Raw genomic sequence first — 288,358 nt, forward strand, 5'->3', positions numbered from 1 at the left:
GCAACAACAATGATAAGACTAAAAAGACAATGGTCCTTATTACAAGTTTGCTGGTTCAGTAACAATGGTACCAGTAAGCTTGCTGGTACCATTGTTACCGTACTGGCAAACTATGAGTTCTGCTTGCGGGTGCCTTTTCACCCTCCAGGTCTGACCTGGCAGGTGGACTGGCACCCGCGAGCAGAGCATGTCGGATGCACCGGCACCATTCACGAATGGTGCCGGTGCATCCAGGTTCCCCATTCCCATTGAGCCCTATGGGGCTCAAATGGAAATGGGGAAGAATATTTTCCAGTGCCCCGGAATGGCCAATTACCGGGTCCGCTGGGGTTGTAATACCCCGGTAATTGTCCATTACCGGGCACCGGAAACATTTGCAAGTTCAGTTTTACCGTTAAGGCACCGACGAACTTGTACTATTGGCCGAATGCCACAAAAAATGAAAAAAGATTTTCAAAAAAGAAGTATAGCAAAACATCGCAAGCTAAGGTAAAAAAAAGATTAGGTCCAAAGTGGTTAAAAAGGATGGAGAATTTAGGGTAAAGTCGCTACAAGTTCTTGCAGTTAATTGGATATCCGTTCATCAAAAACCACTGATAGCAATGATCAATATAAAGTTATATTTTGTGGGTGTGGTAATCCCATGGGCTCCGATTGGTCACTTTCGCATGGGTGGATTCCATCATACAGCATTGCCGTGATCTGATTGGCTGGCACACAAGGTGTGAAGACGCGTACCCGTGTCAAAGAAACTCAGCGTCCGATTGATCCATTTTGCATATGCAGATTTGTCATATGGTGTGGGTGTAGCTGCATTGAGACAGTGCAGTGTGTTTCATTGGTCCATTTTTTGATGCACTTACGAGTCGTATGTAGGTGCATAACCGTATCATGTGGTCTGATTGGCTGACACACAAGGTGCGAAGAGGCGTACCGGCTTCCATGAAACTCAGCACCCTATTGGTCCAGTTTGCACATGTGGAATTTATCATACAGCATGGCCGTAGCCACGTCGAGACATTGCAGCGTGTGATTGGTCCGTTTGGGGACGCAGTTATGAGTCACGTGTGGGTGCCTAACTGCAGCGTGTGATCCAATTGGTTGAAGCACAAGATGTAAAGATGCATTGCTGTGTCAATGAAACACTCTGTGATTGGGCCGTTCGCTGATGCAGTTACTGCCATGTGTAGGCACGTCATCTCAGTGAGCAATGTGATTGGCCAACTATTTAGGCTTGAACACATCATTGCGCTTGGACGTACCCACACGTATGGAAAACACACTCCGATTGGCTTTCCTGTATAACTGTGGTTAATACCTTAATTCAAAGAACCCTTTCTTATTTCTGTCGTTGATTTTTGTCTCTTGTTAGGTGAACTAGATTTTGAGCCTTCAGGAACTTTTAAAGAGCAGTATCTTCATGTATCCATTGCTTTTTTACCTTTCCTCTTTGTATACGCTTTTCCTTTGCCTTGTGCTTAGTAGTTTTTTATGTTTTCTATTTTAGCTTGGTTTTTTTGTAAAACAGTTTGGGGATTTTAAGTGGCAGAGTCCTTTTTGTGCTGTGCTTTCTTTTACAGTTTAGATTTTTTCTCCATGGTCTTACATTTCAATATGTCTGGGACCTGCAGACAGTGATGAGGTGGTGTGGGTGTATTCTGCTTTACCTCCACACAAGAAGCAGTTTGCACAGAAGACTGTTGCTGACAGTTGCAGTATTTTCGTGTCAAGGAGAAACACAGTAAGAAGGAGATTGTGGAAGTGATGTATGTTTTTGTAGAATGGTTTTGCGCAGGGTACCTTCTAATAATCCATCGCAAAGTTTGGGAACCTAAACGTTGATCCAGCACCTTGTCCGATTACATTGGAATGAAGTGGAAGGCTCATGTGAAACATAAATTGGAAGCGCATGGTGCACAATCAGCACACCAGCATCTGTCATTTGTGACACAGGGCCTCATTACAACTGAGGCGTTAAGGGTTAACGCCGTCGTTAACCCTTAACACCTGATTCTAAAATCCATGGCGCTAACCTGCCATGATGCTAATTACGCCACCGTAATTTACGGTGGCGTAATTAGCGCCTTCCCCACTCCCATTATGGGAATGGGGAAGGGAAAATGGGAAATGGGGATTTACCGCCCACTCACCTTGGAATGGGGCGGTAAATCTGCCATCCACCATGGTGTAAACATAGTTTACACCATGGTGGTAATGTTGGCGCAATTAGCGCCTGGGTCGTAATGACCCCAACAGTCTTCCAATTCTTTTGATTCTTATTTTCCACCAACCATCATCCAACCTCATCCCATCCTGCATGCACCCAATCTGCAGGACTGTATAGTAATATATACAAGATAACACAGCTGGATCGTGGTGGGAGATGCCACCCTAGATGGTTTTGAAAAGCCAGTTTCAGAGCACCTGGCCAATTGTCAGTGCTAGAAATATATCTGTTTTTTTTAAATGTTAAAAAGAAAAACTGAAAAAAATGTACAAAATATAAAATGCAAAAATACATCTTTTTTTATCCTTTGTTATATGTGTGAATCCTAATGTTTTTCCCTTCCCAATTCCTCCCTCTTTTTCCGCTATTCCCAAAACTGTCCTTTTCAGGGCCAACCTTTAAGTTCTAAAACAGACAATAAAAGCACAGACTATATAAATGGATCAAAGATCTTTAATTGATCCTTTCAATACAGAGTGTGTTAGAAAAAATACATATGCTTATGCATTTTATTATAGCCACAGCTATTCTCTGTGGTAGCCACGGGTAAAACCTGCTCCAATCATTGCTACATTTTACCGCACCTCCATTTCAACCAATCAGTAGCCGTGGCTATAAAAAATGTATTAAAAAAAATATGTACATATATGTGTGGGCAGTACTCTTGCAAATCTTTATTTTAAGATATAATGAGTGTAGTCATTGTAGACAGTTACTGTAGCACTTTAATAACTTTTCATTCATCAATAATGCATAAGTGTAAATACTTTAAAAAGTTAAATAAGTATTCAAACAAAGATTTTTTTAAACAGGTTTATTTGGGGGGAATGTGGTTGTAGGATTTCTTTTTCTTTTACTTCGTACACATGATACATCGTCTCATTAGCCCAATTATCTTGATTATTACTGTCAATTGTTTGTCTTAAGTTTGTTATACTGTTTTTAATTGATTGATTATACATCATTTTGAATATTAATCAATTGTTCTCTTATTTCTTTCAAGGGATCCATGATTGGTTTTGTGGGTAATTCTGTTTGATTGTTCTTGATACTTGAATAACTTCTGTATCTGTTCACATGTTATGAAATATTTTTAAACAAATGAAGATATAATAGATTTTAAAATGTGTGCTTGCTTCATGGACATTTAAAAGTAGTAAGGTAAAGTATATCTATTTGCTGAATGATATGTGTAATATTATTGTTAGCCACATTTTACATACTTATAAAGAATGGACTTTGTTTCTTCTGGTTGCTTCTATTGAGCATCTTCTTGTTTTATTTCCTCCTGTGTAGGATAATTTTCCCCTAGCAACTCCATTTAGTTTCATTGTAGTGTGATAGAAATGAAATACTGCCTGTCACCTCCGATATTTGAATGAAAATTAGAAGTATATTACATGAGGAGCGAAGATGGCATTAGTAGTATTTGATTTCTGGTTGGTTGCTTATTGTTTCTGTAGTGGGCAGCTTCCAATATGATGACAAGTACCTCAGATGCTCTACAACTGTTAAACTGATCAGACAATGTACTTTTTTTGAGTGATGTTCATATTTGCCAATAAAACTCTAGATAACATTGCATCATAATATTAAGAGTTTTTCTATATAGTGAGTTTGTATTGTCTGAGAGTGAGGTGTGTTTTTAGGAGATTGTGCAATGGTGCAATTAAAGGGGCTATAGAGATTGTTTTGTTGGATATTTGACAAATGGAGCCAATTTCACAAGGAGAGGAATCTCATTGCTTAGAAGATTGCGTAGGAATAGTAATGGGACTAATATTGATATTGAGGAGATAGGTGATGTGTTTTCAAACCATTGGCTTAGAACGTTTTTCTGGTTCTATAATGTTACTTTGTATGGAGTATTTGAAATGAGAGGTTTATGCCCAAAGTGTGGAGAAATATGTTCGACAGCAAGCACAGGTTTTTTCTCTTTTGGAAAAGAGCATTAATTAGTCTTCTACGGAAAGAGCATGACTTAAAACTGTGCCTACTGACCATGGCCGAAGAGTATGTGAAATAAAGAAAATAAGTCTATTGTTCAATATCTCTGTAATGTTTATTATGTCAGTGAAAAGAAAGACCCTCCTAACAGCATTGCGCCAGCACGATTGTGACAGTTCCACTGTCATTTGATGACACGTCACAACTACAGAGTTGTAGTTGTGACACGTCACAACTACAGAGTTGTAGTTGTGACGTGTCATTTGGTGACACGTCACAACTACAGAGCATTACTACAAGGTTACAGAGCCTCGCTGCACTGGCCCTCTAACTTGACTCTCTTACTTTTCTCCTGATACCACCACTCTGATCCCAGACCCATTCCCTGCTTCCCCTTTGTCCTAACGTGACTCCAGCTTTCTAGGATCCCTGTACTCCTCCACATTCCTTGGCTGCGTAATTTCCTCCACTGGCGCCTCCACATTGTACCTGGTGCCACTGCCCTCCCCTTCTAATTGTGGTTAAGGCTACCTACGTTTCCTGCACTTTAATATTCACATGGCTGCTTGATCCCATCCGCTGGCACCCTCATACTGCACCTGATGTTGCTGCCTACGTCCTCACTTCCTGTTCCTGGTGCTTCCAGTCCGTTCCCGACACCACTACCCGCTACCATTCCCACCCAAGATCGGATACAACAGCTCTGGCTTCCTATTTCAGCCCTCCCTCCTTAATTACCCTGTTCCACCCTACACTGACCCCCTCCCTCTCTCTGGGCGTGGTGACTCTGGCCCTATCAGTCCAAGATTAAGGGCTGCAGCCCTACATCCCGTCACCAGTTCCTGCTTCCTCTACCGGGATCCCATACACCAGTGACTCCTTCTAAATACTAATACCTTCACCTCCCCCTACTCAAAACCAGGTGCAGCAGCCCAGAATTGTTACACCATTCTTCCTGCCTCAAGCGCCTGCTCACCTCCAACTACAGTTTCGAGTGCCTGCTCCATCTGACTCTATTGGCGCCTGTCTGCCATCTCTCATCGCTGGACCCGAGACCACCTTTGGCACCATCCTGTGCCTACTATCTTACACCGCTCCTACTTTGCGCCCCCCCACTGACTCCCCACGTAACATTGTCTGGCGCCTCCCCACATTACTCCTAACTTGTTACTATCCTCTCCCATCCCACACTTTGGTCCGTCCATTGCACACTGCCCCTTTCTCTAACTATCACACTGGTCTCTATCCCCTCCATATCTAACACCTACAACAACGGCCCTTCTTTTCTCATCCTTTCTGTGAGTCCTCTGTTATGCGATCTTCCATAACTCCATTCCACCTCCCTCTCCCCCCTTCTCCACCCTTCCACCTTCTTCTTTCCCTCCTACTCTCCTTTTTCCTCCTAATGCCTAGTCCTCTTCACTATCCTCGCCCCCACTCCTCTAGTCACGCGCCTTCCTTCTCTCACCGCCCTAATCTTTTTTACCCCTCTACTGCCAGCCTCTCTGCCCTCATGAACACAGCTCTCTGGAACACCAGATGAATCTGTAATACAACCATAGCTTTTCTTGACTTATTCTTTCGCCTTAACCTTCATTTCCTCTGCCTAACTGAAACCTGGATTGCCCCTCATAACACCTCTGTCCCCGCTTCTTTAACAACCTCCTCTTCCTCCTTCATTCATACCCGCTGCCCCTCTGGCCGTGGTGGTGTCGTTGGACTCCTCTACCAACCCAAATACATCTCCTCCTCCTCCTCTCCAACTCTCCCTTCTTTCCCTTCCTTTGAATTGCTTTACAAGTCTTTCTCCTCTCCCCACCCTATTTCCTTCCTGATCATCTATCGTCCTCCTGGCCCTCTCTCTTCCTTCTATGAAGACCTTGATCATCTCCTCTCTCATATCTCTCCCTCCCCCTCTCCTCTATCAGTACTTGGCGACTTTAATATTCATCTTCCTTCTCCACCTCAATCTTCTCCCCTCTTCTCCATCCTTGACTCCTACCTCCTCTCCCCCTTCCTTCATCCCCCACTCACTCCTCTGTCTCCACCCTTGACCTCATCTTCAATTCTTCCTATCCCTCTTCCCCAGTCTCTTCTCTTCCTGTTTATCTCTCTGATCATGCCTTACTCTCATTTTCCCTTTCTCCTCTCTCACACTCCTCCACTGCTAATCCCTCCCCTCCAATCTACTCACGTTGTGACTTTCGTGACTTCGACGCTACCCTCTTTTTCGACACTTGCTCTTCTTCTCTTTCATCTCTCCAAGACTTCGCTTCATTCTCTGCGGACAATGCTCTATCCTCCCTTTCCTCCTCAATATCCTCTGCCCTTGATCAACTTTACCCCCTTTCTCTCTTCCATCCAACCCGGAAGCCTTCTCAACCCTGGCTTACTCCCCATCTCCGCTCTATGCGGCACCTTCTCCGACGTCTGGAGACTCTGGCTCAAAACTCCCTCGCTTTCTAATCAAACTCTTACTTCTCTTACCACGCACTATACAACTCTTGTCTTGCCTCGGCCAAATCCTCCTACTACTCTAACCTTCTCCATTCTCAAGCCTCCCATCCTCATCGTATTTTTCAAACTCTCTCTTGTATTCTCTCTCCTCCCACTCCTGATCCCTCATCCAATTCCACACTCTCACCTTCTGACTTTGCTAACTTCTTCTCCTCCAAAATCCTCACCCTTCGGCAAAAAATCAACTCCCTCTCTGACTCCCCCTCTCCTCCTCCCCTCTCTCCTCCCTCATCCTTCATGTCAATCTTCTCACCTGCTTCCCCTTCCGAAGTCTCCTCCCTTCTATCCAAAGCCCACCCCACATCGACCCCTTATGACCCTCTCCCCTCTCTTCTTATCCCCAAGATCTACCCTCTTCGTATCCCCTACTTTACCACTTTCTTCAACATCTGCCTCTACTCATCAACCTTTCCCTCTGCTTTCAAACATGCTACGATTATTCCTATTCTAAAGAAACCCTCTGCTGATCCACTTCTCATTGCTAACTTTAGACCTATCTCTCTTCTACCATTCCTTTCTAAGCTTCTTGAGCGCCTTGCCTACTCTCAACTCTCATCCTTTGTCACTACTTCCTCTCTCCTTCCTCCCTTCCAATCTAGCTTCCGTCCCAAACATTGCACAGAAACTGCTCTCACCTCTATCCTTGACTCCCTCCTCTCTGCTCGACATGCCAAGCAATCCTCTATCCTTATTCTCCTTGATCTCTCCGCAGCTTTTGACACTGTCAATCATCCCCTCCTTCTACACACTCTTTCCTCCTTCGGGTTTAAAGGCCATGTTCTCATATGGCTATCCTCTTACCTCTCCTCCCATTCCTTTGCTGTATCATGGGGTGGCCAGACCTCTCCTTCCTTCCCTTTTATTTACGGTGTTCCCCAAGGTTCTGTACTTGGTCCTTTCCTCTTCTCACTTTACACCTCCCTCGTTGCCCCTGTTATCTCCTCTTTTGGCATCTCCCACCATTTCTATGCTGACAACACTCAACTCTTTCTCTCTTTCTCCTCTTTCTCAACTGACCTTCACCTTAAACTCTCTTCCTGCCTTACTGCTATTAAGAACTGGATGTCCTCCCGCGTTCTCTCTCTTAACACTGATAAAACCGAAGTCCTTTTCTTCCCCTCCAACTCTCTTCCCCCTTCCTCTCCTCCCCCTTTCATTGACTTTCCTCCCTCCAATCTCCCTATCTCTCCCCAAGCTCGTAATTTAGGCATTCTCTTTGACTCCTTTCTCTCCTTCTCCCAAACACATTTCACTCACCTCTCGCACCTGCCGATACCACCTCTACAATATTCGCAAAATCCGTCCCTCCCTCACATTCCACGCTACCAAACTCCTAATCTCCTCTCTCATCTTTTCCCCTCCTCTTCTACTGCTCTTCTCTACTCTTTGGACTTCCCGCATCTCATCTTGCCCCCCTTAAATTCATCTCCCACTCTGCTGTTCGTACCCTTTGTCTCCTTACCTCCCGAGACTCCATCTCTACCTCGCTCTCTTACCTTGGCTGGCTACCATTTCACTTACAGCAAAAATGTTACTTTCTCTGCCTTGTCTTCAAATCCCTCCATGGTCTTGCTCCTCCTTATCACTCCTCCCTTCTCTCCTTCTACTCTCCCTCCCGTTCCCTTCGTTCAGCTGACCATTTCCTTCTCACTTTACCTCCATCCCCCTGTTCTTCCTCCCGTTTCCGCTCCTTCCAACTCCTTGCACCTCTGCACTGGAACTCACTCCCGCTCACAATCCGCTCTACCACAACCTTCTCCTCATTTGGCACTTCCCTTAAATCCTTCCTCATCCATTCTCCTCCTTGAAACCTCCCCCTCTGCCCTCTCTGTCCCCCCCTCCCTTCCCTTTGATTTTCTCTCTCCCCTCTCGTGCCCCTCCTCTCTCTCCCTTCCATTTCCCTATTCCAACTCCTCGCCACCCCCCACACAATCTCACTCCCCTATTCCCACCTCCATTTCAGTTAATTGCTCTTTTCGCTGTTTTGTCGAATGATTCATGATGCTTCCACTGTTATTTTGTTGTTGTTGTCATGTATTATGTTGTTCCACTGTACAGCGCCTTGGTGTAAAGCGCTCTATGAATAAATAAAATAAATAAATAAATAAATAAATCAACTACGGTTTGCAAGGACGACTCAAGTGAGGAAGCTCAGCGCGACTCATCCCGTGCACCAAAGATACAACATACAGAGGTATACAACCTCTTCCTCAACAAATATTGTAGCCCTCAATATCTATAAATTCCTCTTCCACATATTACTGTGCAATCATAATCTATATTATTTACCAAACACCCCTCCTCCACATCATAGTAGCCAACATTAATCTATGTCTTTATGCTTACACCACTTTCCCTAATGTGACTTCACTAACAATAATGAATTCATTGATGTATTTCCCCCTTCATCATACCATTACCAAAATCCCATTCTCCCCATTCCTCTTCTTCATTATACTACACCCGAGGTCTACATCCTCCTCCACTCCAAATATTTCAGTCCACATCCCCCATTATCAATACATTCCTCTTCCTCTTCCACATCCTACTTCCACATCTTACTGCACAACTATAATTGACATTATCACTCCAACACCCCTCTTTATCACCCAACAGCAATCTACATCTTTATGCTTGCACCGCCCTCCCTCATGTGTCTTCCCCAACAACAATGTGTTAATTGCTGTATTTCCTCCTTCCTCATATTGTTAGTGAAGTCATATTATTCTGCAGTATCCCCAAATCCCTCTTCCTTATGCCACTACACCAGAGATCTGCAACCTCTCCTTCTACAAATATTTGAATCCCTTGCTCCCATTATCTATACATTCCTCTTCCACATCCTACTGCGCAATTATAATATATATTACTCCAACACCCCATGTCTCATCCCAGTACCTGACATTAATCTCTTTATGCTTACAGCACTCGCCGTCATGTGACTTCACTAACTGTTCCCCTTCCTCATAACATTACTCAATCACACTATTTTGCATTATGCCCACATCCCTCTTCCTCATACCATTATAATCTATATTATGACTTGTAGTGTCTGACTGGGGAATGAATGAGAAGACAGGGCTATTTGGAGCTGTACTGTATTCATTACATAAAGTTATATATTTACATGAAAGGGATATATGAAGGAGAGAGTAAGCGTCCGTCGAGCCGCCGCGGCTCACAGCTGTTGTCCTTCAAACTGCGTTCCGATTCCGTGATGCAGTAGGAGCCCATAACACACTCCTAAGTAGAGAATATTGGCAGGATAGGAGCACAGCAGAGAAAGTTGGCAGAATGGAAAAGCAGCACAGATGCTACACATCTCCCTTCTTTTATAATGTAACACAACAAAAGAAAATACGAAAACCTAACTACTAGAAGTGGAAGAAAAATGTAAATTCACATATAAATTCACACATAGTCCTCCATATGTCTTGGTCCACGATACACTTGTCCCCACCTGGACTTGCAGTTTGTGTCTCTGATGAAAGCTGGCAAGGAAATTACTTCAGATTTGCAAAAAGTGTCTTTCTGCACATTTCTTCGCCTTGGTCTCAATCAGACATCTGGCAACATCTTCACCTCTACTGACATCTGAATGTTTTCTGTCGCCACATACCCAAACTCTCTCAACATTCCAAATCCTTCCGCCCTCCGTTCTAACAGAGTGTTTGAATGCTTCCACAACTCTGATAGGTCTTGACCATTTACAAAGGCCTTCTCTGAGAGCAGGGGGAGGATTAACTCTAACCATTTTTCCCACTACAGTATCTTTGTCAAACTTGCTCATGGGCCATTTCTCATCATAAACAGATGTGTTCTTCACTTGAGTATCTCTGATCATACTAAACACAACCCCAAAATCCTTACCTACTCCATTATTTTTGTTATCTAACCACAGCGGTGCCAATTTGATGCTCGCCTTCTTCCCTCTGCTTAACTCAAAAGGAGAAAGACTAGTGGTGGAATGCGGTGTGAATCGATGCACACTATTCTCTCCTTAACAGCTTTTTCCCAACTTATCCCATTGGACCAAGACAACCTAATGGTCTGCTTCAACAATGTGTTAAAGCGTTCCACAGTCACATAGGTCTGTGGGTGGTAAATAGCGCTCCTTTTGTGTGTAATAGAGTACTAACTGCAAAAATCCATAATTTCTTTAGATCTGAATCGGGTATCATTGTCTGTCATGATACTTCCAGAATAACCCTATCTTTCACAAATCTCAGACAGAAATTCAAACACATTTTTCCCTGTGATCCTTGGTGCAATGAAAACCTCAACCCATCTGGTGAGGAGGTCAATTACCACCAAACAGAATTTCTGTACACCATTACTGTACACTGGGCCTAACACATCCATGCCAAGATCTTTCCATGCTTTGCTCGGAATTTCGGTCACCACCATAGGTTGTTTCACACCCACACAACTCTTTTCACCATTACTGCAAAAGATACAATCCCTGATGTAACGTTCTATTTGCAAATCGCATCCAGGCCACGAGAAGTCATTCCTTATCCTCTGTTTAGTTTTTACTATTCCCTGGTGACCCCCATGGCCGAGTTCAATCACTCTTTGGCATAAACTTAAAGGTGGGATTATTTTGTCTCCTCTCATGATGATATTATTATGCAGATGTAATTCATCAGCAACCAACCAATAGTCCAAAAGGTGTGCTTTTTCAAATATCACTTTATTCCATGGACCTTGACCGCTGATTAGTTCCTTAAGACATCCTAGCACTCTGTCATCCTTTTCAGATACACTCCATTCCATCCTTGAAATGGATGCTGCCTCTATGTTAAGAACATTTTCCATATTGTCATCTTCATCCACAATTTCAGATATATTGCTGTTCAACTTCCTCATAACATTACTCAATCACATTATTTTGCATTGTGTCCTCCTCCCTCTTCCTCATACCATTATAATCTATATTATGACTTGTAGTGTCTGACCGGGGAATGAATGAGAAGACAGGGCTATTTGGAGCTATACTGTATTTATTACATAAAGTTATATATTTACATGAAAGGGATGTATGAAGGAGGGAGTAAGCGTCCGTCGAGCCGTTGCCACTCACAGCTGTTGTCCTTCAAACTGCGTTCCGATTCTGTGATGCAGTAGGAGTCCATAACAGGCTCCTAAGTAGAGAATGTTGGCAGGATAGGAGCACAGCAGAGAAAGTTGGCAGAATGGAAAAGCAGCACAGATGCTACATGGCTCAAGCACCCCTTTTACATATCCCAGTACCCAATAGCAATCCATATTATTATCCATACACCAGTCTTCCTCACCCCTGCACAATAAAACCCACAGAACCCATCTACATTAAAATGCACACTTTCTTTCCTCCAACATATACAAAATAATGCCTACTAAATCTCAGCTCCGGAGAAAACAAAGAAAACATCAAGCAGATAAAAAGAAGACAAAGTCATAAACTCACCCACAACTGAAACAATTTATAGAAAATATTCAAGCGAGAGAACAAAAAACTCTGCTCTTTCAAAGTACAACAGTCACCACTAACAAGAGTATTGCTCTGCATCAAAAAAGAAAGGTCATCAAAAACATAGTAAAAAAAAAAACAACAGAAAATTAACCACAAAATATATCTATCAATGTCAATGTAGTCACACAAAACATTAAAAAACATATTTTTTACATAAATAATTCCGGTGCAGAGTTTTTACCAGTGTCATAAAAAGATCTGAAAAGTAATTTTCCTCACTTCAAAATTGCCACAGAAACCTGATACTTAAAACTCTGATTGGCAGTGCATTCAAACCACAGAGGAAAACTACTTATATTAGTTTTAAACAGAATAAAACACCAACAAAATCCAATTCAATTAAAAAACTAACTGAACATAGACATATGATATGATATGGCATATATAACGCACCTATACACAAGTGTTTCAAGGCGTGATGAGGCAAGGGTGACAGAATAGAGGGAGGACAAAGGCAGCGATCTTACTAGACCAAGTAACATTGAGATCGCACCAAGTGCAGGGGAGGGGAAAGGGGAAAAGTGCAAATGAAAAGGGAGGGGGGGTGATGCTGTACAAGGGATCAAAACAATAACAAGAATTGCGGCCAGCAGGTGGCAGGTTCAAGGGTAAGTTCAGAAAGTAGTTGTCCAAAGTGCAGGTAGGGGGACTGCAGGGATACAGATACAAACCCTAGTGCAAGGGTTGCCTGGAGGCAGTGCCGGTGTGCAACTGGCAGGCAGGAATCTGGGTCCGAAATCAGAGGGTAGACAGGTGACCAGTGCAGATAACGTTTCTGACTTCTGTGGAGGTGAATGGTTTCACACCAGTAGAACAGTACTGCATGTCAATGAAAGAGCATACAAACCCAACTGCCAAATTGACTAATGGAAGAGGCTCTGAAATAGAAGGAGCTACCATTATGACAAAAGAACCCTTAATAGAAAATCTTCCCCAACAAACTTTCAACCAAATGTTCCTCATGTTCACACAGGTCATCCAGTGTACAAATGAACCTGCAGTTCAATATGCAATGTCAGCCAACAGTTGTTCAAATTTTTAAGACCATTTCTCAATCACTAATTTAAATTAAAAGACAAAAGTAGAATCACACTTTTTTACAAAACAAGGACTCCTGTCTAGAGCGCATCCACGCTGGACTAGGAGGACATTCATTACACTGCATTTCCGGATCTGCTTGTAAAAGCAGCGTCCATCCCTTAAACATTTTAGCAATACACCATTCTACAATGTGAAACTCTATGCATAGATTGTACAGTGCTAAAGGTTCTGCTATAGAACTACAAAAACTCAATTACAATCTCCTAAATAGAACAGCCCAAGAAGTCCTGAGACAAACAGAGAACATGTAAAACAAATATTTTGGAATTTTGAACAAGAATTGAAAAACACAGTTAACTTACAAAATAGTAACACACGGCTTTCAAACACTAACCTTCTTACAAACATATATAGAAGATAAATGGCAAAGTTTGAAAACAAGGCTGCTGAAATTCTAAAGTATGCGTCTGTTGTCAAAGAACTTTCTGTAAGAAAAGTACAAAAATGGTAGACAATGAGGAATCACAATGGTGATGGACAAATATTTCCACTTCTGCATGCTTTCTAACAACCTCATCTATATGAGAGTATCATAATTCAAACAGTACCCTAATTTCAAGCTATAATATATCTGCAGTCCAAGACTGCTAAATTGCCTCCCTCAAAATTACTCAATGGCATTTGTGTCATGTTAGTATACTTACTATTAGACCTTTGTCAGATCTCACCTGATGGTCTTTATCACTCTCACTTGCAGAGGATTTGGAGTCTGAAAATTCAGCAGCTTGTTCCTCAGTGGCTCCCTGCTTCTTCTGGAAGAGATAGCAGTTCTTGCGCGGTTCGCCACAATTTACGATTAGGTTACAATCAAGAAAGAAGGGCATCTCTCCAGTTGCAGCCTAGGTCCAGGGAAAAAGCCCAGAGACAGAATAAACCCCAAAGATGGTTGCTGGGGGCTGCTCTGACCGAATGGACGCGTCAGTATTCTTCCTGAGGCAACTAGCTCTTGCGTGGAAGCTGATTGAAGGTATACTTGAAAGGTGATTACATTATAGAACACTCCAAACAATCCACGGAAAAGAATGCAGGCCCCATAGGAGATAATCCGGCGTTCAAGAATTAAAGTGAAGTCCAAATAGGAGCAGAAAAAATGGCAAAGACCATAGGCAGGAGAAGGAACAGTAAATAGTATAGTGAAAGACAGGAATGAAAGGTTGCGAGCAGCTGGCAGCAGATAAAGCAGGCAAGGAACGAACACAAGCCGGCAGGTGGTGCGGCAGCTCGCAAAGGATAGTAGAGACAAGGGAGGGCATTGAATGGGTGTGAGCAGCAGGCAGTCGCAGAGGAACGGACGAGAAGTCATTGAAGCCGGCAGGCGGTGTGGCAGCTCACAGAAAAAGGCTAAAGTTAGAAAGGGAAGAAATGCAGGAGACGGAAGGTAGATGCATTATCTAATGAGGGACACAAAGGAAAAAAACTCACGGGAGAAGCTTTGGAACGAAAGTGGGGCTAAAGTTGCAATGCACAGGAGGGTACCAGGATGGAGATAACAGCAGGGAGACATGAGAACTAGGCTGAACCCAGAAGAAACATGGTGGGTTAGTAAATGACGGCTCCTCCACTTGCTCCAGAGCTTCCAGGTACAGCAATCTGTGACCACCTTAATGAAAATGTGCAAACACTAGGAGTGGAACAACTAATACACCAAACTGTGATTGTACTAGTTAATGGTGTGCCAACAAAAGACAAAATAATTTGGAAACAATTTTGTTGAATTAAACAAAGTATATTAAACACAAAAAAATGAATACTACAAAGAGATATGCATAGAAGAAAAATTAAGAGAAACAACACAAGTATATGAAGATACATCACAAGCTATTCAATTTAAACATGTTGAACCTATCACTATGGAGAATTCACCCACTACATTCCAGAGACACCATGGATGCTGCATTAGAAACATATCAAATGCGCCAAGGCAAAGAGTCTCCAACGAGTATATATGAAAAACATTTAGAAGCATGTTGTTTTCCACTGCTCTTTTCTACACGAAAAAAAGGGGGAAGACACAATGAAAGACCCATAAAAATCAGTGCATCAGGATTTCATTCTCTATCAATTTATTCTGGAGATACAAGATACTGGCACAATGTTGAATACATTTTCAACACTTCTCTGAATGTGAACTATGTTATGGTGTTGCACACACACTTAAAAAAAGGCACCCACTTTCTAAGCATGTCAGCTACTGAACTCCTTCAAAAGATAAAACACTAAATGGAAGTGTTGGAGCCAACTATTACGAATCTGTTGGCAAATATGCGTGGTACAAAAGAATACAGGTTCCGACATCATGCTGATTCATGCTGCATGTTAAGGAACCTCACCACTCCCACAGGGATTGATACTCTGAGTTATACAGAATATGCAGGGGATGACTTACATGATTTCCTAAGTACTTCAAACAAGAATAATGAAGGAATAGACATAAAAAGTGCAGGAGAACACGGTTCTCTTGATCCTGTCAATGTCTCAATATACTTTGACCATTGTTTCATTACCATGCTACACGTCATCTGTAATACAAACTGTCCTCCACTTGGTGAAGTAGAACACGTCTTTTGGGGGAAAGAACTATTGCACTCTCTATGCAAGAGTCCACCACAATCCTGCTATTGAAACCCGGCAAGGACCCAAAGGAGTGCTCTTCGTATAGGCCGATATCTGCTCAACGTGGACGCTAATACATACTCATAGGCACTAGCTAACAGGTTGGCGCAAATCCTCCCACCTATCATAGACCAGGACCAGGCAGGGATTATCAGAGGGAGAAGCACCATGGACAACATCTGCCGAGCGCTCATCGAAATCGCGACCCAAGAACATCAGGGCATGGCGGTCTTGACTTTGTACACCACCAAAGCATTCGACAGAGTGGACTGGAACTTCATGCGCCTCACCATGGAGGCATTCTGGATTGCCCCGATATTCTAGAAAATAGTGCTAGCAAATTACAAAGCCCCGAAGACATCACTCCGCCTAAATCAGAAGACCTCACCCCCCGATCTGGCTTTCTTGCGGGACGAGACCAGGGTGTCCGCTCTCCCCGCTGATCTTTGATATGGTCATGGAGCCCTTCGCCCAAAGGACACAAGCTAACGAGAACATCCCTGGGCTAGAAATAAACGGCGAACAATTCAAGATCTCCCCATATGCCGACGATGTGCTGATCTCCATCACCAACTGTCAATCTTCCTTGCCCACAACCCTAACTGAGCTAGAGGCATTCAAAGGAGTGGCTGGATTCCAGGTGAACTACTCCAAATCAGAGGCATTGAGTGTTAACCTGAGCGCTCCCCTCGTAGCCAACCTCCAGGCACTTTGCCCGTTAGCATGGAGCTCCTCCTCAACAGCCTACCTGGGTGTACGCCTCACAGCAGATCCGAAACAGCTCTACAATGCCAACTTTCCCCCGCTGCTCAAGGAATTGGAAGAAGACCTCCGACGATGAGCCAATCAAGAGATCTCGCTATTGGGATGGGTCACAGCGTGTAAAATGAACCTCCTCCCTAGACTACTGTACCTGTGCTCTGCTCTTCCGGTCCCACCCCCAAAACAGGCCTTGGAACAACTACAGAGAAGGCTAGCGAAATTTGTGTGGAGGGTACGCAGAGCCAGGATACCTATGAGGGTCATGACGGGGGCTGCAAAATGGGGCGGCTTCAGATTCCCCAACCTGATTAACTATTTCCTGGTGGCCCAATTACCGAGCGCAGCAGCCTGGGCAAACCTGGAGGCCCCCCAATTGGTCCCGCATAAAGCAATCCAGATGTCAGCCGCAACTACACTCCCTGCTACATATCCCGGGACCACACCGGAGCCAGGGACCACAGATGCTATCAGCCACCAAAGCGACTCTTGAGGCATGGGCATGGGCCCGTCGGAGGAGGAAGATGCCCAGGGACCCGAGCCAGCTCTCCCCAGTCATCTGAAACCTGACTTCAGGCCGGGAATGGAGGCGGCTTGCTTCCATCCATGGACCAAAGGAGGCCTTCAAACCCTCTCTTAAGTCTACAAAGCCAACATTCCACTTAGCTTTGAGGAATGCAAAGCCCGGTTTCAGCTAACAGAAGGAGAGAGATTTGCATATATCCAGCTCCGCCACTGGATCTCGCAGCCCGCGGTCTCTCTGGGAGCTACCCAGGACCTCCATACTCTTGAGCTGGCAACAGAAGAAAGCACAGGCCGAGGTCAGATTACCAAACTGTACCGACTCCTCCAGGAGGACATGCTAAAAGTTAGACCGCCGCACATGTCCGGATGGGAAGCGGACTTGGGACACGCCATAGAAGACCAGACGTGGGTCGAGATATGGTCCAGGATCAACTCGACATCCAAATGCGTTACAAACAAGGAATGCGCCCTGAAGCTCCTGCACCACTGGTACTATTCCCCAATTCGCCTGCACCATTGTAACGCTGCCATTGACCCAAACTGCTGGAGACGGTGCGGCGAGCGAGGATCCTTTCCCCACATGTGGTGGGGATGCCCGACAGTACAGATCTTTTGGAGGGAAGTCCTGCAGATCGCAGAAGACATCACCCAGCGCAAACTGCCGATGGATCCGGAGGTCATCCTGCTCAGGGTGGCGAGCCCAGACTGCTATCCCAGAACGGGCCGATCTGCCAAACTGCTCACACGCCTACTGCTAGCAGCCAAAATTACAGTGGCGCGGAAGTGGAAAGCTTGGGAGGGTCCTCTGGTGGATACAAGTTTGGGAGATCCTGGTGGTGGAGAAGGTCACAACGGTGAAGGAATGGGCTCTCCACCACTTCACTAACTGCTGGGCACCAGTACTGGACTATCACTCCCGTTTACCGGTGCTAACATTTCAATCCCACCTGGTATCGAACTTTCTGGGCCCTCAAAGCCCTCATGGGTCTCCTACCCATCAGGGCACCACAGACTAAAGGGGTGGCGTAGGTGGGACCAGTGGGAGTGGGTAAAGGGCAAGCTGCATGCATATTAACTGTAAAGGGAGTGACAATGACTCATGTAATGCATGGATAACGCTGTAACTGAAATAAATAAAGTTGTTAAAAAAAAGCATTAAAATTGGTATGCTTACTCAAGACGCAAAATCATCCTTGAAAAGTAGATTAATGAATGAGCTGTATGCACAAAACACATCTGCCCCTGATGTAATGGAGCAATAAACTCAACACAGTCAAAAATGCATGTGGTTAATGCCAACCCTTTCAAACTGTGACCAGTTTAATGAAACAATGATGAAAAAACAGATGCAAACCATAGTCCATATCAGCTTCATTGAAAAACTAGAAGTGCATGGCATGACACTCCATATGTGTCAACAAGCAATAGGATGACAAAATAACATAGAAAAATCAAACTATTAACTCTCTGCCTAAACTGCAGAGTGATACTAAAATGCAACTGTGACGTAGAACAATGTTTAGTCAATGGAGCAATTGGAACAGTTGTTGATTTCTAACATACCCAAAAAAAAATATTTTGACAAACTTGAACAAACAAATAAAATTCACCAGACTAGAACATGTTTCCCCCTTTTTAAAGATATGTATGTAGGCCTAGAACAATTCTCTCTGTCTCTTGCATATGCTGTTACCATTCACAAGTTCACGGTCTTACCCTCGACCAGGCACTTCTAGGGAATAGCAGCACAGTCTTTTAAGAAGGTATGAGTTATGCAGCACTTTCATGTCTTCATACACTCACTGATCTATTTATAGTGAACCTTGCTGCAAACAAAGTCAACGCTGACAGTCCTTGCATCTAGAAGACAACAACTGCATGCACTGTAGACTCCATGTCTAGATATGTGCCCTGTACCTCAAAAAAGAAAATCTTTAAACAGACGACTGCTATAGACAGAAACTATAGCAGATCTTCACATAAACCGTGTAAAAAAACTAAAATCCAAATGCAGGACCTTCAAACCAATCAAAGAACACATTGGGCCTCATTACGAGTCCGACGGTAACCATGCCGGTAATTACGGCAGGTTACCGTCGGACTCGTATTACCATTCCGCCTCCATGATTGCCAGAATCACCAGGGCATTACAACCCCAGTGACCCGGTAATTCTGGAGGCGGAATTCTGTTAATCCCCATTCCCTAGGACTCCTTGGGAATGGGGAAGTGGAAATACCGGCACCATGCTGTAAAGGTGCCGGTGTTTCCTTGTCTGCCTGCAGGCAGGTGGTTTTAAACCCGCCAGGTCAAACACTATATTTAAAACACACTACCACCTATGTAATTACTTAATACATCCATACTACTACTATACTACTTTATACACATACAAAATGTGTCTTCCGTTCATGCATTTCAGTCTGACAAAATTGAGAAATTTGAACAAGAAGTACATTTTAACAGTAAATGTACAAAATTGTTTTATTCAATCCACCTTGGATTTATTCCCATGATGCAATGATTAGAATATGTAAATATGTATGTAAATATGTAAATATATAGAATATGTAAATACAGCAAAATTGTATCATACATAAAGGTTGTGGAAAACATAATACATACAATGTACTACTTATGAGAGTCAAAAAAGTAAATATATGTGTAAAACCTTAAGCATGTATGTCTTCCATACCATGTTCTACAACCAACTATATTTTCTTTTCTTTACAGACAATGAAACACAGATGCTCCCTTATTACCATGTTCAACCAAGTGCATTATTTTAGCCATGGCCAGTAGCCACATTATTGCAGGCATTCAACCCAAAGTAAAAATACTATTGTGACCCTGGAAACAACTATGTGTATCTTTGGGAGAAAGGAGCTAATTCTATTCCAGGAAACCTTGTTGGTGAATCCACCAGAATTGGAAGGGTTTAGAGTGATGGGAGACATACCCTCCACAAGAACATGGTCATGGGGGAAATCGGAATCCACCTTGGATTATATATTTTTTTCATCCAGTCTGTTCACCAAATGTGACCATTTTCGGATGGGGTACTGTGGTTCTAGTGATCACAGACACTTGGAGGCCTCCTTGGATTGGAGTGTTAGTATAAAACATGATCACTGGCAGGGGAGGGTGGTAGTCAATGCCCAAAGAAATTGTCTTGTAAAATATCAAAAGGCGGGAAAACGTTTGAATGAAGGTTTGGACCAGTTGCACAAGCCTTAGTGACTTAGAGGAGCACTTGAACCCAATAAAAAGTCCATGACTTTCTATGGTCAATAGACTATGCGCAAACATATCATCAAAGATAGTAGTTATGCATAAGCATAGCTTTGATGAATCAACTTGGGCAAAGAAGCGGGAGTTGAGGTGGCAGATTGGCACAGCTAGACGGGGAAAATGTGGATAGGGTGGAGTTGTTGAAGGCTATTAAGCACCTAAATAATACCTACAGGAATTGGTCAAGGCAACAGAAATTGAGCCGTTTGCAGAAAGATGGGGAAAGTATGCTTAGACTCCTAACAAGTAATAACTCCCGCAATTTTTGGTCAATAATAAACTCCCAGGAGTTGTAGTATCCAGTATCCCCAGGTAATCTTGGGGCATTGATTTCACAGAAGTAGATATCTGTGAATTAATAATTAAATCATCAGCATCGAGAGCAGCGGGGCCTAGTGGATTGACTTACCAGGTTCTAAAAAGCAATCCTATTATGTGGGACCAGAATCTGCATACCCTATTTGGGAATGTTATAGAGAGGATAAAACATCCCTTTCTCATGGAAATCGGTCATTATTATTCCCATTTTTAAAAATGGAGATCGACAGAATCCCAAAAACTACATAGCCACAACTTTATTGGATGTGGAAAGTAAGATCTTTGCCAGTCTAATTCTAGGTTAACCTGGGGAAATCAAAAATTGTAATCTTTGCCAGAAAGAAAGTGGGGAAAGGAAGATTCCAGTGGAAGCTGGGGGGAGACGCAATATTGGTGGTGGAAGAGATTGTATATTTAGGATACACATTGTATGCTACCCTGGGAAAAAATGTACCTGGTTGGAGTTTATAGCAAAGGCAACTCAGTTAACTTCCCAATACAGAGAATATTCATTCAACTGTGGCTTTTCATTGTTGCCGGCTGTGAAATTCTACATGGCAAAAATTGTTCCAGTCCTGGCATTTGGGATAGAGGCTAGACCCATAGCCTGGGCCTTTGACTGGCTGATAATCGAAGGTCAGATATGGAGAAAAGCCTTAGGTCTACCAAAAAGTTTCCCGATAGCAGGTTTAAGATTCGAGTTAGGCCTCAGATCCTTGAAGTCCCACATGGATTGGAAGTTACTCTCATTATACAGATCGATTATCAATCCAATTAAGTATTTGCTATATGAGGAGATAAGAGGCCACCTCAGTTAGGCAGAATTATATGCAGTACCCTTTGGGAACACCACACACAATAAAGACTACAAGTGACAGTACAAATTCACCTTTGGTACAAGCCTGTACTACTCATTAAATTGGTAGTGATGGTTGAGCAGCCAGACTTATCTCAAGAGCAAGTGCAGTGAGCAGTATCAATAGTTACACAAAGGACAGCAATTACTATGATTCAAACAAACACTGACTCAAGTTTTCTGAGTAAAAGACTATACATTTATGTACACATCAGTTGAAAAATCACACTCTTAATACACCACACCACTCCCAATATATTCTGGCCAAGTAAAGCTCAAAAATTAAGTGTGAGCAAAATGACACTCCAATAATTTAAAAGGGAGGGAAAGACAAAGTTAGACACAAATTGAGCAGCACCAACAGGTAAGTAAGCAGGGCAATCTAGAAAGAGGAACTACAGTAATGGAATCAAATCAAAAAGGCTTAGGGCCAAAGTCAATAGGACAAAAGTCTTTTGCTCAAGATCACACAGTTCAAGTAAGTTTGCGGTTAAGTCTTTGCCAAGAGTTCCGGACGAAGTTGGTCAATAGAAAAGTTAGTTTAAAGAGTAGAAAAGGACAAGCCCTCGGATTGGTGAAAGGTTTGACACACCTTCATCGTGGCTGGACGAAACGAACAGCCGTATTTGCACAGTACCTTTAAATTGAGAAGCCGCAGTAGCTGATGCGGACGTTCCTGGCAGTTCCTGCAGGCTCACAGTTCCGGAAGCGACTGTTGGACTGACGTGAAGTAGGAGACTTGAGGGTCCTGCGCTGCCCAGGGAAGAAACAAGCAGCAGAGCAAAGCAACAAAAAAGGTGCGCTCCTTAAAACCTAAGCAGGGTCCGACCTTCCTGGCTATCCGGTTCACTGTAGCTCTGTAAAACAAATTCGACCAGAGGAGGGAACTGGTTGGTCCCACCAGCTCAGGGGAAGAAGATTCCTGGTAGATTTTCTCTGTTGATGGAGTCTGAAGATTCTGACCTGCAGCAGGGCTTCACCGGGTGGTTCAGTCATTGTAGGGGTCCTCTTCTGTCAGCTCCTCATCGGTTCTTTCGTTCCAGTGGTGACTCTGCCTTTCCAATCCCAGAAACCTGCTTTTTATGCAGTTTTCCCCCATTCACACAGCCTGGCTGTCAATCACACAACAGGGTGGCTGTCCTGGTGGGACAGTCACCTAGCCAATCAAACAGGAGTGTGACTTGGGTTACCAAGTGAACCCATGGCATTGGTCCTAAAACCCCTCCCTCACATCCTGCCTACCCAGACTTTCAAGCGCCCAAGGGGGGCTTCTGCGTAGAAGCCCGTGAAAAGATGGTGAACAAAGGAACCAAACCTGGTTTGGCGAAATGGCAAATAAACCCAGCCAGAATCGTATAAAAACATATATGGTCTAGCGGGTTTAAGTTTGAGGCTACCAAGATAGTCTAAAACAATACCAAGGTTTTTTAAGATAACCGCGGTAGGGAAAATAGGGTAGTTACCACTGCCACCAGCCAAGTCTTGATGAAAAGGGAGCGAAACAATGCTCCAAGAGAACCAGACAAAAAGGGATGCGTTTTAACCCTTTCCAGTACTCTATGTGAGATAGTTTGTACTGGGTCTGTGGATTTAAAAGACTAATAAAGTCAATGGCAATTTAGTCAGTCCCAGAAAATGGAGTCTGAGTTGGGAAGTCTAAAAGACAACCCTGTGTCACTGCGCTGAAGGTGCTGTGTAACACACAGTAAAAAGATGATGCCTATGGAGTAGGTGAGGCTCCACAGTCTATGAACACAAGAAAATGTTAAACACACATAGCAAAACACACGTAAGAGTGGGAAAAAAGGCTCACACTCTTACCAGGTGAAAAAATTAATCCTAGAAATCCAGCAAAGCTGCTGAGGGACTCAGTAGGTAAGGGAAATTAGCCATTCTGGAGAATTCTCCCTAACAACCTCCAATCGGGTCCCATGGGGTGCTACAGGATCTGAGGAGGTTAGCAGGTGAGATACTTAGTACCTGTGGTAGTAATGAAGAGACCATGTTAGCAAATCCAATGAAGACTAAAAAAGATCTAATAGCAATCGATTCGATTCGATTAGAATGATTGGTCAAATGAGGCCTTCACCTATCACAGCTTCCCTCACTAAGTGGCAATAAGAAACAGGGTTCTCTCCCAAGATACCTTGTAAAATTCCCCGATAAAAAAGTGAGGCAGAACATCCTTAGAATGAGACTATGGGCCTCATCACGAGATTGGCAGTAGCCCTTAAATCCGGCGGTAGCGCTGTTACCACCGGATTTAAGGGTCCCCCAAAATCACATCTTCGGCTGATTTCCCCCAGCTCTTAGCTGGGGGGAAATCCACCGAGATTTTGCCGATTTTCAGCACGTTTACCGCCGGCAGGAAATTTGCTGGCGGTAAAAGCGTGAAATTTCCCCATTGAGCACAATGGGGAATGGGGCATTCCTGAATGGGCTCAATGGGGAATGGGGATTTCCCATTCCGCCAAACCTGTGATCCGGCACTAATAGCGCTGGTGGGTTTGGCGGAAGGGCTAATAATGCAAGTGCTATTAGCGCCGGCGTTACCGCCCAACTCGTGATGAGGCCCTAAATCTGACTCATACTGGGTCAGTCTTGACTAAGTGGGGTCAGGTGGAGGAAATCTCAATGTTATGCCCAGGTTGTAAAGATCCTAAAACTCAGACTATTGGGCATTTGTTGAGGTTTTGCGATGGAACACGGCCGGCCAGAGAGAAATATCTGGGGTCTGTATTTGTGACATCATATCGGCTCTCGTCTGAGATGTTTTGGGAAAGAATGACAGCGGGACATCAAACTGCCTTCACAATCAATGTGATTAGAGTATTACAACACACTGGTTTTATTTTGCATAAATATTGTTAATTGAATTAGACAGATGTATCTTAAAGAATTTAGATAGGGAAGTTGTACATTTTTATTACATGTGTCATTGTTTTTATATTTGTTGATTTTAAATGTGACGCATATAGCTTTGTTTAATTTTCCTTTGTTTTTTTTCTATATTCATCGGTGTTTGAAATGTTTTGTGAAAAACCATAATTTGGTTATATGGCAAATATTTGTTTGTTACTAACACTACTATATTCAAATTCCAGGCAGCAATGCCCTGAACAATCTGCTCACTCGCCATTGCCACAACAATTTGTACAGTAACTCCCAAAGTACTACTCTGCATCTAATCAGTGGTCAGAAAGTTAAAACTACATAACTATTCTTAACATAGCCAATAGACACATTGTTAAATTCATGAAACCCAAAGTAAGCATACTAATGTGGCCATTGCCATCGGCCAGATTGTTCGGGGCATGGCCAAACAACCAGGCCACTGGCTATGGCCACAACAATATGTACTGTGAATACTACTATTATAACCACACTCCAACATTACTATTCTGCCTCTACCCAGGGTTCACATTCCTCAAACTGCATAACACCTAGACCCAAGTAAAGGCAAGATTGTTGGGGGCATTAATCCCAAAGAAAATGTACTGTTTTAAACATGCCCTACAAAAATGGCTATAGGTGAACCTAGGGTGCTCCGTAACAGACCTTTGACTGGAAATACGTCTTTTGAATACCGAACGAATGGATTGAAGCATGTTAATAATAACACTTACATGGAGAGAGACCGAATTAAGAACGTTTATAACATCAATGCCAAAGTAAAGAGGGGGCAATATTTGAACATGGTTGTAAGCATCATTGCCAAAATAAAGAGGAGTCAATATTTGAACAAGATTGTACCCTTCATTGCTAAAGTAAATCGAGGGCAATATATGAAATAGACTGTAGACTTCATTGCCAAAGTAAAGAGGGGGCAATACTTGAGCAAGACAACCAACATTGCCTAAGCCAAAGAATGGCAATAATAAATAAAAGGGAAACACGCTTTCCTAAAGAGAGAAACTAAAACAAGAAACATTTCCAACAGTGAAATGATGTAGTAGAAGGAACTCAAAAGTGACAGGAGAGAAGCCCTCCTTGTGGCAATTATCAAGGAGGTGAGGAACATAGCCTGTATTGCATGTGGCAAACAAATCAGTGGAACAAACATCTTCAATGTGTATTATGATTATGAATCGCAACGTTGTTGAAAGTCAAAGACATTTCTAAGGTTTGAAGCAGACCTCGCTGCAAAGTGTTTGTATTAGTAGTAGGGGTTTTATCCTATTAGGAGAGTATACCAGGAAGAGGACTGTTAGTGGTTAGTCCTAGCAGGTTAGTGGTCTAGGAAGACGTACTACATTGTGGTGGAGGTTTGGGGTGGAAGGAAAGTGGCAAGTCCATTAATGTGTATTGATTTGAACTGTGGAACAAACATATTTATAAAGTGATAAATCCTGTTTAACATATACAAGTGCCAAGTGAAAGACTTATGGAGTGAAGAGAAGTTAATACTTCATTTGGAGCAGAATTTGGATATTGAAAAGAACTTTCTTGATTGGAAATTTGATCTGGAAAATCCTGCATTAATCTTGGGAAAGGGGACCTGACCCAGGTTTAAGGAAACATGTTTGCAAAGTTTATGTTTGAATATAACTATCCTATTGCTGAGTTTGATTGGCCATATGATACCCGTATGAATTTGTTGCATGCATACGTGTGAGGGACAGAAACCTTTTAAGGGTGTTTTCCTTTAGTCTTAGATTAACAGGTAGGGAAATCCTCATTAGGTTAAGAAAAGTGAGGTGTTTTTCTCACCCTTACGATTCAATAAAATGGCTACTTGTGAGAAGACTCGATCTACTTGTCCGCCTCACATTTCTAATTTCTCACAATGTCTGTGAACACATATTGCTGTCCATTTTGGCCATGAACAGTAAAAGTTACCAAAAACACGTTGACAACCCACAGCCATCTTTTTCTTCACTTTTCTCTCCCACCCTTTCCAGACACTCGTTCATCCTCAAAATAACCAGAAATATTTTTCAGAACTCTTTTGTGCCATGATGTCCGCCAACTATGGGCGCAGTTCGTAAATCCAACATTTTGTCAGTTTCAAAACTTTTGAGGTTCCTCACATTGTTCAATGGACCAATCATCGACCGGGTACTATGTGTGCGAATGTTATGCAGCTTCCTGATTGGTCAAAATGTGTCAGCGGACACCGAATCAGGAACTGAATCAGCAGACCGGACGGAGATATCACTAATTTATTTTGCCCTAAAATTTGATCATTTTTTTTAAGTCCACTGAACTTTAAAAATTAAAAATGACACCAAATTTACAAAAGTGCACTTTTGGCCCAGGCTATTGCTCCTTGTGCAATTTTGGTAGAAATCCATCCAACGGTTTGTGCTGTAGCCGAGAGCAAAAACTACTTCCATTCATGTATATCCGGATTTAAAAGGTTTTGGGACCCCACTATAACTTAACTCCTTTTTAACAAAACCCTACAACACTTTGCAAAATAATTTAGAATTGGCACTTTATCTTTTTTGCAAAGTTTTGTGAGGATTTATGAAATGGCGCCAACGTTATAAGCCACCCAAAAACCGCTCTTCCTATGCAACTTAACGATAACTACAAGGTCGCTACCACAGACCCTTCAATATATATTCACTAAAAAAACATTGTTAAAGGTATGTTATGGTTAAGTTGCACTAATAAATAAATAAAAAAACCTCTGAAATTAATTGAATAAAACTTTGTTAAAACCATAACTTGCACCACTGCCATGCACTGCTAAGACTAACACCCAAAGGCAACATACCAAATGGCATCATCAATGACTCTCACTGATGACATTACATATCTGGGATGGTTTTTTTGTTTACTGACAGAATTTTAAGCAGAGGACTTGATCTGGCAATACTGCATTGAAAACATCATACAATACTCCAAAAGGTGCTGTGTATGTAGACCTTAAGTTTGTTCTATATTCTTAAGGTTGTTTACCTAGGGTTTGGCCTGAGCTCATGGTGTACATACATCGAACAATAAGCAGACCACAGGCAGACAATAACATGTTTGAACATGATGATGAATTCTAATCTTAGTGTCATTTTCTGGTAATGGTATTTGTTTACTGCTTACTAGAGTTTCCCTGTATGTTCCTCAGATTTGTATGCATTGATGCCCTAAACATCCTTTTTTATACTTACACGTGTGTAGTAATTATTGTATTGTTAGCTGTTCATTCCAAGTTTAACATTAGTCATAATACTGATAGGCTTGGATTCTATTGACCAAACATACCAGATTAATAATACTCTAATTCTATTGTCGATGCTGCATCCATTGCCTATGTGTATGTATTATTATATTGCTGTATTAACAACAAAACCTCAGCAGAAAGTTTCTGTTTCAATAAGTTTAATTTAGTGATACACGCAGTAGTTCATGAATGTCCTCCAATAACCCTTCATATGTTGCTAGAGACATTCTAAACAGAACCCCTTGTATGGACTTTACATCAGGATTATGTGATGAATCTGGTGATGTCAATACTTCTTTCCCAGACGTAGCCTCTCCTCAGTGGGCCTGGGGACGGCAGCTGCTACCTGATCCTGACCCTGGGGGTGGCTATTTGCGAGAGGATCAAATGAGGGGAGGCAACCCTCAATGAGAAATCCCAGCATCATCAGATGAGACTGTCCCCCATTCCCTTTTAGGGAGACCCTTTCAGTCCCCATGCCTTAATGGCGTATTGTGATTTGTGATTAATAGAAAATAAAAGAGTTGGGAAAAGGCCTCTCTGACCTTGCTCTAAGGGAAATGTCCCTACCTAAACCAAAACTAAGGATCTGTCTGTGTCAGGATGGCAAAATCAAAACTGTCCTTGTGTCCACACGTTGTATTCTGACTCACACTATAAACTAAAAGGTAAACAAGGCATGGTGTCTTTAACTTTTGATGCTTTTTGAAAACGTGTTTGTAAAAATGAATGAAATGTTCCAACAAACAAAAAGTTCTCCAAGGATAAAGAGTCCTTCCCCTGGATTCCTCTTTTATAAAAATAGTTTTTTAAGGAGAAAAGGTCCTTGTTCCAGAGCATGTTTCCCTTTCCCTGGATTTATCTTCAGCAAAAAGGTGGTCCTTCCTTCAGAGGATGATTCCCTCTGTCTGGTTTTCTCTTTAACACAAACGTCCATTGTGTCTTTCTTGGCCCACAAGAATGCTGTTTTACACACAGTTGTTTATCTTTATAACCCTATGTCTTTCAGGGCTCCTGGTATCCTGTTCTGTTAGTATTTTACCCCTTGTTTTCCAGTCAGCACAGTCCTAATATTTCTTCGGACTTCTTGTATCCACACCCTTGCAATTACCTGGTTTGTTCTCTTGCCAGGGCTTCATGTTTTCACATATTTGAGATGGCCTGGTATACTCTTCTGCCAAGGCTTCTTGTAATCACACACCTATACACACCGGTTATACTCTCCCACCAGGACTCTTTATGTTCACTCAGTGTTTCTATCCACTCCAACACTTGTAAATTTACTTGGTTGGATAATATATCCTATTGATATATTATTCAATTCAGTGTCCCCATGTATTTGCAGTCCACGCATTCACATACTAGTAAAGGCCTTGATTGCAATTTGCTTTACCTTTTACAATTAGTCTCTTTGCTTTCCCTCTTTCTTCTGTTCTGTTTACTATTATTTGTATCTGGCATGGTCGCTGATACACCCCAGTGTCCCCTCTATCTTTGGGTTGAATCCCCGGCTTTTGTTGGTGCTCTCAGGCTCGTTTGTGGTCACCCCGTGAAGGTACACTGCCTGCTAGCCACTTTTCACTGCTTTCTTTTCATTCCTCCGTCTTCCACAGTTTCTCTTCAGCATGCCCACTTTGCTTGAGGCTCTGGTAAGCAAGTTGCTGCTTTCTGTGGTTGGCAAATGCCCAGGAGTCTTTAACTGGCTCCTGGCATTTCTGCAGCACCTCTCGTTCTCGCAGCATTTCCCTTCTTCTTGGATGGTTAGCCAACTGGCTCCACCACATGTATCTGTGCCTTTCAGATCCTCGATACTCGCTGAGAGGTGAAACGTTCTCCCGCCAACAGCAACTGCCTCAGCCAATTTGCTTCTGTTCCTTAAATTTCCATGACACAGGTGTTTTCCAGAAACAACTAGAGCGCTCTCTGGGCTTGTTATTTCTTCCACTCTGCACTGCTCTTTCCCTCGTCCTGGTTCAAATATATGGGAAGTCCACTGCTGATGTTTGGTTTAAAAATCATGACAGTTCTAAATGGTATATCAGTTTTGGATGATAGAAATACAGAACTGGAGAAGGTGGTCTTGTAATTTCCACAAGGTAGACCAAAGTTGAAAGTTTGGTCTCTGTGATTTGTGGAAATGTTTTCCCAAGTCTTCCAAGGGGCAGGTGTAGGCCATATGATAATAGGTCATGAGGGTATTAGGTATGACAGGATTATCTTCAAGCGAAAATGGGTGATACCAGGTCTCATCCAATGAAGCCATGACATCTCCTCATAGGTGCTCTGCTCCCATGTGATCTTGCCTCATATAGCCACCCTCAGGGTGAGTATCAGGTAGCAGCTACCGTCCCCTGCCCACATGGGAGGAGGTCACCGCCGGGAGATCAGTGATGATGTCATTGTATTCATCACAGATTACCCCGTTCAACAACCCATTAAGCGAGCTAATAGTATACCTCCATATTCTGTAACCAAGAGAATTGTAAAGACTGAGACGAGGAAGAGGGGCTGAGTAATACTAAATACTCAGGAGAATCAAGAGGAGCAGACTAGTGTTTGGAGGGAGCCTACTATCTCCACGCAACACCCATCCTGGAAATGTGAAACAGCTGAAGGTAACAGAATTGCAGCTGGCTAGTTACTGCCAGGGAATCCAACCTCAGAAGCCCCCAGACGAATGAAGAGACGGCGAAAGCAGGACTGCAGGAGCTGATTCGCTGTGCGTAATTGCAGCAGGAAGAGATGAGGACCCTTCTGGTGACCGCAGGAATCGAGAAGCAGTTCCACACTGCCCAAACATGGACAAGGGCTCATGATCATGGTAGGAGCCGCAAATGAAATGGAAGCTACCAGACAAAGCCTCTAAACGCGTGGAGAGGAGGCAGTATGCTGGGGCGCTTGCTTGTGTTTGCTGCAGGAGATCTGAAAGATGCCAAAGAAAACTGGTGAGCCTTGGCAATGGAAACTGGGGCCCTCATTCTGAGATTGGCGGTGGCCATGGTGCTATTTGCGCCATGGCTGCCTCTAATACCGGGTCCAACACCGGTCTGGTTGAATGGGGACATTCCGAACTGTGCGGACCCGATAAATCCCCATTCAACCCGCCATAGGACTCAATGGGAATGGGGAAAGCACTAATAACAGGCCTGCAAATAGCAGGCCCGTTATAAGCGCCCTGGTCTCTCAGCGGGACCCGTAAAGGACCACACGTCCTTTACGGTTCTCGCTAAGGGACCTTGAAATTGGGCGGGATTACCGGCACCGGTCTCCTTACCGGTGACCGGTATCCCTTACCACCCAACTCCCCTGGGTCACTTGGGCATTTCAGCAACTCCACCATGTACCAATAAGTGCAAGGTACGTTAGTCGGGTGACCCTGAGCTTGGAGGTTGGGTCACTGGGAGACTTAATAAGCAAAGCAAATTAAAGGGGGTTTGAGACCTTTGTTTTGAAGAAAACAATACAGAATATTCGAACTGTGTGAATACGAGATTACAAGAGTAAAGAGAGAACCAGGTGTTTGGACATTTAACAAGGAAAGCAAATGAAAGGGGGTTTGTGACCCAGTATTTTGGTGAAATCAATACACAATATTGGAATTATGTGAAAACAAGAAATGCAGGAATAAAGAGAAATCCTGGCAGGAGAATATACCAGGTGTTTGACGAGTCTGGGACCCTCACGCAAATTGTATAAAGAAATTACAAGAGAAAGCCTGGCAGGAGAGTATACCAGGTGTTTAGCGAGTTTGGGACCCACATCAAATTGTATGAAGAAATTACATGAGAATGCCTGGCAGGAGGGTATTGCAGGTTTCTTGCAAGCCTGGGACCCACACCTGAATTGTGTAAAAGAGCTAAATTAGAGCGCCTGGCAAGAGAGTATACTAAGAATCTTGCGAATCTGGGACCCACACCCAAATTGTGTCACTTTGAAAACAGAATCCCAAGGAGGAGTCATGTCCATCGCGTTTTGAAACACAGTGTTTGTGGAAAAGACTTGAGGAAGGGAGTTGTTTTCCAGGAGTGGATTTTAACATCAAGATGAGAGAGTCACCCTCATGGACCTTAAATAACTTGTGTATTCTTTGGAACTTTTGTTTTGTCGAGAGAAACCTGGGGAAGGGAGCCATTCCCAGGAACTGTGAACATTATTCATTTGGAATTTGTGTTGGACTACATCTTTTTGTTTAACTTGAAAATGTGTGCACCTTTCAAGCCAGAGACAATACCCTTAGTACCTGAGAGTTAGCATTAGAATGCGTAGGCTAGGATAGGATTTCATTTTTGCTTTGGACATCTTGACACAGGACAGACCATTAGTTTTGGTTGAGGTAGGGGCAATACCTCCTAGATTAGGAACAGTGAGGCATTTCCCAACACCTGCATTGTTTGATAAACGTCTTTAACCAATACCATGAATCCTCTGTGTCCATGTCTCATTCCTGGTTCCTCACAATTGTTACAGAGGAGTGGCATCATATGTGATGTCATCAGTGATGACATTGATGATGCCATTTGTGACTTCATCTTTGACGTCCTGTGTATTAGTCTTGGCAGTACATGGCAGTGGCGTGACTTACGGTTGCATAGCTTACTATAACTGGCACATTTATTTGTTTTTTCATTTTACCATGCAACCATAATGTCCCTTTAGCAAAGAGTTTTCAATGAATTTCATACCTTTTTATTAGTGCAACGTAACACTAATGTCCCAATAAGAATGTTTTTTTCAGTGTCATTCTTAGGTTTTGATTAGTGTAACTTAACTATAACGTCCCTTTACCAAACTTGAAAATATTTCATAATGTCACAGCACTGTATATAAGTTAATAATAATTCCTCTTTTAAAATGTATGAAAGGACTATAAACCTCCATTCACAACCACATTTCTTGCAGCGCATACGAATATGTGCTATTTTCAGCAGCTAATGCTGGGGATGCAAGTCATGGTTCAATTGACTAGAGTATGAGGCTCGACTATGACACTGGCTCCACCAATCCACCCTCATTATCCACTGCACCTACCCTGCATCCTGGTCTAAGGCCCACTATAACCCCATAATGGGACCAATGTACAGTATCCATGGCTTGCAGCCATTGCCAGTGTCCACAATCCATGTGGCATGGGTGTCTACCTTGCCGCAGGCCCAAAGAAGCAATCAGGTTAGACATTAATCCTTGTCTGGGGCCAGGCCCACTTCCCAGGCACCAATGTTATATCACAATTGTGTGTACCTACTTTTCTATTCTCTGGAAAAAATAAAGCACAGGCCAGATTTGCAAAAGCATGCTTTCAGGTGCTTGTTAATGCTCCGCTTGCAAGTTTGCTGCAAACACTTCCAGCGCTTCGACTGTAGCTGCAAGCAGGCGTTTTTGTCCCCCACAAGCCTATCCCAATTTTGAAAATGTTGCCACATAGTCCCTGTTGCCATTCCCATCATTGGCTGTCATGAGTGGCCATGGCCAAGGTATGGCTACAGACTAAGCGTCAGGCACGAAAGTTATATCACTATATTTTACACCTGGCTTTGCCAGGGGCCAAGCCCACTGACTATTTTAACCACATAGCCGGTCCCTGGTGGCCTTGCCAGTTGACAGATCTTCTGGGGAATGGCGCAGACAATTTGGGCACTGGCCATGGCCACAGGCTATGCCTCAATAACCAAAGTTATATAACTATTTTTGGTGCATACATTTAGACAGTTTAAAAAAAAAATAAAACACACAACAGATTTGCAAAAGCATGCTTTTGGGTAATTGCCAATGCTCCTCAGGCAAGCTTGTTGCAAATTCGTCCAGCTCTTTTCTTTTACCATTCAAGTCCATCCCGATTTAAAACATGTTGGGACCCTAATACAATTTTGCCCCCTCTTGACAAAATCTATTAAAACTTTGCACAATCATTCAATTTTGGGTCTATAATCAGTTTGCAAACCTTTATGTGGAATCATCAAAGGGCGCCAAAGTTATAAGCCTCCCAAAGTTTTTGGGACCTCCCCTCTAATTTTTCCCTCTCTTGATGAAACAACACCAAACCTTGCAACAACATTCAAGTGCAACTCAACCATAACTACAGGGTCACCACCGTGACCTGTAAATATGGTTAAGTTGCTCTTCCCATCAGAAGAGCAGTTTTTGGGTGGCTTATAACTTTGGCGCCATTTGACGAATTCTCATGAAACGTTGCCAAAAAGTATGGAGCAAACTCTGAATTATTTTTTGAAGCTTTGTGTGTTTTTTTTTTTATTATTATTTATTTATTTTGTTTGGCTGAAACAGTTCAACCTTTCAAAATATTATTCATTACAACATACATAATTAAATACTTTTTACATAGTTTGCAGCAGTCAATAATCTTTCTCATTAAAAACATACATATTGATAGACATAGCAAGTTTAACCAATATTAAAATTAAGTTGCTCTCGATTTTCACAAAAATAATTGAATAAATATTAGCGAAACATAGATTAAAGATTAAAGAAAAAGAACAACCTATATCTTAAGAGAATTCATAAAATTGTTAATTAAACATAAGAAAAGGATTTCAAGGCAAGACTGTTTTTATGAATTGCGTAAGAGCGATATGAATGGCAGTTCGATTGCTCGTCATTAGTAAGCTCCATATTTGATTTGAGGAGTGATCGCAGTTTAATTGCAATAAATTGCGAAAGTAGTGTTTGCGTAAGCCATTCAAAGCCGGGCAATCAACCACTATATGTGCTAATGACTCTAGTTGTTTATAGTCTTTACAGAAGCGACAGAAACTTTCATTTTTTGAAATTAGACCACGTCTTGCCAGAATTTGATTTGTTGGCTGAAGATTCAGGCGCATTCTTAGCATTTCTGCACGTACATAATGTGATGGAGACTTTAGAAGATAATTGGCCATTTGTTTGAACTTCTTATGTGGAAAGAGATTTAAATCAAAATCCACATAATTTGAACAAAGTTCTTGTGTTACAATCCAGTCATGCCAGTATAATCTTTTGTTTGCTTGATCAGGGTTTGTAAGTAGCAGGTCAATGGAGATGTCAGCATTTACTAATACTTTAAAAATGTCTTTTACCCATTTTTTGGGAAACACATCGTTGGAAGAGCAGATGTACATTGCAATTGGGCCCATTAAATTCTTGGTGTTAATTTCTAACTGACATTTGCGATAAAAGTTACAAAACGTCCAAAGGACTAGTGCAGACAGAGAGATGAGGCCCAATTCATACCTTAACATACACATAGGAGTACACGTAGGTAGACAAAAAACTGTTTTCCAAAAATTCTCTTTATGTCTGTCCCAATAAATTCTTGATTGTGGAAGCAGTGTTTCAGCTCCATAGATTAGAATAGGGACAACTTTTTGATTAAAAAAAGTGACAACATGAGCTGAGGTAAATTTACCATACTTATGCAAAATAATTTTTGCTTGAGATATGAGAGTCATGGATTTTGCTTTCAGGGTATCATTATAAATTTGATTTTTCACAGTGCCAGAAAATGGTAACCCTAGATATTTATAAAAGGGTACAATCTTTAAAGGGGCTTTCTACAAATACCACTGGAAATTCACCAATTTTCTGTGCCTCTTTTTTTGACAAACTACTATCTGTGTCTTGTCTACATTAATGATCAGGTTGTTGATGCAGGTATAAGTGTCTAGTTTGTTCAGTAATTCTTGTAGTCCTTTAGGAGTTTGAGAAATAAGGACAAGATCAACGGCATAAAGAAGCCAGGTGATCTTTTGAGATCCTAGTTTTGGTGAATCAGATATTACTTGTTCAAAGAAGACACCTATGTCAAGAATGAATAAATTAAACAAAGTGGACGCCAGAATGCACCCTTTTTCAAGCCTCTCAAAGTCTCAATGTGCGCAGATAGTAATCTATCAACAGAAAGTCTTACTTGAATAGATGTTTTTGTATGTAGTTTTTTAATTATAGTTAATAGTGATGGAGGGCAACCATACTTCTGTAGTTTCTGGAAAAGCAATGTTCTGTCGACCGAATCAAATGCTTGGCGAAAATCTATAAAGGCCATATATAACGGTTGATTAACTTCTGCATATTTAGACTTTAACATGTTCAGGGTGATCAAATTCACTGATGTTCCTAAGCCAGCAACAAAGCCGGTTTGAAACGGGTCTCTTTTGAGCTCATTTATGGTCCATTTGTTCAATTCTTGTAGAATGATACGGCTGTAAAGTTTCCCAGGAGCATCTAGTAAGGCGATGGGTCTATAGTTCTCTGGGAGACTCCGATCACCTTTTTTATGGATTGGAAAATCTCTTGAGTTTCGATGATATGTTCATAAATTTGGTGTAGTATTGATGACCATATTACTGGATGTTGTTTAAAAATTTTATTGGACAGTCCGTCAGGACCGGGAGCTCTAGACTGACTTATTTTATTGATGAAGTACAATATGTCAGATTTAGAGATGATGATATGAAACCGTTTATGAGGAAAGGTGCTAAGAGTTGGTTCAGAGTTGGGCGGGCCAGCGTAAATATTAGAGAAGTGGCTAATCCAACTTGCTTCCGGCACACTCTGTAGTTGCGACAAAGATTGCACAGGGGATATGGCATTAGTTAACGCTTTCCAAATTTGTGCCGTGTTATGGTTGCGGATGGTTTGCAGCATTAGTTCTCCATCTCGTTGGAATAGTCTACTGCGATGGTGTCTTCGCCAATTTCTGTATGTGGTTTTAACTTGAGTGAGAGCTGTAAACCTAATGCTTAATGGGAGCTTCAAGGCCTCTCTTTTTTGGAATCAAAATTCATTTTTTTTGATTTTCGCTTCTATATCGAAATTATGTGACCCTCCAAAGGTCTGTTTTTTACGCACCCTATTATCTGCAAAATGTTGTATAAGATCATAATAGGGGACAACAGTGGAGAATGTTTTTTCACGTGAGTGACGGAAGGCAGCATGCAACGAATTGTTTAAATCATTTAGTTTGTTCTCATTCCAGATTATACAATTTAACTGATTAGAAACAGTTATTTGACCCAAATTTGCCACCGTGTTGCATTTGGTAGAAGGTACATTGGTCAACCACTTAATGGTGAGGAAACGATGATCACTATTTGGGTTGGTTTCTAAATTAAAGGAATGGATTTTCGAGTACAACTCGTCATCCACATAGATGTAATCAATTGTGGCTTTTGCAGCACCTTGTTGCCATGTATGAGCTGAGTCACTGATGTCAAATTTACTTCCATTCATCATACAAAAACCTCTGGAAAGCATAAGTTGTTCCCACAATATGCGTCTCGAATCTCCTGAAACATAATTGGCAGAAAAACAGTGTAGATTGAGGTCACCAGCAACAATTGTGTACTGTATTTTAGGGATAAAAACAATTAAGTCCAGCATCGTGGAAACATCAATCAGAAACTTCCGATTTTCAATGCTCTTGGGATTCCAGTATAAGTTGACTAAAGCGTACAAGGTTGACTCTATTGTGGTAACAGTTAGTTGGGCAAAAGGATTTGGGGAGTAGGAGTAAATTATACTGGCATTAGTACTTAATTTCAAGGCCGTCAAAAGACCAGCCATTGGTCGCCCCTTTTCGCCTTGTAGTGCTGGTGAAAAGTGTATGGCATGATTGTCCCAAGAGGGAAAACTTGTAAGCCACGTTTCTTGTAATAGAATCACATCGTAATTATTTAAAGTGTTTAGTGTGTTGTTTATCAAATGATTAAAACCTCGGGTGTTCCATGAGGCGAGGGAAATAATACGTTCATTCTTAACCTTGTACGATAGTTAACTTCTGGAGTCACAATTACAGCAGCATTTGGAGGTCACATTATCCTTTAAGTATCCTTCTGTAGAGTCTGTAACCTTGTTGAGTTCGCTTAAGGCTGAATTAATCCATGTTTCTGCCCTGAGTGATCCGTCAGAGGAGTTGGTTGGACCCAATAGGAGTATGAAACCCAAAGCTAGGAGTTGATTCTTTGCTTCCCATATAAGATTTCTAACAACTCTGGACGTCAGCCAAAGACACGCCGTACTTACTGAATTATCATTAACAAACTCTACCTGCGCTATATCTGAAGTTCCGATGTCCTGCAACAGTGGAATATCAGAAAAAATCTGTAGGATACTATGACGGTTTAGCACATATTGTGGATATGGTGCTGGTCGACAACCGAGTACTAAGGCAACATGTTTTTCCTTGCCCACTTTTGTCTTCATAATTGATTTAACAGGTGGATTACTAAAGGAAGTTGTTGTTGCAGAGCAAGGTAGATTGCTTGCAGGAGGGCGTAAAGATTTTAGCAGAGAGGCAATTTCAGCATCATGATCAGACAAGGGAGTGGACGCGACTGCCACTTTCTTGGTGTTGTCACACTTGAATGAGACCGAAGGTTTATATCCAGGTCGCTGAATGGATGGAGTATCTGTGCTGAGTGGTGCAAGTAAGGGCCCTTTTAGTATCGGTAACGAAGCAAATCTGTTCATATACGCATCAACCTCCTTCCTAATTTCTGAACGACAATTCGCCAACATCTCTTGTTCGTGTTCAGTCGATGTGCAAGGTAGAGGCAATTTTGGTTCTTTTAATGTGGAACGTTCGGCAGTCAAAATCGCAGTTCTTTGCACTGGAGTTTGTTTGTCGCTGGGTTCAGCAGCCAGTGAGGGATGATGCACTTCCAGACTCACTTGTTGTTTTTCATAATTTTGGACTGCGTGGACCAAATTGTCCAAAGGTGCATATGAAACTGGGGGTACAGAATTTTCAGTTATGGAGTCAAGTTTTAGTTTGCGCATTTGACTTAGTTGCGTATACTTTTTTGTGATAGCACAGGCCGTTTGCTGACTGTGCTTGTTAGGGAGAGTAAGCTTGTTGAAAAATTGCTTCGAACTTGTTGGTGCACCAACTTCAGTTTTCTTTACATTTTTAGATTTTTTTTTTACCACCTCTGAATTTTTCTTTTTTAGTTGGAGATTTTTCTCAGAGGATAGAGCTTTAGGAGGTAATTGAGGTGTAGTTTTAGAAAAAATGGTGTACGGTTCAGGAATTCGGTCACTCATGGACTCCCCACCTGCGCCTTTTTCAGGAACAGGCGCAATCTCTCTGATGACCTGGCCAATATACGGGAGAGAGCACAATATACCTGAATTATCTATGGTGATGGGAGACAATTGCGTTTCTGTTTGGGAGTGCAGATTGGACATTTCTAATGCATTCAGTGGTACTTTTACAAAAGGACTATTATGAGCCATGGTAGAAGTCATGGTGGCAGCAGACACCAGTTTGAGCGGTTTTACACAATTATCAACTGATGCTGTTGGCAGCACGATAGGCTCATTAGTCATTGGTCGTTGATGCGCCCAAAGTATTTCTTGCTTCGCCTGCCAAGCTAAGATAGATAACAACTGCGCACCCTGTACATCCATTTTAGTATTCAATGTGTTAAACAATGTGGTGATGGTTTGTAAAGTTAAGTTCATTGCTCCCAAAGTTAGTTCAACTACTTTAGACACATTTTGTAATGGTTGGGGCTTTTCAGCTGAAAGGCATTTACGAGGAGTGGGAAATAAAAAAGAGGAAGTTACATTAGATTTCGTATAACCTCCATTTGAGTACATTTTAGGTGACAAGGAAAAATTACCAAGTGTTTCTTGTACCGTGAAATCAGAACCAGGGGAAGGTAGGTCAATCACAGCTACATCCCCTTAAGATTTTACTGAAGTGGGACTGGGTTTAGTATCCGAAATTTGAGCTATAGATTCCCCTCTTAGAACTGTGCTGTCAGATAAGGAGACATGTAAAGTGGTGCTGCACCCCGCTTGATTATGACTAATTATATTTGGGGGAGGCTGTAACGTGGCTTTAGAATTTTTCAAGGTGGAGCTTTGAGTTGCACAGTTCGGATAAAACGAGCGTATATCTTGGGTGCTTGGAGTTTGTTTCAGTGAGTTAGTTACAGGAAGAGCAGTACACTTGTTTACAATGGGAAGCTTTGGAGGTTCTACTCTGTCTAGATGGGGTGTCGAGACACAAGGAACAGTCTTGGCTTGTGTTTTGCTGGAATTGAGCAATGCACTTTGTAAGGGAGGCATTCCAGTGTGAAGTGTATAAAGATTTTGTTTCATTTAGGATAAAGATTAGGCAAGAGCCCGTAATCAAAACGTTCCTAAAAACTAGATTCTATAAGTGTTTAACACTCACAGTTTGGGGGCTCTCACAAGCTCTCTTTGTAGATGGAAACAAGAGTAATATTGGTGAAGGATTGACCGCTAGCCCGTTAGCCCGCGACGCTTCCCTCCCTTAACACAATTAGTAGTGTCATACTGTAGGTCAATCTCCTTACACAGACCATCAAAGCAGTTCGATAAAGGAATATCAGACACCAGAGATAGATCATGGATGATTGTGGGGAGAGCCAATGTTTCTGACACCGCGAGTCGAGTTGCACAGACTGGCTGGTCAACAGCAGCTGAAGTGGGGCATCCATTGGTTGGGAAATATCTGCATCATGACTTTTCTCAAAACGTTTTATCACCTACTTCTCCTTCTCTTTTTGTAGGGGGGGAAGTACCCACTGTTGGTGCAACGCCCTGCTCGGCGCCCATTACAAATGTTATCTGGGGTAGGCGGATAGAATGACATTCAATACATATTTCCTACTATCAGGTTGAGTAAGGAGGTTTGCTACATTAAACACACCTAATGGGTCAGCTTTTCTATCGCCTCGCTTCGTACCCAGTCCACATGGTGGAGCCTTTGAAGAAAGTATAACGGGGCTTCCACGGGTGCGCGCGCGCATATAGACCCACTTCCCAATCAAGAGTAAAGGCTATACAATAAAAAAAATTAAACAAATATAAGTGTCAGTGCACTTTTAAATTATCTTGAAATTATCTTGAAAGTCAATGTGGTGAGTTAATTCACCTCCTGGTTGTTGCAGTCCAAATAGCAGAGAATCAGCTTGCAAGTGAATAGGCAGCAGAAAAGCGACTCCGGGCAAAGCGGGACTTCATGGGGCTTCCACGGGTGCGCGCGCGCGGTGCGCGTGCTTCCTGTTCTTATAGACCCGCCTTCCAATCAAGAGTAAAGGCTCCTGGTTCTTGCAGTCCAAATAGCAGAGAATCAGCTTGCAAGTGAATAGGCAGCAGAAAAGCGACTCCGGGCAAAGCGGGACTTCACGGGGCGTCCACGGGTGCGCCGTGTGGTTTTGTTAAGGGGGGGAAATGTTATATGGGTTGTCCCAGAACCTTTGAAATACAGATAGACATGAATGGAAAAAAATGTGGCTTGCATCTTCCGCACAAAACACTGAATAGATTTGCACAAAACTTGCTCGGGGAGCAGCGGTCTGGTCCCGGAAGCGTGCTTTGAAAATGTAATGTAATCCGTTCAGATTTTTGAAAAATGCTCAAATTGTAGGGCCCAAGTAATTTGTGATATCTCTGATTGGTCCACACACTCACTTTCTGGTTCGGTTGGAGAGGATGGCTTTGGACCAATCAGCGGGCCGCGGACATCGTACATGCTCGATGAATGGCCAATTGAACAGCGTGAAGTGCGTCAAATGTTTTGCAACTGTCTCCATGTTGGACTTGCAAACTGTGCTCCATATCCATGGACACCGCGGCACAAATAAAGTTTTGAAAAATCAATTTCTGGTTATTTTGATAATGAAAGAGTGTCTGTGGAAGCTGAGGGGAAAGAAGAAAAGGAAAATTGATTTATTTTGGGTCATTGCTGATTCTGTGAAATTTGTACTGTCCGTGGCTGCCACGGACAGCAATAGGTTTATACGGACATTCATTGAAAATGGTGGTGTATTTTATATGCTAGAACAATGCTCAATATGGGGTTCAAACTTATGTAATGAAACTAGTAAGTGTGACTAATAGTTATGTACAGAGACTGTGTGTGGAGGGTGAAGCAAAGAAGAAAATGAAAAAGGTATGTGTTATTGTGTGTAGAAATCGCTGTGAAATTGTTACTGAGTATGGATATGGTAGTAGTAATACATATTGTTGTGACCATGGCCAGTGGCCAGAATAGTATGTTTACTTTCAGTTGAATGCCTGGAAAAATGTGCCTACTGGCCACGGGCACAATAGTGCGCTTAGTTGGACATGGCAACAAGGGAATTTGGCCACAATAGTATGATTACTTTGGGATGAATGCATGCACCAATGTGGCTACTGGCCATGGCTACAATAGTGTGCTTAGTTGAAGATCGTAACAAGTAAACATTGTTCAGGGCATGGCTGCTTAGAGTATGAATTAAGTAGTCATAGTAGTAGTAGTAGTAGTAGTAGTAGTAGTAGTACTAACAATACATATTGTTGTGGCCATGGCCAGTGGTCAGATTGTTCAGTGTGTGCCGAATGCCCTGAACAATATAACCAGTGGCCATGGCTACAATAGTATGTTTACTTTGGGTTTAATGCGTGAAATAATGTGGCTACTGGCCATGGTCACAATATTATTTTTACTTTGGTCTGAATGCCTGCAAAAATGGGTTGAATGCCTGCAAGAAGGTGGCTAATGGCCATTGCCACAATATTATGTTTACTTTGGGATAAATTACTGCAACAATGTGGCTACTGGCCATGGCTAAACTAGTTTGCTCAGTTGGACATGCTAACAAGGGAACATCAGTGTTTCTTTGTCTATGAAGAAACAAAAAAATGCAAACATGGAATGGAAGATATACATACTTAAGGTTTTACACGTACATTACTATGTCTTCTACAACATTTGTGCGTGATACACTGTTGTTGTATTAACATATTGTAATCAATGGGTCATAGGGAAAATGCACTGTAAATAAAATGTACATTTTGTTCAATTTTTCCTCAATTTTTTCAGACACTGAAATGTATTTTATTTATTTATGTATTTATTTATTTATTGTGCATTTGTAAGGCGCTTATACAGCAAAGAAATTGTGTTGCGATGTGCCCATATGGCAACAGGGAGGGAACATGGGAGTGAAATGCAAATATAACAATGAAAGAAAGAGGCGGTCCTACTAGGCCTTATGAGCATTGAGAACGTGTACGTGCAGAGAGAGAGAGAAGGGATGAGGTATGGGGGTAAGTGCTAGGGGTAGCAACAGGGGGAATTGCTGGGAGGGTAGGCAGCTGTTAAGTGACTTGTTGAGAGTGGTCAACTTCCAGTAAATAAATATGTGCAGGCCTGTGGCAGCACAGGCTAGTGGGTGCCAAGGCAAGTGCTAGGGAGCAGGAGGAGGCTGAATTCGTTGGGTGTGTGAGGCTTGGCCTCGGGTGGAAACAGAAGGGCCCTGGTCACCAATCTCAGCAATTGTGGGATGTAGAAAAGGAGGGAGGTAGGGAAGCAGGAGGTGAAACAGAAGGTATTGAGGAGCCTCTGGAATTTGAGGAGATCCGGCTCAAGATGAAGTGGAAGTGGGAGGCTGTTCCATAGGAGGGAGCCAGCTGAGGAAAGAGAATAGCCACCAGCTTGCTGTTTAGTGAAGCGCTTGACACACAGAGAATTGGTGCCGGAGGAATGTAAAGATCTGGAGGGTTGGCATTTAGTGATGGTCAGTTGTAGATAGCATGGTCCCCGGCCCCAGACAGCCTTATGGATGATGTAGAGGGATCTGAATTAGCTCCTTGCAGCAACCGGGAGCCAGTGGTGAGATTTTAGGGCTGGAGAGATGTGGTCCTTGGGCTTGAGGCTGAAAATAAGTCTTGCAGCCCTATTCTGGATTAGCTGGAGGGCGTTGTAGAGAAGAAGAGGGTAGATTTAGAAATAGGCTATTACACTAGTCTAGCCTAGAGAGAAACAGAGATCTAGAGACATTGCCCTTCTGGGGGGAAGTGAGGAAAGGAAGGCTTCCTTTTAGGAGGTGGAGTTGAAAGTGGGACCTCTTGGCAAGGTCCTGAATGTGAGGTTGGGCGGAAAGAGTCGAAGATGACTCTAAGGTTTCTGGCTTCCGATGAAGGCCAGGGGGTAGATCCCATAGAGGGCCTCCCTCCAGAGTGAGGGGAAGAAAGAGGGAGAAGGAGTACCAATGGGAAGGATCTCAGTCTTGCTGGCATTGAGGCAGAGATAATTGGAGGCACACCAGTACTGGGTGGCAGTTAGGCAGTCAGGAATGATGGAGGAAGTAAGGACAGGATCAGAGGGAAGTTTGAAGAAGAGTTGTGTGCCATCTGCATAACACTGGAAGTTAGATGAAATGGTGGAGATAAGGTGTGCAAGTGGAGCAAGATAGATGTTAAAGAGCCAGGGGAAAGGTTCAAGCCTTGGGGCACGCCACAGGTGATAGCGATGGGGGATGAAAAAGAGCCCAGAATGACCTGGGATGGACAGTCATTGAGGAAGGAGGTTGGCCAAACCAGTGAGGATGGAGTGGTTGACTGTGTCAAATGCAGAGAAGAGATTAAGTGGAATGAGAAAATCTGGAGAGTTGGAATCAAGACATCCGAGCAGTTCTTCACAAGTATTTAGAAGAGCAGTGTCCATGCTTCTGGATGCTCAGAATCCAGATTGATGGTTGGTTAGGCAGCCAACAAGTTCAGTGTGCTGGGTCAGTTGGGGGAAGATCAGCTTCTCCAAGAGTTTCCCAAGGAAGGTTGTGAAAGAGATGGTGGTGGTAGTTAGCCAGACAAGACAGGCCTGCAGACGTTTTTTTCAGGATGGGGTGCACAAGGGAGTCCTTGAGGGCTGTGGGGAAAGATCCAGTAGCAAAAGAGTGGTTGCACAAATCAGAAAGTGCAGGGGCAAGCAAACCAATATTGTCCTTAATGGTTCTGGAGGAACAGGAGGAGACCTGTTTGGAGGAGACCTTCATGGAGTGGATAACTCTGGTGACCTCATCAGGAGTGATAGGTGAGAAGGAAGAGACAAAGTCAGAGGGGGAATGGGAGACCATAATATGCAGGGGGGGTGGGGAGTGGGGAGGGGAAAAGGGAAGCGAGAGTGCTCAGGATGTCCTGAGTGCTTGCAGTGAAATGTGTGGCCAGTGCATTGCAGAGGGCCTGGAAGCAAAGAGGTGAGGTGGAGACTGCGGTAGTGTTGGCTAGTTTCTTGCAGATTTTAGAGAGTTCAGCTTTGTTGTTGAATGCACCAGAAACACGAGCCAGAATATGGGCCCTTTTCTTGGAGCGAATGGAGAGTCAGTATTACCTTTGGATTAGGCGAAAGACTAGTTTGTCAGAAGGTGTGCATGAGGTCTGCAACTCCTGTTCCACAGCTCTGCAGTTGCATCTCAGGGCTGCATGTTCAAGGTCGTACAAGGTGTTATGTTTGGAGGCACGTTTCAGATGAATCCTCATGCCTGTAGCAAAAGTGTTGAGAGTATTAGTGAAGGCAAGATGGAGGTTGCTGAGAGCGGAGTCTGAGATACAGTCTGCTGTGGGGATAAAAGGGGGTGATGGTCGATACGAAAGCAGCAGCTGACACTCATTTCATTGGATGGATGTACGTGAACAAGGTTGGCAGGGCTGGGGAGGTGCGGTCAGATGGCAGAGAGGACCACGGTGAGAAGGGAGGAGAAAATGGTATGACTAGGAGAGTGGGGTGATGAATGGGGAGGAGAGCAACAGATCAGTGTGAATGATGGCATAGCGAGTGTGTCCAGCTGAATGAATAGGGCCAGAGGGGAGAATGGAGAAAGAGAGCGAGGTCACAGAAGAGAGTAGATGCCAAGGTAGAGGAGTCGAGGTGGATATTGAAGTCACCCAGGAGAAGGAGTTTGGAGGTGGTTGTGAGGAGAGAGGAGGAGAAATCAGCCCATTCAGAGAGGAACAGGGTGGTAGAGCCAGGTGCCTGTAGATAGTTGCAATGGTCAGGAAGGAAGTGGGAGAGATGACCCATTTGCAAACCACACTCTCGAAGGAAGAGTAAGGCTGAATGGGTATGAGGGAAGTAGGGACCCACTCAGGGAAGATCAGGGCAACCCCTCCACCAGCACATTTAGGGCAAGGCTTGGAGATGATCGTAAAGCCATCAGGGAGAAGGGAGTCAAAACAGCGACTGAACTGGCATTGAATGATGTCTCGATTAGAGTGAGGATATCAAGGTCAAGGTCTTCAGGGAGGAGACAGATGTCGGCAGAGTGTTTGATAGCATAATGCGCGTTAAACATGGCTAGGTGCAGGAGGTCACTGCCGTTGAAGGTTTTTCAAGGAGGCATGTTACTCCAGTCAGAGGAGCGGGGACAGAGAGAGTGGAAGAAGGAGTAGCAGATGTAGGAAGGTAGTTTACAAGGGATGGCAAGTCAAGAGGAGGAGGTTGGGTTGAGTACCTTGAACCAGGATAGTGTCATTGTGATAGACATTAATGATACAACTGGATGATGAGAAGCCAGCCAAGAGAACTTCCCATCTAGTGCCACCATTGTGTGCACTGGGTCCCCTTGACCTACCTCTTACTGTCTATGCACCTGCACTATCCTAATGCAATCAAGTCTGAAGACTGTCTGTGTGTCCTCCCTTGTCCACTCCTCCAAATACGCTGATAAAACTACAGAATCACGGTCAGGCCTATTTGCTGTGTCTCAATTGTTAAATGTACTTCTACGCACTTACTCTGCCTGTTGCAGACTATTATCGTCTCAGAATTTCCAGGGCTCTGAGCGACACTTTTGGCGCTTTAAAACACTATACTGTGTATAGGTGCTATATAAATAAACAATCCAATACAATTAATGAGTGAAGATGTGTGAGGAGAGAGAGATGAGATGAGGAGTTCATAGGTCTGGGGAGGGGAAAGAAAAGAGGATATTAGTGAAAATCTGTCTGGAGGTTGCGCTGACATAGGTGTCTGTGATAGGTAGGCCAGGGTTAGTGCTCAGGGTGTTTTTTTTAGTGTTTTTCTTCCAGACCTCTTGAAAGAGGGAGGGTAGGTGATGGTATAGCAATTAGAAAGGATAGGAGAGATGATGAGTGCCATAGGTGCAGCAGCAGATAGGAGGACGATAGAGGAGGGGCTGCACAGAACAGTACAAGTGCAAACTCACTGGCAGCCTAGTAACCAAGGGGACTAAGAATACAGATGTAATGGAACACTGTAGTGGTGAATAAAGGGGTGCAGGATTGTTAAAAAACACACCAAGATTCGAATTTGCACAGGAGGAATCACAATGCAATGCAAAATGGGGTGCAGAAATGTTAAAAAAACATCAAGATTCGAATTTTCACAATAGGCGCACAATGCAATGCATAACGGAGATGTAAGATGTAAAAATAAACACACCAAGTACAGAATACAATATACAATGTTGTGCTGAGATGTTGAAAAACACACCAAGATTCAAATGTACAGAAGAGGCACACAGTGTGCTGAAAAGAAGGTTTAAGTAAAAGGAGGGGAAGCAGAATGGCATAAGCACACCTTGCTTCAGCAGCTTTTCAGGTTATACAAAATAAAGCAATACCAGTGGCCAGCCATAGCTCACAGGTATTCTTGAGAGGTGAAAAAAGTAACAGAGGCCCAGGTTCGTAGGGTAACAGGCTGCATGCCTGGTGGCTGTTCCATGAGATGGTGCAGAAACGGAGGGGGCCCTCAGAGCCCTCCAAGGCCCGACAGGCTAAGACAGGTCCTAACAAGTGGGCCTCAGGTGAGGCCAGCTTCGGTGTTGGGTCTGATGTAAGGGTCATGGGCCAATCAGAGCAGCGTCAGATTATGCATGAGGAAGAACAGGTGCTGCACACTGGGGCGACCAGTTTAAGCTGGTCGAGTGAACAAGGGATATGGCCCCAGTTAGTAACAAAGATATTTCTTCAATCCTCAACATAGCACCGCTCGATGCAAGAAAGCCACAAGGCCTACTTTGCCCATTACAAGTAGCATGATACTCCTAGGTTCTTTCTGGAGCCTTTGGTGCAGAGGGAGGCTCTTTCCCAGGCATCAGCAGTCATGTGGCCAGCCTCAGCGCCAGCGAGAAAGGGAGACAAATTTTGCATGTTTACCAGTATAGTGGTAGTATGGGTGTATTAACTAATTAAATAGGTGATTTGGTGTTTTTAGTGTAATGTAATTAAGGAATATCTGTTTTCTTTCTTTGTTTATGTTTAAAGTAGCTAGATACACTTCTGTGCGTTCTAACTGTATAGTATTGTAAAATAGTATGTGTGTGTTAAGTAATTATACAGGTGATGGTGTGTTTTAAGTGTAATGTAATTAAGCAATATTTGTTTTGTGGGTAATTTTATGTATAATGTATTGGATACCCATTGGCATTTTCTAACTGTATTTTGCTATCAATGTGAATTTAACTTTAACAACATTTCAGTTTAATGAACATTAAGCAGAAATGTGTTAGATTTGCTGGTAACCTTTGCTTTTGAGTAACAGGAGTGTTGTTACATTCAAACCAACCACATCTTTTTTTCACATATGTATTATGGTGGCCTGAGGTGTTTGTGGCACCAGTGTGGTATATTATGCCTACTGTTGTGAATGTTTTCTTGCCAATAGATACTTGGGTGTATGCAAAGTTAGTGAGTTTTCGGTTATTTTGAGTGCCATTTGCATTGTATCTTAAATGCATTAAAACTAACATAACATGCTATTATTTTCACTTGGAGAAGATGTTGAAATGGAATTGCATAACAGTTTGGTATCAATACATACAAAAATCATTCATTAGCGACATGCTCTTGTGAAACATGCCGGCATAGGCTGCATGTATGTTTCAAAGTGTATGACTTGTGTCAGGTTTAATTCATAGGGATGTGTTTTGTCTTTAGTGCTTCTAGTAAGTACATTAGGAATTCTTGCAGATCCGCATGTGTGTTTATGGTAAATTTAACAATTATTGCGCAGTGGCCAATTACTGTCTTATCCCTGAGACACTGTAGATAGTGTCAGGGCTGTTAGTGTTATTTCTCTATATCAATGATATTTGTGATGTCATCTTTGATGTCATGGGTGTTAGTCCTTGCAGTGCACAGTGGTAGCATGAGTTATAGTTCCCTAGCTTACCATAACTGGCAAATTTCTGGAGGTTTTCGGTGTAACCTGTAACCATAACGTCCGTGTAACAATGTTTTTCCATTGCATTTCATAGATTTTTGCTAGTGCAACTTAACTATAACGTCCTTTTAACAACATTTTTTGTTAGTGAATTTCATAGACTTTTGTTAGGGCACTATAAACATAATGTTGCTTTACCATAGTGTATTTAACAATGATGCTATGTTTGTCGTATCACACCATCACCAGAACGTCCCTTTAGCAATAGTTTTTGTGGCTGATTATGATATAAAGCTCCTTTCAGAGTGTCACAATGTAAGTGCCAATGAAGGGAGGCAGTGCGACGTGCATTGTATACCTGCCACACAATTGTATGCTAAATGGAAGGAACTGTGGTACTGTGGAAAACACTGCAGTGGAAATAGGTAGAGATGTTTGGTTGTTGAAAGAGATGGTTCTGCGCCTTGCAGTGTGTTTTCAAGAGCGCAAGTGCGTGACAGCAAGCACTAATATTATTGCTATACTTCCAAAAAGGGCAGCAAGGCAATGTGTGTACAGCATGCACAAATCGCAAATGCAGTAATATAAACAAGAACGCTATTTGTGGGGAAAAGTGTTTGTGCTGTGAAACCATAGATTACCATTTGTACAGTATTACAATGGCACAAGTTGTAAAAGGACATAAAAACACGTCTTCACAATGTACTGCGCTTTCTCCATTTCCGGACCAAATTAAAAAGAATGCGCTTACATGGGTGTCTGCATAATGGGATACACAATTATGCAGGAGATTGGAAACAGAAGCATTACCTGGCCTACTGCCTCCCTCAGCACAAACGGCACTGAAAATCATGTTACATGATGTTCATTTGTCCCTCCACAGTCAACAATAATAATATCATCGTGATAGAGCATCACCAAAGTCTCACACAGACAAAGCAAAAGCAATCACATCAGTGTAGCTGCTCCATACGCGTACAAAAACAAATGATACACTCAACACATACCTTCCAGCCGACTCTGGTTTCCATGCACTCTCAAGTAATGTATGTACAATTCACCCACAAAGCATACACTGTGGCTCATACAACACACAGCCATAAGCTCTCCCTCTGCATTTAGATCGACAAGAGCGCAAGTGCGTGACAGCAAGCACAAATATTATTGCTATACTTCCAAAAAGGGCAGCAAGGCAATGTGTGTACAGCGTGCGCAAATCGCAAATGCAGTAATATCAACAAGAACGCTATTTGTGGGGAAAAGTGTTTGTGCTGTGAAACCATAGATTACCATTTGTACAGTATTACAATGACACAAGTTGTAAAAGGACATAAACACACGTCTTCACAATGTACTGCGCTTTCTCCATTTCCGGACCAAATTAAAAAGAACGCGCCTACATGGGTGTCTGCATAATGGGATACACAATTATGCAGGAGATTGGAAACAGAAGCATTACCTGGCCTACTGCCTCCCTCAGCACAAACGGCACTGAAAATCGTGTTACATGATGTTCATTTGTCCCTCCACAGTCAACAATAATAATATCATCGTGATAGAGCATCACCAAAGTCTCACACAGACAAAGCAAAAGCAATCACATCAGTTTAGCTGCTTCATACGCGTACAAAAACACATGATACACTCAACACATACCTTCCAGCAGCCTCTGGTTTCCATGCACTCTCAAGTAATGTATGTACAATTCACCCACAAAGCATACACTGTGGCTCATACAACACACAGCCATAAACTCTCCCTCTGCATTTAGATCGACAAATATACTGTATACCACAGTCTGTGTGTTCGCTCCACACCCATAAAGCTTATTGCGCAATCGTGTGTCCTCCACAGTCCCAAATGCAAGGTGGCCATGTGCAAAAAGGGCATATACTACACGTACAACTGTGCAACTGTTGTGATTTGTGCAGACTTTTCCAGGTGTGTCGCGCGGGAGTAGGGGAATAAATGTCAACCAGGGAAGGGGATGTCCTTTGTAGTGGTGGCTTTGAAAAAAGCCGTTTTGTTTTTAAGTATTTAAACAACTTCTACATTAATAACTCTTTTTTCAGGCTTTTATAATTGTTTTTATTTGTTGCACTGCGCCTCACATTCTAACAATACCGTCTTCAGTGCAGTCTGTAGATTGCAAAACCAAATGTCATTGCCACTGTGCGACAATGAAATACCATTTCCATTGAGAAGGTGCACATAGCGATCACCAACATTGTCATTGTCACAGGAGTACATCCGAGCAGCACGCAAAAACGTGCTTCTGTTGATAAAACGCCTTTCCACCTCTAGCTGCCGGCAACATTCATTGGGATAGTTATATACTGGACTTGGTGGTATACATGAGAAAAACACCTTTGCAGTGGCAAAAATGTGCTGCACTTCTTTCATCATCTTTTTCAGTTGACGGTACACACTTGCACAAACTATGGAACCCAAAAGCAATGCTCCATAATGCACTACAACAACATGTACAGTACCGAAACTAGCCACTCGTCGACACTCTGCAAACAAATGGGCTAAAGTGCGGACAGCGACACTGCACCACAAAGTCTCCACTTCGTCCAAATTCAAATTGCCATTAAAGCCTCTTTCCACGGCATACTGGAGCACATCTTGAACCAAGCGATCACCAACTATGAAAACTGTGCGTCTGCCCATCTCTGCCTGTTTCAATACATAGAGTAATTAAACAAAATATGGCCGCTGTTTCCTGTGATGCACACTCTATCCACCTGATTGGACAATTGCAACAATCGCATTTCCATTGGCCAGCATGTTCAAAAGCGCAAAATGTAGCACGTGCGACCCACAAAGTATCGTAAGGGCCAGGCCCCAGTAAATCATGACCAGTCCTTCTTTCCTTTCCATTATCCTCTTCTCATCACGCTCTTCTTATGTATTGCTAAATAGCGACACACACATCCACCATTCAACAGCTTACAATGTCAGTTCTCCACAAGACTTCATATGTACTGTTACAAAATCAGCCTGCACATGAGCTCTTACTGGAAAGCACGTCCAATGGAAACTTCACTGAAACATTGCATAAATTATACATACACATTCATCCACATAAGCACCCTTCACCACAAAAGAAAGGTATGGACAGATCTTTTTCAGTATGTGCACAACTCGGTTATACGTGGCTTTGCGCACAAAATCTGCCTCTAATGGTCCACTACGTGTTTAAAAAGCATACTGATGTTCCTCCCATCTTCTTCCATAAAGTAGCAATTTTTTTGTATGTGCGTGCAATGTTTTCATTTACCCATAGCATACACTATATTAGCGAAGCAGGACCTCTGTTCTTTCCTTCTGACAATGCTACAAAAATGGTTCCCTACTAACCCACCTACTACATAACTCGTACAAAGAAGGCAGTAAAGCCAACACTAAATGGAGGTCATTACGACCCAGGCGTTAAGGGTTAACGCCGTCGTTAACCCTTAACGCCTGATTCCAATTTTAACGGCTGCTTTTAGCAGGCGTTAAAATCCATGGCGCTAAACCGCCTTGGTGCTAATTACGGCACCGTAATTTACGGTGCCATAATTAGCGCCTTCCCCACTCCCATTATGCCCTATGGGGCAAAAATTGGAATGGGGAAGGGTAAATGGGAAATGGGGATTTACGGCCCCACTCACCTTGGAATGGGGCGGTAAATCCGCCATCCACCATGGTGTAAACATAGTTTACACCATGGTGGTAAAGTTGGTGTACTTACCGTCTGGGTCGTAATGACCTCCAATGTATCTTCGCAACATACAGTAACTTTCCAAAAGATCAGTCTCTGTACAGCTGTGGTGCTGTGTACACTGCACTGTTGCCACAGGCCCTTTTTAATTCTGCCAGCTTCCACTCTGCGCCCACAGCAATTCATTCGTAAGAGGAGTATGCAACTTGTCCTTGGCCTGAAGGCCAGGTATACTATGTCTGCTAGACTAAAATGTCTGCAATACCTCACAGTGGCTGCGAACAATAAACTAAAAGCCCTGTGAATTATACAGAAAGCCTTCTGGTCCCTGGACCTCAATACCTTGCACTGTGACTTCCTAAATATCTGCTTGCTCCAGCTCTTCCCTCATCCGCCTCATACTCCCTCAGGGTCAGTTGCTTCTGCATGCAACCACATGTTGGTAGATGTGTTTCTTCTGCTGCAGCCTCCCTGTCCAACACGCTCTCTGTCTCCATGGACCTTGAGGTGAAACATTGTAGGGTCTAAAAGCACATGAAACCCTTTCAACGTGCTTTTTAATTTTTCGCCTCCTTTCCCCTACTCACTTCCTGGCTGAAAAGTATTGTGCACTTCTTTCCTACCCACCCTATAATCTTAGGACCAGGCCACCTCCCTCCCTACAGTTCCACCCCTCCACTGGCTTTCTACCAACCCCCGCACCTGGGGACTGTTTTATATAACCCTAACAATGCAGCCACCACTTCATGTCTACACTTATCCTTGCACTTGCCAGCAGCGGCCGCAGTTGCATGTAGTTAGATTTATTATTGTTCCCATGTACTGCACTTTGCCCTCCCCTTCCCATTCACTTGCGCACACATAATGTCAGCTGTCCTAGCGGAATCAATTAGCCTCATTACGAGGTTGGAGATAGCCTTGCCCGTAATAGCGGCAAGGCTACCTCCATACTGGCATGAAAGTCAGGCACCCGCGAATGGGGAATTACCGGGGTATTCTGACCCACCGGACCGGGTAATTGCCCTTTCGCAGGTGTCAGTGCTGGTAGATCCCCATTCCCATTTCAGCCCCATAGGGCTCAATGGGAATGGGGATGCCTGTAGCACCGGCACCGTTAATAACGGTGCCGGTGCAACAGGCATGCTGTGCTTGCGGGTGCCTTTCATGCCGCCAGGGCAGACCTGGCGGCATGAAAGGCACCAGCGGGACAACTCGCAATTTGCTGGTCCGGTAAGAACAGTACTGGCAAGCATACCGGTACTGTTGTTACCGGACCGGCAACCTCATAATGAGACCCAATGTCTCTGTGTGGCCTCTGTTCCGTCTCCCTTTCTTTGGCACGCCTTAACACACTTGTATGTATGCATGATACAAATGGCACAAAATACCATAGCACATCATATCATATAAAACACACACTACACTCATAACAATATGATGCCTGCCACGTACCTTGTAAACTTCAGAATAATGTCTTTCCACTGCAATGCATGCACTACAAATGTTGGAAAAGTGAACACACAAGAGCAGCAGGGAATATATATTAGCAACAGTAGGCATGTGCATACATATACACAGGATGCATGCCTCTTACCTTGCACATTTTCACCATAGCCTCCGACATTTATCGGTACCAACAAACCTTCTGTCACTGTGTTTATGTACACACCACAACCACCTACCACATTGCCCAATGGCTCAACCAACACATGGCCAATGCCATAGGTGCCATCCTAAAAAGAGCCGGAAATGCCACATCTAATCCTCAAAATGCCGCAAAATCTGCAGCATTACAGTGCTACAAACTGGAGGGGGAGGGAATTCAGAGGGTCTTCCGGGAGGCCAAATGTGAAAGAGGGGTGGGGATTGTGTCTTTAGGATTGTCTCTAAAAACACTTATATATTATTTTTCTTTTTTTCAAGTTATTTTTATGTACATGCATTCATACCGTTTTTTTCCTTATTTTTCTCTTTTGCTCACAGTCTGTTTGCTTCTGCGCCTCACATTTTTCTCACCTGAACATGAACACTTATCTTACATGTCTACAGAATTCTCTGCAACACTCCGTGCTGAGTGGCAAACACAACAGCATTGCCAATGGAGGTAAAAAAATGTCATTTCCTTGAAGCCACTAGAAATCTGGCTGGTAACTAGTGATTTCAAAGTCCATGCAGAACATCCCAGCACTGCACATAAAGTCGCACATGCTTCTGTTTATCCAACATCTCCCACTTCTTGCTGTGCACAATTTACACCAGTATTCTCCCATTATCCTCTTGGTGTCATCAATGAGAAATGAGAAAATCACCTTTGCAGTAGGAAACATCTGCATCACAACTGTCATCAACTTCTTTAAGTAAGCCAGCAAACAAGAGCACGACGTGTGCCAAATTGTAAAATGCATGGTGTCGGTGTCCACATCGACAGTATCAACAGAAGCTACATATTTGCAAAGGAGATCGATGCACCCGAAACCCCACTCATAAACTGTGCCCCAAAAAGCCTGACCTCCTTCCAACTGAAAGTCAGCATCAAAGCCTCTTTCTTTTTTTAAACTTTGTTTTATTGGCATTTTTAATAATACAACAAACAGGCTCAAACAAAACTGAATCACAAGGAAATACAGATTGCTGGCCCAACGACCCAACCCCCGTCCCGCACCCCCCCCACCCCCCTCCCCCCGTAGCTTCGCCCGGATAGATCCCCTTCGTTGGGGGGACACTGACATCATTTTATTTGTCTATAGCACGCAAGAAAAGTGGTACGTTGGCTGTCTATGTGGCTGCAACTCATCCGCCTGTTCCCGGGCCGTGGGCTCCCGGTCCCATCCTTTCTCTCCTCCTTGCTCAATGCACAACCCATCCCCAGGACTGCTGTACACCAAACCAATTCGCCTGGAAAGTACCCAGTTTATTGTTCATCATTGCAGTCAGTTTGTCCATTAGAAACATGTGTTTGACCTTTTTCAACCAGACCTCCTTCGTTGGGGTTTCTGGGCTCTTCCACTTTTGTGCCAGGGCCACCCTCCCCACCCTCAGCATGGTTTCCCACATCCTTGGGTATCTAAGTATCTCAGTATTCTCCGGGGGGAGGCCCAGCAGCATTGTCAGAGGGTTCTGGGGGAGCATGTCTTCAGTGATTTCAGCGATCCAGCCCTGTACCTCCGCCCAATATGCCTGGACTTTCGGGCAGTGCCACCACATGTGAGCTCTCTTGCCAACCTGATCACACCCTCTCGGGCACGCGGGGGACACTCCCGTGAACATTTTCGCTAATTTCGCAGGGTCTCTATGCCATCCCTGCAGGATCTTAAAGTTATGCTCCATGTCCGCCGTGAACAAATTCCCATGGAAGGCAATCTTAAATATCCTTGCCCAAGCGTCCTCCGAAATCTCCTCCCCCGCCAGATCGTCCCAGAAAATACGAAACCTCCTCCTCTCCCCTAGGTTGACAGTGTTTAGTATTTTATACATCCCTGATACCGCCCCCTTCCTAGAGGTTGCTGCGTCCACAAATTTTTCGAAGGGAGTCAGCTGCCTATTCAGGTTCTGTCCCCAGGCTTGGTCACACAAGATCCCCTTCAAGCGGAGATAATCAAAGATGGAGAGGGATCCCCGACCCAGGGCTTCTTTCACTTCCTCGTATGGGCGAATTTCCCCCTCCTTGAACATTTGTCCCGCCCATTCCATCCCCGAGTCCGACCAGGCCTGTGCGTTACGGAACCCCCTGCTTCCCAGTCTGAAGGGATGTCCCCATAGTGATGATAACGGGGACGGCCAAGTCATTAGGTGTGCTGTCTGAGAGCCTTCCCGCCAGATCGCCCAGAGGACACCCAGCGTTGGGTGTGATCTTAGTCTGTTGGGAATGAATTTACTAGGGGCCCATAGGAGATCCCTAACTTTGAGTGGGTGAGCGTCCATATCCTCCAGGTACGTCCAGTACGTGCCTAGCCCCTCCTTCATGTGTTCAAGAAACACTCGCAGCTGGGCCGCACGAAAATAAAGTCGAAAGTCCGGTAGCCCGAACCCTCCCTCCTCCCTCGGAAGTGTCAGGACCGCTCTCGCTGTCCTCGGGGTCCTACCTTGCCATATGAACTCCCTCACTGCGTTCTGGAGGACCCTGAAAGTGTGTTCGGGTACGTTAGTTGGGAGGGAGGTGAAGAGGTATAGTAAGCGTGGAAGTACGTTCATCTTCACGGCCGTCATTCGGCCGTACCAGGACAGGATCATCGTCCCCCATCTCCTCAAGTCCGCGGTGACCCTTGCCATGACAGGATCGTAGTTCGCTGGGGCGAGGTTGGACAGGTTCCGAGTGATGAGGACACCCAGGTACCGGATGGAGGATTTGCCCACCCTAATCCCATCCAAGCTGGACACAGGGTCCAAGACCGAGTCTACCGTTCTCATGGGGAGCAGGACTGATTTTGAGGCGTTTATCTTAAGCCCCGAGAGGCGCCCATATACCGCCATCAAGGACATAAGGGGGGGGGAGCGAGGTTCTCGGGTCCACCAGATAGGCCAGAATATCATCGGCGAACAGGGAGAGTTTAAATTCTACCTCCCCTCTCTGGATCCCCCTGATATCCGGGTGTGTTCTGACCGCTATGGCCAGGGGTTCCATTGCAAGGACATAGATGAGGGGGGAGAGCGGGCAACCCTGCCGTGTTCCCCGCGTAAGGGGGAAGGACTCCGTCAGCCTGCCGTTCACTTGGACCCTGGCCCTCGGGGCCCTATACAGGGCCGATATCCAGCTCATTATGTGTGCCCCAAAGCCCATTTTCCTGAGGGTGAGGTCCATAAACCTCCACTCCACTCTGTCAAACGCCTTTTCCGAATCCAGTGATAAGACGCACGCGTCGAGATCTGACTCCTGGGCGTAATGGAACAGGTCTATAGTTTTTCGGATGTTGTCCGAGCCCTGTCTCCCCCTGATGAACCCCATCAAAGCCTCTTTCAATGGCATACCTGTGCAGATCGTGCACAAAGATATCACAGACTATAAGCACTGGCCGTCTGTTCATCTCAGTCAACCTCACTGCATCAAACTTTGGGTGAATATGTCACCGCCCCTTCCATTCAACCACACCCTTGAATCCTCATTGGAGAATCCCACAGTTCCATTTGCGAAGCCTCCAAGCTCAGAATGTCATTATGTGGCACGTGCGCATTTCCAGCTACAGCTAGGGCCACACCCCAGTAAAACAGACACAGTACTTCTTCCCTTTGCACTCAGACTTTCCAACACTAACTTACTGCTGCCTATTGGCATGTATACAAATTCAAAATGCCTGCACCACTCACATACTGAAACTTGGCATTGCACACTATCATTTCTGTACACAACTCCATATTTCTTGTTGCACACTCTGAGAGCACGTTCCCTTTCCTTCCAAAGCCCCTCCACCAAAAACGTTTCCTACAGGATGCCCTATTTCAGCATCCACAATGATCCTGCAGCACACCTAGCACACTTTTCACCATGCACACAGCAGTCCACCCTTGTCCACACCCAGCACAACAATATGAATCCATGCATGAAACCATGTGGGCAGCTAACATTGTGTATAAAGTCAACATATGTAGCTGCACTGCAACCCAACTTCCTCACACCATAAAACACTCATTCACAAAAACAGGTCGCTATTAGCTGCATCCACAAACATACCACAGCCTCCATCACCCCTACCCGCTGCCATTCACAAAATATTGTGTCACTACCAACCTAACCACAACACTTACTACAACAAATCTCCACACAGCATAGTATAGGACCCATACAAACTACCCTTCAACCATACCCTCTGCCATACTGCCGGTATGCACACACTGCAACCAGTGCCCACCCTGCGTGACTTTTCATTGCACAATCTCCAATCACACATCCAAAACTTTACCATCTCCTACCAGCGACCTCACCAGCAGAAGCAAACATACACACCTGACACCTCACTTCTGCTGCTCTATGGCGTCTGAAATATACTCCACTACCATTCTATACAGGTCACCACCCTCTACCATATACAAAGTCAAAATTGTATTAGGGGCGTGGGTTTCCTCAAATGCTATGCTCTTCAATGCATGGCCTACGGCTTTTGGCCATTCTCCCAAAAGGCTAGGCTTTGAACACAGGAACCACAACGTAATTCCACCATGTATGTGACCATATCACCAACTACCCCTATCCACATACACACCTGTTCTACCAGCACTCTTACTCAACCTGTACACGCACCCAGCAATCACATAGTGAACGTCTGAACTGCACACAATCACGAAAACAGGTCGCAATCCGGACAATCTACAAACATACCACAACCTCCACCACCCCTACCCACACTCATTCACAAAGTATTGTGTCACTACCAACCTACCTGCAACTTTTTCACCACATTGGCCCTACTTCAACAATTCAGCACACAACATAGTTACCAAACACAGGGAAGGTGCACTTCTAGCATATCCTCTTCCATACTAACAGTATGCAAACCCAGCACCCAGTTCCCACACTGCATTATTTTTCACAGCATCATCGCCAAGTACACATGAAAAACTTTACCATGTTATAACTGTGTGCTCACCTGCAAAACCAAACATTTACACATGGCTGTTAGGCAGAATCACATGTAGTAATGTAGTACCCTTTAGGAACACTACATGTAATTAGGACTACAAGTGTGAGCACAATTTCACCTTTGGTACAAGCCTGTACTACACAGTAAAGTGGTAGCGATGGCTGAGCAGCCAGACTTATCTGAAGAGTTTAAGTCAGCAGTAGAACAAGTTGCACAAAGGACCAACCAATCCAGTGATTCAAGCAAACACTTACACAAGGTTTCTTAGTAAAAGAATACACATTTATTTACTCAATCATTTGTAAAACTTTACACTAGCAAAAGCAGCTCAATATCACACACTAATACACCACAAATATCCAACCAGAAAGTAACTGAACAAGTTTAGCTCAAAAATGAAGTAGGAGCAAAATGGCACTTCAGATACTTAGAAAAGGGAGGAAAAGACAAGGTTATAAGAATAGACAGCCCAAATACATTCATAGGCAGGGCAAAGGGGTTCAGTTAAATACAACTAGCAATTCTTCTCAATAGGCCTGGGCCAAAGTCAATGTTTCCCAGTCTTTTGTATAGGGTAGAGCACAGTTCTGGTATGTAACGGTTAAGTCTTTCACACAGATTTTTAAAGAATTTGGCTAGGCAAAAAGTTTTACGAATGTTAAGGGAAGGACAAGCCTTCGTAGTTGAGGAAAGTTTCACGCACTTTCCTGATGGGCGAAAATATTTCCGGAACGCATTTGCACAGTACCTTTTAAATGAAGAAAGCTGTAGCTGAGGCAGTTGTTCCTGGCAGTTCGAGCAGATCTCGCTGTTCCTGAGCTACAGTCATGGGGACAAGAAGGAGGATGTCGGGAGGTTCCTGCACTGCCCACAGAAGAGACCAAAAGCTGTAGCCAGATGTCGGTTTAAGGTGTTGTTGCCTTAAAGTCCCCCTGATTTCCTTCCCTCTGGGTATCCGGTTTTCAACAGCACTCTGAAGAAAATTCGACCAGAATAGGACGGTGTCCAGGTGGCTTGCGAGTTTGTTGTTCTCACCAAACTCAAGGGAAGTAGTTAACCTTGAAGGGCTTCTCTGTCATCAGAGTTTCACGCAATTCGGACATGCAGCAGGGCTTCACCGGTCGTCCAGGAGTTGCAGCAGTCCTCTTCCTTCCTCTCCTCTTCGGTTCTTTCGTCCCAGTGATCAACTCTGCTTTCCAAGTTCCAGAGACCTGCTTTTAAACAGTTGTCCCCCCATTTATTCAGCCTGGCTGTCACTAACACAGCAGGGTGGCTGTCCTTGCCAGACAGCCAGTCGGCCATTCACACCAGAGTGCATTCAGGTCTCCTAGGAGACTAAGCACAGGGAGTTTCAGGCACCTCCCTCACATCCTGTCCACCCCAGACACTCTGGCACCAGAGGAGGGCTTCAGCACAGAACCCTGCCAAAGGGCGCAAACAAAGGGGACAAACCTGGTTTGGCGCTCAGAGACAAACACAAGGAGGACTTTTCCTAAAAGAAATGGTGAAAAAAGATGACCATAGTCTGTTTTTTACAGATAGGTCTGGGGTGCTATATTGAAAAACATGGCTAACCCTGATTTTGAGCTACCGTTGTTAGCGGTCGCGAACAAGTACGGTAGTTGATCTAAACCACTGCCACCAGCCATTTAAAATAGGAAAAGGTAACATTTTACTGTTACATGAGTATTTTGACTCAGGGGAAGCTAAGTAACCCCTCCAGCACTCTATAGTAAGATAGGGTGTGCTTGATCAGTAAATTTAAACAGACTAGTAAAGTCAATTTAAATGTTCATGCCCTGGGAGACAGTAGTCAGTACCAGGAAAGGTATTTAAACCTTGGGGAGTCTAAAAGACACCCCTGTGCCACTGCACTGAAAGTGCTGTGTTACACACAGAAAAAGATGATGCCATGGAGATTGTTTTAAAAACACCATTACCAAAGAACACAAAAGTAAAACACACACAAAATACATGGAAGAGTGGGAAAAAAAGGCTCACACTCTTCCCAGGTAAAATATCCAATCCTAGATATCCATCACAGTTGCTGGGGGTCTCAAAAGGTAAGGGAAATTAGCACATGTGGAGAATTCTCCCTTCGGCCCATGCACCGAACAGACTACGGCTTCAACACTGTCACTGCTACATAATGGCACCATTCATTGGACCATGTCACCAACTTCGACCATCCACATACAGAGCACAACCACCAGCACTCCTACCCAACCTGCACACCGGCATGTAACTATGTAGCAAGAAATTGCACCTGTTACTATAATGTAGAAAGAAAACACTCTCTCCTGCACCCCTCTACACTTTCATTCACATACCACGGCCGTCCCCAGAAAGAAAACCCTCTCTCCTGCACCCATCTGCACTTTCATTCTCATACCATGGTCGGTCCCACTTCCATTCCCAAACTATTGTGGCACTACCAAAGTACCCACAATCGGTTCACAACACTGCCCTAGCCTCTTGAGTGCATGGCCTTCATGCTACGGCCTTCGGCCATGCACCCAACAGTCTAGGCCTTCAACACTGTCACTGCTACAGAATGGCATCATCCGTTGCACCATGTCACCTACTTCGACTACCCACATACAGAGCACTACCACCAGCACTCCTACCCAACTTCTGCGCCGGCATGTAACTATGTAGAAACAAATTGCACCAGTTACCATCATGTAGAAAGAAAATACTCTCTCCTGCACCCCTCTACACTTTCAGTCACATACCATGGCAGTCCCCACTTCCATTCCCAAACTATTGTGTAACTGCCAAACTACCCACAATCGGTTCACAACCTATGTCATGTGCACTCCATTCCCCTTCTAAAATTGCTACACCACCACTCACCACATAAAGAGGTCTGCGCAAACTGCTATTGGGCCATCACGACACCTGCCTCCAATCACCACACAAAGTAGTTGCCTGTCTAGCTAACCGCGCCTGATGCAGTATGCGCAAAAACTGCAGGCACTCCTCTGTCTTCTTCCACCTACCTACCTATGTCACATGAACCACTTCTCACTCCCTCACCCGTTCCTTCCTTTGTTGCCGCCAAGGCATCCTGTACCGTACATTTTCCAGTCCCTTCCAGCGCCGCACTGTCCTCTGATACACCATGGCGGCTTTATCAAAAAATGTTGAGGCACACCACTCTTCCATGCAGCCAACTGCCATCTACAAACTTCTCTGACAGCACGCTGTACCGCCAGCCAATGACACTTCTGTCCGCAGAGTGAACAGGGAAATTAGTCTGTGCAGTGGACCCAGATATCACTAATTTTTTGGGACATTCATTTCAGTTCTTTGCACCAAAAGTAGTGGATTTCCACCAAACGCACAAAAGCATGCTTTCTGACGCAAGCCCCCACTCCTGCCGCAAATTTGGTGAATATCTGTCCAGCCGTTTGGGCTGTAGCCGTGAGCAAAGTTTTTCCCCATTCAGTCTATGGAAAAAAAAAAAAATGGGCCCCCCCTATAACTATGCCCTCCCGCACAAAACTTCGCCTAACTTAGTGAAAATATTCAGAGCTGGCCATATACTTTTTTTGCAAAGTTTGATGAGAATTCATCCAGGAGGAGTGAAGTTATAAGCCGCCGGAAAAGTGCTCCTCCTATGAGTTTAGCAACTTAACCATAACTACACGGCTGCTACCGCGGGCCGTGTAATATATATTTTGCTTATGGGTTCCCCAATCCACAAAAAAAACAGGAAGGCAGTGTGCTTTTTGGAACACAAGAACTCACTTACTCTCTCAATTAAATTATAATACTGGCGCTTATCTGGCTGTTTATTAACTCAAATAAAAGTTACCAAATAAAAATACAAAATTAAAGAAAGGATTACATCACAGTTAGCCTTTGTTTACACCACTTAATCTTTTGCCACGCACTTCACTGGGACCCTAGGTTGGCAAAGAGACACTCACCATGGGAATGGACTGGATTGAAGATATGTCTACCTTATTTAAAACCAGCAGAAGCAAAAGTGACTCTTTTTCCAGCCTTGTCTGATATTTCCCACTCTAATGTACACAATCACAACTCAGTACTTTTCCAGGGAGGTTGAATGCCAATACAATTCCACAACTACCCAGCCGGTGTAGGCTGCAGAATTCCACTGACAAGTAAACACCCTCTGTTTTGCATGGCAGCCAAGAGAACTTGCTCTTCGGCTTCTTGCTGAATGTAAAGCAAACCTTGTCTGAACAGAAAAACAAGTGGTTGTTCTCTTGCTTCAGCAAATGCAAACAATTTTCAGAAATGAGGTTTCACTTGGGCGTGGAGTCAAATGTTAACTTGTGCACCGATGCATTTCAATAGACTTGATCTTTGAGTCAATGATATTACATTGTTAAAATGCATTACAGGGGCCTAGGTTCCTTAGCATGCAACCTACATCAGAATGACATCAGAAATATTTGCAAAGAGATTTGTAATACTTGACTGCACCGCTCCATCTTTGTCTTTTATCTTTTGGAGGAGTTCATTATCTGACATGAAAATGGGTGCCTGTTTAACATAGAGTTGCTAGTTTGCTTTCCAACAAGAGATGGGGAAATGTATTCAACATTATGCTGGCGTCTTGGATCTTCAGAATACATTCATGGAGAACAATATTCTGATGTACTGATTTGTATGGGCCTTTCATCATGGCTTCCACCCTTTCCTATAGGGAGAGTAGTGAAAAACATCCTGCTTCTAAACCTTTTTCACATATTGTCCCATATACTCATAGGAGACCTATTGGCTTGACACAATTGATATGTTTCTAATGCATCTTTCATGACGTCTCTGGAATGTAGTGGGTGAATTGTGTACTGGTCAAGAATGTTCTCTGTAGTGATAGGATCAACACGTTCAAATTGACCAGTTTGTTGTTTATCCTTATTTATTTGTGTTGATTCTTTTAGGTTTACTTCTATACGTATATATTTGTAGTATTCATTATTTGTTTGTGTTTAACATCTTTAACTAATGTGTTTCCCAAATGTTTGTGTCTTTTGTTGCCACTCGATTAACTAGCACAATCACAGATTGCTGTACTAGTCGTCCAACTCTTAGTGTTTCCACATTTTCATTAAAGTCTATTGGTAAGTATAGTACCTTTCAACCAATGCCACTGAGCAATTCTGATGGAGCCAATTTTGCAGTCTTGGGCTGCAGACATATTACAGCTTGGAATGGGTGTACTGTTTGAATTATGACACTCTCATATAGATTAAGTTGTTGAAGATCATTTAGAAGTCAAAATGTTATTATTGATAGCTCGAGATGACATTTGGTTATCATCAATCTCACTATTACATTGTGATTCCTCATTGTCTTCTATCTTATAGATTAAGTTGTTGGATATCATTTAGAAGTCAAAATGTTATTATTGATAGCTCGAGATGGCATTTGGTTATCATCAAGCTCACTATTACATTGTGATTTCTCATTGTCTTCTATCTTGTAGGACATATCTACCATTAGAACCCGCCGAGGGTCAACCAGAATGTCAGAAACATTCTGATTGGCCCTCGCCATGTCCATACTTTGCCGGGAATGATTCAGCTGAGATTCTATTCCTTTGTCCCCGGCGGGGGCATGGCAGCCCCTCAGCCACTGAGGAGGCTCGAAGCGGGGCCATCCACAGTCTGAGCCTCCATGCGGCTGGAGGCTGCCTTCGTCTCCCGCCGGGGATTCAGGTAAGTTCCCCTCCTTCCTCCACTGCACAAAATCCCTGTTCCCTGACCTCCCAACCCCACTTACCTTCTTAGTCATGCCTTTTTCGGAGTGAATGCACTGGGAACACTTCTGTTCCGCAGTGCGTCTGCTCCCGATGGCCACCATGGAAAGGGAAAACGGACTCTGTTTTCCCTTTCACAGCGGGCATTTCCTTTGACAATTTTTTTCTTTTCTGTTCCGAAACGCTGCAGCTCGCGGCATATTGCTTAATTGTTGCACTTTTCTTGCAGAAAGTTCTGAGACAACAGACACATACTTCAGCAGACATTTTTTCAAACTTTGCTATTTCTTTTTTGTTTTTTTGTAAGAAGGTTAGTGTTGTAAGTATGTAGGTGCAGCATTTCAAAAGTAGGAGAAAATATAGGCTTTGTGAACATTATTGAATACTACGGAAGTGAGTAGGTCTGGCATTTATTGAAGTAACTTCTGCAATTTAATCGAATTGGAGTTCAGGCTTTTTGACTAGTGGATTACGTTCAGGCCTAGTGAACATACTGTAGGGAATGTTTCTGTCATTTCTTTCAATTGATTTTCATTTCTGCTGCATCCTAGAGAGTCTCTGGACTGTCACATATGCAGCAAGGTGGCTGGGCAGCACAAGTATGTATCAGTTATTTTCCAAAGAATTAGGCCTCAATTATATTTTCTCATGAAACCTTCCCCAGAGAATCAAGCAAACTATGAAATAATGGTTTGTGTCCGTGGCATAAGCATATGAGCACATTATAGCTGCAAGGACATGCTTTTAACGGGGGGGAGGAGATGGTTTTGGACATAGCTTGGGCGGCCAAGTTGTCTATTCAAACAGGAAAGAATAGCACTGGATCTAGTTTGTTGCTGTGAGGGACAGATTTCGCTCTTCTTACTGACTGCATAAGAAAAGGCCATCAGTGGTGGGATGCACATCAAATGTAACACTGAATTAACCAATTAGGGTAGGGCAATTTATGCTGACTAAGGTTAGTAAAGGCAGGAGCCAAGAGGATGTTTAGAATCTGTTTACATCTAATGTCTAGAATGTATACACATATTTTCTATGTTTGTGGTTTTTGTCTTTAAATACCACTGTCTGATGTAGGCGTGTTGAGTTCTCAGTTTTTTCTCACCAGACTGGTTGACCTCCCTGAAGTTATTTTGCATTTGCATTAAAGCTGTGTTTCTGTAATTCGTGCATCTCTTCATTGTTTCAGGATCTATACAAGGTTCTATAGTGTTTGAAAGTTGCTGGTTAATATTTTGTAAGTTAACTGTGTTTTCTAATTCTTGTTAATTTCAAAAATATTTACTTTGTATGTTCTCTATTTGCCTTGGGACTTCTTGGGCTGTTTCATTTAAGAGATTGCCATTGAGTTTTTGTAGTTCTACAACAGAACCTTTGGCATTGTACAATCTTGCATACGGTTTTTCATTGCAGAATGGCATATTGCTAACCGTTTTGTATGATGGAAGGTGCCTTTACAAGTGGTTCCTGAAATGCATGCTATTGAATGCCCTCTTAGTGCAGTGTGGATGTGCACTGAACAGGAGGCCGTCCACGTTTTGTAACATGTTGATTTTACTTTTGTCTTTTATTTCAACATCGTGATTGAGGAATTGTTGTAAACATTTGAATGACTGTTGGCACACATTTCATATTGAGCTGTGTGTCCGTTTCAACACTGGAGGATCTGTGATGACCAGAGGAACATTTGTTTGAAAGTTTGCTATAGAGGATTTTTGTATTAAGTTTGTTTTGAAATAATGGTATCTCCTAATATTTCATAGTGTCTTCCATTAGTGTCCATGGCCATTGGGTTTGTTTGTTTTTGGTGGTACCTTTCTTCATTAAAATACGGTTCTATGCTACTGGTGTGAAACCATTCACCTGCACAGAAGTTAGAAAAAACATATATGTTCACATTGTGCATATTTAGAAGTTTTTATGTAGATTTTTAATTAATTTTGTTAGTGTTTTTATTCTATTTAAAACTAATATAAATAATGTTCTTTTAATTGTGAATGTGCTGTCAATAAGAGCTTCAAATATCAGTTTTGTTTGGTAATTTTGAACTGTGGAACGTGACTGTTCAGATCTGTTTATGAAATTGGTAAGAACTCTGCGTGGAATTGTTTTTTGGAAAATTGTTTTTAAAAAATGTTTTTTTCATGACTACATTGACATTGCTAGATATGGTTTGAGGTTCATTTTCAGTTGTCATTTTTTACTACGTATTTGGTTACTTTTCCTTTTTGGTGCAGGAGCGATACTTTTGACAGTGCTGAGTATTGTACTTTGCAAGAGCACAGTTACTTGTTCTCTTGCTTACATTTTATATAAATTGTTTTAGTGGAGTATGAGCAAATGACTTTTCCTTCTTTCTATCTGCTCGATTTCTTTTCTGTCTGTTGGAGAAAAGAAAGTGTGTACTGTAATATTGCAGAAGTCTTCTGTGCATGACATTGGACAAGGGTGAGGGAGAGCGGTGTGTTGATAAGAATATGGATTAATATTGGGTACTGTGTTGGAGCCATATTATAGATTATAATTCCAAAGCCGTATGAGGAATTGGGATTTAGGGAATAGAAGGGGGAAATTCAACAATGAATGCATTGTTGTTAGTGATGTTACATGAGGAAAAGTGGTGTAAGCATAAAGACATGATGAAGAGGTGTGTTGGAGTAATAATATAGATTATGATTATCCAATAGGATGTGGATGAGGAATGTATAGATAATGGGAGCATTGGACTCAATTATTTGTAGAGGAAGAGGTGTATCCCTCTGGTGTAGCGGTATGAAGAAGAGGGATATGGGGATAATGCAAAATAATGTGATTTCAGTGATTTCAGTAATGGTATGAGGAACAGTGAAACACAGCAATGAATGCATTGTTGTTAGTGAAAGCACATGAAGGAGAGTGAAGAAAGCATGAAGGTGTAGATTAACTTTGGGTACTGGGATTGGGAATGACGTTGGGGAAGAAACATGAGGCAGATTTGATATGATATGGCATTTATAACGCGCCTATATACAAGTGTTTCAAGGCGAGACAAAGCAAGGGAGGGGAACAGAGGGAAGACGGAGCCAACGATCTTACTAGGCCAGGTGACATTGAGATTGTGCAAGCGCAGTGAAGGGGGGGAAAGGGAAAGTGCGGGGGAAGGGTGCAGCACATAGGATCAACAGTAAAAAATAAATACAATAAATAAAAATTATAGGTAAAAAGTGTGGCGATCTTGTGGCAAGTGCAGGGGTGAGTGCAGATATCAAGTGTCAGGAGGTGGTGGGGATGGTAAGGCTACAGAAACAGCCCCCAAGTGCACAAGTAGCCAGGGTGGCAGTGCAGGTGTGCAGCTGGCGCGTGAGGGGTCCTGAGCCCGAGCCATGTGACCAATGCAGTTTCAGCGAGGAGTTGAGGAGGAGAGAAAGCAGAAGCAAAGAGGAAGGCCTTGAGGTGCGTCGAGAACCGGAGATGGTTCTCCTAAAATTTCAAGGAGGCAGGGAGGCTGTTCTAGAGGGAGGCCTCAGCCAAAGAAAGAGATCTACCCCCAACTCATTGCTTCGAGAAGCAACAGACCCTGAGGGAGTTGGAGGCAGATGAGCAAAGAGCTTGAGAAGGAAGATATTTAAGAAGAGAGAGTTGAAGATATTGAGGCCCCAGGCCCCAGAAGGCCTTGTCGACAATGCACAGGGTTTTTAACATTATCCTCACAGCTACTGGGAGCCAGTACAGAGATTTCAGTCCTGGAGAGATACGATCCCTGGGCTTGAGGCCAAGGACAAGGCTCGCAGTCCTGTTCTGGATGAGTTGCAGAGGGCGGAGAGCAGAAACAGGCAGATTTAGAAAGAGGTTGTTGCAGTATTCCAGCCTAGAGAGAACCAGAGCTCTGGAGACAGTGAGCTTCGGTGGGAGGGAGAGGAAAGTAAGAATACCTCTGAGGGGGTGCAGCTGGTAGTGTGACTTCTTAGAGACGACAGAGATGTGAGGAGAGAAGGAGAGTGTAGAGTCGAAGATGACCCCAAGGTGTTTAGCCTCACAGGTGGGAGAAGGAAGAGGGCCAAGAGAGGCCGGCCAGAGAGCTATAGGAAAGGAGGGAGCAGGTGTGCCAAGGAGGAGAGTCTCAGTCTTACTGGCATTAAGGCAGAGATCATTGGCAGCACTCCGCTTCTGAATCGCAAACATATAGTCAGAGATGAGAGAAGGAGAAGAGGTGGTAGAAGGAAGCCTGAAAATGAGCTGAGTGTCATCCGTATAGCACTGAAGGTTTGGGAAGAGGGTGGAAATGCGGTGGGCAAGAAGTGACAGGTATTGGTTGAACAGCCAGGGGGGGAGGTTAGACCCTTGGGGAACACCACAGGTAGAGGTAGAGATAGAGATAGAGGAAAGGAAGGACCCAAGTTGGACCTGGGAGGGTCGATCGGAGAAAAGGTCAGCCAAGTCAGGGTCTGTTCGGTGATACCCAGGTTATCACAGAGACGGTTCAGCAGAATGCCATGGTGGACCATGTCAAAGGCAGATGAGAGATCAAGTAAGATGAGGACACAGGAGGTGTTGTAGTCAAGGTTTGAGAGCAGGTCTTCACGGATGTTCAGGAGAGCGGTTTCCATGCTTCTGGAAGCTCTGAAGCCAGACTGATGGTCATGGAGACAACCAACTGATTCAGTGTGAAGATTAAGCAGAGATATGGCCAGCTTTTGCAGTAGTTTTCCCAGGAAAGGAGTGATGGTGATTGGGTGGTAGTTAGCAGGGCAGGAGGGGTCAGCTGAGGGTTTCTTATGAATAGGGTGCATAAGGAAGTGCTTCAGGGGGGAAGGGAAGACTCAAGTGGCGAAGGAATGGTTGCAGAAGTTGGCCAAGCAGTAGCCAGGGTGTCAATGTGGTCCGTAATGATTTTAGAGGAACAGGGGAGAACCTGTTTTCAAAAGACTTTCATAGATCAGACTTGTCTAGAAATCTCATCTGGGGAGAAAAGGGAAAAGGCAGAGAAGGAGGGAGGAGGGGTGGTCACAGAAGAGATTAATAGGTAATAGGAGGCGTGGTAGAAAAGATATGTAGAGTGAGAGGTTGTAGAACTGTGGGGTAAATTATATGGATATTAATGGGAATGTGGTTTGTGGAAGTAGTATATATAGTTGATGGGGGTTATGTGATAAAAGGTTTGTAGAGTTATGTAGGTGGTGATGTTACAGGATACGGAGGAATGATGACTATAATGGAAAATACTGCGATTGCTGCAATGGAATGAGGAAGTGGGAATAGTATAGAATATAGCATGAGTGGCTAGTTTATGATAATGCACAGTATAGTTATGTTATTAAAAATATTACAACATACATGCCACATTAACATACTTACTTTGTAGAAATGGAAGCGTGTTCTTCCTGCAAATGTAAAAGGAAAATTGTTGGCAACACTGCTAATCGTGCACTGCTATAAGCAGAAGGACATAGCATTCACTATTGAAGTAGAAGTAATTTTAAAAGCACTATTGTACTATTGTGATGGCAGCTGCAGTAAAGCATGCTTTTCCACATAGAAAAACACTAGCAGTTAAAGTGAAGTTAAATGGATGGTTCTATTATTCAGTATAATATGAAGGTCTGCTATATTTCGTGACAGAAGGCAAGTCATTGTTACAAAAAATACCTCAATGATGAACACTATGTTCATAACTGAGTTATTTGAATTATGGAATTTTGCACTGGTATACATAGTAGCACATGTAGTAATCACTATGCAATCATAAGTACTTTTAAAATCAGTAATGAAGGATTGGGATAGGTGCTGAACTGAAGTATGTTTTGAAGCACAGGAAACTAGTTAGAGTTGAAGTGAAATTAAGTGCAAGGTGATTTAATACAGTGCAGTATGAATGCCAAATACAGTTCTGACAGAAGTCAGGTCATTTTTACAAAAAGGGTGTCATTATTTGTTGCATTATAGATTTATATTTGGGGTATTTTTAATTATGGAATGATTCAGACACAGACAACAGGTTGAAGTTTCTCAACAAAGTTTTATTTTAACTTAAAAAGGCAGAGTGGAAGAATTCCTAGCTTGCCCTATGCTAAGGTGGAATTTCCCTACCTAAAGAAAACTAAGAATAGTCTATGGGCCTCATTCCGAGATTGAAGGTAGTCATGGCGCTATTTGCGCCATGACTGCCTCCAATAACGGTACCGGCACTGGTCTCGTTCAGTGGGAACTTACCGATGTAGTCCGACCTTTGCGGGACCAGTAGGTTCCCATTGAAAAAAACATTCCCCATTCCCATTTGAGCCCCCATAGGGCTCAATGGGAATGGGGAAGTAGCTAATAACGGTACCGCAATTTGCGGTACCGTTGTTAGCTCTGAAGTCCCTTAGCGGGTCCCATCCATAACGCATGGTAAAACCAGGCGTTGAAGGAGGGACCCACTAAGGGAACTCGTAGTAGGACGGTAAAGGATTACCAGCACCGGTTTCCTTAATGGTGCCCGGTATCCCTTACCGCCCTACTCATAATGAGGCCCTATGTCAGGAAGTCCAAAATAAAACCTCAGTCTGTGTCCAAAACCTATACTTGCCGCCCAACTAACTAAATACAATGTGCAGGGATGCCAGCATCAACAAGGAATGGTGTTCTAGCTCATTGGCTTGTGATCCACTCTCCTTCCTCACGATCAAAGCAGTTCATTAAATATTGGGGTTCCCTTCCGCAAGTTCGTCTTCCAGCTTTCAAACAAAAAAAAAACATTACAGTGGTTTTCTCTCACCCAAGCATTCAAATCCTCTGAAAACATTTGACTTCAATATCACAACAAGGTCTTTGCACAACATAAGCTTCTTGATAGGTGCTTTAGTGTTTTTCCATTCAGGGGTACCCAGTCTAGGCTCAGTTGTCAGACCACACAGTCCAGCCATTACAGGTCACGCAACCGGTACCCTTCCTTGACTGTTCTCCTTGGGCTCCAGTCCACTGCTTCTTCTCAGCAGTGAGATCTGCCTCAGTCAAATGTGTCACACTCCTCGGACAATGCATTGTGCCTTGTTAAAACACCGTGAGCTTGTTATACCTCTCTAGGTTTCTTTGGTTCTTGCCAATGCTGGTTTCATTGTAAGATACAGTTCTGCTTCAGTCACATGTGTCACACGTAGTGCGGAAGGTTTCACCACTGTGTGCTTGTTCTACCTTCTTATGTTTCCTTGGCTCTTGTCAATGCTTATAATGCACAGTTATGTTCACTTGCTTGGCTGTGGCCAGTATTAGATCTCTCTTGGCTTTGCTAGCACTTGTTTCACTTAGTGCAGTTCATTATTTCCATGCAGTTTACAATTTTCCTTTCAGTAAAGTCCACACTCTTTTCACTCCTTTCAGGATGCCAGAGTGTTTTCAATTTGTGCACAATTCGTCCAATATTAAAAATACTTTACCTTTGTGTTAATTAGCTTTTAATTGGTTCAGAATTCAAAGTATGTTTCATCTGCTTGGATTGCTTTTATTGCGTTCTCTATTCAAAATCCCTTTCATCTGCTTTCACTGCTTTCATTACGTTGAGTTTCAAAGCAATGAAAACCATCCTCTTCTCATAAAGTCCCTCGTAGCAGCATGAATACTAACCACATGACCACTGCTTAAAGCTGTAACGACCAATCGCATAAACTGTAATGAGAACTATGCTTGTATCTATCTGTAATGTGCCAATTACTGCTACCATGCCTGCACCTCTGTAACTAAGCTCATGCAAGTAACAGCGCCCCAATGCCCTTGGGCTGCTTGCGCGCTATATAAATATAAATAAATAAACAAATAAAATACATTTCATCTGAAGACCTTTACTTTGTTTTAACTGGCTTTCAATTCACTCAGTATTCAAAATTACATTTCATCAGCTTTCATTGTGTTTATTGCACTCAGTATTCAAAATATGTTTCATCTGATTTCATTGCTTTCATTGCGTTTGGTATTCAAAATACATTTGATATGTTTCATTGCTTTCATTGTGTTCGGTATTCAAAATACGTTGCATTCACTTTATAACTGCCTGCCAGCCTGGTCTGCCCCCTCTTCAGGTTTTACTCACTGGTTGGTCTTACTGTCACCACGGGATCCTGGCTCGCTGTGCAGTTGCTAGTATCTTCTCCCGGCGGTCTTCTTGAGGCTCATGCACACCAAGCAATATTACCTCACGGCTTTCTACCGGCCACAAGCTTCTTTTGTCACTGCATCCTGCTACATACACTCTGACTTCACAGGCTTCGAGAACACCTCCTGCCATGCCACCACACCAGAGAGGTATTCCCTACACACAGCTAACTATGTTCACGCAGACTGCTGTGCTTCCACCGCTGACCTCATTTGTTTTGCGCTTTCAGCTTTTAAAGCACCCGCCTACAATTTCATTACAAAAAGGACTAGGCCGCTCACCAGCGAAGTGGTAGTCCTGCCTTGATCTTGTTTTTCTCCTCCTAGTCCCAGTACTTGGTTGGCGTTCATAATTGTTTGTTTTCATAAAATGAGGATGTGTTGTTCGAGGTGGCTTCTTCTTCGTCCCAGTACCATATTGATGCATTTTGGGGAACATTTTAGGGAAATCACAATGACAAAGCAGACAAACAAGCCTATGAAGGCTTGAGGAATGGAGGGTTCATGGTGAAATGGAAATGGGGGATATCATGTCTCACATAAGGGCGTCCTCTCCCAACTCCCCAAGTCTCCTCCACCCAAGTGATCCTCCATCACATATCCACCCCCATGGTCAGGATCCAAAAGGGATGGCCTTTCCCTGGCCACATGATCAGAGGATACTTTGGGGAAAGAAGTGAGGACGCCCTCAGGTTCCTCACAGTAGTAGCACATGTAGTGATAACTGTGCAATCAGGAGTACTTTTAAAAGTGCGAATGAACTATTGTAATAACTGCTGCAGTGAAACATGTTTTGAAGCGCAAACAGTTACAGTTGAAGTGAAGTTAAAGGCAGGGTTGTGTAACACAGTGTAATATAAAGGTCTGCTATAGTCTTGACAAAAGCAGTTGATTTTAAAAAGATATGAAATTATTTATTGTACTGTAGTTTGATAATTGAGATATTTCTAATTGTGAAATTAGCACATTTAAGTCACTATGTAAGCTGAAATACTTTTAAAACCACTAATGCACTATTGGGATAGGTGCTGCAGTGAAGCATATTTTGCAGCACAGAAAACCAGTTATTCTTGAAGTTATAATATAAATATGTGGTATACAATATTACTTTTGAAAATTAAAACATACCTGCAGTATGTCTTCTTAGATGTAGATTCTGTAATGTAGATCCTGTAGATTCTGGAAATAGAAATCTGTATTCATGTGTACAGTAGGTTGTGATAGAACCGGCCCCGAATCACAGCACAAATGTACTCTCAGTGTTGAAAGATACATCTGAACTGTTGAATTAAGGTGAGAGGGTTAGATTTAGGGTTTTTGGATGTGATTGGTGGATGTGAGGGAGACTATTTGAATGTAACCAATTAGTTAGTGTTGCAGCAATAAGGGTAAAAAGGGACAATGGGCTGCTCTGTGTTCTGACGTCCACATACATACACGACGGTTTGGGGGTGGACCGCACGTGCCATCTGGGCTCTTTTACCATGCCCTGCAGGGAAAGAGGACTGCAGAGACTGCAGACATTGTGGATGTTTGCGAACCTCGAGAGGCTCAACCAATCATACCTTTTTCTGGAGGAGGAGTTGAATTGCAGAGGAGGACAAGGCAGGAATTGTTTAATTTCTTGTTTGAATTGCTGAAAGCATGGAGCTCAACAAGAAGACTCTTTGGATTATAGGAGATTTGTGAGTTAATTACCTTCAGATATATGCAGTGCAGCTTGCTATCTCACAAAATCTTAGCTTTGAAAAATTAGAAGTGGTATGGTATGGAGATGGATTCTTTCAAAAGTCTAATGAAACATTTTCCACACAGTTTATTTTTTCAAGGATTACAGACAGAGAAGTGTGTAAAGGATCCAAGCTGATTGACCACAAATAGTAAAATCAAGGCAGAATGTCAATGAACCCATATGCGCATTTTGGCAAGATGTTGAAATGCCATCTTTTGAAACTGATGATATACGATATGATGGAGTGAACATTTTTAGAAAAGATGGAAATTACAATTTTCTTGGCAATATCTGGAATCCAGTGAACATTCTTTTGTGAAAGAAATTGAATTGGAAGAAGGGGAGTATGTAATGAAAACATTTATCAGTAAACATTGCATGTGTACATCTTAAGATCACAGTCTCACAAGAACAAAAAGGCTCTTTTAAGAGCCAATATTAAAGAGTACAAAAAAAGGAGTCAAGTTGATACAGCTTCCATCCTACGTTTTTTGATTGTATAGTCTTCAGACATATTCTCCCATCCTCAGACATCAAGTTTGGGAACACACGGAAAGGGAGCTCAGGTTCTTTGGTGGTGTATTGTGAATGGAGGTTGAAAAGGCCATTAGTAAGACTTTAACGCCTTCTATTCACACCATGCTGCATTTTCAATTGTTTGAATGGCAGAGAAGAGGGGTGGAAAAGAATTTCATTTCTGTCACCTTTTTTCCTCTGTGCTATACAAATGCTCCTGTATTTGCAATGGCATGGATTGTAATGCTGATGGAAATGCTGGAGATTCTTATGGATTATGCCTTCTTTATGCATCAACATAAAGGATGTGGGTTACCTGTTATTTAATTCTATTTTCAGACATTGAAAGGTGGTACCCCATGGAACCTACCTTTTTTTGTTGCTTTTTTGGCAGAAAGAAGGATGCAGGGAGGGAGTGAAGGTGGGGTAGGGGCACCAATCACTATAAAGGAGGGACAGGTAGAGAAGGGTAGATGTCAAACACCGTTGATCAAGCTAAGGTAGTCTGGCCACCCGCGCCGACGCTGGGCTCCTCCGCGGCTTGGCATCATAATTTTTTTCAATTTCTTTACATCGCCGCTCCTGTAACAGAGGAACGGCGTTTGAGAAGCCAGCTAAGGGCTGGGTTGTCTACCATCCAATCAGTGCTATTGGATCAGGAGGCACGTCGGCCCCCACCAATCCAGTACAGTTTCAGACGGGACCCAATAGGAGGTGGCTTTTCAAACCAACTCCCTCTCCTTAGGTCTCTGACTCTGTAATCTGCAAGCACATGCATTTGAGCGTTTCACAGTGCAGGACACAGAATGTAATCAGCAATCCGGCAGCCATCAGCCGTTTGAGGTAAGGAGCACTCGCTTCCCACTCCAAGGCCAACATTAGCCCTGCATTTACTTGTGTTACGAATTTCGGGCAGAAGCATGGATTTATGCCACCATTTGTCTCTTTCTTTTCAGAGACAGCACTTCTTGCTCTCTCACTTTCCCTTGTTTTAGGCAAGAGGTTTCTGCCTTTAACAGCCAGCACTGCAGCTATCTCCCAGCTGGCCGCATATTCACATTTTAAGGTAGGCGTATGCTATTGTTCACTGTGATATTAAGCACACATGTGCCAAATGTTGTATATTTTTATATATCTACCTCATTTTTTTAGGTTACTCATTGATGTTAACCACGGGCCCTAGGAATCACCCCAGGCGCACCGCAGTATGCTGCATTAGGAATACACCCCCTCCAGCGCAACTCACAAGCATTTATTGACAGGTAGTTTTTGAATTCACTTCATAACAGCACAAACAGCGCATCATTTTCATTTGTGCTCCTTTGACTCTGAACCCGCTTTCTATTTTACTTTTTAGAGAGCGTGTGTTTTTCTCCATTGTGAACCCCCGCTCTGATGTAGTTCGACCGTGGGTTATCCTGGTTCCACCGACCCAGACACTCTGCACCGGGCTCTCCGGCCACTGCGCACCTGGCTATTTTTACTCACCCACAGTGAATTTACTTGGTAATTTTTGTGCCCTCGGGCGTTTGACTTTCTCTTTAAGCAATCTGGGTAGTTGAACAGAAAGGGATCTTCTCTTTCAGTATAATTTACTTTTGTTTATGTCTGCTTCCCCACAGGGTCAAGTTGTTGTGTGGTATCTCGCCCTGAGGAAGGCAACTTCAACTATGTCATGGAATTATTGGCCAGACAGGTGGCACTCTTGCCGAAACGTGGTTTAATGATGTCAATCTAAATTCATTGTTTATATTACTAATTTCTGACACGCACACATAGGCAGACCAGTCAACAAATCATCAGGACATAGAACAATTCCAATTCTGCCAAATCTTTGGAAATTATTTGTGCAGTGGCTAAACACACGCCATGAATACGAATGTTGACTGAGGTTAGGTCACCATTCAGCATTGGCAGTTTGATGTCCAGTTTCTTTTAGTATTTTAGTATTTTCTTTTGGTTTATCCTGCTTAAAAGTGTGAAGTAAAGTTTTTAGTTTCTTGTTTTTTCGATTATTAAACCCTTTATCATCAAATAAGTGTATTCACATGTTTGTCATGTTTAGTTGTTCATGTATTATTTACATACCTATGTTTTTGCTAAATAAAATATTTTTTACTGTTTTTCAAATATGAGACTACCCTGATTGCTTTCAGAAACTGCAACAGCCCAAAATTTGAGTGACACCCGTGTGGTGCACCTTGATGAATAGATCATTACTTTAACCAATTGTTAATTGAGTTTACAACAGTATGGACCCCATTGTTTGAGCATAGTTCTTAGTCCCTTTCCGTACTGCTTGCGGGACAATTCCCCCCTCTTTTTTGTTAATACAAGCTAAGGTAGGGGGCAATTACTTTCATGGGCCTTCACAGTAGCCTCAAAGGCGCTGCAGAACTGCTCCCCCCTGGAGATGAGTGCATTACAGTATATACATTAAGACAGTTATCATCTGAAGGTAGGGATCAACTGCCTCTTGTATAGCCTGTGATGCAGCCAGACGAATCCTCTGCCCAACTAAAGTTGAACGAGTGTGGGCAGGAGTGGAAGTTGAAGGTGCAGTAGAAAAGGTACATTTGCATCCTGAGAAAAGGACTGCCTTTCTCAGGAAATTTCAGTGGAAATTCCAGGTGTGGAGAGGTGGTGCCAAAGGAGTACCATGACTGAGTGTGACACCAGACTCAGCCCAGTGCACATAGGCAGCCTGAGCCTTTGGCACTCCCCTTATGGTGGTAACAAACTGCCATACCCAGGACACTCTCCGATCACCAGACATAGAAGGTACCTCCTCCACTGCGTTGCCATCCTCCTTTTCCTCCTGCTGCCCATCTGCTGCAGTACCACTGTTCCCCTCTGCCGGTCTTCCAGGTGATGGTGGTGGTGGTAGTGGGGACTCCTGAGGGGTAGGTAGGGATGGCCATGACAGATACCATTCTGAACACGTTGTCAGCTCAGGGCACAGCTCCCAAAATGTGACTCCACCCTTCTGCTCTGCCAGATTGTGAATGAGTATAATAAATGGTGGGGTTCCCTTGGAGGAGCTGTCCGCGGTCTTTCCTCATGTCTGTGAACTCCAGAGGCCAAAAAAGGGCATTAAAAGTTGTAAAATGTTCAGACACAACAAACAATGTTAGTAGCAGTGGTGGAAGGGTAAAGTTTCAACATGAGAGTGTGTAGTGTTGGTGCAAATTGAATTTCAAAATGTCTTTGAAGCACAGACATTGACCGGAAACTCATCATCACATCGCACAGGCGCGGTCACATCATGATGTCACGGTATTCACAAACTTTAGCACACCCATCTGATGTCACGTGGGGGCTCTGCAAGGACCGCAGCCGTGCCCTGATGTGTCATGATTACATCCAGGGTTTCTGGGTCAGATTCAGGAGTTCAGGCCATGCGGGATTCCTTATTTAGATCTGTAAGCTTTAGGTGGGTGTTAGCTTGGCAACCATACATTGCATTCTCACAGTTTGTAGTATTAAGTTAACTTTAGACTTCTATAGGGACTCAACAGTATACCAGTACCCCTAAAATGGCCGCCCTATGGGTCACTGATAAGTTATAGTGGGGAACTAGACATTGGGCATTGATGGCTACATAATTCCCGCCTCTGCAGTAAAGCGTGCTTCGCGTAATGTCTGCTGACAGCAGTGTAATGCTACTGGCGCTCAGCTCACAGAACCTGCAGAATTAAATAAAAGTAAATTTTAATAACTTGAAAAGCACACAGAATATTTACAGACCACAGATTTGAATTATCTGACTAATGTTTCCACCACCGCAGTCTTCAACCAGAAGAATTTCTTCCGTCATAGTTCCAATTCAGTCATCAGCCTTCGTTCGCAGTTGCAGCAACATTCCAAGCTTTTCCCGGCTTCCGAAGACCTGCAATAAAAGGTACCATAGTTATAGAATGAATATTACAGAATTAAAAGTGAAAGATAATTCCTAGGCGCATACATACCTGAAGATCCCATGAGTTTTCCTCACAGTTGAAAGCTGCGCTTCACAGAAGAAGGCTACTGTTTTGAGAAACAAACTTACGCTGTGCAATGTTATTTTCCCTTATACGTGTGCATACTTACCACAATCAAAATACCCTGTCAGATTACTGAAGACACTCTGTTTGCGCGTTTCAAGCATAGCAAGTGTGCCAATTTACCTCAAGTAAAGGTTTTCATGTTTCTTCCTTAATAACTCAGAATTCTTCAGTTAAAATGTATTTCTTCAGAGAACCTGCAAAAGGAAAGAAGAAGGAATAGTCATCAAGAGAGATCTCTCCAACTTTAGAACTTTGACCCTTAGAGACATCTGCCTTTGCCCTTGGTTCTGTCAAGAGACTATTATTATATTTTAATACACTTACCTTCAGAGGCTTACCAGAGTTCAACAGCATCTTGATCTTCATAACCTTAACATGTGCGTGCCCCTGTGTGATTTCATGATGGAGCGCTCCTAAAACCCAAGACACAGGTGAGGAGAGTGCGGGTCTTAGAATTAAAAAGGGAGTTTAATTAGGGTGGAAGGCAGAGAAGAGTCTTGGTATAATTTATCATTCTTATCAATTACAATACCTCTCTCCTTGTTATCTCTCTTTCATGACAGGAAAAAACCCTAAAGAACAGAATTAGCAGACCAACAGGGCTCTTGGATCATTATGCTCCTGTGGAGACCAGGTAAGTGTTACAAATGTTAACAAACTAATTAAAAGTGTTTCACATATTGCAGACATATTCATTGTTCGCGAATGTACATGTGGCCTGGTGATGTCATACAACATGCTTTGGGGACCGTGGCCACACTCTGATAAAGTGTGTAATTGCAACTGTAGACCTGGCGGTCTGTTTGTGAACCTCAGCACATTGCGTGATGTCACTGTATACAATGGTGTGCACAGGAACATGTATATATTCCACAGACTTCCAACTGTGTTTTGAAAGAAAATGTAACACATATTTCAATCATTTAAATTAATATACATTATGATAGGGAGGTAGAATCATGTTGGAAACAAAAATAGGGTCATTTGGGGGTGGCATACATTCATGATTGGGTGAATTAGGGATAGAAATCTCATCAAACCGTTGATCTGTAATATCTTCTTGGAATGATTGGGGTGATTGATGGGGGAAAGGGTCACAGTTACGGGTAGGGTAATGAAAATCAAAATTTCTCATCAGATGATTTTTAACATATGTACACAGTTCAGCAAGGTGATGTTTAATTTCATTTCAATCAATAAATTGTTTAATTCCATTTTCTATATTCTCGAGTCTAGTTTCCAAACATTCTTCTTTTTTCCCCTCATGATTTTCTCTTCAGGATTGGATGAACTTAGTAATGATTTCAAAGAACTTTTCAATTATGTAAAAAAATCATGTTATAAAAAATGTTAATTATCACTGTCCTGCTTGTACCTGTTCCCCTTTCCCCAAGCAATTGTCACCCGCAGGCGTTCCGACTGGCGGTTTCTTCTGCGCTGGGTTTTGGGACGTAGGTACGGGAGGTACTAGTCCCTCCTTTGTGTCCGTTACTTTTTCCTCCTTGTAGCGCAGGGCCGCTGAGAGTATATCTTCTCTCCCGGCCCAGCGGTCCCTGCGTTGCAACTATCCTTTGGAAGCTCTCGCTCTTCCGGGTTTCTTCGCTCCTGCCTTGCTCTGTCCAGGCTCCAGTCACTAGCGCCCTCCTGCGAGTGTTCTTCTTACTTTCTCTCCCCTCCAGTTTTCTCTGCTGCCGCCGCGCCTCGGCGATTTCTGTTTCTCTTCTCTTGCTGCCCCGTCCCCGCGGATAGGCGCCGCCCCTTTCCCTGCGCTTTTCTTTCCTCTCTCCGCTACTTGCCTAGCACCTTTCTCCTTTGCTTACCTCTCCTCCGGTCCTTGTTCCGCTTGCGGCCTTGGCTGGTGGGTGTTCCGGCTCCCACGACAGGACTCCCCTGTTCCGCTGCAGTGTTGCCTTCAGTTTCGCATACGGATCCAGTCTACTATCTACCTCCCACCCATCTGAAAGTCTACTTTCTGCTGGGACTATGCCTTCCGGGCTACAGACCAGAGGAGTCCAAGGGTTTTTCCCCATTCAGGGTTTTTTCCCCTATTTCGGCTTGGTTCCGGAAGGGAGGTCCTCGGACAGCTGTTCTCTTCAGTGGTCACGGTGGCCTCCCTCCGAGACAAGCAAGCTCATCGGAAAAAGGAGAAGGATTATCTACTCCGACGGCATCTGTAGGACCCCGACAGCGATTCCGACGGTTCAGGTGAGGAGAGTTCGACAGAAGGGGGAGAAAAGGGAGACCAGGCATTTAAACTGTCACAGATTGCAACGCCAAAGAAAGACACCATGTCAGCCGAAGGGCAAGTGCAAGAACTTTGGAAGGCTATTCAAGCTATGTCTCAGGAACTTCAGGGAGTCAAAGCTGAAAACGCCCTCCTTAGACAAATGGTATCCGCCCAGGAACCTCCTCCTCCAGAACTACCGCCTACAACACTATCCTCGGGAAAATTTGATGGTGCCCCCAAGAAAGTGAAGGAATTCCTAGAGGCGTGTACCGTCTACTTTACTTTCCGACCCCGCACTTTCTCTACAGACCAAGCGAAGGTCGGCTTCCTAATCTCGAACACAACAGTCAACGCTCTGACCTGGGCCACTCCCCTAGTCACAAGCAACAATGCCATTCTCCAAGATTACGCAGTGTTGCAAAATTCTCTGAGACAGACTTTCGAACGCCCAGAGTTGTCATTTACTGCTTCTGAAGAATTGTTGGATGTAAAGCAAGGTTCTTTGGACGTCCTGTCGTATATCTCTGCTTTCAAAACAGTAGCTTCTGGCGCAGGCTGGCCAGAACCGGCACAGTATGCCATTTTCAGGAGGGGTCTAAAAGAGGAAATTAAGGATGAGTTAGCCAGATCTACTCGCTCAACTACTTTCTCGGACCTGCTAACTGCTGCACTACATATCAAGTATCGCCTACAGGAAAGGAAGATGGAAAGACGCAAACAACGAGGCTCAGGATTCCTCCCGGATTCTCGGACATACTCTCCCCCTAGTCGTTCTCCCGCTGCCGCTTCAGGGAAACCGATGACTGCTTCACAAGAGCACCTCTGACTGCTGCCGAAAGACAGCGAAGAAGAGAAAAAGGACTTTGCGCTTACTGTGGGTCGGATCAACACCTTCTAAAAGACTGCACAGAAGTGCCTAACAAGAGGCAGGGAAACGATCACCCTCGGCATCAATAGGGACTAGTGTCCGGGGGTTTCCAGTTTTGTCTACTCGTCCCTATGTTTCTCTAACAGTTTCTTCTTCTGACTCCAAGGAAGATTCCAGACTCATGATAGTTTCAGCTATCATCATGATAGAAGGCGAGAAGGTGGAGACTCTCGCATTATTGGACTGCGGAGCAGCAGGAAACTTCGTTGATACCCTATGGGCCGATAAGGTCGGTCTACGCAGGATACCCCGGAAGGAAGGTCAGAAGATAGAAGGAGTTTACGGCTCTCCACTATCATCCAGACTCATCACCCATACCACTGAAGAGCTATCCTTAACAGTTTTTCAGCACTCGGAAGTGATAAGGTTCGACATCATCCGGGCTGCACATTTTCCAATAATTTTGGGAATCACATGGCTTCGCAGACACAATCCCCAAATCGATTGGACAAAGAACCAGCTGAGTTTCTGTTCTGCATACTGCACCGAACACTGTCTTCCACCGAAGAGTCAGAAGGGCCTTCAGTCTATTACGGCTCACACCTCCAACTGTGTTGGGGTTTTTGCACTACCCAATTTTTGTTTGAAATACTCCGAAGTATTCCAAGAAAGCCTTCACTCCAAACTGCCACCCCACCGGCCCGAGGACTGTACCATAGATCTGGTACCCAATGCACTAGTTCCCTTCGGCAGAATGTTCTCTTTAACACTTACGGAGAAGCTTGTGTTACGTAACTATTTGGACACAAATATGACGAATGGGCTGATTCAGCCTTCGAAATCCCCTGCAGGGGCTCCCTTATTTTTCATCAAGAAAAGGGATTCCACTGAACTTAGACCCTGTATAGACTACAGAGGTCTAAATAAGGTGACTATCCGAGATCGTTATCCCATGCCATTGATCTCCGATATCATCGAGGCTGTACAAGGAGCCAGAATATTTACCAAACTTGACCTCAGAAATACATACCATCTGCTCAGAATCTCCAAGGGTGACGAATGGAAGACGGCATTCCGCACTCCATTCGGCCTGTACGAGTACAAGGTGATGCCATTTGGACTGGTTAACGCTCCTGCAGCGTTTCAAAGATTTATTGACAGAATGTTTTCCGACATGCTTTCCACTTCTGTCCTCATCTATTTGGATGATATCTTGGTCTACTCCTCAAACTTACAGGAACACATCGTTCATGTCACTCAAGTTCTTGAACGTCTACAGAAGAACGAGCTATTGGTTAAAGCCGAGAAGTGCAAATTTGCAGTACCTTCTGTGCAGTATCTGGGTTACAAGTTATCGGAAGAAGGAATAGACATGGATCAAAGGAAGGTTCAGGCCATTCTCGAATGCCCGCCCCCACTTCTGTCCGAGAGGTGCAGGGCTTCCTGGGACTCTCCAATTATTACCGAAGGTTCATCCCCAACTTCTCGGAAGTGGTGTACCCCAACACTCGCCTACTCAAGAAGGAGGCCTCTCCGTTCCGCTGGTCAACCGATACCGAGAACAGTTTCAAGTTGCTCAAACATCTCTTCTTCTCAGCTCCGATTCTCCGACACCTGTACCAAACTCAGCCCTTCATCCTGGAGACCGATGCCTCTGCAATTGCCATCGGAGCGGTACTACTTCAGGCTGTCGGTGGAGGGGAACATCCGGTAGCTTACTTATCCAAGACACTCTCACCCAGTCAATTGAATTATTCTGTCCTAGAAAAGGAGCTGTTGGCAATGAAATTGGCTTGCGACGAATGGTGCCATCTGCTCATGGGGGCCCGACATCCCTTCCTTATCAGGACTGACCACAAGAACCTGAAAGCCCTCCAGGAAATGGAGTGTTCTAATTCCAGGCAAGCACGTTGGGCCTATCTTTTCTCGCAATATGATTACCAGATTTCTTACATTCCTGGGTCACTAAACCGTCTGGCAGATGCCCTATCCCGCAAGGACTCCAGCAAGGAAAGGGCTTCGTTATCCACTGAACCCATGTTTCATCGCAACCGGATATTGGCCCTTGTTAGCTCTTTCCTACAAGAGGTTAAAGCCGCTGTGGTTCAGGAACTTCCCCAATTACCGCTACACTCCGACTCTCATTACCAGGAGAAGGACGGCTGGCTGTTCTTCAAGAAACGACTGTATGTTCCGGAAGGCATGCTGCGGAAGAAGATTCTGGATTGGTGTCACACTTTTCGCCCTGCAGGTCACCGCAGGGGAATTAACACCCTGGAGCTCATCTCGAGGAATTTTTCCTGGCCCACCGTGAGAAGAGATACCCTGGACTTTGTGAAGACCTGTCCTATTTGTGCTCGGTCTAAATATCCTACAGGGAAACCGTTGGGGTTACTCACCCAAGTTGAGATGCCTACTTGCCCCTGGGGGTTGGTTTCGACGAATTTCATTGTAGACCTACCGGTATCCGAATCCTGTACCTGCATCATGGTCACGGTAGATGCGTTCTCCAGGATGGCACATTTCTCTCCTCTTTCTGGTGTTCCTACAGCCACCAAGATGGCTGAGGTGTTTGCACGAGACATCTTCAGACTTCACGGTTTACCTGACAAGATCATCTCTGATCGGGGTAGTCAGTACACCTCTAGATTCTGGACAGCCCTGTGTAACCGATTGGGGATTGAGAGAGCACTCTCTTTGGGATTCCATCCCCAATCCAACAGGATGACGGAACGTCTGAACGCCACTCTCGAACTATATCTGAGATGTTACGTCACTCAGCATCAAGACAATTGGGTTTCTCTACTGACTACTGCAGAAGTCACGTATAACAATACCAGGCACGCTGCCATTGGTCTCTCGCCATTCTTTTGTACTTTTGGGGTCCACCCTAAGTCCATTCTTCCTGAGGTTCCCAGTTTCACCAGCTCCCCAGTGGCCGAAAAGGTATTGGATCAGATCAAGGATGCCCATGCCACGGCATTGCGGAGTTTAGAGAACAGCAGGAGACGATCGAAGATCGGAGCAGATAAACACCGCAAAGAATGTCCAGATTGGAAGCCAGGCGACAAGGTGTGGTTGTCCACTCGGTTTTTACCCAAATGGACAAGGTCCTCTAAACTCTCCCCTCGCTTTCTGGGTCCCTTTCCCATTCTTCTCAAGATCAATCCTGTGGCTTACCGTCTTCGGCTGCCTCCTTCTCTGAATCCTTCTTCTTCTATTTCAATCATCTCTCCTTAAACCTTTCTATTCCGATTCTCATCATAGACCAGTGCACAGACACACTCCCTCACAGACACCCAATCAAGCAGAATTTGAGGTCTTCAACATTAGAGACTCTAGGTTCTACCGAGGGAGGTTGGAATACCTTTTGTCCTGGAAGGGTTATCCGGAGTCGGAGGACTCTTGGGAACCTGCTTCTCAGGTGCATGCTCCTCGCTTGCTTGCCAGGTTCCACCGCCTGCACCCGGGGAAGCATGGGATGGTGCGGACTGGAAGGGGGCATACTGTCACCTGCAGGCGTTCCGACTGGCGGTTTCTTCCGTGCTGGGTTTTGGGACGTAGGTACGGGAGGTACTAGTCCCTCCTTTGTGTCCGTTACTTTTTCCTCCTTGTAGCGCAGGACCACTGGGAGTATATCTTCTCTCCCGGCCCAGCGGTCCCTGCGTTGCAACTATCCTTTGGAAGCTCTCGCTCTTCCGGGTTTCTTCGCTCCTGCCTCGCTCTGTCCAGGCTCCAGTCACTCGCGCCCTCCTGCGAGTGTTCTTCTTACTTTCTCTCCCCTCCAGTTTTCTCTGCTGCCGCCGCGCCTCGGCGGTTTCTGTTTCTCTTCTCTTGCGGCCCCGTCCCCGCGGAGAGGCGCCGCCCCTTTCCCTGCGCTTTTCTTTTCTCTCTCCGCTACTTGCCTAGCACCTTTCTCCTTTGCTTACCTCTCCTCCGGTCCTTGTTCCGCTTGCGGCCTTGGCTGGTGGGTGTTCCGGCTCCCACGACAGGACTCCCCTGTTCCGCTGCAGTGTTGCCTTCAGTTTCGCATACGGATCCAGTCTACTATCTACCTCCACCCATCTGAAAGTCTACTTTCTGCTGGAACTACGCCTTCCGGGCTACAGACCAGAGGAGTCCAAGGGTTTTTCCCCATTCAGGGTTTTTTCCCCTATTTCGGCTTGGTTCCGGAAGGGAGGTCCTCGGACAGCTGTTCTCTTCAGCGGTCACGGTGGCCCCCCTCCGAGACAAGCAAGCTCATCGGAAAAAGGAGAAGGATTATCTACTCCGACGGCATCTGCAGGACCCCGACAGCGATTCCGGCGGTTCAGGTGAGGAGAGTTCGACAGAAGGGGGAGAAAAGGGAGACCAGGCATTTAAACTTTCACAGCAATCACCTCGATCAAATTCACAAAATATAAATGAAAAGACGGTTTGATGAATCTTTTCTCCCTCCCCCGATGATGACTTCTAGAAATTCAAAATTCTCCCATTTATGGTCCCCATTCCGATACACCATCCCTTTCATAAATATATTATTTGTTTCTACTATAAATATTTTGTATATTATTCTGTGATAAATACAATTCTTTTAAAAACCTCAATTAATAGTCTGCAGACTATTAGGCTGTCTGGGATGTCCGCTTACACAATGCGGCGTCCGTGGACATTGCGCCGTGTCCGGACATGTCCAGACTCGCATGACTCACTTGTATTAGTCCACAGACAGCGCACTCGTTTGCGGACATCCCACCGCATGAGCCCAGTGTCTCCCACCCACACCCGGCCAGTTCGCACATGATGTTTGTGACCATGGACAGTTTGAAACTGCATTTTCGGCCAATGTAAGATGTTTCAAGTTGAAAGTTTACCCTTTCAGGGATCCTATGCCCATTCTTAGTTGATCTATCAACTTTCCAAGGCCTATTTTTGACTCGGTAGTCCATGGAAAGTCGCACGGTCCACAGACAGTTCCTCTGAAGGGACCCACCCATTGCTTTTAGTCATCCTCAATCTGGCTATCCAGGGGAGAGCATCTGACAGCATATGCTTTGCAGAATGTTGATAACAATCCAATGGCATCTGACATGGCCATCCCTCCTTCTCAGGGGTCACCACCACCACAAAGAATATCTTGAGAGCCTGGACAGGGGAACAGGCATGATGATGCAGAAGAGGATGACGAGGAACAGGAAGAAGGGGTAGAGGAAATGCCTGCCTCCAGCTCCCGGAGAGAGCCATAGGTGTGGCGGTTTTATACCACCATTGGGGTATACCAAAGGCTCAGGCTGCTAAGGTGAAATTCACTGATGTACTCAGCAGCAGACAGCCTGGGCAGTACTCCTAAGGGACCACCTCCATGCACCGCCACACCTGATCCAACCATCCGGGTGCTCTGAGAAAGGCTGTTCCTTTCTCAGGGAGAGGCAGGTTAGTGTCCTCTACCCCATCTTTCTCAACCGCTCCTGCCACTACACAGGCTAATCCTGTGGGGCAGAGGATCCCATCAGCCACCTGCCAGGCCATATAGAACACCATTGACCCTTACCTTTTGAGGGTCACAGTACTTTGTACTGTGATACACCAAACTGCAAGGGGGAGCAGTTTCAAAGTGCTTTGGAAGGCACAGTCAAGGAACACGAGAAACACTGCACCTACCTTAATTTTAAGGCACACCCAACAATTTCCCAGTCCACATGCCCCTCTGTATCTGTGTTTGGTGCCCCTTCCCTGCTTCTCCTGCAAAAAAACCAAAATCCCCCAAAAATATAAAAGCAAGAAAGACAAAAAAAGTTCCTTTAAGAGCCACCTCCCACATTTAAAAAATAGAAGGAAAAAAAATCACAGCACCTTTTGCAGCCTGCTTAGCCCACAGGCATGGGGTGGAGGAATGAAAATCAATATACTAGTTTTTCTTGAAAAAATGGTGGCTCTTCAAATAACCTTTTTTTTCTCTTTCTAGCTTTTGCATATTTTTGGGATTATTTGGTGTCATATACTGAACTAACAAATGTTCTACTGTACTTAATTACTTTTTATACCTTTCACAAAATGTGCTTCTATTTTTTTGGTGTTTTTCCCTTTTGTTTACTTAAACTATAAAAAAAATACTCCAATCCATATTTTATGTATTCATAGAAACTATTTCAATGCATTTTGAAAATTTTCAAGACAAAACTAATTACCAACATCAGTAAAATGCACTCCAACTCTTTGTAAAATGTCTGACGATATCAAACTTGATATTTTCATTGTGAAAAGATGTCATTCCAGCATCTTGCAAAAACGCACATGCAGCTTTGTTTACATTGCGCCATTAGAACGTTTTTCACATTTGTCTTTCAGCTATCCGAGAAAACACAATCTTCGAACATGGAAACAGTTTCATTAACTTTACAAATTTATCCTTCGTTGCAAACTGTATTGGAATTCTGGTGACATAGCCCAAACTGTTGCCTCCACTTTCGACTAAAATTATGTCTGGATGCTTCAAAGTAACCATTCTTTCACAAAATGGGTGCAGTCTGCCCACTTCATTCCTCAAACTGGGACAAATGGAACTACAAGTCCAGAATGCAAAGAACAAACTAAGATGGATAAGCACTTACAGATTTAAATGGATCATGTTGGCCAGTATGCATGTATTGCCAACTTCCATACAACAAGTACCACTTGACCATGTTCTCCAAATCCTTTTCATCTGCTTTTCCTTTCTTTTAGAAACAAGTTGCAGACAGTGTTTCTATAAATGTGCATATTCATTTTTAACCCTCACCAAAATGTTCCTAAAAAGATTGTTTTTATCACTCAACATTTTCTATTTTTCACTCCATATTAATATCAATCTTTCGATCCTCTCTCATTACATCCCTTATAGTGCCACCATTCTCCACCTGCTCACACATATGTGTATACTGCCAAAGTATCTATGTACAATACTTCACTTTACATATAAATTACTGTTATTTCCTAACCATTACTATAAGACACCAAATACTGCTACAATTACAAACCGCATTGCATTACCTTAGGCCACCATTCCCTATTCTTTAAAAACACTGCAACACATTACAAATACACTGCACCACAGACACAGCACTTCTATTATTAAAATCACTAGCACAACAATGACCTAGATATGCATCTTTTTTACACACCCATTTTTCTCTGTTCTTTGTAATCTGCCAAACAGCACTACTCATACTCCAATTGTTTTAACAACATAGTTAACATACTTTACTACACCACCCATAACACAACTTTATTAACTATTTTCCCATCAACTCCTCCTATCTTCATGAATAAATACCTTTTTTACTAAAAGCACCATTACCACAAATTCCCACTAACTTTATTTTAAGATTACAGGAAAAAAGAAGAATGACGAAGACAGCTACCGAAAAGGGAACACTTTTCACATCCTACAAAGTAAGTACACTATTATAGCATGTATATCTCTCTAATTTTAACGATGTACTTTTACTATATATTAGCATAAAGTATTCTTTTTGAGTCAAAAACACTGTATTTCACTCTTACTCATTATATTGGAAGATTCGCACTCTTTCTATTCTCATCTAAAGATTGCTCTTTATTCAAGTCACCACCATTCGTTACTGGCTAATAACACATCCATCTCCCATCAACTTCTATAAAACAACTTTACTTCCTTACTATTCCATCCCTCTATGCACATTCGGTCCAACCCAACATGTTTCACACTCATTGCATTCCAAATCACTATCACACATTACCATACATAAACGCAACACTTCCTCACCCATTTTCCATTACACCAACACAACCCTCATACCTATGCAATAGATCACACCATTATAACAACCACGATTTTCCTCAGAACATCATAATGACCCTACCTATTCAATCACATGAACATTCCCTTACTCACTAACCCAAGCCCGTCACACCTGTACAGACTCTTACTCTTACAACCTTCCCAACCACACCTATCATCCCACTATACAATCACACATCACTCAATTCATCTCTACAATCACACCCACACACCCATGCATAATACATGCATACACATTACACAACTTTCAAACCCAAACTTTCTTTTTTTCCCAACGGACAGAACAAAATGGCTACTAAAAACCAACTCCATAGAAAACAAAGAAAACATAGAGCAGATTAAATAAAAACAAGCCATATACTCATTCACCTCAAAAACAATGTATATAAAACATTAAAACAAAACAGTTAGTAACCTCACGCAACAAAACTAAACCAGCCACCACTAAAAAGATAAGGCCCCTCAAGCAACAGGATCCCCAATGAGCAAATGAGAGAAAAGTGTAGAACCATGTTCATTTCCTCTACTCATTCCTACAGGAAAAGGAGCAAGATATGATGAAAGATCCACAAAGATTATTTCATCAAAATATCACTCTTTACAAATGTATTCTGAAGACCCCAGATTCAGGCAAAATGTAGATTGCATGTTCCACCTCCTGATTGAAAGTGAACTAAAAACTCTATCTTATGGAGTTGAACACACAGTATAAACAAGCTCTAATGTCTTAAACATGTCTACTACCCAACAGCTTCAAAAGATAAAAGACTGAGATTAAGTTTTGCAGTCAAGTATCACAAATCTCTTGGTAAACCAGCATGATGCAAAAGAATACTGTTTCGGACGTCATGCTGATGTACATTGTATGCTAAGCAACCTAGGCTTAGCCACATGGTTTGTTACTTTAAGTTCTGCAGAATACACATGGGATGACTTGCATGACTTCCTACACATCACAATGCAAAGCAAAATAAAGCGGGAATAAATATAAAAAGACCTCTGGGATGACATATCATCTGAAAAACACTGTCCCAAAAATTGTACAGAGTCAGTAAGACTATGCTCTCCCATAGAGAAGGCAGCTGCTACGAAGCCGCAGATCGTTTAACAGGTACAGCCTTATATGGTAAATTTGAAAACATTGTCTGGCTAAGCCCTGGACCAGCTTAATCCTGAAAAGGAGTCCTAAGATCCTACCAAGAGATGGAACAATAGCCACAAATGATTGTGACAGCCAGGACATGTTAGATAACACTTTAATTGACACATACTACCCAAACAGAAGTACTCCTTTGAAAAACATGTGCCTGTATGACATAGCCAAACCATTCTCCCACAAAACAATGTCACACCAGATGAGACAAGGGGCAAATATTCAGTCTCAACCTGTGAAAGATGCCTAGTAAAACTTACCAAACCCAGCCTAATTAGTCATATAAAGTTATCATTTAAATATCTGCAAGATAGAGAACTTTATTACATGGCCCTACCACAACTTCTTGAACCTTGGAGAAAAGAAGAATTATTAGGTGACCATGACTCATTTGAAGCTGCATTCAAGGCAAATGAAAGCAGTATGACAAATGTCAATTTCAAACAATACAAAACATGTTGGACAATGAATGCCAACAAGAGGAAGACATTTAAGATCTACTAGATAAAGTCAAGAACCACTTAGAGAACCACTGATTCTAAATGAAGCAGAAATAGCCACGACTGCCGTAGAAAATACCAATATCAATCTAAATAATCTGAAGAAGGCTTGTCAGTGCTTAAATCACAGTTAAATGATGAACAACTTACCATTTATCTAGAAGTCACTGACGAAATTGAACATGGTTTTCAACATGAAATTAACTTGTAGCTGTAAAACATCTGTATGTAAGTGGTGAAGCTGGCAAAACATTCTTAATTAAAATAATCAGCACATTTCTAAAAGACTTAAGAAACAGCAACCTTTCAGCTGTTGCAACAGCCCCCACAGGTTTAGCTGCCTATAACATAGGAGGTGTAACTTTACACCGACTACTGCTCCTCCCAGAACACCAAAACAAATTTGAATACTACAAATTTTCAGAAGAAGCTGCTACTGAAGTACGCAGAACAAATGAAAGTGTGCCAGATAGATGAAATAAACATGGTTTCCAACCTCATGTTGGCTTTAATTCTTCTCAGAATGCAAGAAATCCCAAAAACCAACTACTAAGAGCTGTTTGGAGGAAAACACATTATTATTTTCGGAGAGATCCTACAGTTAACACCAGTAAGAGGTCAACCTATTTTCAAAACATTAGGATGCAAACAATGCATTAACACACTCAGCAGCATCAGAAATGTAAATCAATGGCAACATTTTTGGTACAGAGAAGTAACTCAAAACATGTGTCAGTCAGCAGATCTCACCTATGCTAACAATTTAAAAAGCATTAGAACTGGTATGCTTGCTAAAGATGCAAAATCCATCTTCAATAGTAGACTATTCCATGAGTTATAATAGCAAGAAACATCGGCTCCTGATGTCATAGAACAATTAATTCAACACAATATAAAATGCCATCCCTTGCAATCTGTGGTTGACAATGTTGAAAAAAAGAAATGCAATCCATACTTCATATCAGCTCTACAGACAAACTAGAATGCATGGCACTACCTATGTGTCAAAAACCAACAGCGTGACCAAATAGCTTAGAAAATGTATCTCCAACACAAAGTTTAGACAATGGAGCAATTGGTACAGTTGTTGGTTTCCAAACATATCCACATAATAACAACATTGAGTTTCTCAACGTCCACTTTGACAAACTTGCAGAAGTTAAAAAAATAGGCAGCACAATAGCACGTTTCTTCTTTTCAAAGACATGCACATACACAATGAACAATTTTCTCTATCTCCTGCATATGCTGTCACTATTCATAAATTGCAAGGTCTAACCTTAGATCACGCATTGATTGACATTGGCAGCACAGTCTTTAAAGAAGCTATGAGTTACATAGCACTTTCACATCTGCGTACACTCAATGGTCTATTCCTAGTTAACTTTGATGCAAAAAAAGTCAACGCTGATATTCCTTGTATCCCAGAATACAACAGGCTATGTGCATTGTACCCCACATCTAGATATGCACTCTGTACCTCAAAAAAGAAAACCTTTACAAAAAAACTATTACAAACAGAACCTACAGCAGATCTCCCAACAATACCACTAATGAAACCAAGAACAACTGCTGGTCCATCAAATAATACAACCACAAAACTATCTAGTCCAAAAACAACTGCACCTCCATCAGAAGACAAAGGGGGTAATTCATGGAATAAATGTGCGCCAAAATGTGTGGCGCAAGCTGGCGCAAGCGTTAAAAAGCTAGCGCACGCATGCGAATCGCACACGTGCAATTCATGGAAGGCCCTCTGCATGTTTTTCCTGGGATGTGTGGCAAATCCGCGCTAACCTTATTTCCAAACGCGTGTGTGACGGGAACGAGGAAAGCGCACAAATTCTCGTGCCCACACCTTAAAAGGGGGTGGAACATGGGGAATGCGGAACAACGTGTGAAAATGTAGGCGTAATGTGGGAAGTACCGCTGCGAAACACACGCAACGCCCACACGCTAGTGAACAACACGTATTCATGCAATCGAATAGGGAAAACCTGCGCAAGTCAAAACACACGCACATGCACGAATACATCCGCCACATGAAAGCAGGCAGAAACGCCCCTGCGCAGCATAAAAGTGCGCACAAACAACAAACAAGCATTACAATTACTCGCAGCAGTGATCATGGGACACCGCAGGAGGAGAATAGCCAGACCCCACATTTTTTTGACCAGGACCAGCCTTTTTGGGATGTCTGATGACCAGGTCTATGGCAGGTATAGGTATTCACCTCATATCATCCTAGACCTGGTCACTGAGTGGGCGGATGAACTCACATCACCCACCCTGTGCTCCCATGCATTGAGCCCCTTGGAGAAGGTGCTCAATGTACTGCATTTTTAGGCCACTGGGTCATTTCAGTGGACAACTGCAATAGTGGGGGGCATCTCATATCCAGTGCAGTCCCATTGCCTACACCAGGTGTTGGCAATCATCACTGCGCACCCCTAAGTCTGCAGGCACATATACATGCCCAGAACATGAGCAGAAAGGCAGGCTGTGGTCCTGGACTTCTACAGGGTGGCACACTTTCCCAAAATGCTTGGTGCCATAGATTGAACCTATGTGGCCCTACGTCCACCTAGGGCCACTGAAAACATCTACCGCAACCGCAAGCACTGGCATTCCAGGAACGTGCAGGTTGTATGCAATGCCAAGGGAATCATCACCCCTGTCTATGCAAACTATCCAGGGACCACCCATGACAGTTTCATATACAGAATGTCCACCCTGATCCGGGCACTGGATGCTGGGAAGCATGGTGACACATGGCTCATAGGTTAGTACAAATGCCTGTGCACATGCATGCATGTCACACACAGACAAATACACAAACCCAACTAATGACAACCATCATCACCTCCCCAGGGGACAGTGCCCACCCTCTGAGCACCCACATGATGACGCCAATGTGGAACCCCACCACCCCAGGTAAGATACAACGCAGCCCATATTGCAAACAGGGCCATAGTGGAGCGCACATTCAGAGTGCTCAACTCACGCTTACGCTCCCTTGACCGCTCTGGGGGCCATCTACTATATGCACCCCCAGTAGTATGCAGGATCATTGTGGCAGCATGTGCCCTGCACAACGTCACAACATGGCAGGGCGTACCGGTGGACATGGTGGTGCCCCCACATCCCCAACCACATGCACAGGCACTGCTCATGGGAGGGGAAAGGGTATGTGGCGAGGCAGCCCGACCCAGCTTGTGGCCACATTTTTCACCTAAATTCCCACCCTGCGGAGTGCACACAGGCCTGGCACATACCGGGTGACAATCGATGATGATAAAGAGACAGTCAACTGCCACAACCTTACCACCCTGAGAATGTTTTCACGGAAGTGCTACATTGTGTGCATCCCTAGCTTCTTAAACATAACCAATCTGGTGTGACCAAAAGGAACACATGCAAGGTGCATATTCCACCACCCCCCTGCAAAACAGGCCATTTAAATCACTGGTATGTCACCCAAAGCCTCCCAACACCCATGACTTCTGTCCTCCATGCCATGCTATAGCATGCAACAGCTGAACAGCCAACCAAATGCACAATACATGACACTATCGTCATTAAGTGCAAAGTGAGAAATGTAAACAGGCATGAGACATTCACATCTGACATGGAACCTGATAAACTCACTTGGCAAAAATCTCCCACACATACAAAGGGGGTCATTATGAGTATGGTGGTACACCATAGACGGTGCCGGTACGTCACTGGCACCATCTTTACTGTACCGCCATATTACGAATAACCCTGGCGGGTGCCGGGCTGTGTGGTGGTCGCCACAGCTGCACCTGCAGCTACCACTACCGGTCGGCCCATGTTAGCACATGTTATTTACTGTTGGGTTGCAAGGGTGCCAGGGTCGGATACAGCAGCAGCATCCCCTGGAGCCGCAGGGGGTGGTGGCATGGCTGCACCAGCACGTGGCTGGACATCCTGCCCCTGTGGTGCACCCGTACCTCGTCCAGCTCTACGGCCACCCTGGCAACCCTGGACTCCACATACTCCCTGGTCACCCTGGCCACGTGCCCGACCACTCCCAATACTGGCAGGATGCCCAGCTGAGCCCCCCTTAACCTTTGGTGGCCTCACAACCATGGCACGGATGAACTAATGGCAATGGGAGCTGCACTGAACAGTTGTCCTGGTCAATTGGGGCAAAGGGGGCAGGGTACGTGATGGTAGACACACCCCTGTGCTCCTGCAAGGCTGCCTGTGGATAAATGACCTGCGCGGACCATTAACACGTGCAGAAGTAAATGCCTGTGCGCATTACATCACTTACACACTTATGCGCTAAGGCCCTTTCCTCGATTTACACGCTGACGTGGTGTTTTTTCATGTGCCAATTCACTCTGCATCAAGCTGGCCATTCAACAACACACGGAAGACCGCTCTCCTGCCTTGAAGGCCATTTTCCTGCCCCCCAGAGTCCCGGGGAGCCTCCTACAAGCCATCTGCTGCTGCCTGCCTGCCTGCTGCCAACAGTGCCCTGCCATTTGGTGCCTGCACATCAGCCATCTGCAGCGGTCCAGTTGCTGTGACCACCCCTGCTGGGGCAGAATACTCCCGACTGGTATTCCATCACTCCACAGCCCAGCCCCAGGACCCAGTTGCCCACTCACACCTGCCTCAGGGGTTGCCATATCCAATGCAACACCATCGGGCACCAGTGCCAACCCTCCAGCAGGGAGGCCGAGGGCTGCCAGCTTCAGTGCTAATGAAGTTGTCATCCTGGTGGAGCCTATCCTGGGGCATTATGATGCCCTCTTCACACCATCGCGCACCAACAAGGAAGGACGGAAGAGGATCTGGAAGGACATAGTGGGTGCCATCAACACGGAGGGGGGTGGCTCCCCATGACATCAAACACATCCAAAAGCGCTGGGAGGACTACAAGTCCAGGACCCTCAAGAAGGCCACCTTACCATACAGCAGATGAGGGTCCTGGAGCACATTCGCCCAGTGCTTCATCACCAGATCCTCAGGATGCAGGCCCATCTGGAATTGCGGTAAGTGCCCATGCATTCCCGTTTAAAACAGTTCATGTTGCAGTGTGGTGGAAGTTAGCTACTTGGCTGTATGTGTGACATGGGTCATGTATGGATGTGAGTTTGCAGGGACATGATGGTGCTGCATGTGAGTCCAGTCAGGCGTGACCCACATGGATAAGTATGTGTTAAAATGCATAATGCGGAGCAGCATGTGGAATGCACACATGTACACATGCCTCTGTCTGTACTGGACATGTTTGGGGTGCAAGAGATGGATGCTGCTGTCATGGACATGCATGGTGTACATGTCTGTGTGTCTGAGTAGTTTGTGAGTGACAGGTAAACGCACATCAGCCATCTGCAGCGGTCCAGTTGCTGTGACCACCCCTGCTGGGGCAGAATACTCCCGACTGATATTCCATCACTCCACAGCCCAGCCCCAGGACCCAGTTGCCCACTCACACCTGCCTCAGGGGTTGCCATGTCCAATGCAACACCATCGGGCACCAGTGCCAACCCTCCAGCAGGGAGGCTGAGGGCTGCCAGCTTCAGTGCTAATGAAGTTGTCATCCTGGTGGAGCAAGTCCTGGGGCATTATGATGCCCTCTTCACACCATCGCGCACCAACAAGGAAGGACGGAAGAGGATCTGGAAGGACATAGTGGGTGCCATCAACACGGAGGACGGTGGCTCCCCATGACATCAAACACATCCAAAAGCGCTGGGAGGACTACAAGTCCAGGACCCTCAAGAAGGCCACCTTACCACACAGCAGATGAGGGTCCTGGAGCACATTCGCCCAGTGCTTCATCGCCAGATCCTCAGGATGCAGGCCCATCTGGAATTGCGGTAAGTGCCCATGCATTCCCGTTTAAAACAGTTCATGTTGCAGTGTGGTGGAAGTTAGCTACTTGGCTGTATGTGTGACATGGGTCATGTATGGATGTGAGTTTGCAGGGACATGATGGTGCTGCATGTGAGTCCAGTCAGGCGTGACCCACATGGATAAGTATGTGTTAAAATGCATAATGTGGAGCAGCATGTGGAATGCACACATGTACACATGCCTCTGTCTGTACTGGACATGTTTGGGGTGCAAGAGATGGATGCTGCTGTCATGGACATGCATGGCGTACATGTCTGTGTGTCTGAGTAGTTTGTGAGTGACAGGTAAACGCCATGGATGCATGTCACATGTCTGTGACGATGTGTTGATCCACTGATACAGCCTAGTCATCCTTGTATCTACAGTGTCTTGGGGTATACGGGGCCAGATGCATGACCCTCCGGTGATGTGTGTGCATGTGATCAGCATATCCCATGATGCATGTGAGTTTCAGCCCACCATTGGATGTGTCTACGGTGCCTTGAACATGGATGCAAATGTTTGTTGCATGTGTCATGCTTGTTCCTGCATGTGTGTTGCCTGCACCGACCCATGTGTTATGGAGAGACATGATGGAAGTGACGTTTGACAGTGCCACTCATGTGCTATTGCTTTGTGTCTAGGGGACTAATGTACAGTACCCTGATGCTTGTGTTCAATGTCTCCCTTTACACAGCAGCGAGTGAAGAAGAGGGTGGAGACGGCGCTGTGGAGGACAGCGGCAGGGATGCCTCCACCGGCCGGTGATGCAAGGCCCAGTCTCCCTCCCTGGAAATTCCATCATCCAGGAGCGAGGGGACTGGTGCCGCGTCCGCCACTACGGCTGCAGCGGGAGGGGCGGGTGAGCCCCCACAGGGGTTGGCGATGGCAGAAGACGGTGTGGAGCCATCCAGGTTGGTGGTGTGTAGGGAGGAGGAGGAGGCCACTTCAGAGTCGCACATGGGGCCTGGTGGGGGTGGTACCACTGGTGCAAGTGGTGCAGTCCAGGGGCAGGTGCAGGAGGCAACACAGGTCACCGTGGAGGGGCCTGCGCATGTCACTGTCCCTGACACTGTGACTGCATCACCATGCACAAGCAGGGATGCCCTGTCACAGGCCCGTCCCCAGGTAGGGGGGAGGTCCGCATCATCTGGCACTCCTCTACCTGCGGACGTGGGGACACGTGACAGGATTGAGTCCGTCCTGATTGATGTCGTGTTGCGCTCACGTGTCATTCGTGATGACATGCGTGCTTCTTGGGGGGACCACGCACGTCATCACGAAGAGATGTGTGTCAACGTGGCCCTGTTGGGAGGGCTAATGGTTGGGGGTTTCCTCCATGTGTCACACTCTCTTGCGGCCCTCTCCTCCTCTGTGCACGCTATACGCCATTTGTTCTCCGTGCTGTATTCCAGTCCAGATGACACCAGGGCCCCCTGTGGACCTGCCCCAACCAATGCAGCCAGGCTGGTGGAGATCCCAACCCTGCCATAGTCGGGAGTTGGAGCGCCAGCACAGGTGGTCACCCCAGCAACTGGACCCCTGGCAACAGACGATGTGCAGGCACATACAAGCAGGGCACCTGCACGACAGCTCCGGGTGTTGCCATCTACCCGGAGGCAGTCGTGGTGGCAGCGGCAGGCAGCAGAAAGGCGGTGACAGGCTCGGTGTAGGAGGCATGTGGCCGGCGGGGAGGAGGACCCAGGATTCGGAGTGTCTTCCGTGTGGCAGCGGTTGGGCCAGCGAATAGGTGCAGAGCGGCGGCGGGCGGAGAGGGCACGGCTCACAATGGTCAGGGTGGAGAAATCCATGCACAGGGCATTGAGGCGGGCTGAGTGCCACGAGGCAACTTGCAGGGAGTTGGAGGAGGCCATGGCTGCATCCCTGCAAGACCTCAAGGCCAGGGAAGAGGCCCGCCTCCGGAACATCAACGTGGAGTTCAATGATGCCCTCGCCCGGGTGATCAAAAAGTGAGCCGTCTGACTAGCCCACCGCTTTTGTATATAGTTATTTAGGTTTAGGTTTCATTTGGTTTTTATTATTATTTGGATTTCACGGACTTTGCTCCACTTTTTGTATATAGTTGTTTTTTAGATAGGGTTTTAGGTAGGTTTCCTTTCGTTTTGGGATAATGGACCCTTCAGACTTTCATTTTGAATATTAAGGACATTTTTTTTTTATATTCACATGGAGTAATGTTTTTTATGCTTTTCATCTTGGGATTTATTTCTATGGACTTTGGAGATGGACCACTTTTATTTTTTCATGTTTTGGATTTTAATTTTTCCTTGGATTTGACTTTCTTTTTCATGTTGCAATCACTATTTCTTCATTTGCATGTGTGATTTTCAGTTTGTCATTTGTTTTAATTTTGAATACATTTTATTATTCTTCATTCTTGGTGTGGTATACTATGATTTATTTTGTGCATGTCTCCATGAGCATTGGCTCAGTCATGTGTTGCCACTGTGTGGGACATTTGTTGATGGGCATGCTGGTTCTTTTCAATGAATGAATGGGTAATTTAGTAGGGAGTGGGTGCAGTGGATCGTTGGGTGTAGTGGATCGTTGGGTGTTTGTACTGGGGGCTGGGGGTGGGGATTTGGGTTGGCATTAGGGCCATGGGTCTGTATAGTATGACGTGGTTTTTGAGGGGACATGAGTCAGGGCCTGCTGGCAGGTGCCTGTCAATGAGGGGATGGGGGGAACATGATTTGGGGCCTGCTGGCAGGTGCCCGTCAATGGGGGGTGGTTGGGGGGACATGAGTTGGGGCCTGCTGGCAGGTACCCATCAATGGGGGGTTGCTGGTGGGACATGAGTCGGGGCTCCCAAGTGCATGGTGCCATGAGGCCTGCCTGCTGGCATGGTCAGTGTGGATGGGCTGCCTGCGGGGCATGGAAGGGGGGTGGATGGGCTGCCTGCGGGGCATGGGGAGGGTGGATGGGCTGCCTGCGGGGCATGGTCAGAGTGGATGGGCTGCCTGCGGGGCATGGGCAGAGTGGATGGGCTGCCTGCGTGGCATGGTCAGAGTGGATGGGCTGCCTGTTGGGCATGGGGAGTGTGGATGGCTACCTGTGGGGCATGGTCAGAGTGGATGGGCTGCCTGCGGGGCATGGGGAGGGGTGTAGGGTGGACCCCTGTGGCGTGGTCTGGCTGCAGGGGGTGCATGTGGCTTCTCACCACATGGCTGCGTGAATCTGGCGTATGGGAGTGAGAATTACACACGATTGGGCTGGCGCGAGTGGGGTACGTGTATTCCAGGGGTGCGCGTGGTGTTTTACACGCGCTTTTGCTGGCGCGAGTGGGTTACGCGTATTCCAGGGGTGCGCAGGGAGTTTTACATGCGATTCCTCTGGTGCCAGTGGGTTAAATGTATTCCAGGGGTGCATGGGGAGTTTATCACGCGATTTCGCTGGCGCGAGCGGGGTACGTTTATTCCAAGGGTGCGCAGGGAGTTTTACATGTGATTTTGCTGGCGCGAGCGGGATACGCGTATTCCAGGGGTGCGCGGGGAGTTTTACACATGATTTCGCTGGCGCGAGCGGGGTACGAATAATCCAAGGGGTGCGCGGGGAGTTTTACATGCAATTTCACTGGCGCGTAAGGGCTGTGTGGTGTTTTTAGTGTGTTTTCGTGGTTGAGGGGCTGTATGCTGGCCCACTGGCCTTTGCGCCATGTAGGGGATTTGTGTGATGTTTTTGGCGCACGGGGCGAGGTTGGGGGTGTAACTGGCGCTGCTGCAGGGTCGCTGCGCCACTCTGCACCATGGCTGGTTATGGATGTAAGTATCCATGAATACGCTGTGCGTGAAAATGGGTTTTGGCACACCCAGCTAGCGCACGCTGGAACACGTTCCCTCTCTGCGCTGCCCGCGTGTGCTACTTCTGCGCTAAATTCTATGAATTACCCCCAAAGAGACAGATGTCTCTTCTCAAAAAAACAACTGAAGGTCCATCAAAGAATACAGATCCACAACTCTCTGGTCCCTTTAAATCAATCTTCTCTTCCAATTTCCCCCAATTGTTCACAACATTTACTTAAACGGCTCATACCAGTTGTGTTTGCAAATGCTCATCCTTCATAGAAATGCCACAAATAATCCTGACAGCACTTAGAGTATTTTAGGCATAGGTCAAGAATTGGACTACTGTACAGGAATGACAAAATTCACCATAAACACACAGGAAGATCCACAAGAATTCCTAATGTATTTACTATAAGTGCTAGAAACCAAAATCACCCCTATAAATGAAATCTCCCAGATTTCATACACGTGGAAACATACATGCACTCTCTGCAGATGTGTCACAAGAGCACATCTCTAATGAAAGATATGTGTATGTATACATACAAAATAGAGAATCCATTCCATTTCACCAGCTTTTGCAGAATGCAAATCATGGCATAGTATGCCCTTTTTGTAATTCAGACAATCACTCCAGTATATAAATAAACTCACATGGCCAATAAGTGATACCAATGATTCTAAGGTACAATGTAGATGGTGCCAAACATAACTGTAAGCTTACTAGCTTCACACACGGCAAAGTATCTCTTGGCAAGAAAACCTTCCAACAGTGGGCATAATCTACCACAACCTTTTCAGGCTACTCTACTGCAAATGACAAAAAATAAGTGGTTGGTTTGAATGTAACAACACTTCTGTGACTCCAAAATATAGGTTACCAGCAAATCTAACAAATGCCTACTTAATATTCCTTCAACTCAAATGTAGTCGCTAAAGTATAGTACAATAAACAGAATTCACCAACGGGATATCAAAATACATCCATAAAACTACATTAGTACTTTTAAAAACTCAAGACAGTTAGAACACTCCAATGGGTATCTAACTACTTTAAAAATACCCTTTGTTGTAATACACTTCAAATATGTCATCACAGTTCTTGTTACTGCAATACCTGTTATAAAATACAATATAATTATAATATGCCAAAATTATCACCAAATCTAACATATGCCTACTTACTATTTCTTCACAAATGAACTCATTAAAGTATAGTACAATTAACATTTAGAATAGGCCAACAGGTATCTAACTACATCTAAAATACTATAACAGTACTTTCAAAATCCACTTGAAACACTTGTGTATTGGCGTGTTATAAATGCCATATCATATCATATCATATCAAGACAGTCAGGATATGCCAACGGGTATCTAACTACTTTAAAAATACCCGTCATTGTAATCCACTTCAAATATGTCATCACAGTTATTATTACTGCAAATGATGACACAACTCACATTTTTCAACATCCTATCAGGGTGCATCTTTGATGTCTGCAGACATCCAGCCACACTATCATTGGCCCATATTTACCAACTTTTTGGCAATTTTTAAAAAAAGCTAGTGGACGAATTTACACCAAATTTGCAAAAGCACCCTTTTGGGACAAAGCTGCTGCTCCTTTCCCAAGTTTGGTGAAAATGCATCCAGCGGTTTGGGCTGTAGACACAAGCAAAACATTTTTTTCATTGTGTCTATGAGAATTTCAAAAATGTTTGGACCCCCTTTAACTTTGTCCCCCCTGAACAAAACCACACCAAACTTCACAAAATCATTCGGAGGTGGCCATGTACTTTTTTTCTGCAAAGTTTGGTGAGGATTCGTCTCGGGGGGGGGGGGGGCAAAATTATAAGCTGCCTAAAAAGTGCTTTCTATGAGTTTAGCAACTTAACCATAACTACACAGCCGCTACAGCAGGCCATGTAATGTAACAGAACTGTATTCTTTTCTATAAAACCAAAATATTTTAGCATTCTTCGGTCATTTAACCATTCCTGAGTGCTTGCCATTTCTATTACAATATATTATCTTTATATTTACTTATATAGCATTTTAACATACTTATTACTATTACATACTGCATGTTTTATAAATGAAATTAAAAGCTATGGTTTATTTACTAAAATGTTTAAATGATCTTCCTCACTGCAACCAATGTTGTGCTTCAGTGCCTGTCAGGTGCTGAAGTGAATTGTTTATACTGGGAATACAGTTTTCTTCAATATTTGGTACAATCCAGAATATTGTGTTATTTTAAAAACAGTATTTAATTTTTCAAAGTTATAAGTGATGTAAAACATGGTTGCATTCATTGTTTGCATTCCTGCTCTACATATATTTTGTCTACTAAAATAAATAGGAATATTGTATTCCTCTGTTATTGTGGGTAACATTGATGCAACATGTCCTAGCGATACTGTCCATGGTCATAACAGCTATTATGTGGCATGGGGGTAAGGATTTTTAAGTGCAATGTATTAGAAGAAAAATTATGAAGTTTGTGGTAAATTAGGTTGCACTTGAAATTTCTTGAAAAAAACGTTGTTAAAGGGACGTTATGGTTGCAAGGTCCAACAGAAAAACCAAAGAAATTCAGCAGTTGTGGTAATTTATGCAACCATAACTCGTGCCGCCTCCCTACACAGCTAAGTGTAACACCCAGGACCTCAAAGCATTCAGGGCCATGTTAAGCTCTGTCATATATGCTCCTTAGATGAGCACATCATCTTGGAAGTAGATTACATTGTTCAATTTGCTCAGTAAATTGTCTATCATATGCTACTAGACAGATGAAACTGAGGAGAGGTCAAAGGTATTCTATTGAAATGGTATAGTCCCAGTGTTGTTATAAAGACTGTGAGATCGATTCACTTGTCGGGTGAGTGAAATTGGTTAGATGCATTGTGCATGTCAAATTTAGTGAATGCACAGCCTTGTTTAGTAAATGAATCCGCTCTAAAATGGTGGGGAGTCGATAATCGTCTGTTCTGACATTTTTGTTCAGACTGCGTATGACAATGCATATGCTTGTTAGTATCTTTTTATGTGCGAACAACTGGGCTTAGCCAACTGTGGCATCAACTGCTTCTTTTGGTCCATCCCTTTCCATGTCATAATAAGGTCCGTGTTTTGTTTCTGGCTGTGATAGGAACATGGCACACCCGGCGCTTTGCTGGTACTGCATTTTTTCATAATACAATGTAATGTGCGTGAAACTATGGTATTTTGTGATTTTGAAGTAATGGCATACCCCTGTTCGTTCCTGCACGAGTCAATTCAGATCCTGAAGTTGTTCTGCTCATGCCATCCTAGAATCGGTTCACCTGCTTCTGTGGCATGAACTTTCCTTGTGTTTTCCTTCCCTTGAATTTCCAATTGCACTTGGCGTAGCCCATGAGAGTGAATGTATTTCTCCGTATACTCCCGGTCTCAGGTCGGAGGGTCTCTGAGACATAGCTCTTTCTGTCCCATGCAGGTTTACAAGGTGTCGACTGGAGAGATCATTCCTCAATGCATAGAAATGCGGTTTTGCCTTTGATTTGCTTTTCTTTGGCACTACTTCCAAAACCGTAAGTTCATTGGACAGACTGGATTCAGCCATGCTGTGGAAAGCCACGGCCTCACTAACTTCATGCACACGCAGGTCGTCATGTAGTGGTCTAATTTCATGCAATTTGAACATCTTGCATCCCTCGTTGGACATTTGAAATCATCGGCCAAATGTAGCTGGCCACTATGTCTGTAGGATCTGTTGAGTGTAGTTTTATTTGCGGATGTCGCAGTTTGTATAGTGTTGAATTTATGGCCCCTTCCTCGACACTGATTTCCCTATCTGGTTTCAGCCTTCACTTTGGTCTAATAATTTTTCTCTAAATGTCTGCGCCTCATCGCTGTTTCCTCAGCCACTAACGCATCCTGAGGGCGTCATCTAGTGTCAGTTGTGCAATTAACATTTTCTCTTGCATCTTGTGATCCCAGCAGTAGACTATGATCATGTCTTTAATTGTATCTTTGTTGGTGGAACAAAGGTAGTAGGGAATGGCCTATTCAAAGAGCATAACGTCAAAGTCATGTGTTGGCTGACAACCCTTGTCTTCTGTGATAAAATGTCAGCCTCTGTAGCATCACATTTTGGACATCAGCAAACCTCTTTTGCATGTGAAGTATCGTTTATGAAAATGCATCAGGCACTTTGTCTGCCACTATTGGTGCATGAATGAGTGGAGTCTGGGTGTCATGGTACCCATAAATTGTTAAAAGGTAAATTCTTTCTTGCATCAGTGTATCCACACCAGCTAATGCTTCCATTCTCAAATAGCTGGATCCATCTTGTCCATGATATGGGTGAAGTATCTGGATTAGTTAGAAACGCTGGTGATCGATGTGCCACTTGCATGGCTGTAACTGTTCTTTGATTGCTGATATCTCTTCTCCAGTTTTCTCAGTGCAGTCTCTGTGTGTTACTCCCATTGCTGTGTGGAGCTCCTGTCCTGCGTTGCCACTGTGGTGATCAATAGCATGCAAATTATTATCTCTCTGGATGCATGTCCAGAGCTCCAAGCCGAGCAACTGCTTTTCTTGCAAATCTTAATCTCAAATCAACCCTCATGCAGTATGTCCTCTCGTGATACCACATGACATCACTCGCTAGATCCAGTCCACAACATGGAAAAAAGGACTATGCTTCTTACTGGTGTGCAAAATATAATGGTCATTACTTACAATGTTTGATTTACATTCTTTTCAAAAGCATAACCACTATCTGTGGCCCTATGCCTAATTGTGTCTGTGTGTTCGTGTGTGTGTGTATTTTGTGTGCTTCATGAACAAATTGGTGGCAATGTATAGAAAATAATCAAGTAGAATGCCTTGAAAATCCTATTGTAAGGGTGCAGTTCATTCTGTAGCTAGATGGTTTTAATAGATTGATCAAAGAAAGCCAATGTCTTTTTAGACTGTTAAGGCCTCTTAGCATGCGTCATATGATGGACTGCCTCCTGGATGAATCAATCTAGATTAGGTGAAAGGGTGCTCACAGTGGATATTGAATCCTGTTCTGTTTGTGCAAGAGTGGTCAGAGTATATAGCTGAGCAGCAGAATATCTTAGTTAATGGGCGCGCACCCAAGAGAAGTACCCGCTTGGCCGCGCTCTCTGCTCCTACTTGTCTTCACGGATTGGAATCCTTCATCATTGATCAACGGTATACCATTGCTTTTTCTTACTGCCTGTTCTTTATACCTACTTTGGAAGTGCCTTATACTAAATTACAACCTTTGTTCTTTTATTTAGGCACTATTAAGAGCATACTAGCACTTTAACTGCTGGAGCCCCGCCTACTTCTTGTGCCTCACTACAAAAGGCTGCATGCGTGTGCACCCGTGCACGTGCACCCAAGCAAATTACCCGGAAGTACCAGCTTGGCTGCTTTGCCGCGCTTGTCGCGGTGTTGCGGCTAGGTGTTACTTCCGTGTTGGTACATTTGCGCATAAAACGGGGCTCCTAGCATTTGAATTCAAATACTTCGAATTCAAGTACCTTGGTACTGGGAGGTGGTTGGAAACGTTACCACCCACATAAGATAACTTTAGTCTGATCCATGCAAAGAGGAGTATTTACCCTGAGGACTGGCATGCCTACTCCAGCCCTTCTTTTTAATAAGACAAAATCGAAATCACCAGCTCCCAGTGGCAAATGGAAATCGACGCCCTTTGCGAACAAACTATCTACGAATACGGATATACGTACTTCCTACAAGGAGCCGGACAAAAGCATTGGACCCCCTCCTGTTTGCCCTGGTGAGTCCTCAAGCCACTTGCAAAGCATAACTACAGGTCCGCTCAATTTGTCTACAGATTTGCAACCCATAGTGGACATAACTGACTCTATCAGGCGTCCACTGCCACCTGTTACTGCTTCCCTCATTGGCTCCCCAAAATCTAAGTCTGTACTGTCGAATGCCTCACCATCTGGCCACAATCTAAATATTTCTATTACTGACAGTGCTCTTCTGAATAATGCTTTCACTGCTCCGGTTCCAACTGCTGATACTAATGTAAATCAGCTGGAACCAATTGAAATGCCTGTGATTGATCTGGATCTCAACGGCTCGTGCTTCTCGGTTCATGGTTCTTTCCACACCTTCTCTAGGTCACCAGACTTTTTTCCCCGATTATAGTCATCCAAACTCTGCTTGGGAAGTCTCTTATTCAGCCCCCATGCCCTGCAAACCGTGTGAATCATCACTGCACCTTAAGTCCCCCAGGCAATCAGAATCCTCATCCAAATTGCTTGAAATCACTCTCAATGCCATACTTTCGATAACCCGCCTCTTTGACACATTGGATGATAAATGCACGAGTCAAGCTGCGCAATTGGATCAAATTCTAACCTGGCAAAATAACATCTGCCTTTCTCAAAGCCTTGAAGCATGAGTCTATGTTGAACCATCACGATAAATCACCCCCATGACTTCTGGATCTTCTCAAACCATTACGTGTACGTCTGATATAAATATTCCAAGGGATCCATAACCTCCCATACTACAATACCTATGCTCCCTCATTTTGCTGATGTCATACATGACAGATCTGCCGATGCGCCCAATGTGGATGTAGTAAATGTATCCTCTACAAAGAATAATATTCCATCTCCTCTTCTCAGCACAGTTTAAAACCAGCATACATGATCTTTCATGCGAACAAGCCTCTCTCTGAGGTTTTCAAGCCCCTTCCTGATTTGCCCCAAAAAAAAACTTAAATCTGACAAAACATCTTCGACGAAGACTTAGCAATTCATCAAATCCCTAAATCAACCAGAGAGAGCTTTATCTACAGCTTTAAAGGCTGTAAGCAGAAGTATGCTAGACTAGCTCATGATAAGAACATGCAATCTGCCTCTACCTTTAAGTTGGCCATTCCGTTGATACATCAGATGCTCACCCATCCTCTTCTGATGCCACTCCATTATCCAAGGTCATGGCATCTATTGACCACACCTCACACTGCCCTGATGCATTCCATCAGCAAGAAATTTGGAAAGCAGTTGATGCTTACATGGCCGCACAACCATTACAAAAATACATAACTCCACCTTTCACCACTCAAGAGCTTGAAGGCTCTCTACCCCAACCTGCCCCTACCCCTCGGGCATACTGTTGCAAACAAGGGGGAATATTCCCTAAGTCAAAGTAACAACCCACCTCAGTAGGCTTCCAAACCTTGGGTGAGTTTCGACCACACCATAGCAAACAAGGGTGATTCACCCTCAAGCACAAGCAACAGCTCAGCACCCGAGCAAACCCTAAAGATATAACCCACTCATGACCTGGCATCTGATGGTACACTTACACTAGCGTCTCTCACTTGGGAGATACTACGTTTGATAGATGCCGCTCTAATGAACAACAAAGAGACAAGATCCCCCTCATTGGCCAAACCAATTAGAAATCATCCCACCCACTCTCTTGCTAAAAATCAAGTCACTCACCCTACAAAGCATCCAGCTCCCTTTTCCTTGCTGCTCTTTTGAAGGCCATTGCCATTTACTCAATACAACCTGAATCGGCAATCGATCATGGAAATATTTTCTGAAATCCCAGCCTTGGAATACATTGCCTCATCAGACATCGAATTGGTAGAAGTTACTCAAGAAAGAAATCTGTCTTTCGTTGAGATTTGAATGAAATCTCGACTGGTCCAAAACACTATATGGCTAGCTAAACCCCAACTTTATTCTATGGGCTTCATCCTTTTGAGTGGCTCGACTGTTAATAACACTTCGAGCTCTGGGCCCAATTTCCCTCTGCCACAACCTGCCTTGACTCCAGCTCCTAAGTCATCTCACATATTATCAGAGCAGGTGGCTACAAAATGTGTTTGCAAATGTAATGAAGCCCAGCGATAACTAGACCAAGACCTTTCATCCAGCTTGGTCTCTTTGCTTAGCTGGAATTCTAGGGGCTTTAAACATTTAGTAAACAACCGTTCACTTGCACTCAATAACCATGATCTGATTCTCCTACAGGAAATGTGGCTTACCACTATTCCCATATGGGACAATTACGATGTACATTTGAATCTAGCCATCAAAGCTATGCGAGGTCGTCCCACCTCAGGACTGTTAATCGCTGTGAAAAAGCACCCTCGCATTATCTCAGAGCTTTGGGCCTCTCCAAATGCTTTTATTCAAATGTTAAAACTCCAGTTAAATGAGACAGTTTATGCCTTACTGGATGTCTATTGGAACCTAATGGGGATATCCGATGAACGTTTCCTCAAAGACCTCAATCATATGATGGAACTTATATCAATGGATTCTAAAATCACAAGGATTATAATAGCAGGGGATCTGAATCGTCACTGTCTCTGCATTAACTCCCTTAAATTTGGCGGAAAACTGTCCAAATGGAATAATTTTGTCAAAACTCATAAGCTTCAAATGTTAAACGCCTCATTCAAAGCAGACATTCCACGAATCCAACATGGCATAGGGGAACTAGTCTTGCAATTATTGACTATATCTTTGTTGACTATGTGCTTGCCACTAAGGTCACAGATTTTCGGGTCTTGTCCACTGACCTGAGCGACCACAACATGCTCAAAATGGTATGGTCTGCAGTATTTAACTAAGGGACACTTAACAATTAATCCTAGTTGTAATAGATTGTGCTGGTCTGAGACCTCTTTGATTTTGTTTAGTAACCATCTAGCGCCAGAAATTCATAAGAACCTCATTGACGCCACAGATCAAAAAATTATATATTGCGACCTGATCCAGCTTTTTCAATCCACTTTGCATCAACAAACCAAATATGCTCCAAAACTGCACGCATATAATCATGATATAATAGAACGGAAACCTTATATCGCTTTCAAAAACAAGAAGCCCTTAAACTGAATGATGGCTCCAGGGGTGCTGTTTTGACTCAATTAAAAAACGAATATAAAAAGTGGCTCTGGAGTCGAAAATCTCTTATATACCAATTGGATGGTGCAAAGATGTTGTGTGCACTGCAAACCAAAAATACAGCTCAAATATGGTCAGCTATTAACCAAACATCTATAGGGCTGCAGGTATCTCTACAATCCCAGGGGGATCCAGCTTCCATAATGCATATCCCTCTCGCCACAGAAACAGCAAGTTTCCATCTAACTGTTGACAAAGAAGTTATTTTACATCCAGAAAGCAAGTAGTTCACGGGCCCCGGGCCTGGACAGCCTTTCGAATTTCCATTTCAAACAACACCCGGAAATCTGGGCAGAAGTGCTGTATAACATCTTTAATTATGTAAACACTACCCAGCAAGTACCTCAATCGTGGAAACACTCCATAGTTTTGCCCATTTACAAAAAAGGTGACCGATGCAAACCCTCCAGCTATCGTGCCATCACACTCTTGGATGCCCCAGAGAATATCTTCTGTCGAATAATTTTGTGAGACCTAAATAAGCGGTCCTTATACATGCACATGAGGGACCCCTTTCAATCAGGATTTGTGTCTGGCTTAGGGACCTCTAAATATGATTAAGTCACATTATGCCACTAGGAAACAACTGCTATATCTAGCCTTCGTGGATTTCCGAGTGGCATTTGATTCCATCGACCGCCAATTATTGTTTGAGAAACTAACCCGCTACGAATGCCCTAGCTTGCTTCTCACCCTAATCAAACTTATGCATATTAATACAACCATGCAGGTGAGACTCACACTAGAGGGTTTCCTATCCGCATGTTTCTCGAATGAATGGGGACTTAAACAGTGATGCATTTTGGCCTCCATTTTGTTTAATCTTTTTTTTCTAGACATGGGCAAAATAATCACAGCGAATGCGTCAGATGCCCCAAAACTAGGTCTTCAACACATCGCATGGCTTCTTTATGCAGATGACCTTGTCCTCCTATCTCAGACCCCCAAAGGGTTGCAAAATCTCCTTGAGGGTTTGGACAAGTACGCCCGCGACAACAACCTGCTCATCAACACAGTCAAAACACAGGTAGTTGTATGTAATGGTTGCACAAAAAACACAACCATCTCTAAATACAAGTGGGCGCTACAACTGTCTGAACTCAAGATAGTAATGCAATATAAATACCTAGGAGTGCCATTTAACAACTCGATGTCAGACGTCATTTTTGAACAAACTCTAGATCTAAAATTAACAACATTGATCTCACAGGCAAAAGTTCTGATATATAAATATGGCAAATTCTCCTGCACACATGTAATGATGTTTTTCAAACAAAAAGTTGTCGCAATTCTTTTGTATGCAATCAAAGCAAGAATCCAGAGAGATTGAAATACTTGGGAACTTCTCGAGGCCAGATTTTGGAGACAAGTATTAAAACTCCCAAATTGTTCTCCATTACCAGTCATATGTTATGAATTGGGTTCAGCTTCCTGCGTGTTCATGTCCTATGGAAAATGATTGCATTATTCCGCAAATGTCTTCTGGGCCTAAGTACCAACAACATCCTGAGTGTAGTTGCAGATTATCTTTTGGAATCTGACCATCTCTTCCCCCTGCAAATGGCGGATTTGTGTTTTGGTCGCCTTATCAGATGCCTCCATCATTCTGGATCTCTTATTGGAGAATCCCTTTCGAGCAAAGAACAAACTATTTGATTTTGACTGGATAAGCAATCGGTCTAAATGCGAGTCCTATAAAGATTTTAACGGGGCCCCTTTTGGACATAAAAAACTTCGTAAACATGGCAGATTACCTAGTAAAGTGTCCAGCCCCTCATATTCATAACCAATACGTAAGTTGTAGGCTAAATTTATGGCCTACAAATGTCATGCTAGCGAGAAGGGGTCAGATTTCAAAGGATTTGAACATTTTACAGTTTTGCATCGACACTTTGCAACCAGAAATACTACAGCGTCTCATTACAGATTGCCCTGCCTTGGCAAGTAAACGACATTTATACTTTAAAATTTAAATTTCAATCTATCACTCCTTAGACTCCAATTCCATATTGGAACTTATCTTCACTAACACCAGGCTAGCCATAAAGATAGCTGTAGTTCATTTTCTTGAAGCAATATTCCCACCATTGTTGACTAACAAGACTTCATAAAATACTACAGTCCCTTTGTACTTAATGTCTTTTTCTCTAACTGGGTCTTATCCTCATGGTCTCATTCCTGGTAAATGTCTAATTAACATCAAGTCCTTATGTTTTTTTTTTCCAGATGCCTACTATTTGATAAATTGTGTAATGTATTGTGTTGCTTGATACAATCTTGTTACATTTCTTTTGCCATATTTTACATTTTACAAATCTTATCTTGTCATTGCATTGAAAGATTTGCATTGACATTTTATACTGGTTGTAATAGAATGTGTGTTTGTTACCGTTTGGACAATTTAAAAAATGTTTAACATGTCTCAATTATGTTGATTTGAAAGGTTGATATTTTCAACCAACCAAATAAAAAATAATAAAAAAAAATATTCTTTAGTTAATGTTCCATTCTTTTTCTCCATGTCAACGTCATTTTTTGAGTTTCAAAAACAAAGCTTGTAATACTCTGCAATTTCCACTAGATGTTGGACTATGCAGAGCATGTGAATCTAAGCAGATACAAGCACCAGAAATATGATTACGGTGAGTAATATATTCCTTCTGGAGCTTGTGGATCTGCTTAGATCACATGCTCTGAATAGATTAGCGAGCATTATCTGGAGAAGGAAGTGGGAAGTTTGAAGGTACAGCGGCAAAGAGACATTATTGAGCCCCTTGTCCCACCTGTGAATCTGCTTTAGAATGTGTGTCAATGCAGTAATGTTGTGTGAACGTATGGACGGAACTTTATGTGCAGCTTTGCAGCTGGCATCTAGCGGGAAGTCTGCAATGAAAGCTAAGGTAGCCCCCGTACCTCTGGTAGAGTGTGCCCTTGGGGTAAAAGGTAGAACCTTTTTGGATAGGAAATAGCAGAGTTGTATGCATTTGACTTTCGGGATTCGAGTTTCGGGAAACCCATTGGGAATAAGGTCTGTTAGTCATCTGCACAAGATACTTAAAAGTGTTGTACTGGTCGTTGGCACACTTTAGGACATCTTCGACGGCCTTACCAAATAGGACATTTGGTTCTACTGTGATGTTCAGGAGGGTTGCTTGGGTCTCTAGCTTAAATCCTGACTGCCTAAGCCAGGCATGCTACTTAATGATTGTCCCTTTGGCTATGATGCATCCTGCATCGTCCGCCGCATCATGGTTGTTTTTCAGGCTGCAGCTTGAGATTTGTTTGCCTTCTGAAACAGTCTTAAACAGTTGGGTTTTAGTAGTTCTGGCATGGTCTGTAGTTGTTGTTCCAGTTCGTCCCATTTGTGGCAGCCATAACTAGCTAACAAAGTTGTATTGTTAGCAATTCTTGTTTGGTATGCTGCAGAGGAAGCTACCTTTCTTCCTAACATGTAAATCTGTTCACTCTCCTTGTCTGGTCAGGCTTCTGCTGACGCCAGAGAAGTGCCTGCCCTCTTTCATGTGGTAGTAACTACCGGCAAATCTGGTTTGAACTGGCGCCTAATGTACATGGGGTCAGTGGGTGCGGGCCTGAACAGTTTTTCTATTCTTGAGTTCACAGGCCTTGTAACACTAGGTGGTATGAGGGATGGGTGAATATGTCTCTGAATTGACTGCAAGAAAGGTATGCATTGTGTGGCTGCCTTTTTGTCCCCCAGGATGTCTTCCACAAAGTCCTCATTGACTTGTGTCTCCTCAGTGCTGAAATGTTGCACGCCTTCAGTAACAATTTGTTAAACTGTTGTTGTTGTCAGCTGGTGAGTCTGCAACCGGCTCGTCCTGATGGTCTGGTGACTGTACTATATCATGTCATCATCGTAGTACTGGCCATGGTCCTGGCTATAGAGATCCCAGTGAGACCCTGCTTTGTCATTATAATATGAGTCTTTCGATGGGTCCTGATACTTAGTGATATCTTGGGATGCTGAGGCTAGAGTGCCTAGGGCAGAGGTGCTGGGCTGTGGCTCAAGGCAGGATTTTTTGTTAGGGGGTGGCTCTGCTGATGCCTCTGGCTGCGAGGCATCTCTGAGTACTGTTAATTGATCTGGATGTCTGTCCATGAAGTCCACAAAATAGGACATTCTCCCCAAGATCTTGTTAAATTGTTCTGGAGTAAAATGACATTCTGGTGGAAAGCCCGAAATGACAGGGCCCTAGTAAGGAGTGACATCTTTGGTAGAGGTGGTTTTTGTGGGAATGCTGTCTTTATGGCACATAGCCCCAGAGAGGGTGTCTAAGGGAGTGGAAAACTCTGTCTGGGTGGCCTCGGGAGATAATGGCATTGAAATGTTGTGTTTTTTCGGTGACCATGGCTTTTTGAAGAGAGGTGCTAACATGTTTTTGAATTAGCACTTGTATTTTCTGCAATTTTTTTGCAGACGCCGAGATGCCTTTCGACGCCTGTTTTCGGCACGGAGGGACTTTTTATGTGCGGTGTCTGAACCAACCGTTTCATTCGATTTTTCGGGAGCTGTTAATAGGCAAAAGCATGCGCAATGGTACAGAGGACAGTGAGGAACCTAAGGCTTTATCCCCGAGCCTCCGCATGGGCCTCGACACTCGCCAGTGTCTTCGAGAGTCGGCCGTGGGGTATATCTTTAGTGTGTTTGTGCTTGTGGCCGCCAGCCTACTTCTCGGAGTTGTGATCCTGCACTTGGGATCCGGACAGATCCCGATCACTCTCAGCGTCACTCATGACTCCGTAACTGCCCTCGCTTGAGTCTTCTATCACGTCTGTGGAAGCCTCAGCCTGTATAGCGTGAGCGGCCCAGCATTTCATCTGCCAATCTTTTGGGGTCTTCAGCCAGAAAAGCTGACAAGATTTACAGTGCTTTTCAGCATGGTCCCTTGGGAGACAGTGGTTGCACATACAGTGCGTGTCTTTCCACGGAAATCTACGACGGCAGGAGGGACAACATTTAAATGGGGTTTGTCCATTATGTTTACACAGGGCAGATGGGCGAAAAGGGAAGAAAGGGGCTAATAGGATAAACATTCTCTAAAAGGAGTCAGTATAGAGAACCTACCCTCTCTCTCCCTACTGTAATGAGCCAAAGCCCAAAAAGGCCTGTAAGGCCACGTCTGGGAGTCAATAGATCAGTGGTCAACACAGTGGGTGTTTGGCAGGAGCCATCGAGTAGATGAGCAGTTGTGGGGCGAGGCAACCAATAAAGGAAAGGAAGAAATTCTACCAATATATATTTAGTAAATCAAAGACATCAGTATAGAAGAAAACTATGCATTTGAGACCAACTTGTTTAGCATAAAAAAACAATCTGAGGGACCTCAACCCGCGATGGACCATGGGTACAGTAAATGTCACACTAGGGATAGTATTACGCCCTGTCAATGTCCATTTTCGAGTTTCGAAAACAAATCATGTAATACTCTGCGACTTCCACTAGATGTTGGACTATGCAGATCATGTGATCTAAGCAGATCCACAAGCTCCAGAAATAGTGTTCCTGAAGAAGAGGTTGTGAATGTTAGTGCAGAGAGGTTGGTGGAGGGCCTTGTAGGCAACTTGGGCCATTCATCTAATGTGTCCACAGCAACCCCTCTGTGTGGATGACACTTGGTGATGTCTCAATAGTTTTGCTTTTCAGGGAAGGTGCTAGTGAGAGATTTCCAGTGTGTGCTGGTATCCCTGGAAGTGGACAGCTGTCCATGACAGTGCCTGAATGCAAGTGGGGAGCATCTGAAGACATATGAAGCATGCAGCAGTGTGTACCAACTAGACAATTGATGAGAATACTTCCAGAAGAGAATTAAGCATAGAGATACCAGAGAGGGCTGTGGGATGTATTGACCCACCTCGCTATGCTATGCAGCATTACCCTGCCAGTTATGGGGAAAGAAACAGCAACAATGGTGGCAAAACCCTTGTGCGTGCCAAAAACCTACAAAAACCTACAAAAAAATGTGTGCTTCAGCACACAAAAAGAGGGATGCACAACCTGCCACCCATGGTTCATGTGCAGGGGAATAGAGCACACCCTGCAGAAATGTGCCAGTGGGTCCCATGACCAGCAAACAAAGTGCAGAGAGAGAAGCAGCACTTTGCAAATAAAACCCCAAAATGTGCCTACAAATTACATTTGCTGTGTTGCCAAGAACTCCAAAATGCCTATAACACAACACTTTTCAACATTCACAATCTTGCCTGGTGCTAAAATCCATGTATCAAATGAAACATTGTGAAACATACAAAGTCTGAAAACTGACAGCCTCTACGCCAAAATCTGGGTGCTGCCTGAATGACAGCTGTCAGAGGAGTACTGAGGAAGCTTTAAAATGACCTAAAACTAAAAAGTCTGCTGAATTAGCAAACATAAACAGGATTGTTGCCAAAAGGGAATACAGATTTTAGTTGTGTTTTTTGATTCCACAGACTTTCAGGCCAAGACAGAAATGTATTTGTATGCGATGCAACAAATGTGGGTTTTGCTGGGTTTAAAAGTTAATCATATTGGCTGAAGATGCAAAAAAATTGGAAAATCAGTTTTTTTCTCCCAAAAGGAGGGCCTTCCTCTCAGCAGAAACTCACTGGGAGGTGTTAATTCCAGGTTAGAACAGAATCTTTTCTACAGAAGGCAAAGGAACAATGACAAAGCTGCAGCCCAGGAAACTGGAAGTGTTAAAGGGGTCGTAAATGGCCTCTGGAAGGAACAAGCAAGGAGAGGGATGTCCAGGACTGCAGGGAGACAAAAAGAGGTGGAGCCAACCGACCATCTGCTAAACATGAACAAAGAACACATTTTAAAAGACTCATAACTTGCTATTCAAAATGGTGAAAAATATAAAAAGGACAGAGTTGTTAATTTTATTTCAAGCTGCATGTGTGAAGAGGCGGCAGAACTGTGCGACATGTTCTGGACAGGAATGGCAAGATATGTGGTTTTATGCAAAATGTATTACTGTTAGAATTGTAAAAGTGTACACACATATCCTTATGTTAAACATGCACATTTGTGTGAATTTGCAAAAAAAATTGAAAGTGTGTTCATAGCGAAAAGGGCAACATTCTGTAGAAGGGGGAGACAAGATCCCACCACTGCAGGGTTTTGAGGAATAGCTGCTATGTAAAATATGGCATATTTGTGTGTGATATGTATAAAGGTGACCAATGTAGAAATGTACATTAGTATATAATCCGATTTTGAGACCAGTGGCTAAAGGGAGGTCTCTGAGGAGTGTAAAGCAAATCATAAAATGTGACATCACCCAGCCTGGGTCCAATCACTCAAAATGCAAGGCGGAAATGAAGTGTTGTCCAATCCCAGCTCACAGGGGCAAGCTTAGCAAAGCCGGCACACGCACCCCCTTTGTGATATCATTCTATAGCATAAATAGAGACAGCTGACAACACATAGGGACTCACAGATCCAGCCACTTTCCTGATTCTGGCCGGCGAAGTACTCTGATCCAGCTTTCTACATCCAGCTTTAAATATTCTTCCAGATCCAGGTGCCAAATCTCTTGCCAGCAATAGAGACTATTAATTTCCAGCAAGGCCCCAAATCCTCAATTTTATTCTCTCCACTCAGTAAAGCACTGTGTGGTGCGAGAAGGCCTTTTGAACCAGTATCCAGAAATTCTCTGGCTTGCCACCACTAGGCTTGCCTGAGGAACTCGCCATCCCTGATACAAATACCCACAGACTGGGAGAGCAGATCCTGTGCCAATCCAGCGACTGGCCTAAAGGATCCAGTCCCATGCCGGATGTGCTGTCTTTCCTAGACCAGACCCAATCTTGACCAGAGCTGAGCATCCCATTTAAAAATGTAACCTGTGAGTATGAATAGGAAGAACTGTGGCCCGTAGCATATGTACTTTGCATAGTCTCATCCCTATCTCAGACCCATCCTATCTTTCATCCAGGACCAGTATTGTTAGGCGTATCTTTGCCTTGTATTATCCCTATCCAATCCATCCTATCTTTCCTTCAGAAACAGTATTGTTAGGAGTATCTATGCCTTGTCCTATCCCTATCCAACCCATCCTATCTTTCCTTTAGACCTGTACTGTTAGAACTATCTTTGCGCTGACCCTTTTCTCATCTGAAGAAGTCGAGTTTCCTTATCAGGTGGGTCACCCTGATCCAGTGACTGTAATCTCCCTTTGTGGTATGCGCTTCTTCATAGTCATCCTCTAGTGTAAGCAAACCCATTTGTCATTTACTAAAGTGCATTCCTGTTTTCCATTCTTGCGCCTATTTTACAAAAATGACCTTTACTAAACCCTCCATAGCTCCCTCAGTTTTTGTGATAGAAACGGAATTTCAACTCCTACTTGTACCCAACATCCATAGCTAACCATAGAACCCAAAACCTGTTATATCGTGCAATGAAAATGTTGCCACGATTTTAAAAATCTGAAAGATTTACACGTGTAAAATAGCTTTTAACCGCTTCCGACTTGGACCTTAAGATTTCAAATGTTTTCTGATGACTAAATCATTGCTTGTGATTGTTTGCACCTATTCTCAGTGTCTCCAATAGGAATTTATAACAATTTCAATATTTTTACTATATTTGGTGTTTTTGTCTAGTCCATTCTAAAGATCATTTGAAAGCCAGTCTGAAAGCTGAAAATTCAATTCCGTTTTTCCCTTGTGTCTGCTGCGGGAAAGTGGAACTGATATTCTGTTTGATTTGTGCCATTCTTGAATACCTGCTCTCTCCTTCCATCTCTTTACATTGCTTATTGGGGATTGAAGGGTGTTGCAGGGGGAACTTCTAACCATAGTGCTATCTGATCTGAAACCAGCACAAACGTATTATTTTCTGTGCTGCATTTGTTTTGCTCATTACTTACTCCTTGTGTATTAAAGATATTATTCAGTGTTCTGTCACCCCATTGGTGATTGTTGTTGATCTATTAAAACATATTGTGATTAAATTTTAAATACATAAATAAATATTTACCTTTGCAAACCAGCCTGATTCCTGGTTCAGTGTGACCGGGGGAGTTCCAGGAGAAGGGTGTGATATGAGTGGTATATCGTTCAGAATATTGAACTTTTAGACAAAAATAAATAAGTTGTGCACTACATGCTGGGCTTTGACTTGGGTGCGTGCCAGATTGAAATCACTTACAGGGCACAATCCAAGTGTGGCCCACTGAACATGCTACAAGGTCCAGATGCGATATCTAGGGGCCGGCAAAATGAATTACATTGGGCACTTTGAGCAAAATAATAGTAGGGCACTAGTTGCTTTGGGCACCTGTGGGCAAAACCTCAAAGGAGTATAATTACTGTGGGGCACCGACAATAGTGAGCAGGTTAGTGAGAGGTGCAAACAATCAAGCCACTCCTACCACTGGCAAGAGCTGCAGACAGCTCCTATTTCAAGGTCTTACTTTTTCAAACCCTTTCACTCTTTCTCGATATCTCTCTCTCACGCACACTCTCTGCCTCTGTCGCCCCTCTGTCTACCTCTCTCTCTCTTCTCTCAGATATACACATTGGGAGCAGTTTAAAACAAGAATCAAAGAATTGGCATATAAAGGGATGGGACAGACTGGGGTCTCTACCCATTACCCTAAACAGAATTGTAAGAATTGTGGGAGTCATGATATTTTTGATTCAGAGTATGAACTGCTTGAGATATTAAAACAAAAGTACTCACTTCGCCTTGGTTAGTGTATTTGTTGGTAGGCTGAGCGCACTGTTAAACCTCATTACAGCTTGCCCAAGTGCTGTGCTTAGTAGGCCATGCTTGGACATTTTCCCACCATGGTAACACATAGCATGTGAAAGGCGTTCCTCAGGTGATCAATGAAGTATCCTGAAACCATGATTGTTTTTCATAGAAGTCAACACCAGGGTCTCCAAAAGGCCTCAACACCCCCACCCCAGGAGCAGACAATGCTACACACCAAAATGTAATCTGTGCACCCACTCACAAGCATCACTTGGTGTTGCGGCAGCTCCATAGTATATGTTTCAGAATGATGCTGAAACCGTGCAGGTGCTCTTTAGAGTGAGCGAGATCATATAAGGAGCTGATAAGATAAAAATGAGAAGGATGGATTCTTAAATGTTTGCCATACAGGTGGGGGCACCACATGTTTGCATAACAAGTGTGCCACAGTTGCAATAAGGTGAATAAAAAGAGGATGAGGCTGGGATTGTCAAATGATTCAATGGTTAACCTCGGGAAACTACAGTCATGAACCAGAAATTGGAAATATTGTGGAAAACAGAAAAGAAACAATGTTGCTGTAAAGACTGGAGGGGTTTTCTGTATGTCTGCCCTCTATATGGCAGTGTAGAAGCACAGAGCACCAAGACTCTCTATAGGGTAGCTGTGGATAAGCAATCAAGGCTCAAGCTCTCCAGAGGTAATGCGGGCTGGTTCTTAAGTACAGTGTAGTCCCTAAGCCCCGACAAAGGAATGTCCACACACTATGTTAGGTGATAACAAAGTTCTTTATATGCTTATGTTTCCGAATGTATACACAATAAATGACACACTTTGTACCCTATCAATTCAAATATGGCAAATATGTACAATGTCTATGTGGTACCACAGTTCACTCTTAACTCCATTAAAATGCACAAACTGCTAACAGTTCAAGTGGCATACAAATCAAACAATATTGTGTATCAGCCTCAGACATAGGAAGGAAGACAAGTTGGGTTAAACAATGGAAGAATACTGGGTCCCTACCGCCAGACACAGTTCTGTGTGAGGATCCCCCCACTTGGGCAACCTGTAAATAAAGTGTATTAACAAGCCCAGTCCATATGTGTTTAAAATAGTCTTCTAAAAATATTCTACTACCCCAATGTACCTGTTTTAGAAGAGTTTCTTTGACGGTTCGCTGACGGATACTCGTGGGTGAACTCCCTTTAAAGCAGGAGCCACAGGGCATCAATATTCCTCGAACAGAAGTGAACACTGTCATCGGAACAGCAGCTTCAATCTTTACGGTGCTCCTCGACAATCGGTCATGGACATCCTGTGAAGATGAGGCATGTGGTGCACCTCGATGACAAGAGTTTGTTGCTGCAAAGCAAATTGTTGCTGCAAAGCAGATTGATGTAACTGTAACTGTAAGAAATGCGCCCAGATGCCTAAGGGCTTGGTGCACTATATAAATAAAATACAAATACAAATAAAATACAAATACAAATACAAATACAAACATATGCCCAGTAAGGAAGTCGGGTCATCAGCGTTTGGCATCAGCGATCGGGACTTGACCAAAGCTGGCTTTCGGATCTTCGTCAGCATCTTTGTGGACTTCAGGTGGCGGGAAACCCACCGGTGGATTCTCCTAGCCCCTTGACGACCTCAACTTTCTCCGGCGGGTCAAAGCAGTTGACGTTGATGGCAAGGGAGACCTTGATTTCAAAGGGTCTTAGGCAAAGGTGGAGCGTTGCGGCTCCGATCATCGGCACCACAGTGTCAAGCTCTTCCTGCTTCTGGGCAACACGACTCAACAGGCTTACAGCGGTTATGGAATTCCTCCGAACCCTGGTTGACGACGATGGACTTTGATGTCCGGGTGCTTCACTTTAAGTTCTTGGCGACCCCTGTCTCCGGTCAGCAGCATTTTCGAGGACTGACTTCTAGGGAGCTTTGACGAAAATGTACTTTTGTACGGTATTCCCTCGTGCTCGCGAAGAGGTCTCCTAGCCAGGTCCTCTCTTGGATCAGCACTAGGAGACACAACAGCTTTCGGATTGCGTAGAAGGAAAGCATCAGCAGAGCCTTTTTCTTCCAGCTTGGCTTCAAGGTTAAGCATCAAGTTTTAACATCAGCTTCTGAACGATTCTGGTCAGTGCGAGGTCCCCAGGTATACTGTTCTGTCTGTCATTTACACTGCTTAGCCAGGCTCATGCAGCCAATCATTCAGAAGGGCATTCAGCAGGCAAGCAGCCAATCAGGCTCACAGTGTATTTGGGCCATTCTCTTCTATCCAGACACCCATAACAAGGAATGTGGATTGAGGCAGGTACCCAGCCTTTCAGCACACCACAATGCATTCATAACTGTTTTGGGCAGGGCTGTCTCACTCTTTGTGTCACACACAAATACCAGACACCCATAACATGAAATGTATATTGGTCACACACTCCATTCAACCAGGTCGCACCCCAAGGGTGCACCCACAACATACAGTCATTGGGAAGGCTGCAGCCAGTCTGGCCTGGACTTCCCCACCTTACCATATATGGAACTTACACCCAACAGCTAGTCATGGCAAGGGATAGAGTCAGGGCTTCCTATGACTTTGGGAAAACAAGGTAACTGGTCTTAGAAACCAAGAGGCCACAGGGGCCATCTTGTCTCCTATCAGGAATTCACTGATTACTATGGCAGGACTTGGGTATCCCAAAATGGAGGATACTCAGAGCACCTGTCAAAATCAGCATGCAGCTGCCACCAGCCCATACCCTGCTCTGTGGGCCAGACACAGGTGCAGAAAGCATACACTAAGGGTACAGGGTTGTACCCCAACCTATGGGTGCCATAAGGGTATCCGAAGGGTCTGTTCACCACAACCAAAAAGAGGAAGAGCAGCACTGCCAGGAGTCCCACATGGACTCCTGTGCAGAAAACAACACAGAACACACATGATAAGGGAGTACATGACAAGGACATGAAGGCCCTGTCCCTCCAATGTATTTCCAGGATCACAGTTGCTAGTTCAATTTTGAGAGATATCTTTGCCAATACACTGTATCATGTACCAGGATGACTTTCATTGGAGGAAGTCACATTATACCTAAGTGCAAATCTTCTAAAAAATAAATGTTAGTGAAACTAAATTATGCTGGTCTGGTAAAATTCTATGAATTTCAACTGGTTTTGTGGGGGGTTCAAGACTGAAGCAAGTAAATTATAATTTGATACATTGTTCTGTTGATTATGAATGGGAGGCACACTTGAAGCAAGGTGCAAGATTTTTGCATTACATGTTCTGATCTCACGTTTGTGCAAAATGAATACAACCATAGATTACTTTTTCATTATTTAGATGGTGTTTTATAACATGTCAGAGGTCAAGCAGTAAGAAAACGTAGATCGAGGAGACAGGCAAGCTCCAAATGACATGTAATAGAAAACACATTTAAAGATAAAGGGACCGATTCCTGGAAATATTTGTGCGGAAAATAGGGTACGTGTGTGCCAAACTGCATGCGTAATCCCGTTTGTCGATTCATGGAATCGAATGCATGGGACAGGCAGTCCATAGCACGCCCACAAATGCGCACGGCAAAGCATATTCATGGATGTGACCACGCAACCTCTCGCAAAATGTCCACACAAATCACTCAAACTCTCTGCCACCCGAAGGCAGGCATAAGGACACTTGCACATAGAAATCGCAGCGCAGAGGTGAGTTTGCATGTCAGATTCAGGGGTGTGTGCACGCACACGGGGTTCCGATTGGATTTAGGGTTGTGGGTACGATACATAGTGGGGTGCTGGACCAGTTTATTGGGGTTCATATGCAGATGTTTGGTGTTTTAGCTTATATACGAAGTGTCATGCGTTGGTTTTTCGTGGTGCGCCAACAGTTACGGAAGACCCTGCGCAGGTTCCCAGAGATGCAGGCCTGCTTGCAGGGGACCCCACGCACTGTTTGAAGGGTGCGTGTATTTGCGCCAGGGTGAGAGCGCAAATGTAGCTGTTCGGGGCATGTCAGAGGCATCCAGGCCCGACATGCGAATATGCTTACTTTGAACTGTGAATTCGATGATTACACGGGACACACATTTTTTATTCTGCGCAAAGGCTCGTACAGTGTCATTCTCGGCGCTCGGCAATTGAGGGACAAATGCACACTTTTCCATGAATCGCACCCAAAGCATTTAGGTCCAGCAAACTCATGCTCTGCAAATGTAAACATGATTAAACAACATTATTTAAATTAACCAGAGGAGGAGTGGTTCCAGATAAGGGGGCTGGGAACATGGGCTTGCACTGTCCGAATAAGACCGCATTTTCTCACTGTCTGCTAAATCAAGCCACTAGCTGCTGTTATTTTTCAACCACTGCTGGTGACACTTCTCCCCCTCAGCTGCAGTCCCACTGCTCCCATTTAAACCGCCCTCCCTCAAACTGCTCCCTCTTCCATACACCACCTACACCTCTTCTTTGGCTTTCTGCTCTGGTGCCTCCTCGCCTTCCCTCACCAGCCACCATAGAATCTGAAAACAGACGCTGCCGCTTTTCAGTTCATTAGGCAGCCACTTTAGTCTTCTTTTTTTAAAAACATTTTCTTCATGGGAAGCCGGCACAGAGCGATGTGCAAAGCTAATTTCCAATTCAAAAAAGTAATGATATCACCCCGGACATCGCCCCTTTCCTACCCTCTCCTCGGGGTACGAATAGCCTCAATCTTAGTCTCAGACGGGGAGGACTTCAGTGGTAATAGCCCTGGACACTCACTGGGGCCTTCACTTCACTTAGGCCTACCAAGACTTGGGCTGGTGGACTGTCACCACTTCAGCACGCATTCCTCCGTTCACACTAACATGATAAAATAAAGCTGGCAAATAAAAGCAACAAGCTAACAATTTAGCTTTCTCCAGTAGTTGATATGTTTTACCAGCTAATTGATCGGGTTGCTTAGTGATAATGTTTCATCGAAAAGAACACTGAGATGCGGACTGTCTTTTCTCTTGTCATAGACTGTTTCCTTTGACCAATTGACAGAGAGTGTGGGCAATGTGGCAGACTGAGAATGAGGATTTCGGATTAATCCCAGTCAATGGCAGCTTTATGGCAATTGAGGAGAGATTCAAAAGGGGACACGGCTGTACTTGTTCATTTTGGACTGTCTGGAATGCACAAGCAATTCAGTCCCATCAGCATTTAATGGGATTTCCATAATGAAACTGATTTTCATAATGAAACTCTTGATGATCTCTGCCAGCGGGTGCATGTTTTCATTAAACAAAGTGGAGGTTACGTGGACTCCCGTGGACCTGACAGTTCAGTGATTGGCTAGGAAAGTGCAATACGCTGTTTCAGCTGTTGCAAACTATTGCAAAGAAACGTTACTAACAAAGCAACAGCTGGATTTGTATTGACAGAGTGTAGTAATTTCACACATCTCTCTGGATAATCTTTTCAACAACTAAAATTCTGGGTAATGTTGCTTCCTATTTGACATTTTTAGGGATGACTGCTCAAGAATTATTTTTGCACACAGGCTTTGTTTATTGTACATCGAATGCACACATTGACCGGAAAACAGTTGTTCAGGCTGGCTTCAGCCTTTCACCTCGTAGGGTATATTTTCAATGAAATTATATTTTCAGTTACTGCATGCTTGTTAAAGATTCACTTTATATCCCTCAATAGATATTGCTTATTAATACAGTTAGAAGCTAATCAGCTGTTATCAGCCTTTCTGGTTTTATGTTCAGACATCACTCAATTAATTTGGCTTATTACTATAATGTACCATATTACAGCACTGCCGCTGGTTACATATGTTCTTGAGAAATTGACTTAAGCTTCGGAACATTGTGCACTATTACATTAAATTAAAATACTGGCAGTGTCCACAGTGAGACACATCTGAGTTTCATGTGAAGTGACGACATACTGCAGTAGGGAACTGACATGCAGCAATGGAGGAAGTATTATTGGAGTGAGTTTTCAATGGCACAACATACAAACAATTGGGTGAGCCTGGTCTTTTTTGTTCTACTCATCTCTCGGTCACACAACACTAATGACATTTCCATCTCTTGGCATCAAATTGTTAGTCCTGCTCGGTTGGGTGGTACAGCGTAAATGCTATCACTTTCATACAGGGAAATAATAGTGGACGGGAACATGCAAGGAATACCCTTAAAGTGAGAGGCATTAGATATTAGGAGTGTGCATGTGTGAGTGAAGGATTTTCCTTTGACAAGGGTGTAAAAGAATTGGCTTTTTAAATTTTTATTAATTTGATAAAAATTCATAAGCTTCATGCCAAAAGCATAGTGCATATCTGTGTCCTGCTGCATCAATATCCTAGTTTGCAGTACCTGCTCTACCAGGTGAACAGCGCAGGTTCAGAGGTCACAGATGTCCAATTGACAGATGCAGTGACAGCCGAGTCTCTGCAGCTAAAAATGCTGCATTTACGATGTGCGCCCCTACATGAAAACTATGATAATCATAAGAAGCCCATAATGATGGCAGGTTAAACGCTTAAATGAAGCTATGCCTGAGATTAGGCATGGGTCATGGCACTACTTATTATCATGACACCCACATCATTTGGCATCACACAAGTGTCAACTCCTATGCAAGGTGATATGTGTTCTGGCCAGACAGGCTCAGCCTGACAAATGACAGGACAGGAACCTGAATGGCCATGCCTCTTCTTTGACCTCTTTGTGAAGGTAACACCCTCTGCCAGAGACAGCTGCCCACCTGGCAGCTGCCTAGGCCTAGGTATCAAAAGAGCACACCCATTGAAAGGGAGTAGCTCACAACAGGTTGCTGCATTTCTGAAGGCCTGTGAACCTAATGAGAAGGACAGGTGTGGGGTTAGATTGGTGAGGATGGATCTGTTCAGTGGAAGGAGACTTCCACCATTTTGTTTCTCTCAGCCTCTCTCTTTTCTTCCTGTCCCCTCCACTTCCTCTGGAGCAATGCATATTGGGTGTGATGTCAGAAGGGCAAAGTGTGAGGAATCCGACCAACTGCACAGCAGATTTGCACTCTCCTGGAGCCTGGGAGGGGAGTCCAGAGGATGCCCGCCGAATATAAAAAACACTCAAAGGAATTTCCCACCTTGGATGTCAGGGGAAGGAAAAAGAAAGGACAAGAAACACTAAAATGGCAAAAAAATAAGACAGGAGCATTTTGGTAAAATGAGCACCCTTAGGTGCTTTTACTGCAGCTGTGCACACAGTCCGCCGTAAAGGTGCACCAAATTAATACAAGGTATCACTGCCACCAGCCATTGAAGGTAAGCTTGTCCCTGTAACAGCATTGTTACAGTTTTAATGTGAAAGCCGATACATTGTATTTCCCCAGCACTCCATTTAAGGTGGGTTGTGTTGACTTCACAGAATAAAATGTAAAAGGGATCCAAAGATCCTTTCCACCCTTGGGAACTGTAGTTCTCTCAAGGTTAGCAAAAGAAAGTTAAAAGGGGAGCCGCTAGGGCAACCCAGCAACAACAGGCACTTATTGCCAATAAGTTGTTAAAGAGGATAACTTTAAAAGGACACTATGGAGAGTCAAGAAAATGACACCCATAAAAAGAGTATAAGATTTTGTGAGCGTGGAAAAAGGTTCCCACTCGCAGAGGTATTAAGGAAACACATCCCACTAGTAAAGCAAAACATCCTGGGGTTAACCCAGGTGAAAAAGATTTTCCTGTTCTGTAGAAATCTTACCTAACAAGTGGACTGCTCCCACAGGGGTGGGGGCGGGCAAGTGCTGGGTGGGCCAAAGTGGCAAGTGCCAGGGGAAGAGTGCGGAAGGGAGGATGAGTGTGGTGGTCAGAGAGGACCTAGTTGGGCTAGTCCGGGGAAGGGACCTGATGGCAAATGTTGGCAAAGGATACTGGGGGGACTGGTAGGGTCTGGTGTAGCCCCTGTATGAGTCTGAAGGGACCAGGCCCCAGTCGCAGTGCCAGAGGGAGAGTTAGCATGGGAGGGGGAGAGGGAAGGAAGAGGAGAAAAGGAAAGTCTTGAGATGTTTATGTAAATTACAAAGATCCAGCTCAAGTATGAGCAGGGCAGGGGGAAGGGACGCTGTTCCAGAGGGAGGAGACAGCCGACAAAAGGGATCTACCTCCCACTCCCTGCTTGGAGAAAACAAACAACAAAGGACTCTGGCTGGGAAGTATTTAAGGAGGGAAAGCTGGTTAGAAAGAGGTCCCAGACCCCAGACAGCCTTGTGAATGATGCAAAGGGTCTTGAAGTTGATCTGTTTGAAAGGAAGGAGGTATGCCACACCAATCCCCTGCCGTTTATGCCTACTGTATCATGGAGACAGTTTATGAGGATGGAGTGGTTGACTGTGTCAAAGGCAGAAGAAAGCTCAAGGAGGATCAGAACAGAGGCAGTGTTAGAGTCCAAGAAGATATGCTTGGTGGGGGAGGCAAGAAGAGAGGAGGACAGGCCAGCCCATTCTGAGAGGAAGAGGGAGGTTGGTCCAGGAGGCCTGTAGATGGTAGCAAGAGTAAGAGTGAAGGTAGGCAAGACAAAAAGCCTTCAGACTAGGCTTTCAAATGATGAATAGGTTTGAGTGGGGATGATGGAGGCAGGAGCCCACTCAGGGAAGATCAGAGCCACTCCACCACCAGGCCAGGAAGACACGGGATTGGACAGGATCTTGTAGTCCTCAGGGAGAAGAGTGTCAAAAGCAGTGACGGACCTCGCGTTGAACCCCGTCTCAGTGAGAGCAAGGACGTCAAGGTGTCAGAGGAGTGTTTGATAGCAGAGCGAGAATTGAGGGCAGCTAAATGAAGGTGGTTGCCCCTTGTAAGATGATTCAATTCAACACTACAGCTAAGTCAATGCCTAGTCTGGGATACTGAATGGAAACCCTTATTGAAATATCTTTATGTCCAGTTCATGCGTTCTGGATGACTACCCCTATATAACACCCCTCCCTTGGAATCCCCCTGACCCCACTGAGCCAAGAAGTAGTTCTGTTTTGCAAGTTAAAAGGTTTATTTGATAATTTAAACAATATATATATATATCACACTGAATCTGAGCAGTAATCAATAATGGATAGTCTGGCACTAGCACACTTCTTTATAATCAATGATGAGTGGTTATAGGATGGATAAGATAGTAACAATACTTTATGGTTTCAAATGGATGCAAGGTGGAATGAAAATGCAGTACAGAAAATACTCATTATGCGTTCAACAAAACAATGTAATCACTTTTCTCTGGCAATCCCCTCCCCCCTTTATGCAATGCAAGGAAATGGAAGGGAAGCACACAGTTCTCAGAAATGCAATCAAATGTAATTCAGTTCACCCCAGCAAGCTTAGACTACGGATCGGAGTTTTAAACACAGGCCCAAAATGCTTTTATATGTGCTGGCAATGAAGTGAAAAATATGCTAAAATGCTTTTAATCCCCTCTAGAGGTTCAGGGTGAGTGAAATATACTCGGGATGAGTTCAGGCTCACTTTAGCAAGGATCTAGGAGTAACTAGCAGGTTAAACGAATTTTTGGCAAATGAAAGCAAGAAAACTGCTGTTTTCACACGTGAAGAAATTTGCAAATTGCGGCAAGGGACCAGCACTATCGTTTTGGGGTCCTAGGACAGCCTAGGATCTCAGCTTCCAGATGAAAGTTACTGCAAGTCTCTAGCACAAACGGTCACGGAGATATGAGCGATTAAATAAAGGTCGTTTTTCAGATTTGAAATTTTAAAGTTCAAAAAGACAAGTGACAGCTAGCAACTAGAAAATGACAGGTGACAGTTAGGAGGCAGTTCTACTTAGATTAAAATAGATTGAATTATATTATTTTAACTAAGAGATTGGTTCTGCACAGTCTTGCTAGGTACTCACACTATATTCTTGAATTAGATGGGCCTCGCCACGAATCTGGTCAGGTTTTAGACTGGACTCTGGTCTGGTCTCTGCACTTCACAGTGATCTGGGTCAGCTCTCTCTCTGGATTCTGGAGATTGATGGATTTAAAGTCTGGATCTTTCTGCACAGCTTTCTCTAGAGATTGATGGAGGTAAAGTATGGATTTTCCGGCAGAGCGTCCCGCAGCAGATGGAAATGAATGTCCCTATCTGTCCTGTCTGTCTGCTTTTATCTGTTTTTAAAATGGGTGTGTGTGCAGTATCACTAGACCCTACCCCTCTACACTTGCCATTGGCCCAATTCTCCCCTCTCCCATGATTGGGGAAGGAACTGTGAGTCAGAGTGATGCTGTAGGTTTTATGGGTCAGAGGATCCTCCCCTGTCAAATTGCACACAATCTATATTTGATAAAAAAAAACATATTTGCACAGGTACACATTCGTTTAAAATTACACGCACCCATCACATATCACAGGAGGTATACCCTGTCCAAATCTGCTCTTCCTGGGGGTTTGCATTCAGAAATGGCAACATTTGCACTTTTTAACTGATTTTGCAATTTCGGACATTAACCCAAATTTACACACATGTGCGCAAGGAGTATGGACATTAGTTGATGAAGTGTCAGATTTTTCACATGCACACATTTTGAGTAATATCCTCTTTTCCGCTTAAACCCCCCTGAACATACCACCGGGTCCTAACACGTCTTAAAATGTGGGCAGAAAAATCACAAGAATTATGGTATCATTTAAATAATTTTCACAAGTCCGCTCTATGAGTTATTCATCTTTTTAGAGTTATGTTCTGGCCCCAAAGAGGTGTGGTTTTTTCAGGTCACATGGTACAAAAACCAGTCTTTCCAGTTTCTGCCAAGCTCAGAGACCCTGCTCCTCCCAGCTTCTGCCAAGAGGAAGCTGTTTTACGACATCTGCAATAAACCATCTGCCTGGGTGAAGGGGGTTGCATTGTTCAGAGCTCCTGTATTCTGTGGGGGCTCCCCTTAATTCAATTATCAGAGAGATGGCATATCCTTAGTGTGGCCAGCAGGAAACAGCCAGGCCTGGGAAGTTACTTGTGAATCAAGTTTCACTCCTGATGGGGGTAGTTGCCAGGCAAAATTGGAATCTCTTTAAGCCAGTTTTTAGCCACATGTCATTTCTGTTCCCCAGTTTTCTGCATTCAAATAACTAACAATTTTTTACATATGCAGCTAGAATGCTGATTCTAAGTTTAAAACTATGACATTTAAACAATTGCAGCCTATGTGACACTCAAAAGTAGGTCACTCATTTCTTTTAAACATTTAGATTTTTAGTGTCTTTCAGTCCAAATTTACTTAAACTGCTGAAATCCACAGCTCAGCCAGTCTTGTGATGAACATTGTTTTAGGCTCATCCTCTTTCCAGATTTTGTATGCCCACAAGACTTTATTCTGCCAGATGTCCGCTGGTGTTCAGTGAGATTTTTGGATGTGTTGCAAATAGGCATTTTGAGCTGGCATTCAGATAAACAAAAGGTGATTTTAAAGTGCGGTTTTTCCTTTGGCACACATTTCACTCATGGCACCCCGGCCCATCCTGCTCACACTGGTGGGTGGCAAGTTAGGCAACCATTTTAGTGTGCACAACTGCGCGGTTTTCATAGATTCTGGCGCACATGTGGGCTTTTTCGGCCATCTTGGATTTCCTAAGCCCACAGCACCAAATGTTGTAGCCTAATAGTCCAAACGTGGGTCAGGACACCCAACAAACCCCCCCACGTGACTGCCCTTTGAATTTGAGTCGATGGGGAGTCGGGTGCACAAGGGTTTTGACCCACGCACTGGTCTGTCCGCATAATCTTCTTCCAATTCTGCAAATGGCACAGTTCAGCATCTTTTCCTCCATCCGGTCGGATCGATCGGTTCTCCTCGCCGGTCCTGATGGGAATATTGGGCGGTACCCTGGGCCCCCTTGCGTCATCCTCCCAGTCTCCGGATCATCCTCCTTGGCCGGTCTCCAGATTTTCTTTCTCCTAGAACGACAAAGGAAGAGCGGCAATACCTACTCATAGACGTCTTTCCAACATTGTTGAGATAGTGGGGCAGCATATGCATTTCATCATAATGAAACATTACATTCTTATTTTGAAAAAAAAACAGTATAACTAAGAGACAGCTTCGTGCAAATCACAATATTTTAGAGACTAGATGTGGTATGTTTTATGGTTGGAACTGAATTAGTCTGAGACAGTACCCGCTAGGATTCCAGAGGATTCCTCCAGTTGTTGCAGAGTGTGCCTGGGATGACAACATTTCAACTGGTTTATGTGGACCCACTTGTCTTCCCCCGTTGCCAAAGGACATTTGGGGATGTGGATTTTGTAGGCCACAGGGGAGATCTTGTCGATGATCTCAAAGGGTCCCTTCCATGTAGGCAAAAATTTTCGCTGTTTGGCCTGGTTCCTTTGGAAATTGTATAGATAGACTTGGTCCCCCACCTGATATTCCTTCCTGGAAGTTTTCAGGTCATGGTGGGTCTTCATGCTATCAGCTGATCTTTCTAGATTCCGCTGAGCATAAGCAAAAGCATGTTGAAGGTGTTTCCTTAAATTCTCCACATACTCATGAGTTGTGGAGGCATTTATCAGTGTCTGCTCTTGGGTCCTGTAGAGCAAATGCTGAGGAAGCACCATCTTGCGTCCAGTCATCAACTCAAATGGTGACATTTTGGTTGCAGATGAAGGGGTAGATCTGATGGCCATTAGGACCAGAGGTAATCGGATATCCCAACTTGGCAAAGAATCTGACACAAACTTCTTTAATATGCTCACAATGGTTCGGTTATATCTCTCTACTGCCCCAGAAGAAGCTGGCCGGTAAGCAATATGCAACTTCCTTTTGACCCCCAGTATCTCCCACATCTTTGTCATTACTTCACTGGTGAAGTGGCTACCTCTGTCTGACTCAATCCTTTGAGGTAGACCAAAACAGGAAAAGATGTGGTTAATCATCAGGGCAGCTGCGGTTTCTGCCTTGCAATTTGGGGCTGGGAGACATTCCACCCACTTGGTAAACAAGCATGTCACAGTCAACATGTACTTATTCCCCCTAGCAGAGCGAATCACGGGGCCTACAAAGTCGATTTGTAAATCTGACCATGGCAGGGTCATCCCCCGCTTTTGGAGAGGCGCTCGGTGCGTGAGGGATGATGGATGAAATTGTGCACACACAAGACACCCCTTCAAGTATTGGTCGAGGTCCTGCCCCATGTGTGGCCAGTACGCAACCTCTCTTAAGATTTCCAATGTTGTGTGAAACCCCAAATGACCGGCGGTGGCCGCATCATGGGCGTGACTTAACATCAGGCTTCGGAATGAGGTAGGAACCACCCACTGATCGTGGCCAGCTTTGGATTTCCTTACCAAAAAACCGTCTTGGATCCGGAACATTTTTGGACATTTCATCAACACTCTTAGGTCCTCTTTCCCAATATAATCGGTATCCGTCAAGGGAAAGTTCTCAGGGTCCTCAAGGTGTTGGTAAAACTTACCAATTATTGGATCCCCCTTCTGAGCGGTAATGAAATCAGCATCAGGGGTCTCCTTACTCCATTGTGCAATTGAAAGGTTGTTGTGAGCATTTGTCTGGGACCTAGTGATAGCAGTGACCTGGATTTCCCCCAACAGGGACTCAATCTCAATTATATCCCCTTGGATGGCCCCGGTTTTGGCCAGCTGATCAGCTAAGTCATTTCCAGTTTTGTCCCTTGATCTTTTTCCAATAGATGGTCATCTCATTCGAGGTGACCAGATCAACAATGTTTTGGATCAACTTCCCATGTTTCAAGGGTTTGTTGTTAGCACATAACATGCCTCTGGTTTTCCAATTAACCAGGTGCTCCACGAACCCGTTCCGTACATAATCCGAATCTGTGATTATGACCAGTTCGTGGAGTTGATGCTGGACAGCAGTGAGGATGGCCTGATGCACAGCCATCAATTCTGCCACCTGACTACTTCGGGGACCAATTTTGTATCCAGCGGAGGGTTCTGGGGACTCATTCACCCATGCATTCCCTACGCCGGCCACCAGTTCTTTCTCCCCGTCGTTGTCAACATGGTAAGAGCATCCATCCACATAGACAGTGGGCATTCCTTCACACTTGTCCTCTTCAAAGACTTTGTGGGGGGAATTAAGGTATGCCTCCATGTTGTCCTTTATTTTTAGACTTTCGTCCTCGAGACAGTTTTCTTTGGCACAATCATGCAAGTCAGCCAGACCTTGCGCGAGGGGACTCTTCTTGTTTTGGCCATATCTGACCTCCACAGGAAAGCCTTGCATTGACAGAATCCAGGAAGTAATTCGGGAATTACTCACATTTCCGGCCCGGATTCTGTCACTTTGGAGATATTGCAGAGGCTGATGTGGAGTCTCCACTATGATGTGTTCCCCCTGGATAAACGGGCGGTAATTCTTCAATGCCCACACCGTTGGCAGGAGCGCCTTCTCACAATCGTTGAATTTTTCCTCCACAGAGGATAAAGTTTTGCTCGCATAAGAGATTACTTTATTGACCTTGTCATGCTTTTGGTATAATACTGCCGTCAAGCACGTATTAGAGAACCCCGTCTCCAGGAAGAACTCCTTGTTTCTGACAGGGTAAGCTAGGCAAGGCGCTTGTGAGAGGCTTCTTTTGAGTTGTCTTACTGCCTCGGCTTGTTCTGGACCCCATTCCCACTTGACCCCCCCCTTCAGGAGATGAATCAGGGGTCTGGTGATCTCTGCGTAGCCCTCAATGAACTTTCTGCTGTAATTCGTCAGTCCAAGGAGGCTCCTTAGTTCCCGCAGAGTTGTGGGGTCCTTCAATTTTTGGAGGGCTTCGACTTTCTTTTCCTGGGGACAGAGACCCTGAGGAGTAATCTCATGCCCCAAGAAATTAACACGGGTTCGACACCACTGTGCTTTCTGAAAGGAAAGTTTTGCTCCGGCGGCCCTCAACTGCGTCAGAACATAACGGATCTCCGCTATGTGTTCCTCCACAGATGAACTTTTGATGAGGACATCATCTACATAAGCCAGGTTACCCCTCGCACCCAGGTCGGGCATGGCCTTATGTAGGAAAATATTGAACTCATTACCGGAGTTAAGGTATCCGAAGGGAGTCCGGGTCCATGTGTACTGCTGGCCCCAAAGGTAAAAGCCAGTTTGTATCGGTCCTCCCTGCTGACAGGCACGGTCCAGTATCCATTGGTCAGGTCTATTGCAGTGAATACCTGTGACCCCTGGATCTGGGCCAGCCCTTGGTCAATGTAGGGCAGAGGCCATCGGGAAGTATGGACCCGTTTGTTGAGCTCCCTAAGGTCAGCGCAGAGTCTCCACTGGCCGTTTGGCTTCCATATTCCCAGCACCGGATTATTGAAGGTGCTGTGGACTGGACAGATTATTCCCCGGGACTCAAGGTTCTTAATTATTTCAGTAAGGGATTCCATGGATGCGAGAGGCAAACGATATTGCTTCACAAACACTGGAGTCATGCCAGGGTCCGTGGGGATTGTTGTTGTGTGGATGTCGGTGCGGCCACAGTCATATGAGTCTACCGCAAAGAGATTTTGGAAATCCAAGAAAACTTGTTTCAACTTTTGCTTTTGTTCCAGAGTCACACAGGCATCAGCTAGGTTGACTCTCTCTTCCACCATCTGCCTGAAGCCTGGAAAGACTTCTGGTTTGGCTATTTCAGCGGCCTCCTCCAGCTGGGTGGAGAAGTCCCTGGTCAGAGTGCTGATTTGGACCGGAGGCTTCAGGTGGGAAAGGCAGCCCTCATGGACCTGAAAAATCACCTCATCCCTCCTGAAGTCACAAGTCACATCTTCCTTACCATAAGGGCAAGAAGTGTACACCAGGAAGTTCCCCCCATGCCAGGTAAAAATCCGGTCTGGTGTTGTATTGTCATCACTGTCACTGTCAAAACAGTCCTTGGGGATTGGCCCTAACAGTTCATTACCTAAATCTATGGAAAAATGTCGGTCATCAACCGCCATTCCAATAATGGTGCCTGCGGCTAGAGTAATACTCTTCAAGTCGCTGTTATCCACCTCTATTAGAATGGTGTCATGTTCTATGTTGACTAATGGAGTTGGGTTTACCCCTAACCCTTGCTGTTGGAGAGAAGCATTTAGATGTATGTACGCATCAGGGTTTTGCAAATATTGTCCTCTTTTAGCTTTCACTTCCAGGGAGAATTGTCGGGTCCTTTCTGGGATGGTGACTTCCTCTTTGATCTGAATTTCAACTGCATAAGGTAGCAATTGAGCTGACCTAAATGCTTTTTCTGGATCATCAAAGCCCATGGGATTATCCGCTAATCGGGACCAAGCTTTGAAGTTTATTAGGTCCAAACTAATGGCAAAGCGATTGAGAATGTCACTGCCTAAGTAAAAGGCGGCAGGGACGTCTTGCATGACCCAACAATTGTGGACTATGCTCTTGTTGCCAATGGAGATTTTGAGCATACACCTGCTTGGCAGGAGATGTTTGGAATTCGGTGCTTCCAGGTCCATTTCCCATTTGTCTATCAGTTTGAATGTGGGAGTGGCTGGATCTTTTGGGAGTTGGCGGAACATGGCTTCGCTGATGAGGCTCTTACCGTTATTCACACACACTCGAGCGAGAACAGAGTCCTTCCCATCATTTAACTGAACAGGGATGAACAACTGCTCTGCAATTTGCTGAATATCAGCCAGGCTCTGAGCTGATTTCACATCTTTCTGGACTATAGGAGTGGGAGTTTCTGATTGTGGATTAGTATAAAATTTCAGAGTGTTTCCTTCCAGCGTGGAATACCACTTTAGACTGGAAGGAAGGTTGATTTTCAGAAATAGAGAGGACCCTCCATCACCAGTCTGTTGTCCTACTGCTATTACTGTCACGTCTGGAATTTGGCTATTCTGGAAGTGAAATTCTACTTGGTCAGATTTTTGTTCAACCATGTGGCAGGTGCCGTTTAAACTAACATGGTTGACACTCTGTTTTAATTTTATTGGTCGGCTAGTCTGGGTCCAGAGGACCTTGTTTACGCAATCTATTAGGGGTGACAACCTTCTCAGGAGGTCATTCCCTAGTAAACAAGGGGTGCCCTCTGGAGTCACAACTATGACCGGGTGTTTCACCTTGTGTCGCCCGATCTTAATGTCCAAGTCTGCTGTCCCCTCGACGGGAATTTCCTTCCCGTCAAAGTTCTGGAGTTGTCCAGGAAGAGAGGTGAGAGGAATTTGGTAATTCTCTCCCCTTCCTGCATTCAGTTCGTCAAAGGCCCTTCTGGACAGAAGGGTAGCTTGAGATCCAGTGTCCACCAGTGCCAAAATTGTCCCCTGCCCATGTACTTGTACCGGGGCATAGTATCTTCCCTCCTTCTCCTCAAGGGGGCACAGATAATGCACATTTTTGGACAACTGGTGGGCTAACTTTCTGGTTTTGGACATCGCTAGCGAAGAGATTTGGGCAGAATTCTGTGGAGAGCCTTGGGAATCTGAAAGAAAAAGTTGGCAACTGGAGATCAGAGCCATTGTGGGTTCCCCTGGCTCTGGTTCCGGGCCGCCCCCCCCTTTTTGGAGGCAGTCACCAGGATGGGTTTGAACCAGGGGATTTTCTTGCTGTTGGTTCTGGGATGAGATGGTGGGCGGCGGTAGCTCAGTCTCCACATCTCCCCAGTCTGGATTTGCATCCCTAGGGACCCATTTTTCTTTGGGAGGAGTTCCCTCCTCTCTGAAGGAGAAGATCCTTTCCCCAGGATCCTCTGAGGATCCCTCTCCCTCAAATTGGAAGATCTGTACCTCCTCCTCAAACTGAGTCTGTTTGGGTCTTTTGTTTCTCCTACCCCCCCTCTGCTCCTTAGGAGGCAAACTTTCAGGGGCAAGAGATTTTGTTTCCGGTTCCTGGGTTTCCAGGGGCTGTTTACAAGTGAGGAAGGAAGCTTCCTCCAAGGCTTTACACCCCCCTTCCCTTTGTGCCTCCTCCCTGGGAACCGGTGAGTTATCAGGGTGCTGCCCCCGTCATTGTTCTGGGGCACCAGGTCCAGAGTTGGGTGCGTTCTGCGCCGGCATGCCGATCTGAGGGTTCTGCTGAGCCCTCAGTATGTGACCCAGATCCCGCGCCATGTTTTGAACCTGGCGCTCTAACTGGGAAACCCGCTCAGGCTGATACGGGGCCCTGTTTTCTCCCCTGGGCTGATCCCGGGAAGGGTAGCTATCCCTTCTTTGGTAGTACCCCTGGTTGGGAAGATTTGGGTACCCCTCCACCCTTGGCCTACCCTCTCCCGGATTAGGTTGTCTGGGCTCAGGGAATTGGGGAAAGAAGGATGGATGATTTTGGGGTTGGAAGTTGGGTGGATTCCTGGGGAAAAAGTTCTGCCCAGGATTTGGAGAATTTCTCCCCTCCGGTGGGAAGTTAGGAGGGAAGTTCCCTGGGCTAGGTGCTTGGCTGGATCCCCCCCCTTGGGCTGGAGGAGTCCACACATAACCCAGGATGGGTCGATTTCCCTTGTAACAGGGACTTACATAGTCAGGAGAGCGAGGGACCCCATTTGTGGGGCTGCCTCCCTGGCTCCCTGTCTGTGCCTGGCCTGAGGACCTTCTGGGCCTAGCATTATTAGGTGCAGGTAGGTTTTTAGGCCCCCCATCTCCAACTCTAAAACGGGGGTGACCTTTACCTCTGCCACCTTGGCAGCAGCAGGGGTGCTGTTGGTTTTGGGGTTTTTAGGCTGGTTTTTGTTTTCCACCGGTTTCTGCACCTCGTAGATGCGGGTGGCTTGTTCAATGACCCAGTCTAAAGATCTTTTCTCGTGAAAATCCCTCACGAGCTGGGTCATTATGTATTTGGGCAAGGCATGGAAAAACGTATTAACAAATTCTCTGCTGTCTGTGCGCACCCTTCTGGTGGTCTGCGCAAAGGCACGCTTTAACTCCTGCACAAATTCTTGTGGGGCCTGATCCTCCCCACATTGTAAATTGTAGGCTGCCTTGCGAGCCTCTTGAGGATTTCTATGAGTAGAAAAATGTTTCAAGATGGCCGCCTTATAGGTGGACCATCTTAAATGATTTTGGTCCTCCAGCCCCGCAAAGAAACTGGAGTATTCCGGGGAGAAGGTCCACTTTACATATTGAATACAGCTTTGGCTGTCCTTCAAATGGAAAGTCTCCATCATTTGCTCAAACAACTCCAAGTGCTCCCAAACAGAATACTTGGCGTTCTTATGATAAGGCGTGATGACACTCCTGATTGCCTTAATCTGTTTCAATGGCTCCTTAAGCAAGGCCCTTTTTTTGCCTTATTGGCCTTTTTGGTTCGGGTAACCCTGGTCCATTCATCCTCTGACTCAGAGGCACTGCTCCCAGAGGTTCCTGTCAGATCTTCCAGGTTTTACCGGATTCTGCGAGCCTGGGAATGGCTGGCAGAGTGTGGGGACCTGGTCTCCTGTGTCCTGTACCGCTCAGAGGAGTCTTCAGATTCCTCTTTGCTGCCAGGATTTGATGGGTACCCCCCCCACTGACCTAACTGGGCAGAGGTTTTCAGGATGCCCTTAATGGGCCTACTCTCCTGGGGCTCCCCATCAAATTGCACTGTTCTTGGGTGCCCATACCCGGATGCCCGCCCATCCATTCCTGGGAGGTACTGGCCTATGAGCCCCATGCTTCTGGCTGGATAGTAATCTGCCATCCCTGTGGCCCGGTGCTCATGTGCGCCAGGGGACATGGGGGTGGCAGAGTCCAGGACTGAGAGATATAAAGGCCTCTGGTACTAGGGCTCCTGATGTTATGCTCATGAGTCTCCCTCTCCCAACGAACCTGGTCTCTATCCGCCCCTGCTCCCTGTTGCAATGCAAGAGCCTGCGCTTTCAGTTCCTCAGTTAAGGCCTTACTCGACTCTATCAGTCTCTCCTGCATCGCTACCTGTTGTTGGAGCCTATCATTGTGCTGGCAGAGAGCCTCATTCTCTCTCCGCGTTTCCTGATTGGTCCTGGAGCACTGGGCCAGTCTTTGCTGCAGGAGGGTTACCTCCTGAGCTGTGTCCCTATTGGCCTGCTCCTTTCTTGCCAGAGCATCCTCCACCTTCCTGGTGTGCTCTAACAAGTTCTGGTGTTCTTTTTGGAGGTCACCCAGTCCCTGGAGGGCCAGGTGATTTTCTTCCATTTTCCTTTTTCAGTGGCAGACTTCCTGGCCTAAGGTATCCCTTTCCTGACTAAGAGCCTGCATCTGTGCCGCCAGGTCGTCCCTTTGCCTTTGGAAGGCACCAGCTTTCTGGCGCTCTGGTCAAATTCTGCCTGGGTATCCAGGTCTTTCAAAATCAGTTTATTGCTCTCTGCCTTCTCCCTATCTAGGTGGCTTTGCAGGGTGACTACCTGCTCAGCACATGCCCTATTGAAGTCTAGCTGTTGCTCCAGCTTTTTCTGGCTCTGCAGTAGGGAGTCCAAACCTTCTTGGTACTCCTTCTGCAAGGCCAGAAATCTGGTATCCTGGTCAGCCTTTTCCTGTTGCAGGATGTCCATATCCCTCTTTATTTTAATGATGTGCTGTATACTCTCATTTTCTGACTCCTGGCTCCCCTGCAGCCTCTGCTCAGAAGAGACCAGGTCAGATTGGATCTTCTCTAACGCCATCTGTCGCTTATTCGCCAGATCTTGGCTTTCAGTACATTTATCCTGCATGTCTCCCATATATAGGTACAGGTATGCCGTTATCCTAACCATCTTGTCTTGTTCATCCTTAGCTTTAGGAGCCATGTATAGTTCACTCAGGGCCACATGTAGGGGACCCTGATCTCTCCATGTATCTGACCCTGTTTCCGTGATCTGGGGTGCGATTGCTTGCAACCAGACCGTCTGGTCCTGGTGAGTCCACTCACCTCTCACAAATAACTTATGTAAGAAGTGCTCTCTGGCTATTTTCATGTCTACTAAGGTCGTCATTCTAGAGATTGGTCTCTGTCCTGACTTAGAGAAATTAGTATTTTATTTTTGCAAAACAGACCTTTTTCTTAGAGCGTTCCTTTGAGGAGTGCTTTACAGCGTAACACAGCGTGGTGATCCGACCGGATATGTGTATCTGGTCAGCTGGCACGCTGTATTAATCTGCACAAGTGATAGATCTAACCCAAACGTCCGGCACGAGACCCCAATTTGTAAGAGGATTCAATTCAACACTTCAGCTAAGTCAATGCCTAGTCTGGGATACTGAATGGAAACCCTTATTGAAATATCTTTATGTCCAGTTCATGCGTTCTGGATGACTACCCCTATATAACACCCCTCCCTTGGAATCCCCCTGACCCCACTGAGCCAAGAAGTAGTTCTGTTTTGCAAGTTAAAAGGTTTATTTGATAATTTAAACAATATATATATATATATCACACTGAATCTGAGCAGTAATCAATAATGGATAGTCTGGCACTAGCACACTTCTTTATAATCAATGATGAGTGGTTATAGGATGGATAAGATAGCAACAATACTTTATGGTTTCAAATGGATGCAAGGTGGAATGAAAATGCAGTACAGAAAATACTCAATATGCGTTCAACAAAACAATGTAATCACTTTTCTCTGGCAATCCCCTCCCCCCTTTATGCAATGCAAGGAAATGGAAGGGAAGCACACAGTTCTCAGAAATGCAATCAAATGTAATTCAGTTCACCCCAGCAAGCTTAGACTACGGATCGGAGTTTTAAACACAGGCCCAAAATGCTTTTATATGTGCTGTCAATGAAGTGAAAAATATGCTAAAATGCTTTTAATTCCCTCTAGAGGTTCAGGGTGAGTGAAATATACTCGGGATGAGTTCAGGCTCACTTTAGCAAGGATCTAGGAGTACCTAGCAGGTTAAACGAATTTTTGGCAAATGAAAGCAAGAAAACTGCTGTTTTCACACGTGAAGAAATTTGCAAATCGTGGCAAATTCGCGAGTGCGTTCCTCGCGATTGCGGCAAAACTATAGGGAATAGCACTATTGTTTTGGGGTCCTAGGACAGCCTAGGATCTCAGCTTCCAGATGAAAGTTACTGCAAGTCTCTAGCACAAATGGTCACGGAGATATGAGCGATTAAATAAAGGTCGTTTTTCAGATTTGAAATTTTAAAGTTCAAAAAGACAAGTGACAGCTAGCAACTAGAAAATGACAAGTGACAGTTAGGAGGCAGTTCTACTTATATTAAAATAGATTGAATTATATTATTTTAACTAAGAGATTGGTTCTGCACAGTCTTGCTAGGTACTCACACTATATTCTTGAATTAGATGGGCCTCGCCACAAATCTGGTCAGGTTTTAGACTGGACTCTGGTCTGGTCGCTGCACTTCACAGTGATCTGGGTCAGCTCTCTCTCTGGATTCTGGAGATTGATGGATTTAAAGTCTGGATCTTTCTGCACAGCTTTCTCTAGAGATTGATGGAGGTAAAGTATGGATTTTCCGGCAGAGCGTCCCGCAGCAGATGGAAATGAATGTCCCTATCTGTCCTGTCTGTCTGCTTTTATCTGTGTGTGCAGCATCACTAGACCCTACCCCTCTACACTTGCCATTGGCCCAATTCTCCCCTCTCCCATGATTGGGGAAGGAACTGTGAGTCAGAGTGATGCTGTAGGTTTTATGGGTCAGAGCATCCTCCCCTGTCAAATTGCACACAATCTATATTTGATTAAAAAAAACATATTTGCACAGGTACACATTCGTTTAAAATTACACGCACCCATCACATATCACAGGAGGTATACCCTGTCCAAATCTGCTCTTCCTGGGGGTTTGCATTCAGAAATGGCAACATTTGCACTTTTTAACTGATTTTGCAATTTCGGACATTAACCCAAATTTACACACATGTGCGCAAGGAGTATGGACATTAGTTGATGAAGTGTCAGATTTTTCACATGCACACATTTTGAGTAATATCCTCTTTTCCGCTAAAACCCCCCTGAACATACCACCGGGTCCTAACACGTCTTAAAATGTGGGCAGAAAAATCACAAGAATTATGGTATCATTTAAATAATTTTCACAAGTCCGCTCTATGAGTTATTCATCTTTTTAGAGTTATGTTCTGGCCCCAAAGGGGGGTGGTTTTTTCAGATCACATGGTACAGAAACCAGTCTTTCCAGTTTCTGCCAAGCTCAGAGACCCTGCCCCTCCCAGCTTCTGCCAAGAGGAAGCTGTTTTACGACATCTGCAATAAACCATCTGCCTGGGTGAAGGGGGGTGCATTGTTCAGAGCTCCTGTATTCTGTGGGGGCTCCCCTTAATTCAATTATCAGAGAGATGGCATATCCTTAGTGTGGCCAGCAGGAAACAGCCAGGCCTGGGAAGTTACTTGTGAATCAAGTTTCACTCCTGATGGGGGTAGTTGCCAGGCAAAATTGGAATCTCTTTAAGCCAGTTTTTAGCCACATGTCATTTCTGTTCCCCAGTTTTCTGCATTCAAATAACTAACAATTTTTTACATATGCAGCTAGAATGCTGATTCTAAGTTTAAAACTATGACATTTAAACAATTGCAGCCTATGTGACACTCAAAAGTAGGTCACTCATTTCTTTTAAACATTTAGGGGCCAATTCATAGAATTCGGCGCACAAGTGGCGCACGCGGCTGGCGCACAGTGTGCGCGTGCGAATCCCTGCGCCAGCCGCGTGCGCCAAAACCCATTTCCGTGCACAGCGTATTCATGGATTCCAGCCACCAAAACCAGCCGTGGCGCATAGTGGCGCAGCGACCTTGCAGCAGCGCCAGTTACGCCCCCAAGAACGCCTTCCGCGCAGGGAAAAGCCATCAAAATCCCCAATCCAGCGCAAAGGGCTGCGCTAACCCTGTACCAGCACGGCAAGCGGGCTACGTGTATTCCAGGGGTTCACGTGAAGTTCCACACGCGAATAGCCTGGGCTCGTGTATTTCAGGGGTGCGCGTGAAGTTCCACACGCGATTTCAGCAGGGTACGTGTATTTCAGGGGTGCGCGAGAAATTCTACACGCGATTGGGCTGGGTACGTGTATTACAGGGGTGCGCGAGTAATTCTACACGCGATTGGCCTGGGTACGTGGATTTCAGGGGTACGCGAGAAATTCTACACGCGAATAGCCTGGGCGCGTGTATTTCAGGGGTGCGCGAGAAATTCTACACGCGAATAGCCTGGGCGCGTGTAATTCAGGGGTGCGCGAGAAATTCTACACGCAATTTCAGCAGGGTACGTGTATTTCAGGGGTGTGTGAGAAATTCTACACGCGATTGGGCTGGGTACGTGTATTACAGGGGTGCGCGAGTAATTCTACACGCGAATAGCCTGGGCGCGTGTATTTCAGGGGTGCGCGTGAAGTTCCACACGCGAATAGCCTGGGCGCGTGTTTTTCAGGGGTGCGCGTGAAGTTCCACACGCGATTCCAGCAGGGTACGTGTATTTCAGGGGTGCGCGAGAAATTCTACACGCGAATGGGCTGGGTACGTGTATTCCGGGGGTGCGCGTGAAGTTCCACACGCGAATAGCCTGGGCGCGTGTTTTTCAGGGGTGCGCGTGAAGTTCCACACGCGAATAGCCTGGGCGCGTGTTTTTCAGGGATGCGCGTGAAGTTCCACACGCGAATAGCCTGGGCGCGTGTTTTTCAGGGGTGCGCGTGAAGTTCCACACGCGATTTCAGCAGGGTACGTGTATTTCAGGGGTGCGCGAGAAATTCTACACGCGATTGGGCTGGGTACGTGTATTACAGGGGTGCACGAGAAATTCTACACGTGATTGGGCTGGGTACGTGTGTTCCGGGGTGCCGTGAACTTTCACACGCGATTGGTTGAAATCCACGTGTGTTCTGTCATCACGTGCAATGAGGGATACACCCTCGCACGTCACGTCACAGAGGCGCTCACGCGCTGAGGGCCTTTGGTCCAATGAAAATGTGTATGCGTGCAGACGCGCTTACGCGTTAAGGGCCTTTCCTCGAATTACACGCTGACGTGCAGATTTTTCACGTGCCAAATCACTCCGTATCAAGCTGGCCACGCGAATACACACGGAAGACCACGCTCCTGCCCAGAAGGCCGAATCACTGCCCCCCCAGTGCCCCGAGCAGCCTCCCACGTGCCATCTGCTGCTGCCTGCCTGCCTGCCTGCCTGCTGCCACCGTGCCCTGCCATTTGGTGCCTGCACATCAGCCATCTGCAGGGGTCCAGTTGCTGTGTCCACCCCTGCTGGAACAGTAGACTCCCGACTGGGATACCATCGCTCCACAGCCCAGCCCCAGGACCCAGTTGCCCACCCACGCCTGCCTCGGGGGTCGCCATGTCGGGGCAAGCACCATCTGAGACCAGTGGCGACCCCCAGCCAGAGAGGCAGAGGGCCACCAGCTTCAGTGAGAAGGAAGTTGGTGTCCTGGTGGAGCATGTCCTGGGGCATTATGATGCCCTCTTCGGAAGACCACGCGCCAACAAGGAAGGACGGGAGAGGATCTGGGACGATGTAGTGGTTGCCATCAACGCGGAGGGGGTGGCAACCCGCGACATCAAGCACATCAAGAAGCGCTGGGAGGACTTGAGGTCCAGGACCCTCAATAAGGCCCGGCGCCTCGCGGAGGGGGGCCGGGCACGCCTGAGTGACATCCAGATGAGGGTCCTGGAACGCGTAGACCCAGCGCTCCACGCCCAGATCCTTCGGAGGCAGACCCATCTGGAGTTGGCCGGTAAGTGGCCAAGCATTGCTGTGTGAGACAGGGCATGTTGCAGTGTGCTGGTTGTCTGATACCTGCCTGTATGTGTGACATAGGCCATGTACGTATGTGTGTGTGCAGGGACATCACGGTCAGGCATGTGAGTACAGTGATGTGTTCTATTGCAACATGGGGGGCTCTGTGCGGAATGGACACATGGAAGCATGGCAGTCTCTGTTCCTGGACATGGGTGGGGGTGAGGGATGGGTGCTGGTCCCATGTACACGTATGGTGTCCATGTGTGTGTGTCTGACCTGCGTGTCTGTGACTTGTCACCGCCATGGATGCATGACACATGTCTGTGACAATGTTCAGATTCACTGATGCAGCCTAGTCATCCTTGTATCCACTGCGTCTGTGGTGCACGAGGCCAGATGGATGGAACTACGGTGAGGTGTGTGCATGTGATGGAAAGACCCATGATGCATGTGAGTTTGAAACCAACATTGTATGAATCATGAGTCCCTTGGTCATGTATGCCAATGTCCATGGCCTGCCCCATGCCTGTTACTGTATGTGTTTTGCCTGCACTGACCCATGTGTTGTGGAGGGACATGATGGGAGTGATGTATGACAGTGCCACTCATCTGCTGTTGCTTCCTGTCTAGGGGACCATTGTACAGTACCCTGATGCTTGTGTTCTATGTCTCCCTCTACACAGTGGCAAGTGAAGAAGAGGGCGGAGAAGGCGCTGTGGAGCAGAGCGGCGGGGATGCCGCCACGGCTGCAGCGGAAGGGGTGGGTGAGCCCCCACAGGGGCTTGCACCGGCGGAAGACGGCGTGGAGACATCCAGGTTGGTGGTTTCCACAGAGGGGGAGGAGGCCGCTACTGAGCCACACATGGGGCCTGGTGGGGGCATCCCCGCTGGTGCAAGTGGTGCAGTCCAGGGCCAGGGGCAGGAGGCAGCACAGGTCGCCGTGGAGGTGCCTGTGCATGTCACTGTCCCTGACACTGTGACTGCACCACCATGCACCAGCAGGGATGCCCCATCCCAGGCCCGTCCGCAGGTAGGGGAGATGTCCATGTCATCTGACACTCCTCTACCTGCGGACGAGGGGACCCCTGGTCGTGTGGAGAGGGTCCTGATTGGTGTCGCGTTGCGCACGGCTGGCATTCGTGATGAGGTGCATGCTTCCCGGGAGGAGCATGCACATCATCACGAAGAGCACCGTGCGTACGTGAACCATTTGGGAGCCGCCATGGTCGGGGGTTTCCTACATGTGTGTGGCCTTCTGGCGACCCTCTCCTCCTCTGTGGGGGCTATGCGCCAGTCGTGCTCCATGCCGTCTTCCGGCCCAGATGCCACCAGGGCCCCCTGTGGACCTGCCCCGACCAACGCAGCCAGCTCGGTGGGGACCCCATCCCTGCCACAGTCGGGAGTCGAAGGTCCAGCAGGGGTGGACACACCAGCAACTGTCCCCCTGCAGATGGAGGATGTGCCGGCATCATCTGGCAGGGCACGTGCACGACGGCATCGGTGGATTCCATCAGCCTGGATGCCGTCGTGCTGGCAGAGGCAGTGGCGTCGGAGGCAGCAGCAGGCTCGACGTGGGAGGCATCATGGCTCGGGGCCATCAAGATCAGAGGGGCAGGCATCGGCCGGAGGGCAGGTGAACCCTGGGATGGCAGTGTCTTCCGTGTGGGAGCAGTTGGTCCAGCGGATAGGTGCGGAGCGGCAGCGGGCGGAAGAGGAGCGGCTCACCATGGTCAGGGCGGAGTTCTCCATGCGTCGGGCGTTGAGGCGGGCTGAGTGCCTCGAGGAAGCTCGCAGGGAGTTTGAGGTGGACACGGGGTTGTCCCTGCGAGACCTCGGGGCCAGGACAGAGTCCCGCCTCCGGGACATCGACATGGAGTTCGATGATGCCCTGGCCGGCAACATCACAGAGTGAGCCGCAGGACTTGCCCGCTGCCATTGTATATAGTTCTTTAGTTAGTTAGTGTTAGGTTTCCTTTATTTTGTACGTTTTTTTTGGACCGCTCGGACAATGGCCACTTTTCTGTATATATTTTTTTCATTAGTTAGTAGTAGTAGGTTTCATTTATGGTGTTGGGCTCATGGACCCTGGGATATTCTTGTACATAGTTTGATGTTTGGAAAACATTTGTTGGATTTATATTTCAGTTCACCATGAGGCAATGGTTTTTCCTTATTTTTTCCCCCCATTATTTTTCTTTGGACTACATTAGTTTTTGGATTCCTTTGTTTTTTGATTTTTTCTATTAGTTCTCGGACATGGACCATTAGTTTTGTCATCCCCATTGTTGTGTGTTTTATTTCTTTACTTCATTTTCATCTTTAATACATATATTTATAACTTACATTTGTGGTATTTTCTCATTGGTTTCATGCATGTCATGATATGGGTTTTGATATTCACTTGCACCCATTGTGTATGTGTGTGTGACAGACATGTGTTCATTTACATACTTGCCATTGGGGTTGTATCATGTAATTGCATCTACTATGTGGGTGGATGCAATCCTTGGCTGGGTGTTTGTGCTGGGTATGCTGGCCATTACTGCCATGATTGCGTTTCGTCAGGACCGGGGGGCAGGGGGGCATGAGTGGGGGCCTGCTGGGGGGTGGGGGTGCAAGGGGACATGAGTGGGGGCCTGCTGGGGGGGTGGGGGTGCAGGGGGACATGAGTGGGACATGGTCGGGGGCCTGCTGGCAGGTGCCCCACAGTGCTGGGGGGTGGGGGTGCAAGGGGACATGAGTGGGGGCCTGCTTGGGTGTGGGGGTGCAAGGGGACATGAGTGGGGGCCTGCTGGGGGGGTGGGGGTGCAGGGGGACATGAGTGGGACATGGTCGGGGGCCTGCTGGCAGGTGCCCCACAGTGCTGGGGGGTGGGGGTGCAAGGGGACATGAGTGGGGGCCTGCTGGGGTGTGGGGGTGCAAGGGGACATGAGTGGGGGCCTGCTGGGGGGGTGGGGGTGCAGGGGGACATGAGTGGGACATGGTCGGGGGCCTGCTGGCAGGTGCCCCACAGTGCTGGGGGGTGGGGGTGCAAGGGGACATGGTTGGGGGCCTGCTGGCAGGTGCCCCACAGTGCTGGGGTGTGGGGGTGTAAGGGGACATGAGTGGGGGCCTGCTGGGGGGTGGGGGTGCAGGGGGACATGAGTGGGACATGGTTGGGGGCCTGCTGGCAGGTGCCCCACAGTGCTGGGGGGTGGGGGTGCAAGGGGACATGGTTGGGGGCCTGCTGGCAGGTGCCCCACAGTGCTGGGGGGTGGGGGTGCAGGGGGACATGTGGCTTGGCTGGGGGGCATGCCCATGGTGGATGGGCTGCCTGCGGGACATGACCAGGGGTGCAGGCTAGTCCACTGTGGTGTGGGCTGCCTGCAGAGGTCATGGAGGGGGTAGAGGGGAGACCTGGGAGGACCCACACTGGCAATTCACCTCTTCAACTTCCCGCACACCCACGTAATACACTGCCCCACACGCACAGGCCCAATCGCGTGTAGGATTTCTCGCGCACCCCTGTAATACACGTACCCAGGCCAATCGCGTGTAGCATTTCTCGCGCACCCCTGAAATCCACGTACCCAGCCCATTCGCGTGTAGATTTTCTTGCGCACCCCTGTAATACGCGTACCCAGCCCAATCGCATGTAGCATTCCTCGCGCACCCCTGAAATCCACGTACCCAGCCCAATCGCTTGTGCATTTTCTCGCGCACCCCTGTAATAGACGTACCCAGGCCAATCGCGTGTAGCATTTCTCGCGCACCCCTGAAATCCACGTACCCAGCCCAATCGCGTGTAGAATTTCTCGCGCACCCCTGTAATACACGTACCCAGCCCAATCGCGTGTAGAATTTCTCGCGCACCCCTGAAATACACGTACCCTGCTGAAATCGCGTGTGGAACTTCACGCGCACCCCTGAAATACACGCGCCCAGGCTATTCGCGTGTAGAATTACTCGCGCACCCCTGTAATACACGTACCCAGCCCAATCGCGTGTAGCATTTCTCGCGCACCCCTGAAATCCACGTACCCAGCCCATTCGCGTGTAGATTTTCTCACGCACCCCTGTAATACATGTACCCAGCCCAATCGCGTGTAGCATTCCTCGCGCACCCCTGAAATCCACGTACCCAGCCCAATCGCGTGTGCATTTTCTCGCGCACCCCTGTAATAGGCGTACCCAGGCCAATCGCGTGTAGCATTTCTCGCGCACCCCTGAAATCCACGTACCCAGACCAATCGCGTGTAGATTTTCTCGCGCACCCCTGTAATACACGTACCCAGGCCAATCGCGTGTAGAATTTCTAGCGCACCCCTGAAATCCACGTACCCCGCTCAATCGCGTATTTGACTTCCCGCGCGCCACTTTTTTGATGCGCTGGGACTCTACCGCCTGCCTTCGTGTGGCGGCCGTGTTTCAGCTTGTGCGTGTCTTTGCCTGTGCGTGGCTTTGCCCTATTCGATTCCATGAATACGTGTGGTTCGAGTGCGTGTGGGCGTTCCGTCTGCTTCCCTGCAGTACATCCCCAGTTACGCCCTTATTTTCCCGTGTTGTTCCCCATTCCGCGCATTACGCCCCATGTCCCGCCCTCTTTCTGGTGTGTGTGCTGAGGTTGTGCGCTTTCACTGTGCGCGTCGCGCACGCCTTTCGCGATGTTGCAGTGACTTGTGCGCCATGCATGGGTTTGGCGCACATCCCGCGGTGAACACGCGCAGGGACTTCCATGAATCGCACGCGTGCGTGTGCGCCTGTTTTTTTCCGCTTGCGCATGCTTGCGCATGCTTGCGCGAAGATTTTCGGCGCACGTTTGTTCCATGAATCGGCCCCTTAGATTTTTAGTGTCTTTCAGTCCAAATTTACTTAAACTGCTGAAATCCACAGCTCAGCCATTCTTCTGATGAACATTGTTTTAGGCTCATCCTCTTTCCAGATTTTGTATGCCCACAAGACTTTATTCTGCCAGATGTCTGCTGGTGTTCAGTGAGATTTTTGGATGTGCGGCAAATAGGCATTTTGAGCTGGGATTCAGATAAACAAAAAGGTGATTTTAAAGTGCGGTTTTTCCTTTGGCACACATTTCACTCATGGCACCCCGGCCCATCCTGCTCACACTGGTGGGTGGCAAGTTAGGCAACCATTTTAGTGTGCACAACTGTGCGGTTTTCATAGATTCTGGCGCACATGTGGGCTTTTTCGGCCATCTTGGATTTCCTAAGCCCACAGCACCAAATGTTGTAGCCTAATAGTCCAAACGTGGGTCAGGACACCCAACACCCTTCAAAAGATTGGGATAGGGTGCATAGGTGGGGGTGCCACCACTGGGGAGATTAGAAAGGGGAGATGAGTGAAGTAGGGATGGAAAGCAAGGGGGTGAAGTTGAGAGATGGAAGACACCTGTCAAGAAGGAGGAGGTTGTGCTGAGAGCCATGCTAGTGCCATTACGATAATCATCAATGGTGCATTTGGAAGATGTGAGCCAAGAGCACTTCCCATCTGGTGCTGCCAGTAATGGTTGGGGAGGATAATGGGGAGAGGACAGAGATCAGATAAGGGGTCCATTCGTTTGAAGAGGGAACAGCAAAGAGAATGTCAGTGATAGTCTGTCTGGAGGAAGCATTGATGTAGCTGTCTGTGATGGAAAGCTGTTAAAAGGATATGGAAGATGGAGAACACCATTGGGGCAGAGACAAGACGGGGGAGTCAGAGGAGAGCAGGGGAGGGGGTCAGAAGCACTATGAAACAATAGAATCTCACCAGACGGCCAAACAGACAAAAATCAGTGAGCATGCTGGAAATGCCCAGATTTACAGATCATTAACAAATTGGAAAGCACACCTAAGTTTGACATTTGCCAGAAGGCTCTTAAAAGCAGTAGACATCCCTCAAAAGCAGTACAAGATGGTGGATGCACAGTTGAAAGCACCCCACGGAATAGAAATGAGTTTTAAATGATTTTTTTTCTTTTTTCTTTTTGAAACAGGGATTAAGAAATCAGTAGAGAAGCAATCAGTGTGAGGCACATTGGGCCTCATTACGACCCAGGCGGTAAGGGGTTTACGGCGGCGTAAACAGCGCCGACCCTTACCGCCTGATTCCGAGGTCCCTTAGCGCCATGGAGGATTTAACACCTGCAGGTGTTAAAATCCATGGCGCTAAGGGACCTTGTTGTTAATTACGCCACCGTAATTTACGGTGGCGTAATCAACGCCTTCCCCACTCCCATTATGCCCTATGGGGCAAAAATGGGAATGGGGAAGGGTAAATGGGTTAATGGGGACTTACCGCCCGCCAACTTCAGAATGGGGCGGTAAGTCTGCCAACCACCATGGCGTAAACATAGTTTACGCCATGGTGGTAAAGGTACGACCCAGGCGGTAACTTACCGCCTGGGTCGTAATGAGGCCCATTGTGATGTATAGCACAGTTGGTGTAGACATTAGCAGTTAAATATAAGGCAGGTAGGCGTGGGAAACAATTTGAGCAGTCATAGTGCACAAGGATGGTTGGTGGACCAATCTGATCCATATTCCTAACTGAAGCAATTTGAAGTCAAGATTGGATCGTGGTCATAGGGTGCAGGGGACCAAGTCAGTGAGAATAATTTGGGAGCGTTGCGAAGTAGCTGCAGGAAGAGGTGCTGAAGAAAGGGCCAGATACGGGCTAGAGGAGAGGGACTTGGTGAGGGGGCTGCCTTTCACCTGCCAGATTACTGGATTGAATCTTGGGGTGAGGCCGGCTAATCAATCAAGCAGTTGGGATGGCAGTATGAGCACTCCTCTACACGAAGGAGTGGCAGCCATGTTGGAGGTGAATCGATATTATGGATTCAAACAGCCCAACTGGATTGGCAAGGTTGTGCACCTTGAAAATGTATGACCCACGAATTACACGTCAGCAAAAAATTCTGGTGATGTTGTGAGTGTAGCACTAAGTGCTATTTAAATTACGGTTTATCATTACGATTGTTGCTATAAATTGTTATGTAAACATGTATAGCTAATACATGTTTCTCTGTGCTGCCGGCTGTTGCAGAACATGTAATTTTGTTATCCAATAGGCCATAGATTTGGCGTTTCGGCGTGTGCTTTTCTTTTTGCCATGTTGTCTTCAGTTTATTAATTTCAAGTAAATGAATGTGGGCGCGCGCACAGTCAAGAGACCCTCCAAGCACACGTGCAATCAGCTTCAGAGGAGTTGCTTCGATGAACTGTATTATACACTCGGTTTCCCAATTGGGAAAAGTCATCCTCGGGGCAGCTGTCAGAATACAGTACCATCAGAGAAGCGGAAATGCTGATATTTCACTAAAGGAAAAGTGAGAAAAGAAACTGAATTTTAAAATAAAGCCCATGTGCTGTTTCATTTATAGTACCAGAACCAATTTTCTTTGAGTTTGGATGAGACGTCCCAGAAGGTGGCACACAATCACAAATCCACCGCGCCGCATTTACCATGACATATGAAAGCCTCCAGTAGCTATTCCCCAAGTGTGCGCGGCTTTATTGCAGTCAGCATACTCCTTTTATTTATATGATCTTTTATAGGGCCTAGAATGCCTGTTCATATTTTGATATCATCTTTTATTCAGCCTGTTAGATATTCTTTAGCATGTTTAGTGGGGCTCCATTGACAAACATGAAATAAAACGTATTATGTTCTGCCTCTGGGTTGAGACTGGATGCAGGTGATGGCTGATGGGGGGTTGGCAATACTTGCGCTCATTTGTTTTTGTCAGTTTCTTATCGTATTTGGGAACATTCATTTATTTATTTACTGGGGGTCCATAGGTATGTATTTTCTTCCTGGGGTTATCTTTTATAATAAACCAGCAAGAACGTTTGCTTTTTCTCTGAGACTTTTTAAGACTGGATACGTTTTAGGACACGCTGGTCTGCCTCTCCCTTTGGCAATCATCAAGAGTGGCCCACCTGAAACACGGAAGATCTGAGCGGATGGGCACCTGTGAAGCACCACAATTAGTCACAAATTTGGGCTATAGGTTATCTAAAGGCATTATTAGGTATTTGGTGGTATTTGCCCTGCGAAGACCATCAAATGGTTATACCGTTGCTGCATATGATAAGCATATGCAGTCTGCATGATTCTATGAGTCTGCATGATTCCGAGCTATGCAGACCCTCAATGGAATGGTCATCACACTCACATTTGTATGATGAATCATCAGTACCCTTGCTCCACACCTCATATCAATGTAAGTATATTTTCTACAGAGCAACCCTTACATTTCAATGCACGCATCACTGCAGCCTATCCTTTACTACAGGCAACTTGTGGTAACATGAAGTCAGCTATGGACGAGTTAAGTTTAAATGCCCTGTTGGGTCTAACTGAAGACTACACCCCTCCTGGTGACACCTGCAGCCAGGGGAGCAAAACGTATTCTCAACACATTGGGCCTCATTACGGGTATGGAGGTATCCATGGTGCTATTAGCCCCATGGCTGCCTCCATACTGGGCTCCAAAACCGGGTTCCTTCAATGAGGAATAACCAGGTCATTCCAACATTGGAGGACCTGGTAATTCCTCCTTGAAGGAACCATTCCCCATTCCCATTTGAGCCCCCATAGGGCTCAATGGGAATGGGGAGGGAGCTAATAACGGGCACGTAAATAACGGCCTGTTATTAGCTCTCTGTTCCCCTTGCGGGACCCGGAAAGGACGTCTGGTTTTACCAGACGTCTGTTCCGAGTCCCGCAAAGGGAACCTCGTAATAGGCACTCCCGTAATGAATGGTGCGGTACTGGCAACCTTCAATACGGGAGCGCCAGGGTCGTAATGAGGCCCATTGACACAATCACGTATCACCATAGAAAAGCAGAACATGCTTTTTCCTGTGAAAAAATCAACACAGACTTTTTCTGTTTTCACCTTTTTATCCACTTGTGTGTCTTTAGTTTAGTTGTTCTTCATGCAGATAATGTTTACATTGTTTAGAACCTTGATTGGACATTCCTTTTATTTTGGACTGTAACATTGCATTTTTTGGGTCTCTACTGCTTCACCTTCACGCCCCTCTTGAGAGCATAGCCTCCCCTCAGCCCACCTTACTATAAAAGGCGAAGGAGGTATATCTCTTAATTGTCTTTGGTTTACCTTTATGATTACATTGTATTTTGGTTTGTTGAAGTATGAGGGCTGAGTGGCCCATTTTACCCCTACTCATCCTTGTACTCCTGCGGAGCAGAATCCAATTTGTCAGTGTTGCCAAATAGGATTGAATGGGATGTTAGCATCATCAACACCAAATAAATGTTTTTGGATTGACAAAAATCCATACAACTGTACAATAAAATATGTTACAAAAGATAAAGCAAATGCAAAGACTAGTGTTCATTACCTCAATGCTTACTTGGTTACAGCAAATTACTTCTAATTCTCAGCTCTATCCTAAGATAAGTCAACAATGTCCAAGCAACCAACAGTGTTTCAGACAATAATAAATAACACATAGCCGGTCTACATTGTGAACAATTCTGGTTTCTCAGTAAAAGGACTAAAGCACTTCTCATAATCCATGCATGAGCTGGACAACAAAATAGGTAGAGTAATAGAGTAAACAAATTGAACCAGCTGATTGAGACAAAGACCATTTGGCTGTAACCTCTCTGAATGGTAAAACATTAAATCTGGCTGTAATAACCAGTGAACATTCATAAATTGTTAAGAATCCCCTGAGGTTTGTGCCTTTCCATTCAGCTCGTTCTAATGCTTCTCCTTTCTTGCAGCACTGGCGGTTTCTCAGTCTCCGGTCTCTGCAAAGCTCATGTGACAATCAGCTGCTGTCATGTCATGGCAGGCTCTGCACCACACAGAGAGGAGTATTCAAACGGAACACTCAACTACAGGACACTGCTTCTCATTAGTATTACTACTGCGAATTTTCACGAATACCAATCTTCCATTTGACCACAGAATGTACTACGACTGCCTCTCTCTGCCTGTCCCATTGGTTTGTTTGCCTTCGGTTTTCATACTGCTCGTCAGCGGGCCCGTCCAGCTGACGAACCTCCACGCTAGTCCGCGTTCCGAGATTACATCACGTCTGCAACTTGTCCCTTGGCCGCGGACTTCTACTGGACTGAATTCCGTTCACCTGTGCTACTCTTTCAGACAACAACGGGACACGACACCGCAGGAGCATACCCGCCTGATCCAGCATATTCAAGTCCTTGCATTCGTCCAGTTAGGTAAGCTAATTCCCATCTCTTTGTTTGCCCTGACATTTTCCAACCGCTATACTCCTGTCCTATACATCTATACACGTTAGCCACACTCAGAGTAACTCAACTTTTCAGATACCTACGACACTTACTGGGGACCTCCAATATCTTGTGTTGAGAGACTTGGACATTTATCCTCCGATTGTTGCTGTGCACGTGTGGACGCTATCCTGCTGAGTGCATCATCCCGGCTCTAGTTGCGTTGTTCGTGCCATCTGGGGAAGCGTCCTGTACTAACTTCCCTGTTTGTTATTTTTTTCTGTCGTTGTGCCAGTTCATTTGAAACCCAACCTCTATCCTGTTACTGGGTAAGCTACTCACTGTGTCCTTATTTTGGGGTTTTTGTCCAGGTTTCTGGGGAATAACTTTACCTGTCTCTCTCCTTAGTCAACTGATCCTATCTCCATTTCCTGCTGCCATATTGCCTTACCCAAGGGGTTTTCAGGTCGATTACTGTCCTTAGAAACTGTTTCTTTTATTTTTTTTTATTGCCATAATCTCATTTGTGTCTGTTTTTCTTCCAGCCTTGGTGAGGCAGTGTGGGTATCCCCGCTCTTTTGAGTAACCAACTCCTTTGACTGTGCTATTATAACAACAGAGGGGTGTGTTGCATAAAAGAGATCCTCAAGTTGAGGAGGCCTGGTTCTGGGAAATTCCCAATGGGAATTACTCCAGTTTAGGCTAAATGTATTACCGGAGCAGCACCCTCTCCTCTGGTATCTTGAGGTCGAGCAACGCCCTGACCAGTTCAGCTAGGTGATGAGTAACATAAATACATCTAGACCAGATTAAATATCTTGGAAGATGATTTGCTGTCAAAATCATATGAGAGCGATTAGATGTTCCATAATCTATACATTATGTTCCATAATCTACCTGTCTTCTCTAGTTGAGAATACTGCATGTTGCAATCTTTACTTCAGAACACAAGTTGATGAATCTGAGGTACTTTTTGGGTTATTTAAAACAATTCTTACATTAATCAGAATGAGACACGGACACAGAAAGCTTGGCATTTTGGTGATACATTTTTTTTTTTAAATAACACGGATTGGAAAATACCTCACTATCCCTAATCTAGGAGGTATTTCCCTACATCAACCAAAACAAATGGGTCTGTCCTTTGTCTAGATGTCCAAAGCAAAAATATGTCCAGTGTTCGAAATCCTATTCTGGCCCTCAAACTCTAAAATTAGCTCCATAGTGCAAAGGGTATTGCTTCTGAATTTCAAGGTGCACAAATGTTCAAATTCAACACAAAGATGTAAATGCAACCAAAAAGTTCCAGGTAGACAAATGTTCACAGTTTTGGGGAGTGGCTCCCTTTCCCCAATTCCACAACAACAAAAGTTCCAACAGAGCATAATCAAGCTCCTTCTCATTTCCAAGGGATGACTCCCTTTACCAGGTTTTCTGTTCACATTTCAGCTATTGTAAAACCCCATGGGCTTTTGACTTTCTAGGGATTCTTTTTTTTTACTTTAGCACTTCACAATCTCAAAGCTATGTGTTTTCTTTGAGATTCTCTTTCCTTCTGTACACACTTCACACTTTAGCCTTTACACATACTTGACTCTGCCTGGCATACTCTCCTGCCAGGACTTTCTCAAAGTCACTTGTAAACACGTGTTTTCACCTGGTATAGTCTCCTGCCAGGGCTTTCACACAATTAATTTTAAACAAAGCACTTCTATTCACCTGGTGTATTCTCCTGCCAGGACTTTCACATAGTTACTTTTCCCTTTGATCCATGAAACGATATTGGCCCGATGTTGCAGTATCGTTCCTTGCTCAACAATGTTTCAATAATAGCTCTCTTTTCCATAAAATGGGTGTTTGCCCCTTTTCCATGTTCATTTACATTTATTTGTCTTTCTTTCTCAATTCTGTCTCTTTCGGGATATTGTCTCAGCCACCCGTTCGTGGCACAGTTTACATGTGTGTAAACCTCTCTACGATATTCCTGTGTTGCTTCAATGGACCTTCGCACTCTTCTAGGCAACCCGGTAACCCTTCTGCCTTCCCTGAGCTTACCAGGTGTTTGTAGTGTCCCTCGCGCTTCTCAGTTTCAGTTTCCTCTGTGTTGCTGGCTCAGCATGCACCCCTTAAGCCGTTGCACCTTTGCCTTGTCCTTATATGTTATATGCGGTTCCTGCTGACTTGGTCTCTCAGGCGGCAAGTGGAATGCATTCTGGTTTCCTCTTCCATTGTTTGGATCAGCTTCGTCACCATTTCCCACGGCATCCTCTACCCAAATGTACTTATCGGAATCCGTGCAAGTCGCCTTGCAGCCCAGCGGCTGCAGTTCTCTCTGCTTACTGTTAGCTGTGCTGGTTTTAAACTTCCCAGCATGATTGAATAATCTCCAAGGACCAGACCAGTGTTTGGGCTTACCGTTTTTAGTGATCTTCATTATTCTGTCTTCTTCCTTGTCTCAGTGGTTACCATATTGTTCTTTATATGTTGCTGAGGAGGCCAGTATGAGATATTATTGGGAATGATCATTACTGCTCCCTGCCTCTTCTTCATCTCAATTATTGATATACTGGCCTTTGTGCCATGTTGGGGGTATACTAAGAGTGGGTCCGCCAAGTGGTTGAGGAAAAGTGTTACAGTATGCCATTAGGGCATGAAAATGGAGGGAATTTCTGCAAATGGGAATGGAGGGTATGTGATTTTCACCACTGATGTCCTGGTAACAAAACTTAATAATTTGAAAAACTATTAAGGACTTAAAGTGATTATTTACTTAAGGAACTCCAAGAATTCAAATAACCCTGGGTGGGAATCAAAGGTGTGCGGCCCACACCGAAGGCTAATGAGCATAGGTCTCCTCTTTCTTCAGTCACAGGTTGTGCCCAACACGGTGGCACACAACAGTGTGCTTCACCCCACCAACCATCTCTAATTAAAAGGATCATTTTCACTTTTAACTATTCTAACACATCTAAAGAAAGCAGTGCCCGCTCATCTCTCATTATTTTGGAGATTAATGCCACTGTTAAATATACTTCTATTCCCAAGATGGTAATGGGGAGTTGGGACTGTGGATGGTTTTCCACATGACCGTGGACACAGCCTACTCTTTCTCCTCCCATCCTTTTCCAACCCCAGAAAAGTAATTCTGCCTGTATGGCACACCCCTTGCTTCCACTATTCAGTTGGGCCGAGAGGAGGTTCCCCTTTAGAGTGGCAGGGACTCTGTAGGAGGTTTTGCTCCCTGTATAGAAGAAATATTGGATCTTCTCTGGTTCTTTTTATCCCTCCCTTTAAGTAGATATGACTCCAGATGCTTTTTACAGTTTGCTAGTATCTCACGAGGTTGGGTGCAGAGGATACTCATATAAGATGGTTCAGCTCTTGCTTCCTTAGTTTGCCCAACCAGACTGTGTTCTTTTAATGATGGTATGGTAAGGACATCAATCCTATTCAGGGGGGCAATGTGTCGCTGGGTGACCATACTCTCCCCAAGAAAAACATAACTTCTGATCTAAAGTAAAAGATTGGGGTATAATAGATGACATACCTCTGTTTTCATCCCCTATTATGTTAACACCAAAACCTGGTCGATCACCTTTTCGCAAAAATGTCATTCTTATCTTCTTCACTCTCACCTGAGGAAGAAGTGGAGTGATCTGAATCCCATGGTTCAGCAGAAGGGTCTGACTTCTTGCTTCGTGAAGAGCCCTTTTTCTCGAAGAGATAGGGTCTGTTCTGGGAGGTAGCCACTATGTCCCGAAGATATCAAAACAGAAGGACAAAGTGGCTTACCCCCCAGTAGCAGCCCAAGAAAAGGATAAAATCCTTAGGCATAAAACCCCCTATGGATGGTGGCTGATAGAGTTGACAACAACATGGATCAGGGAAGCAAGTATCCAGTAGGAGTCGAAGCAGGGAATTCACACAGAACTCATAGGAATGGAGGAGTCAACAAACGAAAGCGCTTTGAAGCACATTTTGTATAGGTGCTATATAAATAAACAATCAATCAATCAATGGATAAGGAATGAGGTGCAGAAAGAGGAGTAGAGTACATCAAAAGGAGTAGAAGCACAGAGTAAGAGGCACCTGTTCCAGCACTTCCAGAAAGGGGCGATCATGACAGTTTACCCCCTTCTATGGGTGCAGTTACCGGGATTACCCGGGTTAAAGAAGTGAAAGCGTCGGATAAGACGTTTAGCCCTGATGTTCGAGACAGGCTCGCTGGAATCCTCCTTCCTCTCGTGTCTCAGCCCTTCCTTTTTAGATATATTGTGAACTATTCTGACACTGTCTCATGCTCCTCTGTTTTTCTGACATTACTTTGCATTTCCTGCATTCTTCTTCTAGGTTCCTGTTGTGTTCTGTGCCTTGTTGACTGTATTGACTTTGTGCTTGCTCTCTACAGTTCTTGATATTGTGTTGCTATCCACGGTTTGTCTCATCACATCACATTTACCTGTATTATTCACTTCTAGGTTCACTGCTGACCTCTGTGTTTTGCTTTTGGTCCTGTATTGCATCTGCTTTCTTTACTTCGATGTTCCCTGATGTGCTTTGTGCTTTTCCTTGGTTCTATACTAAATATGCATTCTCTACTTCTAGGTTCCCTATTGTGCTCTTTTCTTTGTGATGGTTCTGTACCTCATCTGATTTCTAGATCCGTTGTTCTTGTTGCTTGTTGTACCCACTCCCTTTCATGTCCCCCCTGTGCCTCCCTCCTGTCTGCCCCCCTGCACAACCTCCCCTCACCTCCCCTGCTTGAGCTCCCTTCTCCCTACCCCCTCTTTTCTTCCCGAAAACCCCTATGGTGCTCTCTTTCCCACCTATCTTTTCTACCTGCTTTCCTCTCACTAAGTCTGGCAGGAAGAAGCTCAAAAGGGACATCCTGGTCTCAAACCTGGGCCTCCCTATCACTGATACCTATACCAGTGCTTCCTCCAGACAGACTCTTACTGACATACGATTTGTTGTTCCCTCTCCAGGCCAATGGACACCCCCATATGCTCTCTGTTCTCTCTCCTTTTTCCTCTTCTCCCATTAAGGGTGACACCTGGTGGGAGGCCCTCTTGGCCCTCTTCCAGTCCTCTAAGACCAATATTAATGTCTACTTAAATGGCATCATCTTGGTCCAGGGCCCTCAGCCAATCTCCTCCTCTTTGATAGATGCTGCCCACGCCTTTTCAACTTCCTTTCCTCTCCAGATATCCCTTCGTACTGCTCTCTGGCTCATGTGCCACCTCCTTCCTCTGCCACCTCTTCGGCACCCACTGCTGCTTCATTTGCCATCCTGTTGCCTTCCTTCTCTACCACCCCTCTGGCATGCTCTTCTCCCTCTCTGACTACCCTGCCTCTGCCCATCTCTGCTCATGCTACTGCATGCTACTGGATACTTCCTTCCTCCTCTGCCCATCCTCGGGCACATCAAACACTTATGCAGGGTGTACCTCTGGCCTGTACCCCTCCCACGAAGGGCTTCAAATGTGGCACCCTGCTCCACATCACTACTCTCAGCTCTTGTTCAGCTGTCAAACACTCCGCTGACATCTTCTGTCTCCTGAAGGAGCTTGATTTCGATGTACTCAGTCTCACTGAGGCTTGGTTCATGGCCAACTCTGTCATGAGTTTCAACGCTCTCCTTCCCGATGGCAACAAAATCTTCTCTGAACCCAAAACCAAATGTCCCAGTGTGGGTATAGCCTTGATTTTCCTAGAGTGGTTCCCTAGTTCTATCATTCCAGTGCAGCACTACTCCTCCTTCCAATGTCTGGTCTGCAGGCTCTCTACCGCTCCTGGCCTCTCTTTCACTTTGACCACTATCTACAGGCTGCCTGGCCAGGTCGCCCTCTTCAATGTCCACTCAGAGGGGCTGACCTCTCCTCCTCACTCCTTCCCTCTACCTCTCAACTTCTCCTCCTCCGATACTTGAACATCCACCTGGATGGTACCAGCCCTTCTTCAGGACTCTTTCACAACTTCTGAAATGCTCTCTCTCTCTCTCTCTCTCTCTCTCTCTCTCTCTCTCTCTTTCTCTCTTTCTCTCATTCTGATCTCCTTAGACCTCCCCTTCTTGAACCCTCTTTCTCCTCCTCTCTCTTGGAGTGATCACTTTCTCCTTTCTCCCCACCTCTCTCTCTCTTCCCCGCAGGTCAAGTTGACTCCAGCACTGCCACCTACCTTCTCAGACATCTGACTCATGAAGCGTGTGTCAGTTGAGGCTTTCGCCACTACTTACTCTTCTCCTCCAGCACCTGACACTGCCCTCTCTAACCTTCATCTCTATATCTCTTACACTCTGCATGTCACTGACCCTGTCATGAAGATCCGCTTGAAGCCCAATCCAAGTGTAACTCTTGGTACGATTCTGACCTCGCCTCCCTTAAATGAAAGTGTAGGCCGGCACACAGGAAGTGTAGGGCATCGGGTGCACCCCATGACAAACTGCCCTGCTGCCTTTTCTAAATGCAGTACAGCTTCTCTGTCCTCTCTAAGAAGAGAGCCAACATCCAAGCCCACATCTCTGCAGGATCTAACAACTCGGCCGAACGTTTAAAAATCTGCAAGGAGCTGGCCAATGCTGCTGCACTCTCTACCTCTCTTGTTCCGTCCCAGCCCCTCTGCACCGCCTTGACCTCTCTTTTCACTACTAAAACTCAGGACATCCTGTTCACCCTCTCTTCCTCTACCTCCTCTTCCTTCTCCTCTACCACTCCTAGCCCATCTGAGGACGTTTCTCCTCCTCCTTTCTCTTCCGTTCTCTTGTTCATCCCTGACAATGTTTCTGGACAAGTCCGATCTATGAAAGTCTTGTCAAAGCCGGTTCATCCCTGCTCATCCAGAACAAACAAGGACCACATCGACACGGTTGCTTCAGCCTTGGCCAATTTTTGTAATCACTCATTTGCCACTGGAACTTTCCCCTCCCCCTTAAGCACTCTTTTGTGCACCCTCTTCTAAAGAAGCCTTCTGCTGATCCTTCCTCTCTGTCTAACTATCACCCACTCTCCATCGCTCCTTTCCTGGGCAAACTCTTGGAAAAGCTGGCCATCTCCCATCTTAATCTACATACTGAATCTGTTTGTTGCCTTCGTGACCACCAGTCTAGCTTCAGAGCTGCCAGAAGCATGGAGCCTTCTCTCCTGAACACCCATGAATACTTGCTCTCCAATCTTGACTCTAATCTCCCTTCTGTCCTCATTCTCCTTGATCTATCTTCTGCTTTTGATGGTATCCAGTTATTTTATCAAAAACATTTTTTCAAAATATAATTATGTCGAAAATATTTTGCCAAATTCTTTTTTTCGAATGTATTATTTTAGTGTATAGATTGTTTTGTTGTTTGTTAAGTAAAAAAAAGGGTTAAAAAAACTGGGGTTTGGGGGTTGGGATCCCCCCCATAAAAAAATTAAAATAACTAAAAAGACATTTGAAATATTTTTTTTCGGTGAAAAAACGCCAGTCGAAAAAATCACTATTTTTAAAAAAAATGTATTTATTGCCATTTGTACAAATACTTATGCATGGGTAGTCAACAAATAATAACATAACAAACAAACAAACAGTTAACCAACACAGTCTTCGTAGTGCAATATATTGTTCTTGACAATGTAGGTGAGGAGGGGGGCCGGTATCCAGCATTTCAAAAGTCACGAGGGGTTGAGTTTCAGGGATTGTCATTGCTGGGATAATTCTCAGTCAAATCGCTGATAGGGGGGTGTTCTCAGGGGGGTTTATGGTCCGCAGTGTACTGTATTTGACTGAGCCCACACACTGGTCTGGTCCTTGGAGATTATTCAATCATGCTGGGAAGTTTAAAACCAGCACAGCTAACAGCAAGGGGGGTTTATGGTCCGCAGTGTACTGTATGTCACGCAGTAGAGCCTTCCATGATTCTAGGGTGTTGTTGGCATTATCGCTGCATGAGTTGGCAGCCGGTCAAGTGGCACAGCGAGTAGAGCACTCGCTTTGACATCAGTGCAGAGCCTTCGAATGCAGGTTCGAATCCCGGCAGCGCCAAACTCAGCGTTTCATCCTTCCGAGGTCGATAAATGAGCACCACACACCGTGGGTAATAATAAGCAGCGCTCAGATACCTGCGGGTTCGTAGCGCTATATAAATGCCAAATTATTATTATTATTATTATTATCTTGCCAGGCTCTGGTCTCAGCTTCTGTCCACCTTTCCATGTCTTTAAGCCATCATTCATGTCTCGGCCCCCCTGGTGATTTCCATGCCATTGCTATGGATCTTTTTGCAAGAATGCAGGCTAAGTCCATTAGTTTGACCAGGTGCTTGTATTCGCTCAGTCTGGGATGAGCACCCAATAAGCATTCCTTTGGGTGCCCTTCATATCTTGTTAGCCCCGCATTTGTTCAGGTGCTTTTCACCATGGACCAGAATTTCGCCGTTTTGATGCAAGTCCAGAACATGTGGATCATGTCAGCATTGTCATTTCCGCACCAGAGGCACTCCGGAGATGCTTGTTTATTGAAGGTGGCAACTCTTAGTGGGGTCATGTACGTTCTATATAAAACGTTTAGTTGGACTTGTTTGAATCTAGTGTTTCTTCACACCTCTTTGGGGTATAGCAGTATTCGCTCCCATTCACTATCGGATAGTGTGATTTCCAATTCGGTTTCCCATTTTTGCCTCAGCGATGAGCTTTTCGGATTGGATCTGTCATTCAGTTTGTTGTATAAGCGGGAGACTGGTTTCCAGCCATCTGCTAGGTCATACATTTCTTGGAGAAGGGGATCTGGAGCGGGTTCTTTTGGCCAGATAGTCCATTGTGTTCTGGCCGTCTTCTTAAGGCGGTGGTACCACAGAAATTGGCCACTCGTGATTCCTTCATTAGCTTGTAGCGATTCAAGTTCTCTGAATATGCCTTCTTCGAACATGTCCCCCCATGTGTAAATTCCGGCTCTCTCCCATTTTCTGGCTGTCGCAAGGTCCGTCTGGGTTTTGCAGGCGTCCACCAGGATGGGAGTATTGGGATTGCAGGGGTGTTTCAGTTGTCGAAGGAAGCCAGTTCTAGCCCATATCTGCCTGCCCAGGGTAACAATCATGGGGACTTCGGATGATTGCTTCATCAGATTCCAAAGCATTTCTTTTGGGGAATAGCTTGCAGGTTGCTTGTCGCAGTAGTCCAGCTTCGGCAGACGGGTCATCAGAGAGCCATTTCATCACATGGTTGTGCAGCTAGATAGTACCTTTGGAGGTCTGGTAGTTGTATCCCTCCTTCCTTGTACGGGAGCGTAAGTGTGGGTAAGGAGAGTTTGTCTCTAGATGAGCCCCATATGAAGTCCTTGATTAAAGATTCCAGTTTTCTGAAGAAAGGAGGTCTGATGTAATAGCAGACGTTCACGAAGTAGTATAAAAATCAGGGGAGAACTATCATTTTGACTATTGCTGCTCTGCCCATCACTGCGAGTGGTAGCTTTGACCAAAAGTTCATGGATTTGCAAAGGCCTCTTACTGCTTTTTCCATGTTATATTCATGTGTGAGTGAAGGGGTGTGACTCACGTCGACTCCTAGGTACCTAAACCTCTCCAGTTGCCATTGTATCCTGATGTCTGGTAAATCGGGCGTGTCCAAGTTCCTGAGTCTAGCCAGTGGGAACGCACAGGATTTTAGCTTGCTGAATGTTATCCAGAGTATCGAGCGTAATTATCTAGGATGTCTAACGCAACTTGTGTATTAAGCTGAGGGTCTTTCAAGTACAGAAGAACGTTGTCCGCATACAAGGATATTATGAAGTGATCACTGCCCAGCCTGATGCCCGCGTCGAAGTGCTGTTTCCTGAAGTAGGCGGCTACTGGTTCCAGGCCTAGAATGTATAACATCGGGGACAACGGGCATCCCTGCCTAGTGCCCCGCTGTATCGCTCAAGCTTTGGACACCGTTCCTCCGGTCTTCAGTCTCGCTACCGGTGAGTTGTACAACACCTCGACCCATCTCACAAAGCCCTTAGGTATCTGCTCTCTTTATTGGCTTCGTAGTCCAGTAGCTGGAAGGGCACGGTCGAGTTTACCCACGTGAATACTCCTCTGGCGAACTTGGAGTAAGGTGCCCCTCTTCCAGTCCCTCTCCATCTCTCGGATAGTTTAGCTTTGGATTCTTCCGTGAGATGGGTCTCTTGAAGCATTGCTATCGAGACCTTTTTCCTGCGCAGGTAAGAGTGGATCCGATTCCTTCTCAGATATGTGCACATTCCCCTCACATTCCACATCAACACCCTGAGTTGGAATGCCATTGCGTTGGTACATTGGACTTTTCATTCTGGTCACCTCAGATTTCACGGGGCGGCCACTGCCTCAGGTGGTAAGGTTCTTTGCCTGGGTTCTGGCGTTCTCTCATCTCCGGTCCTCAAGGCCTTCTGGTCCCATGCCACTCCCTCCTTGGCGTTTTGAAGACTGTGTAATTAATAGAATGGTTAACAAAACTTGAACTGGTGCGCCCAGCAACTACATGTTCCTCAGGCGCTCTCGTACCGTCTTAACTGTTCGTGGGGGCAGGACTCTATGCCTGGCGTGGGCCAAGCGAGGGCCGCATCTATGTAGCTAACTGTTGTGTGGTTTACCTTTTCTGTATTTATTTGCCTTATGCCTGCGTTGGCTTTGTGAGTCATGGATCCTTCCATGTCTCAAGCGCCGACGAAGGTGATTCTTCAGCTTTCCGTGGGTTGGGTGTCTTTGCCTTCCGCTAGGTTGTTGTCTTCCAGCCACATGTTGGGGGCTGCTGGGGATTCCCAAAAAATCGCCCTGCCCTTGTAGATCACCTTCAGTCTGGAGGGGTATAACAGCATATATTTCAGATTCAGTTGCCTGAGCCGAGCTTAAATCGGCACAAATGAATTCCTCTCTCGCTGGACCTTCTGGGTGTAATCGGGGTCGATGGCTATTTTGGAGTTCCCACGTCCAATGGGTCCCTCTTCTCTAGAGTGCCGCAGGATGGTTTCTCTGTCCTGGAAATTGAGTATTTTAGTGATTATAGGGCGAGGATGTGAGCCCAGTGGGGGTCGTTTTTGTAGGGATCTATGCACCCTCTCGACTGAGAAGCCTTGTGTTAGCCTTTCAGCACCAACCTCTTGCTGTATCAAGGACTCTATGTAGGCTGTCGGGTTCGAGCATTTGCTTCCTTCCGGGACCCCAAGTATTCTGACGTTGCTACGTCAAGTACGGCCACCTTTCTTTCCAGATCCACCACCTTAGCTTTCAATTCCTTCACGTCGTCTGATGTTTCTTTTATGGTTGTCCCAGCAGTTGTCACTCTTTCGGTTAAGTTGCGGGCATCCTGGCGCATGAGTTGAATTTCCGATTTAAACTCCCGGATTCTGGAGTCTAAAAATGTCCGTAGGGATGCGATAGCTTCCAGCACCTGGGCTTGATTTTCGGAGGAATCAGCCACTTTTGCCTGTGCAGGTTCAGGGGTGGAAGGACGTGGTTGCGGAGGGGATTTCGTTTTGGTGGATACGTATGTGTCGATGGTACCTGTTTTCCCCTTATTTCTGGCAGCCATGGTGAGGGGTGTGCAGGGGCGCTGCTCGATCTAATCCAAGGGTGGTGGCGTCAGCTCCCGGCGCTGACCCGGAGGGTAGTCCAGGCCAGTCCACAGTGTGTAGGGACTGTTAACGTGGATCCCAGCACCCACTGTGCTTTGTGCAGGTTGTTTCCAGGAATCGGCTAGGAGATAGTGGATGAGGGCTCCCCTGCAAAGACCGCACCAGCCTGGTGAAGTTAGTGTTCAGGCTCTTGGGGGAGCTTTTGTAATTCCAGGGGCGGAAGTGTAGCACCGGGTGCTGATCTGGAGGGTAGTCCAGGCCAGTCCACAGTGTGTGGGGACTGTTTTCATGAGTCCCAGCACCCACTGTGTTTTATGCAGGTTGCTACCAGGGATCAGCTAGGAGATAGGGCTCCTCTACAAAGACCGCACTGGCCTGGTGAAATCAGTGCTCAAGTTCTTGGGGGAGCATTTGTAATCACGCCGGTGGCGCGTCGCTATAATCCCATATGCTGGTAGTGTTCGATGGCTTTGTGCCCCTTCCCACTGTTCTCCTCACCTCTGGTTCTCCGTTGCAGGAGGTGGGCAAGTGCCAGGAATGCTTGGCAGGCAGGCGCCCCCGCACTCACGGGGTCCGTGTGTCTCTTCCCGGCGTCGCAGCGTCGCTCCTGGTTTTCCGGTCCTGTGCAGGCTGCCCCCCAGCCACTTCGGAGGTCGGAGTCAGGGGCCCGGACCCAGTCTCCCCGTGTGGGAGCAACAGCTTGTCCCCCTGGCTGGCCGCTCCACCCACGCGGCAGGACCAGAGCTTCGTTGTCGTTGTGGTGTCATGAGGCAGTCCGCTGATGACTAGCGCAGTGTCGAGGTAAAACGAGCCCGGGCGGGGAGACAGGCTTCTCTCTGGCTCGTCCAGAAGCAGGCCCCAGTTTGTGGACCGGTGCCACTGTAGAGGCGATTGATGTTTCTTTCAGCGCTGTTTTCAACAGGCGGCCGCCATCTTGGGTCCCACTGGCGGTAGGGGGGGGACCTTTGCGAGGGGGATTCTATGGGTCTGGAGGCCCGAACCCAGAAAAAAAACTGCAGGATCGTGTCGGGGGCTGGTTCCCCTTCACTCTAAAACCGGTTCTGTTCGTCTCAGGTGTAATTTTGGACAGGCGAAAGGATCCAGATGCAGCGTCTCGGCCGGAGCACGGTGACTCAGCCTCTACTCCACATAAGCTCCAGGCCACGCCCCCTTCGGAAAAATCACTATAAACCGCTTTTGACATGGTCAACTATGCCATCCTGCTCAATTATCTCTGCAGCAACCTTGGTATTACGATCAGGCCCTGGCCCGATGGACTTCCTTTCTCACCGACCAACCCTCTCAGGTCCAACTGGGATCTTTCCTCTCTTCTATCTCTCTCTCTACTTGTGGTGTTCCCCAGAGGTCTAACCTCTCTCCCTGGCTCTTCAACCACTACCCGGCACCTCTTGCCCACCGCATTGCTACTTTCTGCTCCAAGCAACTCACAACTTTATTTTTCGTTTCTGCTTTCTCTCTTTCTCTCCCCTGCTGATGCACCTGACTGCTTTGCACACTGGTCCCCTGGTCACCCTCTGAACTTGTGCCCAGGCTTCTGCATGTCCAGTTGCCCTTGCACTGCCTAGCACTGAAGGGTCTGTATCTGCAATCCTTCAGTCCCCTCTCTCTGACTTATGAGCCACCCGCTGGCTGCACTTGTGAGTTAAGTGCTCTTCCTCCTTCCTCATTCCCCCCTCCCTGCACTTGAGTCATCTGAATAGCACAATACCTAGTAAGATTGCTATTTTGTCCTCCCTTTGTTTCCCACTCCTTGTCTTGTCATGCCTAGAAACACGTTTGTAAAGGTGCATTATAAATGACCCTTTATATCATTTCATACCATTCATGAAAGAGCTGATTCTCTGGTGGCTCACTTCACATATGTTGTGATTATCCGGAATGACTGTGTCTGTCGTTTGTTAAACAGCCATGATGAGCTGTTGCCTGAAGTGGATGTGTCATTTGTTTAAAAAGTGTTCAACTACAAAGAATGAGTACCATCACGGAATGTTCCTATTACTTTATCCACTGAACCATAAAACAACTATTTGCCTTTGACAATCATTTACTGTTTTCAGATTGTTGTTTTGTGTGACTTAGGGCCTCATTACGAGTTTGGAGGTAGCCTGGTGCTATTAGCACCATGGCTGCTTCCAAAAAGGGCTCCAATACCGGGTTCCTTCAATGAGGAATAACCAGGTCATTCCAACATTGGAGGACCCGGTGATTCCTCCTTGAAGGAACCATTCCCCATTCCCATTTGAGCCCACATAGGGCTCAATGGGAATGGAGAGGGAGGTAATAACGGGCACATTATGAATGGCCCGTTATTAGTTCCCTCTTCCCCTCGCGGGACCCAGAATGGACGTTGTGTTTTCCCAGATGTCTAGTCCAGGTCCCGCAAAGGGAACCTCTTAATCGGCGCTCACGAAATAAAGGGTGCCAGTCCCGTACCGGCACCCTTCATTACGTGAGCGCCAGGGTCATAATGAGGCCCTTAGTCTTGAATTTGAAATTGAAAATTGGCCAGATTATCCGACCAGGGTCTAAGAGAATGTTTTGTAGGTGGCACTACACCCCTTCTAGCATCATTTTAGCTTGATGTGTTCATGCATTTTTTTCCAGACACTGCACACTTGTTTTAAGTCATTTATCAAAGGTATATTGATCTTGGAGACATTCCACAACCTGCCCACGCTGATCCCTCGACATCTTTACAAATTAATGTCTAGCTGGGCACAGTTAGACTATTAACAAACTGGAAAAAGGACTTTCCTCACAGGATCTGGCCACATGTTGCATATTCATGCCAAGAACACCTGATAAAAAATAACAAATGTGAATTGACATAGATATCCCCCATGGGTATTGAAAAGTGTCAGAATATGGCACAATTGTCTGCTTTTCTTCATTAATATGATTATCCAATGTATAAATGCTTCAATGATGTCTCACAATCAACCCACCCAAAGCCTAAGGCATATATAGTATGCCTTTACGCTAACGCAAGGCATAGTTATTATTATTATTATAATTGTTCTTTTATAACACGCTTAATACCAACAAGAGGTTTCTAAGCGCGGGATCAGGATTCAAACCTATGTTCCGCATCATTCTCTTGCTTCCAAGATGAACATGTTGCCCCTGAGCTATCGTTCCTCCTTTAAGGAAGGATAGCTGAGGTTAAGACGAAGTTTCTATGGTGTTTCAGAAAATTACACTATTCAATACCTTTCCAATGCTTGCATGACAAAATCTGAAAATATTTTAGAGTAATATGGTGAGGGAGTTGCCTGTGCATGCCACCTTTCCAAATTGTACATTAACAGCTTCAATTTAAAAAATAATTACTTTGATCACATTTTGTCAGCTTTAACATAGGGTTTTCCCGTAGGACAAAATCACATTTTCTCAGAGCAAATATCTCAAAATTGGCTGCTTCGATTTTCACAATTTTCTGCATGTGCCTAGATATCATCTGAAATTGGAGTTTGAAAATCAACTCAATTTTGAGATATTAACATTTGAAGTGTATTGATACATGATGCATCCACAGAATGAATGCGCATATTTCATACAAACTGTACACAGAGTATATGAGTTTTACAGTTTGTACATTACACAAAGAACCGTTTGTACATTACACAATTAACATCTTACGATGCACACTTACCACACACTCTTACTACACTTACTCCTTCAACATGCGCTCCCACAACAAACACTCCTATGACACATGCTCCTACAAAATGCCCTACTACGACATATGCACCTTCAACACATGGTCCTACGACACACATTCTTACAACACATACTCCGACAACACAGGCACCTACAACATGCACTTCTATCACATACACAGAGTATATGAGTTTTATAGTGTATACATTACATAATGAGCATCTCCTGAAAACTCACATCAAAGGCAAGTCATATGAACTGTACATAGAACATATGCGTTTTACTGTTCATACATTACACAATTAATATCTCCTAAAAACTCACATGAACGATACAGCTGACTTTGATGTCAGTTTTGATGTGAAGAAATACATGCATACTTTTCATACAAAAATGTACACTTTAGGAAGCATACAATGCATGAGCAGAATGGAGGTACATTTTATATGAAAGCCCTGCACATAGATGTGTGATATTAACATTGTGTATATGAACACTAATAACGTGTTACTATGACATGCACACCTAAAACACATGTGCTTACTACAGATAATATGTGAACATACAAAAAGCATTCTCACATGCACCTAGGACACATGAACTTCAAAACATGCACCTACGACATGTGCTCCTATGACACACGCTGTAATGACACACACTCCTACGACACACACTCCTACAACACATGTTCCTATGACACGCAATGCTGTTCTCATACAAAATACACTCCTATACTGCATATTCTGATGACAAGCAAAACATCTACATACATACCTGTTACATATAAATTGTGGCTCTACGACCTGTACTCTTATGACACATGTGCCAACCAAACACACTCTTGTGATGCACACTTACAACACACTCTTACGACACATACTCCTACAACAAGAGCTCCTACACCATGTGCTCCTATGACACATGCATCTACATGTGTTACTACTACACACACATGCTACTACGACACATGATCGAACAACATGTGTTCCTAGGACACATGGTCTATGACACACATTTCCGCGATCGTGAGTACATTTTTCTGCCGGTGCCTGATACTGTATATTATATCAAATAAGAGTATATACCTTGGGAAGAGAACAGTTGGCTATATATTTGCTCTATCCACAGCCAGGTTACACTACTTTGTAGCAGTTACCTACAATTGAGACTGGTATCCCCAACTCAACAATACTTGGAAACCTATCCCAGTGGGCTACTGTGATCCCTAGGAAGTGACTTATACCTGATGAAAATAGCTTGGAGCAAAAGGAAGCAGATTGATAATCCCTAAAGAACAAAGGATATAATTTCCCACAACCAAATGAGGTTGCCCAGAGTCCTTAGGATTTATACCCGAGCAGCCCATAAGGGTAGCGTACAAACTTTGCTGAAGAGGAGAATTTGAAAATAAAGAAGATTTTTAAACTCAACAGACACAAGACAACATTTACCCCTGAAGAGTGTCCGATATTTAATTGTGTATGATGGACTGCAACATGTACAAGTATGGTGTCATAGAGTACAAAAAGAGAAATTTAACAAGTTTCATTAATAAGGAAACAAAACCCCAGTGTGAAATTTCACACGGAGGATCTATATGTATTGTTTTAGCAAGATCCACATTAAGTGATTTACCTTTGTTGTTTGTTTGTTTTTTAGGTGTTGTTTTTTATACAATGTTTTATGTAATTTGATGATTTTATGATGTTTTGAAACACTTTATTGTGATGAATAAAATATGTATTATTATATTAAAATAAGAATTGATCTGCAATCTGTAGATTTTGGGACCCTATGTATAGACACTTTTGATGTTCATCCTCTTTTTGTAGAATTAATGTTATACCCACATAGTAGGAAGTTGGTTGTCCCCATTTGTGGATTTAGCCGTTTGAGATTAGTACACATTTTTACAACACATGCTCCTGCTGCACAGGGGCCTACAATATGTGCTGCAATATTGTGCACAGTGCATATGAGTTTTACCGCTGGTACATTAGAATATGTACATCTTCTGAAAACTAACATCAAAGGCAAGTCATAAAAACTGTACAGAGAGAGGTGTATTGTTCGTACATTACACAAGTAGCATGTCCTAAAAACTCACATGAAAGGCAAGTCACAGCTGACTTTCAAGTCAGTTTTAGAGTGATTTAATAAATGTACACTTTTCATACTAACTTTACACAGATTGTATGAGTTTTACAGTTTATGCATTGCACAATTAACATCTAATACCTCACATCAAAGTCAAGCTGACTTTGATGTCAGTTTTAAAGTGATGTAATAAATGCTTTCCTGATTGCTGGAGCTGTTGGACACCGTATCTTTAAGGGAGCTCCTCCGTCCTATCCTACATAACGCACACCGGGCACAAAGGTGGCGTGGAATTATGAGGAGTTGTGTGGAGTTGTGAAGGAGGTGTTGGGGCCACATACACACCCAGCCCCAGGACGCGTAATCTACGCAGAAGTGTCTAATCTCGGAGGAGGTTGCAGTGGATCTGTTGTCACCTCAGCCAACGGCTTGCCCTGATAAGATTGAGGAATTCGATGAGGCTACGATCGAAGGACCAGCTGCAGTGAAATTGCAGGTGAGCATGCCTGTATGTAGTTTGCCTGCCATGTCCGTTACACTTGAACACTCACTGGTGCATGACCTGAAAGTTCCGAACGACATTTCATGGGGCTCGAATCTGAACATAATTCAAGACCCAGAATCGCTGATTAGCCTCTGCAGTTTGAACACCTTAGATGTGGAAACCCTTTCACAAAGCCCCCAGACCGCTGAAGCTGAATGATCTACCTCTGTTAGCAGACAGATGGATAAAACATTATCCACTTAGCTGGCTATGCTTACACTCTCCCTTATGACGTTTCTAAAACTGTACAAAACAGTCCTCAATCTGGCAAGCAAGACTTTTTTGATTTAGCAAGAGCGGAACACACAGATAAAACGATCCTGATGACGGCACTCTTGGAAACTGCCAAATCCTTGCGAGAAGAGTGATCTCACCCAGGATCCAAAGTGATGCCTTCCACGGCAACCCGAGATATGCACAGAGAGACCCTTGTACGAGGCTGGAAAAATAACCAACCCTCCTGTTCCAAGAGTATCCCTTCTAATGAAAGCCACATCACTGCACACTCCACAACCTGGTGCAGCGATATCAGATATGCTGACAGTTGAGAAAACTGTTCTGACAATGACGCTTTCAACCAAGAATGACAAGACAGCATTCCATCGGTCCTGGGAGGGTCAAACTTTTGCTCCTGCTGAACGGAATAATGATAGGTTGATAGTGACAAATGTGGAAATTCGAGAGATGGATAACTCTCTTTCTGCCCGTGATCCAACTCAGACAGCAGAATCTATGACAAAAGATTTGCTTGCTATATTTCAAAAGCAGCAGTCATCCATTGTAGCCTCTTCAAAATCGAAAAAGAGTGAAGAAAACAAAATATTTGACAAATATCACTAAACCGAGTTCAAACAGCTCTAGGTCCTTTCTTCGGAACCTGAAAATACCAGCTGCTAAACACACATGACAATGTCTAAATTTAATCCTAGAAACCTGCCTGATAAGGTTATTGCCAACCAGCTGGAGGTGGAATGCTCTGCCACAGAGAACATGACAGAAGAAGAGTCTATTAATATGAAGGCTCTAATGGAATGATCTACTTACATGACAGATGAGGAACTGCTGAAGACTCAAGAAACTCGCCATACTGGGGGGGGCGTGGCCAGCGCACAAGCGATGCGGACGTGAGCTGCCTGAGCTCCTCCAAGCGCCGAAACAATCCTGCTAGAAATCCTGATTCCGTGGGTTTAACAACCCCAAAATACGACGACTGAGCCCGGGGGTGCCGAGCGGCAGCCGACCAAATTTGAAGCAGACACCTAGTCGGAGTGCAGAGAAATCCGACGAGATGCAGAAGACTGTGGCTCCGTAGGCATGAGTCCAAAATGGCGGACGCAGCCTGAAATGACTCGACACTGGAGGGGCTGGGCCGGCCCGGCACCGTGGACGGCCTCCAATGAACTCTTGTGGGGCTATATAGAGACCCAGAGACCGGTACTCACCAACCTCTGCGGAAACCGCCGCAGAGGTGACACACCACATGATACGCGCCCTGCCTGGTGGCGCGTAGTGCGAGGCGGCTCGGACCTCAAGGGCACCTCGACCCCACCAGCGCGACAGCCCGAGACACACAGCGCACACCGGCCCATCGCTTGTCGAGCGAGCAGCGGATGAGGCGGCTCCTACGGTGACCTACGGAGGTCTGCCCGCGGCCCCCCCGCAGCTGCGAATGAACTGCCTGGTCGCCTTGTGCAGCGACCCGATGCCGTGAAATAACCCGAGTGGAGGAGGAAGGCTGTCTGAGGTAGAGTCTAACCCTCCGTACCCGGGTGGTGAAGGAGAGCGGGGCTGCACTCACGGCCCGGGGCGAAAAAAACAAGTAAGTCCCCCTCACATCTACCTCGGCAACCTGCCTTATAAACACTGGATGGGTGAAGCCCTATATACCTAGACGGACCTGTCTCAGAGAAGGGGAGGAAGTGGACCCAAACCCCTGGCAGCCTTGATACGCTACTACCCTGGACCACAGATTCCACCAAATACTCGCCCCCTGCCAAGGACGACCCCTCACCCGCAGCAACTGTACAGACAGCGAAGCACCCAACGAACCACCCTGGTGAGGGGGAGGACACCAAGCACACTCTGGCGCTGCGCACATGGGCAAGAGCCGAACCTAGAGACCCGCTGTTGCTGCGGGTGGTGTAGTACGGCCATGCAGGCTGGTGTGACCCTAACCCGCCCTAGCTAGACAACAATCGGTAAGAATCCAGGCACCCAAGTCAACAACACGATGGGCAAGGACAAGCAACAACGGAAGACAGCTACGCAGAGTAGCACGGACCACTTCGCGGTCGCCAACACCTCGGCATCAGCAAGTCACACGCCGCACTCAAACTCTCCAGGGGGCGAAGAAAACCTGTCACTGCGAGATGTAATGCTGCAATAGCCAGCTCACGCTCCTCCATAGAGATCAAGATGGACAGCATTGCTGCAGATGTTTCCTTCTTACGACATGATCTCCAGAAGCTCACCGTCCGTACAGGGGAGGCGGAACAGCACATCTCTGGAACAGAGGACAACATCAGAGGCATCAACCAGCAACTATCGCAGGCTCTAAATCGCCTCAAAAACACTAGAAAACCGGGTGGATGAAGGGGAGGGCAGATCACGCTGCAACAACGTACGCATTCTCGGACTGCCGGAGGGAGAGGAAGGGCAAAGTATGGAATTGTTTCTGGAACAGTGGCTAGTGGACATTTTTGCCCCCCACTCCTTCTCAAACTTTTTTTCAGTGGAAAGTGCATACAGAATGCCATCGGACAAACCACCTCCAGGCACACCTTCACGAACGGTGATTGCTAAATTGCTTAACTACCAGGACAGAGATGCACTCCTCCAAATGTCCCGCACAAAAGTAACGATCACCCATAATGGATCCTGGATTGCATTCTATCCCGACTACACCAGGGAGGTAGAGCGAGCAAGGCAGTCATTTGAGCCACTCAAGAGACAACTGGCCCTCAAGAAAGTGAAATATGGGCTACTGTTCCAAGCCCAACTCAAAATGTATTAAAAAGGCTCTACGATCCACTTCATGGATCCACAAGAAGCGTGGAAGTGGGCGGAAACAAATATCGAAGGCGACTGATCTGCAAGGCCACAAAGACGCGAAAGGTGGCCTGACCCGGGCCGGGGAGGCCCCCCTGGGAGAAATTCCCCTGGTGTGGAAACCATGGACCCGGTGGCTGATCAGATTGAACCCTGACGGCCACCCGCGGCCCCCCCGAGTCATTGGATACCTGAAACATGGAATGGTGCAAGGCCAACCGGCTTGGAACCCTGGTGGGTTACCACATTAAGCAATCTAACATGTAAACCCTGAACATATGGAGCTGGAGAAGGAGCTCTAAGGAAGGCTCCTCCCAAAGGAACCCCCCCCCCAGAAGACTTTCCAGCGAAGACCGGAAAGCGAAGACCGAGAGCAAGCAGAGGGAGGGAAGTTGGGTAATAGTTACTAATTAATGAGTTAACTGTCTAACTTTGGCAGAGTGTTTAATTTGTTATATGGGGCGACAGATGCTTCAAGTTGGGTGGAGTATGGGGAGGAGGATACAAGTTATAACGTTAAGAATCACACTGTCTCTAACACACACACTGTAATACTCTTATTGCTTGTAAACCACACAACACGAATGTACAAGCATGTCTCAATGGGAAACCACTCTACGATTAGTCACGGCAAGCCCTTAACTATGGCTCGAAACTACACAACACCCTCAGATGTCCGACTCACACTGACATTACCTATAGACAACTCAGATGGCAGGGGTTACCAATGTGAATAAAAATAGAACCATCCGAGAGATGACGTGGAATGTAAACGGGCTCGGCAACAGTATAAAAAGGCGACTAATAATGCAATCAGTGAACCGACACTCCCCAGACGTGGCATTCCTTACGGAGACACATCTGGCTGGTACAAATAGTACACTATTCAGACGCACTAACTACAAGCTAGCATCACATGCCGGATTCACCATGGGATCACGAGGGGTATTAATCCTGGTACACAAAAGACTCCCCTTTGTGCCTGTGTCCATTACACACGACACAGGAGGGAGATTTGTACACACGACAGGGACCCTCTGGGAACGCACTGTAACCATGATATCTGTATATGCACCACCTAACTTACTAACCCTCCTGACCAATGACATCACGCCCCTAATCGCGAACAACCATGCAGACCTCACACTAAGGAGGAGACTTCAACGAAGTAATGAATGTAGGCCTTGATAGAACATATGTAAGATCCAGGAACCCGGATGTACGCACCAAACTCGCTACATTCACTAATGCACCTGGGCTAGAAGATGTGTGGAGGACGTTACACCCCGACACAAGCGAATACTCATACTACTCTGGAGCACACGCCTCACTGTCTAGGCTAGACTATTTTTTCCTACCAGTAAATAACATACATGAAGCATGTGAGGCACAACTACTCCCCAGAGGTATATCAGATCACTCCCCACTCACAATAATGATTAAAACCGACAGATCAAACCCCCCACCCAGCTGGCGATTGAACGGCTACTACCTAGGTTTCCCAGAACTAGTAGAATACATCCAAAAGACTACTGAAGCATACTTTGAGATGAATACCAACTCTGTAGATAGCCCGGTAACGCTATGGGAAGCATTCAAGACAGTGCTTAGAGGTGAAATCATAACCTGGACCACAGCCCACAAGAAAAAACACCTTAAAGCAATACGTGAAGCCGAAGAAAAAGTACAAAAAGCAGAGGCTGATCACCTAACCCATGACCAACCGGAAATACACTGCGCACTACAATTAGCACAGACACAACTGCAACACATAGCTTTAGACAATGCGAAACAGGCACATACAGAGATGAGGGCAAAGATATATGAAACAGGGGACAAAGCTGTGAAAATACTGGCATAGCTAGAACGTAGAGACCTGTGTCTCACTCAAATTAGGAAATTGACAACACACGAACCAGAACTACTAGTAACAGACCTAGAGATTGCGGAAGGCTTCACAAAATACTACGCTGAGCTATAGAAATCACCATCCTCACCACCCGAGACAGACATCCTGGAGGAAATTACCCTCCCCACCCTAAACTTATTAGAACAAGAAATCACTGAGGAAGAGCTAACCCAAGCCATGCCAGAACTCCAATCGGGCAAGACCCCAGGCCTGAACAGCTTCCCCATTGAAATATGGAAGAAAATAGGCGCAAATGTAATCTCCCCACACCTGCTACGCCCAATACAACACTCACACTCACAGGGCTGTCTGCCCCCAGACTTGAGGAAAGCCATGATAATAGTTCGCCCAAAGCAGATAAACCACCCGATAAGTGCAGTTCCTATAGACCTATCTCTCTTATAAACTGAGAGGTGAAAATACTGGCAAAGGTATTCGCTAACCGGCTGCAGAAAGTCATGCACACACTGGTACATCCGGACCAGTGTGGATTCATGCCACAGAGGTCCACTAGGCAGAACATACACAGACTGCATACAGCGTTAGAAAAGCTACCCGAGAAACAGGACCCCCAGGCCCTACTCGCCATAGATTTCGAAAAAGCCTTCGACTCTATCTACTGGGAAGCAATCTGGGTAATTATGCAGCGCATGGGCATAGGACCGTACTCTATGAGCTGGGTCAAACTGCTATATAACCTCACAGAAGCGGTAGCAAAGGTGAATGGACATGTTTCAAACCCTTTCCGATTAGGCAAAGGCACGAGACAAGGCTGCCCCCTATCAGCCTTGATCTTTGCTATAGCAATTGAACCCTTAGCAATTCTATTAAGATCCACACAAACATGGAGTGGCTTCATGTGGTCGAACGACTGGGAGGATAATATACCTGAAGGACCCACGCAAATCCTGCCCCACAGTGACGTGATTACTAATTAGATATGGCGCGTTTAGCGGTCTCCGTGTCAATTGGACTAAGTCCATACTATTCCCATTGAAGCAAACAGATAATGCAGTGCCCCTACTGTGTGGATAAGGAACAATTCAAATATCTAGGCATACAGATTACGAATAACCTATGTGCCCAAGAACCTACACCCAATAACGGCGAGATTCAAGGAAGATGTCCGTCACTGGATGTCCCTGCCACTAACGTTACTAGGTAGATCTGCACTTTTTAAGATGCTGGCACTCCTCCGCTTTCTCTACATATTACAAAACGCACCACTACCTATAGCACCCAGTGAATTCCACAAAATAGACCAGACACTAAGGAAATTGCTATGGAATGAGGGTCACCCTCGTTTGGCACTCACCACACTATAAAGATCCATATGGGAAGGAGGGATTGGACTCCCCCACCTGCAAACTTACTACTGGGCCAGCCAGATGGCAAGAGTGAACGGTAGACTCCATGGGGACACCACACTACTGCACAACAGAACGCAAGACCCCAACCAACAAGAAAGACCCATTATGAAACACCTCTACTGTAAAAAAGACTGGTCTGCTACCCCATCCATGATGACACACATAACTCATATATGGACAGATACACACAAATACTTAGGCTGGGGCAAAAAGCTAACTCCAGTACAACCACTGCGGAACAATAAACACCTCCCGGAAGTGAATAAACTACCGAAATGGCACTCTTGGGCCCAATTAGGCATTACCAAAATTGGGGACGTAGTGAAAGAAAATGACATAATATTATTCACAGACAGCCACTGCCTTCACACTCCCACCAAATGAGCAGTATCACTACACCCAAGTTAAACATGCGCTACAGGCCCATCTCCCCGAAATGGTTGACATGCCTGACTATATCCCGCTAGAACGCAACCTATTCCTGTAAATGATTAAGCACAAAGTTACGTCCACCATGTACAATGCCATAACCTCCTTTGCTACCAGGGAACTGTCGGGTCTGCAAACCAAATGGGAAAGGGATGTGGGTGCCATATTCCCAGAGAAATGGGTAACTGCTTTGATGTTCCCCAGAGAATCAGCTATCTCTTCTAGGCCCAGACTAATCCAACTGAAGATATTGCACAGAATTTATTACCCAAGGGTAGCATTTTTTAACTTGGCCTAAACCACTGACTCATCCTGTCTGAGATGCAAAAGGGAAGAGGGCTCTTACTATCACATACTATGGAAATGTACCATAATTCAACAATACTGGCAGCAGTGCTGCGATGAACTCTCAAGGGTGATGGGCAAGACGATTCACAGAAATGCAAAACATCTACTGCTGGGGATAGAAGAGGAAGTCGAGCTATCACGTTACAAAAAACTGTTTTTATCTACCACTACCGCACTAATCAAGAGAAACATAGCACAACTCTGGGGTTCTGAGACGACATTGAGCTACGCTCAATGGACCACAGATGTGGACATTTGCATTGCAATGGAAAAAAAGAGTTTACACAGCTAGGGGATGTCCTGAGAAAGCCCAGAAAATATGGCAAAAGTGGGAAGACGCACACTGAGAGGTAATGGACATCAGTAGACTGAGCCAGCATCCAAGGACATGCACAGGAAACTATAATTACGATATACTAGCGCAACAAACGCAACAAGATGTGTTTAGAGACTCCATCGCATTGGACCCATGGTGTGAAGTTGTTGTTGGGAGGGGAAAGGGAAATAAGTGTTACCTCACTGCGTGAGGCTGTATGTTTTTATGTTTCCAAAAAATAATAAAATGTTTTATTAAAAAACAAAAAAGAAACTCGCCATCCTGCCGAGCTATCATGTGAAGACGTCTCTGACACTGATCTCCCGAGATCTATGCTAGAGACGGATCAAATAGAAACAAAGTTACCACCCCAAGACATTCTAGTGGCCTCTCGAGGTGTGCGATTTATGGCAGTGGCACAGAAGCGAGCTCGCTCACTCAACTCCAGTACCATCAAGGTGGTGATTACTGACCAGTGCGCCTTAGGATTTGGAACTCTTTATAAGATGCCGGAATTTGACTATCTTACTTGTGCACCACGTAAACACACAGTGACGATAGAAAATTTATCAAAGCTGTGGATGGCTTGATATTAAATCGGGCAAATGAGATGAAACTTCTCTATGAAGTACCCCTGCTACATCAATCGGCTCCAAGGATATTAAGATAGCTCCATTTATAGAGGAAGACAGAATGGACTGGGTCAAGATTCACCTAACATCAGAGAAATTCTCTCTGAAATTTTAGATCACTGAGAGGCCTTCCTATCTATGGGCTTTGACGTAGCTATGGCCAATCCAACTAAGACCACAAAAGAGCCACATCATGAGGAAGTCCCGAATATGATGATTAACTTTGACACTTGAGACAGAAATGCTCAAAGAAATGTTGTAAACCAAAGAAGAGAGGAAAGACCCAAACATTAAGCTATAGCTAACTCTATGAATGCATTACCGCTAGCACAGCAGCATGATTACCAACCATCACTTCTCAACTCTGTGCCATGGAAACTGTGCTCTTGTAATACGAGAGGATTTGCACACGCCTTAGATGAGGACACCTTAGAACTGTGCAGCCATGATGTTATATGCCTGAGGAGATGTGGCTACGCCACCAACTGATGTTCGATGACTATACTGTGCTCTTCAGTTCTACAATTGGCCACCCATTGGCAGGGCTATTGACTCTAATAAAAGCAGGAATCAGTCTCAAAATGTTATACAAAACCATTTCATTCAGATCACTGTGACTAAGACATTAGCTGCTCATGAATTACCAGCGAAGCATATTTCTATCTGTAATTTATACTAGAACCCAGCAGGGGTGAATGATAACACCTTCATTGACACTCTATTGCAGACTATCGATGACCTGCAGATCCTCTGCCCTGCAATTAACCACATCTTGTGTGGGGATCTGAACCTACATCTATTTAAATTGCATGGAATCTTGATCCCTGAAAGAAATCTACCTTTGAAGGTGAAAATGTGGATAAAAGAGTTGAAAGCACAATCTATCCTGCTACTTAATGGACAGTTAAAGGGCGATATGCCCCTGGTGCTGACCTGGCACAAAGGAAAGTCACAAGCATTTTTAGATTATATCTTCACCTCAGCAGCTCTACTTCCGGATTTAGACGCCTTGCAAATCAGTAACACCATGAAAAGTGATCATAAGATTCTATCCCTGGCCTGGGACTCTCCCCAAGTGATATGCCTGCACTATGACTAGATAAAGGACACACTAGATTATGGATCGACCCTGAGGGTATTCAATCTATTATGACAAAATTCCTTGATAGTACATCTCCTGGACCAGTGCATCTGGACTACAACTGGATTTTATCCCCCTTCAGATGTGCGACATGGAGGGCTCCAGCCACTAATGCCAATTATAATCATGCATGCCATTGTGAATTGATCGAAAAAAGAAAACAGAAGTGAAGCGATATCAAGCACACATACTTATTGTCACTAGATCAGTGCCTTAGTCTGCAGAAAAAGATCAAGCAAAACTACAAAAATTGGTTACTTATATCCAAAGCCGCTCTTTCCAAAATGATGCTGGATCTATGCTACAAGCCCTGGCAAACCGCAACTCTTATTCCCTATGTTCCCTCTTAAATAGTAATTCTAACCAGGCAGCCTTTATAATCTCAGAGGTGCCAGAAACAACGTGGGTTTCTCACTTCTCACTACTATTTGCAAAACCTTCTTATAGCAAGCTGAGACAAGACATTACTCTCAAAACACAAATGGCCACCGAGTCCCGTGTGGAAACTCTGACTAACTCAAGATAGGACCTTAAATGGGACCGAGAAACAATCGAGACACAAATTAAACAGCTGAATGCCTCCCGTGCCCCAGGTCCTGATGGCCTTTCCAATTATTATCTACAAGCCAACCCGGAGGCATGTGTTGAGTTTATGCAAGGCCATCCTTGAAGTGATTTGCCTTTCTAAACAACTCCCTGAAACATGGAAAACTGCAATATTGATTCCAATATTCAAACAAGGTGACAGATCGCTACCCTCAAACTATAGGTCCATCGCCTTGCTAGATCCCTTAGGAATGCTTTTTGCAACAGTGCTGTTGAGAAACCTATGCAGAGGGATGAAATTGTCTAACCCAGGTGATCCCCGACAGACAGGATTTGTCATGGGGATTGGCACCAATGTCAACCTACTAACTCTCATCCTTCTCAAGCTAGAGGCAATAAGGACAAAGACCAACCAATATGTGATTTTCATAGACCTGAAACAGGCTTTTGACTCTATAGATCGGGACATCTTAGTGGGAAAAATACAAGCAATGGGATTGCTCAGAAGACACGCTTGCAGCCATTAGAGCTCTATACTTTAATACATCAATTGGAGTACAATTATTTGCAAAGGGAATGGTTACAAGGAACATCAATACAGAGAGAGGGCTTAAACATGGCTGCCCCCTCACGGCAACGCTATTCAACCTTTACATATCAGATATTGCACTGTCACAAGAAGGAGTTCGAGCTTCTCCTCCTATTTTGAATGAAACCCCTGTACCATGGCTGCTATACAAGGACAAGGGAATGGTTACAAGGAAAATCAATACAGAGAGAGGGCTTAAACAGGGCTGCCCCCTCGCGGCAACACTATTCAACCTTTACCTATCATATTGCAGTGTCACAAGAAAGATTTCGCGCTTCTCCTTGTATTTAAAATGGAAACCCTGTACCATGGCTGCTATACAAGGACAATTTGGTCCTGCTGGACAAAACCCAGATCAGCCTGCAAAGACGACTCGATGGACTCGCGTCCTATGTAGAAAACAATAAACTAACGATAAATACAGATAAGTCACAGGTGATGATCTTCTCAGCCATGCAAGGTTCTAAACGGAAATCGCTTTAAATATTTCGTCATTCGATCCGTCTTACCCAGGTATATTTATACAAATACTTAGGAATCTGCATGAACTCAAGTATTTGTGAACAAGACTGGGAGAAAATCCTGCGAGCAAAAACTGAATCCTTGGCTCGCTGAAAGTATGGTCAATTCTCCATGTGTCCTTTACATACTTTCTGTCGACAAAAAGTGGTTCCCATCTTATGCTATGGAGCTGAACTGTTATAAATCTATCATACCATAACTGGGATAGGCTTGAAGGCCTCTTCTGGAGGAGAGTGTTGTCCTTGCCTAGCTCATTTCCAGTACAAAGAATTTGGTACGAACGAGACTTACAATCTATACACTCCGAAGTCCTATGGAAATTGTTGGATCTATACCCTAAAACAATTGTTGACAATGACGTTCCGGCTATTGACATCCTGAGAACAAACTCATTCACTTCGAACATCTTCATGTTGAATAAATGGAAGACCACATGTATACACTGGATAGAGTCATTGGAGACCTCCATGGACACACTGAAGAAAAATATGCTTGCCATCGAGAAGCACATACAAAATAAAGAATGGATACAGACTCAAAACCTAAAATCTGCTGTTTATCAACTGCCTGTTTGAAGCTCGAAAGTTAAATCAACTCCCTCCATATCTCCATTTTTTCCAGTCCCCAAAATTGTGCAATCTCTTCCTGCGTTTTAAGCTCAACCTCCTCCCCATATGTGAGGTTCTGGGCCAAATGAAACAATTGGAAGATCTAGCGAATACCTGCCGCTTCTGCCAACATAAACTACAGGTAGAAACTTTACATCACATTGTGATGACTAGTGAAGCCTTGACAGAGATAAGATGCAAATGTACTGAGCGCCTACCCCAAACCTTTTTGATGCTCACTCCAGAAGAAAGATGGAACTCTCTGGTTCTGAGCGAGGACAAAATGGTGATCTTTGCAGTCCTGCAATTTCAGATTGAAGTATCAACATCTAAGGGATCTTAGAGACTGACCAGCGTTGCTCTAACAACACCCTGTCTGGGTATGTTTTGACTGTGATCCTTTGACTGACAGAGCATGGCACGCTATATACTTCCCTTTTTGTGTTTTATGATGATTCCTATAAATGAAAAAGTGTGTAATAAACTAACTCTTTTAATAAAAAAGACATAAAAAAATGTGTACACTTTTCATGCAAAAAAGTACACTTTAGGGGGAATACGATGCATGAGCAGAATAGAGGTACATTTTATAATAAAACCCTACACGTGGGGTTGTGATATTAACATTGTGTACATGAACACTAATAACACAAACTCATATTGTACACCCTCTTACAACACGCGCTTGTTGTGACATGCACTTATGTAACACATACTCCTATAACATGTGCTTCTACCACTCACACTCCTATGGCTTTTGCTCCAACAAAACACAGTCATATGACACAGTACTATAAAACATATTCCTTTGATGCATGCACCTACCACATGTGCTGCTATTACTCACACTCTTATGACACACACTTGTATCACACACTCCCCTGACACATGCTCCTATGCTCCTATAACATGTGCACCTACATACAATACATGCACCTATAACATGTACACATATCACAACTGCACCTACAATACATGTATCTACAACACATGCACCTACGATATGTGGACATACGATATGTGGACATACAACACATGCTTCAACAGCAAATGCTCTCATAACATGCCATCTGATGACACACACGCTTATAACACACACTGATATACACGCTCCTTCAACACACACTCCTATAATACACACTCCTACAAAACATGCTCCTTGTCAGGGTTTTGGGAGCTGTTTGGTCTAATGGGGGCCTCTGCGGCTGGAGCCACAAAACACAGGCTAACACGCCCATGAGATGTATTGTGTTGGGGACCTATAACTCTCTGGGGCTGCATTTCCCTTAAAGACTAGGGGTAGCAGCTTCTAAAACCTGTCCTCTGCCCTTGTCAGGTGCTGGTTATTGCTGATCCAGGCACGGGCAGAGGAGCGGGACATTCATGTTGGTGGGTGACGGTGCATGCATTGTGGCTGTGGGTGGTTCCATCTGTGACCCACAGCATCAGCTCGGCTCAGAAGCCCCGGAGCCGGTTTGTGAATTTTGCTGCATTCCCCCACTTCACTCAGGGGAATTATACGCTGTCACCAGTACACTCAGGCAGACCTTGGGAGGCTTCCTGGGACATGAGCTAAATATCATTTGAATGAACTATGTTTAAAGCTTATGTATAGGATGTTTCACAATTCAAGGGCAGTTCAGATTATGGTGTATATGCATATATGAACACTGAATGCTGGTGCAGTAGCCCTGTGAGAAGAACAGGGGTTCTGCTAAAGCACCACGAGTCACAACATTAATGATAGTAAGTCACGCCACTAGAATGGCGTGCTTTGCACAGAATTTCCACAAATCTGACAAGAGCATGTGTTTGTTTTAGTTTGCTCACATTTGCTTTTGTATCTCTGACTGTAAGCGCAGCTCTCACACGTTGTCATTGTATGTTGCTGCTCATGTTTTGTGTTGGCTAAGTGTTGCTACCATCATATATTGATTTTAATGTTATGCTGTGTCAGGCAAGAAATTGAGGCGTCAGGAAACAAATGTAGCACAGCACAGAACTGTGCACTAAGATCAAGATCAGGTTTGACAAGAGCCAGTAATGTTCAGTTGCTGAAGTGGTTACACGGAATCAATTTTCATGCAGTTTACAGATCTATAAGTGGATACTTTCAGCATTGTTTCCCTCCCTATCCAATCAAGTTCTGTAACCCTCTTTCAGGTTTCCGTAACTCCCCAAATCCTATCCATCTCTTCTCCCAAACCCTATTCCCCCATTGACTGCCTCATGGTGAAATGTAAAAAATCAGGAACCCGTGCCAACCAAGGTGCAAGGGTTGTACTCCTTTTCGGCTTCCGTGATTATGGAGAAGCAGTGACAGCCATACCTCTGGGCTTGTGACCCCTTCAGCAGATGCACCTACAACATATATGACACAGAATGCTATGACACATGCTCACAAAACACAGAAATTTACAACGCACTCACTTAAGACACATACACTTACGCCACTTGCTGTTATGCAACATGCACTTATGCCACAAACACTTATAATACACGCACTTACAAAATCAATAATCACGTAACTGTAAAAAAAGTTGATATTATTTGGATTTTCTTTTTTTTTTTAAAGAGTTAAGGTAAAATCAGCAAAAACTCAACGTCTTCAAACACCAGAAATAATAAAGTTAAGGTAACAACAGAATACACTTTATTAATACATTAAAATAAATATTATATTACAATCAAATATCATAGTAACACTTAAAATCATACAATATTACCAAAAAGTATAACAATTTCACATATAAAAACAAGTAATTCTTCAACATGTAAAATCCTTCAAAAGAACATTAGATGTGATATTATATATTAAAATAAAGTATGCTCTATTTTTGTAATAGAAGATTACTACATAATAACAAACTGAAAATAATATACGCAAGCATAATTCCTTTAAAAATGCTATTAAAAATACACTGAATATTTTAAAAAATAATTCTACAATAAAATATATTAAATTCCAGTCTCATACTTGACATATACAGCAATATCAATTAACAAGGTACATGTCATAATTGTAAACACATATGCTTTACTAAAGAATAAACATAACATTATAAAAAGAAAACATGTACTGAACAACTAAACAAAGTACTAAAATATCATATAAAGTAACAGCTTAGTAACATTTACTTCTTCAAATAACAATATATACACAACATTTATAGTCATTACACTGCGCATAATAAACGCAAGCATTTAATATGTGCGCTAAATTGAATTTAGTAAATAATGCAAACTATAAATACAAGCAAAAGCAGCACAAATGTAATATGCACTAAAATTATAAATGAATAAAAACAGTTTAACATGTGTATTAAAAACAAAAATCCACACAACACATTACATTACATTAGAGCAAAACTAAATATTGCAAAACAAAAACAGGATGATTTAAGGATACCATGATACCGTGTATTATTAATAACAAAATGTAATGTAATGAAATGTATCATGCTGTAACCTTACCTTTATTATTTCTGATGTTTGTAGACTTTAAGATTCTGTTGGTTTAAGCTTAGCTCTTTTGTAAAATAAAATTGAAATCATATATAAACACATACATCATGTGTCTAGCTGGCAAAGCCAGATGATTAAAATACACCAAAACAAAAGAGCAGCCTATCCAGTCTCTGCTTACAGAATGCTTAACTATGTCAAGAGAGCACTGTGTACAATGACGCTTACTAATTGAAATGACCAGGTGTAAAGGACGACAGGGGTGTCCTTGCAAGTCTTAGAAGATGCCACAACAGTCGTCTTTTCAATGTTAATTTGCTTATCAAAGGTACAAATGCTTTTAAGACATGCCACGATCTGCAAGCTCTGTGTCCAATACATCTATAGACATTGTGTGTCATTGTGTGCCTAGCGGGACAGAGGTAGACATTGAGAATACACAAAGGCATGTTCTGTATTTTATGGTGCCCTGTTTGCTTTTCTACCGAAGCAGCACTGGGAGCTGGGAGGACATTCTCTGCCCAGAAAGCCAGTGAGATCATAAGTAGATGGAGCAAAGCCTTCAATGAATCCAACACTAAGGGTGTGCTCACTGTTTTCCGGTGTTCAGCTCTGTGTGCGATCTGAGACGTCCCAACCAGATCTGTCATCTCAGTAAACTGCCCATCTCTCATGGGACCAGCAACATAAATGTTGCACTCGGACTCCTGAGAAACAACTCACTTGGCCATGCTGGAAGACAATACCAAGGATTTCAAGGGGACTTTCAAAAGCCCAGTCCGTAGGTGTGAGGACCAGTGGGGAAGAGTTTGACTAAGGCAGCTCCCCAAGCTGTCTAGGCATGCCCTACCCCACCCCGCACTAGCCTGCTGTAAGTGCCAGTATATTTCAGCACTATAATAATGATGTGACGAAAGCAGGTTGATTCAGCTTTCTAGAGCCATTTTTCTTATGCACCTATATGTCAATTAACAAAGGAAATCCCAGGAACAAACTGCATTTTTTAGTGCCATGAGAATGAAAGTATGATTTAGCCAAATAGTGGCTGATTGATTGCCTACAGCTTAATCTTTTGGCACACACATCTCGCATTAAGTACAAACGATACCGCAGCATCAAAAATGTTTGTGTGTTATCATTATTGAAAATAAGCTTCTTCACATTATTGACATTATTGACTGAGTGAGCATAACCAACTGACTTAAGATATAGTAATCATACGACCCAGGCGGTAAGTTACCGCCTGGGCCGTGACTTTACCACCATGGCGTAAACTACGTTTACGCCATGGTGGTAGGCGGACTTACCGCCCCATTCCAACCTTGGCAGGGCGGTAAATCCCCATTTTCCCATTTTTCCTTCCCCATTCCCATTTTGCCCCATAGGGCATAATGGGAGTGGGGAAGGCGTTAATTACCCCACCGTAAATTACGGTGGCGTAATTAACTCCATGGTCCCTTAGCGCCATGGATTTTAACACCTGCTAAAAGCAGGTGTTAAGTCCGCCATGGCGCTAAGGGACCTCGTACTCAGGTGGTAAGGGTCGGCGCTGTTTACGCCGCCGTAAAACCCTTACCGCCTGAGTCGTAATGAGGCCCAAAGTGTTGTTGTTTTTTCCTTTGCCCATTTTCGGACAATTTTAGCTTGTTATAATTTACTCTTCATTTTTAAGCAGGTTTTTTGACTGATCTCAATTTATAGTATTGTACTTATGTTTAATTGAGCTTAAGATGGGGCTTTGTCAAAATGGATAAAAGATAGGTGCACACGAGTCTTTAAACCTGCCTAATTGCAAAGAAAAAAGCAAGCGTTATTATGAAGCGTGTGCACGATACAAATGAATGTGTCTCTAAAATAGAGATTTTACTTTATTCCTTAGATGATATAACTAAGGAAAATGCCCAACCAGATATAAGAGCCCAAGGCCTCATATCCCCAGCAATGCTTAGAGAGAATAACTGCATAATTATAACAAACCATGTTACCCTCTAATATTATTGTGCAAGATGATCATGTAACAATTTTAGCTTGTTATAATTTACTCTTCATTTTTAAGCAGGTTTTTTGACTGATCTCAATTTATAGTATTGTACTTATGTTTAATTGAGCTTAAGATGGGGCTTTGTCAAAATGGATAAAAGATAGGTGCACACGAGTCTTTAAACCTGCCTAATTGCAAAGAAAAAAGCAAGCGTTATTATGAAGCGTGTGCACGATACAAATGAATGTGTCTCTAAAATAGAGATTTTACTTTATTCTTTAGATGATATAACTAAGGAAAATGCCCAACCAGATATAAGAGCCCAAGGCCTCATATCCCCAGCAATGCTTAGAGAGAATAACTGCATAATTATAACAAACCATGTTACCCTCTAATATTATTGTGCAAGATGATCATGTAACAAATCCAAACAAAGAAAGCACAACCATGTGTAATATACCAATCAGCAACAGATGAATTCAGTTGGTTACCCTCAATGATGCAGCCCATGTGGCCCCCTTTACCTTAACACCCTCTTCTATCCTATAGAGAAAGACACCAAATATCAAGACTGTAATGGAGATATTGCAAACAACCGCTATTACCAAAGCTATTGAGCCAAGAGTCCTAGATTTAGTAAGTGGCACGCTTGGTAAACACTTTGAGCAGTGCAACAGTGCATTGAGCTGGAATGAGATTACTTCGATCAAGAATTTTGGTCTACGTGCAGAAATAACTGCACCGAGGAAAGATGTAGTCCCTTTTCTTGTATTGGCTACTCAACTTATTAAGGACTCTAGCAGTAATTGAATTCAACGCAGATCAATATCTTTAATATCGATCCCAAAAAATACCAAGTTGCATGTTCCAGAGACTAGTTATGTTATGTTATGTTTTGTTATATTTATTTATAAAGCGCAAGATCGCCCAAAGGCATCTTGGCGCTTAAAGACAGTGGAGGGTCAGCAGCAGAGACAGATGACCTAAAAAAGCAGCCTTTTCAGCGAGTGATGGAAGGAGAGATGGTCAGCAGTGGCTCGTAAAGAGAGCGATAGTTTGTTCGAGGACCTTGCAGCCGCTACCAAGAAAGCGTGTCTTCCTCTCCGGGACAGTCTGACCCGCGGGACCGAGAGCAGGAAAGCAGAATGAGACCGGAGTGAGCGAGGAGGAATATACTGAGGACATTTTTCCTGGAGATATTCCACTCCCTGCTTGTAGAAGGCACAGTGAACAATACACGACTTGAACAAAATCCGCTTTTACACCGGAAGCCAATGCAGCTGTCTGAGCACAGGGGACAAATGCGCTTGTGGGGCAGAGTGGGTGGAGAATTGCTCTAGCAGCGGCATTCTGAAGCAGTTGGAGTCTGTTTATCAAAAAGACAGGTTGGCCAAGATAGAGTGACTTGCGTCTATCGTACTAATAACCAGGGCGGCCACTACTAGGTTTCCAATATCAGACTAGCTTTCCAATATCACTGGTTGCAACCCATGCACCAGAAATATGTGTTTCAGAAGCATCAGAAAACCTTGAAAATATTTTGGATAAAGGGCTTGACCCAGACAATAATTTGTCTAGTGTAGAGGAAATAACACCTCATTTGAAGCACAACCTGAATTGGCCAACGAGGGCCTGTTGTGTAAATCTAAATTTATAGGGTCTCATTATGATTTCTGGCAGTAATTTGCTGGAGAATCTGCTAAATGGCTGCCAAAATTGAATACTGTTACCGCCGATAGGTGCTTACCACGAGACTGTAAGTAGGGGAAGAGTGGTGTAAATCCCAATTCTTGGAGTCTCTAGGGATTTTGGCATAATTAACACAATCAGTAATTTCCCTGTGGTAATTCTGCTACCTTGGAGGAAAAGTAAAGGATTTATCTCCAGTTTTTGGCTGGAAGTGAATCCTCCACCTTTCCTCCAAACTATGGATTCACTGGTACAGGAGTAATAGTGGTAACTCTATTAGGAATTATTGCAACTTTTTTGCCCACACCAATGAACTTGTAATGAGGCCATTATGATGCACCAAATAATCTGACAGTATAGCTTGTAGAAAACCATTGATCAATTTTCAAAAACATGTGATTGGAACCACCATAACAATGCAAGGTACCTTTGAAGATGAACACTACAGCCTTTCTAGGCCTGCTCAACCTCTCCTTGGCAGAGTTGCTGTGGGCAATCTGCTGAGTTCATGTGCACTTTGTTCAGTGGTCTGACATTCTCAAAAATGTCTAGTTTTTGTGGTTTAATGAACTACAGTTCATGTCAAGCAACTCCTACATCAAATACCAGAGAAATTACACTAGATGATGCAACAGAGGCAAGAGCAGACAACATTGTATAATGCGCAGTGGGTTTCCGACCTGCAGAGAAGGCAAAGCTTTCATTTTTTACCCGCTGACCCAGACTTTCAACGCTGCACGTGACTGCTGGTGTCTTTCTACACTCGCATCTCCCATAAACTCTAACCTACACGGAGTGTGTGGTGTGCACGTGTGTTTCCAACCTATAGAGAAGGCAGAGAGACTTTCATTTTTCACTCACTACCGGAGTCTTTCAACGCTGCAAGTGACTGCTGGAGTCTCTCCAGCTTGCAGCCCTCATAAACCCTAACCTACACGCAGCGCGTGGTGTGTGGCTTGTGTTTCCGTGTTCCTGTGGGTCCGTGCAGTCAGGCCAGCTGATGGGTGCTTGACTTGCGGCCTGGATTGCAACTTCATTTGTAACTGGCTGTTTTTGCTTTGGCCGGCTGGAAAGCTATTGTTACTCCTTCTTGTGTATTCCTTTCCTATAGATTATGTATTCATATAGTGGCTTTAAGATGCATGGCCAGCGGAGGGGCAAATGTATTGCGTGTCAGGATTCAGAGCCACTAGAAGGGTAGGATGAATTTGGCCCTGATGGCTTGGTGTTCCGTTTACCAGCCCTGTTAAAGCTATGACTCCAACACGATGCAAGGTTATTGGGATTAATGCTGGGCTGTTGACTCCCTTGAGAAGCCCTGCACAATTAGTCACAGTAAAAGCAAATTAAGTCAGCGGGCATATAGCTGCTTTTGCATCCCCCAATGTTATTTTGAAAGTTTACCATGAGAGCCATGTCGATCCGGGGAACTTTTTGCACTGTGTGGATTCCAATTTTGTCACCGATGTTTCGATTTTAGCCCCAGTGATTTCCTTTGAACTAGCGAAAAGGGTGCGTTTATCCTTGGAGCCCAGCACATCATTACTTCATCCAGCCACTGTTGGTAGCTCTGAGAGTGTACTTAGGGATGAGGTTCATCTCTATTAATCTACTGGGAAACTATCATCAGCACCACGCTCTTGGGAGAAGCCTCTGTGGTCTCTCCTAACCAAGGAGAAGCTCAGTTGTTTTTCAATCAGCCATGTCCTGATTCATCATGCTGTTCCTAGCCTGTTCCTCGACTATAAAGCATGTTCTTACCATCTTGAGCTCAGCAAGAACATTTGTCTACATAAAAGCACTTTCTTGACCAACATTCGAGACAGGGGGATCCTGTAATAGATGCTTTTTCTTTCCCAGTGCTCTCTCAGATTTTGGATACAATGGACAGAGGCCATGATCAGAACCTGCACGAACTGCGTGAGGTCCATTCAATTTTAAAAGTCTTGTCAGCAAAATTGAACTTCATAGAGGATTTTATCATGTTGTCTGGTATTTACCTTGTGAATGGAGGCAAATGTCAAGGTGACTTTATACATGGTATACTTTTAAAACCTGATATTAAGCCTAAAGTTTTAATTACGGCTTATTTGAACCCCAAAGATAAACACTTCTGCTGTCTCGCTAAATCTCTCTATGCTCTCCACTTATTCAATGGAGTCAGATGAAAATGATGGTGACTTGACTTCTCACATGGTCCACAAACCCTTGTTTCTAACACGGGTGTTGACAGAACCCCATAGAGAACGATTGGTCATCCTTCCACATCAGGAATGGCTCAAGCATTGGTGGCTTTGAAGCTGACTGCTCCTACCTTTGTGCCATCAAGTTATATTCCTCATTCAGTTATAGAAGAATCCCCTGAATGTGCTACTATGGAAGAAAGGAGGCTGAGAGCCATGAGGCAGGTTTGTCCATATAGCCTGATAAGTCACAACCTCTGGTCCCCTAAAGGCCCAAGTAGGGCTCCAGCCTTTAAACTCCCATTGAAAGTGGAGGCAGAAGCTGGTAAGGTATGGCCAAATTTGGTTGTGCCCGCTTTGTTTCTAGAGGATATTGTATCCTACATTTCACTTAAACGTCGAATCGCCAATATATTCTGGCACTATTCAGAGAAACTCCATCATTACAAGCGTTATCATTAAGAGATATTGCCAGAATATTCCTTCTTGACTTTAGACAGGTAGATGTTGTAAAAGTGGGCTTTTATTTCTCAATTGATCAAAAATCTGGTGGTGGCTGAAACCAACTGTCTGTACAATATGGGCTACTTCTTGACTGAAGAAAATGAAGAGTCGCTCTCCGAGGTTCAAAGGGGAGTGCTAGGTAATGGACCTGAGCAGAATCCATGTGAAGCCCTGTGTATTAATCCTAAAGTAGACACCACTAGTACAAATGCTGTTGGGGTGATTCACCCGGCTAAATATTCAGGGGGCCGATTCATGGAACAAAAGTGCGCTGAAAATCTTGGCGCAAGCTGGCGCAAGCGTGAAAAAACAGGCGCACACGTGTGATTCATGGAAGTCCCTGCACGTGTTTTCCTCGGGATATGTGCCAAACTCGTGCGTGGTGCACACGGGCGCACACGTCATTGCAGCATCCCAAACGCTGTGCGCGACACGCACAGGGAAAGCGCACAACATCCACACACACACCAAAAAGGGAGCGGGACACGGGGTGTAACACGCGGAATGGGGAACATCGCGTGAAAAAGAAGGCGTAACTGGGGAAGTACTGCAGGGAAATACACGGAACGCCCACACGCACGTGAACAGCACGTATTCATGGATTTGAATACGATAAAACCGCGCATGGCAAAAGATGTGCATAGGCGTCAACACATCCGCCAAACGAAGGCAGGCGGCAGCGTCCCTGCGCACATTTGGGATGCCTGACGACCACTTCTATGGCAGGTATAGGTTTCCACCTCGTATCATCCTAGACCTCGTCAGATCCCCCACCATGTGCTCCCAAGCGTTGAGCCCCTTGGAGAAGGTGCTCAATGTCCTGCATTTTTTCCCCACTGGGTAATTTCAGCGGACAACTGCCAGAGTGGGGGGGTCTCACAGGCCACGCAGTCACGCTGCCTACACCAGGTGTTGGCAATTATCACTGCACGCCCCTCAGTCCGCCGGCACATATACATGCCCGAACACCTGCAGAGAGGCAGGCCGTGGTCCAGGACTTTTACAGGGTGGCACATTTCCCCAAAGTGCTTGGTGCCATAGATTGCACCTATGTGGCCCTACATCCGCCTAGGGCCACTGAGCACATCTATCGAAATTGCAAGCACTGGCATTCCATCAACGTGTAGGTTGTATGCGATGCTAAAGGAATCATCACCTCTGTCTATGCAAACTACCATGGCTCCACCCATGACAGTTTCATATACAGAATGTCCGCCGTGAGGCGGGCCCTGGAAGCGGGCAGCATGGTGACACATGGCTCCTAGGTGAGTAGAAATGCTATTATCACCTCCCCAGGGGACAGTGCCACCCTCTGAGCAACCACATGATGACGCCAATCCGGACCCCAAGACAAAACCCCAGGTAAGATACAATGATGCCCATATTGCAACCAGGGGCATTGTGGAGCATACATTCGGGGTGCTCAAGTCACGCTTCCGCTCCCTTGACCGCTCTGGTGGGCAGCTACTATATGCACCCTCAGTAGTGTGGGGATCATTATGGCAGCATGTGTCCTGCACAATATTGCAACACGGCGGGAGGTACTGGTGGACATGGTGGTGCCCCCACATTCCTAACCACAAGCACAGGCGCTGCCCATGGGAGGGGACAGGGCACGTGGCGAGGCAGCCCGGATCCAGCTTGTGGCCACATTCTCCACCTAAACTCCCACCCCTGCGGAGTGCACACAGTCCTGGCACATAGCAGTTGACAATCGGTGATGACAAAGAGACAGCCAACTGTCACAACCTTACCACCCTGAGAATGTTGCCACGGAAGTGCTACATTTTGTGCATCCCTAGCTAATTAAACATAACCAATCCTGTGTGACCAAAAGGAACACATGCAATGTGTGTATCACACCACCCTGCAAAACAGGCCATCACAATCCCTGGTATGTCACCCAAACCCTCCAAAACCACATCACCCTTGTCTGACACACCATGAAATGGCATGCAATAGCAAAAGGCCAACACATGACCTATAAAATACAAAGTGACATGTCATAAATGAAAACTGGCATGAGACAATGATGCCTGACATGGAATGATTCCTACCCCTCAAGTCCCCAGCCCTCCAAGATGTCAGGCTGGAGCCAGGCCACAATCACCTACATGGCCCTCAAGGGCCTCTCCATCCCTCCAAAGACCCACTTGGAGTCAGATTTGGTGCTTGTGGCACCAGATTCACTCACTCCCATAGGATAATTTTGGGGAATTGGACTTTTAGTGCATTGTTCGGGACAAGATGGATGCCCCCACATATTTTGGTTCCCAGAACTGCATGTACAGTCTAGTCTTTTGGGTGTGGTTCAGCCCAGAGACTCCTGGGATACCCAGAGACTATTTAAGCCATGTCCAGGCTAAGAATCATGCTTTGTGTTTTCTGCACCTGCAGCATGACACTCACCGTGTTCGGATCGGTCTCCAGTAGGCCTGCATCTTTCTTCTGCGCTCAACTCCTGCAAGAACAAGAACACTGTTAGGAACAGCCTTACCTTGCGGCGCTTCTGCCCATCATTCATCGCTCCTTCTGTTCTGCGGGCATCTTTGGCGGTGTCATTTCCATCCCGGCACACCGCTGCCTAAGAAAAAGGGAAAAGATCAGAAAAAGGGCATTAGTAAGCATTCAGCAAATGTTCACTTATTTTTAAAGACTGTACGAGCTTCAAGCGCTTACCTGAATCCAGGTGCTCTGGGGGAACTCTGTCTCCAGAACTTCTCATCCATCTGCAGGAAGGAAAAAACATCTAGAGGCGCTGCTTACTGCGCTTACTCACTGCATTTCTTCTTTAATAACCGGCATCCACGCTGAAAACGTTGCGGCACCTAAAAGACACAGAAAAAGAACTCAGTTCAATACAAATACAAAAGGGTCGCATCGCACATCGCGCTCTCACTCACCTTCAGCACTACTCATCTCAGCAGCACGTCACCATCCCCAGATGCCGGCCATCATCTAAGGAAGGAAAGGAACGAAGTTAGAGAACTGTTCAAAAGACTCATTATACTTACCTGTCGGACTCTTGCAGTGAAGTAACTAGGCAGCAACGAGCCCGCATCAATCAACGCGCCCCTGCGCTGAAAGCGGGACGGAGAGCACACTATCCAAGAAAACAAGGTGAGCTCTGGATCAAAGGGAAGGGTTGGACCCCGGGGAAGAAGGGGTTCAAGCACACAGAGACAATAGGGAGTTAAACTCAACCAATCCTGCGTTTCAGGCCCAGTCTCCAGTCGAGTAGACTCCAGGGAAGGGTTCGAGGTCGTTAGAGGTCAGAACAGGCTGAGTGACGTCCCCGTGGATACCGGTGAGCGTTACACCCTCACATACAAAGTCAGACACAAATGCTTTCCACCAGTCGTAGCATGAACACAACACTGAATGCCTGTTCACATGCACATTGGGCATGGCAAAATCCTGACTCCCAAACCCGTGTGCTGTGTGTGTCTCCTGCAACACACTGTTCAGCACACAGCACATTGAGCATCCGTTGGGTTGCAGATACACCTTGAGCAACACATGAAAAAGATAAATCAAATCAATAACCAAATGACGCATGTACAGGATACCCAAATGGTAATAGATCATGTGCTGCAGGGACACAGCGGGCCTGAGAATGCAATCTGTGTGCACCTGTGGCCATGGAAGGGTGATTGTACGTGTGGTGGATCATTGTGCAACTGTGTGTGTCATTAGGGACATGCACTCAATATATGCATGTGAAATCAAGTGACCCTCAGTTTCCTGTACACATCACATGTGAACATTGCCCATGTGAACACCCCAGCATGTCAAACCAAACCAATCCCCTGACACCTGAAAAGTAAAGACAACACAGGAACAGGCATTGACCAGCACAACACATCATGTACATAGTACCCCACAATTACAATGTCAGAGTGCCCAAAACACTGTAGCCCAAGCCAACTGTCCAACAACAAAAGGCCCTCCCTCATTTACACATCACCGTGACCTTCTGAGCAACTGTCTCTGGGGTATGTAGCCTTCTTCCTTCAAGTCTACCTGGCTGCAGGATCACCCTACCCCTTGGTCTCCTCATTCCAGTTTGCGTCTAAATAGGGTCCAGCCCCCTCAAAGGCCAATTTGACTGGTAAAATACCAAATCGCAGAGAACTCCAAGTAGCCAAACTCACAAACCAGGGAAAAAGCCTCTAGGCACCAAAATTCCTGGAAGAGTCTCCAGTAGATGACTTGAAGTAGCAGGGTTTGTCAAAGCACATGTACAAGCACAATGATAGAACAACCAGGGTAGCACACTTGAACAATGGTCCAACAGGATGGGTACCATTTACGGTACATAACATACAATGAGGATGCAACAACTGATGGGTAGTGTCACAGCTCCGGTGTCCAGGTGCAGGAGTGGCACGAACCAACCACCCCCTCCATGGTCTGGGCGCCTGCAAGGTCACACTTACACAGGCCTCTGAGACCCCGGCGGGGAAGGAGGGTCAGGGATATGTGGTTTGGACAGGCATTGGTATTCAGGATAACCGGAAAGAGGGGCAGGAGAGGGGAGGTGGATTTGCAAGGGAAAGTAGGCAAAATACAACTATTCACAAAAACACATACTCAATTTGAGAAAACATGTTCATCATGCACATTGTACCAAATGAGTCAAATGCAAGCCAAAGAGAGACTTATCTCTGGGGTGAGTGCTGGCCCCCCTGGCTGCGCACTCTCAGGTCCGGTAACAGGAGCAGTTCAATGCTGCAAACACAGCGTGAGTTACTAATCTGAATGTGTGTTTACAACACACACACACACAACACCATCCATGCCCCAAAGTAAGTGACTTCTCCACAAACAAACACCCCTGTCTGCTGCTTTGCACCCATATGTTAGCTTGGCCCCCTAATGGTTCAAACACTGTCAATGCAGTAAGGCAGGCGCATGTGGGCCCGCCAGAAATGGAAGACCAAATCGTCAAGAATCACACATGATACAATGGTCCCTGGGTGAGCTGCTAGATGCGTATAGCATGGTGCAACTTCAGTATAAATTGTGTTCTGGCAGCCTCAGATTTCAATAGGTAGTGCACGTGGCAATTTGCACATGCAAATGACATACACTGCCCACAAGTCTGTGCCTCGCTGGGTGTCCATGTGCGCTGTATCAGTTTCTGGCTAGGAACGCTACTGTCCTAATAACTCTGCTTCAATGGAGCAGGGGGTACTCGAGGACATGTTTGATGGCCCCTGTGTGTGCCCCTGACAACTTGTAAAGCCACTTGGCATTTGGCCCTCAACTCATGTCAGCTGTACTGTGCGCTTCTCCAACAATGCCTGGCAAAGCTCCCCACCACTGGTGCTCCTTAGCATGCATGTGCAAGTGGCCTTGTGGAAGGTTGGCTGCGGTGTGGGCCCTTGTGCTGATCACCTTGCCTGGAGCTCCTGGAAACACGTCTGCTTCTGTCAGACGTCTGAGCACAAGCCCTGTGCTTCTGCTTGCTCACACATCCACACGTTTGCACCACCGAACGCGGCCAGTTTTCTCAATTACTCGTCACTGTGTCTGCTGGCAAAGGTAGTGTGGAGGCTCATCTTCCTGCAAAAAGGGCATAAAATGAATTAATAAGGCTGGAAAGTTCCTAGTGTGTGTGTCTTCATGCTGGATGTCACTGGGCCAAGTTACAGACCTACATCCACACTCCTCCCACCATCAGTGTCACTTTGACAGGCCAAGGGTGCAGGCTACTGTCTACAGCATGAAGTGCATCAAGCACATAGACAGACAAGAAAATAACATACATCACAATCCACATCAATTAATGGAGACATCAATCACGTACTCACCCAAATTGATTACAGACATGGGGTGGATAAAACGCAACCAATCCCCACTAGGGGTGTTAACACAAGTAGTACAGCAGCAGACAGGCCACAGTTATGAAGAAGGTCCAAAGCCCTTGTGTAAAATTTTGTTACACCAAACCATCCTAGCGAGCCCATGGATAAGGGAAGCAGGAGTGGCCTATGTTAGTCAGGACCCCAAACTGCAAACACATACACGAGACAAGCTTGAAGGGCCCAGCTGGAACAGACAGTGGATGAGTTCAAAAGCCACAAAGCGCCACACCGTCACATGAATGCACAATAGACAAACAATATTAAACTATATTAACTAATTAAACTAACAATGAAAAACCTACATAACCTAATTAAAATAACTATCAAATAGTAAATATTAATTAACTAAACTAAAAGCAAAAATCAAAAATGGCCCCATACGACTGGGGGGGAGGCACCCAGGAGGGGGGAGGTACAGGGTGCACCTCAACACCCACATGCGATGATGTTGAGACAAAAAAAAACTCCATGGGCTCAACTCCTGCACGCCACGACCGGTGTGGGAGATATCTCGTCGTCCGAGTCTGGCTCATCCTGAAAAGGAGGACGTGGCACAGGAGCCTGATCATGCCTAGCCGCAGCTTATCCCTCATCGGCAGCAAGTCTGCCAGATGGGTGAGCTTGGTTCTGTGCGGCGATGACATGTAGGTCTGCATGCAGAACCTCCCTTGATACACGTGCTTCCTCTTGCAAGGTAACACGTGTAACACAGAGTTCTTCCTGTGTGGCCTGGCTGGACAACTGATGCACCTCCGGGCAAGCACGTAGCTCAGCCGAGATGGTACGCTCAAGCTGCTCAATCCTCTCCTGTGGCCGCACCCTCTGGGACATCAAGAGGACACCCAGAGTGGATTTGAGGGACTTATACTCAGCCCTCAGGGCCACCATGTGTGCCTCTGCTTGAGCAGCGATTGCTTGATGCAAAGACATTTCTGCCTGGCGTGCCCTGTCTGAGGCCGCCATGCCCAGCCTGAGCGAGCGGGCCGTGGACTGCGCCGCCTGCCGCTGGAGAAGTACCTGCCTAGCACGGGGAGCATGGATTGGGCCACACGTTCCATGCTCACAGCGATGTTTTCAAGTGCTACCCCCTGCCGTTCTGAATTGGCAGTCATGTCTTGCTCCCACTCAGTATACCTCGGTGGCGCGCGGCCACCATGTTGCTGGGCTTGACACCTGCGGGACCCAAGGACTGGCCGTCCTTGTTGGGTTGGCACCGCCAGCGGCTGCAGGACTACATGCCCATGTTGACATGATGCCCCAGGCACATCAGCGACTAGTGTGGAGAGTGACCCTGCGTCCCGATCCACCACAGGCAGAGGTCCCACCACTGTCTGGCCCTTCAGTGCAGGTGTCGCGGACAGAGGAGTGTCCACATCAGAATCACTCACCCCTGACGTATGGACCTGATGCACATCCAACTCGACATGGACGTCAGAGTGGTCATCTGGGCTGGACTCATTGCCAGCCAAAGACAAGATGGTCTGCAGCACAGGTGGGTTCTAGTGGTCTACCACCCCATGACCCCCACTTGTGCTGGGTTGCAGTTGTGATAACAACCTTGTGCCTGGCATGACAACACCATCCTCTGGCTCCAATGCATCATCATCTGAAAAGTGGACAGAAACAAACATTAGTACACCTGTTAGAAGCACATAACACACACACACATTGACATCACACAGGCAGCCAACACATGAAGCAGACATGTCACACACAAAAGAGAACTTGCCGTGCATGCCTGGTCAATTTGACATTGCATCAGTGTGTAGGTATGTAGAACGGTGTTACACGGCTCAGAAGTGAGTTGTTGCAGTGCAGAACATGTGTACGTTACTCACTATCTACATGAACAAGTACTTCATGATGTGTATCAAAAAACGTGAAGGCAGTGCAAGGGCAAGTTCAGGCATCACGTGCAACGTGCATGCAATGGGTTGCATGGCTACAAGCAACCCCCCCCCGAGTGAAAATGCAGGGATGCCTTGCATGGTAGCAAAAGGGTGACCAGACACCTGTGTATTGGCAGACAGTGTTGACTAGCATCAATGCCATCATCTGAGTCAACTGACAACACAGCAGATGATGATGGGACAGTAAGCAGGACACACGACGAACCCTCAGTAGTACACCCATGTGTGCAGAAGCCACTACACCAGTTGGACAGAGTCGGTGGGCCTGAAACTGGGGGAGGACTGTGCCCCACACAGACTGCGACACCCTAAACATGTGTGTGATGCAGGACTGGGCCAGAGTGGGCATGGGATGGCTGAAGAAATGCCATGAAATGTTGCTCATCCTGGACACGTACTACAATGATCATCCAGTCAAGGACACATAGGGGCATGCATGGAATGCACATGGAGCATGAATGGGCACTCATGTCCCTGCAGAGTATCTGCCATCTGCACAGGCCAAGTGAGACACCCTGCATGAAGGGCAGAGGATGTACCCCACTGCAGGTGTCTGGCAGGTTGGCTGGAGGAAGTTAGCATGTACACAGGAGGCTTGAGCAGGCCATTGCAGTACGCCAAAATGATGCACACCAGTGCAATGGTGTAACTGGGGTTTAGGGGGGTGGAGGGGCAAGGGGGAATGCCTACCTGGAGTACCCACATGCAGGCAGAGGACACATGCACGTCAGTCATGCAATGACATAGTCCCAGTGCTGAGAGGAAAGACACCCCTGGCTACATGCAGAAGGGCCAGTGAGCTGGAACATGGACCGGAGGGGAATCTGGGTGACTAGCATGTGAGCAGGGTGCAAGTGTGGTGATGAGGACAGTCCCTGTCTGCTCTACATGTCCATCATCCTGCACAGCAAGCATGCATCAGTGAAGTATTGCATGACTAGCACATGAGAACCATGTACACATAGCATGTAGTGGCAGTCAAGCACAACACATCACACAGGCAAACCACACATGGGCTGGACATACAAGCTACACCACTCACTGGACGGGGCATCAAAGTCCTGCATCTCTCCCACTCCTTTGACCAATTCTGCTGGTATGAACTCCGCAACGAGTGACTCGTGTGGAGTGAGGCCATCCTCCTCAGGTGGTGGCCCACCGCCAGTCACCAGAGTCATGTTGTAAGTCATCCCAACGCTTCTTGAACTTGGCAGCTGTGCGCACCTCATGGCCGAATGCACTCACATTATCTGCAACATGCTTCCAGTGAGTATTCCAATGGGCAGCCGTAGTTTGACTATTAGGCCCCACTAGCATGTCACGGCTGTGGCCCTGCACGTAGTCCAAAAGGGAGTCCAGTGCCTGCGCACAGAAAGGCTTCTTCCTTAATGTGCAGGAGGCCGTGGCTGTGTCTGGGGTCCCAGCCTGTGCTGCAGATGCAACCTTCCTCCTCTTGGATAGTGGTGCGGACCCTGGCTGGCAAATGCTGACCTGATCAGTATGGCAGGTGGAAGGATGATTGAAGGCCTGACTTGCGTCAGTGGCTGCTGGGTGCCCTGGAATGCACGCTGTGCCAGGGTCATTGACTGGGACTGTCCTGGTTGGTAGACTCACAACTGGGGTGTTGTTGGCTGCATCTGCCCCTGCACTTGCCACCACCCGGCTGGTCGGGGCTGCAGATGACATTACTGCCCCAGGGACATGTGCCTCGGTCAGGGCAGCCCTGCCTGCACTTACGGTGTGCCTCCTGACCTGTTGGAAATCTTCCATGGTCTCTTCAAGTGCCAACGCAGCCTGCGCTGGGAGACCCTGAGCCTGGGTGATGGTGTCCACAGCTGCACCTGCAGCTACCACTACCCTTGGACCCATGGCAGCCGATGAAACGGACTGCCGGGTCACATTGGCACCAATGCCAGATGCAAGAACTGCATCTCCCGGAGCCGCAGGGGGTGGTGGCATGACTGCACCAACACATGGCACAACATCCTCACGAGCTGCCACACCCCTGCCTCTTCCCCCTCTGCAGCCACCCTGGACACTCTGGTGTCCCCCTACTCCCTGGTCACCCCGGCCACGTCCGCCACGAGGAGTATGCCCAGCTGAGGTGCCCCTCACCTTTCGTGACCTACCAACCATGGCACAGATGTAGTAGTGCCGGCACAGATGTAGTAGTGCCAATGGGAGGTGTACATGACAATTGTCCTGGGCAATTGGGGTAAAGGGGGTGGGATACAAAATGTTAAAAGCACCCCTGCACCTGCAGGGCTGTATGTGACCCCGGTGATGAAGTGACGGGTCACGCAACTCTCAGGCACCACAAAACTGCAGAAAAACCGTGCATGCCCCTGGTAGCCCATGTGTGTGGAATTAACCTCTTGCAGTATGCGGTGGCACCCAGGGACACGAAAAACACATACGCGTGGGACACGCAGGCTTCTATGACCTCGAAAATGGGTACGCGATACACAGTGGCACCTGCAGTGGGAAAAATAGCATGCGCGACTCACCGTCAGACTAGCGTGATAATGAAAAACACGCATATCCAATACCCCCACCAAAAGAAGAGGTACGTCCTTGATCCGATGTGAAGTTGTGATGGTGCGCGAAACAATACGAAGTAGCAACACACATGTCGGTCTCCACGAAAGGCATGAAAGGCACATACACCGAAATGCTGGCCCCACTCACCTTTAACCCGTGCTGAGGGAAACGCCCGTGCGTGTCACGTCACTTACACGCTTAGGCCCTTTCCTCGGATTACATGCATTAACACGCAGACGTGCTGTTTTTTCACGTGCTGAATCACTATGCACCCATCACGAGGGAAATGCCTGCGCATGTAACGTCACAGAGGCGTTTATGCGCTAAGGGCCTTTCCTCAAATTACACGCTGACGTGCACTTTTTTTACGTGCCAAGTCACTCCATATCAAGCTGGCCACGCGACAACACACGGAATACCATGCTCCTGCCCTGAAGGCCATTTTCCTGCCCCCCAGAGCCCTGAGCACGCTCCCACCTGCCATCTGCTGCTGCCTGTCTGCTGGCCACGTGCCCTGCTGTTTGGCGCCTGCACGTCAGCCATCTGCATGGGTCCAGAACAGAAGACTCCCGACTGCTATTCCATCACTCCACAGCCGAGCACCTGGATCCAGTCGCTGGGCCCACACCTGCCTCTGGGGTTGCCATGTCGGACACAACACCATCTGGCACCACTGGCAACCCCCAGCCAGAGAGGCAGAGGGCTACTGTCATGATGCCCGCTCCCGAGGAGCCGGTTCAAGCCCTGCGTCCCCGAAAGCGGACATCCAGTCCCCAAGGAAGGACCCAGCAACCCCATATAGGGGCCCTTTGGACAGTGTCCTAGCTCATAAAAGACATCAGTCCTGGCACCATAGGCGCCAGGCTCATTATGGAAGTGCTTGGGTGCACTTACCTGATGCAGACCATGCTGCAGGATCCCGGCCTCCTTGAGGCCTGAAAGGAACTACTTTACCTGTGGGACTAATTTACCATCCGGGCGTGGTCGCGGAAGGATACATACCTGATTGGAGGAAGGATACATACCTGTAACTTCTTCCAAGGCTATTTAAACCCCACCCGAACAGCCACACATGCTTCGTGTTGTTCTGCATCTAGCAGCTGGACGCTCACTGTGTCTGCTCCTGCATCCTGACTTCTGCCACGCCTGCCAGCATCCTGGATCACCTGCAAAGGAAGAGAAGAAGAGAACAGAAGAAGGAAAAGTCCTTACCTGCTAAATCCGCATCCCGGAGACATCTCGCCGACAATCCTGAAAAGGAAGACTTTTATTTAAAAGCTCATCGCGTCGATCGCTGCAGCGCTGCATTCCACTCACGTTTACAGGGCGCCTCCATATTCAGCAGCGATCATCCGGTTTCACAGTCACGCCCCAGCGCCTAGGGAGAAAAAGACCAGAACAAAAGGTGAGAGAGAGAAGGGAATAAGGAAAGCTAAATCTCCATGTTAAGACTTACCTGTTGATTCATTCCCTCTTCATTTCGGGTCCGCGCCACATCCTGGCATTTCCGGACCCCGGCCCCTAAGGGGAAAAAAAGACATCAGCGTTAATGAGCGAATGAAAAGATATTGCTAAAAAACGCTCATTAAAGACTTACCTGATTTCTACAAGGATTTCACCTCTCATCTCGGGTCGGTGCCTGTTCCCCGGCATTCCGTACCCCGGCCCCTGTGAGGAAAAAGACACTAGCATTAGTACATTAATGCCTGGACACAAGAGGAACCTCTTATCAAAAAACCTACCTGGAAGCCAAGCAAGTTTGGTTCTCACCAATCGGAAAATCCAGTGAAGTAACTGGATACCAACACGCCCCTGCATCAGAAGCAGGATGGAGAGCTCGTCCTTCCAGACCCTAAGGTGAGACGCTACGAGGAATCACAGAAGGGTTTCGAGGAGGGTGAGAGGGGAAAGTGGGAGGCTGATTGCATTACCCCGCAGACAGTTAATCCCCTATTTTCGCCTACAGAAGGATACTTCTGCGAGCCAGACAAGCCAGATTTGGGGGCCCGGTCTAGTCCGTCTTCCGAACCCTGCGCAGCACCTTAGAAGAGGTCACAGCAGCGCGAACCAGGCCAGCGCCTCCGTGGGACTCAGGTGAGCGTTACAGCTACCAGCTTCAGTGCCAATGAAGTTGGTATCCTGGTGGAGCGAGTCCTGGGGCAGCATGATGCCCTCTTCGGAAGTTTGTGCGCCGACAATGAAGGACAGAAGAGGGTCTGGATGGAGGTTTTGGCTGCCATCAACATGGAGAGGGTGGTAGTCAGCGACCTACAGCACGTCCGGAAGCGCTGGGAGGACTTCAGGTCCAGGACCCTCAACAAGGCCCGGCACCTCTTGAAGGCAGCGGATGCTGAGGGGTGCCGGGTCCGCCTAACCAACAACCAGATGAGGGTCCTTGAACGTATATGCCCAGCGCTCCACCTCCAGGTCCTTGAGAGGCAGACCCGTCTGGAGTTGAGCAGTAAGTGTACATGCCTACTGATTGGACACTGTGCATGTTGAGGTGTGGCAGGAGTGTGCAGGTTGCACATATGTCTTGGAAGGGCCATGTATGGATGTGTATGTCAAGGACATGAACCTGCCACTTGCGAATCCAGTCATGTGTGAGGCACATCAATGGTGTATGTGTTGGAATGCATGGTGCCTGAATGCATGTGTCGGTACACACATGTTTGAAATCATGTGTATGTATTGTGGCATGGTTGTGGTGTGACACATGGATGCTGGTTCCACCTTCATGTACGTGCACAGTGTACATGTTCATATGTGTGTGTATTAGGCATGTGTGCCACTGTGATACACCATGGATGCATGTGACACCGACATGTGGGAGGCTGATTGGCAAATGTGACATGGATGGTACTGATTTCACTGAGACAGGTGGTGGAGATGTACAGATGCATGTATGTCTGGTGGCGTGTGTGCATGTGTTTGCCACTCGAGGTGTTGCATGTGACGTCACGCTAACCTTCGGATGCTCATGCTGTTATTTGTGTATGGATGGTGCTGCCTGGTGCAACATTCCTGTTGATGTGCTCATGTGTGTGAGTTGAAATGATATGTGTGTTGGGGAGTGTGATGCCATGTCTGAAGTTTGACACTGCCACTCATGTACAACTGTCATGTGTTTATCAGACCATTGCACAGTGCCCTGATGCCTGTGTTCTATCTCTCCCTGTCTGCAGCGTCAACTAAGGAAGAGGGCAGAGACAGCGCTGTGGAGCAAAGTGGCTGGGATCTCACCTCCAGCCAGAGACGCAAGGCCCGCTTCCCCTCCCAGGTTGTCATCTCGTCGGGGAGTGAGGAGTCTGGTGCCGCGTCCATGGCTGCAGCTGCCGAGGGTAGGTCAAAGAGGTGGAGGTTGGAGGTGGACTCCTCTGTAGCAGAAGGGGCAGCTGAGACCCCACAGGGTATGATGGAGCAAGATGGCACTGAGTCATCCATGTTGGGTGGGGGGTAAGGTTGAGGGAGGAGGCTGTGGAAGGGATGCACACAGGGTCTGGAGGGGGGATTCCACTGGTGCTAATGGTGCAGTCCAGGGGCAGGGACAGGAGGCAGCACAGGCCGCTGCAGAGGTGCCTGTGTGTTATCCTGTCCCCGATCCTGTGACTGCATCATCCCGCACCAGCAGGGATGCCTACGTCCAGACCCGTTCTCAGGGAGGGGATGAGCGCACAACAACTGGCCTTCCTCTCCCTGCGGATATGGCAATCCGGGACCATGTTGAGCCTGTCCTGGTTAGGGGTTAATGTGGCGTTGCGTCAACGGGGCATGCAAGATGACCTGCAGTGTTTTCGTGAAGACACTGCACGTCATCTCAGATGCCTCTTTGACCGCGTTGACCTACTGGGACGGGTCACCAGGACTGGATTCCTTGGTCTGCTGGACATTCTTGCGACCCACTCCGGACCTGAACCACCTATGCACCAGTCATTCTCTGTGCCATCTTCCGACCCATGTATCACCTGGGTACCCTGTGGAGCTGCCTCTGACCCAGCGGCCAGGCTGGTGGAGGACACATCCCTGCCACAGTCGGGAGTCGGAGGTCCAGCAGGGGTGGCCACACCAACAACTGCACCCCAGCAGGAGGAGGACGTGCAGGCATCAAGAGCCAGGGCACAGGCACAGCAGCAGCAGGCTCAAGGTGGGAGCAATGATGGCTCGAGGCCATCAACATCAGAGAGGCAGGCATCGGCCGGAGGGCAGGAGGACCCTGTATTGGAAGTGTCTTCCGTGTGGCAGCGGTTGGGCCAGCACATAGATGCGGAGCAGGGGTGGGCGAAAGAGGCACGGCTCACTATGGTCAGGGCAGAGAACGCCATGCGCAGGGCGCTAAGGCGGGCTGAGTGCCTCGAGGCAATTCGCAGGGAGTTGGAGTTGGACATGGCGTTATCCCTTTTCAAATCTCGGAGCCTTGGAACAGGGCCACCTCCAGGACATAGAACAGGAGTTCGATGATGCCCTGGCCCGGGAAATCGGCAAGTGAGCCGTAGGACTTGCCCGCCGCCATTGATTATAGTTAGTTAGTGTTAGGTTTCATTTATGTTTTTCTTTCATTTGGGGCTCTTGGACTATGCTCCACCTTTTTGTAGAAAGTTCTTTATTAGGTAGTTTTTTTTGTAGGTTTGATTTCAATGGTTGGGCTCATGGACCCTGGATTTGTTTTTTGCATATAGTTGAACAGTGGATTTATCGTCATTTTATTTTTTTTTCACCATGGAGCAATGGATTTTACTTATTTCTTTCCCTTTGGATTTGCTTTGTTGGACGGAGACTTTGGACACATTTTCATTTGGATATGTTTGGATTCTGTTTTCATATTTTTTCTCATTTTGGAACATGCTGCATTTTATTTCTTATTTCCATTAGTGTTTGTTTTCATTTGATTCACTGCATTTTGTGTTGAATACATTTTTGTTTCATACTTCAATGTGTGGTATTCTCTCATTGGTTTCATGCATGTCACGATGTGGGTTTTCACATTCACTGGCACCCATTGTGTGTGTGTGTGACGGACATGTGTTGATGTACATACATGCCATTTGGGTTGTTTCATGTAATGGGCATTTCAATGTGGGGTGGATGTAATACTTGTTTGGTTCTTTGGACAGGGGTGACGTGCGGTGGGATTTGAATGGCCATGAGGGCCATGATTGTGGATCATGATGACGTGTTGAGGGGGACTTGAGTCGGGGCCTGCTGGCAGGTGCCTGTCAAAAATGGGTGGGTGGGGTTGCAGGGGGACATGAGTCGGGGCCTGCTGGCAGGTGCCTGTCACTGCCGGGTGGGTGGGAGTTCGGGGGGACATGAGTCAGGGCCTGCTGGCAGGTGCCCATCACTGCTGGGTGGGTGGAGGTGCAGAGGACATGAGTCGGTGCCTGTCACTGCCGGGTGGGTGGGAGTTCGGGGGGACATGAGTCAGGGCCTGCTGGCAGGTGCCCATCACTGCTGGGTGGGTGGGGGTGCAGGGGGACATGAGTCAGGGCCTGCTGGCAGGTGCCTGTCACTGCCGGGTGGGTGGGAGTTCGGGGGGACATGAGTCAGGGCCTGCTGGCAGGTGCCCATCACTGCTGGGTGGGTGGAGGTGCAGAGGACATGAGTCGGTGCCTGTCACTGCCGGGTGGGTGGGAGTTCGGGGGGACAGGAGTCAGGGCCTGCTGGCAGGTGCCCATCACTGCTGGGTGGGTGGGGGTGCAGGGGGACATGAGTCAGGGCCTGCCTGCAGGTGCCTGTCACTGCCGGTTGGGTGAGTGGGTGGGGGACATGAGTCGGGGCCTGCTGGCAGGTGCCCCTCACTGCTGGGTGGGGGGAGTGCAGGGGGACATGTGTCGGTGCTCACTTGTGCATGGTGACATGTGGGCTGGCTGGGGGCATGGCCAGGGTGGATGTGCTGCCTGCGGGGTATGTCCAGGGGTGCAGGGTAGTCCCCTGTGTTGTGGGCTGCCTGCAGGGCCTGGGGAAGGGGAGAGGGCTCACCTGGGAAGACACACACTGCCAATTCGCGTTGGGGCACCCCAGGAATACACATACCGCGCTCGCCCAGTGAAATCGTGTGTGGAACTCCACGCACACCCCTCACTATACACGTACCCCGCTGGCCAAGGCCTATGGCATGTAAAACTTCCCACGCACCCCCAGGATACACGTACCCTGCTCGCACAAGGCCTATCGCGAGTAAAACTTCCCGCGCACCCCCAGGATACATGTACCCCGCTCGCCAATGGCCTATCATGTGTGAAACTCCCCGCATACACCAGTAATACATGTACCCCACTCACACAAGGCCTATCGCGTGTATAACTCCCTGCATACCAAATAATACACGTACCCCGCTCACACAAGGCCTATCGCATGTGAAACTCCCCACGTACCCCAGTAATACACGTACCCCGCTCGCACAAGGCCTATCGCGTGTGAAACTCCCCGTGTACCCCCCAAATACACGTACCCTGCTCGCACAGGGCATATCACATGGGACACTACAGGCACACCACCAAAATGCACATACCCTGGTCGCCCAAAGCCTATCGCGTGTGAAACTCCCCACGTGCCCCCCAAATACACGTACCCTGCTCGCCCAAGGCCTATCACGTGTGAAACTCCCCGCGTACCCCCCAAATACACGTACACTGCTTGCACAGGGCCTATCGCGTGGGAAACTCCCTGCATAGCCCCCAAATAAACGTACCCTGCTCGCCCAAGGCCTATCGCGTGTGAAACTCCCTGCGCACCCCCCAAATAAACGTACTCTGCACGCACAGGGCCTATCGCGTGTGAAACTCCCCGCGTACCTCCCAAATACACATACCCTGCTCACCCAAGGCCTATCGCATGTGAAACTCCCCACGTACCCCCCAAATACACGTACCCTGCTCGCACAGGGCCTATCGGGTGTGATACTTCCCGCGCACCCCCGAAATTCGTGCAGGCTACCCAATCCACCCTCCCCATGCCCCACAGGAAGCCCATCCAACCTCCCCATGCCCCACAGACAGCCCATCCACCCTCCCCATGCCCCACAGGCAGTCCATTCACCCTCCCCATGCCCCACAGGGAGCCCACGCAAATTACCTGGCGCAAGAAGAGTATGTGTATTCCGAGGGGTGCGCGCAGAGTTTTACACACTATTGGCCTTGCGAGAGCGGGGTATGTGAATTCCGAGGGTTGCGCATGGAGTTTTACATGCTATTGGCCTAGCGCAAGCGGGGTACGTGTATTCTGGTGCGTGCGCAGGGAGTTTTACACGCTATTGGCCTAGCGCGAGCGGGGTACGTGTATTCTGGGGCGTGCGCGAAGAGTTTTGCACATGTTTTCGTGGTTGGGGGGCTGTCTGCTGGTCCACTGGCCTTTGCGCCTGGTACTGGATTTGTGCGATTTCTTTGGTGCACGGGGTGGGGTTGGGGGCGTAACTGGTGCTGCTGCAGGGTCGCTGCGCCACTCTGTGCCACGGCTGGTTATGGATGTGTAATTCCATGAAAACTATGTGCACCTAAATGGGTTTTGGTGCACGTGGCTGGCGCAGACTGCCGCACGCGCACTCTGTGCACCAGCCACGTTCGCCACTTGTGCAGCGATCTATATGAATTACCCCCTCAGTGGTGTATGATTGGGCGCATCTAATTAAGGGAAGAGGGAGGGGACAGTACAGTACATGGGATAATAAAATAAACGGTCAGCAGGTGGCAAGTGCAAGGGAAACTGCAGACATCGGGTGTCAAGTGCTGGTAGTGGGGCTGTACATATTTATCTTTGCATTTGTATAGAGCTCCAAGCACACATGCATCCATGCGCTAGTGACAGGAATGGGAGGGTGTGGAGGTATCAAGAAGCAAGAGGGGAGTACCAAGTCAGTTCACTAGTCTGGTTTGAAATTGTTTTCTAAATGTCCAGTAAGCTGTTTCGCCCCTTAGTTGGGGTGGTAGGGCATTCCAAAGTCATGCAGCAGTGGTTGGGAAGCTCGCACCTCTAGCCTTCATGTGCGTGAAGTGGGGGATGATCAGACGGTCGCTGTAGGCTGCTCTGGTTGGTCTTGAGAAGGTGTGTCTGGGGATTCTAGATGAAAGGTAGGGGGGTGCACTGTTTGAGAGGCAGCAGTGGGTAAGAGAGATGATTTTGAATGTGATTCCCTCTCTTGTGGGTAGCCAATGCCCGGCTTTTCTGTGGACAGTGACATGGTCCTGCTTGGACAGTTTCAAGGCTGTTCAGATGGCATTATTCAGGATGGTCTGGATATTATTGATGTTGCAATTAGAGGTGCCTGTGGGTTACTGTAATCTAGTCGGGAGCCAATTATTGCTCTGGCTATGGTTAGTCTATCTTGTCTGGTACGGAAGGGTTTTGTTGCATTCAGGAGCTTGGTAGTATGGGCAGCGGTATTACCCAAATTGACCTTTTACAATTGACCTTTTGCACAATTGACCTAATTATAGTGGTCCTAATTGACCTTCTGCACAATTACCCTTTATATTATTTTAGTTATTTTATATATGTATTGGGTTGGTTTTGGATTAAAAATAATATAAGGGGATTGGGAGGGGGATGTGGGGGGTTTTGTATTGGGTGAGGGGTTGCAGGGGGTTTCCCCCACATATATTTCCTAATTGACCTTCTAAATTAGGTCAATTCTCCCGAGGTCAATTCTCCTGAGGTCAATTGTGAAAAGGTCAATTAGTATACAACCTGGGCAGCTGAAGAAGCGATAGCGTTGACGTGTCGGGTCATATTAAGGTTGGAATCCAAAAAGACACCCAAAGTTTTGACCTGTGGGGATACTGGGCTTATCAAAGTGTCAATGGGGAAGGCTTTGTAGGCAGAGACTAGTTTGGCCAGCCAAGATGGGGTTCCCCCCAGGAGTATTTCAGTTTTGTTCTGCGTTAAGGCACAATTAGTGGGTTGCCATAGAGGCGTGTATGATGTTGTATATTCTGTTGATGGAGATGGTGTCTGGGATGTGGTCGACTGAAATTGTGAGGATGATTTGAGTGGAATTGGCATAGCTGGTGTAGGCTATTCCAAGGGAATCTGGGTGATCGAAGAGGGGCTTGGTGTATTTATTATACGGGGTGGGGGAGACACAGGAGCCTTGTGGGACCCCAAAAGGTACGGGTGTGGGAGTGGCTGTTGCGGATTCTGCATAGACTCTCGCTGTTCTCTCTGCTAGGAATGATGATGATACCCATTTGGTTGCTTCAGGGGAGAAATGGGTGGGAATGGTGAGGTGCTGGCAGAGGGTTTCGTGGTTGGTCAATTAAAAGCTGCTGACAAGTTGTCAGGAGTAAGAGAGCTAAATTGCAGATGTCATGTAGTTGATTTTTTAGATCTAGAAGTACAGATTCAATGCCATTCCTGGGAAGGAAGCCTGATTGGTGTGAGTTTAGGATGTTATTATTCTCGAGATGGGCCTGAATTTGGAGGAATGGGGTACAGTCGATAATTGTCAATAGGAATGGGACTGTAGTGATGGGGCAGTAGTTGGTTGCTGTGGCAGGATCTATTGAAGGGTTCTTGATAAGGGGGAGGTCCAAGCTTCTTTTTTTTTTTTTTAAGTTTTTATTATTTTAAAAACAAATAAACAATACCAACCAAACTTGCAGCATTATTTACAACAGACTCGTGAACATCAATTAATGCACATTACTGCTCCCCAAATCCCTCCCCCCTCAAGAGCTTGTTTGCGTTTCTCGTTCTGTATCTGCTGCATGTGGCCGGGTATCGCTTCCTTCCGAAGCTGCAGAATCCATTATTGTGCCAAACAGTCCTGTTATTAACACTCTCCATGCCATCAGGTTACCCACTTCTTCTTCCCGCACTTGCTACATGCCTCCTGCCATATTACTGTTTCAGCCTCCGCCCATTTTTGCAAATCCCGCCACCATACCTCAACCCGTGGCCTGTGGCACTGCTTCCAGCCCATGGCAATCCTTCTTTTTGCAAGCACATATGCCAGGTCCCTCAATTTCCCAACATGTTTAGCATTCCGTGGTCTGGGAAACCCTCCCAACATGCAGGCCCAGGCCGTATCTATGTTGAGCGTGACCCCTTTATCTGCTAGTTTTTGTGCCACCTCCCCCCAAAAACCTTCAATCACTGGGCAAGACCAGAACATGTGTGTCATGTCAGCGTCTTCTTCATCGCATTTTGGGCATGCTTGCCTTCCTGCGTCTACAAACTTAGATATTCTCTTCGCGGTCATATAGGCTCTATGCGTTATGTATAACTGTATCTGCTGCAATCTGGCGTTTCTGGACACCTTCTTGTGGTATCCCATGGCACGCTCCCACATCCCATCGGTTATCTGTGCCCCCTCCTCCGCTTCCCAGTCCAGCCTCAAATGAGTCAAATCCTTCCCCACCCGGGTCATCACCATCTCATACAATCTAGAGATCTCGTGCCCTCCTTCTGATATGTCATATACTGTTCCCATTATGACGTCTGGCTCCTCCGCCAGTACAGTCTCTGGCCAGGTTTTACGAATAATCTGCACTAGCCTAAGATACGTGACATATTGGCCTCTGTGCAAGCCTGCCTCTTCTCCCAGTTCTTCGAAATTCTTAAAGATCCCCTCTTGCCATACATCTTTCAATGTGACCAGCCTGACCGATTCCCAATAGGCCCTAATTATCATTCTGAGTTGGTTGTCTCCCCAGCCAAGGCGACTAGCGGCACCTGTGGGGAACACGGGTACGGGTTCTCCATCAGTCGGCATACTCTGCGCCACATCTTCCACCCAAGCAACATAATACCCGGGCGTTCTTTCATTTCAAGTTTAGGCACCCTTTAAGTAAAACGGAGTGCAGTCCTGTCCAAACAGCCTAAATTCAGGGGTTACCTCATCAGAAAGCCATTTAGTTACATATTGCAACTGACCAGCTACATAATAGGCCTCAAAATTTGGCAGCTTAATGCCCCTCTATCATGGAAGTTCTGCAGCTTCCATAGCGCCACTCTATTGCGAGTACCATGCCATAGGAAGTCTCTGCACATGCTATTCAGTTTGACAAAAACTTTTTGGGTATCAAGTATGGTATATTACTGAAGAAATGTAACAGCCTGTGCAGGACCACCATTTTAAGCATCGCCCCCCGTCCCATCATCGCCAGCGGCAACTTCTCCCAAAGCTTCATACTTGTTCAGATTTTTCCCACAGCCACCTCGGTATTATGCAAGTGCTCCTACTCAACCGTATGGTACACATCTATTCCGAGGTAGCGGAAGGAATCAACCGCCCATGGTACGGACAACACCGGCAACCGCTCCAGAGGGGCTCATCTGTAGCTCCCCAATGGGAACATGCTCGCTTTTTGGGGATTCACCGCTATGCCGGACAGTTCTGCATATCTTTCCATAACCTCTAGAATATATTGAAGATTTTCCTCCGGATATTTCAAGTATAGTAGTAAATCGTCAGCATACAGGGATATTAGATGTTTCTCTCCCCCTACCTCAATACCAACCATGTCATATTGTTGTCTGAGGTACACTGCCAGGGGCTCCAGGGCTAGAATGTATAACATTGTGGACCAGGGGCACCCTTGTCTGGTGCCCCTACTGAGTTGCCATCTCTCAGATATCACCGATCCTGTGCGCACCCTGGCCAGTGGTTCACTGTATAGTAATTTTGCCCACCTAACATAGCCCGGCCCCATCCCGTATTCTTCCAGGGCCTCCAGCAACCATGGCCACCTCACTGAGTCAAAAGCTTTGACTGCATCTAGGGACACCACCGCCATTTCCCCCTCGCTCCAGTTTCCCTCTTCAATCACCCGGTGGAGTTGCCTATGGTTGTGGGTTATATTTCTGCTGGGGACATAACCTGTCTGGTCCGGGTGTATCAGTTTGCTAATAACTCTATGCAGCCTATTGGCCAGGACCGCCGTCAATATCTTGCTATCCTGGTTCAACATTGACAAAGGCCTATAGGAGCCGCAGCTATGCCCCGGCTTGTTGGACTTAGGAAGCGGCACATTTAACGCCTCCCTAAGCGATTCCGGCAGCCGGCCCATCTCAAAAGACTCATTGAGCATCTCTAGCATAGGGGGGAGTACTTCCTCTCTATATGTTTTATAAAACTCCCCAGGGAATCCGTCCGCGCCCGTGGTCTTATAGGTGGGTAGCTGCTTCACCACCTCCTCCAATTCCTCTAAGGTAATCGGTGCGTCTAGCTCCTCCCTTTCTTCAGCACTAATCTTAGGTAATTGCATGTCTTTTAGAGTTTCTCTAATCTCCTCTCGATTGTTCCCTCTTCTGTCCTCATATAATGTCCTATAATAGTCTAAGAATGTCTTGTTGACTCCCTCTTGGGTGTCAACCACCTCCATGTCTTCTCTAGTTATTGTCCTAATCGGGGGCCTGGGGGTTTCACTCTTATATAACCACACCAACAAGCGGCCAGTTTTATCCCCACCTGCATGTTGCCTCTCAACATACTTCTTATAGTTAAGGTTGCAGAGCCTTTCCCAAAGCTCTGCACATCTCTGCTGTAGTTCTAGTACAAGTTCCGCATCCCCTCCCGCCCTGTTGCATTCCCATTCCAGTCTCTCTTCCGCTTCCTCTAGCTCTGTTAGGACCCCACCCTGTAGGCCTTTTGATTTAGCAATAGCAGCACCCCGCAATACCACCTTAAAGGCTTCCCAGAGCGTGCACGCTGAGTCCACGCTGCCTGTGTTTACCGCAAAGTACTGTGTGATCGCATCCCTGATATCTTCCCTGAAGACCGGGTCCCGGAGCGCCTCCGCCCGGAGGCGCCATGTCGGTATCCGCGCCCTGGGGCGGCAGTACTGCCAACTCAGAACCAGAGGCGAGTGGTCCGACAGGACCCTCTCTCTATAGTCTATTTGGGTGGTCTCTATCACCACATCTGGCGTGGCAAAAAAGTAATCAAGTCTCGTGTGCAGTTGCTGCGGAGCTGAGTAATGTGAGTACTGTGTTTCATTAGGGTGTTTCAGCCTCCAAACATCTGCCAACCCGAAGTCCTCTAGTAATGTCTGCAATACCCTGGCTGCTGGGGTGGGCCTATCAATCTTATCATCAGATCTGTCTGCCTTTGGGTTGAGCACGCAGTTGAAATCCCCTCCCCAGATAACCGCTCCTCCCATACACGTGCCCAGATGAGTACACAGGTTTGTAAAATATGCTGCAGTATTTTGGTTGGGGGCATACGTATTTATAATGCACACCTCGCTATTCTCCACCAAAGCCTTTAATATGACCAACCTCCCCTCCGTGTCCACCAGTTCTTGTGTAAATTGGAGCGGAACGTGCGGTGTCACCCAGACCAGCACTCCCCTAGCGTAGGCAGAAAACAGAGAGCCTACTACAGTGCCTCTCCACTTCTTCCCCACCAGTTCCAGTTTTTGCCGGGTCAAATGTGTTTCCTGCAACAACGCAATATCAATCTTCTGTCTTTTCAAGTACATCATGATTTGGTTTCTCTTCAAGTAACTGTTGAGTCCCCTGACATTCCATGTTACGATCTTAAGGTCCCCCATGGCTCCTGAGTGTCTTCTTGCCTTCCGTGTAGCGAATCCCCCTTGCCCACGTGATACAGATACAGCTCTCCATCTTTACTTGTAGCTTCTTGTACCAACTAAAACTATCCATAACTATGTACACAACAAATTCCCAACTTCCCTCCCCTCCCTCCACCTGTCCCTTCCCCAACACCACACACCCCAACTGCTGCCCAGCTCCGTACTCGGAACTCAGGCACCCCCACATCTAGCCCTGCAAGCACCAAACAATGCACAGAGCTCAGTAGGGTGAAGTCGCCCTAATGGCCACTTAACTAGGATTATTGTGGGGTAAAGAGATCCACTCTGTAAGGCTCCCATTACTTCAATAATAATTACAGTGCTCAAAACAACTAGTGCAATAGTCTGACCTTCTCTACTGAAGGCTGTGCAAATGACTATATTCAAGTCCCACGGGTCCGTGCCACGCCATCTTGTGGCACCTTCCTCGTGCATCACTTATCTCTTCCGTGCTCTCTCTCCGTACGAACTTCTGACTCCTGGGGACATCCCTGCGCATAGAGCCATCCCATGGCATCCTCCGGGGTCTCAAAAAACAAAGTTTTGTGTTTATGTATAACTTTCAATTTTGCCGGATACAGAAACATGTATTTGTGGCCCGCCTCTCTCAGTCTCCTCTTTATCGTCCCAAAGTTCATGCGGCTATGCTGCACAGACAAGGTATAGTCCGGGTAGGCCGTGATGTTTGCCGCTCCTCGTATAATCGTTCCTCCCTTGCGGAAGTGTTCCAATATCCTCTCCCGGTCCCGGTAATTAAGAATTTTGGCTATCACCGGCCTAGGCGGGTTTCCTGGCGGCGGCCTCCTTGTTAGAGCTCGGTGTGCCCTTTCCACCGCAAACCCTTGAGATAGGGCTCCTCCAGGTATCTCTTGCAGTCGCATGGACTCCATAAACTCTGTGGGATCGTGGCCCTCCAATCCCTCCGGCAGGCCCACGATGCGGATGTTGTTTCGTCGGGCGCGTCCTTCCGCCTCCTCCGCTCTGCTCTCCAAGTTGCCCACTCTCTGTATCAGGGCATGCAATTCGCCCTTATGGGAGGCACAATCCGTGGTATTCGGGCTAACTTCCTTCTCAAGGGATTCTGTGTGCTCCCCCAAGGCCCTGACGTCCAGTCGGAGTAGATTAACATCCTCCTGCACCTCTCCGACCTTAAGGTCCAGTGCCGTTTTCAGTTCAGTGACGGCTAACTCGAGTTTAGATTCACAGGCCGCCTTTAGGTCTGCAATCACAGCTGGGACTTCTTGGTTAGCGCCGGTTGTCGTCATGCTGCCTGCAGGCGGCTTATCCTTGCTCTTGGTATTGTCTTGACCAGGGGACGTCTTAGCAAAGTCATCCAGGGTGGGCTGTTTCACCTTCGGCCTCACCGTTCTATTCGACATGACCCAGAGGACCTGTGTTCTGCACAAATGACAACTGCGCACCCAGTACGCCTCTTTCGCTCGATCACCGTGCGGCCTGCTCTTTCCTTTGTTCCGGACATTGGTCACCATTTTGTGTCGTCTTTTGTCTTCGGCGCTCCTTATCCTTTCCGCATAGATCCCTGCTGCCGTTCTTCCTACACCTTCCAAAAGTTCACTAAGCGTGGCCCAATCATTCAGACACCGACATGTGTATTTTCAGCAGTCGTCGGCCCATCGTTGCGCACTTTTACCCCCGGATCATTTCAGGATCTCGGGAGCTCCTCCAGATTACGTCCTCCTACATGGCCCTCGTTGCCACGCCCCCGGTCCAAGCTTCTTTAAGTGTAAGTGGTATGAGGCAAGTGCTGGAGATGGAGTTGACGAATGTTGATGATGGGAGTGCTGCTTCTGTGCACTCTTTGATGAGTGGTGCATGGCAGGTATCTCTTTGGCATCGACATAGTTTAAGGCTGAGCAAGATGTTATTACGGTCCTCTTCTAGGAGGAAGCTGAATGGAGTAGGTGTGGTTAGTAGTGGAACACAGGCGGTGCTGGGCATGAGGTCGGGTCTGTGGGGCGTGGGTTGGAGGGATGTTTGTTTCATTATGATTTCTTGTTGGAGGGTGGAGATTTTGTTAGTTTGGGCATTTTGGATGCTTTGACACCAGGCATCGTCTTTGGTAAAGTTGGTGATGGGAGTGACAGGGGTCTCTAGCTTGAGTAAGATGGCGAATAGCTTGTGTGGGTGGGAGTGAGCTTGGGAGATTCTGTTCGTGATAGCTGTAGCCTTAGCAGTGATGATGAACTGCTTGTAGTTTTTGGAGGTGGTTGCTAAGCATGTTTTGTTGGATACAGTGGGGGCTTTAAGCTATGTAGCTTCCAGTGTACATTTTGTGTACATTTTGTGACTCTTAGGATTTTAAGTGTGGGAGTGAACCAGGTGTTTTTATGAGTAGTGGGCTTGGCGAGCCATAGTTTGAGTGGTGCAATGGAGTCACCTACTAAGGAGATGGCAGTGTTGTAGAGGTTGAGGAGTGCAGTAGGGTTTGACGGCAGGGAAGTACGTGCAAGGGTTTGGTCCTCTAGTAGGTGAGGAAGGAGGTGTTCCTAAGTGAGGCTGCAGGAGCATCTTGTGTTAGTGGGTGGGAGTTGGGAGTTGCTGATGTTCTACATAGGTCATGTGGGAACATTGAAGGTGATGGTGTTGTGGTCAGTCCAAAGATTAGGGGAGTTGGTAACAACAGTGTTAAGGCAGTTGTGGTCAGCAATCCAATCAAGTGTTCTGCCAAGTGAATCTGTGGGGCTGGAGACTCGTGCAAAGCCTAGGGTTTTGAGGGAGCTGGTCAAATTGAGGGCGTCCTTGTCAGCAGGATCGTTGTGTCCCGGGTTGAGGTCCCCCATGATGATTATTTTGGATGAGGTTTTGATGTTGGTGTGAATGTGCTGAAGGCGGCCATCTTCATATCATTTGACTGGCCAGGGGGTAATAGACTGTGTGGATGGTGATGTTGTAGGTGGGGTTAGTGAGGAGCTTTGTAGTGAGTAATTTGTAGGAGGGGGAGGTGGTAGTGGGTAGCATGTGAATGGGTAGTGTCTCCTTATGAATGAGTGCAATCCCACCTTCTTTGTGTGAAAGGCAGTCACAACGAAGGATGGTGTATACTGGTGGAATGGCAATGAAGAATGCCGGGCCAGTTGCTGGATGAAGCCATGTTTCAATTATGGCAAGTATGTCAAGGCTCTCATTGGTGAGCAGGTCTCTGATGTCAGTAGCATGAGCTCTGACTGACCGTGCATTAATGAGCACACATGTGATGTGGCGTGGTGTGGGAGTTGTGTTCTGGGCATTGTCAAGGGAAGGAGTATGTGCAGAACAGCACATTCTGAGCTACATGTTGCATGCACTGGGTGTGGGTAGGATAACATGGTGAATGTTTTTTGTGATTTTTGCGAGTGAAGAGCCGTGTAGTCTGTAAAGGCCAGTGGAAGGCTGAGAGCTAGTAGGCGGCTCTGTGGGAGTTGTGGGTGTGAGTTGATGTGGTAGTTAGGTTTCTGGGCAGCTTGATGATGGGGCAGAACTTGCTTGAGTGATTTGCCATGGCTGTGTTGGAATGTTGCAGAAGCCTGCCATTGAGGGGAGGTGTACGAGCATGATTGTAGCGTATATTTCTGAAATGTGGGGAATGCTTGAATGTTGGTGTCTTGTGCATGTGCGTTTGTTGTTAGCTCAGAGTTGGTATAGGGGAGTCAGTTGCATGCAGGTGGTCTAGTGTGGAGATGCATTTCAGGTTAGAACAAGTCTTGTGATTTTGAATATGGCATGACAAGGTGCATGCCTTGGTTGTAGTGGTGGGTCTGTGAGGTGGTTTAGCTGTGGAAGGCAAAACTTTGGGCTCCTTGATGCTATGGCTTTTAGAGCATTGTGGAATCCAGTTGCAGGATGGTGTGTGCATTTGAGTGGTGGAGCATTGTTGTGCAGGAAGTCGTAGTGCGGGCAGCAAAGGGGTAGGGTTGGGCATGAGGCTTAAAGATAGCATGGTGTTATCAAAGGTAATAATGGCACATAATATAGTGGTTATGGCTTGCAGCGACGGCTTACATAAGCAGCGTGCCAAGATCCATGCAGATGTGGTGGCCATCTTGAGACATGATGAAGTGTACAGTACAGGAGGGTACAGTGGACACTTCTTGTGCTGCTGGCAGCCCAGTCTGGCAGCAAGGGGCCAGCCAAGGCGTGGGGGCCTGGAGGCCCGTAGCACAGTGTTGCGGCACCAGCAGCTTGTGCAGCGTGGGCCGGTTGTGACAGAGGCCTTAGTTCTAGGCCTTTGTTATGGGCCTGCGTCGACTGCCAGCTTTGCGGGGACTCGGCAGTGTATGTACTGAGCGCCCAATCATGGTGCTCTATCTATGGTAGAGCCAACCAATGCGGGTGGGTGCAGGAAGGCTGCAGGGCAGGCAGGTCTATCATGTCGGCCATCTTTACATCTTTTATTGCTTTCACAGAGGATAACATGAGTGTTACAATAAAGAGGATGAAATCATCTAGAGACCGGGTGCCTGATGGGGTCTTTAACCTTGTGATAAGAAGGGAATAAGGGCTTTGGGCAACAATTCTTAGCAAACTCTACTGCAAAATTAGAGAGGATGGAAATATCTCTAGCTCTCTACACATTCCAGTCTTCAAAAAGGGGACCGGGAGAATCTGACCAATTATAGGCTTTTAGCCATGCTGGATGCCCCAGGTAAGTTGTTTTGTAATTTCCTTCTGGACAGGCTGCGCATGTGGGCTAAACAAATGCAGATATTGTCACTGCAACAGACTGGTTTCTGCAAGAAAATCGGGGCAAAAAATAATGTGTGGTCTATGCAATTCTTAATTTGTTGCACCTTACTCTTGGAAAACAACAACCTATATATCATATTTATAGACTACGCAAACGTGTTTGTGCCTCATTACATGGTCGCAGGTAACCATGCCGCTATTTGCGTCATGGCTATCCCCTTACCGGGTACTGGGTCCGGGTTCCTTGAATGAGGATTTACTGGGCCATTCCGACCTTGGAGGGCCCGGTAATTCCTCATTCAAGGAACCCAAACCTGAACATCCCCATTCCCATTCTAGCCCCCATAGGGCTCTATGGGAATGGGGAGCATGCTAATAATGGGCCCGTTATTAGCATGCTGGTCTCCTCGCGGGACCCGGTAAGGCTGCCTGGTTTTACCAGGCAGCCTTACCGGGTCTCGGGAGGAGACCTCGTAATAGGGCGGTAAGGGGTTAACGGCTCCGGTGCCTTTACCGGCACCGTTAACCCCTTACCGCCCACCTCGTAATGACCCCCTTTGTGTGGACAAAAATCGGCTATGGCAGAATTTAGATAACTGAGGTATCGATCTGAGTCTCCTTAACTTAATAAAACAGTTCTAAACTGATACATCAGTGGCCATTAGGCTTAATCTGGATGGTCGAGTAACCGGTTACGTCAGCACTAATAATGCACTTAAGCAGGGTTGCACGCTTGCACTTATGTTGTACAATTTGTATGTAGCAGATCTGAAAGACACCTTGGAAAAATGTAACATTATTGCACGAATATTGGTTCCCGGCGTATATCGTGGCTCATGTATGTAGATGATACGTTACTGCTAGATAGAACCGCCATTAGTCTGCAAAGGTCACTTCCGCATTATATGATTATCTGAAGAGAATGGTTTGGAAATGCCAAAAAAAAAAACTATGGTGGTTTGAAACAAGCAGCCTCACCATCATTTCAAATGGAAGATTGATGGGGTGACGTAGAGGAGGGTAAGTCATATGTTTATTTAGGTGCATTGTTGAGCTCACCTTGCTCCATGGAACTTTTAAAGCAGCATACTTCGACTAAAGCCATGAGTACATTTGGGATGATTAAAATATTTGCGAGAACAAGTAGGGGCTGTACGGTTGAAGGAATGTTACAAGATAAGCATAGTCCCAGGGATCCTGTACGGGTTAGAGATGTATACTGATCGAGAAACACATTGGTTGAGAATATTGGAGAGGAGGCGCACGTTAGGCCTACCCTGCAGAGGCCATATGTATGGAGTTGGGACTGGCCTCTTTGACCACTTTAAATTGAAGCAGAGTGTTATACTGTTTTAAAAAATTTCAAACATTGGGGATACTTAATTTGGATGGTATAAACAAATATGCCAAAGGGCATCTGGAACTAACCCGGAAATTAAGGCATTGGTGGCGGCTTGCATTGAGTTCCATGCCAGTATTGGTTGGCACATGAATTTGGTAGCTAATTTAATAGTGGCAAAAAGATCTTTAATAAAGACGTCTTTTACAGAATTTGTAACATCAAATATTTAGCAGGGGAAAAAAACCTTAAAGTATTATGCAGAGCAGTGTTTCAGATTTCTGCAGCATGAGCATAACACAGTGAGCAGTCTTCTGTACAAGGGTGGCATTCAAATGTACATGTACAGAAGACAGCTCACTGTGTTATGAACATGTTGCAGAGATTTGAAACACTACACTTCAGTTTGCTTTTGTTCAATTTCACATTTTCTTCTGCACATCATGAGTAACAATCCACAAGTCTAGAAGTTTAGTAAATTGCTTAACCAGGCATATATTTAAATGAAACCAGAGGCTAGCTCCAAAATATAGATTCGGGCATTGAGAAGCCCAAGGGCAGAGTGTGACCTAATCAAGAAATGACTGTGAAGAAAGGTGAATGTTGGTGGATCACAAGGGTGAAGATTTCAAACATTACATTTAGACAGCGTGGCACCTTGAAAATCATAGGGAGATGTACTGTGTCCATGTCCTGCTAGACCTAAGAGACATGCATTGTGACACATAAAAGTGGACTGGGTAACGAATTCCAGTAACATGGGAAAATAATCTAAACCCCACAGAGCAACTGATTGCAGGCGAGAGTGCACGAAGGCTGTTTTGAATACAATACATGTGGCACCAGTGCCAGCAAGGGCATGGTTCTGTGACCTGCCAGAGAAGTGGCCAATTGCCACCCAACAGTGCAAAGACCACTCGATGGACAAGGCTAACAAAACATATCCCCTGGCAAAACCAGACCATGCAGCCCAAAGGTACATATTATGTAGTGTTATGCCTCTGAGCATCTCTATTGCACCCATCACAACCTCAGCAGTCCCAAGACAGCCAGGCATGGTGTTTTAAATGTGGTGGTTAAGCTAATGCGCTAGCCACCCTACCACCAAGCATCTCACATGCAACAACCTCATGGAAGAGGTAATGTTGTATAGGATGTGGCATATTCAAAAGTGCTTTTTGGACTATAGTAGGTGTATGTGGCAGAATGTACTGGCCCTGTCATGGGCGGCACCAGCCCCTGCCTTGAGAGGGCATCAGCCAATACACTTTGAGGCAGAGGCAGCAGCACTCTGCTGTGATGCTGGCTCCATGACCAAGGGCTGCAAGGCAGTAGCCTGCTGAATGTCTCACTTTGGAGAGAAACGTATTCACATTTACACAGACATTAATGTGGCAGCAGCAGCAACCATACAGTGGCAGAGGGCAAAAGTCTGCCCAAGCGACATTTGTGTACTCCCTTTGATGAAGCCAACTCCTTCCCTGCTGGGCTCCGCTTTTAGATGGCCCATGCCTCCAATGATTAGCATCTCTTTCTGACATAAATAGCTTCTGAATGGGCGTGAACGATGCATCTGATGGGCCAAAGGAAGGTGGTCTAACTAATCAGCGACCTGGGCCCAGCTGAAGGGGAGGGGCAGCACAACGGGTTAATTGCCCCACTCATGACCAGTTTTCAAAACTGTCATCCAGCCGCAAACGTTTCAGGCTGGCTCAGCCCATGAGCCCAGTACTGTTAAAACAATCTGATAAAACGGTGTGGTCAATTCATGTGTCTAGCTAAACTGTTCCCACAGTGTGTAACTGCAAGGAGAAATGTTTAGAGGGTGCTTACAATTTGTTTGAAATCTGATTGCAATGCCATCAGAACGTTAAAATAATAGCAATGTAAGTTTTGCACCAAAATGTTCATTTCCAACTCAGATCAAGCCATTTGCAAGTAGGAGATACCCATGGTCAGGGGTGTAGATAGGTCTGGAAAAGATCCAGGGCTACGCTAATGTCGGGACTGTCGGGACCCAGGGCTAGCTAGCCTTTTGGTTCTAGCTTCTATCTGGGCTACATCCAAAAGACCTGAGGCTGTAGCCCCCTCAGCCGCCCTCCCTAGCAATGCCTCCCCCCATGGTACACTTCAGAATATATTGCTGTGTTGTGCATTGAAGTCCTTAACAGTAGTTAGTCCATCATGGTGATAGCCCCTTTCATTGCCAGAGTTGTGGTTGGTCTGGAGTTTGGTGAGGGCGTATCGGGCTCCTCTCCTGATGCCGGTCGGCTTACACTGTTATTACAGTGCCAATGCACAGGGCAATCCCCATAATGGACTGACCACTCTAAGGACTTCAATGCACAATGCCTAATGACACCCTAACCAATTCTTGAGAGATCCTACTACCAGCTGTGATATTCACCCTGCACTTCATACCCAGAGTACTACGCTCAGACCCTGATTCATGGAATTATTTTTGTGTAACACGGGGATTTGCGTGCAATTCTGCCCGCAAATCCCTGTTTGACAAATGGGGATTTGTGGGCAGAATGGGACACAAACCCCTGTTTTACAAGCAAATAATTCTATGAATTAGGTCCTCAGCACGTGAAATTGCCTTGAAAATGCCTCTGCATGATCGAAACATGTCAACTAGAAGAATAAAAATATTAGTTTTTCATATTCAACCAGACTATGCCTTATCAATTTAAAATACATCCTACTATTGACTAAAGTGATTACCAACGCATGTGGTAAGGGTTTCCAACTTGTCTAATTGTTGTAATATTACCAGGCACGGCAGGGCACCGTCCCATCAGAACCTCAAAATACACAGCAGGGTACCACCAATTGCCCTTGATCAAGCGTGGTGATGTTCCCATTCTAGAGCCCTACTTGCTTTATTTACTTACTGAGAGCAGAGCTTGATTTCAAGACTGACCATTCCTTGCATTTGCCGTCCTTCTCTCTCTGTGCACTTCAGGTGGACTCACGTTTCCTGAAAAAGCAGCAATTTGTCTCCCTTCAGCGTAGCAAGATGTTCTATTTCTCTGTTACTGTCCCACACAGTTGTAGTGGATTTACCGGAGGCTTCTGATTTGACAGTACTTGTTGGCTTGGTCTTCCTCGCCCTGCTTACCTTTGTGTCTGAAGCCTGGTTCCCTACGTGGGCTGGTTATCTGAATAAAGCAATACTCTCAACACAAATGGGTGGAGGCACCGTATGACACTGTAGTTTCCCATTGGAGCAAGATTAAAGAACCAAAGGACCAAAGTTGGCTCTCCTATCTCTAGTATCCCGGTGCCGGCTCCATCACAAGCCAACTATTGTCTGCCACAAGCTCAGGAATATCCCAATGAAGGCCCAAAAGGTGGAAGAAGCAGTAGCAATCCACTCTCAGTAGTCTTCTCGCCATGTTTTTACCCCATCGACACCTATGCACCTATGGCAGGGAGGCAAGAGGCAGCAGAAAATTGTTCTATAGGTATCCACCTTCCAGAAAGACACTGAGGTAGAGTCTTGGTCCATGCTTCCTGTGCACTGCAGGTGAGCAAATGAGGAACGAAGTAGCCTGAAAGCACTCACAGAAACCACCCTGCACCCCTGCTGACAGCCCATAGTCAAACGCGGGGGTCATGGCCCAAAATCCGGAGCTAAGATCACTCGATTAGCCCCTATCACTGCATAAACAAACTGCTGGTAACCTGTCAGCTAGCACATCTTCCAACTCCTGAGAGCACCGAGAGCTGGAGCGGGTTCCCACCCCAGTGACTTCCATCATCCCCTACACTTTGGTCTTCAAGTGTATCTTATAGACAGCTGAAGCTCCAAGCAATGCATGTATTTCCAAAATGCACAATCTTCGCACATAACTTCACACATATCCCATTGATTGTTTAGTTTATTAAATCATAGATGGCTCATTTTAAGCAATTAATAGTATAGGTTCGAGGACTGGTGAAAAAGTGAAATGGGGCCAAGATGAAAGTCGGTCACTGTGCAAGAAGTGCCTGTCAAGCTGGATGCCCCGTTAGAAAAGGGTCTTTCCGCAAGCATTCCAAAACAAACGACTTCCTGCTTCAAGAGAAGGCGTCACATTGATGGGTAACTAAATGGAGAGCACCGCACATGCTAAAAATGAGTCTTGGATTTTCTAATTAGCCCACAATGCTATATTCATAATGCTTCTGTTCTAGGAAGAGAAGCAGGGCGAATGTTTCTTGATGCTGACTCGTTCATCAGGCAAGAGTACATGTCCCATAATTAATTCAGCCATGTGCTTTATTGCATGTATTTATGTGGCGGATTCTTTAATGAGCCCTTTGTACAGAAAGTACTCCAGCACACAGTTTACAAAGTGGCGATGGACGGTAGGTGAGTGAAAGGAAGAGAGGAAACAGAGGCACTTCAGCAACAAATCCAAGATATGAACACGTTGAAAGCAAATAGCTAATTCGCTACAAACGACAACAATGAGCGTTCTCGAAAAGAATGGTAATACATTGTAATAGCACTGGTGCATTTTAAATCCGGGGTGCGGATTCGAATGAATGCAGGAGGCAACCTTCATTATTATGGGGAGGCCTTCATTGACACAAGACTATTCAAGACCCTTTAAAGTGATGAAGCTCTAGTCCTGAGGTTTGAAACCTTTGGCCCTCCAGATGTTTTGCAATAAAACTCCTGTCAGCCTTGTCCAGCCCAGTCAATGGTGAGGTAGCATAGAAGTTGTCGTCCAAAACATCTGGAGAGCTGCCCATTGCAGACTTCTGCTCTAGAGTTAGTGCCCCATTATGAGTTTGGTGGCAAATAGGGGAGGGGCGGTAAAATCCCGTGTTTGCAGTCCAAAGCAGGTCTTGGGGATTTGTAGCAGACTCCCTGCATGTATGATTTGTAGAATTGCGGAAAAAGTAGCAGACATTGACGTTACCACCCAAAAAATTGGCCCTAACAGGATTGGAGACACGTTTTACCTGCACCGCCAAACTCCTACTACAGTAGGCAATAACTTCCAAATTACATACTTTTGTTTTGCAGTAGGGAAATCTCTTGGAAGGTCCCCGGGCCAAACATTGTGGAACGAATAGACACAATATACAATCTGAGTAAAGGTTATAGAATAAACAGCATAGTATCAGAACTAAGCAGCAGGCAAAGCAGCTGTTACCCTCATTGCAAAATGGGATTCAGAAGTAGCTACTACTCATTTTGCCAAACCCCAGAAAATTGAAACCATAATAGGCATTATCGATGACATCAAGGAACGATGCTCTCTTTATCGGAATAAGATGGGGAACCTTAATTTTCTGGATCAATTAACGTGACTAAGTATGTATTGATAGTAACATGTTTGATTACAGAATGAGTAGAACATCATCACAGCTAAAAGAAATAATACCAAACTATCAATCAGTCACATATCAATAAATCAGACACCCCCAGTAATTGATATTCCACTGTCAATAAAAAGTAACATAAAGACACTTCCTCCAGCCAGGTATTGCCACATGTATGGAGGATTGAACTAAAAATTAAAATATGCATTGTGAGGTTTGTTATGTTATTTTAATAATATTGAATTCTATGACAAATCACCACCATTGAAGTTTCAGAGCACAATGGCTTGCCGATGTAATAACCTACCTTGTCTCAATGAGCAGCCAAACCACTGGTGTAGCGGGGCGGCCACAGACCCTGCGGGGCAAGGAGGCCCCACCACACCAGGTCTGGGGGGCCGGGGATTGAAGAGCAAGCAGAAGGTGACATGTGACACGTGTCACATGCCGTGTTCAGCTCCAAGCCCTTCAAGTCCAGCTTCCTCGCGGCTCATATGCAGGAACCAGGAAGCTCCCCCAGCTTCCTGTTTCCTGTTTGTGAGCAGCACAGAGGACCCAAGGATGGCGTGGAGTGATGGACCAAAACTGGAAAAACAGGTAAGAAGTCTTTAAAAAAAAATGTATATCTTTATTTTCATGTGTGAAGTGGGTGTCAGATGTATGTATGTGCTACGGGTCAGTGAGTGGTGGATGAATGAGAAGAACTGTGATAGTGTGTGTTTGAATGTTCTGGGTAAGTGGGCGTGTGCCTGTGTGGAGAATGCATTGAGAGTGGATGTAAGAGAAGGTGTATGAGTGAGTGGCTGGTGGGTGAATGGGTAGGAATATGGTAGTGTGTTTTTGAATGTTCTGGGTGGGTGGGTGGATATGTGCCTGTTAAGAGAATGTAGTGAAAGTGAATGTAAGAGAAGGTGTATGAGTGAGTGACCGATGGGTGAATGAGTATGAATGTGATAGTGTGTTTGAATGTTCTGGTTGGGTTGGTGGCTGTGTGCCTGTGTAAAGAATGCAATGAGAGTGGATGTGAGAGATGGTGTATGAGTGAGTGACTGGTGGGTGAATGAGTAGAATGTGATAGTGTGTTAGGAATGTTCTGGGTGTTTGGTGGATGTGTTCCTGTTTAGAGAATGCAATCTGAGTGGACGTGAGAGAAGGTATATGGGTGAATGACTGGTGGCTGAATGAGTAGAAATGTGATAGTGTGTGTTTGAATGTTCTTGGTGGGTGCGTATCTGTGTGGAGAATGCAGTGTGAGTGGACACAAGGCAAGGTGTATGAGTGAGTGACTGGTGGGTGAATGAGCAGAAATGTGATAGTGTGTGTTTGTTCTGGGTTGATCAGTGCTTTCCTCTGTGTAGAATGCAGTGTGAGTGGATGTAAGAGATGGTGGGCCTCATTACAAATCGCCCGGTATCGAAACAACGGTGATGGTAAACCCGCCGTCACCGTTGTTTCCATACCGGGCGATCACAACTCCTGCAGGCGGGAGGTGATGTTCCCGCCAGGTCTGACCTGGCGGGTTTAACACTGCCTGCCTGCAGGCGGACGAGGAAACACCAGCAGCATTATGAGATTCTGCCGGTGTTTCCATGATCCCCATTCCCATTGAGTCTGATAGGACTCAATGGGGAAGGGGATTAACACCATTCCGCCTCCGTGATTCCCAGGAAACCGGGGTTGTAATGCCCCGGTAATTCCGGGAATCACAGAGGCGGAATAGTAATACGAGTCCGGCGGTAACCAGGCGGTTTTACCGCTGCGGTTACCGCCGGACTCGTAATGAGACCCGGTGTATGAGTGAGTGACATGTGGGCGAATGAGTAGGAATGTGATAGTGTGTTGATGTATGGTTTGGGTGGGTGGGTAGATGTATTCCTGTGTAGATAATGCAGTGAGAGTGGATTCAAGAGACGTGTATCAGTGAGTGACTGGTGGGTAAATGAGTAGGAGTGTGATGGTGAAAATTCTTGGAGTTGTGTCCAGTGCCCCCAGGCCTCCCATTAAAAGGAAACAGGAGCTCATTAGGCTTGCAATGGAGAGGAAGACTGCTCACTTGAATGTTCTGGGTTGGTGGGTGTGTGGGTGGTTTTTGTTCCTGAGTAGAGAATGTAATCTGAGTGGACACCAGAGGAAATGTTTGAGTGAGTGACTGGTGGTTGGGTGTGTTCTTTTGTGTGAGTGAGTGTGGGTGTAAAAGTGTGTTTATGTGTGAGTGACTGGTGGGTGAATGGGCATGAATGTGATAGTGTTTGTTTGGATGCTCTGGGTGTATGGGTGTGTGTGCCTGTGTGCAAGATGCAATTTGAGTGGACGTGAGAGAAGGTGTGTGAATGTGACTGGTGGGGGAATGAGTTGGAATGTGATAGTGTGTATTTGAATGTTCTGGAAGGGTATGTGCCTGTGTGGAGAATGCAGTGTGAGTGGCCGTGAGTGAAGGTGTATGGGTCAGAGTGTGGTGGGTGAATCAGTAGGAATCTGATAGTGTGTGTTTGAATGTTCTGGGTGTATGGGTAAGTAAATGCTATATTAATGAGTAGGAATGTGAGAGTGTATGTGTCTATTTGTGTGTGTACATGTGTGTGTGTGAATGTGAATGTTGTGGATGGGTGCCAGTGTGAGTGTATGTGAGAGGTGTATGAGTGAGTGGCTAATGGGTGAATGGGTTTGAATGTGATTGTGTGTGTGAATGTTCTGGGTGGGTGAGTGCATGCCTGTGTGGTGAATGCAGTGTTAATGAGTGTGAATGAATATAGGTGAGTCACTGCTGGGTGAAAGGGGATGCATGTATGTTTGTGTGTGTCTAAGGCCCTGGGAGACTGGGGATCACTTGCGCATTTTTGACACATCCTTTATTGACTTTGCAATTTTTACTGGTATTTTTGGGAAACGCCAGTTTTATTTGTGTGGTGACCTGGCTAGGCTGGCATTTTGGAGCAGCCGGTCAAGCCATTGCTGCCTGTGGCATGACATTTATTACTCAGCATCTTTGATTAAGCAAGCATGATAAGTAGTATCACCTCGCTACACTGACGTTTTGTATACTTTACTGAAACTCGACCTTTTATTAACTGAGCATCTATGATGAAGCAAGCATGATAAGTGTTCTTATGGGTGTAGTCTGGCTTACATTGGAACCCATTTGGACATGTTTTGGTACTGTGACATGTCACTTTTAGTGGCCAAAACAAGGGGAGTATGTTCTTACATAGGAGTACTGGCATATATTGGCAGAGCCAGCTTTGTGCCTAGTGCCAGTAAAGATACCATAAAAAACGTCTTAAAGCGAACATGAGAATGTTCTTATATTGGAATACAAGCATATGCTGGTGAAACCAGCATGGAAATGTATGGCACAGCCAGCATGAAAATGTTATTATACAAGCATATAAGGCAGGGACCGGCATGACAATGCATTGGGAAATGTGCCTGTGCACTTTTGGTGACTTGCTTCATGAGTTACTCTAGACCCTACAAAACCAATTGCAAACTGTCTGGTCTTTCATCCAAATTTTCACAGAAAGTGTGCTGTGTAATGCACCATGTAAACTCATTATTCAAAAGAAATTCCCAGGGATGGGGGGATGCATCCCTTCTGGTACTTCTAAACCCGTTTTCTTTAGTTCGGGTTTCCTCGCTACGCTTGGTCAAAATCGCATGCTTGTGTTAAATATTTGCACACTCCAATAAAACAACCGCCACCGGTGGCTGGTTGTTAGGCAGAATCATATGCAGTACCCTTTGGGAACACCACACACAATTAGGACTACAAGTGACAGTAGAAATTCACCTTTGGTTCAAGCCTATACTACACAGTAAAGTGGTAGCGATGGATGAGCAGCCAGACTTATCTCAAGAGCAAGTGAGCAGTATCAATAGTTAAACAAAGGACAGCAATTACTATGATTCAAACAAACACTGACTCAAGGTTTCTGAGTAAAAGAATATACATTTATTTACACATCAGTTGTAAAACATTTCACTAAAGGAAAGCAGTTGAAAAATCACCCTTTCAATACACTATACCACACCCAATAGATTCTGGACAAGTTACAAGTTAGGCTCAAAATGAAGTGTGAGCAAAATGGAACTCCAGCAATTTAAAAGGGAGGGAAATACAAAGTTAGACAGGAATTGAGCAGCACCAACAAGTAAGTAAGCAGGGAAATCTAGAAAAATGAACTACAGTGAGGAAATCAAATTAAAGGGGCCTGGCCCTAAGTCAATGGACCAAAGTATTTGCTCAAGATCACACAGCTCAGGGTAGTTCAAAGTTAAGTCTTGGCCAAGAGTTCAGGAAGAGGTTGGTCGGCGGAAAAGTTAAGTTAAAGAATGAAGAAGGACAAGCCCTCGGATTGGTGAAAGGTTTCACACACCTTAACAGCGGCTGGATGAAACGAACAACTGCAGTTGTTCGTGCTGGGTCTGTGAGTTTTAAGAGAGACTAATAAAGTCAATGGCAACTTTACATGTTCTGGGAGACAGTAGTAAGTCCCAGAAAATGGAGTTGGAGTTGGGAAGTCAAAAAGACAACCCTGTGTCACTGCACTGAAGGTTATGTGTAACACACAGTAAAAAGATGATGCCTATGGAGTTGGTGAGGCTCCACAGTCTATGAACACAAAAAAATGTTAAACACACACAGCAAAACACATGTAAGAGTGGGAAAAAAGGCTCACACTCTTATCAGGTGAAAAAAATAAATCCTAGAAATCCAGCAAAGCAGCTGAGGGACTCCTCAGTAGGTAAGGGAAATTAGCCATTCTGGAAAATTCTCCCTAACACCTGCCCCCCCAGACTAAGGGACAGGAGGATTTAATCCACTACTGGATGAATCTCTACCTCTAGTTGGTTAAAAACATCCTAGAGAGACCATCAGCATTTTGGTGGTGACATCCTGCTCTGTGCTCAATGGTATAATCAAACCATTGCAGGAAGATTGACCATCTCAGAGGTTTTGGGTTCTCCCCTTTCATTTGCATTAACCATCTCAAGGGTTGGTGGTCTGTCTGAATCACAAAAGTAGACCCATACAAGTATGGGCTAAACTTCTTCAAAGACCACACAATGGCAAAACATTCACGCTCTATGTTTGCCCACCTTGTTTCTGGTTCCTCCAGTTTCCTACTGATGAAGCAAATGGGGTGCTCCCTACCTTTCTCATCAAGTTGATTAAGGACTGCACCTATACCTGTATTGGATGATGCATCTGTCTGTACAATGAAGGGTTGGTGATAATCAGGATCTCTAAGAACTGGAGCTTGCCAAACGGCGTTCTTCAGGTTTTCAAAGGCTTGAGTGCACTCCTCATTCCATCTACCCTTTTTAGGGAATTTTGGAGAGGAGATCACATTCAAGGGAGAAGCTACAGTCCCATAGTTCTCTATGAAATTCCTGTAGTACCCAGTGAGACCTAGGAAAGCTCTCACTTGGGTTGGAGTAGTAGGGGTGGTCCAGTTTTGGACAGCTTGTACTTTGCTAGGCAATGGCCTCATTTTACCTCCTCCTACCTCATGACCAAGGAAGACCACTTTGCTCTGACCAATTTGAAATTTGTTTTCCTTTATGGTCAGATGGGCCTGCTCACGAGTCTGCAAAACATATCCTAAGTGATCAATATGTTATTTCCATGTAGGGCTGAACACTGCACTGTCATCCAAGTATGCCATGCAGAAGTCCTCCATCCCATTCATAACTTGATTGACCATCCTTTGGAATGTAGCAGGTGCATTCCTTAGTCCAAAAGGCATAACCTTAAACTGGTAGAGGCCTGCTGGGGCTGAGAATGCAGTTTTCTCCTTGGCATGGTCTGTCAGGGCTATTTGCCAATAGCCTGACATCAGATCAAATGTATTGAGGTACTTGGCTGACCCAAGTCTGTCCACCAGTTCATCTGTCCTTGGCACATGATGGGCATCAGTCTTAGTGACTGCATTTAGAGCTCTATAGTCCACACAGAATCTCAGCTCCTTGGATCCTGCCTTTGGTACTAAAATAACTGGACTAGACCATGGACTTGTAGAGGGCTCTATAACCCCGAGATCAAGCTTCTTGTTGACCTCTCCTTTGATGTGGGATCTCACATGTTCTGACATTCTGTAACCTCTGCTTTTCACAGGTGGACAGGCACCAGTAAGAATATCATGCTGGCCCCAAGGGGTTAGGCCTGGTGAAAGTGAAAACAGGGAGGCAAACTGATTTAACAGAACTTTGCACTCCTGTTGCTCAGATGTCAGTTGAGAAGAGAGATTGACTCCTTCTCTTTCTCAACCAAAGGTTGGCCTCTGAGAAGGTCAGGTAGAGGTTCACTCTCCCCCTCCTCTTGAGCTGAAGCTAGAAGCAAAGCTCCCACTTCTGGTCTCGAGACATATGCCTTTAAACGGTTGGTGTGGAAGACTGTGGGAGCCTCCTTAGGTCTCCCTAATTCCACCAAATAGTTCACCTCTCCAAGTTTGCCCACAACCTTGAAGGGTCCTATCCATTTGTCCTGAAAGGCCCTCTGCCTTGTTGCCACCATAATGAATACAAGTTGGTCTTGAGTAAACTCAACCATGCTGGCCTTCTGGTCATGCCAATGTTTGAGCAGAGCCTGACCTGCTTTTAAGTTATCACTAGCTTCTGACATCATATGTGACATTCTCCTCCGGAGACCTATCACATAGTCCATCACTATGACTTGTTTAGGGGAAGGAGCACTCTCCAACCCCTCCTTAATCAGGGCCAATGGACCTCTGACTGGATGGCCATAAAGAAGTTCAACGTGACTGTATCCAACCCCTTCCTGAGGGACTTCTCTATAAGCAAAGAGACGGCATGGCAGTAGAAGGACCCACTTTCTTTTAAGGGGTTCCTCTAAAGCACCTATCATGCTCTTCATAGTTCAATTAAACCTCTCTACCAGTCAATTTGTCTGTGGATGGTAGGCTGTAGAGAACTTGTAAGTGACACCACAGTTTTTCCACATGGCTTGCATGTAGTGGGACATAAAATTGGATCCCCTGACGGATATCACTTCCGTAGGAAACCCTACTCTGGTAAAAATACCAAGTAGAGCCTTAGCCACAGCCTGAGCTGTAACAGTCCTCATAGGTATTGCCTCTGGGTATCTTGTAGCATGGTCTACTACAACCAGAACAAACCTGTTCCCTGAAGATGTGTGAGGGTCAAGGGGACCAACAATGTCAATGCCCACCCTCTCAAAAGGAACTCCCACCACTGGGAGAGGCACCAGGGGTGCCACATTCTTGGCTCCACTCTTGCCAGAGGTTTGGAAAGTGTGACAGCTCCTACAGAATTTGTCAACTTCTGAACCCATCCTAGGCCAGTAGAAGTATAAGAAGAGCCTTTCCTTGGTCTTTTTGAAACTCAAATGACCAGCCAAAGGTATCTCATGGGCCAACTGTAGGAACTGGAGTCTGTTGGCAAGGGACACTACAATTCTTTTGCATTCCCCAGGGATAGACTCAGCAGGTTCACTGTAGAAGAGGCCATCTTCCCTGCTTAACCTATGCTTTCCAACTTCTTGCCCATTAAGTTGAGAAGCAGCCTGTTGTTGAAGAGCTTTGAGAGTAGGACACTCTCTTTGTCCTCGGCTGAAGTCTGCCCTGTTGGGTCCACCTTCGGCCAGTAAAGACTGCAGCTCAGGATGGTCTACAGGGTCAAGATCTCCAACCAAAACAGTGTCTTCCTCCAGATCTGATTCCTCAGAAACTGGATCAACCACACATGGTTGTACCTCACACTCTGCTTCAGCAGGTGGAGGAGTCACAGGTGTGACCTTGGACAATCTTGGTGATGTCCTTGTTGGTAGCATAGGGGTGCTGTCTGACTTTTTCCTTGAGGTCTTGCGTTTCCCCTTTGCCTATTTCTATCCAGAAATAGCAGTGAGCAACTGCTGTGGAGTGGGAGTGATAGTTTCCTCTATCAACTCCTCTGGAGAGCCTCTTAAGGTCCTCTCCCTTGCAGGCCTAGTGAGCTCCTGTTTCCTTTTACAGGGAGGCGTTGGGGTTACTGGACACAACTCCAAGAGTTTTCAAGTCATTACCGAACAGGACTCTCCCAGGGACTTCACTCTGCACACTAACAGGTATTTTGACAGTCATATCATTACACTGGATGAGAGCTGGTAACTGGGGAAGCATTTGCACTGGGCCTCCAGCTAACTTGGTGAGGCATTTGGGTGCCTTAGCAACATCTTCCACCTTGAAAAATGATTCATCCACCACAGTTATGCTGGCTCCAGTGTCTCTGATGACAGAAGTCTCCTGGCCATTCACAAGAACACTATCTTTATAATACTCTTTAGTATTTTCTGGGATGGAATTATAGACATCTAAATTCTATTGTTCCCACAAACCCAGGGACACTAAAGAAACACTAGCTGAGACGCTCATGTGTTCATCAGCCAGTAGGTGAAAGTTTCCACTTGCCATATGTACTTCTTCCTCTGGGGAGAAGGCTAAGGAGACAATGTGGACCCCTGAAGGTTTACCCTTGCATCTGGGATCCCCTTTCACATGGTCAGTTGACCCACAAACATAACATATCCCAAATGTCTTGATGAATGGGGGTTTGCTCTGACCTCCATCTGGTTTGGGTCCAGATGGTGCACTAGCCTGATTCGGTTTCCCTTGTGGTTTACCCTTATGTTGCTGTGTGTGGCCCTCTTTTGGATTGGAGGTATTAGAATTCTCCTTGTTATCTTTCTTTGGCTGCTTTCCCTCTTCCTTCTTCTGAGTTGCCCCAGTGTCCTTGTGAGTAGCCCTGTTGGCAACCCACAAGTCAGCAGCCTTTGCTAACTTCTTGGGATCTATCACCTTTGAATCAGACAAGTACTGTCTGAGCTCAGGATAGCAGGCATCATAAATGGACTCTAACATAACAAGATTTCTCATACCTTCATAAGTGTTTACTCTGTAACCCTTAACCCAACCATCTAAGATGTCAAACATTCACATACCCAGGTAGCCCAAGGGGTACCATCTTGCTTTTTGAGGGTCCTAAACCTCTTAAGGTACTGGGAAGGTGTCTTCCCAAATCTAACAAATAAAGCTAGCTTCACACATGCATAATCCATCCTATCCACCTCACCCAACACCATCACAACATCAGATGCAACAGTGGGTAGCCTAGAGAAGAGCCAGGGAAGCAACTGATTCCCTGTAAGGCCTTGAATCCCATGGTTATATTCAAACATTACCAACCAATCCAACATATCAAGCTTAGCCTCATACATACCCACAATTTCTTTAGGCATTCGGGGTCTCTTAGGACTGGAAGGCCTAGAAGACTCTGGGAGAGAAGCATTTTCAATAGACTATCTTTTCATTTCTAAGGCATGGTTCATCTCCATTTCTCTGAGCTAAAGTTCTTGATGCTTTTGTTCAGTTTGAGCATTTAAACGTTTAAATTCCAATTCAAGCCTCATCTTTTCTAGAGCAATGAATTCAGGACTGAGTGTAGGACCTATAGGGGTCCCAGTGGACAAAGGTTGACGTTGCTGAGCAGGTAAGGGAGCAGTGAGGCCTACATTGTGAGACACCTCTGCCTCTTCTAACTCATCAATAATAGGCGCATTATCATCCTCATTATTTTCCACATTTGCTGAGGGGTCAGGTATTTCAGACCCACCCTCCAGACTTTGTTTCTTTAACAAACTTTCAATAAATTCAGACTTTTTGCCTTTGACAGAGAGATTCCTTTCTCTACGCAGATTTTTTAAATAATCCACATTGTAACTAAGGAGGGTCTCCTGACTGTAGCTTTCCATATCAGACATGATTAGTATTGCTTTTTAGTGAAGTTTAGCCTTGTGGTTAGTTGATCCAAGGTATAAGCAGCACTCTAAGTGTACTTGATCCTCACCGCTGTACACCAATGTTAGGCAGAATTATATGCAGTACCCTTTGGAAACACCACAAATAATTAGGAGTACAAGTGACAGTACATAATCACCTTTGGTACAAGCCTGTACTACACAGTAAAAGTGGTAACAATGGCTGAGCAGCCAGACTTATCTCAAGAGCAAGTGAGCAGCATCAAAAGTTACACAAAGGACAGAAATTACTATGATTCAAACAAACACTGACTCAAGGTTTCTGAGTAAAGAGTAAAAGAATATACATTTATTTACACATCAGTTGTAAAACATTTCACTAAAGTAAAGCAGTTGAAAAATCACACTCTTAATACACTATACCACACCCAACAGATTCTGGACAAATAAGGCTCAAAATTAAGTGTGAGCAAAATGGCACTCCAGCTATTTAAAAGGAAGGGAAAGACAAGGTTAGACAAGAATTGAGCAGCATCAACAAGTAAGTAAGCAGGGCAATCTAGAAAAAGGAACTACAGTGGGGAAATCAAATTAAAGGGGCCTGGCCCAAAGTCATTCGACCAAAGTCTTTGCTCAAGATCACACAGTTCAGGGTAGTTTGTGGTTAAGTCTTTGCCAAGAGTTCTGGACGAAGTTGGTCGGCAGGAAAGTTAGTTTAAAGAATGGAGAAGGACAATCCCTCGGATTGGTGAAAGGTTTCACACACCTTTACCGCGGCTGGACGAAACGAATAAGCGGATTTGTACAGTACCTTAAATGGAGAAGAAGGCTGTAGCTGAGGCGGACGTTCCTGGCAGGTCCTGCAGGGTCACGGTTCCTGAAGCGACTGTCAGACTGACACGAAGTAGGAAGACTGGAGGGTCCTGCACTGCCCAGGGAAGAAACTAGCAGCAGAGCAAAGCAACGAATAACAGGTGTGTTCCTTAAAACGAAAGCAGGGTCCGTTCCTCCTGGCATTCTGGTTCACTGTAGCTCTGTACAACAAATTCGACCAGAGAAGGAAGGCCTGCCGAGCAGTTTGGTAAACTGCTTGTTCTCACCAGGTCAAGGGGATAAGATTCCTTGCAGATCTTTCCTGTCATTGGAGTATGAAGATTCGGACGTGCAGCAGGGCTTCACCAGGTGGTTCAGTCGTGGTAGGTGTCCTCTTCTGTCAGCTCCCCTTTGGGTCTCTCGTTCCAGTGGCGATGCTGCCTTTCCAGCCCCAGAGACCTGCTTTTTATGCAGTTTTCTCCCATTGATAAAGCCTGGCTGTCCATCACACAGTAGGGTGGCTGTCCCGACGGGACAGTCCCACAGCCAATCAGATCAGAGTGTGACATGGGTCTCCAAGGAGACCCTGTACAGGGAGTCCTTAATCCCTCCCTCACATCCTGTCCCCCCCCCAGACATACAGGTGCCTAAGGAGGGCTTCTGTGCAGAAGCCCGTGAAAGGACGGCGAACAATGGACCGGGATAGCACACGGAGTAAAACACGAGAAATACTTTTTCAAAAAGAAATGGCAACTAAACCCAAGCGGAACCATATAAAAACGTATATAGTCTAGCGGGTTTAAGTTCGAGGCTACCAAGATAGCCTAAAACAATACCAAGTCTATTTAAGATAACCGTGGTAGGAAAAATAGGGTACTTACCACTGCCACCAGCCAAGTCTTAATGAAAAGGGAGCGAAACAAGGCTCTAAGAGATACAGACAAAAAGGGATAAGTATTAACCCTTTCCAGCAGTCTACTTAAGATAGTTTGTACTGGGTCTGTGAGGTTTGAAAGAGACTAATAAAGTCAGTGGCAACTTTACATGTTCTGGGAGACAGTAGTCAGTCCAGAAAATGGAGTCGGAGTTGGGGGGTCAAAAAGACAACCCTGTGTCACTGCACTGACGGTGCTGTGTAACACACAGTAAAAATATGATGCCTATGTAGTAGGTGAGGTTCCACAGTCTATGAACACAAGAAAATGTTAAACACACACAGCAAAACACATGTAAGTGTGGGAAAAAAGGCTCACACTCTTACCAGGTGAAAAAAAGAAATCCTAGAAATCCGGCAAAGCTGCTGAGGGACTCAGTAGGTAAGGAAAATTAGCCATTCTGGATAATTCTCTCTAACACTGGTCTATTTGGGGACCAGGCACTGCCCCCTTCTTTCTATGCTGGGTGAAACTTTTAAGCTTTGATTAAAAAACATATTTACTTTGTTCACTTGGAGTAGTGCATGCCCCTGCAGCGGCATAACCATCATGGACAGTGTGCACACGTGATGGTCCGTTCCTGCCTGAGGTATGACGTGCCCTGTGCTTTGTTAAGGAGCTTGGGGGAGGGGGATTCAGCATGGCTTATAGGGGGGGTGCATGTTTTGTGCTACACCACTGAGCCAGACCATAGTCTGCTGGATGAAAGAAAAATGTGTGAGAGGTTGGGTGCATGTGAGAGAAAACTAGAGACTGGTCTAGTGTAAAGTGCCAATGGTGTAGTAAAATAGAGTGGGGTATATTAATTTAAAGAGTAGGCCACCAATTCTTAAAGTAGATGTATGAGTTAATTAACATAAATGCATATATTTGTTATATAAATATCTGATTCACAAAAAAATATATTTAATGATGAGGTCAAGCAAGCTTAATACATTGAGCAAAGATTTTCAATGTTTTCGAATATGCAGCAACCCACATATTGGGTAAATATTTCAATGTATAGGCTCCAATGTTTCACTGTATGATTTCCAACAACACTGCCATGCATTTCTGCACCAGGCTTTCCCAAGGCTAATACATCATGATAAAATTATAAGTGAAAAATCACCTCTCTTTTTAGGACATATTGAGCCTCATTACGACCCAGGTGGTAAGGGTAAAAGGTGGCGGCGCCGTTAACCCCTTACCCCCTAATTATGAGGTCCCTTTGCAGATCCTGACCTTAACGGCTGGTTTTTACCAGCCGTTAAGGATTGGACCCGCAAAGGGACCTTGGAGGTATTTACGGTACTGCAATTTGCGGTACCATAACTACCGCCTTCCCCATTTCTATTGAGCCCTATGGGGGAAAAAATGGGAATGGGGAAGGGCCAATGGTGAATGGGGAATTATCGCCACGCCAACCTTGGAATGGGACGGTAATTCCGCCATTCACCATGGCGCAATCAGTAAAATACCGGCGGCAACCATGGCGCTACTAGCGCCATGGTTAGTGCCTGGGTCGTAATGACCCCCATTGTCCTTTAAGAATGTGTATACTGCTAGTGATAAGCAATAAATGATTTATTTGATTTAATTGTTAAGCAAGGCAGTACAAGTAAATATGATAAAGCACACAAAGTAAGAAAAAGGAGGAGAATAGTAATAGTAATAGCAATATATGTATGTATAATGCTTAAAGGCTACTTTTAATCAACATGCTATTCGACTAAGTCAATAATATCTGTCACTGAAGTGGATACATAATTATAGCGTAATTATAGAGTTTAAAATAGACTCCTTCACATAAGTTAGTAAATGGCACATTCATGTTTGATAAGCAGAATAAGGCTATAATCATTACAGGACTCATTTTCATCAGAACTGTAACTACAATGGAAAATGGAAAAGCCTTGAGTAAGGCATTTACGCCGTCCACTGAAGTTCCAGCTCATTTTCATTCATTTCTATGCCGGAGTTTAGGGGACGAACGCAACTTGCATTTCCGCCACCTCCCCTCTCTCCTACATATGCCCCCGCATTTGCTCTGGTATACATTTACATGAAGGCTCAAAGGCTGGGACCCCTGTAGAGCCGACTGGCATATGCGCCAGCATAAAACAGGAGGACTTCATAGGATCCATTGTAAACGCTGCCTGCCGATGCGTGCATGGCATGCAGCATTAATTTGTTTTGCACGATGCAGTGCAAAAGTGCAGGGCAAAAAGTGGCATACACACCTGTACGCTGCCTTTTTTCCTGTACCTTTGCACTCTGCTGTGCAAAATACAAAAATGTTGTGGCAGGGACCTGTGCAGGTCACTGCCGCAGAATAATTCTGGGATTCCAAAAGGAGTCCCCATGTGTTCCTATAACTCACCAACTCCTTTTATATGTATTATACTTGGGTTCTTATTAAATCTTCAATCAAACCTTTCAAACATATTTTGAAGTACTTAAATAGATACGGATCATTAACTAATTATTCAGCAACTTCACAATGAGGAATAAAGTAGCATAGCAACAACTTATTTTTTTTAAATTGATACTATGGACCTCATTCCGAGGTGGGCGCAAAGGGATACCGGGCACCGTTAAGGACATTGGTGCCGGTAATCCCTTTGCACCCTATTCCGAGGTCCCTTAGCGGGTCCCGCAATGGGCACCTGGTTTTACCAGGCGCCCTTAGTGGGAGCCACTAAGGGACCAGAGAGCAAATAACGGTACCGCAAATTGCGGTACCATTATTAGCTACTTCCCCATTACCATTGAGCCCTATGGGGGCTCCAATGGGAATGGGGAATGTATTTTTCAATGGGGACTTACCGGTCCCTCCAGGGTTGGAATGGACCAGTAAGTCCCCATTGAACCAGGTCGGACCCATACCCGGTATGGGAGGTAGTCATGGCGCAAATAGCGTCATGACTACCTCCATACTCGGAATGAGGCCCATGAGTTTGGAACTCCTGTATCTCTATTGATAACTCACTGTGGTTGTTTGGATGTCTGTCATCCTGACGTGGTGGTATTTTCCAGCCCTATAGAGGTTCCACGTGCTCTAGCGGCCGTCATCTTAAATTAATCTTATTAAACACTGTAGTTAGGTGATCATAACTAACGTGTGACATCATATGGCAAAAATGACAATGCGACCAGCAGTTTATATTATTGGGCCGCCATTGACCTAATATTAACTCTATTTTTACAATAATAGCTCATGTAAATAAAATGTCATGCGTGTCAGTCAATGCATTTACTGAAAATGGTTTTGGGAGAAAACGTTCTTAACGAATAATATTGAAATTACATTGATATAAGTGCAACAGAAGCTGTAGTCTGAACATAAAGTGCATAGTGCTTGGACCCGAAGTCATTCCGAAAAATGTATATAGTGAAATTACTCAATCCATTAATATCTGTTAGCGTAGTTTTATGGCCCGATTCATGGAATTCTTTGCGTGTAAAACGGAGATTTGCGTGCCCTTCTGCCCGCAAATCCATGTTTGACGAATGGGGATTTGCGGGCAGACTGGCACGCAAATCCCTGTTTTACGCGCAAATAATTCAGCGAATCAGGCCCTTTGACACACCTGAAAAACTATTCTGTTGGTCTTATTGTTTTAAAGGACCGCGTAATGTCTGAATTATTTTGTGCCATACTTTGTTGTTCAATACAATTCGATTTGTACACATATTCATAAACATTATGAAAACAACATAATTATATTAGACAGCAATATTTATCCGAAACCAAGAACAACGTGAATATTGTAATTTTTCTCAAATCTCAAGGGACATCAGAGCTTTCCTCTTTCCTATAAATTGTTTTCCAAAATACTGTCTTAGCCCTTAATGTTTTAATTCTTGGCAAGCTACACATTAATATTCAACCTTTACAGTCTATCTTTATGCAACATGTTTTATATATATTTAGTCAGCCATTTCTAAATATATTTTCTATTTTCAACACAAAGTGTGTTAAAAATATATATTTTATTATTCCAAAAGAACACATCTAATCAAATTCATATAATACAAAGGCATCATTCCTAAAATAATTTTAGCCGACTACATATTTGCCTAATTATTTTTTGAGGAATTTACCACTTCATGGGAGCCAAAAATGGGGGATTCCAAACCCAAACTTACCATCTATAGTTTTGTGATTCAGAAAGTGACAAACATAATTTGGAGCAGATGTAGTAGGGAAAAGTGAGCAATACCACACCAAGGGCCTCATTACAAGTTCGGCAGTAAGTGGATAAAGTTGTGGTAACGGGATTGACAACACTTTTACCACTCTGACGAATTATGCTTTCCAGAAAATTACAGAACTAGCGCCAGAAACAAAAATGGTATTTCCAAGGTATTACACGTGGAAATACATCAAAAAATACAGGTGATGGAAATCAAGTCACAGGTGCACCCAATCCACTCAGGAGGAGTACATGAGGCCCACACCTGACCCAAACACACATTCAAGCAACATATAGCCACAACCACACGTGAATTATTGGATCCGCAACCTGCTGCTATTCATTGAGCTGCAGCAACATGCAATGCCTCAGCAGGGAAGTAGACAGGCACCACAAAGGTGCAGGAAATGTGTGCTGCAGAGGCCCCCAATACCACGTGTCCACCCATGTTCTTGGACACTGACAGACAACCAATTAGTGACACTCAATCGATTGGACCGACACACCATCACAGACCTGCAGACCCTGATTGAGGCTGATCTCCAGAGCGCAATCTCCATCAGTACTGTCACCCCCCGCTGTGTGTCCATCCTACACTTCTACGCCACAGGTGGATTCAAGCACACTGTTGGAACACTGCATGGGATGTCCCAGCCAACATTCTCAGAGGTGCTGGAGAAAGTCTTGTATTCACTCATGAGGCATGCGCATCAGCACATCTCCATGCTCACCAGCCAGGTGAAGGTGCAAACAGCCAAAGCACATTTCTACGCCATTGCCCGCTTCCCCAATATCATAGCGGCGCTGGATTGCACACATGTGGCATTAGTGGCCCCACATGCAGTGGAGCAGGCATACTGAAACAGGAAACAGTTTAATTCCATGAACATTCAGATGGCATGTGATGCCAATCTCAACATCAGCCACTGCTGCGCCCGATTCCTAGGTGCCACACATATTGCCATGATATTGAGGAACAGCACCATACCAGCTTACGTGAACACACATAGAACAGCGTACCTGGCTTGTGATTAAGTAGGCCTTCTGACAATGACATGGCACGATGATACATATGGAGACCAGAACGAGAACAATTGTAGGCAAACTGCATGTCCCATAATGTAACACCAAGAATACAATGAATAGGTCATGGCCCATGACTGACTTCCCACAGTCCACATAGTGACCTGAGGTTACTTCACAGGACATCCTGGTATGCATGGAAGCAGACACATAATTAGTAACACCAAGCAAGGCCTCTGTCAAATCCAAGAAGCCATTCCCTGCCAATGCATGGTCATAGGGCAGTACAAGGCCTAGCACCATCGCCACAGTGTCAACTGCAGGGGTGATGGCACCGCATAAACATGATGAATGATGCTACACACACTGCGGATGACTGCAAGTGCACTCTGTAGGCCAATGCCCCTCCACCCCAATTGATGCAAGGTGTGTTATCCACATGCACAGATGAGCACAGATAGGCCACCAGCACACTATGTAATGTAATGTAATTTTGCATCTGTATGGTGCATTTTACCATTGGTATGGCCACAAAGCTGTAGGTGTACACTCTCAGGGTACCAACGTCCAATGTATAGGATATTCATCAGAGGAGTTTAGAATGTGTGTGCTGTTAGCTATCCATGTCGAACTGGCATGTGGATGGGAGCTGTGAGGTAGTCTGGAGAGTATGCAATTGCAGGAGACTCATTATGTGTCCTGCTAGACCACATTTATGTCATGGGGGATAACTGCATTCTTATGGCAGAGCTGTTGTGCGATTTGTCTAAATGTGGTGCATGAGAGCAGATGTGTGCCGGGTGGGTGGCCATGCCTTCGATTATTAACCATAAGCATGGAGCATGATACGTACCTGTGTGTCCTGGAAGGTTTCTTGGTTTTGTAGATGTGGCATGTATTTTGTCCTGTGGCCTTCTGGAATTTCTCTCCATCGCTCATTTCATGGCATGTATGTCAGGGTGTGAGAGGGAAAAGCCAGGTCTCGAGGGCCCTCCGGAAGCCAAAGTGATCCTCTATGCAGTGAATGCTAAGGGGAATTGTGCTCCAGGTTGAGGGTATTTGGATGGAAAAGGATAATCGCCCTATTCATGTTGCTTTAAAGAGGGGGATTGCAGGGAGTACTGCAGTGCCTGATCGCAGGTTTCTATTGGGTTGAAAACAGTTGCATTTCTGTTGAAGATATTCTGAACCTGTCTTGTGGAGGACTCACGTGGGTGATGCACATGGACAATATGCATCTACCTAGACAGACAACTGGCCATGTAAAACATTGTACATCCTATTTCTTGTAGGTGACTCAGGCTATCTGCAGTTAACTGGTTGATGATACCTGTGAGGAACCCTGGTACACCCCAAGAGATAGCCTATAATAAGGCACACAGGAGGATCAGGACATGCATTGAGCAGATATTCAGACTGCTTAAGGCAAGATTCATTTTCTGCCAGGACCTCATGGACAACTATTTTTTATTCCACACATAAACACCTCCCACGCTACTGTGATAATTCGCTGAATGCATATACATAACTACCATTGAATAAACACTGTAAACATTGACTTGACCCAACAGTGATATACTCTATATAGAAATACCCTCATCCCCTACACCATAAATTACTCCACACCCTCATCCTCAACACCTTCATCCACCACCCTCCCTCATCCCCAACACCATCACCCACACCACACCCCATGATCTCCAGTCTGTCCCATGTAAGAGTCCACTTTCAATTCTTCCTGTCCCCTTTTGGAAAGGGCATGGGCATGGAAGCACAAGTTATGTGGCGCTGAGAGCGACTTGGCAGCATGCTGGCTCTGATCCCCCGGAAGGGGTGGCTGACACAGAACTGGCATCCTCACTGCCCCAGAGGTCTTGTTGATGGCCCTGGCCATTGTCTCATTTGAGGCTGAGCTGTTCTCTGCCAGCTCCCTCACCCACTGACGGATGAGGGCGTTATTGCCACTTGACTGCACACCAGCATGGATGGTCAAGGGAAGTGGCCACCATCTGGAGGCACCCTGAACCACATCGCCTGTGAATGTCTCAATTGCTCCGGGGCAATGGAATGCATTGTCTCCTGCCATTGCTCAATACACTTGAGGCGCTCCCATATGGCATGCAACATGGTCTCCTGCACTGGCCAGGTAGAGGCTTTGGGACCCATTCCCTCAGTGGGGAATGCCCAGCCTGCTTGCTCCCCATTGTCATGTGCATGGTCATCCTTGTCCTGATCAAAAAGGAGGGCACGGTGAGATGACAAGGGGGCAGGGGACCACATGGGTAATATGCTGGATCAGGCGGATGATTCTGTAGACAACTGCCTTGAAGGGGAAGCTGGAGGACCTGAGTCAGTGGAGGCAGAATCTGGTTGCACAGTGGCAGGGGTGGCAGAAGCCTGGGCCCATGCCTGCCTGTTGTCAGCATTTGGGTGGGTGTGTTGGTTCCGTGAGTCCTGAGAAGGGGTGGGAGGTACCTCAGTTGTGGGCAGTTCAGCACCCTCTGTTATGGCCAAAGTTGGTGCTGCAATCATAGTCGGGGTGCCAGTGCCCATGTAGGTGGCTGATGCAGTGCCCTGGGGCTTGGGTGTTTTGAGACACTCCCTTTCCTGGATGAAGCATGGCCTGTGACCTTTTTCCCACTTGATGGTGCAGGTGTGCCAGTGGTCCTGGCACCTTTCATGGGGTCCTTGGTGTCTTGTGTGCCTGTTGAGAGACATGAAAGTGTGCATCAATATATTGATGGACATGTGTCGGGTGTGCTGTTATGTGATGTTGCATGTACCATGCTGTTACAGGGTGCTAGAGTTCCATGGGGGCATACCTCATGTGACAGACTGTATGGAGGGCTAGTGCTTTGCATGATGTGCCTGCATATGGTCAGTGTGGGAGGTGTGCCTTGATTGCACCATGGAGTCATGTGCTTCACTGACATACAGGGTCATGTGTGCCCATGTACGGCAGGACCAATCCTGCTTGAATATCCCATTTAACTGTCAGCTGAGGGCTGCCCTGCTAGTTGTGGTGGTGTTATTGCAAAATTAGGTGGAACACAGTTTTAATGGGGGGCCTTGCAGCTACTGGTCTAATGCAGTGGTTGTTAGTTTGAGACACACATCTAGTGGTGTTCATTGCTTGACATGCACTACGTGTTTAGAACCAGTTTGGCTTATGTGTCTGTACATGGGTGCTCGCTGTGCTGACAAGGGGTGGTGGTAATGTGTCATGTGAATGTGTGACAGTCCCAAGCTGTCTGTAGAGCCACTGCGTTCTCCACTCTGAATGTAAGGGTGAGTATTCTCCCTGACCGTGGTTGAATTTAACAAGTATGAAATATAATTAAATAATGGTGAAAAGTACTAAATAGTGCCTGTTTATTGCAGGTATTTTGAAGGCTGATTGGAAACTTATGCTACAGTCTAGAATCTCTTCATGGTGATACGACACCGGAGTTGGAGGCGACCAGAAGTGTTGCCTTATAAGAGCAGTGAGTAGATGTGTGCACTAGAATTTTGCGAATGGGATTGAGTTATGTGATCCAATTTGAAAGACCCGATCTAATGAGGTCATTATTATTGCATCCTTGTAGGTTGGTCCAGATCTTTGTGGATACACGTGCAAGTGGTGTGAGGATTAATCCATCATATCATCTCTATCCCCATTACTTTGAGATTGTGGTGAGCTGGTGAATATGAAGACTATTCAGAATCACTTTTTGTCACATTTATAGGGTTACTAAAATAAAGGGGGATGACAGTAAACCTAGACTTCATAAGAGGTTTTATTTATGTTTTATGGGTTGTGCGGCTCACCCTACGGTGTGAAATGGGACCTATTAAGTTTCCTGTTTTTGTCCTGATGAAGGTTGCTTTACTGAGTGGACACGATTTTTAAAGTCCATTATTGACAACTGGAACACTTGTCGACCAAAATATCGGTTGAAATAATTATATGCAGATTTAGTTACCTGAGAACAGGCAGAGGAAACCTAATATTGTTTACATTTGAAATTGTTTACAGTGACCCAGTGTAACGGGCCATTTATGCTTGTATGGAACAAAAGGTATGTAGATAATTGTGAATGAATGAATGGTGGGTAAAAACATTGTGAGTCTAATGAGAATGTATTAAATTGTTTTGTGCTAAAATGTGTTATGTAAGATATGATCATCATTTTAGAAAATATTGAATATTTATTTGAGAAATAAAAAGAGAAATTTATTTGAAATGAAACATTTATTCATATATGAAAAACGATAAATAAGTACAATCTGTCATTGTCTATTTGTTGGTCCAGTGTGCTGTTTTCTACATGTTATTTGGCCTGCAGGACCAAGGATTATAGTCACGCACCCCTTGTTTTTTACATCATGCCATTGTCATCCTAATTGGTAGGTGTTTCGGGGGGGTTAGGCCTTCTATGACTCATGATGAAATGGTCTGCAGTGTCACATTGGTGGGTCATGCATTGTCAGTGTTACTCTCAACTTGATGCATGGACATTTGTGTATGTTAACATGCTATTGGGGTTGTTGTGCAATGGGCTCGTCATTCACTCATGCTCACCTGGTTCTCCCGGGCTGCTGGATCTAACATCCGCCTAAACCACACCCTCCAGGTCAGCCATGTGGAGGAGGCTGCTGACCGTCTTCTCCCATTGGGTAATCTGCAGCGGATCAACTGTTCCTCCACCTGTGGCTGCTGTCTCCTGACGGTGGTTGGAAAATAGGGCGCATACTCGTGCTATGAGGTGGTTGGTTCCACCATTTCCTCATGTTCTCACTGTCCCATGGAACTTGACCAACAATCACCACCTTGTCCTGGATCTCTGCTCAGGTGGCGTTCTTACACTTCTGGCTGGTCTTGCGTATGTTGTGACACATACAGCTCCTCTGCATTGGCCACCACCTGTTCTGCTAGGACAGTGAGCTCCTAGTCCGTGAATCTGCATTTCCTTAGGCACATTTCTGGGACCTTCCCCTTGCCTTTACAACCTGACATGATTAGGCTTTCTTCTGGGGGTGGATGGCACTCCTTTTCAGTAGATTTTGAATGGATTGGGTTTTTAAAGATGGCTGCCGCTGTGCTTTCCATTCCCGGCAATGACGCATTTTCCACCAGCAGTATTTCTGCAGGCAGTGTATTAGCGCAAAATGTATGGCAGTAACGGTCATTCTGCTGATTTTACACAGAATTACCATTGGAGTTTTGTTTTTATCTGTAATTCCTCTGTAATTCTGACGGACGAATTACCGTTACTGTAGGTGTGCTCACCCGTCTAGTCATTATTCAGCAGACATATCACCATACACCACAGCAGTAACTGCTGAACTCGTAATGACGCCCAAAGTACTTTAGTAATAAGAGAAACAATATAGAATGTGTGTGTGTGTGTTTGTACATGAAAGAGAGAGACTTGGTTGAAATGCTAACTGCTTTCACATTTGAAGTGGAAAGGTTTGTGAACCCACTAGAACTTTGCTAATGTTTACTCAGCGTGCCTTACTCCATACTCCTTACTCATACTCCAACCACAAGGTTTCACACTACTGACAAACCCTAATAAGGGGGAAACATGTTTGCATGTGTATCAATCCTTGAGGGCTGGTTCTCTTGGTTTGAAAAATGCTATGTATGAAATAGCACTGCCCTTTAGACATTTTCCTGTAACAAATATTTGCCATTTGAGTTAATTTGCATAACGACAATACATTACCGGTTTGTTTCTGAACCGGAGTTGAACATCCAGTAATGTCTATTGGGTGGCACTGTGTTGTGTGGTAGTGTGTAGTGTAACTTTTCTAAAAAGTTAAGGTTATGCTAACAAAAGTAAAGTCTACAAAGAGTGGGAATAACAATGTTAAGGTTAAAACACTCACGCCATACCACTACAAATTCAACCTTAACACTCACTTCAACTTTGTAATCTGCCTAATATTTGAAGTTGGTGTTACTTTTTGTTAGATTAAAATTAACTTTCTATTTAAAAAGTTGTTTTCATATCTAATTTCACTGGCTTTTTGTCAGGAATGTGGCATATAACGAATGTTTGTAAGTTGTTTAAGTGTATGAGTATGAGAATAGGCTGCATTAATGTATCAGTGTTCAGTGTATAAGCATACAGTGTTTACGTTTAAAAAATGTACGTAATTTACATCTTGTATATGTCTTATGTACATATACAAATTGAAATCAAACTCAGTCAGTAGAGTACTTGTAATTAATGTACATTGTTTACACTACATGTCCAGTTTTCATCCATTCATTTAGTATGTCTTATAGCCCTTTCAAAAATAGGTGCCAGGGTCACATAGTGTGTGTGTGGGGTAAGTGTTTTTTCTGTGAATGTGATTGGCATGTTCATGGTGTATATGAAGAGCATGGTGTTTGGTGTGACATCATATGAAATGCACATGTCCTATACACCTCTTATACATATGAAAACCCAAATAAAAGTGAGGTTTGACTTTGATGTGATTGTAAATTTTTAAGTGTATAAAGGTTTTACGGTGTGTACATGTAAGCAATGTACATGTCCTACGCTTTTAGCATACATATAAAAAATGACTTAAATGTCTGTCCTAAATCAGTGTAGATGTACACCTCCTGCATGTCCAGGTACAGTTTCTATAGAAGATGTACATTGATTCTGAGCATGTGTCATACTAACATGTGTTGTAAGAGAATGTGCCATAGGTTTGTATATTGTAAGAGCCTGTGTCATAAGAGTGTGCATTGTAAGAATATGTGTTCTAAGTGTGTTGTAAGAGCATGTACAATGAGAGCATGTGGTGAAAGGGCTTAGGTTATAAGTGGGTGTGTCTCGTAAGTGTGTATGTTGTATGAGTGTGTATCATAATAGTGCCTGTCATAAAAGAGTGTGTTATAAGTGCAAGTGTCAAAATAGTGTGTGTTTTAAGTGTATGGCATAAGAGCATGTGTCATAATATGGTGTTTTAAATGTGCGTGTCATAGAGGGTCTTCCGTAAGTGTGTGTATTTTAAGAGCATATATTGTAAGAGTGAGTGTGCCATAAAAGCATGTGTCATAAGAGCAGTGTGTCCTGCACACGTATACGTCATAGGTTTGTGTCGTAAGTGTGTGTATCAAAAGTATATGTGCTGCAATATTGTGTTTTGTGTATTTCGTATAAGTGTGTGTCATAAAAGCATGTGTCGTATGTGTATGGCATGTCTGTTTCATAAAAACATGTGTGGTAAGAGCATTATCATAACAGTGTGTGTTGTAAGAGAGTGTCATAATATTTTGAGGTGTAAAATCATGTGTCATAAGTGTGAGTCATAAGAGTATGTGTCATATCAGTATGTGTCATAAGTGTATGTGTTGTAAGTGTGTTTCATGAGAGTGTGTGTTGTGACACACATGTGTTATCAGTGTGTGGCTTGTAAATGTGTGTGTGATAAGAACATGTGTTGTAAGAGTTTGTTTCATATCAGTGTGTTGTAACAGTGTGGGTCATGTGAGTGTGTCATATGTGTGTGTGTGTCATAATTCTGTGTGTTGTAACAGCATGTGTCCTAAGAGCTTGTGTCATAACAGTGTGTGTCACAAGAGTGTGTGTAGTAACAGTGTGTCATAAGAGCATTTGTTGTAAGTGTGTGAGTGTGGTGTGTGTGCATCATAAGATATAATATGTTGTAATAGTGTGTGCTGTAAGAATGTGTGACTTTAGTGTGTGTACATTGTAAGGGTGTTTCTTTGACAGCATGTGTTGTAAGGGTGTGGGTTATAAGTCCATGCAGTGTAAATGTATCTTTGTGTGTGTGTGGTAAGTGCTTGTTTTGTATCAGCGTGTGTCATAAGTGTGTGTATGTCATAAGAGTGTATGATATAGGAGCATGTGGTGTAAGTGTTGGTGTCATTGGTTTGTAGTTTATCTATGTGTGAGTCATAGGAGTTAGTTACATAAGTGCTTGTGTCATAACAGCATGTGTCATAGGAGTGTGTGTCAGAACACTGTGTGTCATTATAGTGTGTATCATAACAGCGTGTGTCATGAGAGTATTTTTGTCAGTGTAGGCCTCGTAAATCTGAGTGTTGTAACAGCATATGTCCTAAGATCTTGTGTCATAAAAGTGTGTCACAAGAGTGTGTGTTGTAAGTGTGTGTGTCATAAAAGCATGTGTCAAAATTGCATGTGTCATATGAGTGTGTGTCATAAGAATATGTGACATAAAATGTGTGATGCAAGTGTGTTATTGGTGTGTGTGTCCCGTGTGTTATATGTGTGTGTATCATAAGAGCATTTGTTGTAAGAGTGTGTGATTCAAGGCATATGAGTGTTTGGTGTGTAAGTGTCTGGGCTGTGAGTGTATTGCAATTCGCTGGTCCTGGAAGCAAGACCACGCAGAGCAACTGAGGTTTGGATCCCGGATCCGTGCTTAGAAAACAAACTCAGGTACAGTATTAGGTGGGTTATAAAAAACAATAAAATAAATAAGCAGTGTATAGGTTTTCTGGTGTAAAGTTTGCAATGCACGTGTCCTTTTCGCTATTGGCCGTACACAGCCTTTTAAGATGCTGCTTATCATTTAACCCCGTCTGGCTCCCTCCGGTGAAATTGGGTGGAAAAATCTGCATTCGTGCTGCTGTTTCCTTGTGTACATTATGTACAGTGCTTCTAAAATAAGCAGTATTCTCAAAGGCATTGGAATTGACAGTGATCTAACAACATTATACTGTATTACTAGGATACGCAGATGACTCCATTTCATCTGGATAACACGTTTCTGAATAAGGTATAGGCATATAAAATAAATGCACATCTCTTGCACAGAGATCTAAGGTGAAGGATAAAATGAAATGCCATTCTATGCTGAGCCAAATAAAACATACATACAAAGGTGGTTGGTATTTACGGCCGCCTCAACCCACTAACCTCTACAGTTACTAGAACAGAGCGAGAGTATTGGATTTTCTAATGCCTATTGTCTCTGAAACTAGCACTATTCGGCAATGCAGTGGGAGTTCTAGACATGTAACATAATTACACTGTATTACTAATGTGAGCAGAGAACTCCATTTCATCTGGATAACCCTTGCATGAATAACCATCATTATAATGAAAGAAATCAACCTGTCCTGTTCAGCACACAGACTTACGGTAATGCAAAATAACTTGCAGTCCTCTACTCCCAGTGAGCACAGACGGTGACACTCATGCTGACCTGGACGCTGTGATCACGTAACAGGATGATTATCTTTAGCTGCCAAACTGTCCTCTTGTCGACTTTTTGAAGCTGCTCGATTATTATCTTGCCCAGACACCTAAAGTGAAGGACATGAAAAGAGAATATAAATGTAATATAGCATAATGCCGCCACATTTGCATCAGGCTAATACAACACACCCTGAACTGATGTGTCACTGAGTGAGTTTGCCATGCTTGTGGAGTTGTATAAAGGGTAGTCAAACTGAAAAATCAATAATTTTACTGACTGTTACAACCATTATATACCATATTGTATCTGGGTGCTGCTCAACAACTGTAGGATCCTGACAAATTTATTTACTAGTTAGTATGCTTAAATGTGCCAATAAATCAATGTGCTGAAAAACATGCCAGGGAAATTCTAATAACTAATAGTGGTAATAAACATTTTAATCAATCAAGCAGTCAATCCTTGTTACAATCACAGTTACAAAATCAGTGTATGGCATATACATATTTGTGAAATCATGCCCGTTTGGAGGGTGTCGCCTGTATTTGACCATTTTGATTTTCCCGCCCTCCCAGCAATGCATCACAGTCCAAAATGAAGAGAATGTCCAAATAAGGTACTAAAAATTAAATATATATTTTACAGCCCAAACCGCTGGATGGATTTTCACCAAATTTGGACCAGGAGCAGCAGCTTGGTCCCGAAAGCGTGCTTTTGCAAATTTGGTGAAAATCCGTCCAGTAGTTTTTTTAAAATGACCAAAAAGGAGATAAAAAATAGTTAATTAGTGATATCTGTGTTCGCTTCGTGGACACACTTCCCTGTTCCATCTGACGTGCTCTCTCATTGGATGCGGTGAAAGCGTGCAGTGCGTCGTGGCTTCGGAGACGCCCGCCATCTTTCTTTCTCACATGAGAGGCTTTGTCAGGTCAGCAGGAGCGGGATCTGCCGCCTGTACCGTAAGTCCCCCACCCCCACTCATGCCCGTGTCTGTCTCCTGTTCCCCCCGACCCCTGCTCATGCCCCGTGTCTCCCTTCTTCCCCCCACCCCCCTGCTCATGCTCTGTGTCTCCACTGTTCCTCCAGCCCCCGCTCACGCCATCGGCACACGGTGGCCAGCGGAGGGCCGAGGAGCGGGATCTGCCGCCTGCACACAAACTCATGTCTGTGTTTTTGTCTGTCTCCCCTTCCCCCCCACCCCCGGCTCATGCCCTATGTGTCTCTCCCCTTCCCCCCACCCCTGCTCATGCCCCGTGTGTCTCTCCCCTTCCCCCCACCCCCCGCTCATGCCCTGTGTGTCTCTCCCCTTCCCCCCACCCCCCGCTCATGCCCCGTGTGTCTCTCCCCTTCCCCCCACCCCCCGCTCATGCCCCGTGTCTGTCCTGTTGGAACAGGGCAGACACGGGGCATGAGCGGGGGTGGTGGGGGTGGGGGCCCCACCCCCCGCTCATGCCCCGTGTCTCCCTTCTTCCCCCCACCCGTTCATGCCCCATGTCTCCCTTCTTCCCCCCACCCCCCGCTCATGCCCCGTGTCTCCCTTCTTTCCCCCCCACCCCCGATCATGCCCCGTGTCTCCCTTCTTCCAACCCACCCCTTGCTCATGCCCCGTGTCTCCCTTCCCCTCCCACCCCCCGCTCATGCTCCGTGTCTCTCCCCTTCCCCCCACCCCCTGCTCATGCCCCGTGTGTCTCTCCCCTTCACCCCACCCCCCGCTCATGCCCCATGTGTCTCTCCCCTTCCCCCCACCCCCCGCTCATGCCCCGTGTGTCTCTGCCCTTCCCCCCACCCCTGCTCATGCCCCGTGTCTCTCTCCTCCTCCTCCCACCCCCCGCTCATGCCCCGTGTGTCTATCCCCTCCCCTACACCCCCGGCTCATGCCCCGTGTGTCTCTCCCCTCCCCCACCCCCGCTCATGGCCCGTGTGTCTCTCCCCTCCTCCCACCCCCCGCTCATGCCCAGTGTGTCTCTCCCCTTCCCCCCACCCCCGCTCATGCCCTGTGTCTCCTCATATTTGTGAAATCATGCCCGTTTGGAGGGTGTCGCCTGTATTTGACCATTTTGATTTTCCCGCCCTCCCAGCAATGCATCACAGTCCAAAATAAAGAGAATGTCCAAATAAGGTACTAAAAATTAAATATATATTTTACAGCCTAAACCGCTGGATGGATTTTCACCAAATTTGGACCAGGAGCAGCAGCTTGGTCCCGAAAGCGTGCTTTTGCAAATTTGGTGAAAATCCGTCCAGTAGTTTTTTTAAAATGACCAAAAAGGAGATAAAAAAATAGTTAATTAGTGATATCTGTGTTCGCTTCGTGGACACACTTCCCTGTTCCATCTGACGTGCTCTCTCATTGGATGCGGTGAAAGCGTGCAGTGCGTCGTGGCTTCGGAGACGCCCGCCATCTTTCTTTCTCACATGAGAGGCTTTGTCAGGTCAGCAGGAGCGGGATCTGCCGCCTGTACCGTAAGTCCCCCACCCCCACTCATGCCCGTGTCTGTCTCCTGTTCCCCCCGACCCCTGCTCATGCCCCGTGTCTCCCTTCTTCCCCCCATCCCCCTGCTCATGCTCTGTGTCTCCACTGTTCCTCCAGCCCCCGCTCACGCAATCGGCACACGGTGGCCAGCGGAGGGCCGAGGAGCGGGATCTGCCGCCTGCACACAAACTCATGTCTGTGTTTTTGTCTGTCTCCCCTTCCCCCCCACCCCCGGCTCATGCCCTATGTGTCTCTCCCCTTCCCCCACCCCTGCTCATGCCCCGTGTGTCTCTCCCCTTCCCCCCACCCCCCGCTCATGCCCTGTGTGTCTCTCCCCTTCCCCCCACCCCCCGCTCATGCCCCGTGTGTCTCTCCCCTTCCCCCCAACCCCCGCTCATGCCCCGTGTCTGTCCTGTTGGAACAGGGCAGACACGGGGCATGATCGGGGGTGGGGGCCACACCCCCCGCTCATGCCCCGTGTCTCCCTTCTTCCCCCCCCACCCCCGATCATGCCCCGTGTCTCCCTTCTTCCAACCCACCCCTTGCTCATGCCCCGTGTCTCCCTTCCCCTCCCACCCCCCGCTCATGCTCCGTGTCTCTCCCCTTCCCCCCACCCCCTGCTCATGCCCCGTGTGTCTCTCCCCTTCACCCCACCCCCCGCTCATGCCCCATGTGTCTATCCCCTCCCCCACACCCCCCGCTCATGCCCCGTGTGTCTCTCCCCTTCCCCCCACCCCCGCTCATGCCCTGTGTCTCCTCTGTTCCCCCCCACCCCCGCTCATGCCCTGTGTCTCCTCTGTTCCCCCCCACCCCCGCTCATGCCCCGTGTGTCTATCCCCTCCCCCACACCCCCCGCTCATGCCCCGTGTGTCTCTCCCCTCCCCCACCCCCGCTCATGGCCCGTGTGTCTCTCCCCTCCTCCCACCCCCCGCTCATGCCCCGTGTGTCTCTCCCCTTCCCCCCACCCCCGCTCATGCCCTGTGTCTCCTCTGTTCCCCCCCACCCCCGCTCATGCCCTGTGTCTCCGCTGTTCCCCACCACCCCCGCTCATGCCCCGTGTGTCTCTCCCCTCCCCCACCCCCGCTCATGGCCCATGTGTCTCTCCCCTCCTCCCACCCCCCGCTCATGCCCCGTGTGTCTCTCCCCTTCCCCCCACCCCCGCTCATGCCCTGTGTCTCCTCTGTTCCCCCCCACCCCCGCTCATGCCCTGTGTCTCCTCTGTTCCCCCCCACCCCCGCTCATGCCCTGTGTCTCCCTCCTTTCCCCCACCCCCTGCTCATGTCCCGTGTCTCCCTCCTTTCCCACCCCCACCCCCCGCTCATGCCCCATGTGTGCCGTGTTCCCCCCACCCCCCATGCCCCGTGTGTGCCCTGTTTCCCCCCACCCCCCGCCCATGCCCCGTGTCTCCCATCTTTCCCCCCACCCCCCGCTCATGCCCTGTGTCTCCCTTCTTCCCCCCCACCCCCCACTCATGCCCAGTGTCTTCCTTCTTTCCCCCCCACCCCTATGCATTTTAGCCAAATTGCCTCATCCTGACTGAGTTGCTTACTCCTGCAATTCTGACTAAACCACCATAGCGTGATGCTATTATCTAGTATGTGTCTATTCACTACCTACCTGCTGGCCTATATCCTGATCAGCCTCAATATTGCACCACCTACTAAGATGGCTCCACAACTACCCAACATGCCAGCTTTACCTAGATTTAATAACCAAGTACCTTATTTAGATCTAAATGACCCTCAGGTACTGCCACCCTCCAGTCACCCTCGCTTCACTATAGAAAGCAACCTAGGACTTAGAGCCAGGCTAGCTAAAATCTACGAGCCCCTGGCCCGCTCACTGCCTTACACACAAAACCGTAGAATGCAACGACTCCAACCCCATCCCGCCACGCAAACCAGCAACCCATTACAAAAACCATACTCCACACCCTTTCATAACTCCCTCAACTTGGGCACTCCTGAACTCTCACAGGACAAGCACCATACTAACACCTCAGAAAAAATAGACTCCACTCCCAAAAACATGGTTAGTCCTAAGATCAAGGGAGCTTTGATTAACGCCAGATCGTTGGTAGCCCATGCCATAGAAATCGCAGACTTAATACTGATAGAAGACCTTGACTTCGTTGCCAATACCGAAACCTGGTTACACCCAGCAGCAGGCCCTATGCTCATGCTGGCAATCCCAAACAACTACATGTTAGGTGGAAACCTGTGCAGTTCCCTCTGGGACCACTGCAAAAGATTTAGGACTACAGGTGTTTGGCAGTGAACCCACTTGGTAGCAGTCTGTACCACACAGATTCACTTGGTAGCTGTGGCTGAGCAGTCAGACTTCCCTCAAGAAGAGTTGAGCAGTATGTGGAGTATACAAGATAGGGCAATTCTTCCCAGCAAGACAAGCAAACACGCGACGAGGCTTAGTGTAAAGATATTAAGGTATTTATTTATAACGAAACATCTATGAAAAACACAATGGCAAGTTCACGGCAAACAAATCAAACACAATTACTCTACGAAGAAGAAACGATCAATCCCCCTAGCAATATTTCGACAAGTCTAGGTTCTACCGGTACCACTTATTTTCAGACAGAGGTGTATACCTCAACCTAGATGACACTGTAATATTTGTTAGGACGGGGGAGAAAAAGATAGGCAGGTTATGAAATCAACACAGTTCAATCCTTTGCGGATAAAATGCAATGCAGGAAGGCAAGAATCACAATAGATCGTAAAGTTCAGAGGCAAGGCCCACTCGGAGAGAGGCAAGGCGCGATGTCCCAAAAAGTCTCTAGTGGAGATGCAATCAAGTCTTTGTAGCAAATTGTTATCGGCAGATTGAACCAGTTCAGAACGATAAATGAGAAAAGCTTGGAGGCGACCCAACGGAACGGAGAGGATTAAGACACCTCACTCGAACCGATCAAAAGGGAAGCCAGGCGGACACAGTACCTTGTTGTGGAGGGCAGCTCTGGCGGGGGCAGTTGTTCCTGGTGGTGGATGCACGTCGGGTCTTTGCCAAGAGTAGAGATGATCTCGTCGTCGAAGAAAAGTGAAGTCCGGTGCACCACCAGGGAAGAGACCAGCCGCGGAGTGCTCTGTCACAAGGCACCACCTTTTGGGCGCGGTACAGGAGTAGTGGCTATCCGGTTGCCGAGGTGCTCTGCACGGGCAATTCGACCACTGCGTCCGGAGGCGAATAAAAAGCAAAGGGGACTGGTTGTTCCCACCAGTCAGGGGAAGAGACTCTCCGGCAGGGAGATCTCTTCTGTCGTCGGGAAGTGGTGAGTCGGTTCTGCAGGGCTCCACCGGAGGTGTCGTCGTGCAGGTCGGCTCAGCTTTACCCTCGTCGGATTCTTAGGTCCTGTGGCGACTTCTGAAGATCCAGTCCCAAAAGCCCTGCTTTTATGCTGAAAACCCCCATTCATCCAGCCTAGCTGTCAATCAACACATGCTAAGTAGTGAGCGGGAGGCTCACCACTTGGGCCAATCACTCTAGAGTGCGACCGGAGTTGTCAAGGCAACTCGGTCCAGGGTGCCTTAACCCCCTCCCACACCCCTGTGGTAACCCAGACAGAATGGCACCACTTTGGAGGGTCTCTGTACAGAGCCCGCCAAAAGTGGAACAAAGGGCTCGACTTTTGGTTTAGGAGTCACAGAGACAAACACAGACGCCATTTTAAAAACCGAGTTCTGGCAGAAAGTACCATCCGGTAAACTTATTTAAGATAAGTAGACCGGTGGTACGTTAGAGATTAACGAGAAAAAGTATCAATCTCCAACAATGGGACGAATCCCATAGGGTTATGTCCGGGGTCGAACATAACAAGTAGTTTCCACTGCCACCAGCCAAAACTCGCCGAGGGGGGACGGGACAGTGCCCCCTCGAGTAACAGATCCAGGAGTAAGCGAATTACCCCTACTAGTACATCCACAATAAGATGGTTTGTACTAGTTCTGTTAGTAAATTTAGGTCTAGTAAAGCCAATGGTGACTTTACATGCCCGGGGAGACAGTAGTCAGTCCCCGGGTATGGAGTCTATGGTGGGGGTCCGCTAGGACGCCCCAGTGCTACGGCACATAGGGTGGGGTGTAACACACATAGAAAAACACATGAGACCCTATGGAGTAAAAGACCCCATAGCCCATAGAACACATTAACATTCAAAGGAATTACACACATACATGTCCAAGAGTGGGAGAAAAAGAGTCTCACTCTTGGCAGGATGGAAAAAACAAACTCCTGAAATCTAGGTTAGGAAATTCAGCCTAAACAGAAATTCTCCCTAACACTCGCCCTCCCCCCCCAGACTAAGGGACAGGAGGATTTAATCCACTCCTGGATGAATCTCATACCTCTAGTCGATGACATACATCATAGAGAGACCATCAGCATTTTGGTGGTGACATCCTGACCTGTGCTCAATGGTGAAATCAAACCCTTGCAGGCAGATCGACCATCTCAATAGTTTTGGGTTTTCCCCCTTCATTTGCATTAACCATCTAAAGGGTTGGTGGTCAGTCTGAATGACAAAAGTGGAACCATACAAGTACGGCCTAAACTTCTTCAGAGCCCACACAATAGCAAAGCACTCTCTTTCGATTGTTGCCCACCTTGTTTCAGGATCCTTCAGCTTGCGGCTGATGAAGCAAACAGGGTGCTCCCTACCTTTCCCATCCAGTTGACTGAGTACGGCACCTATTCCTACATTTGAAGCATCTGTCTGCACAATGAAGTGTTGGCGGTAATCAGGAGCTCTGAGTACTGGGGCTTGGCAAAGAGCCTTTTTCAGGTTTTCAAAAGCCTGATTGCACTCCTCGTTCCATTTAACCTTTTTAGGAAATTTGGGCGAAGAGATGACATTCAGTGGAGAAGCTATGGTCCCATAGTTCTCTATGAAATTCCTGTAATAGCCAGTGAGGCCTAGGAAGGCTCTCACCTGGGTTTGAGTAGTCGGTGTTGTCCAATTTTGCACAGCTTCAATCTTACTGAGCAAAGGCCTTATTTCTCCACCGCCTACCTCATGTCCAAGATAGACTACCTTACTCTGTCCAATTTGGCATTTGCTCGCCTTTATGGTCAGATTGGCTCGTCCAAGAGCCTGCAAAACGTCTCTCAGGTGGGTTACATGTTCTTCCCAGGAATTGCTGAACACTGCGATGTCATCCAAGTATGCCATGCAGAAGTCCTCCATCCCATTCAGAACCTGGTTTACCATACGTTGAAACGTAGCAGGTGCATTTTTTAATCCGAAAGGCATTACCTTAAACTGGTAGAGGCCAACGGGGGTAGAAAATGCAGTTTTCTCCTTGGCATGGTCTGTCATGGCTATTTGCCAATAGCCTGACGTCAAGTCAAATGTGCTGAGGAACTTGGCGGCGCCAAGTTTATCCACCAACTCATCTGTTCTTGGCAAAGGGTGGGCATCAGTCTTCCTCGGATGACGCTAGAAGCAATGCTCCTACATCGGGTCGCGAGACATACGCTTTAAGTCGGTTGGTGTGAAAGACTGTCGGAGCCTCCTTGGGGTTGCCCAAGTCCACCAGATAGTTAACCTCGCCGAGTTTACCCACTACTCTGAAGGGTCCCATCCACTTATCTTGCAAGGCCCTCTGCCTTGTTGGGATCATAACGAGAATGAGCTGGTCTTGAGCGAACTCAACCATGTTAGCCTTTTGATCGTGCCAGTGCTTGACCAATGCCTGTCCAGCTTTCAAGTTATCGCTTGCTTCCGTCATCATGTGTGACATTCTCCTCCGGAGACCTATCACGTAGTCAGTCACTTTGACTGGCTTGGGAGAAGGAGCACTCTCCAACCCCTCCTTAATCAGGGCCAATGGACCTCTGATGGGATGACCATAGAGTAGTTCGAAGGGAGAGTAACCTACTCCCTCCTGAGGGACTTCTCTATAAGCAAAGAGAAGGCATGGCAGTAGAAGGTCCCACTTACGTTTAAGGGGTTCCTCTAAAGCACCTATCATGCTCTTCATGGTTCGGTTGAACCGTTCTACCAACCCATTGGTTTGTGGGTGGTAAGCTGTTGAGAACTTGTAAGTAACTCCACAGGTTTTCCACATGGCCTTCATGTAGTTGGACATAAAGTTTGACCCCCTGTCAGAGATTACTTCCCTAGGAAACCCGACCCTAGTAAAAAATACCAAGGAGGGCCTTAGCCACAGGATACCTAGTAGCATGGTCTACTACAACAAGTATAAACCTGTTGCTTGAGGAGGTTGGAGGATCAAGGGGACCAACAATGTCAATCCCTACTCTCTCAAATGGGACTCCCACAACTGGGAGAGGCACTAAAGGTGCCACATTCTTGGAGCCAACCTTACCAGAGATCTGGCAGGTGTGGCAGCTCCTGCAGTGTTTTTCTACTTTGGCCCCCATCTTAGGCCAATAGAAGTAGAGAGAGAGCCTTTCCTTAGTCTTCTTGAAACTCAAGTGACCAGCCAAAGGAATCTCGTGGGCTAACTGCAAGAACTGTGGTCTGTTCTCTTGGGGTACTACAAGTCGTTTGTAGTCTCCAGGTGCAGACTCGGTCGGTTCACTGTAGAAGAGGCCATCTTCCCCGTGCAACCTGTATTTCCCAGGCTCTTGCCCTTCAGCCTGAGCTTCTGCCTGGTGGCAAAGACCTTCCAGAGTTGGACATTCTCTCTGCCCCTTACTGAAGTCTGCCCTGTTGGGTCCACCTTCTGCCAGTAAAGACTGCAGCTTAGGATGGTCAACCGGATCCAGATCTCCAATGAGTTCCTGGCCTTCCATTAGCTCTTCCTCAGAGTCTAATTCTACCACACAGGGTTGTACCTTCCTCTCAGTCTCGGCTGGAGGGGGAGTTACGGGCGTAACTTTGGACAACCGCGGGGAAGTCCATGCTGGCTGCACTGGAATGCTGGCTGCTGGTTTCGGGATAGAAGTCTTAGGTTTCTCTTTCGCTTCTGATGTCTTGGAGACAGCGGCCGACAATTCCAGTGGAGCAGGAGTGATTTCTTTCTTCATCATCTCCCCGAGAGTACAGCGCATGGTCCTCTCTCTTGCAGGTCTGGTTAGCTCCTGTAACCGTTTACTAGGAGGTCTGGGAGTATGCGATACAACTCCGAGAGTTTTCAAATCGTTACCCAACAGTACGCGTCCTGGTACCTCACTCTGTATACTGACAGGTATCTTCACAGTCATGTCGTTACACTGGATGAGAACTGGTAATTGGGGAAGCATCTGCACAGGCCCTCCAGCTAACTTGGTGAGGCGTTTGGGTGCCTTAGCAACATCCTCAGCCTGAAAAAATGATTTATCCACCACAGTTATGCTGGCCCCAGTGTCCCTAATGGCAGGAGTCTCCTGACCATTCACCTGGACACTGTCCTTATAATACTCTTTAGTATTATCGGGGATAGAATTATAGACATCTAAATTCTGTTGTTCCCACAACCCCAGAGATACTAAAGAAACGCTGGCTGAGACTCCAATGGGTTCGTCAGCTAGCAGTAGAAAGTTTCCACTTGCCATTTGGACTTCCTCCTCTGGAGCGAGGGCTAAGGAGACAAGTTGGACCCCTGAAGGTTTACCCTTACATCTGGGATCTCCTTTCACGTGGTCAGTCGAGCCACAAACAAAGCATTTTTCCTTGTGTACATTATGTACAGTGCTTCTAAAATAAGCAGTATTCTCAAAGGCATTGGAATTGACAGTGATCTAACAACATTATACTGTATTACTAGGATACGCAGATGACTCCATTTCATCTGGATAACACGTTTCTGAATAAGGTATAGGCATATAAAATAAATGCACATCTCTTGCACAGAGATCTAAGGTGAAGGATAAAATGAAATGCCATTCTATGCTGAGCCAAATAAAACATACATACAAAGGTGGTTGGTATTTACGGCCGCCTCAACCCACTAACCTCTACAGTTACTAGAACAGAGCGAGAGTATTGGATTTTCTAATGCCTATTGTCTCTGAAACTAGCACTATTCGGCAATGCAGTGGGAGTTCTAGACATGTAACATAATTACACTGTATTACTAATGTGAGCAGAGAACTCCATTTCATCTGGATAACCCTTGCATGAATAACCATCATTATAATGAAAGAAATCAACCTGTCCTGTTCAGCACACAGACTTACGGTAATGCAAAATAACTTGCAGTCCTCTACTCCCAGTGAGCACAGACGGTGACACTCATGCTGACCTGGACGCTGTGATCACGTAACAGGATGATTATCTTTAGCTGCCAAACTGTCCTCTTGTCGACTTTTTGAAGCTGCTCGATTAGTATCTTGCCCAGACACCTAAAGTGAAGGACATGAAAAGAGAATATAAATGTACTATAGCATAATGCCGCCACATTTGCATCAGGCTAATACAACACACCCTGAACTGATGTGTCACTGAGTGAGTTTGCCATGCTTGTGGAGTTGTATAAAGGGTAGTCAAACTGAAAAATCAATAATTTTACTGACTGTTACAACCATTATATACCATATTGTATCTGGGTGCTGCTCAACAACTGTAGGATCCTGACAAATGTATTTACTAGTTAGTATGCTTAAATGTGCCAATAAATCAATGTGCTGAAAAACATGCCAGGGAAATTCTAATGACTAATAGTGGTAATAAACATTTTAATCAATCAAGCAGTCAATCCTTGTTACAATCACAGTTACAAAATCAGTGTATGGCATATACATATTTGTGAAATCATGCCCGTTTGGAGGGTGTCGCCTGTATTTGACCATTTTGATTTTCCCGCCCTCCCAGCAATGCATCACAGTCCAAAATAAAGAGAATGTCCAAATAAGGTACTAAAAATTAAATATATATTTTACATTCCAAACCGCTGGATGGATTTTCACCAAATTTGGACCAGGAGCAGCAGCTTGGTCCCGAAAGCGTGCTTTTGCAAATTTGGTGAAAATCCGTCCAGTAGTTTTTTTAAAATGACCAAAAAGGAGATAAAAAATAGTTAATTAGTGATATCTGTGTTCGCTTCGTGGACACACTTCCCTGTTCCATCTGACGTGCTCTCTCATTGGATGCGGTGAAAGCGTGCAGTGCGTCGTGGCTTCGGAGACGCCCGCCATCTTTCTTTCTCACATGAGAGGCTTTGTCAGGTCAGCAGGAGCGGGATCTGCCGCCTGTACCGTAAGTCCCCCACCCCCACTCATGCCCGTGTCTGTCTCCTGTTCCCCCCGACCCCTGCTCATGCCCCGTGTCTCCCTTCTTCCCCCCACCCCCCTGCTCATGCTCTGTGTCTCCACTGTTCCTCCAGCCCCCGCTCACGCCATCGGCACACGGTGGCCAGCGGAGGGCCGAGGAGCGGGATCTGCCGCCTGCACACAAACTCATGTCTGTGTTTTTGTCTGTCTCCCCTTCCCCCCCACCCCCGGCTCATGCCCTATGTGTCTCTCCCCTTCCCCCCACCCCTGCTCATGCCCCGTGTGTCTCTCCCCTTCCCCCCACCCCCCGCTCATGCCCTGTGTGTCTCTCCCCTTCCCCCCACCCCCCGCTCATGCCCCGTGTGTCTCTCCCCTTCCCCCCACCCCCCGCTCATGCCCCGTGTCTGTCCTGTTGGAACAGGGCAGACACGGGGCATGAGCGGGGGTGGGGGGGTGGGGGCCCCACCCGCCGCTCATGCCCCGTGTCTCCCTTCTTCCCCCCACCCCCCGTTCATGCCCCATGTCTCCCTTCTTCCCCCCACCCCCCGCTCATGCCCTGTGTCTCCCTTCTTTCCCCCCCACCCCCGATCATGCCCCGTGTCTCCCTTCTTCCAACCCACCCCTTGCTCATGCCCCGTGTCTCCCTTCCCCTCCCACCCCCCGCTCATGCTCCGTGTCTCTCCCCTTCCCCCCACCCCCTGCTCATGCCCCGTGTGTCTCTCCCCTTCACCCCACCCCCCGCTCATGCCCCATGTGTCTCTCCCCTTCCCCCCACCCCCCGCTCATGCCCCGTGTGTCTCTGCCCTTCCCCCCACCCCTGCTCATGCCCCGTGTCTCTCTCCTCCTCCTCCCACCCCCCGCTCATGCCCCGTGTGTCTCTCCCCTCCCCCCACCCCCCGCTCATGCCCCGTGTGTCTATCCCCTCCCCTACACTCCCGGCTCATGCCCCGTGTGTCTCTCCCCTCCCCCACCCCCGCTCATGGCCCGTGTGTCTCTCCCCTCCTCCCACCCCCCGCTCATGCCCCGTGTGTCTCTCCCCTTCCCCCCACCCCCGCTCATGCCCTGTGTCTCCTCTGTTCCCCCCACCCCAGCTCATGCCCTGTGTCTCCTCTGTTCCCCCCCACCCCCGCTCATGCCCTGTGTCTCCCTCCTTTCCCCCACCCCCTGCTCATGTCCTGTGTCTCCCTCCTTTCCCACCCCCACCCCCCGCTCATGCCCCATGTGTGCCGTGTTCCCCCCACCCCCCATGCCCCGTGTGTGCCCTGTTTCCCCCCACCCCCCGCCCATGCCCCGTGTCTCCCATCTTTCCCCCCACCCCCCGCTCATGCCCTGTGTCTCCCTTCTTCCCCCCCACCCCCCACTCATGCCCAGTGTCTTCCTTCTTTCCCCCCCACCCCTATGCATTTTAGCCAAATTGCCTCATCCTGACTGAGTTGCTTACTCCTGCAATTCTGACTAAACCACCATAGCGTGATGCTATTATCTAGTATGTGTCTATTCACTACCTACCTGCTGGCCTATATCCTGATCAGCCTCAATATTGCACCACCTACTAAGATGGCTCCACAACTACCCAACATGCCAGCTTTACCTAGATTTAATAACCAAGTACCTTATTTAGATCTAAATGACCCTCAGGTACTGCCACCCTCCAGTCACCCTCGCTTCACTATAGAAAGCAACCTAGGACTTAGAGCCAGGCTAGCTAAAATCTACGAGCCCCTGGCCCGCTCACTGCCTTACACACAAAACCGTAGAATGCAACGACTCCAACCCCATCCCGCCACGCAAACCAGCAACCCATTACAAAAACCATACTCCACACCCTTTCATAACTCCCTCAACTTGGGCACTCCTGAACTCTCACAGGACAAGCACCATACTAACACCTCAGAAAAAATAGACTCCACTCCCAAAAACATGGTTAGTCCTAAGATCGAGGGAGCTTTGATTAACGCCAGATCGTTGGTAGCCCATGCCATAGAAATCACAGACTTAATACTGATAGAAGACCTTGACTTCGTTGCCAATACCGAAACCTGGTTACACCCAGCAGCAGGCCCTATGCTCATGCTGGCAATCCCAAACAACTACATGTTAGGTGGAAACCTGTGCAGTTCCCTCTGGGACCACTGCAAATGATTTAGGACTACAGGTGTTTGGCAGTGAACCCACTTGGTAGCAGTCTGTACCACACAGATTCACTTGGTAGCTGTGGCTGAGCAGTCAGACTTCCCTCAAGAAGAGTTGAGCAGTATGTGGAGTATACAAGATAGGGCAATTCTTCCCAGCAAGACAAGCAAACACGCGACGAGGCTTAGTGTAAAGATATTAAGGTATTTATTTATAACGAAACATCTATGAAAAACACAATGGCAAGTTCACGGCAAACAAATCAAACACAATTACTCTACGAAGAAGAAACGATCAATCCCCCTAGCAATATTTCGACAAGTCTAGGTTCTACCGGTACCACTTATTTTCAGACAGAGGTGTATACCTCAACCTAGATGACACTGTAATATTTGTTAGGACGGGGGAGAAAAAGATAGGCAGGTTATGAAATCAACACAGTTCAATCCTTTGCGGATAAAATGCAAGGCAGGAAGGCAAGAATCACAATAGATCGTAAAGTTCAGAGGCCAGGCCCACTCGGAGAGAGGCAAGGCGCGATGTCCCAAAAAGTCTCTAGTGGAGATGCAATCAAGTCTTTGTAGCAAATTGTTATCGGCAGATTGAACCAGTTCAGAACGATAAATGAGAAAAGCTTGGAGGCGACCCAACGGAACGGAGAGGATTAAGACACCTCACTCGAACCGATCAAAAGGGAAGCCAGGCGGACACAGTACCTTGTTGTGGAGGGCAGCTCCGGCGGGGGCAGTTGTTCCTGGTGGTGGATGCACGTCGGGTCTTTGCCAAGAGTAGAGATGATCTCGTCGTCGAAGAAAAGTGAAGTCCGGTGCACCACCAGGGAAGAGACCAGCCGCGGAGTGCTCCGTCACAAGGCACCACCTTTTGGTCGCGGTACAGGAGTAGTGGCTATCCGGTTGCCGAGGTGCTCTGCACGGGCAATTCGACCACTGCGTCCAGAGGCGAATAAAAAGCAAAGGGGACTGGTTGTTCCCACCAGTCAGGGGAAGAGACTCTCCGGCAGGGAGATCTCCTCTGTCGTCGGGAAGTGGTGAGTCGGTTCTGCAGGGCTCCACCGGAGGTGTCGTCGTGCAGGTCGGCTCAGCTTTACCCTCGTCGGATTCTTAGGTCCTGTGGCGACTTCTGAAGATCCAGTCCCAAAACCCTGCTTTTATGCAGAAAACCCCCATTCATCCAGCCTAGCTGTCAATCAACACATGCTAAGTAGTGAGCGCGAGGCTCACCATTTGGGCCAATCACTCCAGAGTGCGACCGGAGTTGTCAAGGCAACTCGGTCCAGGGTGCCTAAACCCCCTCCCACACCCCTGTGGTAACCCAGACAGAATGGCACCACTTTGGAGGGTCTCTGTACAGAGCCCGCCAAAAGTGGAACAAAGGGCTCGACTTTTGGTTTAGGAGTCACAGAGACAAACACAGACGCCATTTTAAAAACCGAGTTCTGGCAGAAAGTACCATCCGGTAAACTTATTTAAGATAAGTAGACCGGTGGTACGTTAGAGATTAACGAGAAAAAGTATCAATCTCCAACAATGGGACGAATCCCATAGGGTTATGTCCGGGGTCGAACATAACAAGTAGTTTCCACTGCCACCAGCCAAAACTCGCCGAGGGGGGACGGGACAGTGCCCCCTCGAGTAACAGATCCAGGAGTAAGCGAATTACCCCTACTAGTACATCCACAATAAGATGGTTTGTACTAGTTCTTTTAGTAAATTTAGGTCTAGTAAAGCGAATGGTGACTTTACATGCCCGGGGAGACAGTAGTCAGTCCCCGGGTATGGAGTCTATGGTGGGGGTCCGCTAGGACGCCCCAGTGCTACGGCACATAGGGTGCGGTGTAACACACATAGAAAAACACATGAGACCCTATGGAGTAAAAGACCCCATAGCCCATAGAACACATTGACATTCAAAGGAATTACACACATACATGTCCAAGAGTGGGAGAAAAAGAGTCTCACTCTTGGCAGGATGGAAAAAACAAACTCCTGAAATCTAGGTTAGGAAATTCAGCCTAAACAGAAATTCTCCCTAACACTCGCCCCCCCCCCCCCAGACTAAGGGACAGGAGGATTTAATCCACTCCTGGATGAATCTCATACCTCTAGTCGATGACATACATCGTAGAGAGACCATCAGCATTTTGGTGGTGACATCCTGACCTGTGCTCAATGGTGAAATCAAACCCTTGCAGGCAGATCGACCATCTCAATAGTTTTGGGTTTTCCCCCTTCATTTGCATTAACCATCTCAAGGGTTGGTGGTCAGTCTGAATGACAAAAGTGGAACCATACAAGTACGGCCTAAACTTCTTCAGAGCCCACACGATTGCAAAGCACTCTCTTTCGATTGTTGCTCACCTTGTTTCAGGATCCTTCAGCTTGCGGCTGATGAAGCAAACAGGGTGCTCCCTACCTTTCCCATCCAGTTGACTGAGTACGGCACCTATTCCTACATTTGAAGCATCTGTCTGCACAATGAAGTGTTGGCAGTAAGCAGGAGCTCTGAGTACTGGGGCTTGGCAAAGAGCCTTTTTCAGGTTTTCAAAAGCCTGATTGCACTCCTCGTTCCATTTAACCTTTTTAGGAAATTTGGGCGAAGAGATGACATTCAGTGGAGAAGCTATGGTCCCATAGTTCTCTATGAAATTCCTGTAATAGCCAGTGAGGCCTAGGAAGGCTCTCACCTGGGTTTGAGTAGTCGGTGTTGTCCAATTTTGCACAGCTTCAATCTTACTGAGCAAAGGCCTTATTTCTCCACCGCCTACCTCATGTCCAAGATAGACTACCTTACTCTGTCCAATTTGGCATTTGCTCGCCTTTATGGTCAGATTGCTTCGTCCAAGAGCCTGCAAAACGTCTCTCAGGTGGGTTACATGTTCTTCCCAGGAATTGCTGAACACTGCGATGTCATCCAAGTATGCCATGCAGAAGTCCTCCATCCCATTCAGAACCTGGTTTACCATACGTTGAAACGTAGCAGGTGCATTTTTTAATCCGAAAGGCATTACCTTAAACTGGTAGAGGCCAACAGGGGTAGAAAATGCAGTTTTCTCCTTGGCATGGTCTGTCATGGCTATTTGCCAATAGCCTGACGTCAAGTCAAATGTGCTGAGGAACTTGGCGGCGCCAAGTTTATCCACCAACTCATCGGTTCTTGGCAAAGGGTGGGCATCAGTCTTGGTGACTGCATTAAGAGCTCTATAATCCACGCAGAATCTAAGTTCTTTAGATCCGGCCTTTGGTACTAACACGACTGGGCTAGACCATGGACTAGTAGAGGGCTCTATTACCCCGAGATCAAGCATCTTGCTGACCTCACCTTTGATGTGGGTTCGTACGTTTTCTGACATGCGGTATCCTCTGCTTTTGACGGGCAGACAGTCACCAGTGAGTATGTCGTGCTGGCCCCAAGGGGTCAAGCCTGGTGAAAGCGAGAACAGAGAGGCAAACTGATTCAACATAGATTTGCACTCTTCTTGTTGCTCGGGTGTCAGATTGGAGGAGAGATTTACTCCTTCAATGTTTTCATCTAAAGGTAAGCCTCTGAGGAGATCCGGAAGAGCTTCACTCTCTTCTTCTTCCTCGGATGACGCTAGAAGCAATGCTCCTACATCGGGTCGCGAGACATACGCTTTAAGTCGGTTGGTGTGAAAGACTGTCGGAGCCTCCTTGGGGTTGCCCAAGTCCACCAGATAGTTAACCTCGCCGAGTTTACCCACTACTCGGAACGGTCCCATCCACTTATCTTGCAAGGCCCTCTGCCTTGTTGGGATCATAACGAGAATGAGCTGGTCTTGAGCGAACTCAACCATGTTAGCCTTTTGATCGTGCCAGTGCTTGACCAATGCCTGTCCAGCTTTCAAGTTATCGCTTGCTTCCGTCATCATGTGTGACATTCTCCTCCGGAGACCTATCACGTAGTCAGTCACTTTGACTGGCTTGGGAGAAGGAGCACTCTCCAACCCCTCCTTAATCAGGGCCAATGGACCTCTGACGGGATGACCATAGAGTAGTTCGAAGGGAGAGTAACCTACTCCCTCCTGAGGGACTTCTCTATAAGCAAAGAGAAGGCATGGCAGTAGAAGGTCCCACTTACGTTTAAGGGGTTCCTCTAAAGCACCTATCATGCTCTTCATGGTTCGGTTGAACCGTTCTACCAACCCATTGGTTTGTGGGTGGTAAGCTGTTGAGAACTTGTAAGTAACTCCACAGGTTTTCCACATGGCCTTCATGTAGTTGGACATAAAGTTTGACCCCCTGTCAGAGATTACTTCCCTAGGAAACCCGACCCTAGTAAAAATACCAAGGAGGGCCTTAGCCACAGGATACCTAGTAGCATGGTCTACTACAACAAGTATAAACCTGTTGCCTGAGGAGGTTGGAGGATCAAGGGGACCAACAATGTCAATCCCTACTCTCTCAAATGGGACTCCCACAACTGGGAGAGGCACTAAAGGTGCCACATTCTTGGAGCCAACCTTACCGGAGATCTGGCAGGTGTGGCAGCTCCTGTAGTGTTTTTCTACTTTGGCCCCCATCTTAGGCCAATAGAAGTAGAGAGAGAGCCTTTCCTTAGTCTTCTTGAAACTCAAGTGACCAGCCAAAGGAATCTTGTGGGCTAACTGCAAGAACTGTGGTCTGTTCTCTTGGGGTACTACAAGTCGTTTGTAGTCTCCAGGTGCAGACTCGGTCGGTTCACTGTAGAAGAGGCCATCTTCCCCGTGCAACCTGTATTTCCCAGGCTCTTTCCCTTCAGCCTGAGCTTCTGCCTGGTGGCAAAGACCTTCCAGAGTTGGACATTCTCTCTGCCCCTTACTGAAGTCTGCCCTGTTGGGTCTACCTTCTGCCAGTAAAGACTGCAGCTTAGGATGGTTAACCGGATCCAGATCTCCAATGAGTTCCTGGCCTTCCATTAGCTCTTCCTCAGAGTCTAATTCTACCACACAGGGTTGTACCTTCCTCTCAGTCTCGGCTGGAGGGGGAGTTACGGGTGTAACTTTGGACAACCGCGGGGAAGTCCATGCTGGCTGCACTGGAATGCTGGCTGCTGGTTTCGGGATAGAAGTCTTAGGTTTCCCTTTCGCTTCTGATGTCTTGGAGACAGCGGCCGACAATTCCAGTGGAGCAGGAGTGATTTCTTTCTTCATCATCTCCCCGAGAGTACAGCGCATGGTCCTCTCTCTTGCAGGTCTGGTTAGCTCCTGTAACCGTTTACTAGGAGGTCTGGGAGTATGCGATACAACTCCGAGAGTTTTCAAATCGTTACCCAACAGTACGCGTCCTGGTACCTCACTCTGTATACTGACAGGTATCTTCACAGTCATGTCGTTACACTGGATGAGAACTGGTAATTGGGGAAGCATCTGCACAGGCCCTCCAGCTAACTTGGTGAGGCGTTTGGGTGCCTTAGCAACATCCTCAGCCTGAAAAAATGATTTATCCACCACAGTTATGCTGGCCCCAGTGTCCCTAATGGCAGGAGTCTCCTGACCATTCACCTGGACACTGTCCTTATAATACTCTTTAGTATTATCGGGGATAGAATTATAGACATCTAAATTCTGTTGTTCCCACAACCCCAGAGATACTAAAGAAACGCTGGCTGAGACTCCAATGGGTTCGTCAGCTAGCAGTAGAAAGTTTCCACTTGCCATTTGGACTTCCTCCTCTGGAGCGAGGGCTAAGGAGACAAGTTGGACCCCTGAAGGTTTACCCTTACATCTGGGATCTCCTTTCACGTGGTCAGTCGAGCCACAAACAAAGCATTTTCCGAATGCTTTCTGAAATGGTGGCTTGTTCTGACCTCCTTCCGGTTTGGCACCAGAAGACACACTATTCTGCTGTGGTTTTCCTTGTGGCTTACCCTTCTGGTTTTGTTTGGGGCCCTCTTTGGAATGTGAGTTATTAGAATTCTCTTTTGAGTCTTTTTTAGGCTGTTTTCCCTCATCCTTTTTCTGAATTGCCCCAGAATCCTTATGAGTAGCCCTGTTGGCAACCCACAAGTCAGCAGCCTTAGCTAGCTGCCTGGAATGCAATTCCTTCGAATCAGCCAAGTGCTGTCTGAGCTCAGGAGAACAGGCATCATAAATAGACTCCAACATAAAAAGATTTCTCATACCCTCGTAAGTTTTCACTTTGTAACCCTTAATCCATCCCTCTAAGTTTTTCAACCCTTCACTCTCCCAGGTAGCTCAAAGGGTACCATCATGCTTTTTGAGGGTTCTAAACCTCTTAAGATACTGGGAAGGGGACTTCCCGAATCTAGCTATTAAAGCTAGTTTCACACTTTCGTAATCCGTCTTATCCGCCTCCCCCAACTCCATTACCACATCAGTCGCAACAGGAGGGAGCCTAGAGAACAACCAGGGAAGTAAAGCATTCCCGGTGATGTCCTGGAGCCCATGATTGTATTCAAACAGTTTCAACCAATCCAAACCATCCAATCTCGGTTCATACATACCCACTAATTCCTTCGGCATCCGGGGTCTTTTGGGACTGGAGCTCCTAGAGGAACCAGAGGAGAGAGAAGCATTTTCCATAGACAACTTTTTCATCTCTACCTCGTGATTAAGTTCTATTTCTCTGAGTCTTAACTCAGCTTGCTTCTGCTCAGCCTGGGCATTCATCCGTCTGAACTCGAGCTCTTGGTTTCGTTCGGATTGAGCCAAGAACCGTTTGTATTCTAGTTCGAGCTTCATTTTCTCAAGTTCAAAATAAGCAGGGTTACTTGTGGGACCTGGTATGGGCCCCGTAGGCACAGCTGGTAAGGCAGGTAGAGGAGCAGGGGAGACAGTTTCGTTAGCCTCGCCATCCTCGTCAGCCTCCTCATCGCTATCATCAGAATCACGATTCAGATCAACACCATTACTGTTATCTACATTTGCTGGAGCGATTGGTTCCTCTGAACCAGTACCCAGACTTTGGTTCGCCAGCAATCTCTCGATTAGTTCTAACTTATTGCCTCTTACAGAAAGATTCTCTTGCCTACAGAGAGCTCGCAAACTCTCAGTATTTTCACCTGACAAAGACTCTTGACTGTAAGTTTCCATCGTAGACATGTTTTTTGAAAGTTGCTTTTTGTGCAAAGTTTTGTGGTTAGTTATCCTACAGTGTCGAAAAGCACTCTAAACTGTATACTCGATACAAATCTCACCGCTGTGCACCAGTGTTAGGTGGAAACCTGTGCAGTTCCCTCTGGGACCACTGCAAAAGATTTAGGACTACAGGTGTTGGTAGCAACCCACTTGGTCGCAGTCTGTACCACACAGATTCACTTGGTAGCTGTGGCTGAGCAGTCAGACTTCCCTCAAGAAGAGTTGAGCAGTATGTGGAGTATACAAGATAGGGCAATTCTTCCCAGCAAGACAAGCAAACACGCGACGAGGCTTAGTGTAAAGATATTAAGGTATTTATTTATAACGAAACATCTATGAAAAACTGTATGGCAAGTTCACGGCAAACAAATCAAACACAATTACTCTACGAAGAAGAAACGATCAATCCCCCTAGCAATATTTCGACAAGTCTAGGTTCTACCGGTACCACTTATTTTCAGACAGAGGTGTATACCTCAACCTAGATGACACTCTAATATTTGTTAGGACGGGGCAGAAAAAGATAGGCAGGTTATGAAATTGTCATGATGCCCGCTCCCGGGGAGCCGGTTCAAGCCCTGCGTCCCCGAAAGCGGACATCCAGTCCCCAAGGAAGGACCCAGCAACCCCATATAGGGGCCCTTTGGACAGTGTCCTGGCACCTATGGCGCCAGGCTCATAAAAGACATCAGTCCTGGCGCCATAGGCGCCAGGCTCATTATGGGAGTGCTTGGGTGCACTTACCTGATGCAGACCATGCTGCAGGATCCCGCCCTCCTTGAGGCCTGAAAGGAACTACTTTACCTGTGGGACTAATTTACCATCCGGGCATGGTCAGGGAAGGATACATACCTGATTGGAGGAAGGATACATACCTGGAACTTCTTCCAAGGCTATTTAAACCCCACCCGAACAGCCACACGTGCTACGCGTTGTTCTGCATCTAGCAGCTGGACGCTCACCATGTCTGCTCCTGCATCCAGACTTCTGCCACGCCTGCCAGCATCCTGCATCACCTGCAAAGGAATGGAAGAAGAGAACAGAAGAAGGAAAAGTCCTTACCTGTTAAAACCGCATCCCGGAGACATCTCGCCGACAATCCTGAAAAGGAAGACTTTTATTTAAAAGCTCATCACGTCGATCGCTGCAGCGCCGCATTCCACTCACCTTTACAGGGCGCCTCCATGTTCAGCAGCGATCATCCGGATTCGCAGTCACGCCCCAGCGCCTAGGGAGAAAAAGACCAGAACAAAAGGTGAGAGAGAGAAGGGAATAAGGAAAGCTAAATCTCCATGTTAAGACTTACCTGTTGATTCATTCCCTCTCCATTTCGGGTCCGCGCCGCATCCTGGCATTTCCGGACCCCGGCCCCTAAGGGGAAAAAGAGACATCAGCGTTAATGAACGAATGAAAAGACATTACCAAAAAATGCTCATTAAAGACTTACCTGATTTCTACAAGGATTTCACCTCTCATCTCGGGTCGGTGCCTGTTCCCCGGCATTCCGTACCCCGGCCCCTATGGGGAAAAAGACACAAGCATTAGTACATTAATGCATGGACACAAGGGGAACCTCTTATCAAAAAACTTACCTGGAAGCCAAGCAAGTTTGGTTCTCACTAATCCGAAAATCCAGTGACGTAACTGGATACCAACGTGCCCCTGCATCAGAAGCAGGATGGAGAGCTCGTCCTTCCAGACCCTAAGGTGAGACGCTACGAGGAATCACAGAAGGGTTTCGAGGAGGGTGAGATGGGAAAGTGGGAGGCCGATTGCATTACCCCGCAGACAGTTAATCCCCTATTTTCGCCTACAGAAGGATACTTCTGCGAGCCAGACAAGCCAGATTTGGGGGCCCGGTCCAGTCCGTCTTCCGAATCCTGCGCATCACCTTTGAAGAGGTCACAGCAGCGCAAACCAGGCCAGCGCCTCCGTGGGAGTCAGGTGAGCGTTACAGAACGCAAATCCTTCCTACAAATTCCCACCCAGGCGCTATGGAAAGTTCTGAGACTGATCAGTTGGCCCAATTACTGGGGGAATTAGGGCCGAAGTACATGCCGCTCGTCAAGAGACTAATGCCCTCAGGAGGGAATTAATAATATCAAAGGAAAGAACTGATGACCTGGCCAGACAGCTTTTGCAAGGTCAAGCTGGGCAAACTCCTCTACCCGGTTCCGGAGGGAACCCCGCTCCTGTGGTTTCCAGTAACCCTGTGCAGATTAATCTACCTGGAAACATGCCGCTGGCCCCACCCGAACGCTTTGCTGGAGACCCCAAACGATTCGCCGTATTCATGAATCAGTGTCGTTTGCACTTCCTATGCAGACCTGGGGCCTTCCCTAATGATCAGACCAAGGTAGCCTTTGTATTGTCATATCTCAGCGGCTGCGCTGCCGATTGGTCAGTTCCACTGGTTACTCAAGATGACCCGATTCTCCGTGATTTTCAAAGGTTTCAAGCAAGCATGGAAAGATTATTTGCTCGACACTCTCAGGGGCAGGCTCTGGATGACGAACTTCTATCCCTGCGACAGGGCAATCAGGACCTCCTATCCTATATTGCAACCTTTAATAGACTAATTGTGGAAACGGGATGGCCATAGGATAAAAGAGTCACGTTGTTTTATCGAGGCCTACGCGGAGAACTTAAAGATGTCTTGGCCCAAGTCTTAAATCCGCCCCAAGAATGCACAGAGTATATAGACTTACTGGTCCAATTGGATCACAGACTTCAAAACAGAAAAGCAGATCGGTCCAGGTTTGAGACCCGGGTGTTGGTCAAGACCCATGCTAATCCCAAGGGAGTTGATGTCTCTAAGCCTATGCAAATTGGAGGGGTTAAAGGACCCTTAACTCAAAAGGAACGTGAAAAGAGGCGGCAGTTAAAATTATGTCTTTATTGTGGGAATTCTGGACACTTTCTACGAGATTGCCCGGCAAAACCGCCCCGAAAGGCGGTAGGAGCCGCTGATAAAAACCATGAAGACTCTGTTTCGGGAAACGACTCCGCCCGACAAGTGTAGGGGTCCGCTTGCCGAGCTTGAAAACTAACTCTCAGACCTCGCATTTCATTGTGCCAATGGTTCTCGTAGATCCAGAACAGCCTAAGCGGTTGCATGCAATAAAGGCAAACATCGATAGTGGGGCTATTGGAAACTCTGTGGATCGTGAATTGGTCTCTAGGATTAACCTCCCTCTCCGTCCTAAAACCAGCAAAGATATCATCACCACAGTCGATGGAACTGAAATTGCCTCTGGACCGGTAACACATTCCACTACTGAGGTGACTCTTATTGGTCCCGACGGCCATCGGGAGGGTGTTGTGTTTGATGTAATCAAGGCTCCACAGTTTCAGGTTATTCTTGGAATCCCTTGGTTAGAGACACATAATCCTCGAATTGATTGGCGAGCTAAGAGAATAACCTTCCCGGATTGTACACAGACCTGCTACCCAGAAAACCTGAAGATTAATCTAGCATCTGTAACCTCTGCCTCCATGCAACTACCTCCGGAATACCAAGACTTTCAGGACGTCTTCCAAAAGGAACAGGCCAACACGTTACCTCCTCACAGATCGTACGATTGCCAAATCGATCTGGTGCCCGGTGCACAACCCCCTTGTAGCAGGATTTATGCCTTTACCGAACCTGAGAATCTGCATTTGAGACAATATTTGGATCAATACCTAGCTAATGGTTTTATTCGCCCGTCAAAGTCCCCGGCATCCTCGGCTTTGTTCTTCGTGCCCAAAAAAGAAGGCGACCTTAGAACTTGTATCGATTACCGCGCATTGAACCAGATAACGGTTAAAAACTGTTATCCTCTGCCTTTGATCCCTGAATTCCTTGACCAGGTGAAGGACGCTTGCATATACACCAAGTTAGATCTCCGGGGGCTTATCATCTGGTACGAGTTAAAGAAGGCGACGAATGGAAAACTGCCTTCCGTACTAAATACGGATTATTCGAGTACCAGGTGATGCCTTTCGGATTGTGTAACGCGCCAGCTGCCTTCCAATACTTCATGAATGATGTCCTTCGGGAACTCATCGATGTTTGTGTTGTCGTATATATCGATGACATTCTGGTGTACTCCTCTTCGGAATCTGATCACAGAAAACACGTCAGGGAGTACTTGAAAAACTGCGCCAACACAAACTATTTGCTAAATTGGAGAAATGTGTTTTCCATACCACAGAAGTCGAGTTTCTAGGTTTCATCCTGACACCCAAAGGAGTCCGAATGGACTCAAGAAAAGTGAATGCCATCCTCAAATGGCCATCACCTAGCTCTGTAAAAGGGGTTCAAAGCATGCTCGGCTTTGCCAATTTCTATCGCAGGTTTATCCCGGAATTTTCACGCGTGGTACAACCCATTACTGCACTCTTGAGGAAAAATAAACGTTTTGAATGGTCTGAAGAAGCCGAGCAGGCCTTTCAGGATTTAAAAGCTAAGTTTACCTCCGCACCTATATTGAAACACCCGCGTCCAGATCTCCCTTATGTCGTCGCGACTGACGCATCCAGCCTAGTCATGGGAGCTGTCCTGTCCCAAAGAGATCCCGAAACCAACCAACTGCATCCTGTAGCATTTTGGTCCAGAAAATTCTCGGCACCCGAGGTTAATTATGCAATCACGGACAAAGAACTGTTAGCCATTAAGTCCGCTTTTAAAGCCTGGCGGCATTATCTGCTTGGTGCTCGACATACCATCACAGTGATCACTGATCACCGGAATTTACAGTATTTGAAAACCGCCAAGGCTCAGTCATCACGGCAGCTCCGATGGGCTTTGTTTTTCGCTGAATTTGATTTCGTGATTACCTATCGACCTGGCTGCAAGAATGGCAAAGCAGACGCCTTATCCCGAATTGGAATGGGAGAATCTGATACAAACTCAGAACCAGTACCAATAATTCCCGAACAGAGAATTCTAGGCATGACTTCGTTACAGACGCTTGAAGACATTCAAGCCAGAGTGAAACAACTCCTGGACCCTACAACCTTACAGGATTGGATACAAAAGGGATCAGACTTTACCATAGATAATGGATTACCTTATTTCCAAGGATGCTTATTCCTGCCACATAAGGAATTACACAAACTAGTTATTTCCGGTTATCATGATACATTAATAGAGGGACACCCCGGTATTGCCAAGACAGAGGAAAAGGTGAAACGACAATTTTGGTGGCCCTCTTGGCGAAAAGATGTTAAATCTTTTGTGATGTCCTGTGGTGTTTGCGCCCAAAATAAAAGTCAAAAGAAAAGACCAGCCGGTCTCCTTCAACCTCTAGACATACCGCCAGCACCCTGGCACACCCTATCAATGGATTTTATTACGGACCTGCCTCCTTGTTCGGGGTATAATACTATTCTGGTAATTGTGGATTTGTTTTCCAAAATGGCCCACTTTATTCCTTTGAAAGGTTTACCTTCAGCTTCTGTCCTAGCCAAAGAATTCCTCGAAAATATTGTTCGGCTACATGGATTCCCATCTATACTAATCTCTGACCGGGGAAGCCAATTCATTTCCCACTTCTGGCGCAAATGTTGTCAAATGGCGCAGATCGACGTAAGATTATAGACCAGTCACCACCCTCAGACCGATGGTCAGACCGAGAGGACAAATCAGACCCTTGAGCAGTACTTACGGTGTATGTTACAGCAATCTGAAAGCAACTGGAAAGACATTCTTTGGATAGCCGAATACGCATATAATAATTCGGTACACTCTGGAACTGGCCACAGTCCTTTTTATACTTTGTTTGGGCATCACCCTCGAACCTCAAACCTTGACTCACCTCAGAACCTCGGAATGCCTGCAGTAGAACATCTGCATTTTACAATTACCCAAGCCTTTAAAGAGGCAACTATGCATTTACAACAAGCCAAGAGAAAATACAAGGGGAATGCTGATCTACATCGGAGTGAAGCACCTCCGTATCAGATTGGGGATCAAGTGTGGTTAGCTACCAGACATTTACCACTCAAAGGGCCTCGAACTTTTAACCCAAAATATCTGGGAGCAATAATTAACCCAGTGGCTGTTAAACTTGATTTACCAGCTAGTATGCGAATTCACCCTGTTTTTCATGTGTCACTTCTGAAACCAGTGGTACCCGGAACCCGACTACTCAAACCTCCAGAACCTATTCTAATAGATGGGGAGCCCGAATTCGAAGTGAAGAACATTTTAGACTCAAAAATGTTTAGGTCAAAACTGTTCTACCTAATTGATTGGAAGGGGTACGGACCTCAGGAGAGGTCGTGGGAACCCAGCGACCATGTGCATGCACCTCGATTGGTCAGGAAATTCCACCGACTCTTCCCAGACAAACCAAAACCCCCGGAGGGAACAACCTTGGGAGGGGCTTTGGGGGGGAGTGCTGTCATGATGCCCGCTCCCGGGGAGCCGGTTCAAGCCCTGCGTCTCTGAAAGCGGACATCCAGTCCCCAAGGAAGGACCCAGCAACCCCATATAGGGGCCCTTTGGACAGTGTCCTGTCGCCTATGGCGCCAGGCTCATAAAAGACATCAGTCCTGGCGCCATAGGCGCCAGGCTCATTATGGGAGTGCTTGGGTGCACTTACCTGATGCAGACCATGCTGCAGGATCCCGGCCTCCTTGAGGCCTGAAAGGAACTACTTTACCTGTGGGACTAATTTACCATCCGGGCGTGGTCGGGGAAGGATACATACCTGATTGGAGGAAGGATACATACCTGGAACTTCTTCCAAGGCTATTTAAACCCCACCCGAACAGCCGCACGTGCTACGTGTTGTTCTGCATCTAGCAGCTGGACGCTCACCATGTCTGCTCCTGCATCCAGACTTCTGCCACGCCTGCCAGCATCCTGGATCACCTGCAAAGGAAGAGAAGAAGAGAACAGAAGAAGAAAAAGTCCTTACCTGTTAAAACCGCATCCCGGAGACATTTCGCCGACAATCCTGAAAAGGAAGACTTTTATTTAAAAGCTCATCGCGTCGATCGCTGCAGCGCCGCATTCCACTCACCTTTACAGGCGCCTCCATGTTCAGCAGCGATCATCCGGATTCGCAGTCACGCCCCAGCGCCTAGGGAGAAAAAGACCAGAACAAAAGGTGAGAGAGAGAAGGGAATAAGGAAAGCTAAATCTCCATGTTAAGACTTACCTGTTGATTCATTCCCTCTCCATTTCGGGTCCCCGCCGCATCCCGGCATTTCCGGACCCCGGCCCCTAAGGGGAAAAAGAGACATCAGCGTTAATGAGCGAATGAAAAGACATTACCAAAAAACGCTCATTAAAGACTTACCTGATTTCTACAAGGATTTCACCTCTCATCTCGGGTCGGTGCCTGTTCCCCGGCATTCCGTACCCCGGCCCCTATGGGGAAAAAGACACTAGCATTAGTACATTAATGCATGGACACAAGGGGAACCTCTTATCAAAAAACTTACCTGGAAGCCAAGCAAGTTTGGTTCTCACCAATCCGAAAATCCAGTGAAGTAACTGGATACCAACGCGCCCCTGCATCAGAAGCAGGATGGAGAGCTTGTCCTTCCAGACCCTAAGGTGAGACGCTACGAGGAATCACAGAAGGGTTTCGAGGAGGGTGAGAGGGGAAAGTGGGAGGCCGATTGCATTAACCCGCAGACAGTTAATCCCCTATTTTCGCCTACAGAAGGATACTTCTGCGAGCCAGACAAGCCAGATTTGGGGGCCCGGTCCAGTCCGTCTTCCGAACCCTGCGCATCACCTTTGAAGAGGTCACAGCAGCGCGAACCAGGCAAGCGCCTCCGTGGGAGTCAGGTGAGCGTTACAGAAATCAACACAGTTCAATCCTTCGCGGATAAAATGCAAGGCAGGAAGGCAAGAATCACAATAGATCGTAAAGTTCAGAGGCCAGGCCCACTCGGAGAGAGGCAAGGCGCGATGTCCCAAAAAGTCTCTAGTGGAGATGCATTCAAGTCTTTGTAGCAAATTGTTATCGGCAGATTGAACCAGTTCAGAACGATAAATGAGAAAAGCTTGGAGGCGACCCAACGGAACAGAGAGGATTAAGACACCTCACTCGAACCGATCGAAAGGGAAGCCAGGCGGACACGGTACCTTGTTGTGGAAGGCAGCTCCGGCGGGGGCAGTTGTTCCTGGTGGTGGATGCACGTCGGGTCTTTGCCAAGAGTAGAGATGATCTCGTCGTCGAAGAAAAGTGAAGTCCGGTGCACCACCAGAGAAGAGACCAGCCGCGGAGTGCTCCGTCACAAGGCACCACCTTTTGGTCGCGGTACAGGCGTAGTGGCTATCCGGTTGCCGAGGTGCTCTGCACGGGCAATTCGACCACTGCGTCCGGAGGCGAATAAAAAGCAAAGGGGACTGGTTGTTCCCACCAGTCAGGGGAAGAGACTCTCCCGCAGGAAGATCTCCTCTGTCGTCGGGAAGTGGTGAGTCGGTTCCGCAGGGCTCCACCGGAGGTGTCGTCGTGCAGGTCGGCTCAGCTTTACCCTCGTCGGATTCTTAGGTCCTGTGGCGACTTCTGAAGATCCAGTCCCAAAAGCCCTGCTTTTATGCACAAAACCCCCATTCATCCAGCCTAGCTGTCAATCAACACATGCTAAGTGGTGAGCGGGGAGGCTCACCACTTGGGCCAATCACTCCAGAGTGCGACCGGAGTTGTCAAGGCAACTCGGTCCAGGGTGCCTAAACCCCCTCCCACACCCCTGTGGTAACCCAGACAGAATGGCACCACTTTGGAGGGTCTCTGTACAGAGCCCGCCAAAAGTGGAACAAAGGGCTCGACTTTTGGTTTAGGAGTCACAGAGACGAACACAGACGCCATTTTAAAAACCGAGTTCTGGCAGAAAGTACCTTCCGGTAAACTTATTTAAGATAAGTAGACCGGTGGTACGTTACAGATTAACGAGAAAAAGTATCAATCTCCAACAATGGGACAAATCCCATAGGGTTATGTCCGGGGTCGAACATAACAAGTAGTTTCCACTGCCACCAGCCAAAACTCGCCGAGGGGGGACGGGACAGTGCCCCCTCGAGTAACAGATCCAGGAGTAAGCGAATTACCCCTACTATTACGTCCACAATAAGATGGTTTGTACTAGTTCTGTTAGTAAATTTAGGTCTAGTAAAGCCAATGGTCACTTTACATGCCCGGGGAGACAGTAGTCAGTCCCCGGGTATGGAGTCTATGGTGGGGGTCCGCTAGGATGCCCCAGTGCTACGGCACATAGGGTGCGGTGTAACACACATAGAAAAACACATGAGACCCTATGGAGTAAAAGACCCCATAGCCCATAGAAGACATTGACATTCAAATGAATTACACACATACATGTCCAAGAGTGGGAGAAAACGAGTCTCACTCTTGGCAGGATGGAAAAAACAAACTCCTGAAATCCAGCAAAGCTGCTGGGGGACTCACTAGGTTAGGAAATTCAGCCTAAACAGAGAATTCTCCCTAACACTCGCCCCCAGACTAAGGGACAGGAGGATTTAATCCACTCCTGGATGAATCTCATACCTCTAGTCGATGACATACATCGTAGAGAGACCATCAGCATTTTGGTGGTGACATCCTGACCTGTGCTCAATGGTGAAATCAAACCCTTGCAGGCAGATCGACCATCTCAATAGTTTTGGGTTTTCCCCCTTCATTTGCATTAACCATCTCAAGAGTTGGTGGTCAGTCTGAATGACAAAAGTAGAACCATACAAGTACGGCCTAAACTTCTTCAGAGCCCACACGATAGCAAAGCACTCTCTTTCGATTGTTGCCCACTACACTATCCTGAGACAAGACCGACCCAACTCGAGAGGAGGTGGTGTCGCCATTATCCATAAGTGTTGTCTTACCATGAGACTAGCCACCTCTATAGATCCCCCTGCTGTGAAATATTAGCAGTCAAAATACCTCTCACTAACACCCAAACTCTCAACATCTATTTGATCTACCGCCCACCAGGCCCCATTGGTACCTTCGATGAAGACCTCAACTCTATTCTATCCAGCAACCTTAAAAGTTCCACTAAAGCACTCACCCTAGGAGACCTCAACTTGGGTTACAATGACCCGGAAGACCATCCCGCCAGCATTATAGCCAATACTCTCCCTGAATTAGGCTTCGCGCAAAGATGCACGCTACCAACACACTCGAAAGGCAGAACACTCGACTGGGTGGCCGACCACAACTGCCTAGCGAATATTACTAATATCTCACCTTTAGCCTGGACTGACCACCACTTGATATCATTCATGCCCTCCACCGATAGACCACCACCTCCGCCTACTATTAAGGCCCCACCCACCCTTACCAGAAACAAGAAAAACATGACAGCAGAAAGACTTATCCCTAATCTACTCCCTACTCTCAACACACTGCCAGACGACCTGGACCCCGAGTCCCTGTATGAAGAATATAACAAGATTATGGCCACCTCGCTGGACCGCATCGCCCCATTAAACTCAGATCCAGTAAACCAAAAACGCATCTCAACAAATGGTATACACCATTCCTCAAAAACCTAAGGCAGCAAAAAAGAAGCTGCGAGGCCATTTGGAAAAAATCCCCTTCAGACTCTAACAAACTCAAACTCTCCAAACTAGTTGCACTGTACAAAATAGAAATCTACCTGGCCAAACGTACTTCATTTGACTCTCGTGTATCCCAAGCCAAATCCAACATGAAAGAACTTTTTTCAATCCTCAAAGAAATAGAAACCCCCATAGCACCCCCTGATACCTGCAACAAAGATTACAGCTGGTGTTCAGACATTCAAAATGCCCTAGCAAATAAGATTGTGACTCTTCAAAGTAAAATCTCCAGCAAAAGAGCCTCCCTGAATAACACTCTCAAATCAAAAATTCATGACAAACCCATACCCACCGACCTAGCCCGTTTCCAGTTTGCCAAAGTCAATATTTTGGAAGTGGAAAAAATCATCTTATCTCTGAAACCGTCCAATTGCCAGGGAGACTTGTGCCCTGCTCAGCTCATCAAAGATGCTGCCCGGGACCTCTCCCCTTTCATCACAAAATTGATCAATGCCTCCTTCGCCACTGGATCCATCCCTACTAACTTAAAACAATTTTGGGTACTCCCATTATTGAAAAAACCCACTCTCGACCCTGCCATACCCACAAACTACCGACCCATAACGAATGTTCCCTTTCTCCTAAAAATTCTGGACAAGGTTGCTTATGTACAAATACAGAAGCACCTGGAAGAACACAACCTCCTAGGATCTAGACAGTCTGGGTCCCGGCCCCAACACCGGACCGAAACGGCTCTCATTGACTTGAAAGCCCAGATCGATTCGCTCAGAGACAATGGCCAAGCTGCCTTACTCCTTCTCTTTGACCTA

Source organism: Ambystoma mexicanum, chromosome 2q (genome assembly GCF_040938575.1).
Source record: "Ambystoma mexicanum isolate Mex_15411 chromosome 2q, UKY_AmexF1_1, whole genome shotgun sequence".
Classification (NCBI taxonomy): domain Eukaryota; kingdom Metazoa; phylum Chordata; class Amphibia; order Caudata; family Ambystomatidae; genus Ambystoma; species Ambystoma mexicanum.